Source organism: Perognathus longimembris, chromosome 1, assembly GCF_023159225.1.
Source record: "Perognathus longimembris pacificus isolate PPM17 chromosome 1, ASM2315922v1, whole genome shotgun sequence".
Taxonomy (NCBI): Eukaryota; Metazoa; Chordata; class Mammalia; order Rodentia; family Heteromyidae; genus Perognathus; species Perognathus longimembris.
In genome coordinates, this window is record NC_063161.1 from 48,527,358 (window position 1) to 48,808,332 (window position 280,975).

The 280,975-nt window shown below is 48.3% G+C and overlaps 8 protein-coding genes across 21 annotated transcripts; 6 read left to right on the forward strand and 2 right to left on the reverse strand.

Annotated features, from left to right (window-relative positions):
- Nucleotides 1–31,264: 31,264 nt before the first annotated feature.
- On the forward strand, nucleotides 31,265–56,814 carry Itga5 (integrin subunit alpha 5). Its single transcript, XM_048362883.1, has 30 exons — nucleotides 31,265–31,575; nucleotides 38,689–38,819; nucleotides 40,450–40,562; nucleotides 40,673–40,793; nucleotides 40,893–40,954; nucleotides 41,052–41,097; nucleotides 41,329–41,454; nucleotides 41,956–42,000; nucleotides 42,143–42,186; nucleotides 44,168–44,224; nucleotides 44,389–44,441; nucleotides 44,757–44,965; nucleotides 45,461–45,652; nucleotides 46,723–46,768; nucleotides 46,942–47,043; nucleotides 47,208–47,263; nucleotides 47,401–47,555; nucleotides 47,841–47,978; nucleotides 48,115–48,182; nucleotides 48,747–48,897; nucleotides 48,990–49,082; nucleotides 49,476–49,555; nucleotides 49,697–49,777; nucleotides 49,853–49,958; nucleotides 50,181–50,333; nucleotides 52,074–52,157; nucleotides 52,268–52,381; nucleotides 53,425–53,526; nucleotides 53,972–54,094; nucleotides 55,217–56,814. The coding sequence occupies exons 1-30, from the start codon at nucleotides 31,346–31,348 to the stop codon at nucleotides 55,298–55,300; spliced, it is 3,165 nt and encodes a 1,054-aa protein (XP_048218840.1). The 5' UTR covers nucleotides 31,265–31,345; the 3' UTR covers nucleotides 55,301–56,814.
- Nucleotides 56,815–60,458: 3,644 nt separating this feature from the next.
- Nucleotides 60,459–87,492, forward strand: Znf385a (zinc finger protein 385A). 5 transcript variants are annotated; one of them, XM_048362893.1, is made up of 8 exons: nucleotides 60,459–60,585; nucleotides 68,136–68,272; nucleotides 79,526–79,636; nucleotides 81,716–81,878; nucleotides 84,571–84,813; nucleotides 85,588–85,757; nucleotides 85,897–85,992; nucleotides 86,109–87,492. In XM_048362893.1, the coding sequence occupies exons 1-8, from the start codon at nucleotides 60,576–60,578 to the stop codon at nucleotides 86,337–86,339; spliced, it is 1,161 nt and encodes a 386-aa protein (XP_048218850.1). In that variant the 5' UTR covers nucleotides 60,459–60,575; the 3' UTR covers nucleotides 86,340–87,492. The 5 variants fall into 5 exon arrangements, with proteins under 5 accessions (XP_048218850.1, XP_048218869.1, XP_048218857.1 ...); XM_048362912.1 differs by lacking the exon at nucleotides 60,459–60,585 and adding an exon at nucleotides 62,222–62,327; XM_048362900.1 differs by lacking the exon at nucleotides 60,459–60,585 and adding an exon at nucleotides 67,008–67,095.
- Nucleotides 87,493–90,393: 2,901 nt separating this feature from the next.
- On the forward strand, nucleotides 90,394–93,055 carry Gpr84 (G protein-coupled receptor 84). Its single transcript, XM_048350353.1, has 2 exons — nucleotides 90,394–90,481; nucleotides 91,710–93,055. Exon 2 carries the CDS (start codon nucleotides 91,718–91,720, stop codon nucleotides 92,906–92,908), a length of 1,191 nt encoding a protein of 396 aa, XP_048206310.1. The 5' UTR covers nucleotides 90,394–90,481; nucleotides 91,710–91,717; the 3' UTR covers nucleotides 92,909–93,055.
- A 12,822-nt stretch (nucleotides 93,056–105,877) lies between these two features.
- Nucleotides 105,878–137,625, reverse strand: Copz1 (COPI coat complex subunit zeta 1). Its single transcript, XM_048362989.1, has 9 exons — nucleotides 137,552–137,625; nucleotides 121,042–121,110; nucleotides 118,568–118,649; nucleotides 117,827–117,918; nucleotides 111,652–111,707; nucleotides 109,749–109,826; nucleotides 109,551–109,602; nucleotides 107,888–107,926; nucleotides 105,878–107,096 (listed from the first exon to the last, which is right to left on the reverse strand). The coding sequence occupies exons 1-9, from the start codon at nucleotides 137,567–137,569 to the stop codon at nucleotides 107,049–107,051; spliced, it is 534 nt and encodes a 177-aa protein (XP_048218946.1). The 5' UTR covers nucleotides 137,570–137,625; the 3' UTR covers nucleotides 105,878–107,048.
- A 15,808-nt stretch (nucleotides 137,626–153,433) lies between these two features.
- Nfe2 (nuclear factor, erythroid 2) lies at nucleotides 153,434–161,081 on the forward strand. 3 transcript variants are annotated; one of them, XM_048362951.1, is made up of 4 exons: nucleotides 153,434–153,702; nucleotides 154,721–154,826; nucleotides 158,574–158,743; nucleotides 159,799–161,081. In XM_048362951.1, exons 3-4 carry the CDS (start codon nucleotides 158,630–158,632, stop codon nucleotides 160,801–160,803), a joined length of 1,119 nt encoding a protein of 372 aa, XP_048218908.1. In that variant the 5' UTR covers nucleotides 153,434–153,702; nucleotides 154,721–154,826; nucleotides 158,574–158,629; the 3' UTR covers nucleotides 160,804–161,081. The 3 variants fall into 3 exon arrangements, with proteins under 3 accessions (XP_048218908.1, XP_048218891.1, XP_048218900.1); XM_048362934.1 differs by lacking the exon at nucleotides 154,721–154,826; XM_048362943.1 differs by lacking the exons at nucleotides 153,434–153,702; nucleotides 154,721–154,826 and adding an exon at nucleotides 158,093–158,395.
- Nucleotides 161,082–165,299: 4,218 nt separating this feature from the next.
- On the reverse strand, nucleotides 165,300–171,406 carry Hnrnpa1 (heterogeneous nuclear ribonucleoprotein A1). Of its 3 annotated transcripts, none has more exons than XM_048362971.1 (10): nucleotides 171,255–171,406; nucleotides 170,578–170,694; nucleotides 170,198–170,344; nucleotides 169,875–170,085; nucleotides 169,710–169,802; nucleotides 169,530–169,622; nucleotides 169,282–169,356; nucleotides 168,222–168,377; nucleotides 167,664–167,729; nucleotides 165,300–165,334 (listed from the first exon to the last, which is right to left on the reverse strand). In XM_048362971.1, exons 1-9 carry the CDS (start codon nucleotides 171,267–171,269, stop codon nucleotides 167,674–167,676), a joined length of 963 nt encoding a protein of 320 aa, XP_048218928.1. In that variant the 5' UTR covers nucleotides 171,270–171,406; the 3' UTR covers nucleotides 165,300–165,334; nucleotides 167,664–167,673. The 3 variants fall into 3 exon arrangements, with proteins under 3 accessions (XP_048218928.1, XP_048218920.1, XP_048218935.1); XM_048362963.1 differs by having other exon boundaries at nucleotides 165,300–167,430; XM_048362978.1 differs by adding an exon at nucleotides 168,946–169,101 and having other exon boundaries at nucleotides 165,300–167,729.
- Nucleotides 171,407–171,946: 540 nt separating this feature from the next.
- On the forward strand, nucleotides 171,947–203,970 carry Cbx5 (chromobox 5). 4 transcript variants are annotated; one of them, XM_048362996.1, is made up of 6 exons: nucleotides 189,524–189,663; nucleotides 190,436–190,684; nucleotides 190,785–190,963; nucleotides 193,818–194,004; nucleotides 198,174–198,274; nucleotides 200,448–203,970. In XM_048362996.1, the coding sequence occupies exons 3-6, from the start codon at nucleotides 190,827–190,829 to the stop codon at nucleotides 200,596–200,598; spliced, it is 576 nt and encodes a 191-aa protein (XP_048218953.1). In that variant the 5' UTR covers nucleotides 189,524–189,663; nucleotides 190,436–190,684; nucleotides 190,785–190,826; the 3' UTR covers nucleotides 200,599–203,970. The 4 variants fall into 4 exon arrangements, with proteins under 4 accessions (XP_048218951.1, XP_048218953.1, XP_048218952.1 ...); XM_048362994.1 differs by lacking the exons at nucleotides 189,524–189,663; nucleotides 190,436–190,684 and adding an exon at nucleotides 171,947–172,070; XM_048362995.1 differs by lacking the exon at nucleotides 190,436–190,684.
- Nucleotides 203,971–248,838: 44,868 nt separating this feature from the next.
- On the forward strand, nucleotides 248,839–256,702 carry Smug1 (single-strand-selective monofunctional uracil-DNA glycosylase 1). 3 transcript variants are annotated; one of them, XM_048362999.1, is made up of 5 exons: nucleotides 249,326–249,364; nucleotides 250,190–250,245; nucleotides 250,712–250,908; nucleotides 254,443–254,744; nucleotides 255,743–256,702. In XM_048362999.1, the coding sequence occupies exons 4-5, from the start codon at nucleotides 254,454–254,456 to the stop codon at nucleotides 256,268–256,270; spliced, it is 819 nt and encodes a 272-aa protein (XP_048218956.1). In that variant the 5' UTR covers nucleotides 249,326–249,364; nucleotides 250,190–250,245; nucleotides 250,712–250,908; nucleotides 254,443–254,453; the 3' UTR covers nucleotides 256,271–256,702. The 3 variants fall into 3 exon arrangements, with proteins under 3 accessions (XP_048218957.1, XP_048218956.1, XP_048218955.1); XM_048362998.1 differs by lacking the exon at nucleotides 249,326–249,364 and adding an exon at nucleotides 249,779–249,814 and having other exon boundaries at nucleotides 250,036–250,245; XM_048363000.1 differs by lacking the exons at nucleotides 249,326–249,364; nucleotides 250,190–250,245 and adding an exon at nucleotides 248,839–248,908.
- The last annotated feature ends 24,273 nt before the right edge of the window (nucleotides 256,703–280,975 follow it).

Here is a 280,975-nt window from a genome sequence, read left to right on the forward strand (position 1 = left end):
AAAAGTAAGTGATTTTTATCCCAGATAGACCACAATGTCAGCTGGGAAATGAGAATATTCTCTATAAGAGAATAGGTCCATTTTGAAGGTATATATTAACACTGTCCAAAAAAGGACCATGTTTATTCACCAATAAAGAATTCATTTGAGAGCTGTCACTACTTATAAATTACCTTCAGATCTGAATACAGAGCCCAGGGATTTTAGGGAATAGCTAGCCTGCGAGTTCAACATGGACCAGAATGATTACTCATCAGTTCTGTCTTTGCTAATGGGCAAAGGACATGGGTAGACGACACCCTCCATTTCCCATGTTTGAGTTAGGTAGGACAGAAAGACAAGTAGAGACTATTCATTTTCTAAGATTCCCTTCTTCCTGCCCTAAAGCTAACAAGGATCCTACTTAACTTACCTACCTGGCTGTTTTCTGTCTATAGGCACAGGGTATGATATATTTCTTTTGGGTTTGAGGGGTTTGTTTTGGGTCATGGGGCTTGAACTCAAGGCTTGGGCACTGTCCCTTAGCTCTTCTTTGAGCCACAGCCCCACTTCCAGCTTTCTGGTGGTTAATTGGAGATAAAAGTCTCATAGGGGTGGGGGTGGGAATGTGGCTTAGCAGTAGAGTGCTTGCCTAGCATGCATAAAGCTCTAGGTTGGATTCCTCAGCACCACAGAAAAAGCCAAAAGTGGTGCTGTGGCTCAAATGGTAGAGTGCTAGCCTTGAGCAAAAGGAAGCCAGGGACAGTGCTCAGGCACTGAGTTCAAGCCCCAGGACTGGCAAAAAAAAATCTCATGGGAACTTTTCTACCCAGGCTGGATTCAAACTTCGATCCTCAGATCTCAGTAGCTCCTGAGTCGCTAGCATTACAGGCGTGAGCCACCAGCACCAGGCTTGTTTTGGTTTTCATTTGCAGTTCCAGACTCATAATTCCCTCTCAAAATTAGCCAAAAGAACTAGAATGTTTTTTCCCTAAGACAGGTCATAGAAACTCAAATCTTCATCTGCCTTTCTGTTGTGAAATAGAGCACAAAGAAATTCTCTGACCTACCTTTGTCAAATAGCAGGTTCTAAGACCCTTCATTCTAGAGAGACCCTCATGCCCAGGAAAGAGGAATGGTGCAGAGAGCCTAGAAGATGGCTGAAGCAGACAGGCCTTGCTGGATTTCCACCCAGCCCATTAGCATTAAATATTCAATGACATCTCCCCCAGAAAAACCTTATCAGGAGTAGGTTTCTGGTGGGTGCCCCTGTATAAGGCACAGAAATTACACACATTGCACCTGGCCCCATCCTGTGTATCTCTTCTGTATCCTTTGTGGTATCCTTTATGATAAACCAGTAACATAAATTGTTTCTGTGAGTTCTGTGAGCCATTCATGAATACTAAGCAAAAAGCCTCCATGTGTAGCAATCCAAAGCACAAACAACCCAGAGCTTATAGGAGCCTATCTGATGTGAGGGCAGTGTTGGAAACTGAGCCCTCAACCTGTAGGAGCTAACACTAGTTCCAGACAGATGGTGTCAGAATTAAATCAGATCAGATGATAGCCAGCCAGTGTCCTCTGCAGAATGAATTGTTTACATGGTAAGTGAAAAAACAGACCATTCTGTCACCAAAATGGTCTGTGTTCTATGAATATAGTAGAAGAAACTGAGTTTGAAACTAAAAGGAATTTTTTTTGGGGGGGGGGTCTTCCCCAAAAGAAAGAGGAGTAGAGTTAAGCAATCTGAGCATCTGGAAGTTTGGGGGGGTTGGTTTGGTTTGGCTTTGGTTTTAGTTTGTGCCAGTCCCAGAGCATGGGCACTGTCCCTGAGCTTTTTAGTGGTTAAATGGATAAGAGTATCACTTTCCTGCCTGGGCTGGCTTTGAACCACAGTCCTCAGTTCTCAGCCTCCTGAGCAGTTAGAATTAAAGGCATGAGCCACCAGCAATCTGGCATTTATTTGTTTATTACAATGGGGAAATAACTGGGAATAGGGTAAATTGCTCCCAATTTCCTTGAAAATTCAGGTATTCTTCTCTCAAGAAAGAAAATTGTCTCCTCAAGAAATTCTGGAAGGAAAAAAAAAAAAAAAGAAATTCTGGAAGGAAGAATTTAGCCCTAGGATGAAGGTGGTGAGTCCGGGAAGTTTTCCTCTCCAAGCTAGTTCCAGAGAAAACCGCAGTAGAGCTGTGGTTCCCTTGGCGGCCAGCAGAGGGAGTGACACTCTACAGCTGCCTGACTCTGAGGTAGAAATGCTTGTTGGGCAGTGGGTGGCTTGCATTCAGTCTTCGGAAGCCTATGGGAGAAGCAAGCAGGATGCTTTTGCTGCTTCCCAGTCCACTCATCCTAACCCACACACGTCTCTTTTCTCTTCCTTCCCTTTCTTAGAAACTTTGGCTTGAGATCAACGTATGTGTCACTGAAGCTGACACAGGATCTGTTCAGCTTCCGGTTTATCAGACTAAGCAGAGGTGAGGCAAATCTGGGAAGAGAAGGATTACAGACACTTGAAGGACTTTTCCTGAAGCTCAGGTCCTGGACTATCCAGCACCAATTCTAGGTCGGCAGTGCTTTCTTTCTGAAGAGTCTGGAAAATGCCAGTATCTGAGAACTGTGGAGGAACCACCCTCCTGAGACTCCCACACACATACAAATCTAAAAGTGACACAAACCAGGAACAGCATGGGCAAGATGCAGGATAGGTATCCAGACAGCCATCTGGCACCCACAGCTAAAAGGCATCAAATTAATATACTGGTAGGCACTGTGCCTGCTGGTGGGCACGAGGCCATGATGATCAGTTGGGTACCATCAGCCTGCCAAGGCGGAGGGCATCCCATGGCATGGTGCCCATCAGCTCCATGCCATAGACTAAATGGAGCCCTCCTGCCTGTGGAGACATGGACTTCATTTCATTGAAAGCAATAGAGGTGAGAAAAGCTAGGAAAGGGTGATGTTCCAACGAACAGAAGCAAGGCCTCCCTCTTATCTTTGGAGGTATGTGGGACCCAGAATTAAAAGTGGGAGTCAGCCAAGTGTTGGTGGCTCACATCTGTAATCCTAGCTACTCAAAAGGCTGAGATTTGAGAATCATGGTTGGAAGCCAGTTCAGTCAGGAAAGTCCATGAGATTCTTTATCTCCAATTAACAGGCAAAAAGCTGGAAGCGAGGGACAACCAGTTTCTGGGTCCCTCTGTTCACCCTCATGAGTGGCCTTTACTTTTTCTTTGCTCTATAAACTCTTAACTGTTGGGGCTGGGGATATGGCCTAGTGGCAAGAGTGCTTGTCTCGTATACATGAGGCCCTGGGTTCAATTCCCCAGCACCACATATATAGAAAACGGCCAGAAGTGGCGCTATGGCTCAAGTGGCAGAGTGCTAGCCTTGAGCAAAAAGAAGCCAGGGACAGTGCTCAGGCCCTGAGTCCGAGCCCCAGGACTGGCCAAAAAAAAAGAAAGAAAAAGAAAAGAAACTCTTAACTGTTTAAAAATTAAAGCCAGGGGCTGGTAGCTGATGCCTGTAATCCTGCCTTCTGAGGATCATGGTTTGGAGGCAGCCTAAACAGGAAAGTCCATGAGACTTTTATTGCCAGTAAACTACTCAGAAAAGGCCAGAAGTTATGCTGTGGCTCAAGTAAATTATGCTCAGGGACAGCACCAGCACCCAGGCCCACAGTTCAAGCCCCAGAATCAGAAAAAAAAAAAAAAAAGCAGAACTGTAGCACAAATGGTAGAAAAGTAACCTTGAGTAGAAAAGCTCAGAAATAGTGCCCAGGCTCTGAGTTCATACACACATGCATGCACACACCAGAAACTCAGATCTCTTACTCTGTATACTGGGAAGACCAGGAGCTTTGTAACTAAAAGAATCTGCTTCTTCAAATAGATAGTGATGGTCATCTGGATAATATCCACTATGTTAATTTATAATAGTTTGAGTATAATGCAAGTCTGTCTGATCTGGTCCACCGTGCTCCAGAGCCTCCCTCCCACACGGAAGTCTCTTCCTGCCCTTTATAGTCAAAACAGGCCGACTGTTCATTCCAGTTCCCAAGTATTGTTCAACTGGTCCCTGAGAAAGAACCTGTGCCTGAGTTTATCCTATGAGAAGAAAGTTCCTTTTACCTCTTCTCTAGGTGGTGTGTCCTCTCTTTCCCCAGGTGAGGAGCCTGGAAACTTCCCTTCTACCAGAGCTTCCCTATATACTCAGGCTTAACTTAGGAATATATCCCATTGAACTGTTGAGAACAGAGTTTGGGGGAGATTCAGCATGACAAGTAGCAGGACTCACCTGAGTTCTGCTGTCCTCACCACCCTGGGGTAAGAAAAATGATCAGACAAGGCAGACTGAGTAATACCTTTATCATCAATTGCATTACGGTGAATTTCAACATAAATGTCACCTCACTCCCCCTCTTTCAGATGAGCCCTATGTGTCTAATCTCATAGGTGAGAGACAGAAGGGGAGTAAATGCGATAACATAAAGGAAAATAAGTGTAGGAAGTGAATCTTACTTTCAAGGAATTTACCATCTGTCTTATAGTGTTACACCTAAATTTAGTTACTTAAAACAACAGATACTCGTTCTGTTCATATCTTATGGTTCAAGAATTCACAAGAAGAGTGAGTACCAGTGATCTATACCTGTAATCCTATATACTCAGGAGGCTGAGGTGTAGAGGGTCATGGTTCATCCCCATGCAGAAAAGTCTACCAAGACTCTGATTAGTTAGCAAGATGCTAGACTGGAGGCATGGCTCAAATGGTGGAATAACAGAGGTGACCAAGAAAACCAAACAATTGCTGGGTGCTGGTGGCTCATGCCTGTAATCCTAGCTACTCAGGAGGCTGAGATCTTAGGATCACGGTTCAAAGCCAGCCTGGGCAGGAACAGCCGTGAGACTCCTATCTCCAATTGACTACCAGAAAACTGGAAGTGGTGCTCTGGCTTAAGTGTAATGTGCTAACCTTGACCTAAAGAGCTCAGGGACAGCGCCCAGGCCCACAGTTCAATCCCTACAACTGACACAAAAAAAAGAGAGAGAAAGAGAGAGAAAGGAAGAAAGGAAGGAAGAAAGAAAGAAGGAAGGAAGGAAGGAAGGAAGGAAGGAAGGAAGGAAGGAAGGAAGGAAGGAAGGAAGGGAGGGAGGGAGGGAGGGAGGGAGGGAGGGAGGGAGGGAGGGAGGGAGGGAGGGAGGCAGACAAGATTCTCAGGTTCTGAGTTCCAGTCCCAGTATTGATACATGAAAAGAACATTCAAGAGCTGCTTAGCTAGACAGTTTTGGCTTGTCACCTCTCACAAGGCTGCTGTCAAGATGTCAACCAGGGCTGCGAGTAACCCAAAAGCTCCATAAGGGTTGCCCCCTGTGCTGCAATGGCTCACCCATAAGACTGACAGTTTGTTCTGGCTTCCAGTGGGAGGTGATTTTCCCTTCCACACTGGCTCTTTGTAAGGCTGCTTGAATGGGTTTGATTTGGTTGTGTTTGGTTTTTGCAGTACTGGGTTTGAACTCAGGACCTCCCCCTGGCTAGGCAGACAGCTCTTATCACTTGAGCCATTCCCACAGTCCTTGAGTATTTTCAGGACGTGCTGGCAAGCTTCCCTCAGAGCAAGTGATCCAAGAGAGAGACCAAGTTAGAAACTGTTCTGTCTCTTATGACAGCCTGGGTAGTTAAACAGGGCATAAATAGCAAGAGATACAGGTCACTAGGGTCATCTTGGAGGCTGACTACATATTCATCTGGAGTTTCAACATTCTCGTAAATAATGTCAATATGTGGTGGTATATACTTGTAATTAACACTGGGAAGATAAGGGGAGCAACATCCAAGCTCAAGGCTAGTCTGGCCTGTATGCAGAAAGCCTGTCTCAAAAATCAAAAAAGAAAAGCAAATTGTGCCCAATAGAAAAGCCAGTGTTTAAAAACCTACAAAAAGTAGATGGGCGCTGGTGGCTCATGTATGTAATCCTAACTACTCATAGTTCAAAGCCAGCCCAGGCAGGAAAGTCCATGACAGAAAACTGGAAGTGGTGCTGCTGCTCAAAGTGGTAGAGCACTAGCCTTGAGCTGAAGAGCTCAGGGACAGTGCCCAGGCACTGGTGGCTCATGCCTATAATCCTAGCTACTACTCAGGAGGCTGAGATTGTGGTCCAAAGCCACACTGGGCAGGAAAGTCCATGAGACTCTTATCTCCAATTAACCACTAGAAAACCAGACGTGGCATTGTGGCTCAAAGTGGTAGAGTATTAACCTTGAGCATAGAGTTTGGGAACAGTGCCCAGGCCCAGAATTCAAGCCCAATAAATATATAAATAAATTAGAGTTAAGCAAACTCTCCTTTCATTGAAACTTGTTTTTTCTTTTTAACTCCATGAATATATTCTTCAGAGTAGGATAAGGGGTTGCATGAATCACATGTGATCTTATTTTATTTTATTTTTTTGGTCAGTCATGGGGCTTGAACTCAGGGCCTGGGTGGGGTCCCTGAGCTCTTTTGCTAACGTGTTCTACCACTTTGAGCCCAGAGCCTCTTCTGGTTTCCTGGTGGTTATTTAGAGGTAAGAGTCTCATGGACTTCACTGCCTGGGCTGGCTTTTTTTTTTTTTTTTTTTTTGGCCAGTCCTAGGCCGTGAACTCAGAGCCTGAGCACTGTCCCTGGCTTCTTTTTTGCTCAAGGCTAGCACTCTGCCACTTGAGCCACAGCGCCACTTCTGGCCATTTTCTGTATATGTAGTGCTGAGGAATCAAACCCAGGGCCTCATGTATAGGAGGCAAGCACTCTTGCCACTAGGCCATATTCCCAGCCCCACCTGGGCTGGCTTTGAACCCCCATGCTCAGATCTCAGCCTCCTGAGTAGGTAGGATTACAGACATGAGCCACCAGTGCCAGGTGCCAAATGTGATCTTAATCCTTAAGTGAAAAATGTAAGTCATGCTGCTGTAACAGAAAAAAAAAAAAAATCAAACACAAGAACCAGGCAATAGTAGCTCATATCTATAATCCTAGCTACTCAGAAGATAAAGACATAAGGCTTGTAGTATAAATCCAGCCTGGGCAATAAAGTCTGGTGAGACCCTTACCTCTAATTAACTACAAAAAAAAACTGGAAGTGGAGCTGTGGCTCAAGTGGTAGAGCTCTAGCCTTGAGCAAAAAAACTCAGGGACAGCACCTAGGCCCTGAGTTCAAGCCCCAGGGCCTGCATAGAAAATAGAATCACGGGCTGGGGATATGTCCTAATGGCAAGAGTGCTTGCCTCATATACATGAGACCCTGGGTTCGATTCCTCAGTACCACATATACAGAAAATGGCCAGAAGTGGCGCTGTGGCTCAAGTGGCAGAGTGCTAGCCTTGAGCAAAAAAGAAGCCAGGGACAGTGCTCAGGCCCTGAGTTCACGGCCTAGGACTGGCCAAAAACAAAAAACAAAAAACAAAAGATAATAGAATCACACAAAACTTCATTAGAGAAACAGGCACTTCAAATGCGGTAGGAGTGTGGGTCCGAGATGGCTGCTTTGTCTGTCTCTATGTCCCAGTCAGTAGCAGGAAGAAAAAGGAAGTAGAGAGCAATTTGTTTTCCTTTTTGAAGGCCGTGACCCAAAAGTCAGACACATTTATTCATTCATATCCCACTTATCGAAACTACTTATTTGGCTTCCACCTACCACAAAGGGGGCGGGACAGTGCAGGAGGAAGCTAGCAGCCAGCCATTCACCCGCCCACAACCCCATGGTGTGGGTGACAGGGTGGAAGGGTACTTTTCCTAGGAGAGGGAAGAGGGAGAGAAGATGGGTGCTGTGATTCCATGGTCTCAGACACACTTAACAGAACAGAGCTCTGTGGGAATGGCTTGGGTGACTGAACTCCAGGTCCATTTCAAGAACTGGATGTGACCAAGAACTGGTGGTTCACACCTTGAGCAAAAGAGCCACATGAGAGCTCGAGGCCCTGAATTCAAGCCCTAGTTCTGGAAAAGGAAAAAAAAAAAGCAAAACTGTGCATTGGCCTGACATAGTAGTGCACACCTGTAATCTCAGAACTCAGAAAGCTGAAACAGAAAGAATATGAGTTTGAGTCCAGCCTGGGTCACATAGTGAGACACTGTCTCAAAAAAAAAAAAAATAGAGCCCCCTTCTCAACCAATAAGCTGGGAATGATGGTGTGCCCCTCCTATCCTAGCTACACGGGAGTTGTAAAAAGGATGCCACAGTCCTGGCACAGCTGGTTCTAGGCAAAAAACACAAGAAACTATTCAAACAACAAAGCAAAAAGGTCTGGAAGCTGGGTGCCAAGGATTCACACTTATAATCCTACTCAGACGGCTGGGATCTGAGAATAGCAGTTCAAAGCCAGCCAGGGCAGGAAAGCCCATGAAACCTTTGTCTCCAATGAACCACCAAAAAGCTCTTTGAAGGTGTGGTGAAAGTAGTAGAACACTAAGCCTTGAGCACAAAAGTTCAAGTACAATACCCAGGACCTGAGTTCAAACCCCAGGACCAATTTTTAAAAATAAATAAAAGGGTGGGGGAGTGTGTGAAGAGGTAACACAGTGGTAGAGTTAGAAAGGTGCCACCGACATGCATCTGTTGTGAGAGGTAGGCAGCATTCAAACCCCAGTTTTCTTTCCATGATCACACACCTGTTTCCTGTGCACAACAGGAGCACAATAACAAAAACCAAATGTCAACATTAAAATTATATGGAATATTTTTCCATAAAATATTTAGAGCTGCCTCTATCATATGGACATTCCAATGCACTCATTTTCTAAACTGCACAGGAACTTCCTCAATGCCCTGGATAATTAAGTGCTAGACTGTATCATCCCGACTCTGAGTGCAGGACTTAAGGCAAGTCAGAACTTGGGGAGGGTTAGAACAAGCCGGGCAGCTGGGCAGGGGTCGGGAGCCTCAAGGCCAAGACAAAGCCATACCCTCCAGATCCCAAAGAAAGGAAGAAAGGAACAGGGCTGAAGCTAAACTGAGCACATTAGCGAGGCAGCACGAAGACCCAAAGCGACTGGAGTAGAGGATGTGAAGGACAGAAGGGGTACAGGGGGAGACATCAACAATAATCTATACAGTTAACCAGAAACATACCTATTCCAGCATTCCCACAATCTCCTCTCTCCACTCCAATCATTTTCTTACCTTGCATAGCAACAGGCACATATTATTGTCCTAATGCAGATCTAGAAACTGTATCAACTGACAGACACACAACACTTACTCCATACTTAAGATTCCATTCCAATGGGATGCCAAAACACAATTCAGCAAAACAGAATGGAGCCAGGCACCAGTGGCTCACATCTTAACTACTTAGTTATCTTAGCTTCTCAAGACACTGTGAGGGCTGGGAATGTAGCTTAGTGGTAGAGTGCTTGCCTAGCATGCATGAAGCCCTGGGTTCAATTCATCAGTGTCAGATAAACACAATTCATCAGTGTCAGATGCTGTGGCTCAAATGCTAGAGTGCTAGCCTTGAGGAAAAGAAGTTCATGGACAGTGCTCAGGCCCTAAGTTCAAGTCCCAGGACAGACAAGAAAAAAGGAAGAAAGAAAAGAAGCTGAGATCTGGACTGAATGAGGTCTGGAGAATCAAAAGCTGAAGCCGGGCTGGGAATATGGCCTAGTGGCAAGAGAGCTCGCCTCGCTCGTATACATGAAGCCCTGGGTTCGATTCTCCAGCACCACATATCTAGAAAACGGCCAGAAGTGGCGCTGTGGCTCAAGTGGCAGAGTGCTAGCCTTGAGCAAAAAGGAAGCCAGGGACAGTGCTCAGGCCCTGAGTCCAAGCCCCAGGACTGGCCAAAAAAAAAAAAAAAAAGCTGAAGCCAACCTGGACAGACAAGTGCACAAAATTTCATCTCCAGGGTAGAAGGCATGGGTCAGGTGGTAGAATACCAACCAAAAAGTCTGAGCAACAGTGTTAGATATCAAGTCTGAGTCCTGATCTTAGGCAAAAAGAAAAGAAAAAAAATCCCCTCTCCAATTAACTAGTAAAGAAAGACACACACACACACATACACACACACACACACACATACACACACACACACACACATACACACACACACACACACACACAAATGGGATAGACTGAACAGAAGATTAAATGTATCATGTTTGCCCTAAAAGGTCAAAGTACTTGCACCGCTACCATGGAGGCCGCCCTGGCAAAGCTGTAAAATCCATGGGGGCAGGGAGGGGCTGGATGGAGAAGTCCCAGGAAAAGGGGCAGTGGAGATGAGCTTGCTCTAGAGAAATCCATCCCCTACCTCCACATGAACAATGAATGGAAAGCTAATCAAAGGAAGAGATAGGAGGTGCTGTTAAGGTCAGACAGGATCCAGCAGCCTGGATCCAAGCCAGAGGAAAAAGCCATTGTCTGAGTTGCTTTCTGGACTTCCTGCCCTCACATGCACTACCACCCCCATCCCAGGCTGCCTTGCTCCACCGTGATGTGGTGGACAATAGAGCACTGAGCTTCTCCTAAAGTGAGAGGATTATCAGTCAAACCCATCTACAGCGGGGAGGCCTTTAGACCCCCCCAAAGAGGCTGCTTCCTGGTCTTAGCAAAGATCTAGCCCTTGGGGCTGGGGATATGGCCTAGTGGCAAGAGTGCTTGCCTTGTACACCTAAAGCCCTGGGTTCGATTCCCCAGCACCACATATACAGAAAACGGCCAGAAGTGGCGCTGTGGCTCAAGTGGCAGAGTGCTAGCCTTGAGCAAGAAGAAGCCAGGGCAGTGCTCAGGCCCTGAGTCCAAGGCCCTGGACTGGCCAAAAAAAAAAAAAAAAAAAAAAAAAAAGATCTAGCCCTTGTCATTTCTACATCTACTCACCCAAGATCTACAGTTTGGGGGCACAAGTAAGCAAGAGCTGGATGGGGAGAAGGGGCTATGTCTATGAGGAGTCTGTGCCCCTAGCCTGTGCCAGGGCTTTCATGCCTGGGGAAGGAGAAAATTGAAGCACTGGAGGAGGACTGCCCAGCCCTGCCCCCGCCCCTGGTGAAGCCAGCCACCCACTCCCAGCTCACCCTGCTTCCCTGTCACCCACCTCCAGCTCCTCAGCCCTCCCTGGCCCACATGATCACGCCTCTGGCAGGATGGCTGGGCTTCTGGCTGGGAACCCAGCTCAGAGTGGAAATGGGCAGTTGGGAGGTGTGATTTATGTCTCTGACTTCACCCAGGCTGGAGCCCAAAAACACTGACCTTCCTCCAAGTGCCCTTTTGGCACGTATCTCCCTCTCCCTCAAAAACCTTGGGCTCTTTGAGCTTGTGAGAGGTCATCACAATCCAGTCACCTCGTCCTCACTTTTAGCCCATCAGCACCAACTCCTGCCTCTACCTCTTGCTCACTGCAGACATGAAGAATGTAGTCACTTTACAATCACTGGCAAGGGGCAGAGCTTCCTATCAGCACCAAACAATAAGGAAGTCTCTCTCCATGTCTGATTTCCTTTCCTTCTACAATTGGACCAAGAGTTTGGGTGAAAACAAAGGGGAGCTAGTTAGCTTAGAATTTGGCTTCTGGTCTCTCAAGATCTCTTTGCAAAAACAAATTTCTGGTGACTCTACCAGGGTGTGTATTGGTGTTTGAGCTCAGGGGCTTCACACATGCTAAGCAGGTGCTCTACTACTTGAACCATGCCTTCATCTCTTGGCAAATTTAAATTAATTCCCAGCCCTAAGATACTATTTGGCTCTGAAGATTTCTCAGAAGGCAGGTTGTAGTGGTAAAGGCCTATAATCCCAGGATTTGGGAGGCTGAAACAGGAGGATTGAGAGTTCAAAGCTAGCCTAGGCTATATAGTGAGACCTTGTCTTTAAAAACAAAAGAACTTGGGCCTGGGGATATAGCCTAGTGGCAAGAGTGCCTGCCTCGGATACACGAGGCCCTAGGTTCGATTCCCCAGCACCACATATACAGAAAACGGCCAGAAGTGGCGCTGTGGCTCAAGTGGCAGAGTGCTAGCCTTGAGCGGGAAGAAGCCAGGGACAGTGTTCAGGCCCTGAGTCCAAGGCCCAGGACTGGCCAAAAAAAAAAAAAAGAATTTCTCAGAAATATTCTCAAAAGTACCAGAGCCAAGCATTAGTGACTCATACCTATAATCCTAGCTGCTCAGGAGGCTGAGATCTGAGGATCATGGTTCAAAGCCAGCCCAGGCAGGAAAGTCTATGAGACTCTTATCTCCATTTAACCACCAGAAAAAAACAGAAGTGGTGCTGTGGCTCAAGTGGTAGAGCACTAGCCTTGAGCTGAAGAGCTCAGGGACAGTGCCCAGGCCCAGAGTTCAAGCCCCATGACTGACAAAAACAAAAACAAAAAAAGATACCAGAGTTGCCCTTTTTTCACTCCTAATCAATAACATGTGACACAGATGTATCTTTTTTTTTGTTTTTTGCCAGTCTATATATTTCTATATATGTGGTTTTGAGGAATCGAACCCAGGGTTTCATGTATATGAGGCAAGCACTCTACCACTAGGCCATATTCCCAGCCCTAGATATATCTTTAGCTCCCATTTCTCAAGGGCTGAAAAACATACCCCAACCTAGAAACCATGGGACAGGAAAAAAATACACACACACACACACATTTGACAGTGCTGGGTTGAACTCAAGGCTTTGTACTTGCTACACAAGTGCTTTATCACTTCATCCACACCTTCAAACCCAGAGAAGATCTTACTAGGATACAGGAGGCCCCACCCCAAGACCTTCCAGGGGCTTCCACCTTGACCAGTTAGAAAGTTCTACTGGAAATTTGCCTTGTCCTGCTTTAAAATATTCTTCATCAGCTGATGCTGGAAGCTCATGCCAGTAATACTAGCAACTCAAGAGGCTGAGATTCAAGGATGGTGGTTCAAAACCAGGAAGGAAAATATGTGAGACTTCTCTCCCCAACTAACCACTAAAATCTGCAAGTAGAAGTATGGCACAAGAGACAACATACTAGCCAGCTTTGGGGGCAGAGAGGAGCTCAAGAACAGCACCCAAGCCTTGAGTTCATACCCCAGGACTGGCATTAAAAAAAATATATTCACCAGGATGAATGCCTGTAATCCTAACTGTTTAAGAGGCTAGGAAAATGGGAAGGAAATAGGAAATAGGGGGCTGGGAATATGGCCTAATGGCAAGAGTGCTAGCCTCACATACATGAAGCCCTACATTTGATTCCCCGGCACCGCATATATAGAAAATGGCCAGAAGTGGCGCTGTGACTCAAGAGGTAGAGTGCTAGCCTTGAGCAAAAAGAAGCCAGGGACAGTGCTCAGGGCCTGAGTCCAAGCCCCAGGACTGGCAAAAAAGAAATAGGAAATAGGTTCAAAGCCAGCCCAGCAGAAAAGTTTGTGAGACCCTCTCTCAACATATAGCTGGTTATAGTGGCCCCACCTGACATCCTAGCTTCATGGAAGGCTGAGATCAGGAGTTCTACCTGCCTAGCCTGTGCAGGAAAGTCCACAAGAAGCCAGGTGCTGGTGGCTCACACCTTTAATCCTAGCTACTCGGGAGGCTGAGATCTAAGGATCACAGTTTGAAGCCAGCTTGGGCATGAGACCCTTGTGTCCAGTAAACAACTCAGAAAAAGCCACAAGTGGCGCTGTGGCTCCAGTGACTGAACACTAGCCTTGAGCAAAAGAAGCTTAGGGGCAGCACCCAAGCCCTGAGTTCAAGCCCCAGGACTAGCACAAAGAAAAAAAAAAGAAAGAGAGAGAGAGAGAGGGAGGGAGGGAGGGAGGGAGGGAGGGAGGGAGGGAGAGAGGGAGGAAGGAAGGAAGGAAGGAAGGAAGGAAGGAAGGAAGGAAGGAAGGAAGGAAGGAAGGAAGGAAGGAAGGAAGGAAGGAAGGAAGTCCGTCCACAAGACTCCACTTCAACAGAAGCTACAGCAGGAAGCCTAAAGTAAGTGAAATTGAAAGATATACAAGCTGCCTCCTAAAATGAATTTGAGGTTAAATGAGGTTACACATGTAAATGCTTAGTTTCCTAACTGGTATTTGATAACTAAAATTTGCTTATTTTTCCCCCTAAAAAATCCCCCAAATTGTAGAGGGACCTGAAAATTTGCCCTTCCTGGATGTCTAAGAGTTCATGGTCTCATTGCAGCATCCTTAAAATGACACACTGAGATTCCTAGACTTTCATTTCTGGAGATAGACGGTTGATGAATGAATGAATGATCTGTCCTCCATTCACTTTCCTGAAGTCTGGCCTTGCCTGGCCAGGCTTCCCTCCTACCACCCCCTACAGAGCCTTTTCCCCAGAGCCCTGAGCTCATCCTGGTTACCAATTATTTGTTTACTCCTGGCCCCCACACAAGGACTGCAGCCCCAAGCCTGGTTTTCCCCTGAGTTTCTATATAAGAATATGAACATGTTGGAGGGAGTAAGATGGAACCTCCAGGGTCATTTAATCCTTAGATTCCTTCTTAAACAGCAATACAGACTTGACAGCCAAAGAAGAACAGCCTTGCCTAAGTGGGAACTTCCAATTCCAAGACAACTACCTGGATCTATTCCAGCTCAGTCTCCGGTCTCAGTCTCCTTTCAGGGCTAGGAGAATTTCCATCCCCTTCTTCCTTTTTCCCTCTCAGGGATCACTGTTTTTAACTGCCTGGAACAGAAGCAAAGGCTGGAGAGGGGCTGCAGGAAGACCCTCCACACACAACTTAAGTCTCTTCTGCTGCTCCCAGCTTTCCCCTCTTCTGCTCCCTCTTCCATTCCTCCCTCCTCACCCCTACCCATAGTCACACTTACTTGGCTTCTGTGCTAATCTATGTATCGTTTGCATGTTAGTCAACAATACATTTTTTTTTGGTTTGGTTGGTTGATTGGTTTTTGTTAGTTTTGTTTGTTGTTTCTTGTTGTGTTTTAAGCCAGCATCTTGCTAAACAGTGCAAGCTGGCATCAAATGTACAGTCTTCCTATCTCTGCTCTATACTCTATACTCTATCCAGAGTACTAGGATTATAGGTACATGCCACCACATACTGCTCTGTAGTGTGTGTGTGAGAGAGAGAGAGAGCGAGAGAGAGAGAGAGAGAAAGAGAGAGAAAGAGAGAGAGAGAGAGAGAGAGAGAGATCTGGGCTTGAATTTAAGGCCTTGAGCTCTTGCTTAGCTTTATTTGCTTGCTCAAGGCTGGTGCTCTACCACTAGAGCCACACCTCTTCTGCTGTTTTACTACTGTTTGGAGTTAAGTTTCTTGGATTTCTTTGCTGGGGTTGGCTTAGTACCTGGATCCTCAGATCTCAGCCTCCTGAGTAACTAGGATTACAGTGGCATGAGCCACTGACACCTGGTTTTATTTATCACCTGGCTTTATTTACCCCTTTAAAATCAATTTAGAAAGAAGAGGGAGGGAAGGAGGGAGGGAGGGAGAGGGAAGGAAGGAAGGAAGGAAGGAAGGAAGGAAGGAAGGAAGGAAGGAAGGAAGGAAGGAAGGAAGGAAGGCAAGCAGGCAGGCTGGTTTAGTCCCATGGCTCTCTGGGGGAGTTTTTAATCTGAATCTACCCAAATATCCAAGTCATAGCCAGGTGGGGCACACTTGACTGGTAAATTCTGTGGGCGCCACCACCCTAAAAGCCCACATAGACTCTCTATAGGCCTCTGCCAGTATAGCACGAACACTTCTGTGTCTGCTAAAACATAGCCAGATGATTTGAGTCTGAACCCCAGATTTTCACTCACTTAGGCAAGTCAACTAACCTCCTCCTTCATTTCATGGGATCAGTCAGTAGTACTGCCCTCATAAACGGGCAGTAGGATGACATTGAAGATACACTTAGTACCATAAAGTACAAGCTCCAGAAAGCTTGCATCCCATCCCCACCCCTTACAATCCTGGCCCAGGTAGGCCCATCCTCAATTGGCTCAGGACCTCATTACCCTTTTCCTAAGATGCACATTTGGCCCCCATAACAGTCTCATCCTTACTCAGCCCCTTTCTCTCCCCCTGGGCCCCAAACCTGGGCATGAGGGAGGCAAGAAGGAAGAGAGGGGAAAATGTGGCCATTTTAGGGCAGAAGAGTTGTTGGAGGAGGGGGGAGGCAGCAGAAAAATAGACCCAGAGTTGGGAGGCTCCTTATTGGGAAAGGCCCCTGTCTGATTCTGAGAGACACAGGCCAGACTCGGGCACTGGGCCAAGCCCCTAGTCCCAGACCTGAAGCCAGCACCGGTGAAGGCAAGGTACACAATTGTTTTGGACCCTTCTCCAGACAAGGCCCTGCTGCTCTAACCCCAATTCTGCTAATCAAATCCCAAAGTCCATTCAAGTAGCTAGAAGCAGGAGTTCAAGCTCTCTGGGTAGAGAGGTCTGTGTGGAGGGAAGGAAAGACTCCTGCTTCTGGGCCCTAAGATCAAACCACAGTTCCAAAAGAGGCCTTCTTTAGGACACTGCCCAGTACCCTCACTACCTCCTCACCATGGCCAATGGCTGGCTGGAAGCTGCTCTTGCAGGAATCCAGCCAGTTCTGGGGAAACTGCTGGGTGAAGGGAGGTGGGGGGGGGGGGGCGGTGGCTCAAGGGTGAGTAACGGTTCCCACGGGGATTGGGGTGTCCATGACTAATCAATGAGAAAGTAAGAGAGGAAACTTACATTCCTGGACTTGTAGGGTAGTCTATGGAGGTGGGAGGTGGGGCAGGGACAGACTGAGGCAAGGACAGCCAAGTAGGGGCACAAAGAAGGGAGACTTAGAGTTGGGAGCTGGTGGCTCATGCCTGTAATCCTGGATACTTAGGAAGCTGAGATCTAAGGATCACAGTTCAAAGGCAGCTCAGGGAGAAAATTCTATAACACTCTCCAATTCACCAGCAAAAAATAAATAAAGCCAGAAGTGGGGGTGTGGCTCAGGTGGCAGGGCACTAACTAGCCTTGAGCGAAAAAGCCAAGAAAGAATGCAAGGCCCTGAGTTCAAGCCTCAGTATTCACAATAAATAGAGAGGTGGGGATCAGTTATCTCCCTAGGTCCTCTCTCCCTGTCTCACCTGGGTCCCTGCTTCCCACCCCATCCACCAGCAAAAGAGCCCTTCCCCCAATCCATGCAAGCCAGGGCTACTGACTTTGAATGAGTTGAAGGAAGGGCACCCTGGCATCTCACTGGCATTCCTTAGCCCCTATCCCACCTATCTGGGAGGGTCCCTTTGCCCAAAAGAGCCAGCTTGGAAAAACTTCACTGGGCAAAGCTAAAAGCCACACTAGGGGCATAACAGCGGAAATGAGCCAGGAGCCAAGGTGCCTAGCCAAGGAAGGAAACCAGTCTGGGCCACAAAGGAGTCAGGAAAGAGAGGGAACAAACAGCCAAGAGCTTCCTGCTTACCCGCCTCCCTGCCTCCCCGGCCTCTTCCAAGTGGTCAGGACCCTAAGAGAGGGAAGTAAGGATGCTGGGAGCCACTCCAGCCGCTTTCTAGCGTTTCCTTCCAGCTCAGCTGGCTTCAGAGCAGGGGCTGGAGCCCCTTTCCCAGCAGCTCCTGCTCCCACTGCCCGACAGTCCCCTTGCCTCTGCCAGCTCTGGAGGCCCCATCTCCTCCACCAAAGTGACCCATTCCTCTGCTTCAGAGGCCACTCCATCTAGCCCTCCACAGATCTAGGGCTGAAAGAAGGCTATGATTTAGGTAAGAAGTAAGGTGGAGGAGAGAAAGAGCTGCTAGTCCTCATTCCAAACAAACCTGCTTCTCTCACTTCCTACTGCCTTAGGAGGAAGAACAGAGGGGGCTTAAATCCACACACACACACACATGCACACACACACACAGAGTTACATACACTCACACGCATCCCAACTTTGTTCTGTTGACTGCCTAAGATACACATACCCCAGCTAAGTATACATACCAACACAAGTATACCCAAGAGTTCAGATCTCACACACACTCATATAAACACCCCAACTTTGGCTTGTTGACTACCCAGGACATAGATACCCCAACCAATCATACATACCAACACAAGCATTTTTAAGAATTCAGATCTCAGCTTGGAGCCAGAGGCTCATGACTATAATCTTAGCTACTCAGGAGGCTGAAATCTGAGGATGATCATGGTTCAAAGCCAGCCTAAGCAGGAAAGTCCATGAGACTTGTATCTCCAATTAACTACTAGCAACCTAGAAGTGGTACTGTGGCTCAAAGTGTGACAGCTTTCAGCAAAAAAGCTCAGGGACAGTGCCTACATCCCAAGTTCAAGACTCAGGACCAGCACACATACAAAACAAAACAAAAAAAAATCAGATCTATTTATCTCACACACACACAGAGTCTCACACATGTATACACATAATTTCTCTCTTTCCCTCCCTCTCTCTATCTCTCTCTTTCTCTTTCTCACACACACACACACACACACACACACACACACACCATCTTGGCCTGTTGACCACTCAGGACACAGGTACCCTAGCCAAGCATACACACCAACACAAACTTGTTCAAGAGTTCACATCACACACACACACACACACACACACACATATCCACACAAAAGAGTTTGCCTCACATACACATTCACGTCACAGGATCTTTTGCTAGCCTGGCCAGCACAAATAGTGACCATTCACGTGGAGAGATGAAGAACTTGGCCAACTTGGACCTCACTCTCTCCTAGCGCTGGTTCTTCTCCAGGCCTGTTTCTCTTTTCCTCCCTTCCTCCTACCCAATGCAGCAAAAGTGGAGAGGAGACACCTAGGTGCTCCAGGCCTATGACTGCGGGTGGTGAAACTCCATCAGCTGTCTGGGTTTCTGGAAGCCACCCCCACCCCCACCCCACCCCTGAGGTGATCACATGGAAAATGTCCAGCTGTGGTTGCTTGGAGAGATGAGCTCAGTCTGAGTGAGGCTGGGGGCCTGGACTCAGCGTCAGACTTTCCACCTCAGACCTGATCCCTCCTCCCACCCCCAAATACCACCCCTGGGATTCAGGAGCAGGAAAGGGGCCAAAGGGACTTCTGACATAAACATCTCAGCTTTGCTCTGGATGGAGGGGGAGGGGCACTGAGCACAGTGAACCACAGCAGGATGCTTTAGCAGCTGCCTCACCTTGTTCCTTACTGCAGGGAACAAACCCAGAGACCAAGAAGATGCCCCCCATCTCCACCCTCTCCCTCCACCAACCCCCACCCCACCCTTGTCACATAGCATGAGAGAGGGAGGGGAATGGCTTCAGAAATCTGCCTAAAAGGTAAGGGGTAGGAAGGGCAGAGGACCCATGAACTAATGAAGTCAACTCAAGGGTCTAAAAATTACTCTGTACAACACTTTAATATTTTTTAAACAATGAATATTTTAGAAAAAAATACAAAGGCTATAGAAAGCTAGCTCCTAAAGGGAAAGTAGAAGGGTTTGGGGGTCAGCTGTGGTCTGCCCAATCTAAGCTGCCTTCCATTGGCCTGTGAAGGAAATAATTAGCCGTTCCCTTCCATCCAGGCTTCTAAAGCCTGTGTAGCTCCCACACACCACACTCTATATCTGTCTCATCTCCCCTCACACCCTGCCCACCTTTTCTTCCCTTCCCCTTTCCTTTCTCCATCTCTCCCACCATCTTTAGGATGATCTTTCTTTGTTTTGTTTTGTTTTTGTTGCCAGGCCTGGGGCATGGACTCAGGGCCTGAGCACTGTCCCTGGCTTCTTTTTGCGCAATTCTACCTCTTGAGCCACAGTGCCACTTCCGGCTTTTTTCTATATATATGTGGTAATGAGGAATCGAACCCAGGGCCTCATGTATACAAGGTGAGCACTTTACCACTAGGCCATATTCCCAGCCCCTAGGACGATCTTTCTTTCGTACCTTCTCTTTCACCCACTAATGGCCGTTCCTGGCTCTTCCTCCTAGTCACTCTGCCTTTTCTTTTTTTTCTTTTTTCCATTTTTAGTTGTTATTGTAAAGGTGATGTACAGAAGGGTTACAGTTACATGGGTCAAGTAAAGAGTACATTTCTTTATGGACAGTGTCACCCCTTCCCTTGCTTTCTCCCAGTTTTTCCCTCCTGTTCCCACCCACAAGTTGTATAGTTCATTTTCAACATAGTGTCCAGTGAGTACCACTGCTGCATTTGTTCATCCTTTGTTCCTCCATTACTGTGCCTCTCCACCTTACCCTCCCAAAGACAGATAACCGCTGGGAATATGGCCTAGTGGCAAGAGCGCTTGCCTCGTATCCATGAAGCCAAAAAAGAAAAAGAAAAAAGAAAGACCAAAGACAGATAACCAAACAAGACAGGGAGAAAACAAAAATAGTAAGGAAAAAAAAAAAAAAACCAACTCTGTTCACTCTGACTTTTCTTTCTTTCTTTCTTTTCTTTTTCTTTTTTTTTTTTTTGGCATCCTGGGGCTTGGACTCAGGGCCTGAGCACTGTCCCTGGCTTCTTTGTGCTCAAGGCTAGCACTCTGCCACTTGAGCCACAGCACCACTTCTGGCCTTTTCTATATATGTGTTGCTGAGGAATCGAACCCAGGGCTTCATGTACACAAGGCAAGCACTTTTTGCCACTAGGCCATATTCCCAGCCCCCACTCTGCCTTTTCTCTGACCCTTTTCCTCTTTCTTACATCTCCAACCTAGCCCAGTCCCCTCATTTCAGTCTTTATTCCCCCTGTATAGCCTTCCCTATACATAGTAAACAGTCAGTGAAATATCAACAGCTTCTTGTCTGTCTGTCTTTTACACAGTTTGAGGCATTTTAGAACAGGCTTATATTGTTCCTGGTTCAGAGGGTGGAGTCATGGAAGGTTTGAGCTGAGAAATAACATATCAGACTCTTGGTTCAAGAGAGTTCAGTGAGTAGGATTATTGGCTTGGAGAAAGAGATCCTCTTCTTCCTCCTCCTCCTCCTCCTCCTCTTCTTTTTCTAGATATCCCAAGCTAGCCTTGACCTCAAGATCCTCCTCTATTGACCTCCAAGGGTCCACCATGAGAACTTCTTTCATCTCCTCTTTGTCTCTCTAAGTGTTTCTTTCTCTCTGGCTTCTTCCCCATCTTCACAGGTTTCCCCACCTGAAGATAACTTCCTGTCTCCCTTCCTTCCATGAACTGCTCCCTCCTTCCTATGGTTTTCCTTCCCTGTACCCCCTAGTCTGCCCTTCCTTGTCTCAATAACTGCACTCCCCTCCTGCCTTCCTAAAACATCTGTAAGCAATTCCCTTGGAAGAAGGAGGGTTAAGATCTCCCAGCCAGCTGTGGGGGTGTGACGAGCCACAGCAGCCTGGGTAGATGGCCATGTCCTGAAGGGAAGTCCAAAAGTAGAAGCATACAGCCTTCTTCCAGTTTTCCCTTCCTTAGCCACTAGCTCTTCACTCAATTCCCCAGCTTCTCCTCTTCCCAGATTAATCAATCAACCTCTTCCCACATGCTTCCTCTATCTTAGAGATCCTAGCCCTGATCTCCAACCCCAGAGTTCTGGCAAGTTGAACTTTCTGGTCAAATGTTGAGCAGAAATTGGCCAACGAGGCCTCTTAGTACTCAACCTCTGGGGCTGGGGATATGGCCTAGTGGCAAGCGCGCTTGCCTCGTATACTTGAAGCCCTGGGTTCGATTCCCCAGCACCGCATATACAGAAAATGGCCAGAAGTGGCACTGTGACTCAAGTGGCAGAGTGGTAGCCTTGAGCAAAAAGAAGCCAGGGACAGTGCTCAGGCCCTGAGTCCAAGGCCCAGGACTGGCAAAAAAAAAAAAAAATACTCAACCTCTAAGCTTCTAAACCGATGTTGGAAAGGATCAACCAGTAAAGATCCAGAGATCCAAGATGGCACCTAGTGGGCAAGCTTTATGGACAGCAGAATAAAAACAATACAGAAAAACAACATACACACACACACACACACACACACACACACACACACACACACAAATATTTAAGCCATAGGGTCATGGCACTCCTCCTTTGAGGAGCTTTGAAACTGAATCAAGAGTTAAGGCTTGTAGGAATCTTTAACTCCCATTGCCTGTACTGGGAGCAGGAACTGTTTCACTTTTTCCCTATTTCTACTCACTTTATCCTGTTACACTAAAATAAATTCTTGCCAAAAGAAAGAAAATTAAGGCCTAAGGTGGGAGATTGGATGCGCTAAGGGCTTAGCGCATGTATGCTTTGCTGCAGGTAAAGTAGGAAGCCCATTAGATTTTACTACATCAGGCCCAGAAGTAAACCACTATGGATTATAAATTCATAAACTATATACAAAAGCTACCTTCTTATTTTTTATTGTTATAATATACAAAGGGGTTAGAGTTTCAGAAGTCAAGTAATGAGGACATTTCTTTTTGGACAATGCCACCCATACTACCTTCTTATTATCATCTCACATTTGTAAGTCACAACCTTGGAGTCCAGAGGTTAAGAATCACCTAGGGTTGAGGATATATACCTCTGGTAGAGAACTTGCCTAGCATGCACAAAGCCTTAAGTTCAACCCCAATACTACACAACCATCTTCTTCCAGGTACATGGTATATATTGCTAGCTTTAACTACAGTAGAATCACTTGCCTAGTATGCAAGAGGCCCTGGGCTCACTCCCTGACATCAGAAAAAAAGAAACAAAGGAAATAAAATCAGTATGTCAAAGAGAAAACTGGACTTCCGTGTTCACAGTAGCACAATTCATAAGAGCTAGCCAAAAAATAGAATCTACCTAAATGTTTATCAATGGATGAAAGGATACAATGTGCTATATATTCCCAATGCAATACAATGCAGTCATAAAAACAAGAAGCAGGAAGAACAACAACAACAAGACAAAGAAGAAGGGGAGGAGGAGGAAGAAGAAGAAAATGATGATGATGATGATGATGATGATGATGATGATGATAAAGAAGAAGGAAATACCAACATTCATAACACAAATGAGCCTGGATGACATTATCCTAAGTGAAATAACAAATAACACATTATCTCACTTATATGTGAAATCTAAAAGAAGTTATTCTGATCAAAGTAAAGAATTAGCCGGGTGGCTCACATCTGTAATACTAGCTTCTCAGGAGGCGAGGTCTGAGGATCCTGGTTCAAATCCTCCCAGGCAAGAAAGTCCATGAGACTCTTTATCACCAGAAAACCAGAAGTGGAGCCATGGCTCAAAGTGGTAGAATGGTAGCCTTGAACAGAAAAGTTCAGGGACAGTTCATGGGTTCTGAGTTCAAGCCCCATGACTGACAAAAAAGAAAAGAGTAAAGAATCATCCTGGCACACTACTCAGGAGGCTGAGACCTGAGGATCTTAGTTCAGGGTCAGCCTAAGCAGTCAGTTTTATCTTTAACCACTAAGGAGCCAGAAGTGGAGGTATGGCTCAAGTAGTACAGCAACAGTGAAAGTGAGAGCACATGGCCCTGAGTTCAAGCCCCAATACCAGTGCAAAGGAGGAAGAGGAGGATGGAAGAGGAGGAAAAGGAGGAGGAAGAAAAGGAGAAGAGGAAGAAGAGGAGGAGAAGGGTGGGTTGAATCGCATTGTGTGGCTGAGGCTGAACTTGGTAGAAGAGAGTAGAGGATGAGAGATATAGGTCAAAGTATGGCTAATTATAGTTAGTAAATGAAATATCAAGAGATCTATCTTACAGCAAGGTGACTGTAGTTTTGAAGAATGTAGCAAAAGTAGCAGTTGTGTGCTTTTATCACAAAAATGGTAACTATGCAATCTAATGCATTTGTTACATTTAACCATTCCCCAGTGTATGTTTATTTTAAAATATCTTATCTTACATGATGAAAACATACAATGCTATTAGTGATTTTTTTTTTCACTTTCAAGTTTTCCTTTAGAAAGATAATCTTTGGTGGCTCATGCCTTGTACTTCTAGTTACTCAGGAGGCTGAGATCTGAGAATCATGATTTGAAGCCAGCCCTGGCAAGAAAGTCTATGAGACTCTTATCACCAATTAACCAGAAAAACAAATGAACATATTGTTCAAGTGGCAAAGTGCCAGCCTTGAGCAAAAAAAATTAAGAGACAGCACCCAGGCCCTAGTATCAGCACAAAAAAATTAATATAAAAATTTAAAAAGAAATAATCTAAGATTTGATTCTTCCTGTAGATATAGCTCTGGAATAAAGGGGAGCCCTCTGTTCCCAGGAGTATCTGTTTCACTGGACTCATGAAGGTCAGCCTGTTGTTTACTTTACCCTTATGAAATACTGCTGGGACCAGCATGGTCATGCCTGTAATCCTAGCTATTCAGGAGGCTGAGAACTGAGAATACTAGTTTGAAGCCAGCCCAGGCAAGAACGTGTGTGAGACTTTTATCTCCAATTAACCACCGGGAAACAGGAAGTATAGCTCTGATTCAAAGTGGTAGATGACTAACCTTGAATAGAAAAGCTCAGGGACAGTGGAGGCCTTGGGTTCAAGCCCCACAATAGACGGGGGAGGAGGAGGAGGAGGAGGAGGAGGAGGAGGAGGAGGAGGAGAGGAGGAGGAGGAGGAGGAGGAGGAGGAGGAGGAGGAGGAGGAGGAGGAGGAGGAGGAGGAGGAGGAGGAGGAAAAAAGAAATGCTGCTGGGGATACCTGACACTCTTGCAGGGGTCGCTGCCAACCCATTTGCCTTCTAGCTCAGCACTGCAACAGGTTAATCCTCTCTAAAGAAAAGGGCAGAGAGATGGACCTTTCCTTAGCCCTGTAGGTGATCCTTGGAGAACAAATGTGCTCATTATGAGGTGATGATGGACCAGGAGGAATTTGCTGCCACTGGAGGAGAGTGTGTGTGTGTTTGTTTGGGGATGGAGAGGTGAGGACAGCCAGAGGTCCATGGATCTCATGAGAACTTGCTCACAAAAAGCCCAGAGGGGGGTCATACTGAGTGGGGCTCTCCAATTCCAGACCATTGTGTTAATGACAGAGAGCATTCTACAACACACACATGCACATGCACACGCACACGCACATACATGCACATTGATGATTCCTGTCTGACCAGAGATGCTGTCTTCTCTGTGAAGTCAGAAAGAGCTGAAGCAAGTGAAACAGCCTGACTGGGTTTGGGGTGCAATCCTTGGTCCTCTTGATCTTCTCCCTGGCCTCCTCCAATGTCCTAACTTCCTGTCTGGAGTGGTAATTCTTCCCAAGAGAGAGCAAGAAACGGCAGGCAGACGTGGGGAAGTAGGAAGGAACGCCTGGCTCCTCCACAGACCTTCATATCCCTTGTCGGATGTGCATAAGGAATCCTAGTGCTCCAGGTCCCTCCCTGATGGGCTCCAGATGTGCTTACATCTGGGAAGGCCATCCCAGGAAGCTGACACTCCCATCCACAGCTCCCACCCCATGGGTCTCCTCCAGTTTCTATGCCCTTCAGCTGAGAAGCTGCAGGCACCTTTTTTCCTCTCTAGAGATAAGGAGGGAAAGCCAAGCTAGGAACAAGGAAGAAAAGCTATGGGGGTGGGGTAAGCAAGCAAATAAAATGAGGCCAATGATTAGGATACCCCTGAGGATCTTATTTTTCCTTTAATTTCCTATCTGGAATTGTTACGTTTTGCAGTAGAATTCTACTACCTCCAAAAATGCTAGACAAAAGCCAGGCACCAGTGGCTCACACCTGTAATCATAGCTACTCAAGAGACTGAAATCGAAGGATTGCAGTTCAAAGCCAGCCCAGGCAGGAAAGTCTTGGAGACTTTTATCTCCAACTAACCACCAAAAAGCTGGAAGTGACGCTGTGGCTCAAATGACAGAATGACAGCTTTGAGCAGAAAAGTTAAAGACAGTGCCCAGGCCATGAATTCAAGCCCCAGTACTCTCTTCCTCCCTCCCTCTCTTTATCTATATATCTCTCTTTCTGTCTCTCTGTCTCTCTCTCACACACACACACATACAGAGAGAGAAAGAGAGAGAATAGAGAAAACTGAAAAAAGGAAGAGAAGACACCAGCAAGAGTGGAGAATTTCCTTCCCATTGGTCTACTTCCTCTGTGTCCCCTCAGCCCTGCCTTCCTCTATCAGTATCCTTGCTCTTGTCTCTGGTCCTCTCCAGAAAACTGGAAAAACTTCCAGTTTTGTGCCTGCAGAGACATCTGATCAGAGCCTCAATCTTTAGGTTTAGAGTCCTAGATCTCCAAGAGAACATCAACATCTTATCTCCTAGGACTGCTGTCTTCACTGTAGCAAACATCCACCTCTAATGCCCTGAGCAAAGTGGCAGCAGGAAGGGGAGGGGAATCTGGGTTTATTTTAAGTATGAGACATGAGGAGGGCAGACAGGGGTAGGAATGGTAGATGGTGACTCACAAATAATGGAGATGTCCATTCCCATAAGCAGAGACCTGAGTCAGGGCAGTGACAGAGCGCCGGTTCAGAGGGCCTTCTCCTGTACTTTCCAACTTTCCTGTCAGACAATCACACACACACACACACACACACACACACACACACACACACACACACCCCAGTGCCTCAACCTCAACAGGCTCCCCTATACCTGGGCTCCTACTTCTGTAGCTCCTCCATCTCCTGAAGCTCCCTAGTCTTCATAAATGAGCCCCGTCCCTTCTGTTCCTCTAGGATATCCAACTCCTGCTCATGACTCTATCCCAGGGTTAAAAAAATTAAGCCCACAGGGCTGGGGATATAGCCTAGTGGCAAGAGTGCCTGCCTCGGATACACGAGGCCCTAGGTTCGATTCCCCAGCACCACATATACAGAAAACGGCCAGAAGCGGCGCTGTGGCTCAGGTGGTGGGGTGCTAGCCTTGAGCGGGAAGAAGCCAGGGACAGTGCTCAGGCCCTGAGTCCAAGGCCCAGGACTGGCCAAAAAAAAAAAAAAAAATTAAGCCCACAGCCAAATCTGGAAGTCACAAACCAACACACTCCCCTGCCCCCCCTTTTTTATTGCAGGGGTTCTTTTTGTTTTGTTTTTTTGCCAGTTTTACGCCTTGGACTCAGGCCTGAGCACTGTCCCTGGCTTCTTTTTGCTCAAGGCTAGCACTTTGCCACTTGAGCCACAGCGCCACTTCCGGCTTCTTCTGTTTATATGGTGCTGAAGAATCAAACCCAGGGCTTCATGTATGCTAGGCAAGCATTCTACTGCTAGCCACTCTACCAACTCTAGCCACATTCCCAGCCCCTCCCCTGCCCTTATCTCACTCTACTCTTCCCAATCTTTTTTTTTTTTTTTTTTTTTTTTTTTTTGCCAGTCCTGGGGCTTGAACTCTGGGCCTGAGCACTGTCCCTGGCTTCTTTTTGCTCAAGGCTAGCATTCTACCACTTGAGTCACAGGCTTTTTCTGTGTATATGGAGCTGCAGAACTGAACCTAGGGCTTCATGCATGCTAGGAAAGCACTGTACCACTAAACCACATTCCCAGCCCCTTCCTGGTCTTTTTTGCTCTGTTGGACACAGTGAACATTAAATTTGTACAAGCCCCCAAATAAACTTGAAGGGTTGCTCTGGCCAGAAGAGTAGCCTGGGTAATCTTTCTCTGGGATCTTTCCAGGCTTCAGAAGTTGAATGGATCAATACCTGTCTCAGCATACCTATGATCCATTTGTGTTTGAGTCAACAATCTAGTTGTTTTTGTTTGTTTAAAAGAGTGTTGCTATGTAGCCCAACCAGCTCCTGTTGGGCTCAACCTTGTGATCCTCCTCCTCAGGCTCCTAAGTGCTGAGATTAGAGGCATGCACCACCACACCAGACTTAGTTGGCAGGTTTATTTCATGGAGACCTCAGCCTAAGCACCTCTACACACCTAGACTTTTTACAGGCCCAATAAGGCCTAAGCACATTTCCTGAAATCAGAGACTCCAGGCTCAGTACTCTCCGGAGTTCCAAGGCATTTAAGAATCTGAAAGAAGCCACTGAGTCTCACCCCAGAGAAATGGCAGACATGCACAGAATCCTTCCACCCATTTTCAGAGGATTAGTGAATTGTATATACAGTGTTCCCCTCTCCCCATCCCTAAAGACAACAGATCTAGATGAAGATCCCTACTTGCTGGGTGTAGAAATCCAACCCAGTTTAGAGGGCTAAAAATGGGAAGAGCCACTTCTTTAGAATCCACTGGGACTGGAAGCTTGGCTTCCTCCTCTGCTGTGTCTTTCTGTTGACATTTCTCTAAACCTCAGTTTCCTGGTAATAAAATGAGGATCGCCATACTGCTGTATGGAGTGCTGGGAAGATTAAATGAGAGATGCAGGTTAAAGGTCAGGCCTAAGAGGAATAAAAAAACAAAGGCCAGGCCCAGAGCTTGCCCTATAGCATTCGCTAAATAAGCCTTTTTTTTTAATTTATTTATTTTTGTCAATCCTGGGGCTTGAACTCAGGGCCTGGGTGCTGTCCCTGAAATTCTTTTGCTCCAGGCTAGCACTCTGCAACCTGAGCCACAGAGCTGCTTTCAGCATTTTCTGAGTAGTTTATTAGAGGTATGAGTCTCTCTTCTTCCCAGATTGGCTTTGAACTATGACCCTCAGATCTCAACCTCCTGAGTAGCCAGGGTTACAGGTATGAACTACTGGTACCCAGCTGACTCTGGATTTTACAAACTGTACACAAACTCTTCAAAAATTCCTCTTCTGCTTGTAAACCTAGTCTCTTGGGGCAGGCAAGGTGGTGACAGCAGGGGTCTGGTGAGTGTCTTGGCCTTGTCCTTCGCCCCCTGTACCTCTGCCATGTAGTGCACTGTCACTAACAATAATCATCCTAGCAAATCATTCCCACTGAGCCATGAATAGTCAGAGAGGGCCAAAGAGGTCAGATCCGAGAGAGAAACCAGGGATACTTGGAGGAAAGTAGGCTGGGCCACTTATAAGCTGAGAAATACACAAGACAGAGATTAAAAAAAAACAACTGGGAAGAAGCTAAGAAGTTTTAGGGCTAAGAAAAAAGAGAGCATTGGGTTTGGAGTCAAAAATCCTTAGCAGACTAACAGGGCACTGGTGTGGCTCATACCTGTAAGCCTAGCTACTCAGGAGGCTAATATCTGAGGCTCATAGTTCAAAGCCAGCCCAGGCAGGAAAGTCCATTAGATTCTTATCTCCAAAAAACTTCTCAGACCCCCTGAAGTGGTGTGGTGGCTCAACTGGTAGAGCACTCACCTTGAGCAAAAGAATGTCAGGGACAGCACTCAGGCCCTGAGTTCAAGCCTCAGCACTGCATGTGTGCGTGCACGCACGCGCGCGCGCACACACACACACACACACATCCTTAGCCCAAACTGGACTGGCTAGCCATATTCTGGCTCCTTTTCTCTTCTGAAGAGAATTAGATGGATAGTCTGCAGGAACCCTCTCTCCTAGCTGGCCTTTCTAGGGAGGGCTACACAAAACCAGCTCCAATGAGGAAGGAACCCCAAGTTCAGGCTCAAACCCAGCACTGGAAGGGAAGGCCAGGAAAAGGCAGGCATGGCAAGAGGAAAGACAGGAGGTGTTGAGGCCACTGGGAGAGGACTTATAAGGGCAGAAAGAGCCAAGAGGGGAGGGATATTGTGGAGAAAAACTAGCCAGAGAATGACTAAGGGGCTCCCGGGTAAACAGGAGCTGGGAATGGACAGGAGGGGGGGTGGCTGTTTGAGTTGGCCAAGGGCTGGGGGGAGGGTGTAAGGAGTGGGGAGGAGGCCTGAGGCAGGACATTATGTCCCCTGTCCCCCACCAAGGCTCCTGGGAGGTGCTGAGTCACACACCTCTCTCCTTGCACCCCAACCCAACCCCATCCCAAGCTCCCAAATCCTGAGGAAAACAAAAATCTAAAGAGAGCCTGGCTTAAAGAAAGGAGAGAGCTTGATTCACACACGTGGGCTTTGCTGGACTCCACAGCAGTCAGCCTCCATCTTCCACCCAAAGGGAGTTCCCAGCCCCGAGGCTGGTTTCCAGAGGAGGTTGCCTTTGGGCACTGTTGTGCTTCAGAGGCTGACCCAAAGATTCCTCAGGTTTCTCGCCTGAGAAAGGGTCAGGACCTGCAGATGTGAGCTTGGGACACAGCCAGCCTTGTCCCTCAAGTCTGCTCAGCTGGCCTCTCCCTAGGGCTTGCAGCTGGCTCTGGAGGGGGCTTTTGAACTTCTTGCTGGGTGCCAGGGCAGGAAGTAGAGCAACCGTGACGGGAAGACAGTGGCAGGGAGAATAACATTGACCCCCCCCCCATACACACACACACCACCCCTGGGTAGACTAGAGTACAAGACAGGAAGAGAAGGGCAGGGTTGAATTTGAAAGGGGTTTTAATCTGGAAAGGGAGGAGTCCTGGAGGAAAAAGGCAGGAAAGGAACTGGAAAGGCAAAGGGGTTAGGAGAGAATTTAGGTCCCCTCCCCCAGACAAAGATAAAGACTAGAATCCTAAAAGGTGATCTCATCACCCTGAGCCCAGAGCTTAGAGGAGGGGGCAGGCAGGGGGTCACTGCCATCATTTACAGTCCCTCCTTCTACTTTCACCCCTGTGTGGGGAAAATGGGGTCATGGGCTCCCAGATTTAACAGAAGCTGAAAGTTAGGGCCCTGAGGAGGGCCCCCCCCACCCCACCCCATCACCACTACCAGCACCACTACCAGCATCACCCATTCCTCACAATTTGCCAGGCTGGCAGGTCCACTTGATCAAGGTACTGAGGAGCCAATCACTGCCCAGGCTCTTGGCCCGCTGTGAGAGCCCAGAAAAGGGGCTTAGACCCAAGTCTCCGCGTCCTACAACCAAGAAGCTAGAGAATCGGGCCAGAAGTCTCCTTATGAGTGCCACCCTCACGCCAAACTTCTGGGTTTCCCATTCTTGCAGCTTAAAGTGGGTTGGAGGACGGAGGAACCCAAAGTCCTCCTCTTATCAGGCTGAGAGAGTGAGCACTCTGTACCTCGACAGCACCGTGGAGTCTCGAACAAATCCAGCTGGCCCCAATCCAGGCACCGAGTGGCCCCGGAAGGCGAATGGGGGGGGGGGGGGGGAATCCCAACGGGCCAGAGGCCAGAGGAGTCTCCTCCCGGGAGGAATCGAGGAGACCCCCCACACAATACACAGCCTACCCCTCCCCTGCCCGCCGCCCTCCAGAGGTGATTCCTTTCCTCATTAGGAAATTCTCCGCTCCCTTTTTTCCGACTCCTTTTCCGAGCGTTTACGTTTTACATCTGGAAAGGAGGAGGAGGAGGAGGAAGGAGGGGAGGAGGGTTGGAAGAGCCCCAGCCCGCCCCAGTCTGACCCAGGCCAGACAAGCGGCCTCCAGCTGGGGCTGGGGCTGGAGAGGTGGGAGGGGAGGAGAAGGGGGCTGGAGGGGTGCCGGACCTTTTGGAGGTTGGGGGCGCCCGCGATCGGCGTTCCGGGGACCCAGGAATGCCCCCCCGCCAGCCCTCTCGGAGGGCGGGGGGAGGGCTCAGCCGGGAGTTTGGCAAACTCCTCCCCGCGTTGAGTCATTCGCCTCTGGGAGGTTTAGGAAGCGGCTCCGGGTCGGTGGCCCCAGGACAGGGAAGAGCGAGCGCTATGGGGAGCAGGACGCCTCGGTTCCCTCTCCACGCCGGGCAGCTGCGCTGGGGGCGCCGGCGCCGATCCCCGCTACCCCCGCTGCTGCCTCTGCTGCTGCTGCTGCTGCTGCCTCCCCCATCCAGGGTCGGGGGCTTCAACTTGGAGGCCGAGGCCCCTGCAGTGCTCTCCGGGCCCCCGGGCTCCTTCTTCGGCTTCTCGGTGGAGTTTTACCGGCCGGGCACAGACGGGTGAGTGGCGAGGGGTGGCGGCGGGATGCGTGTGTGTGCGTGTGTGTGTGTGTGTTTGTGTGTGTGTAGGGAGACCGCCTGGAGAAGACTTAAGGAAGGGGGGCGCGCGGCTGGGGTCTGGAGGGGACCAGGGCGGAGTTTGGAAGGACTGGAGCTACAGTTTGGAGAGGGGGTGCCCATTCGAGAGTTGGGGCGGGGGTGGCCCGGCGTGGAGGGGGCCTGTAGTCTGAGCCGATCGGTGGTAGACATGTGGGGAGAGGACACGAAGCTAAAAGCTGCAGAAGTCAGGGCACGAGTCCCCGGGCCAAGCGAGAGGAGAGGGCACGAATGCAGAGCTGAGGGTCTCCAGCTGAGACCTGGGAAGGTCCAAGGGGGGGGCGGTTTGGGAGGCGCAGTGGAGATGTGGAGACTGGGAAGGGCTTTAGTGAGGGAGGGTTCCACCGGGGAACCTCAGGATCCTGGAGGCCCATTGTGCGGAGAGGAAACAGACCGGGGCTGGATGAACTGTGTGTAGTTCAGAGAGAAGACAGACTGAGAGGGTAGGAAGGTTAAATGGGGGCCAGTCTCATCCCTCCCCTCCCCCCGCAAGCCCAGACCTGGGGGGGGGGGGAGACCTGGGAAGGAGCGAGGGGCCGGCCCCCTCCTCTTTCTCCCTGGTCTCCTGCTCCGCCTTCCACTTCCAATACGTTCGGACGGTGGGGCGGGGGGGGGGGGCGCAAAAAATTTAGGGACAGCCCCGGGACTGTGGCACGGGGGACGCTGGGGCTAGGGTGGGGGGCGGACTCAGCCGAGGGCGGGTACATGGATGTGTCGGGAGGGGTGTGTGTGTGCGCGCGCGGGCGAGGAGGGGGGTGGTGGGCGGTTTCCCTCTTCCTCTAACTCTTGGGAGGAAGAGAAAAGCTGATTTCCTGTAGCTTGTCGGCTGCCGCTGAGCTGAGCCCCAGATCGTCACTTCTGGGGCTGGAGTCGGAAACAAGAGGGGAGATACAACTTCCCTGAACCCAAGAATGTCAGAATCAAGGTCCCCCAGGACCCTGAAAGACCAAAGGAAGATTCTGAGTGAACTAAACTCTGAATGTCTGGAAAGTGGGGTGACCACCAACTTGGGGGAGATGGGAATTAGAATCGAGGCTACATTGGAACAAGGGTGTTGGTCTAAAGGTGGGGGTGGTTAGGCAGAGAAGGTAACTTGGCCCCTGCCCTGGGGTGGGAGTGAAGGGTGGATGGCAGATTCCTGACCCTTCACAATGGCTGTAGTAGTCTTTCTCCTTCACCTCTGTGCTTCCCTTCCCATCCCACCCCACCACCAGCCCCCCCCCCCACTCCCACCATCCCTGGGGTTCATGGTACCTCTGTCAGATAGGAAGGAGACTTTACACGTGATACACTTACCTGATCACTGATTTAGGGGGAGGGGAGAAGTTAATTTAAGTAATTTAGTTGGAGAGGGGAGGGGGCAGATCTCTCCTTTGTCTGGGGGACTTAGAGAAAATAAAAAAGAAAGATGGTTAGGCCCCAGCTGTTGGGTCTGTGCTTCTCAAGGTCCCCACCCAACCCCCACCCCGCCCCCCTGGCCTCTTGCCCAAACCCTATTGCATCACCTTGGCCTGGAGCCCCTGCCAGGCCTGGCCTCCCCCTGGCCCCCTCAAACTTCTTACCACAACCCTAATGGGCTAGAGAAAAGGGGGGTGGGGGTCTCTTCCTCTTCCCAGGAGTTGTCTGTCTTTTAACCTTCCCTCTCACTCCCCACACACACACTCCGCCCCACACAACACTGTCATTTCCCATTTAAAATACCCCAAAACATCTGGACTTTCACACACTCCAGGTTCCCAAGGCATCTGGCCCCTGGCTTGATCCCCTAATGCCCGCTTCTAATACAGGACCCAGAGTTCTTACCCCTTTTTCCTCCCCTTTACTCATCTCCCTTCCCTCCCAAGAGAACCCAGGTGTCCTGCTCAAATTCCTCCCTCTGCTTTTCTCTGTGCAAAAGGCTGGAGGAGTGTCACTCCCGACATTCTTCCCCCCCACCCCCAGGACCTCCCTCCCAGCCCAGCTGTGCCTTTCCTTCTTCCCCTGGTGTGCGATAATACAACCTGAGAGGGAGGGCCTCAGTGTACCTGTCTCTCCTTTACCTCTCCTGGAGAACACAAGGCAAGCGCCACAGAGGTTCCATGGCAGGAAGCCAGGTGTAATGCAAGGTATGAGTCCTCACCACTTACTAGCTAAGGAACTGTGACCTGAGCTAGGTGCTGGTAGCTACTTGCTATGTAGCTTTTCTCAGCAAAACCATTAGCTGACTCCTGCTCTAAGAGTCCAGAGCCAAATAAAAAAATGGCTCTACCCATAGCAGGGAATGCTAGTGGCTCACTCCTATAATACTAGCTACTCATGAGGCTGAGATGTAAGGGTCTCAATTCAGAGCCAGCTTAGGCAGGAAAGTCTAGGAGACTCTTATCTCCAGTTAACCACCAGAAAACCAGAAGCAGCACTGCTCAAAGTGATAGAGTGTTAGGTTTCAGTGAAAAAGCTCAGGGACAGCACCCTGAGTGGCAAAAAGAAGAAGAAGAAGAAGAAGAAGAAGAAGAACTGGGACCTGGAGACCGTTATGGCCTCCCCATGAATACCTAACTTAACTAAATACTGAGAGCTGATACTAATTATGTATATAAGATACCTATCCCAAGGCTCATTTGAACAAAAGAGACATGAGTATGGAGTTGGCTGTGTACTGGTTCTAGTTTTCTCCTCCTCAGCCATTTCCCATAATGGGGCTTATGATCATGGTCCCTCACATTCCTTTAGCACTTCCCTGCGGATTTCTCCATAGTTACAAAACCCCTGGTGTTGAATGGAGCAAGCGTGAAAATTTAGAATAGAAGTTAATTTGGGCACCATTTGAGTGCAACCCATCATTTTATAGGAAGAGAATCTAAGGCCTGAAGAAGGGAAGTGACTTGGCCCAGAACACTTGAAAGCTTGGGCCAGGCTCCTCTCAGGAGCTCCCTAAGCACTCAACAGCTGGAGGGAGGCAGCTCTTCCTTCCAAGCTAACCAGTTGTTTGTGTTCTTGGAGTTCCAGAAGCAGGTACTAACTACTGTGAGGTCTGCCGGACTGGGCCCTGGTCCACTTGCTGCTATCCATCCCGACCTTGTGGTGCCAAAGGAGTCAAACAGTAACTGAGTATTGACCAGGGGACGTGGTTAATCAAAAGCCTGCCTGAGGGGAGAGGGGAGGATAAATTGGCCATGAGTAGACCAGCAGGCTGGTCTAGAATCCAGGAATCCTAGCTTCTGGCTTTTATCTGGGAAAAGATTCTGGGTGACACTGGACATGTTTTTTGTTTTTTTTGTTTTTGGCCAGTCCTGGGGCTTGGACTCAGGGCCTGAGCACTGTCCCTGGCTTCTTCTTGCTCAAGGCTAGCACTCTGCCACTTGAGCCACAGCGCCACTTCTGGCCATTTTCTGTATATGTGGTGCTGGGGAATCGAACCCAGGGCCTCATGTATACGAGGCAAGCACTCTTGCCACTAGGCCATATCCCCAGCCCCATGGACATGTTTTTAAATAACGTCTCACAGAGTTAGTTTTTCCACCTGTCAAATAAGGACATAGGATTAGTTTAGGGACGTCTGGAGGGATGTGGGACTAAGCTGGCATGTGGTCCTGACTGCCTGTGCCCTCTCTAAGGCATCTACATCAGTGGTAAGCCCAGTTTCTCTCCCCCTCCCCCATGGCCCCTTCCTCTTTTGTACTGGTCCCAGGGTTTGAACTCAAGGGTGCTGGGTGCTGTCCCTAAGCTTTTTCACTCACAGCTAGTGCTCTGCTGCTTGAGCCACAGCTCCATTTTTGGCTTTTTGGTGGCTAATTGAAGATAGAGCCTCCCAGAGTTTCCTGCTTGGGCTGGCTTCAAATTATGATCCTCTGATCTCAGCCTCCTGAAGAGCTAGGATTACAGAGGTAACTAACCCACGTACTCTGCGGTATCTCTTAGCTATAATAGTAGTCTGTGTTGGCAGGGACTAATTTTAGAATTGTAGGGTTCTGAGACATCAAAATAATAAGTTATGGTAATTATTTCTTCCTTGGGTTCTATTTCAGAGGAGTTTATCTGCCAAACCACATTTATACGGAGTAATTAATTACCTTCTCATTTTTTTATGAACCAAAACTATCCACAGTTGCCAATCAGAGCTTCTGACCAGCATGAGATAACCAGGCTCCCCACAGGAGTTGATATCATTCCAACCCAAAGCTAACGAACTGGAAGGTTTAATTAGCCAGGGCTGCCTTATCAGGTACATACTTCAGGCTTTCTAAAATACTGAAAACAGCCCAAGGATTCCTTCATGGTTACCTTCTTGAACCACTAGGAGGACTCATGCTGTAAAATTTAGGTGGCAGGAACTAGGAGAATGAGAGTAAGAGCACGGACACCTCACTTGGCATGAGGGTGGTGAGCCCTATGTGTTGGATTGACTGGGGCTGCAGGCATGGATGGGCCACTAAATACATAGGATTCCCATGCATAGTGTGTATGGGGTGGGGGGTGCCTGGATCTGTGCCCCGTGCCTGCATGGGGTTATCCTAAATCTTTTCCTGGAAGCAAGAAGAGATATGCCCCCTAGGTCTCTGTCCCCATCATGTTTGTGGGCTTCACAAGCTTTGTGAGGCCTGTCTGTCACCTCCCAATTAAGCAGCGCACTTCCTCTCCAAGCCATCTCTAGGGTTCCAGGCTCAGCTTCTCTGAAAGAGCTGAGGATATTGAGAAATGACAAGTATGAACAGGGTACTGGGTCTCATCTCTGCTCCAGGGAACTTTCAGAAAGAAAATGAAACTGTGTCCCATCCGGTGGAGTTAGGTAGCCCTTTCTGCTTTTTTTGGAGCCTGAAGGCAGCTCCTGCAATACTCCCCTCCCTCCTCTCCCAGCCCTGGGGCCACGGGGCCACACTCTCCACTATCCATGCCCAAAGGATTCTGGCTTTCCCTAGGAGAAGGTCCCTTCAGTTTGTAGTGACGTGCTCTTATCTCCTACTGGCTCCCACCCCGAACAGACTGAGTGAAAGGGGTGGGGCCCAGCGGGTGGGGGACAAATGGAGAAGTGAAAGGTTGGTAACCCTCAGGAAGCCACAGGCTGTAAACATTTCCTGTCCCCAGGGTAACAGAAGCTGGTCCCTCCCCTCTCCACCCACCCCCTCCCTGAACTCCTGGAACTCTCTCAGCATCCTTGCTAGGATTCCTTGGGACCTTGCCTTCTTACCTCGCTGCCTTCTCTTTTCTTACCTTTTGGCCCACACACCTCAGAGTCCATGGGTCTGTCCTCTCTGTTGTTCCCATCCCCCTCCCCATTCCTCTGGGTTCCAGGCCTCCCCATTCATTTTACATGGTCCTCTTTTTGTGTGCGTGTATGGGTCCTGGGGCTTGGGTGCTATCTCTGAGCTCTCTTACTCAAGGCTAGCCCTCTGAGCCACAGCTCCAACTTCTGGCTTTTTAGTGGTTAATTAGGAGATAAAGAGTCTCACAGGCAAGGACTTTCCTGCCCGGGCTGGCTTTGAACCACGATCCTCAGATCTCAGTCTCCTGGGTTGCTAGAATTACAGACATGAGTCTGCCAGCGCCAAGCCTTATACCTGGTTCTCTTGGAAGATACTCCAAACTGCTGTGCCATCTACCATCATCTCCCTCTTGGTCCTTTATTCTTTTCCTAGGGAGCAAGAGAAAAGACAGAGGAATTTACCCCTGGGCCAGGAAAGGGGTGATGGGGTGGGTCCTGGGAGGGTTGCAAGCTGAAAAGGTACCAAAACTAATAGAGGTGAAAAAGCCTGAGGTCTGAGACTGAGAGAGAACCCAGGAACCTGAGCCAAGAGAGTAAGTAGTCCTGAGAGTAGAGAGGGACAGATTCAGAAGCAGTGCCAGAGGCAGACACAGGGAACAAAGGCCAAGGCTGGCAGGGACACTAGTCCAATGGCCGGGGCAAATTGCCCAGGCTGCCAGATGGAGTCCTCACAGGAGACTCTGGAGGAAAAGGCCAAAAAAAAAAAAAAAAAAGCTTGAAGGCTGTGTAGAGGCCTTGGAAGCAAGGAACTCAAGGATGGCAGTGGATAAGTTGAAGGCAGGAAGGCTGTCCAGGACCTTAGCTGTGACTACCCCAGGGCATAGGATCCCATCAGAAGCAAACTTCTCCTCTGGGGCGGGAGAACTAATCCATTTGTTTAGTATGAGGACCCAGAAGAGCAAGATTTGAATTCAGTCTTCTAGAGCTGATATTGAAGGGGTTCAAAGCCTTGAGACAGGAACAAGAAGGTGAGGTTCACTTTGGAGCCCCAAGATAGGGCAGGCCTAGGCAAACAGTCTGTGTTCACTGTATTCCAGCTCCTTTCTGCACTACAGATGATTTCCAAGACTCACATTTTCCTCATACACGCCCCAAGGCTGAGCAGCAGGCCACTGGATGCCTGGGTCCCAGCCCAGGGAAGAGGGTTTTGGCTTGGGAAGTGAGGGTACAGGGTAGGTGCAAGGACCCGGAGGCTACAGAGGGGTGGTTTATCTAAAATGTCCAATTCAGAGGCCACACATTGCATTTGAGTGTGTGTCTGTGAGTTTGTGTGTGCAAGAGAGAGAGAGAGAATGAGAATGTATGTGTGTTCTTTTATTTCTGGTGCTGGGGAATCCATCCAGGGCCTTGCACACACTGACACTCTACCACTGAGTGACACTCCAAGCTGGACCATGTTCTAATCTAAACAGATATCTATGGAAATGGAGATACTGAGGCTGGCCCCCTCCAGCACTCTAGGAATTGGTTCTGCTTGCCTCTCTCTGTTCACAGGAGTTGTTGGAGAGAAGAGTGTGGCAGGAGGAGGAAAGGGTTTGGGTTAGTGACAGCAGCACATGCCTGACTCCAGCCTGTGCCTCCGGCATCTGCGGCATCTTTTGAGATATAAATACAATCCATGGGGCACCTACCCCCTCCCTTCATACACACACACACACACACACACACACACACACACACACACACAGCCAATCCTGGCCCAGAGTCCTGGGTCCTGACCAAAAGCTAGAAAGTCCCCCTCCCCCTGGTCCAATTAACCTCTCTTCTCTCCTCCACAGGGTAAGCGTGCTGGTGGGGGCCCCCAAGTCTAACACCAGCCAGCCAGGAGTGCTTCAGGGGGGTGCTGTCTACGCCTGTCCCTGGAGCACCAGGCCTGCGCAGTGCACCCCCATAGAATTTGACAGCAAAGGTAGGCTGGTGGGGTTTAGGTAGGGCCCTGAGGGTGGGTGTGACAGTAGTGTGGACAGTAGTAGAGCCCCAAGTGTGACTGGGCCAGCCCTCTAACACACATAGCACACACATACATGCACATGTGCACATGTACACACACATGTGCACAGACACTCATGCACAACTGCCACGTTCTCTCCCAGCAGCCGTTCTCAGAGCAGTAGGTTCTTCATGGCACTCACTCTCAGTTCCAGCCCAGCCCAGCCCAAAGAGGGCGGGCGTGATTCAGAAACATGTGGCTCTCATTTCCACTGAATCACCCACAACGCAGAGGCCCGGGCTGTAACATAGACAAAAAAAGAAAAGCAGGGAGAGTCTCAGAGAAGAATCAGTTCCTTTAACAAGGCACTGACTAAGTGACTGCACCCCAGGCCCTGTGCCATGGGTGTCCTTTGCTTCAGGACCGAAAGATGATTTGCTTACTACCCTCGGGGGCGGGGGGGTGGTGCAGGCAGAGAGTGACAGCTCATACTCTGAGCACTTGCTGTGCACCAGGGCTCTGTCGTGAGCTCCTCACAGACATCAGCGCCTTTAATCCTTCCAACAGCTGGAGGAGATATTATTATTCCCCTCTTACAAGTGAGGAAGCAAAGATTTAGTCACTTGTCAAATATCTCTCACTGCTAGTAAATGATGAGCCAGGAGACGGACTAAGGCAGTTTGTCCTCAGAGATAAGACTAGGATGAGGGAACAGGAAGAGGGAGGCATCAAAAGATAGAGGCTGTGGGGATAAGAATCATCCACACAGCCCATACATAGTTCATGCCTGTAATCCTAGCTGATCAGGAAGCTGAGATCTGAGGATTGCGGTTCAAAGCTAGTCTTGGTGGGAAAGTCCATGTGATTCTTATCTCCAATCAACCACCCCAAAACCAGAAGTGGCACTGTGGCTAAAGTGGTAAAGCCTTGAGCAAAAGAAGCTCAGGGACAGCACCACAACAGACAAAAAGAAAAAGAGTGGAAAAAAAAAAAAGACAAAGTAGAAGGAGACCAGTTAGAATTGTTTTGATAAGTTGAGAGAGGGGTAAAGGAGAGTGAATTTGATTGGGATACATTGTATCCCTTGTGTAACTGATGCTTACTAATGAAAAAATAATAATCCTGAAATTTAAAAAAAAAAAAAAAGAAGGAAAGACAAGGAAAGGAGAAACGGGGGAGGGTTGAGGCATGCTCAAGTGGTAGATAGAGCACCTGCTTAGCAAGCACAAAGCGCAATACTGCCAGCAGTGACGGGAAGGAGGGAGAGGGAGAAAGCAAAGGAAGAAGAAAGGAAGGGACTCTTGGAGTCACAGGCCCAGGTGGACAGAAATTGCTCTCTTGGGAAGCAGCCTCTGTTCCCCCCACACTCCTGTCTACTGCAAGCATTTTTGTCCCCTTGGATGCAGCAGCAGAGGAAGCCAAGGAAAGACGTGTGTGTGTGTGTGTGTGTGTGTGTGTGTGTGTGTGTGTGTGTGTGTGTTTCATCCAGCAACCAAAGCAGACTGAGGATCCCCTCCTTGATCACAAGTGTTCAGGACCTAGAAGTGCTAGGCACCCCCAGGCTGCCTAGCATGACACCTTCACCACCACCCTGTCTCACCTCCCCAAGGCTCCCGGATCCTGGACTCCTCACTGTCCAGCACAGAGGAAGAGGAGCCTTTGGAGTACAAGTCCTTGCAGTGGTTCGGAGCCACGGTTCGAGCCCATGGCTCCTCCATCCTGGTGAGAGCCCTGGGAGGACTTGATTTGGGGACTTGAGTGGGGGCAGGCCTGCAGGGGAACAGGGCTCTTGTGGGAGGAAGCCTGAAGCCCCCTCCTCCTGGGCCTTCCAGGCATGTGCTCCACTGTACAGCTGGCGCACAGAGAAGGAGCCACTGAGAGACCCCGTGGGTACCTGCTACCTCTCCACAGACAACTTCACCCGAATCCTTGAGTACTCGCCTTGCCGCTCAGGTAGGACCCACGATGGGAGGGAAGGAGGGTCCCATGCTCTCAGGGCTGGCTCTCCTTTCCCCACCCCTCCCTTCTCGCTCACTGTCCTCTCCCGCACAGATTTCAGCTGGGTGGCAGGGCAGGGATACTGCCAAGGAGGCTTCAGTGCCGAGTTCACCAAGGTGAGAGGGTGAGAGGGAAAGGGGGCAAGGGGCCTAGACACATGTGGGGTCCAGGATAAAATGTGGATTGGACTCACCTTCTTCCCCCACCCTGTAGACCGGCCGTGTGGTCCTAGGTGGACCAGGCAGCTACTTCTGGCAAGGTAAGTCCTTCCTCCATCCTTCTGGGAGACCCTGTACCACCCTCCCACCCCCATGCCCAACCTCAAATCACCAGTCCTTTCTGCTTCTGCCATCTTCGCCCCCTGCCACTTCTTCTCTGCCTTCCTCCACACTCATTGCCCCCACATGTTTCCCTTCCCTGAAAAGTGCTCCTCTCCAGCCAGCCCCCAGAGCCCCTCCCTCCACCCATCCCCCCTGCACCTCCTCCCCAGGCCAGATCCTGTCCGCCACTCAGGAGCAGATTGCTGACTCCTATTACCCAGAGTACCTCATCAACCTGGTCCAGGGGCAGCTGCAGACCCGCCAGGCCAGCTCCGTGTATGATGATAGCTACCTGGGTGAGTGGTATATGGGAGAATTCAAGGGTCCCTGCTCACATCCTTGCTTATTTCTCCCACTGGGACACCCCTAGCCCTACTGTCATACTGGGGGTGGGGGTGGGAGTTGTTTTGTTTTGTTTTTTTGGGTTGGATTGAGTTGAGTTGAATTGTACCAGTGCTAGGGCTTGAACTCAGGACCTGGGTGTTAGCCATCCTTTAGCTTTTTCACTCAAGGCTGACACTCTACCCCTCGAGCCATAGCTCCACTTCTGAGTTTTTGTGGTTAATGGAAGATGAGAATTTCTCCAACATTCCTGGCTGGGCTGACTGTGAGCCTTGATCCTCAGATCTCAACTTTCTGAGTAGCTAGGATTACAGGCGTGCTCACTGGCACCTGGCCTCATTGCCATACTTGTCCTGTGCAGAATGCCTATGAAGGGATGGATGGGGGTGGGGGAGAGCAAGGCAAGAGGGCCTCCCGGGCAGGAATGCCACTATCTGTTCACTGTGTCTCCCCAGGATATGCCGTGGCTGTGGGTGAATTCAGTGGCGATGACACAGAAGGTGAGTGTGCCCACAGCTGGACTGAGGGAGGTGTGGGTAGAATCCAGGACCTGGGGACCACAGACAGCACTCAGACACTTCACCCTTCCGCTGCCTTGCTCCCCTCAGCCTGACCTCATGACTGTCTCTCTTCCCCCTGCAGACTTCGTTGCCGGCGTACCCAAAGGGAACCTTACCTATGGCTACGTAAGCTCCAGCCCAACCTCCCCGCCTGCCTCCCCCCTCTCCTGGGCTACACACAAAGAGCCGTTGGTGGCAGCTGATGGTGGCCTCAAAATTTAGATGAGATATGGGCTCTGGAGTCAGACCCAGGTTCAAGTGCTGGTGCTTACACTGGATAAGTGACTGTTATTTCTTCTGCCCTGCTTCCTGCTTACCCTCTCTAAGCCCTGTTTCTCTCTGTATAATGGGATAATAATAGTTCTGACCTCACCAGAGGGACTGGAAAGGGTGAAATAAGATAGTGCATGTGAAAGTACATGGTGAATTGTTCGGCTGAGTACAACGGGCAGCTGTTATTATTAGGCCATGACAAGGGTCTGTACAGATAAGAGTGCTGTACACAGCCCTTCAGTTAGCAACGTTTATTAAGGCAAGGAAAGAGATGAGATGAAAACATTTCCTCTTCATCTCAGGAAGTTGGGTAGCCAAGTATGTGAGAAAAGACACTGCACCCCAGGCATCATCTGTCTGTCCCTGAGTCTGTGGGGAAGAGATGTTGTCATTCACATTTGCACCTGAGGAAATAGCCCTAAGAAGCCAACTCATTTGTTTATGATAAGCCAGTAAACTGAGCGCCAGTGGCTCTCACCTGTCATCCTAACTGCTCAGAAGGCTGAGACCTGTGGATCACAGTTCAAAGCCAGCCCGGGCAGAAAGTCAGTGAGGCTCTTAAACACCAAAAAGCTGGAAGTAGAGCTGTGACTCACATGGTAGAGCACTAGCTGTGAGCAAAATAGCTTATGGACAGTGCCCAGGCCTTGAGTTCAAACCCCAGGACTAGCACAAACAAAAAAACAAAAAGATTACCCACTAAGATTTAAAGCCAGAGCTAGTTTACTTTGAAGGGAGCATTCTGTGTGCACTACAGTAAGTTTTGAAAAGTGACCAAAGGGATGGCAGAAATTTTTTTGGGGGGGGAATTAAGTGGGGGTCAGGGCAGGATCTTCTGTGGGTGGAGATTAAGTGAGAGGTGGGGCAGAAGTGGGAAGATCTCTCAGGCTGATTGGGTTTGAGAAGGACAAAAACACTGATGGGCAGAATCTGGGCAGTGACTCCAGGGAACCATGTCCAGGCCAGAGGTAACTATCCCAGATCCACTCGAAGGCAATCAGTCGCCTTATTTGTGGGCCTGGGATGGGGATAGCGGTGTGGGTGGGGTACAAGCCAGACAGGGGAACACAAGGCCACTCTGGAGAGGACTTGCAGCAGAGTTGGTTACAATAGCAACTGTGGGATGGACTGCAGGGTCCAAGAGCCTTATAGGTCTGCAGGGGCAGGTAGCTAAAGGGGAGTGTGAAGAAGACAGGAGTGTTTGTGGCTCAGAGGGGACTAAAGGATGAAGGGTGACTTAGGTTTTGTGTTTAAGACCGCTGTGTGTGGCTGGGCATTGGTGGCTCACTTTGGTAATCCTAACTCCTCAGGAGGCTAAGATTTGAGGACTGAGGTTTTTGCAGCCATCCTTGAGATTCTTATCTCCAATTAACCATCCGGAAGTAGGGGTGTGACTCAAGTGGTAGAATGCCAGCCTTGAGCAGAAAAACCCAAGTAAGAGTTCTTGTACTGGTAAACACACACACACACACACACACACACACACACCCCTCCTGGTGTGCATTCGGTCATAATTATTGAGTGGCTATTACTTACTAAGCTCTATTTTTGTTCTAAAGGACAAAATCAAGCTTTTACCACAACTAATCGTATATTCTGGTGAAAGTAAAGGTGGGACAGATATTGTGAAATCTGTAGTAGATACATGATTTGGGGGGAAATGGGGAAGCAGGCAGTCAGTAGAGCAAGGAGAGATGGGAATGGGAGGACAAAACTCAGGAGGCAGTTGGGGATGAGTGGTCTTTGTCTCTGAGGAATACCTCCCTCCAAGTGTCCCATTTGTCCTTCACCCTTGCGACACCTAGGACCGATAAGCCTCTCTCCTCATCCCCAGGTCACCATCCTTAATGGCTCAGACATCCGATCACTCTACAACTTCTCAGGGGAACAGGTGAGGACCTTTCTCCCCCACACCCTAGCTTGGCTCTCTGCCAACTGAGTCCCAGCTGTGACACAATGATGGCACACTTCCAGCCTTCTCACAGCCCCTCTTGATCCTAATTATTGCCTCTTCCTTGTTCTGAGCCAATGCTGGTCCCTCTGCCCCTCCCCCAGATGGCCTCCTACTTCGGCTATGCTGTGGCTGCCACTGACATCAACGGGGATGGGTGAGTAGTGGGTAGTGGGAAAGGAGCCTCGGTGATGGCCTTTCCAGATCCAAGACAGAGGGAGCATGGGGCAAGACGCCAACAGTGTTTCTCCAGAGGCTTTTCCTCTGGATTCTCACTCGTGCTTGCATAGTCCCCTTGCTCAGGGACAAGGAGATTGCTGAGAGCTAAATCAGAGCCCTCAGGCCTTCGGACTCGGGTGGGAGGGACCGTGGGGAGACAGGATGCCTGGGATTTGGAGCTTTAGGTCTGGTGTGCAGAGCGACAAGACAGAGTATCAGAATGCCTGGGTCTGCCTTTTCCCCCCACTCCCAGGCTGGATGACCTACTGGTGGGGGCGCCCTTGCTCATGGAACGGACAGCTGACGGGCGGCATCAGGAGGTGGGCAGGGTCTATGTCTACCTGCAGCACTCAGCTGGCATCGAGCCTGTACCCACCCTTACCCTTACTGGTCACGATGAGTTTGGTCGATTTGGCAGCTCCTTGACCCCCCTGGGGGACCTGGACCAGGATGGCTATAATGGTAAGTACCATGAACTCAGGAGGCCAAGGATAATTTAGGGGAGAGGGGCAAGTTAGGAGGGATTTAGGAGTGAGTTCTGTCAGTTAAGATATCCAGGCTCCGGCTGAGAATGTGGTTTAGTGGTAGAGTGCTTGCCTAGCATGCATGAAGCCCCGTGTTCAATTTCCTCAGTACCACATAAACAGAAAAAGCCAGAAGTGGCACTGTGGCTCAAGTGTCAGAGTGCTAGCCTTGAGCAAAAAGAAGCCCAAGGACAGTGCCCATGCCCTGAGTTCAAGCCCCAGGACTGGCAAAACAAAAACAAAAAATACCCAGACTCCTCTGCCTTTCCAAGAAGGATGTGAACATTAAGCCCAACATCTGTATGTTGGAGATTTGCGTACAGGGGTTCCAAGTTCTGGGTTCTGGTGGTAGAGATTTGAATCCTCATGCCTTCCCCTCACCCCCCACCCCAATTCCTGGCCTGCTAACCAATGTGTGCTGTATGTCTTGCAGATGTAGCCATTGGAGCTCCCTTTGGTGGGGAGACCCAGCAAGGAGTAGTGTTCGTATTTTCTGGGGGACCAAAAGGGCTAGGCTCAAAGCCTTCCCAAGTTCTTCAGCCCCTGTGGGCAGCTGGCCACACCCCAGACTTCTTTGGCTTTGCCCTTCGAGGAGGCCGAGACTTGGATAGCAATGGATATCCTGGTGAGTTGGGCCCTAGGCCCCCTTCCTTTGGAATTCCCTGGTCTCACACTGTAAAGTATGTAAATAAGACTAGAAAACCAACTGTAACCAGCAATTTAAAATTACTATTATTTTCCTTTGTGGAAACCAGTTTTATAGTAATGGTTTTAAGTCTTTTTTTTTTTTTCAGTATTGGGACTTTAACTTAGAGCCTCTCTCCCACTCATTCTTTCTAGGCAGTACCTCTACCAGTTAAGCCACACCTTCAGTCATTACCATCTGCTTTTACATATATATATGTATATATATATATGAGAGAGAGAGTCAGTTCTGGGGCTTGGGTACTGCCCCTGAGCTTTTGTTTTCCCAAGACCAGCACTCTACCACTTGAGCCACAGCTCCACTTCCAGATTTTTGGCCATTAATTGAAGATTAAGGTCTCATAGACTTTTCCTGCCCAGGCTGCCTTTGAACCTTAATCCTCAGATATCAGCCTCCCAAGTAGCTAGGATTTACAAGCATGAGCCATCGGCACCCAGCTACTTTTATAGTTTCTTATTCAAAAATAAAATTGTGTTCATATACACCTGTACATGTGTCTGTTCTGGGTTAATTTTCATAGTATTTTATAAGAATTAAAAGTTTGAAGGAAGGCTGGGAATATGGCCTAGTGGCAAGAGTGCTTGCCTCCTACACATGAAGCTCTCGGTTCGATTCCCCAGCACCACATATATGGAAAACGGCCAGAAGGGGCGCTGTGGCTCAGGTGGCAGAGTGCTAGCCTTGAGCAGGAAGAAGCCAGGGACAGTGCTCAGGCCCTGAGTCCAAGGCCCAGGACTGGCCAAAAAAAAAAAAAAAAAAAAAAAAGTTTGAGCACATTAAAAAAAAAGAAGAAGAAATTCCCAGTCATAGCTCCCTCTCCCCTAACTTCCTAAGCTCTTGGGTGCAATTTTAGGATGTTGCCACCAGGTGGCGCAGTCCATTCACTTCAGCCTCCTTGAACAAGGAAACTAAAAGGTGGGTTGGGGAGGTTGGGAAGGGTGCATCCTGATTTGGACTTGCTGTAAGGGGTGGTTTCTTGACTTCTGCAGATCTGATTGTGGGGTCCTTTGGAGTGGACAAGGCCATAGTATACAGGTATGAACTCAAACGAGGCACTGAGACAGCCTGGGGGAAATGGGAGTTTCTCCTTACAGCTAAGATTGGGAAAATGAATGTAAAAGAAACTGGCATTCTGGGGCTGTGACATCAGACATCTGTGCCTAGCCTCTCAGAGTCCTAACTATTTGTCCCACATCCATGCTTGGCAGGGGTCGTCCCATCGTGTCTGCCAGTGCCTCCCTCACCATTTTCCCTGCCATGTTCAACCCAGAAGAGCGTAGCTGCAGTTTGGAGGGGAACCCTGTATCTTGGTGAGCTGGGCCAGGAGACTTGCAGAGATCTGGGCCTGGGAGCAGGCAGGGGACTGTGTCTGCTTTAGAGAGGGATGGATGGGGGCATCCTAGACTGGGGTCTATCTGAGAGGAAGGTAAAAGATAGGATGCTGGTCCAACTGCATTTGTTGGTCTTCCTCCAGCATCAATCTCAGCTTCTGCCTCAATGCTTCTGGAAAACACGTCCCCAACTCCATTGGTAAGGGAAACAACCTGGATCTCTCAGGCTCTGGGACAGGATGGAGGGATTAGGGATGTGGGTATCTTCCCTCCCCTTGAATAGAGTAGGAAAGTGAGGCCGATTATCTTACCTTCTGTGTATATCCCTTACTACAGGCTTCACAGTGGAACTCCAACTGGACTGGCAGAAGCAGAAGGGAGGGATACGTCGGGCACTGTTCATGGCCTCCAGACAGGCAACCTTGACCCAGACCTTGCTCATCCAGAATGGGGCTCGAGAGGACTGCAGAGAGATGAAGATCTACCTCAGGGTATGGCCCCGAGGGCAGGGATGGGCTGTCCAGGGCAGGTGACCCACACAGAACTAAGACCCATTCTGAAGGGAGAGAGCTGGAGAGGCTCCCTGGTTGTGTGAAGCTGAGGAAAGGGGGCTCTTCTGTTAGGAGAGCTGGGAGCCAGGCTTCCAGGGCTTCCGAAGCAATGAGGATGTTGAGAATTGGGCCCTGCACAAAGGGAGATGCAAAGCTGAGGAGCAGGGCCACTAAGTCCCTCCAGAGTCCCCTGACCTTATGAAGTCTCTCTCCCCTGACCCCTAGAATGAGTCAGAATTCCGAGACAAGCTCTCTCCGATTCATATTGCCCTCAACTTCTCCTTGGACCCCCAAGCTCCCCTGGACAGCCATGGCCTCCAGCCAGTTCTGCATTACCAGAGTAAGAATCGGATAGAAGACAAGGTAAGGATGGGGTGGGAAGAGGAGCCCTGGGAGGACTGAGGCCTGGGCACCTGGGAGCAGGGCTGTGAAAAGGAAGGAAGGCCCTGCAGCCCAGGCATGGTAGAAACTCCCCTCTCAAGGCCATCCTGCCCCCCAGGCTCAGATCTTGCTGGACTGCGGAGAGGACAACATTTGTGTGCCTGACCTACAGCTGCAAGTGTATGGGTAAGTGGTGCTGGCTGGAGCGGGGAGATTCAGGGTACACTCAGAAATGTAGTCAGGACATACTACCTATGTGGCCTTGGGAAGTCTCTGAAATTCTCTAACTTCTGGGTCTTTCTACTTTAGAAGTGAGGGGCTGGTCCTGAGGCTTGAACTCAAGAGCCTGAGTGCTATTCCTGAAGCGTGGTCAAGGCAGGCATTGAGTGAGCTTTTTTTCCTCTCAAGGCTAGTACTTTACCACTTGAGCCACAACACCACTTCTGATTTCCTGGTGGTTAATTGGAGATAAGAGTCTCACAGCCTTTCCTTCCTGGGCTGGCTTTGAACCATGATCCTCTGATCTCAGCCTCCAGAGTAGCTAGGGTTTCAGGTGTGAGCCACCAGTGCCCGGCAGCATTTCTTTCTCTGGCTTTGTGGTAGGATCAAATATAATAGTCTGCATAAAGCATCTTAGGCTAGTGCCAGCTGGAGTTAGAACACAGTGCTGTCTCTTGTATGCTAGTATTCCTCATTGTCCTTATTTGACCATTAATTCCCTGGTGTTCTTATCCTGTGTGTCCCCTCCAGGGAGCAGAAACATGTGTACCTGGGTGACAAGAACGCAGTGAACCTCACTTTCCATGCCCAGAACATGGGTGAGGGCGGCGCCTACGAGGCTGAGCTTCGGGTTACGGCCCCTCCGGAGGCCGAGTACTCAGGACTCATCAGACACCCAGGGGTGAGAGAGGGGGGACTCTCTCCAAAGTGGGGTTGAGGAAATATCTCCCAGGAGGGGACACCCAAGCCTGACCTGTGCCCACACACCTCCAGAACTTCTCCAGCCTCAGCTGTGACTACTTCGCAGTGAACCAGAGCCGTCTGCTGGTGTGCGACCTGGGCAACCCCATGAAGGCAGGGGCCAGCGTAAGTCTGGAGTGGGAGAGGAGGGGCCTGAACCTGGGCATTGGTGGCTTCTAGCTACTCCGGAGGCTGAGATCTGAAGATCACTGTTCTAAGCCAGCCCAGGCAGGAAAATCTGTGAGACTTTTATCTCCACTGCCAAAAATAAGCCAGGAATAGAGCAGTAGACCGCTAGCCTTGTGCAAAAGAAGCTTAGGGATAGCGCCTGGGCCCTGAGATCAAGTCCCAGATCCAGAACCCACACCAAAAAAAAGAAGAAGAAGGGCGGGGGGCTGGAGAGAGAGAGGGTCCTGGGACAGAATCCTGTGAGTTCAGAGCCCGGCTGCAACATAGAAGGAAGGGCTGGAATTGGAGCAAGGTATGTGCTCAATCTAACAGCCCCTTTCTGACCTACAGCTCTGGGGTGGCCTTCGGTTCACTGTACCTCATCTCCGGGACACAAAGAAAACCATTCAGTTTGACTTCCAGATCCTCAGGTAGAGAGTGGGTAGGGCTGGGCTGGGGGCAGAAGGGAGGGCAGGGAAGATGGGTGGGGCAGGTGGCCAAGATTGGTACCAGGTGTGGAATCCTCCTGGGCTGAGCTCCGGGTACCACCTCTGTCTCCCTCCATCCCACAGCAAGAATCTCAACAACTCACAAAGCAATATGGTCTCCTTCCTGCTCTCCGTGGAGGCTCAAGCCCAGGTCTCTCTTAACGGGTCAGTGCCCAGGTAGAATGGGGTCTTTCTGGGAGAGGTCCTTTCTTCCCTTCTCTCAACCACTCTCCTCCTCAGTGTCTCCAAGCCTGAGGCAGTGCTCTTCCCAGTCACTGACTGGCACCCTCGAGACCAGCCTCAGAAGGAAGAAGACGTGGGCCCCGCTGTCCACCATGTCTATGAGGTGAGGCTGACTGGGAGGCAGCCAGGAGAGTGGACATAGAGGGCAGGGGCCAGAATGAATGAAAGAGAAGGAGGAGCTAGTGGGGTCAGAGGGAGGATGGAGAAGAAGAGGAAGATGGGTGAGTAGCATGAAGAAAAGATCCAGGAGAGACAGCCAAATGAAGGACAGCCCAGCTGAGTGCCAGGATCTTGGTGCAACAGCACTGCACGTTCTTCTCCTCAGCTCATCAACCTGGGCCCCAGCTCCATCAGCCAGGGTGTGCTGGAGCTCAGCTGTCCCCAGGCTCTGGAAGACCAGCAGCTCCTCTACGTTACCAGGGTTACAGGACTCAGCAACTGTACCGACAGCCACCTCATCAACTCACAGGGCCTGGAGGTGAGGGCTTTGATATGCTCAGAGGACGGGACTGAGGGGCTGGGAGGGGTGGGAGAGAGGGGACCAGTCAGAAGGCAGAGATATTTCAGAGGCCTGGGAGGGAAAAGCAACTTTGTCCATTACATTTCTTTCTGCCTGAAGCAACCTTCTCTATTTCCTGGTGCTCATCCAGGGCCTTGATCTGAGCCACCTCCTCCAGGAAGCCTTTTCCAGACCTGTCCTTCGGGCCCCAATGCCTTTGTTATGGTGCTACTCAAAAGCAGCATTTAGTGCAGTAAATACCGGGATGCATTTAGACTCAGAAAAAACTCACACCAAATAATACTAAAAAGGTCCCCAGCTCTTGGAGTTTTTGTTCTAGTGGAGGCTGATAGACAACCAAAACTAAAAAGAGAAAATGTACAGGTATTGAAAAGTTATGGAAACACTAATGGGCTGTTGGGGAGACTGGAGACCTACAATTCTATCACCAGGAAAATCCTCGTGAAGAAATAGTTGTTAAACTGAAGCCCAGGGCTGGAGGCATGGCCCAAGTGATAAAGCGCCTGCCTACTGGGTACATAGTCCTGAGATCAAATTCTAGTACTGGCAGGGGGGAAAAATGTAGAGAGCTCAGTACTGCTGGCTCATACTTATAATCCTAGTTACCCAGGAGGGTGAGATCTGAGGATCATGGTTTGAAGCCAACCTGGGCAAAAAAAGTTTATGAGACTTATCTCCAATTAACTACCAAAACAGACAAGTGGATCTGGCTCAACTGAGTCTAGTCAGCATCTAGGTCCTTAGTTCAAGCCCCATAACTAGCAACAACAACAACAAAGCCAGGTGCCTGTGGTTCACACCTGTAATCCTAGTTACTCAGGAGGCTGAGATCTGAGAATTTGTTTTGTGTTGTGTGTTTTTTTGTTTGGTTTTGTTTTTGTTGCCAGTCCTGGGGACTGAACTCAGGGCCTAAGCACTGTCCCTGGCTTCCTTTTGCTCAAGGCTAGCACTCTACCACTTGAGCCACAGCACCACTTCTGACTTTTTCTGTATATGTGGTGTTGAGGAATCAAGCTCAGGGCTTCATGTATGCTAGGCCACATTCCCAGCCCCAGATCTGAGGATTTGTAGCCAGCCTTGAGTGCAGAAGCTCAGGGGACAACACCCAGACCCTAAGTTCAAGCCCCATCACCAAAAAAAGAAAGGGAAAAAAATCCTGAGACCTGAATGACAAGGATGGAGCTACGTATGAGCTACAGAAAAGCATTCATATGGAGGGACCAGCCAAGGCAAAGACAAAGGCTGGTGTCTTCATGTAAACCTGAGTTTCATCTGCTTTCAGATTTCAGTGCTGAGCTCCCTCAGTACCTTACACATGGGAAGTCGTCAGTTAGGTGGCTGATGCAAAGACAGATAAATAGCCCAATGCTTGTGGCTCATGCCTGTAATCCTAACTACCCGAGAGGCTGTGATCTGAGGATTGTGATTCAAAGCTAGCCATTTTCACAGGCAGGAAAGTCTGTCTCATCTACAGTTAACTAGCAAAAAACTGGAAATGGAGCTGTAGCACAAGTAGTAGAACACCAACCTGGAGCTAAAAGCTAAAGGACAGTGCCCAGACCCTGAGTTCAAGCCCCCAGTACCTGTGTACACGTGTATGCACACACACACACACACAGGTGTTAAACCGCTGTGGGCTACTTTCAATGCTGTAATGAGTTCGGAGAGGGTAAGTAAGGGTCTCTTGTCCTCTTCCAGCTGGACCCCGAGGGCCCCTCACACCACCTGCAGAAACGAGAAGCCCCAGGCCGCAGTCCTGCCTCCTCAGGGGCAAAGGTCCTGGTAAGTCATTCTGAGAATTAGGTCTGGACCTAAGCATTGAGTACCTTCTTGGACTCTCAAAACTACCCCAAAAGAGGGCAGAATTCCAAGTTTGAGCCTTTTCTTCCCAGAAATGCCCAGAAGCTCAGTGTTTAAGGATACGCTGTGAACTTGGGCCACTACACCGGCAAGAGAGCCGAACTCTGCAGCTGCATTTCCGAATCTGGGCCAAGACCATCCTGCAGGTGAGGGAGGCTTGCCTCAGCCCTGACCCTGGTCCTGACCCTGACCCCTGGCCCTGCACAAAACAACCCTACCTTTTCTCTACTGCCCTGAGTAGATCTCCTTGGCAGTTTGCCTCTGTCCCCTGATCTAGACCAGACTGTCTGTCCTTAGCACCACCTCGTGGCCATAGTAGGAGAAACCTCTTCCTCTCCCTGGCCCAGTCAGAGAATGGAGAGCCGGAAGAGAGACCAAGTAAGCAGATGCAGGAATAGTAAAAAGCCATTTAATCAAGCACACATTATAGGCCAAGCTTGGTTCTGGGTGTTGACCCATATTAATGATTCAAAAAGAAATTTTATTTTATTGAACATGTCATCTCATTATACATTATTTAGTTTCAATTACTCAGTTTTACATGCATTACATTATATAAGAAACGTTTCAGCCAGGCACTAGTGGCTCACGCCTGTAATCCTAGCTATTCAGGAGGCTAAGATCTGAGGATCATGGTTCAAAGCTAGCCTGGGGAAGGAAAGACCTTGAAACTACTGTGTCCAGTTAATCAAAATTCCCTCCCTGGGCTGGAAATGAGGCTTAGTGGTTGAGTGCTTGTCTAGCATGCATGAAGCCCTGGGTTCAATTCCTCAGTACCAAATAAACAGGAAAAAAAAAAAAAAGCTGGAAATGGTGCTGTAGCTCAAATAGTAAAGTGCTACCCTTAGCAAAAAGAGCTCAAGGACAGTGCCCAGGCCTCTGAGTTCAAGTCCCAGGACTGGCAAAAAAAAAAAAAGTCCTTCCCCCTTCCCCCTCCAGAAAAAATGCCAGAAATGGAGCTGTGGCTCAAGTGGTAGAGCACTAGCCTTGGGCAAGAAAGTTCAAGGATAGAGCCTAGGTCCGGAGTTCAAGACCCATGCCTGGTACAAAATAAAAAGAAAAGAAACATCAAAAGAGAGAATGAGTGAAAAATAAAGGACGATCACAGTCTGAGCCCCACGCCACGGGGGAGACCTTTATTCTCTAGATCCCAAGAGAGGCTGCCCTGACCCTTCTTTCCCACCCACAGCGGGAATACCAGCCACTTAGCCTGCAGTGTGAGGCTGTGTTCGAAGCCATGAAAATGCCCTACCGGATCCTGCCTCAGCAGCTGCCGCAAAAGAAACTTCAGGTGAGGCCAGAGGAGCAGATGTCTAGGCCATGGAAGCCAGGCTCAGAGCGCTGGAAGTAGGACTTGGGAATGACGGTATAAGGAATGACCATGTCATCTACTGTGTTGGGTAGAAATAAGGTAGAAGCAGCACCCTGATAGTGCCTTTGCTCCAGGAGCTCACAGCCTTGTGATGCATATAGTGCAACAGAGCCAGGCTCATTAATTATAGAAACACCTGATCCCTGTCTTAGGGAGTTAGGGAAGGCTTCCTGGAAGAAGTGATATGCAGGCTGAGACCTGAGGGCACTAACCAGGCTAACTACTCATGAAAGGAAATAACCAGAAAGCCCAAAAGTAAGAGACAATATTGTTGCACACTTGAGGTGCTGATGACTTTAAGTAGTGAGTGTAAGGGAGGGAAGTCTGTGGGTTCTCAGCGACTTCACTAGGCTTGGTCCCCCAGGTGGCCACGGCGGTACAGTGGAGCAAGGCAGAAGGCAGCAATGGCGTCCCACTGTGGATCATCATCCTAGCCATCCTTTTTGGACTTCTGCTTCTGGGTCTGCTCATCTACATCCTCTATAAGGTCAGCCACATCTTGCCCGACACTTGACCCCTCTCCCAGCAGGTTCTGCCTTTGACCTAGCATAATCCCAAGTATATACCGCTGGCTTAGTTTTCTGGGAGTATGTTCTCAACCTCCATTCTACCTACCTGCATCCAGGCCAGACCCTGCCCATGAACCCTTCCTTCATTCTACAGCACCTAGCTTAGAGAGAGTCCTCGTGTCCATATTGCAAAGCCATTGCAACCCACAGATGGCAAATACATGGCAATTTCTGCCGTTACTTCCTCCAAAACTCCATGGCAGCTGTCTCTAGTTGATCATCTCCTAAAAGTGCTATGGAATCTCTAAGAGGCAGCTAGGCAGGCAGACTTCATACTTGAGTCAAAGGTTTGACTCAGTGGGACTTCTTTGTCTTTCTTAGCTTACCTGGGGGAGTGTGTGTGTGTGTGTGTGTGTGTGTGTGTGTGTGTGTGTGTGTGTGTCCTGGTATTTAAACTGGACCTGGGCTCTGTCCCTGAGCTTTTTCATTTTTCACTCAAGGCTGGCCTTCTATCACTTGAGCTACACCTCCACTTCCAGATTTTTGGTGGTTAATTGGAAATAAGAGTCTCTCAGGCTTTCCTGCCTAATTATTTCTGGCTCTGTCTTCAGATCTCAGCCTCCTGAGTAGCTAGGATTATGGGAATGAGTCACCAGAGCCCCAGCTAACTGTGATCTTTCTTTCTTTTTTTTTTTTTTTTTTTTTTTGCTAGTGCTGGGGCTTGAACTCTTGGGGCCTGGGTACTGTCCCTGGCTTCTTTTTGCTCAAGGCTAGCTCTCTACACTTGAGACACAGCACTACTTCCAGCTTTTTCTGTTTATGTGATGCTGAAGAATTCAACCCAGAGCTTCGTGCATGCTAGGCAAGCACTCTAGCACTAAGCCACATTCCCAGCCCCTGGGATCATTTTTAAGATACTGATTTTTTTTTTAAAAAAGTCCCTAAATTGCACTTATCACCCTCCTGTGCCCACTGGGGAAGTATCATAGTCTGAATTCAGATTAGGAAGACTTAGAGGAATGAAAACCCTCATTTCCTCTTGGAATCAGAGCCAGGAGATGCACTGGTACTTAACTGCTCCCTTCTTCCCTTTTTATCAGCTTGGCTTCTTCAAGCGTTCCCTCCCATACGGCACAGCCATGGAAAAAGCTCAGCTCAAGCCTCCAGCCACCTCTGATGCCTGAGTCCTCCTGATCCCAGACTCCCAATCCTGAAGAGCCAGTCCTCTGCTCTCCATCTGCTAACAGAGAGGGGACTGGGCACTTCCTGAAGGTGCTGAGGGCCAGGGAGAACCTCCTCTCCCTAGCCTAGAGACATACTTGAAGGGCCAGTGCCGGGGGGCAGGAGAGAAGCTGGGGCTACTCCTCCCCACCTGCGCACTGTGAAGGACCCTCGTTTACACACACCCTCCCATGGATGGGGGAACTCAGATCCAGGGACAGAAGCCTCAGCCTTTCTGCAGCCTTTGCATTTCAGAGTTTCCTGAAAACAACTTGGAATCATAATTAGGGAATCCACTTGTGGTTCTTTGGGCCAGCCGTGACACCAGGACTTCCTGTCCAACTCCAGCCTGCAAACATGGGTCCTCACTCCTCACCAGAGATCCAAAGGAAGCCTCACCCCCACCCCCAACTAAGAACCTGGATCTTGAGGAGTGAGACCTGGCCTGGCAGCTCCCATAGCCCCATCCTGGAAGACTACAAGGAACACTAACTGTGGATGGACCACCTCAGGACAGATCCCAAATGAACAGCAAGGGTCAATGCTGGCCCAGACCCAGCTCTGGAGGAGTCAGAACTCAAATGGAGCTGGATCCGGTCTGGGGCCTGGAGTTGGTCTAAAGCCCAGCCTCAGATGTTGATAACCTAATCTGGGCAGATCCAGGACTGTATTTGGATCTGCTCCAGACCTGGGCCTAGAGGCCCTATTTATCCCTGACTTAGGAATGGTCAGGAATTGCCTAGGACCCTGAAGAGGCCATGATGGCAACAGATCTGGAACCTCAGCATGGCCAGAGTCAGGCCCCCTCAGTTTCTGAAGAAAGGGGAGCCCCAGGCCTGCAGGACTTAGATTCTGTCCACCAGCTGCACTGATGCTGCCCCTCCCCCACTCCTTGCCCAACCCTCCCGTCCCTCCCCTGGGCTCCAGACACCCTGGACTTATTTAAACTCTGTTGCAAGTGCAATAAACCTGACCCAGTGTCCCTACTGACTGGAGCAATCTGTGTCATCCCACCCCACTCTCCAAACTCATCCTGAAACCAGATGGCTTGGCAAGAAAAAGATACCTACCTCATGGCTTTTCTCTATGGGGAGCCAGGAGAATGACTCCCCAGGAACCTCAGTTAGGTGACTGAGAAACAATGGAAGGGGAGAGAGGAGCTCATCTCCTTTTTCCCTAACCAGCCAGATCTGGTCCCTGATACCCCCAGGGAAGAAAGGTTTAAAGATTATGGAAGCATACAAAGAAGATGGTGCAGAAGACTCACCGGGCCTTCTTTTAAACCAAAATAATAAAAGGAGAGAAAAAGCCATGAAACTAAATTGGAAGAAAGCTAGTTAGGTGTTTGTAATGTCATCATTGCTATTGTACGTTGGTACAAAGGAAGTATTGGATAATATATATACATATATATGTCCATTTAATATATCTCAATCCTGTGAATTAGGTACTTTTGACTCCATTGACACAAGGAGAAACTGAGGCCCGGGGGTTATATAATATACCTGCCCAAGGATACACTAAGTGGCAGAGAAAAGTCAAATTCAGCCTTATTGTCAGATAAGGATGAATTCTTAATCAACATGGGGTTCGGATCAACTGCAGTCCCCAGGTCTTGGGAAATAAGCCGTTCATTGTGCTAGAGGCTCCCCCACAATCCTCTTTTCTGCTCAAGGCTTGTCCTGATAGGCAGAAAGAGGGAGAAGGATGTGTCCATGTCGGGCTACACAGGAATTTCTCCACCAGAGGGCAGCATAGTCACAAATTATGGAAATTTGGGGAAGGGATGGTATGAAGCCCACCTGTCTCCCCCCACCACCAGGGCTATTGTTAGGACTCAAGCTAGCAGTGCCTACCCACATCATGTCAAAGTGTTCCTCCAGGTAGACCACCTGGTCCACACTCCAGTCTGTATTTAGGATTCTGTTCCTCTGGAATGTCTTTCAGAAAGCATAAAGGAAGAGGGACTAAGGCAGAGGAACAGTCTTACTGAGGCAGAATTTCCAAGGATGATAGTCATGGTCAGTGGCACTTGAAACCCTCAAAGAAGGAAGTCTCATGTTTGGGTTTTGTTTTGTCAGTTGTGGCCCTTGAACTCGGAGCCTGGGCACTATCCCTGAGCTTTTGTGCTCAGGGCTAGTGCTCTGCCACTTTCAGCCACAGCTTCACATCATTTTCTGGTAGTTAATTGGAGATAAGAGTTTCATAGACTTGGGGCTAGGGATATAGCCTAGTGGCAAGAGCGCTTGCCTTGTATACATGAAGCCCTGGGTTCGATTCCCCAGCACCACATATACAGAGAATGGCCAGAAGCGGCGCTGTGACTCAAGTGGCAGAGTGCTAGCCTTGAGCAAAAAGAAGCCAGGGACAGTGCTCAGGCCCTGAGTCCAAGGCCCAGGACTGGCAAAAAAAAAAAAAAAAAGTTTCATAGACTTTCCTGCCCATGTTAGCTTTGAACTGCGATCCTCAGGTCTCAGCTTCCAGAGTAGCAAGATTTACAGCTGTGAGACATCAGCACCCAGCATGTTTTTTGTTTTGTTTTGCCATTTTGAAGAGGGATGGAAGTGTAACAACCAAACTTCAGGGGCCAGATCAGAAATTTCCCCCACCATGGTAGGGAAGAAAATGAACCAGGAGGGCCTGGGGATATGGCCTAGTGGCAAGAGAGCTTGCCTCCCATACATGAAGCCCTAGGTTCGATTCCCCAGCACCACGTATATGGAAAACGGCCAGAAGGGGCGCTGTGGCTCAGGTGGCAGAGTGCTAGCCTTGAGCAGGAAGAAGCCAGGGACAGTGCTTAGTCCCTGAGTCCAAGGCCCAGGACTGGCAAAAAAAAAAAAAAAAAAAGAGCCAGGAGTGTTGGTCTGGTGTCGTGGATGTGTTGATCTGTGGGTTCCTGTGCTTTTGAGACAGTGACAGGATCTCTCCCATGGACATACAATACAAGGAGGGAATTCCTTGGGCTCAGAGATTTCACATGTGTAATCTAGTGCCAGCTTCTATCCCCCAGCTGTAATTCTGACCCTCTCCCAAATCTCCCAACCTTGCAGAACAAGTATGCCTTCCATCTTGAGACTTCCATCTTGATCCAGAGAAACCTGAGGTAGGGGTAAGGATGGGAGTGGGGAGGTAGGATGCCTGAGCTCTGTCCTTGTTGCTGGTGGGGATGGAAAAGAAGAGGAAAAGAAGGAAACAGAGCAGCTCGGGGGGAGGGGGAAGGGGCTCGGAAGAGGCAGCTGGCAGGCAGGAAGATGATCTGGGGGTCTCAAGTTTCTTGACATCAATTAGAACAGCCGGGCCTAGGCTCATTAGTAGCCCGGGGTGCAGGGCTCATCAATAATGAATTCACCCCACACACTGACCCCCCCCCCCAGCTGTCTGCAAGGTCACCCCGCCCTCCGACCAGCTGCCTCCCCACAGTACACTAAGCAACCCCTGTTCTGAGACCTCCCTAACTGAGAGTCCCTGAGGCCAGTGTGGGAGAGTGGACAAGGTCTCAGGGCAAAGAGGAGTTTACTTCAGGTCAGCCATGCTGGCCCTCGTCTGGTCTCAGGGTCCACAGGAAAGAGGAGGAGGAGGAGAGATGGGGCTAAAGAGAAGCAGGCTTCCTGACACTGGATGGGGTCCACTTAGATGGTGGCAGGTCAGATTCAGAACAAGACAACCTCCCCATCTGATGGACCCAGAGGCCCTACATCCTCCCTCAAGGCCACGTGTGAGCAGCAAGGTCAAAGCCCCTGAAGATCTCTGGGTCAGAACAAAATCAAGGCATTGGCAACACAGCATTCTCCTGCCCTTGAACTAGAGAAGTATCTTGGCAGGTGCAGGAATAGATCTTTTCTTCAAAACAGCTCAATAGAGGGTTGAAGATTGAGATTCCCCAGGCCCAGAAATAGGAACCCCAAACTTTCTGCAACTTAACTGGCCACGTCACCCCAACTTCCCTCCAGACCACACAAATGCCAGTCTTCTTTCCTCTTTCTAAACTGTTCCAAAATTCCAGTGGCGCCACCCTTCCCCGACTTCTTCCTCCCTGCCCCCACTTTCCCTAAGCCCCAAAGAGTTCCAATTCCTGGGTCACACCCCCTTTTCCCTCTGGCTGAGGTTGGCCTCAAGCTAGCTGCTTGGCATTCTGGGAAATCTGCTGTCACCCTCCCCTCCTGAGGCAGGTACTGACAGGCCCAACCTGCACCAGCTTCTTCCCCAGACACCTCGCAGACGTGCAGACTCCAGCCTCGGGTGCTGAGGCCCCAGTTGCCAATCTCCAGCCCAGGCACCCTGTTGGTCTTTGTTAGACCTTCGAACACATCCAGGTGTCCTGTGTGCCCTCTCCCTGCCCTTCTTCCCAGCTTTGCTTTCTATCCTTTGCTCCACCTCACCAGTACTGTTCAATTCAAGCTCATCTTGGTGGGGAAAGCTCAGAATTTAGTCCCGGAGCACGCACGCACACACACACACACACACACACACACACACACACACACACACACACAGCCCAGGGCTTCTCTGCCCCCTCCTGTCTCCTGGTTTGTCATCTACCAAATGCCCTAATGATCTGTTACAAGCGCCTTTATTTCCACCTCTTCAGAGCCATTGATTTCCAGTATCTTCACTCAGGGCTTCCCTAAGGGCCAGAGATCCACCTGGCCTCCCAATTCACCTCTGACACAGCCCCCCTTCCCAGGCGTCCTGCTCCAAAACCAGAAAAACAAACTAGGAGTCCAGACATTCTCTGCAGCACCTCCCCTACCCCGCCCCAGCATCCCCCTCCACTTACCCCTGTCACAGCCAGCCCCCCCCCCCCGTCTCAGAAAAGGACCCTCCCTACTTGTCCCACCCACCCCCACCCCCACCCCTGCTTCATCTCTCCCCAGAGTACCATGGGCACAGGCGACTTCCAGCCCTCAGACTCAGCCCCTCCCCGAGGTCCCCGGCATCTCGGTTTTCCAGCCTTCTCCATCACCCCGCACCGTTTTCTAGATGCCCTGTCCTCCCCTCCCTCCTCCCCAGCCCGAGCTGCAGGGACCCCGGGGATAGGAGCGACTAGGGCCACGGACCGCCCTCCTCCCCGCTCCCCCGGCTCCGGCCTTCACCTGCTGCGGGCCCCGCCCCCAGCCCGCCTCCGGCCCGCCCCCGGCCCGCCGCTCCTCCCCTGGCTCCACCCCCCGCACCCCCAGCCCGGCCAGAACGGCCCCCGGGACAGAGCGACGCGGAATCCCGGGCGCCTGGGTCCCCAGCATGATCCTCGGTGAGTGGCCTCTGCGATCTGGGCCCCAAGAGCCTGGGTCGTCCTCCTCCGTGGGTCACCTTCCTTCTCCCCCGACCCTCCTCACCTTCCCCCCCCTCCCAAAAAAACCCTTCTCAGCACCGCGGTGACTGCAGCCGCCGGCCAGCCACCGGCTCCCCTTCCCCCCTCATCCTTCTCCACGTCCAGGGTCCCCTTTTCCCCTCTCTCCGTCCCTCCCCCTTCTCCCCGGAATCCAGGGAGTGACGAAGCTGGGGGGGGGGGGCGGAGGCGGGGTGCGACCCCCGCCCCATAATGAGGATATTGCGTATTCATGAGGCTCATGAATATTATATGACAGGCCACGAGAAACTGGGGGAAGGGGCTGCCCCTGGCGGACATGGGGGATGGTTCTGACCCGGTACCCCCACCACCACCCCTCCTCCAGCGACACCCCCCCCCTCCCAGCTTTGACACTCCGACATCCTTCTGGGCCCAGGATAAGAGGGAAAGGAGGAAGTGGGGGGCGGGGGTAGGAGAGAGGTGGTGGGGGCAGCTTGGAGGTGAGGGTGCTGGGAGGTGGGAACCTGAGGGTTGATGATCAGGGGGCTGGGATGGCGGGGGGAGGGGGCGGCGGGGGGGGGTGAGAAGCGAGGAGGGAAACTGTCCATCCCCGGCTCCTGCGGCGGAGAGCCTGGCTCCGCAGCCATCCTGCCCCAACACGCCGGGACCTGCCCCTCTCTTTTTCTCCAGGCTCTAGCTGCCTGGGCCGTTCCTTCTTCCCCTCCACCCTGGCCTTGGGTCCAGGGCGGGGGCGGGGGCTCCAGGAAAGGGAGGGGCGAGGACGGGGGAGGGGAAGTCCCCCTGGGCTGTGACTGCCCGTCTGCCACAGCCACCCCATCCTCATGACCTACATCGGGAAGGGAGCCCCAGGGATGGGGGAGGAGAGGGCCTAGCTGGGCTCTGGACTCCACTCTGGGCCCCTGCCCTCCTCCCTGCTGCTACCAAAGTGCATCAGCCTGCTCTGACCTCTACCCTCTGCCCTAGCTGAGGTCAATTCCTAGGCTCTGTTTGGGGGGCAAACCCCCTACTACTAGGCCTTGCCTCCCACTCCTCACTGTGGGGACAGCTTGGCTCCCTGCTGCAGCCAGAGGGCTCAACAGACTCCTACCTTCTCCTGTCCTGAGGCCCTTTGCTGCTGCCTGCCTGTCCTTGCTCCTTTCCACTGATTGTCTACCTGGTTTGACCTCAGGAACATCTTTCTCCCCTACTGCCCTCCTTCCTCCACCTCCATCTCCTCCTGCGTGGCCTCTGTCCCTCACCACTTTATGTCTGGGTCCCCTCCACCTGGCACTGCATCATAGCTATTAAATGAATGAGAGAACCAAGGCATGAATGATTGGTTGGTTGCCTGCCTCCTTTCCAGGAGTGCCTCCAGCAGAAGACAGTCTTTGCCCTTCTGTGAATACCACCCTTGCCTTTGAGGGATTGATTCCCCACCGCACCCCTCCACACACACACACTGCCCCAACACAGACCCGACTTAGACCCCGAACACACAACACAGGCTCTTTTTCTTTCAGCCTATGTCATTCCTGCATACTTGTCCACAACAGGCCACGGTGAGCAGGACTTGCCCTGAAGAGGAGAATGTGAGAGACCAGCTGGAACCCCACCAAGACCCCAGCCACAGGAAGAATTCCTAGGTCCAAATTTTCTGAAATTGGGAACCAATGGGTTCCCACAGCATGTCCCTGGGAGCCATTGTGATGAATTCCCCCGTTGTGCCAAGCACACACACCTTAGCGTTTTCCCCTTCATTTGTTTATTTATATTATTTTTGTGCCTGTCCTGGGGCTTGAATTCAGGATTTGGGCTCTGTTCCTTAGCTTTTTGCACTGGAGGCTAGCTAGCACTCTACCACTTGAGCCATAGCTCTGCCTCCTACTTTCCACTGGCTAATTGGTGATCAAAATCTCACACTCTTCTTCCTAGGCTGATTTTGAACCTTGATTATAACATTTCAACCTCTTGAGTAGCTAGGGTTATAAGCACGAACTACCAGTGCCAGCAATTGTTCATTTATTTACTAAGCTCTGTGGCTGTCCCTGTCGAGCCTGTTCAAGGTTCTAGAGTGAGGGCCCCAGCTCATGCTCAACCTTTCTGCACCATTTTTTTTTTCCAACTGAGTCCCTTGATACAGTAAGAGGTGGGGGATGGGGAGCCCCATTTCAGGCCAGGTGGGCAAGACATCCGGGAGGCCTGCCTCCAGCTCCCCCTTCCTAGCCACATTCTCCCTCTAGGCCCCACCCCCACCCACATCTAACCTGGGGTTATTAGGGAAAGGTGCTTTCAGTAGGGCTTCATAATCATCCCTTGTCTCTTTCATCTTTGACTTCAAAGCTTTTCCTGCCCTGCCTCCTGCCCCAATGGGTGAATTTGAGGCAGTAGGGGACAGAAACCCTGGACAGACATGATCAGGAGGCTAAGATCCAAGTGATCAAGGCTTTCTTCACCTTTTGACATATCTCCAGAGGGAGAAAACACACTTAAAGGGGGGGAAAAATGATGATTCAAGATGAGCTCTGTTTCTCCCTTGGCCTCTGAGTTTTACTGCTATTTTAACCTGGGGCTCGATCACCCTGTGCCTCTCACCACCTTAGGCCCTACCCACTGGCAACTTTAACTCCTGTCTCTGATCTTAATCTCATCCTGGCTTCATCTTCAGACCAACACCAACTCACAGCCCTACCCAACACCTTGCCTGGCTCCTGTGCCTACCCAGACGCTGCCACTCCCCTGGCCAGCTCATAGCAGACACTCCTATTCTTTCCCATTTTTTTACATGGGGCTATCTTAGCTCCACCTAAGGAGCTGCTCTGGACATGACCAGGCCTTCCTGGGAAGGGAAGGGAAAGACTGGCCTTTGGTAGGAGGGAAGAGAGCCCCATGTGGCTCAGAGAAACCTGAGCAGAGTGCTTAGGGGGTGCAATAGGGGATGGGAATGAACAGAGGGACATCCAACCAAGGGCCTATGAGCTCACCCCTCTAAAATGCATTGGTACTGTCTTCAATAAAGCATGTGGCCATTCCGTGGAGCTGGGTGGGGCTCTATCTACTGGAGGTAATTACTCTAATTGGGCTTTCTCTGGAATAGCCTGCCCCAGCCAGGCCTCAACTCCTCCCTGCCCTGCCTAACATGGGTGCCATACACATACAAGCACACTTGCACACACACACTCCAATTTGCTCTCCTCTTCCCTCCAAACCTATCTTCAGGCCTCACCACACCAGACAATGAAAGCTCTAAATTTCTTACCTGCTTCTCCACCCTATTTCCCCAGCCTCCACCCCCCAGTCTACCTAGAAAAGTGTAGTGCTTAAAAGCCCCACTTATGAGACAGGTATCTCATGGCTCATGGCTCATATCTTAATCCTAGCCCCTCAGAAGGCTGAGATCTATAGTCCTATAGTTCAAGGCTATCCTAGAGAAAAAAGTCCATCTCCAATTAACTAGCAAAAAAAGCCAGGCTAGAAGCATGGCTCAAGTGATAGAGCACTAGCCCAGCAAGCAAGCTGAGCAAGCAAGAAAGCCATGAGTTCAAACTCTCATACAAAAAGAGAAAAGAAAAGAAAAAGAAAAACCTGTTTCTGGAATCAGCCATGTCCAAATCCTCCACTAGCTGTATGACCTTGATCAAATAACTCCTGCTCTATGAGCCAACTGTCATCATCTATCAGATAAGAATTCATTTATTCAACAAACATTTATTGAGCACTCATTGTGATCTGCCAGCACTTTACATGGATCCGTTCAATCCTCACATCAATTCTGCGAGGCAGAGTTGAGAGTTGAGGCAGATAAGAGATGAGACCAGGACAGCCAGTGAAACCAGCTGCTCACCCTGTTCACTCTATGCCACCATCCGCTGGGAAATTATAAAACACCTGGCAGAGTGGAGCACAGTGGCACATGCCTCTAATCCCAGCACTTGAGAAGCTAAGGCAACAGGATCATGAGTTCAAGGCCAGCTTGGGCTACAGAGTAAGACTCCCCCTACAAAAAAACAAATAATAAATAAATAAAAATGAAGTGCCTGAAGTAGCCTACACCCTTAAAAAGTGGTAACTACTATTATTCTCAGAAAAAGGAAGAAGAAAGCCTAGGGCTTAGTTATGTGAAGCAAAGATATCTTGAGTTTTAGTTGTTTGGTGTTTTGGTTTATTTGCAGTACCAAGGACTAAACCTCCCAAATGTTCAGCAAGCGTTCTACCACTGAGCTACACCTCCAGCCCTCAAGAGCCCCATTTTTTTGCCCAACCAACCCTTAAGCTTCCATCTGCCTCTTCCACTTCAGATTGCTGAGTGGAGCTAACAGGAATTTGGAAAGGAGACAAGGAACTACTGGATGCCCTCTCTGCTTCATCTCACCTCAGGCTTCTTGTCTCATTTCCCTTCTCCTGTACCCCAAGGCTCTTATCAGTGAAAGGTTGAGCTCCTGGGCCAGCTGTAGAGACCTAAATGGCTGCTTCCTGGTTCCCTTCACTCTTCATCCAGAGATAAAATGAGGACTCCGCCCCCAGCAGATGTGAGGACCTTGCTCAGCCTGTCCTTTCCATACACAAGATGGCAGCCTGTGCTCAGATCTCTGCTTTAGAGTTAAATCAGAGCCCTTTGGGAATGATGTAGCAAAGGAAGAATTTGCTACAGAGATCTTGATTGAAATCCCATCCCTAGCCCTAGCTCCTCAGGAGGCTGCAATCTGAGGATCCAGTTCAAAGCCTGCCTAAGCAGAATTTTTTTTTCTCATTTATTGTCAAAGTGATGTACAGAGAGGTTACGGTTTCATACATTAGGCTTTGGGTACATTTCTTGTACTGTTTCCAAGCAGAGTTTTTTTTTAACCAGTCCTGGGGCTTGAACTCAGGGCCTGAGCACTGTCCCTGGCTTCTTTTTGTTCAAGGCTAGCACTCTACCAACTTGAGCCACAGCGCCACTTCTGGCTTTTTCTATATATGTGCTGAAGAATCGAACCCAGGGCTTCAGTATACAAGGCAGGTACTCTACCAGTAGGCCATATTCCCAGCTCCCGAGCAGAAAAAATTGAGAAACTCTTAATTTCCAGTTGACTGCCAAAAAAGCCAGAAGTGAAGCTGTATCTCAAGTGGTAGAGTTTCAGCCTTGAGCAGAAGCAAGCTCAAGGACCACACCTAAGGCCCTGAGTTCAAGCCCATATACTGGAACACACACACACTAAGAATCTCAGCCCTGATACTTAGAGGCTATGTGATATCAGCTGAGTTTTTCTAACTTCTCTGAGTTCCAATTTCTTTTATATGCCAAATGACAGAAATCATGTCAGCTACTTTATAAAAACTCTGCCACCTCAGAGATTAAATGTGATAAGACTCTCAATTCATTACCTGACACTTCAGTATAGTGGTTTCTCTTTCTTTTTTTTTTTTTCTAATGCTTTTTTTTTCTTTTTCTGGGGAAAAAAAATATCCCATTTCCTCTAAGATGGGTTTCAGAATAGAAGCCAGGGAACTAATCGAGGAAAGCCAAGCTGCAGTCCCCAGGGCTCTGCACAGGGCAAGTGCCAGCCCAAAACCAGCTGCTGGGGGTGGGTGCAGGAAGCTGGGGACGCTGGCCACACTCAGGTTTCTCTCACCATTCCTGAGGCTCGTTAGGGCTGCCCTGGCCTAGTATGCCAGGCAGTAAGGAGGGGTGGGGCAGTGGGTAGACGCTGGAAGGGGACAGGCCAGGGAGGGGAGATGGTCGAACGGTCTGTTTCTCTCTCTCTCTCCCATCTCCTTCTCCCTCTTCCTGTACTCTGCCTTCTCTTTATGCCCTGGCCCAGCTCTGTGTTCAGCAAGGTTTCCCTGTTTTTATACCTCAGTTCACCTTTCCATCTCTCCATTGTCCTCTATTCTTTTCTCTCTTCATGCCTTTGTCCCTTCTCCCAACCACTTACTCCTGTGTCTGTCACTCTTTCCCATCCTCTTCTGCTTACTTCTGTCTGTCTTTCTGCTCTCCCTACCCCATCCCAACACAGAAGGTATCAGAGGACGAAATAAAACACAAGGCAGACTGACCCCCAGCAGCTCAAGGCCAAAGCCAAGCATCCTAACCCTTCTCAATTAGGCCTTAGAATCTGGAAGTCCAAGCTCCCAGCAGCCTGACCCCCCTCGGCCTCAAGCTTTCTGGCCATCTAGTCCTGGCATGGGATGGGAGAGACAGACCCCCTCCAGACCTTTCTGGACCAGCTCCCTGCCCCCAGCTGTGCCTGAGCCCTCCCCACCCCCTCCCTCTCGCCTCAGATTCCCCTAATCCCTGCTCCCCCGCCCTCCCCTCTGCCCCACTTTTCCAGGTCTCTGATTGGCTGATCCTACTGACTGGGCTGGGGGAGGGGGATGGCAAAGGAGGGGGCAGAGGGCAGAACTGAGGGAGGGAAGGGGACGCTGTCAGGCCCAGGCCCCTGGGGGGCCAGGGCCAGGCCACTGCCTGGGGGCAGCAGGCACCAGACACTGAAGGTATGCAAAGGGCAGTCTCTATGGAGGGAACAGGAAAGGATCCTGGGGACCCCCTGCTCTTAGAAGGTCAAGAGAGGACAGAACAAGGCCTGTAGCCTCCTGGGTTTGCCTTTGTTCCTGGGAGCCTCTGTTACTGGAGGAGCAGAGAGCAGACCGAACTCCACAGCTTGTGGCTAGGGGGTTGCAGAAGGAAGCTTGCCTTGTGAAGCCCAGAGGGTCCTAGTCACCTCTGGGCTGCCCCCCTTTAGAACCTGGTGGGGTCCCTCTCACCACTGTAGTGGGAGGAGACGTTTCAGGGGAGGCCTGGACTTTCATTTCCCCTTGAGGTCAGACCTAGGCATTCCTCTCCCAGAGGCCTGGGCAGCTTCCTCCTACAGAGCTGGAGCCCAGCATTCCGGTGAGACCAAAGGGGCCAGGGGAGGACCGTGGAGGGCTGGGACACAATGCCACCCCACCCATGGCCTGTCCCTAGAGATAGGGACAATTAAAGAAAGAATGATGGTGGGACCCAAATCCTAACTCTAAGGAGTCTAAAAGATCTAGGAAGCCCCCTTTCAAATCTAGGCCTTGATGTCTATCCTTGGGCAGCGGGGTGAATTGTCCACTTGGTTCTGTCCTTCCTGGGACAGACACCAAACCTTTGGATCCCTGGGGAAAAGCAAGAGAAGAGTAGAAGGGGGTGGCCGGGGCCTTAGGGCTCAGAGTGCCCCCCCTGCGCCAGCAGGCAGAGGCTTTTCCTGGGTCTATAAAGTAAGTGCCTAAACGTCTTGGGGGATGGGTGCTGGAGAAGGGGGAAGTGAAAAACACCCCAAGGGAAGACTGGGTTGGGCTGTGCCCTCCCCCAGGTCCCCAACAGACCTGGCCTAGCGGGGGAAATATGTGTCCCATATATATGTGTATAACATCTCCCCATCCCCCACAAGGGGGTTGCACTTCTGGGTGCCAGGGGCCCTAGCTAGGAAGTGGGGCTGCCAAGTAGGGGCAGTGTGTCCAAACTTCAATCTTCCTACTCTCCCAGAATGTTTCTTTCTCCCTTCTAGGCAGCCTGAGCCGGGCAGGGCCCCTCCCTCTGCTGCGGCAGCCCCCCATCATGCAGCCCCCACTGGACCTCAAACAGATCCTGCCCTTCCCACTGGAGCCAGCCCCGACCCTGGGCCTCTTCGGAAACTACAGCACCGTGAGTACCCCACCCTACTGGGTGGACCCCCTTCTCTGCCTCAGAGCCTCCAGTGCTTAACTCTCTCCTTATGACCCCATCCTCCCCACTTATAGTCAAAGGCAAAGATTGTTGGCTCTTTGTATACTATTAGCAATGGTAATAATAGTGAAAATTGGCTAGGATCTTGCTACGGGCCAGATACTGCATGGAGCATTTGGTGCAAATGGTCACACTCCGTCCTCCATCCAGAGAAATAATGAGATCTAAATTGGTGGTAGTGACTACTGGGAATCCAGAAAGAGGGATTAGCAGGAAGGCAAGCATGGCTGTTTTCTTTTCTTTTTTTCTTTTTGGGGGGCCTGGGTTTTTGTTGTTGTGTTTGTTTGTTTTATGCCTGTCCTGGGGCTTCAACTCAGGGCCTGGGCACTATCCCTTAGGTTTTTTTTGCTTAAGGCTAGCACTCTAGCACTTGAGCCACAGCTCTATTTCTGGCTTATTGTGGTGGTTCACTGGAGATAAGAGTCTCATAGGCTTTCCTGCCTGACTGCCTTCAAACTGTGATCCTCAATCTCAGCCTCCTGAGTCGCTCGGATTACAGGCGTGAGCCACCAAGAGCCTGGCTCCATTGCCTGCTCTCTTGAGCAAGGAGTGACTGACTTCGTAAGAAGATTTGGAGTAACAGGATGAAGGGAGCAAAGGCTGGAGGAGGCTGTCCCAGCAATAGGCCTGGGGGAAGATAGACTGAACCAAGGACAGTGGCCATGTGAGGGAAAGGACAGAAGGAGGAGTGAGGTGTTTCCAGGGAAATATCGATAGTTCATGGTGACTGCAGTCAGGAGTGGGAGAGAGAAGTGGCGAGTCAAGGATGACTCCAGGTTCAGGCCTCTGTGACTGGGAGGAAGTCGCCGCTGATGGAGGCAAGGGTTAGAGAAGGAAGTTGTTGGAACTGAGGGCACCAGGGTCACTTTAGGACCAGCTGAAAGATGTACAGTGGGACACTGAGCCAAAAAGGCCCAACATGTCCTTGGAACTGAGACCAAGGATAAGAGTGGAGGCTAAAGGTTTGGGGGAAGTCAGTTTTATTCAATTCACAGAATCCAGCATCGACCTATATTTGGCCACATGTACAGTGACGGCCCCAGGCCCCACAGCAGAGTTTCTACGTGCCACTCATTGCATCTTTCTCAAGAGCCCAGTGTGTGGACACTGTTATATTTGACAAATGGGATGACAGAAACTCAGATCAGAAGGGCACTTGATCCAGGCTGACAATTATGTGCCTAATGTATGATTAGAACGCTCTGCTGCTTGAGCCACAGCTCCACTCTGGCTTTTTGATGGTTAATTAGAGATAAGAGTCTCATGGACTTTCCTGCCTGCCTAGGCTGGCTTCAAACTGCCATCCTCAGATCTCAGCCTCATGAGTAGGAGACACCAGGCATGAGCCACCAGTGTCTGATTACAGCTCTTACAGCTCCCACAAAGCTCCTCCTAAAGGCCCCCAACCAAAAATGCACTTAAAAGTTCACCAAGGTCATGTCTTGACTTTGATGTGTGTGTGTGTGTGTGTGTGTGTGTGTGTGTGTGTGTGTGTGTGTGTGTGTTGGTCCTGGGGCTTAAAATCAGGGCCTAGGGGTTTCAATGAGCTTTGGTGCTCACAGCTAGAACATTACCCCTTGAGCCACAGCTCTACTTCTGGTTTTCTTGGTGTTTAGTTGGACTTATCTGCCTGGGCTGACTTCCAACCGTGATCTTGAGATCTCAGCTTCCTGCATAGCTAGGATCCTGAGTAGCTAGGATTACAGGCATGACCACCAGCACCTGGCTCATGTCTGGACCTTTATATATGCTAGTATCACCTTCAATTTACAAGTGAAAAAAATGGGGTGCTCACTGCCAGAAAAGCACTGCTTCAGACACATGGAGACAGGAGGGTGAAGATGAGACAGACTTGTCTTAAAGGACTTTTTTTTTTTTTCCAGTCCTGGGGCTTGAACTCAGGGCTTAGACACTGCCCCTGAGCCTCTCTGTGCTCACTTGAGCCACAGTGCCACTTCCAGCTTTTTTGAGTAGTGTATTGGAGATAGTCTCTCAGGGACTTCTCTGTCCAGGCTGGCTTTGAACTGCTATTCTCCTGAGTAGCTAGGAGTGTAGGCATGAGCCACCAGCACCCAGCTCTTAAAGGACTTTTTTTAGAGGATAAAGATAGATAGACAGAAAAGCATAAGGAAGGCTATAAACACTGTCACAGAAATATAAACAAACATTCAATTTCTCAACCACAAGGTTTTTTTGAGTACCTACTGAGTGCTAAGCACTGTAGTTGATGTTAGGGGCTTAAAACACAGTCTGGGCCATTAAGGAGTGCACAGTGTCCTAGGAATACTAGCCAGTTCACAATTGTAGTGTTGAAATGCTGTGTCAGAAGTCAGTAGATTGCATTGGAACCCAAGGAAGGCTTGCAGGGTGTGGGACAGCAGAGTTAAGGTGAGGGAAAGGAATTAACCTAGATGGAGAAGGTGGCAGATGATTTGAGTTTTGAAAAATTATTAGTAGCATTCCACTTTTTTGTGTGTGTGCCAGTACTGGTGCTTGAACTCAGGGCCTGTTCCTGAATTTTTTGCTCAAAGCTAGCATTCTACCACTTGAGCCACAGCAGGGTGTGGGACAGCTCCACTTCCAACTTTTTGGTAGTTAATTGAAGATAAGAATCTCACAGGCTTTCCAGCCTAGATTGGCTTTGAACATTGATTATCAGGTCTCAGCCTCCCGAGTAGCTAGGATTACAGGTGTGAGACACTGGCACCAGGCTGTAATATTTTATTTTGATGATACTGGAGTTTAAACTTAGGACCTCTCACTAGTTAGGCACTCTACAACAGAGCTACAGCTCCAGTCCAAATACTTGTTTGTTTGCTTGGCAGTATTTGGGTTTGAACTCAGGGTCTCTCTCACACTTGCCAATCAGGCACACTACCACTTGAGCCTCTCCATCAGCCTCTTTCTTCATTAGTTAATTTCATGGATAAGGTCTCACTTAATGCCCAAGCCAGCCTGGACTTCAATCCTCCTATTTGTACTTTTGCTACTGAGATGACACATACATACCACTGTGCCCAGCCATTGGTTGAGATGGAGTCTCACAAACTTTTATGCCTGGGCTTGGCTCAAAGTATGATCACCTAATCTGCTGTGCCCAGCTGTTCGTGGGATTTTGCTACACTGGGGTTTGAACTCATGGCCTTCACACCTGCTAGGTAGGTGTACTAGTGTACCAACACTTGAGCTATAATGCCAGCCTTTTTTGCTTGTATTATTTTTCAAATAGAGCGCTACTTTTGCCCAGGCCAGCCTAGACCACAGTCCTATACTGGGGGGCGGGGGGGAGGGAAATGACAGGTAAATACTACTGTACCCAGTACTTTATTGATTGAAATTGAGTCTCAAGAACTTTGTGCCTAGGCTAGCCTTAGACCATAGTCCTCCTAATCTCAACCTCCCCAGTAGTTAGGTTTGTAGACACAGTGTCTAGCTGATTTTAGTTTGTTTTGGGTTGGGGGGGTATTTATTTATTTGGAGGTAATGAGGCTTAAATACAGGGCCTCACTCTCTCATTCAGCTTTTTTACTCAAGGCTGGGTTTCTACCACTTGAGCTTCACTGCTACTTCCCACTCTTTTCTTCCTTTCCTTCCTTCCTATTCCTTTCTTCCTTCTTTCCTTTCTTCCCTCTCTCTCTCTTTCTTTCTTGGCTAGTTAATTAGAAATAGAGTCTCGGGCTGGGGATATAGCCTAGTGGCAAGAGTGCCTGCCTCGGATACACGAGGCCCTAGGTTCGATTCCCCAGCACCACATATACAGAAAACGGCCAGAAGTGGCGCTGTGGCTCAAGTGGCAGAGTGCTAGCCTTGAGCGGGAAGAAGCCAGGGACAGTGCTCAGGCCCTGAGTCCAAGGCCCAGGACTGGCCAAAAAAAAAAAAAGAGTCTCATAGGCTTTTCTGCCCAGTCTGTCTTTGAACCTCAGTCTTCAGATCTCAGCCTCCTGAGTAGCTAGTATCACTAGCATGAGCCACCAGCACCTAGCTTTATTTGTTTACTTTTTTTTTTTGGCCAGTCCTGGGGCTTGGACTCAGGGCCTGAGCACTGTCCCTGGCTTCTTTTTGCTCAAGGCAGCACTCTGCCACTTGAGCCACAGCGCCACTTCTGGCCGTTTTCTGTATATGTGGTGCTGGGGAATTGAACCTAGGGCCTCATGTATACGAGGCAAGCACTCTTGCCACTTGGCCATATCCCCAGCCCCTGTTTGTTTACTTTTTGATGATACCAGGACTTGAACTCAAGGGCTTTATACTTACTAGGCTTCCTATTCATGGCTGGCACTCTACCACTTAAATCATGCCTCCAGAATTTTTTTGGCTGGTTAATTGGAGGTGCAGTCTCTAGTATTTGTGTGTTTTGTTTTTTTTAGGGGGGTTCTTTTTTTCTTTTGGTGGTTCTAGTGTTTGCACTCAAGGCCTTGAGTTCTCAGCTCTTTTTGCTTTTAGTGATACTTTGAGTAGGATCTCTGATTTATGCCCAGACAGGCCCAGATTTCAATCCTCCTATTCCCTCCTCTTGCGTATTTGGAATGACAGATACACTCTACCACACTCAGCATTTTATTGGTTGAGATGTCAGGCTCACAAGATTTTTTTTCCAAGCTGGCCTCAAACTGATCTCACTCTCGTTAATAGTTAGAATTACAAGTTTAAAACATCACATCTAGTTCTCATTTTGGTTTGTTGTTGTTGTTGTATTAGTCAGGGTCTTGATATGCAGCCCAGATTGGCCTCAAACTCAGGATCCTCCCAACTCAGCCTCCAAAGTGCTGGGATTGCAGGTGTGTATCTGCAATTATTATGAGTTCCCTCCTCCCTCCCCCTGGTGCTGGTGTTTGTTTGGTGTTTTTTTTTTTTTTTTTTGGCCAGTCCTGGGGCTTGGACTCCGGGCCTGAGCACTGTCCCTGGCTTCTTTTTGCTCAAGGTTAGCACTCTGCCGCTTGAGCCACAACGCCACTTCTGGCCATTTTCTGTATATGTGGTGCTGGGGAATTGAACCCAGGGCCTCATGTATATGAGGCAAGCGCTCTTGCCACTAGGCCATATCCCCAGCCCCTGGTGCTGGTGTTTGAACTCTGCACCTGAGCTCTGTCCAGGGGCTTGTTTTGCTCAAGGCTAGTGCTCTACCACTTGAGCCACAGCTCCACTTCTAGCTTTTCTCTGAGTAGTTTGTTAGAAATAAGAGTCTCACAGATGTTCCTGCTTGGACTGGCTTTAAACTGTGATCCTCAGATCTCAGCCTCCTGAGTAGCTGGGATTACAGGCATGAGCCACGAGTTCTTGGCTTGTTTTTGGTGGTTTTGTTTGTTGGTTGGTTGGTTGACTTGTTGGGTTTTTGTTTTTGGTGCCATCTTGGGGCTTGAACTCAGTGCCTGGTCACTGTTCATGAGCGTTTTTGCCCAAGGCTGGCACTTTCCCACTTGAGGCTGTTTTTGGTGCTTAGTTGGAAATAAGAGTCCCATGGACTTTCCTGCCCAGGCTAGATTCAATCCATGATCCTGAGATCCCAGCCTCTTGAGTATCTAGGATTATAGGCATGAGCTACTGGCAACAGCCTTATTAGAAGGTTTTTGTTTTTGTTTTGTTTGTGTCTGTCATGGGGCTTGGACTGTGGGCCTGGGAGCTGTCCCTGAGCTCTTCAGCTCAAGACTAGCGCGTGAGCCACAGTGCCACTTCTGGTTTTCTGGTGGTTAATTGGAGATGAGAGTCTCATGGACTTTCCTGCTCAAGCTGGCTTTGAACCTCTATCCTCAAATCTCAGCCTCCTGAGTAACTAGGATTACAGGTGTGAGCCACTGACACTTATTAGGACGTTTTAAAAGCAGCCTTAGAAGATGTCTCAGGTTGGAGCATATCACGTATATAAGACCTAGAAGAAAAAAAAACAACATTTGAAGCTAGGTACCAGTGGCTCATACTGTAAATCTTAATTACTCTGGAAGCTGAGATCAGAGGACTGAGATTCAAAGCCAGCCTAAAATTCTTATCTGCAAATAGCCACAAAAAGCTGGAAGTGGAGTATGGCTCAAGTGGGAGAGCACCAGCCTTGAGCTTAAAAGCTAAGTAAGAGACAATGCTCAGGCCCTGAGATCAAGCCCCAGTATGGGCACGGGCGCGCGGGCACACACACACACACACACACGCACACGCACACGCACACCAACAAAAACAAAAAAATACAGGTTGTATGCATTTAGGCAAGTCATTTAACCATCCACAATCTTCAGTTTACCAGCTATAAAATGAGATAGGAGCCAGGCATGGTGGCATAGCACCTATAATCCTAGCATTTACAAATCTGAGACAAAACTTAGGAGTTTCAGGAAGCCTGGTCTACATGTAAAGACCCTGTCCCCACCCCAAAAAAAAACACTTCATTTGGGGGATAGTAATAGAACTAACTCACAAGGTTGTATGAATCCTATTACATAATCATAATGCCCAGTACAAAGTGCTCAATCAGTGTTAACTGTAATCATCGCTACATTTCTGCTATTATTTTTATTTAAGGAGGAACAGAAAGAACAAAGTAGATGGTCAAGACCTGAGGCTTAGGAAATAAGCAGAATTGGGCAGTGGGAACAGGAGAAGGTTCCAGCAGTGGAAACAGAGGAGCCACTGGAGGGGGTGGGGAGGAAAATAGGTTCCTGTAGAGTTAGAGAAGCCAAGGGAGAGAGTGTGGCGGGCTGCATCAATAGTGTCAAATTCTGCAGGGAATGAGGTCTGCAGAAAAGCTGCAGACAGGCCTTTGGAAGTCCTGTGCAGCAGTTAAGTACCTGGCTTTGGAGTCAAGCTGCCTGGGTTTAAATTCAAATTCCAGTTCAGCCACTTACTAGCTTATGACCTTGGGCACATTATTTAACCTCTCTAAACCTCGGTTCCTTCACCTATAACATGCAGATAATAATAGTACTTGGTTCATATAGTGGCTGTGATGGTTCAATTAGATAATCCGCACCGTGAGCTCCGCACAGGGCTGGCACATTCCAAGGGCTCAATCCACATGAAGTGATGGTTGGTGGTGGTGGTATTATTTCTATTCTGGGCAGAGTCTCTGCCTCTCTTATGTGGGGACAGTTTCTACCCCCTCCCCCCTTTTGGATTCTCTCTCTTTACTGTCTCCCCTCCTATCTCCTCCCTCTCACTCTACTGCTTCCTTCTGCCCTTGGAAGTCCCTCACTGTCCCTCAAAGCCAGCCTGACTCATTCATCTCTCTGAGTGCTCTGGGATGAGAGGGGATGAGACCTCGAGGTGAGAGGGGAAGCCCAGGACCTGTCCAGAGAGACTGTGATGGGGGAGTGGGGGGAATGGGGAAGAGGGTGGACTCTTCATCCCCCTCCCCAGCTTCCCCTAACTCCACCGCCAGGGGGCAGCAGGTGCCCGAAAGCCGAGCCTGGGAAAAGCGGATGCTCTGGCAGGTGGCGGATGAAGGGGTGGGGGGCAGGGAGGGTGTCGGAAGAGGTTAGAGATGATGTCCCCAAATCTGAGATCACTTCTGTGCAGCGATCCCCTCCCCCCGCCCCGTCGCCACCCCCACATCCCCGCCGTGGAGAGGAATCGCCGAGATTCCGGGGTACCCGGACTCAGTTTCTCAGAGTCCTTGGGAGGGAAAGGATTTTGCAAACAGCAGCAGACAGAACAGCACCGGGGCTGGGGAGGCTGGGGGTGCTGGTTAGGTGGGCGGGGGGGGGAGAACCTTCTTCTGGGGGGTCAGGGCGAGAGGAAGGACAAATGTTCCAGCTTGACGAGAAGTCACCCAGAGGAATTAGTGGGGACAATGAACCCAAAATGGAACCCCAGTTTGGGGAGCCTAGGTCATCAGGTCAATGCCTGCCCCACCCCCCCAAGCAGGGCAAAGTGACCCCCTTCTCTTCCTCCCCCCAACCTGCCAGGGCGGGGTCTTTCCCGAAAGCAGTGTCTGGACACAGACATCCATCCTTGGGTCTCCTCTGCGCCCCGGCCCCCCACGTCCTCGCCAGCTCCCTGTCTCCGCCCTCCCGGCCTCAGCCCCACCTCCGGGGCGGGGCTCCGAGCTCAGCCGGCACCGCCTCCCCTTCTCCGGGGCCGGCCCGGCCTCACAGCCCCGAGCCGCCTGGGCAACGAGCTCCGCGTCCCCGGCCTGGCCTGGCCCCCGGCCTGGCCTGGCCCCCGGCCCCTCCCCGGCCAGGCGCAGCTCCCCAACCCTGCACGCCCGGGTGTATGGAGCCGCGGCCCCCAGGGTCCTGCAGGGTAAGCCACCCGGTCCCTCCCCGCCTCCCCCTCCTCCCCAGCTCTGCCGCAGCGCCCCCCCACTCCGTCCCCGCCCGCCCTGCCCCTGCGGGGCCCATCCCCCCTCCACGGCGCGGCCCTCTAACCTCGACATCCCCTCGCCTCCCCCCCCCACTTCTGCCGCCTTTCTGATACCCCACCCTCTGCGTCCCAGGTCCTTGGGGGGGGAGGGGCTCCCAGATCTTCTCCATCTACCCTCACATCACCACACTGTCCAGATTCCTCCTCTCCAGGCCTGACCCCCCTCCACTCCTTCCCCACCAGCTCCTTTCCACCTGCTCCTTCCTGTGCCAATCCTGCCTGCTCTCAGGTCTTTTCCCAGCCCCACGATTTCACTCTTTTTCTTCCCTCATCCCCTGATATCGAGGGTGAGTAAGTGAGGTGGCCCCACCAGGGCAGCGGGTTCTAAGAGATGGAAAGCAGTGGAAGGAAATACAGTCATTCCCCCCCCACACACACACACATACACCTCTGTTTCCCACCTGCCTCCCCCTTGCCCTTCCTGATTCATTTTGTCCCAGCTTCAGGGAGTCATTCCCCTTCGTGTCCTGTTGGAGGGCAGGCCTAGGGGAGGGCAGTCAGGGGGGGACTTGGCCAGACAACGTCTAGGCAACCATCCCACAAAAGGGGCTCTGGAGTAAGATGGGCTCTGAGAGATGCTGGCCGCCACCCCTCCCCAGGGAGCCCTCATCTAGGTCACCAGGGCCTCCTGACCTTGGCCTGAAGCAGCACTCCAGTGGCTCACATTCCACCTGCGCCAGGATTGGGCCCAGGAACCCTCACCTTCAGCCCCATGTCTCCTCAATTCCTGGAGAAGGAGGGAGGGTCTCCCTGGTTCTATGGCTGCCCTCTCCCCCTCCCCAGGCCTCACCCCTAATTGGTGTTTCAGGACTTTAACCTGGAAAGAAGGCTGTGCAAATTAAAGTTCTTGCCCTGGACCATTCCCAGGGGGTAGAGGTTAGAATGGTCAGTCCATAACTCATCCGCAAGGTCCTGGGTCCTCTGCCTTTCTGGGGAGCCAGCTGGAGTGATGGGGTGAGCCTGGACAGAACCAGGAGGCCGTGCTCCCCTCTCCATCCTACTCTTCTCTCCCTACTGTTTTCATGCGACTTAGGTTTCCTGGCCCAGATTGGGTTTCTCTCTGGGCTGAATTCCCATTCCCCACCTAGCATATGAGGAAGCATGGAGGTTAGGAAACCCTAGGGCAGATTTGGTGGGGGGTCTCTGAATAGGAAAGACAAGCCCGGGGGTGGGGAGCTTGCGAGCAGCAATCTGTCTCCCCTCTCTGATTAAAGCCTGTCTCCAACCTGGTCTGTCTTTCTTTCTGCCAAACACATCAGATCCACACAGACAAACACACAGCTGAAGATTACACAACCTGACCATTCGTAGTGTCAGCAAAGCCCCCAACACAGAAATGTTGATACATAAATGATTGTACACACAGTACATGACACTCGTTCACACTCCACCCATGCACAGATTGATCACAGCCTGCCTGACACACACTGACACACCCATTCTTCTCCTGTTTGGCTTTTCCTTGGATGTGGGGGGACAGAGGGGGTTTCCTGTGAGAAGAGAGCCACTGAAAGGGCGAATTCCAGCCAGGCATAAGCCAAGAGGTGACACTTGTCATGCCAGTTACCTGAATGAACCTGGTTATGGCAAAGCAGGTGAGGCCAGCGCCCAGTTCACAAGGCTTGCTGACGCCTCTTTCCTGACATAAATCCCAAACCAGGTAGTAAGACTCCTGGGTGAGGGAAAGGCAGTCCAGACAGGTAGGCTTTCCCAGACTCTGCTCCATGTTCTGTCTCTTGCCATGTCTCCCAGGAACCCTGAAAACTGGTGCGGTACAAGGTGGGCTCAACTGAAGAGCTAAGGACCCCCAAGTCTCCAGCAACTATGTCTTCCTTAATTTCATCCACCTGGAAGATAAGGTTCCCGTCCTAATTCTTCTGAAGGTCCCTGCACCATCCAATCCTTCAAGGCCTCAGCTGCTTTCCAGTCGTGCCCCTCCTGGGCAGCCTATAGGGGCCCAAAGGGAGGACAACTGTTCAGGGAGGCAGTTTTCAGGCCTCTGGGCCCCTAGTTTCCTCCCTGATAGCAGAAGGCCTCAAAGAAAGGCTGTTCTCTCCTCTCCTCTTGTGAACTCTGGGCAGGAGCAGCCAAGACATCTGCTGACCCAGGGTGGAGGCAGAGATGGCTCCTAATCCCACCCAGCCTCCCAGCCCAACCCCCAAAGTCCCGTTGATCAGAGGTTCAGAAGATCTCTGAGCTGTCTCAAGCCACCCTAGCTGTCCACATTCCTCCTTCTCCTTCAGTATTCCCCAGAGCCACTACTACTCTCTCTCTTGAGTTATTTGACTCCCTCTAGAAGCTACTACCTTAAAGAGGTCCAGAGAAGCAGGCTAGGTCAAGTGGGGCTCAGAGCTGGGGCGCTGGGAACATCTGTCTCCTGGGAGCAGACACTGGTCTTGGCAGACAGGCCTACCCCAGAGTGATGCCAGTAGGGTTCAGAGGCTTTCATTGAAGGCCCTAGGAACTACAGTGCTTCAGTACTTCGGTCAGTGGGACTCAGACAGATAGGTCAAGGGGTCAGAGTTGGACCTTCATGGTATGGTGGACCAAGCCGGGAGTCCAGGTTTGGTTTCTGGCTCTGCTGCTAAGTCATCCTGTGAGCCTTGGGCAAACCACTGAGAATTCTACTTTCTGTGAGATGGGAGCGTGTTGGACCAGTGGTGCCAGCAGCTTCCGGGGCTGTGAAGGGGCTTGGGCTGGAGAGCATCTGTTGACTGAGGCTCTGGGACCTTGGTTTCACCTGGCTGATGAAGGGGCAGGGAGGGGCAGGGTGACAGACCTGAGCTTGCACTGGGGTTCCTGGCTCACCCCGGCTTACCTCCACAGATGGACCCTGTACAGAAGGCTGTGCTTTCCCACACTTTCGGGGGGCCCTTGCTCAAGACCAAGCGGCCAGTCATTTCCTGTAATGTCTGTCAAATCCGCTTCAATTCTCAGGTAAGAAGCCCAGCCACTCATGCTCGGGGTGGGGGAGGCAAGGGAGGGGCAAAAACTGAGAGCTGTGGGTGAGGGGTAGGAATTAAGAGGTGCGGGTTAGCTGGGGATATGGCCTAGTGGCAAGAGTGCTTGCCTCCTATACATGAGGCCCTGGGTTCAATTCCCCAGCACCACATATACAGAAAATGGCCAGAAGTGTCCCTGTGGCTCAAGTGGCAGAGTGCTAGCCTTGAGCAAAAAGAAGCCAGGGACAGTGCTCAGGTCCTGAGTTCAAGCCCAGTACTGGCCAAAAAAAAAAGGGGGGGGGGGAGTGGGGAACAAGGATACTACAGGAAGGACAAGGGCTAATGGAAAGCACTTAAGAGGGATGATACCTTGTTGTGGTATAGTTTTGACATGAAATAGATTAGTTCTCCAAGGCTGATCTCTCCCTCTTTTGGAGACTGAGGCACCCCTGGCTCAGGGGCACTAGGAGTGCAGATGTCTAGGTGGGTGGGAGGGTGGCCTCCGTCCTTCTGGTCCTTAGGTGCAGGGCTGAGTTAGGTCACTGGCTTCTCCACAGATCCTGTGTCCTCTCTGCGCTCTGCTGAAACCAGGCCCATCTGATTCCCTCCCACTTCCAGGCTTCATTTTTCTCTCTACTTCATTTCTACCCTCCTACCTCCAAATCACATAAAAAGACCAGACCTGGGCCCCTTCATGCTTTCCCCATGCCCCAAAGCCATCCAAACCCAGGTATCCCACCACCCAGATCTCCTCCCTCTCAAGCTCCATGGGGTCCTTTGTTTAGATCCAAGGAGACTTTATGGGGTGTAGACTCTGAGAGCTCTTGGAGAAAAACAGCAGATCTTCACTATGCTGATTAGGGGAAAAGCATGTTTTGTTTCTCCACCCAGCACACATGCACACACACACACACACACACACACTGCACACTGCACACTACTGCTCTACCCCTTCTAGGCTGCCCATCTTCCTTTCCTGTATATCCACACACCTTTCATTTCCACCCTGTTTAGGTGACCTTGTGCCTCCAGCATTGTCCATTCTTAGCAGGGGTGCAAATGGGAGTGGTGGGGGCTGGGAATATGGCCTAGTGGCAAGAGTGCTTGCCTCCTACACATGAAGCTCTCAGTTCGATTCCCCAGCACCACATATATGGAAAATGGCCAGAAAGGGCGCTGTGGCTCAGGTGGCAGAGTGCTAGCCTTGAGCGGGAAGAAGCCAGGGATGGTGCTCAGGCCCTGAGTCCAAGGCCCAGGACTGGCAAAAAAAAAAAAAAATGGGAGTGGTGGGCAGAGGCAGGCAGTAGGTAGGTGGAGCCAGAACCAAGCCAGCATGAGGCCTCTTGCTTAGCTTAGACCCCAGGCATCCTATCTATCAACCCTGTCTCCACTCATTGGTGGAAGGAGTAAGATTGGAGTGGTGGGGAGCCAATAGTGGATAGCCCTCCCCTTTCTAGGCCCTCCCTCTTCCTCCCCATCAAGTGGCTCTGTTTTGACAGCTGTCTCTGCTGCTGTCTCCTGTCTCCAGAGCTGGGCTTGAGGCCAGGGTCCTCCAGGGTGTCCACAAAGGCTTCAGGGAAAATTAGACCCTGGAGGGGTGGAGAGTAGTCAGGACAGAGCCCAGGCATCAGAGCTCCTTGGACTGACAGTGAAAGCAGCAAGGCAAGATCTTGAGAATTAAGGGACTCTGGCACATGGGCCTACAGGTCTAAGAGGAGACCAGTTGACTTTGTTGTTAAGGCCTCTGTCAGTTTAGCATTCTCTCATAGGGTTGCCCTCTACCTTGGGACTAGGGAAAGGTCCTGAGTCCAAAGTCAGCCCCTGGTTAGGATGGTGGGGTGCAGTCTGAGCCAGGTGGGGAGTCTATATTCCCAGAGACTGAAGCTGGAGGAGCTCATGGAAGCTCCGGGAGTAACCAGATTTGTCAGCAGGGGGGCTTTATATATCTCAGAAGTATAGCAAAGATTCTCTCTGTAGTCTGCTGAGACCACCCTGGGACCTAAAGCAGCTCTGTGGAGAGGCCATGGGGATAAAAGGCAATCTCAGATTCCCTTTTCTTCTTCCATCCCTCAAGAGCCAGGCTGAGGCGCACTACAAGGGTAATCGCCACGCCCGAAGAGTCAAGGGCATCGAGGCCGCCAAGACCCGAGGCAGGGAGCCTGGTGTCCGGGAACCTGGAGACCCAGTTCCACCAGGGAATGCCCCTCCAAGTGCAGATGGGGTAACCCCCCGTCCAGGTGTGTCTAATCTTACCCCCAAACACATACCTCCCTGCACACACACTCTTCGGTCTTTGGTGTTCTCTCCCCTGCTTCTTTCCTCCTCCCTCAATCCCCATCCTGCACCGCCATCCAAGGTGAGTGCCAGAGCCAGACACAGTGATGTGAAATTTCCATCCTGTCACCCCCACCCATCCCTGCCTCAGCTTCTCTCAACAGAGTCCCTACTGTGTCCTCCCCAACGCCCAGTGACTCAGAGGGGCGAGGGTGAGGCCACCTGGCAAGACTCCCCAAGAAAAAGGGAATCATCCAATTCAGAGATAGCCCCCTTCATCTTGGGGAGACAGAATCAGGATATCTGAGCCCAGTTAGGGCTCCCCAGGGAAGTCTGGGTTTAAAAAAAAAACAACAACAACACAAAATCAGGCAACTCCCTGGATGTCTTCAGTAGAACTTTGGGCCTCCCTGAGCCAGAGTTGATTTTTCTGGCAAATAAGAGAATGAGACCTTAAAATCTTTGCATTCTTTTTTCAGCTTTATAAAAAAAATATATACAAAAAACAGCTCTGAAATTCTTTTACCCTCATGGCTGGTGGCCATCCTTGAACCATACTTCCAAGAAACTAGGAAGAGGGAATATGGGGACAAGAAGATACAAGCCACCCCCATCCCAAGATTGCCACATCTGATGTCAGTCCTGGCCAACTCCAGAGAAATCTAACATCCATCCTCCTTGTCCCTATTTTGTCAGATCCTGGCCTGCCCTTCCTGCCTCACCACAAGAGCAAGGAAAAGCTGAGCACTTGTGGCTTAGAATCCTAGCCACTCAGGAGGCTGAGATCTGAGAATCAAGGTTCAAAACCAACTCAGGCAGGAAAGTCTATGAGACTCTTATCTCCAGTTAAACCAGCAAAAAGCCAGAGCTGGAGGCATGGTTCAAGTGATAGAATGCCAGCCTTGTGTAAAAACAGCCAAACAAGAGCACAGGGCCTTGAATTCAAGCCCAATTATCAACACCAAAAAGAGAGAGAGAGAGTACACAAGCCTGCCAACTTGGAATCTCAAGCTCCCAAGGACACCTCCCAAGCCCTCCCCCTCCCAGGGAGCCACTATCAGACCTGCAGATAGAGGCAGCAGGCCTGAGTTCTAATTATGCTTTGGCTGTTTCCCAGCCTGATTATCTTGGTTGTTGTTGGGTTTTTTGTTTTTGCCAGTCCTGGGGCTTGAACTCAAGGCCTTAGCACTGTCCCTGGCTTCTTTTTGCTCAAGGCTAGCGCTCTACCACTTGAGCCACAGCGCCACTTCTGGCTTTTTTTATATATGTGGTGCTGAGGAATGGAACCCAGGGCTTCAAGTATCCAAGGCAAGCACTCTACCATTAGGCCATATTCCCAGCCCCAACCTGATCATCTTAAATGAATTTTCCAACATCTATATAAAATTGGGGTGTAAACTGGACACCAGTAGCTGGTACCTGTAATCCTGCCTCCGCGGGAAGCTGAGATCTGAAGACTGCAGTTCAAAGCCAGCTTGGGCAGGAAAGTCCCATAAGACTCTTTATCTCCAATTAACCACTAGAAAGCCAGAAGTGGAGCTGTGACTCACAGTGGTAGAGAGCTAGCCTTAAGCAAAAGAAGCTCAGGGACAGCACCCAGGCCCTGAGGTCAAGCCCCAGAACCAGCACCAAAAAAAAAAAAAAAAAAAAAGTGGATATAGGATGGCAGTGGTGGTGTGGTAGCAGTGCTTAACATTTCTTGACCAGCACTGTTCTAGGTTCCTTATGTATATTATCTCATTTACTTCCTATTCTGTCTCTGAAGATGCAGAGTGAGATAACTGTACCCACCCTGCTTTCATAAAACCAAAGTCCTGTCCAGTCTGGGATAGAAACGTGCTGTCTGGATTGGTGGAGAAGGTCAGAACTGAATAAGAGAAAGAGAGAGAAGGATCCTAGGCTGGACAAACAAACAAATGGATACCAACAAGGGTCACAAATCCCCCCTTCTACCAGCTCTCCCCAGTCCTCTGCCCCCCCCACCCCCCCCCTACCCCATGACCCGGAAACTGGATCAGTTGCTGGAGCAAGAATGGGAGCGCTAGAGTTTCCCCTGTACAGAGGCCAGAACCCAGTTGCAGAGGCCTGGGGCCTGTGCATCTTTAATCGTGCCCATGAATTATAGAAGAGCCTGCATCCCTGTTTCTTCCCTCTCCGGTTCTGCCGTTTCTGTTTCCCTTTGCTGTTCTGCGTCTGTCTCTCCTAACCTTCCTTCATCCAGGTTCTACACCTTCTTGCTGCGCTTTCCTGGAGCTGGGAAGGACTCTGGGAAGGGGCTTGCCCTGATCAGAACCCTGGGTGGGCTGGCAGACCATCGGTGATATATAGGCAAGGGCGTGGGGAGAAGGGTGTTTGAATCCATGCTCTACTACTCAGTAGGCTGTCAGCTTCACCCTCAAAGTTGAATGATGGGGCCAGACCACCTTGACCATTCTCAGCTGATGGAGAATGAACCAGACACTGGAGTCTCACACTCAGCCTGTGGCAGCTGGACCACATCTGGCCCTGACCCAGGGCATGAGAGCATGAGTGTCGTCACAGGGTGGGGACTTCTGGGCCTTTGCCCTCCAGGAAGTGGGGGTGGGTCTCCACATGAAGGAGCTTCTCCAAAAGCCATTAGGGTGACCCCCCTCCCCATGTTTCTCCCCACAACAGTTTCCATGGAGAATGGATTGGGGCCAGCCCCCGGATCCCCAGAGAAACAGCCTGGCTCCCCATCTCCTCCCAGTGTTCCAGAGACTGGCCGGGGTATAATCAGAGGGGAAGGGGGGACTCCAGCCCCAGCTGCCCTGCCTGGAGGTAGCAAAGAGGAGGAGGAGAAAGCCAAGCGACTGCTCTACTGTGCACTGTGCAAGGTGGCTGTGAACTCCCTGTCCCAGCTTGAGGCGCATAACAAAGGTATGGACTCCTCCACGCCATCCACACTTCCTGTCCTCAGCCCACCCTGAAGCCGACATCCTAGCTACCCTGAGCCCTCTCAGACTTGCCAATCTGTCTTCCCACCCCTTAGTCACTCATTCATTCATTTATTATGGTGTCAGTATTAGGGCTTGAACTTGGGACCTGGGCACTGACCCGCTTTTTCACTCAAATTTGGTGCTCTGCTTCTTTGAACCACAGCTCTACGTTTGGCTCTTTGGCAGTTAATAGAATAAGAATGCCTCAGCTGGCTTGGAACCACAATCCTCAGATCTCAGCAAAGACTACAGACTGGCTAGTCCTTTACTCTCTTAGCTTTCCCCTTCTACCTTACTGGGGCTTGAACTCAGGGCCTTGCACTCTCACTTGGATTTTTTTTTTTTTTTGGCTCTAGGCTGGCATTGTACCACTTGAGCCACTCCTCCACTTCCAGCTTTTTGCTGGTTAACTGGAGATGAGCCTCTTGGATTTGTCTGCCTGGACTGGCTTTGAACTATGACCCTCAGATCTCAGCCTCCTGAGTAGCTAGGATTTCCAGGCGAGAGCCCCCCAGCCCCCAGCTTTTTCACCTTACAGCTTAACCTGTGGATGTTCTCTCCCCTGCCCCACCTTGTGTTTGAGGGGAACTCAAGGGACTTGGAGAAAATCCTATGCCTGCCCCCACCCTCTCTGGTATTGTAACTGAGAATGTGGGCATTTGAGGCTTGGTCAGCCTCTCCTTGTCCCTTACCTCCTGTTCTCTGTGGCCTTCAGGTACTAAGCACAAGACAATTCTAGAGGCCCGCAGTGGGCTGGGGCCCATTAAAGCATATCCTCGCCTGGGGCCTCCCACCCCTGGGGAGCCAGAAGCTCCTGCCCAGGACCGAACCTTCCACTGTGAGATCTGCAACGTCAAGGTCAACTCCGAGGTCCAACTGAAACAGGTGGGTCCAGAATCCTGGCAGCTTGGGCGGAGACCCCTTCTACAAGCTCTGACCCCTGTGCCAAAGCAGGGGTGAAGGCCAAGGCCTGGAGCGCCCTGCCTTGTGGTTGCCCTATTCCCATTTCCCATTCGCCCGGCAGCACATCTCCAGCCGGCGGCACCGAGATGGCGTGGCCGGGAAGCCCAACCCACTACTGAGCCGGCATAAGAAGCCGAGGGGCGCCGGGGAGCTGGCGGTGAGGCCGGGCTGTGGGCCGTGGGGGCGGGCGGGCGGGCCTTCCCTCGTGTGCAGGCGGGGCTTGCATGACCGTGACTCGCCGTCCCGCCTCTCTCCTCCTCTCTCCTCGTGCAGGGCACGCTGACTTTCTCCAAGGAGCTGCCCAAGTCCCTGGCCGGGGGTCTGCTGCCCAGCCCCCTGGCGGTGGCTGCAGTGATGGCCGCGGCGGCCGGCTCCCCGCTGTCTCTGCGCCCCGCTCCGGCCGCACCTCTTCTGCAGGGACCGCCCATCACTCACCCCCTGCTCCACCCAGCCCCGGGACCCATCCGAACGGCGCACGGACCCATCCTCTTCTCCCCATACTGACCTCAATCCTGAACCCCCTCCCGTCCGGTCCCCCCCCCCATACACACACCTCCAGCCGGGACCCCAGACCTCGGGGGGGGCCCCCAGCCCGCCCCTCTTCCCGGCACTCCCTGAACGAGCTCTCCTTTCCCCCCCCACCCCGAAGGTACGGGGGTTCCAGGAAAGGGGAGGGGCAGCGGGGGAGGGGGGCTTCAGAAAGGGGGGAACACCCCAGATCTCAGGGAACCCCGCCCCCTGCCCTTCCCTCTCCACTAGAAATGGAGGGGCCGTCTCACCCCCGAGCCCCCTTTGGAGACATCCCCCCTCCCAAAAGCCATGTCCATCTAGCCCTTCCTCCCCCCCAAACCTAGCACAAAACGGGGTTCACAAGCCATGGTCGGGGAGGGGTCCCCAGGATGGGGTGGCGAGGGAGGAAATGGATTTTCTTGGCAATAAGCGGACTCTGGGACTCCGGGCCCCCCCCCCTTCAACCCCAAACTGAAGCGCTTCCGTGAACCCCCCCCACCCTCCGCAGGGGGAGGGTGGCAGGCGGGGTCCCGGGTCCCTCAAGAGCACTTTGGTGTTACCGCCTGCGACCTCACTGTGCCCGCCCCGCGCCGTGCCCCAGCCCCCTCCCCCGGTCTAGCCGGGGCCAATTGCGAGGGGAGGGGGTCAGCACTTGGGGGCATCTCTGGCACTTGGGTGGGACCAAGGAGATGCCCCGTAAACCTTTCCCTCGCCTCCTTCCTCCCCAATCCGGGTTCCATTCTTCTCACCAGCACCCATCGCCCAAGGGGTATTGAGGGGGGCAAGGGGTGTCCAGTCCAAGCCCGTGCCCGCCTCGCCTTCCGCAAAACTGTGAGCAAAAAGCAATAGCCTCGCCCCCGCCCCGCCCCGCAGGAGCCTCTCCCCCACCCCCCCCACCCCGCCCCTCCCCGTGACACCCCCACTGCACAACTCGGGCGGGGGCGTGACACCCCCACCCCTCCTGTGATTTCCGTCTTGTCAGCCCTTCCAGCCGATCACCCACCCACCGGGAGGGAGACGGGCCCCACTGGCCTTCCCCTCCCCATCAACTCTTTCTGCTTGACAATGTAGCAACCTCGGACCCCCACCCGACCCCTTCCCTTCGCCCTCCTCTGACAATAAAGTCTGGATTCGTTCTGCCCTCCGCTCTCCCCAGACTCAGCCTCTGTCTTTGCCCGCTCTTTTAGGGATAGAAAAAAAAAATTATTCTGGAGAGATGTATCTGGATTGGCAGGGAGGATGGGGGGAACTGGAAAATGGGAGGAGGCTCCCTGTCCCACCCCCAGTCCCGCCTAGCTCTGGTAAACTTGGCTGGTCCAGAAGGTCTGGGGTTCCAGCCGCAGTTGTTGGGAATTCCACACAAGTCCACAAGGCGGCGCCATCGACACAGAAAAGGAGTCTCCCCTGGGCCAGGCTGCTGCTTTGATGTGTTTTTGCCGTTCTGGGGAGATGGATATAAACCCAGACAAAAGACAGCATCTGGGCTTTTGTGCCTCTTGTAGGAACCCAAGACAGACAGAAAGAGGCGAAGACCAACAGGGTCTGAGAATCTGAACTCTAGACTGCTTGGCCTGGGATAGTGACTTTGGGTCTGCCCCTGCCCTCTCTAGACTTGTTTTTCCATCTACAAAATGACCATGCTTGTTGCTTTGTTGTCGCTTTGTGCTGGTTCTGAGGCTTGAACTCAGGGCTGGAGCACTGTCCCTTAGCTTTTTTGCTCAAGGCTAGCACTTGACAATTGAGCCCACCACTCTACTTCCAGATTTTTTTTCTGGTTAGACACAAGCATCTTATGAACTTTTCTTTCCCACTGACTTTGAACTATGATCTTCAGATTGCAGCCTCCTGACTAGTAGGATTACAGCCCACCTGGGCAAGAAAGTCCAGAAGACTTTTTTTCTTCTTTAAGTCCTGGAGCTTGAACTCAGGGCCTAGGCCCTGTCCCTGAGCCTCTTTGTGCTCAAGGCTAGCTCTCTACCACTTGGGCCACAGCACCACTTCCAGCTTTTTCTCAGTAGTTTATTGGAGCTAAAAGTTGCAGACTTTCTGCCCCTGATCCTCAGATCTCAGCCTCCTGAGTAGCTAGGGTTACAGGCGTATGCCATTTGCAGATATGTGACACTATCTGGTCTTAGCTGGCTCTCCAATTGGTCTGAAATAGGAGCACTTAGCTGCCTGGTGAAAGAGTCTCCTTCTTAATCCCAGAAACTAGTTCAACTATATATTCACAAGCCCAGCCAGTAGCCCCATGACCCCTCCATCTAGTCCAAAAACCCAGTAGCTATGTGGCTCTTCTCACGTCCCCTCCCTGTCCGCTTTCCAGTCTATGGCAAGACAGGAACTGGAAAGGTGCAACATTGACATTAAAAGAGGAAGGACATGGGGATAAGGGCTCCTTGGTTTGTCAACTGAGAAGTTGGGGGTTAGGGGCTCACTGTGAGTTCAGAACTGGAACCCAACAAAGAGTTTTCTGTTTTGTGGCTTTAAAAAGAAGTGGCTGGGATCCAGAGCATGAGAGGCAAGAGTGGCCTCATGGAAGAGAAGGCAGGGAAAAGTAAACCTCTGTGCTATGTGGACAGAGGATGAAAGGGATTGGAATGGCTGGGAAATGAAGACACATCGCAGGCACCTCAAACTTGCTTGTTTTTAACTGAATTCAGATTAAACACAGTGGTATATGCCTGACCCCCAGCACTGAGAAAACTGAGGTATAGGTTCAAGACCGGCCTAATGACACAGTAAGATCCTATTTCTAGGGCTGGGAGGGGGGGTGGGGGGGCGGGGAAACAGGGAGCCAGTGGCTCATGCCTTTAATCCACACTACTCAGGAGGCTGAGATCTGATTGTGGTTTGAAGATAGCATGGGGAGGAAAGTCCATGAGAACTTGATTGCCAATTAACCAATAAAAAGCAGGAAGTAAGGCTGTGGTGGTTCAAATGATAGAATGCCAGCTGTGAGCTAAAAAAGAAGGGAAAGTGCTCAGGCCCTGAGCTCAAGCTCCAGTACTAATCACACACACAACAACAACAACAACTACTACTACTACTATACTACTACCACAAGCAAGATTTAGCCTAGAGGCTGAATTTTCCCAACCCCTGCTTTAAGGCACCATTGAGCATTTGTATGTTTACCTATCTGTGTCCCCAGCCACACTGCATAAAGCTTTGTGTCAAACCTTCCAGTGTTCTGTTGTCTAGCTCAGATGCTGGTCCTAACTGGCACCCAATACAGATTTATGGAGTGAATGGAAGAATGAATGAATGGATAGATGATCAGGAAGCCTATTCCTATAAGGGAAATGAAGCCAGAATCCTGGACGACTCGTTTCACACCTTTTTTTTTTTTTAATGCAACTCTGTTTCCCAGATGTGCCAGAGTGTCAACTCTAAATGAAACTATCTCCAAACCCTGAAGAGAAGAAAGGTAATGCTCCCTACAAAATAAACACAAAGCTTCTAGAGCCTGAAATCCGGTCTTATCTTCTGAGAAGTGGCTCAGCTGATCTACAAGCACATATTTCTACATGTCCAAACTATTTTCAGCAGTGATCTTGTAAGGTGCCTGGCTATGCAAGAGGAGAAGGAAATAGTCTGAGTTTCTGGAAGGAAAGAGGAAGAGTGAAACAACTCTGAAGTAAATTATAACAGAAAATACAAGCTGGGCACCAGTGTCTTCCACCTGTAATCCTAACTACTCAGAAGGCTGAGATCTGAGGATAGCAGTTCAATGACAGTGTGGGCAGGAAAGCCTGTGAGACTCATCTCCAATTAAGCACCAGAAAACTGGAAGTGGTGCTGTGGATCAAAGTGATAGTGCACTATCCTTGAGCTCAAGGACAGCACCCAGGCCTTGGGCTCAAACCCCATAACTGACAAAAATTAAAATTAAAAAAAAATTCAACACAGAAGCCCAGATTTCAGTAGCCAAAGCAAAATGAGTAGTTTCAGCTGGAGGTGAGGAAGTGTGGTTGAGATTAAGTAACTGGGGAGTTTCTTATTCTTTTACTCTAGCAGAAAAGGAGACATTCTGCTTCCTGCTTGACCCCCTGGAGGCCCACTAAGAAGGTCTGCTCTTTAGGCCAGTTGGGCTTCCTCCACTAGAGAGAAAACAGAAGACTTGAAGTACTTCTGGGGTGAGTGAAGGGGGCTTCTCTGGAAATGCATAGGTGGGTCCCACCCTGTTGTGATTGAGTGAGCCTAAGGATGTATATGTCTAGCAAGTTCCTAAGAGGCTACTGCTGGTCTGGGGGATTTGAAAGCCACTGGAGTGGTTGGGCTGTCTCTATGAAGAAGGCACTGCTTCCTGTCCTAAGACCTTTCCCAACTAGTTCTCCCTATGAAAGTGGGGTACCATTCCTAACCTGCTCTCGAGCCCCACTTAGCTGAACTTCAGCAGTGGGCTTGGGTGATTATAATCAGTAGCCCCACTTTTTTCTGTGCCCGTCTTGGGACTTTAACTCAGGATCTGGGCACTGACCCTGAGCTTCTGTACTCAAGGCTAGCACTCTACCACTTGAGCCACAGCTCCACTTCTGGCTTTTGTTGGTAATTTAGTGAAGCTAAGAGTCTCACATAAGCCAGGAGCTGGTGGCTCACATGTATAATCCTGGTTATTCATGAGGCTGAGATCTGAGGATTCCAGTTTGAAGCCAACCCAGGCAGGAAAGTCCGTGAGACTCTTATCACCCATTAACCACCAGAAAACGGGAAGTGATGCTGTGGCTCAACGTGGTAGAGGTGCTAGCCTTGAGCAAAAGAGCTTAGGGACAGTGCCCAGTCCCCAAATTCAAGCCCTACAACTGACAAAAAAAAAAAAAGTCTCACAGACTTACGTACTGGAGAGGGCTTGTTCCTTTTTGTTCATTGTGGGGCTTGAACTCATGGCCTGGGCCATGCCCCTGAGCTCTTTTGCTAAAGGCTAGTGCCCTACCATTTTAAGCCACAGTGCTACTTCCAGTTTTCTGGTGGTTAATTGGAGATAAGAGTCTCACGGAGGGGCTGGGGATATGGCCTAGTGGCAAGAGTGTTTACCTCGTATACATGAAGCCCTGGGTTCAATTCCCCAGCACCACATATAGAGAAAATGGCGCTGTGGCGCAAGTGGCAGAGTGCTAGCCTTGAGCAAAAAGAAGCCAGGGACAGTGCTCAGGCCCTGAGTCCAAGCCCCAGGACTGCCAAAAAAAAAAAAAAAAAAAAAGTCTCACGGACTTCCCTGCGTGGGTTGGCTTCAAGCCCCGATCCTCACATTGCAGCCTCCTGAGGAACCAGGATTATAGGCTTGAGCCACCGGTGCCTGGCTAGCAGCCCTAAGGTGGGAGGCCAGGTTCTTATTCCCTCTTCTTCTTCTCCCTGTGTCTTTAGCCTCCATCATGTGGAAAACCCCAGATGCCAACTTCTCCTGCTACCACGAGTCTGTGCTGGGCTATCGTTACGTGGCTGTTAGCTGGGGGGTGGTGGTGGCTGTGACGGGCACCGTGGGAAATGTGCTCACCCTGCTGGCCTTAGCCATCCAGCCCAAGCTCCGCACCAGCTTCAACCTGCTTATCGCCAACCTCACCCTGGCCGACCTGCTCTACTGCACCCTTCTCCAGCCCTTCTCAGTGGACACCTACCTCCACCTGCACTGGCGCACGGGTGCCACCTTCTGCAGGGTGTTCGGACTCCTCCTGTTCGTTTCCAACTCCGTCTCCATCCTCACCCTGTGCCTCATTGCCCTGGGACGCTACCTCCTCATTGCCCACCCTGTGCTCTTTCCTCAAGTGTTCAGTGCCAGGGGGACAGTGCTGGCACTGGTGGGCACCTGGGTGGTGGGAGTGGCCAGCTTTGCCCCCCTCTGGTCCATTTATATCTTGGTCCCCGCAGTCTGTACCTGCAGCTTTCACCGCTCCCAAGGCCGGCCTTATACCACCATCCTCCTGGCTGTCTACTTTGTGCTTGGGCTCGGCAGCGTAGGCATCTTTTATGGCCTCATCCATCGACAAGTGAGACGAGCGGCCCAGGCACTGGACCAGTACCGGCTGCAGCGCGCAAGCACCCGCTCCAACCACGTGGCTGGGACGGATGAGGCTATGCCTGGGCGTTTCCAGGAGCTGGACAGCGGGCTGCCATCGAGAGGGTCCAGTGAAGGAATTTCATCCGAACCCGTCAGTGCTGCTACCAGCCAGACCCTCGAAGGGGACTCATCGGAAGCAAGGGGCCAGGGAGAGAGCAAAGCCGCCAAGCAGATGGCAGAGAAAAGCCCTCCAGAGGCACCTGCCAAGGCCCCGCCAACCAAAGGAGCCCGAAGAGCTCACGACTCCCCGGCAGAGTTTGGGAGAGTGACTCGTATGTGTTTCGCGGTGTTCCTCTGCTTCGTCCTGAGCTACCTCCCCTTCTTGCTGCTCAACCTCCTGGATGCCATGATCCAGGCCCCTCGGGTGCTCCATATGCTTGCTGCCAACCTCACCTGGCTCAACAGTTGCATCAATCCAGTTCTCTATGCAGTCATGAACCGCCAGTTCCGCCAGGCTTACGGCTCCGTGTTAAAACGAGGGCCCCAGAGTTTTCGTAGGCTGCGTTAGAACTCCGAGCCCACGCGCCAGAACCAAGGGCCACCGGCTCTTTAAACACCAAACCAGGCAGCTGATAGATAAACAGAAAAAAGACCTTTGGACTGTCCACCAAGCTACCCCACTCCTCCACCAGTGTTTTCAGCCCTAGAATGAATGAAGAGCTCTACGTGTGCACGCACTCTTTAACTCAGGGCCTTGGACTTTCCTCTAGCTCTTTCACTCAAGGATGGTGCTTTACCATTTGAGCCACACCTCTACTTCCAGCTTTTTTGCTGGTTAAGTGGAGATAAGAGTCATCATTTTTTGCTTGGGCTGACTTTGAACTGAGATCCTCAGATCTCAAACTCCTGAGTAGCTAGGATTGGACATGAGCCACCAGCATCCAGTAAGTATTATTAATCATTAATAAATAAATTGCAGCTTGCTGTGCTAGGGCATGCTTGTAATCCTAGTGCTCAAGACAGGAGGATTTTTATTTCGAAATTAGTGTGGGCTATACAGTGAGATCATCCTGTTTCAAATAAAATAAAACCAGGCATCGGTGGCTCATGCCTGTAATCCTAGCTACTCAAGAGGCCGAGATCTGAGGATCACAGTTCGAAACCATCCCAGGCAGGATAGTCCACGAGGCTCTTATCTCCAACAAACTATTCAGAAAAAAACTGGAAGTGGTGCTATGGTTCAAGTGGCAGAGTGCTAGCCTTGTGCACAAAGGAGCTCAGGGACAGCACCAAGGCCAGAGTTCAATCTCAGGACAGGGAAATAAATAATAAAACATATGATTTTAATGATAAAACACATGGTCTCCTTGGAAGGAAAAGAAGATCAGGGTTGGAGCTAGAACTTTAGAAGGGAGCTATGTGAGAGCAGAGGTAGGCATCAGCTGAGCAAGGACATAGCCTTTACTTGAGGTTTCCATGTTATAAGACATGTGTAGTACCCCAGACCTGTAGATCAGGCTTATAATCCCAGGCACACAGGAAGCAGAGGTTGGGAGGCAACCTTAGGCAAAAGTTAGAGAAAGCCACCTGCCGTTTCAACCAATAAACTGAGCATGATAGTGGGTGTCTGTCATCCCAGCTATGTATGGAGCATAAGTCTGTGTACTGAGCATTGCAGTCTAGCCTAGTCTGGGAAAAAAAATTGAGAGATCCTACCTGAAAAATAACAGACACAACAAGGGGGTGTGATTCTAATAGTAGAGCACTTTCCTAGCAAGTACAAAGCCCTGGGTTCAAACCCCAGCACCACACACACACACACACACACACACACACACACACACACACACACAAATTGCTTTTAATAAAAAAGAGAGAAATAGGGCTGGGGATATAGCCTAGTGGCAAGGATGCCTGCCTTGGATACACGAGGCCCTAGGTTCGATTCCCCAGCACCACATATACAGAAAACGGCCAGAAGCGGCACTGTGGCTCAAGTGGCAGAGTGCTAGCCTTGAGCAGGAAGAAGCCAGGGACGGTGCTCGGGCCCTGAGTCCAAGGCCCAGGACTGGCCAAAAAAAAAAAAAAAAAAGAGAGAGAGAGAGAAATAAGAAAAATGGGAAAGGCTTTCAAAGGATTTGCCTTTATGTTTTACTTCCCAGAAATGGGCCCTATTCCCCCCTTACAAAAAGATTTTTTATTTTTTTTAACTAGTTCTGGGGTTTGAACTCAGAGCCTGAGTGCTGTCCCTGAGCTTCTTTTGCTCGAGGCTAGTGCTTTAACACTGGAGCCACAGCGCCACTCCTGGCTTTTGGTAGTTTAGTGGAAATAAGAATTTTTTTTTTTTTTTGGCCAGTCCTGGGCCTTGGACTCACAGCCTGAGCACTGTCCCTGGCTTCTTCCCGCTCAAGGCTAGCACTCTGCCACCTGAGCCACAGCGCCCCTTCTGGCCGTTTTCCATATATGTGGTGCTGGGGAATCCAACTGAGAGCTTCATGTGTAGGAGGCAAGCACTCTTGCCACTAGGCCATATTCCCAGCCCCTGGAAATAAGAATTTTATAGACTTTCCTGCCCAGGCTGGCTTTGAACTACAATCTTCAAATCTCAGCCTCCTGGGGCTGGGAATAAGGCCCAGTGGTAGAGTGCTTGCCTCGTAAACGTGAAGCCCTGGGTTCGATTCCTTAGCACCACATATATAGAAAAAGCCAGAAGTGGCACTGTGACTCAGGTGGTGGAGTGCTAGCCTAGGGCAAAAAGAAGCCAGGGACAGTGCTCCGGCTCTGAGTTCAAGTCCCAGAAAGTTCAAAAAAGAAAAAAGAAAAGAAAGAAAGAAATCTCAGCCTCCTGAATAGCTAGGATTATGGGTGTGAGCCACCGGTGCCTGGCTGGTAATTCATCTTGACAGTATTCCTGTGAACCCAGCCCTCTCCCCATTCCTGTGCCCTGCACAAAAGCTCTGCCTAGTTAAGGACATCTTGAACTGAATGTAGTTGAGGCCAAGGCAGACAGGGGTTCCAACTGCCCTGGCAGGGTCTGCTCTTTGGGGCTAAGTCCCTTGCTCCCCAGGCCTCTTGCTGCCCATCTCTCCCAGAAACTCTTGTTACCCTAGCTTCTGAAAGCAGAAGAGAGACACTTGTTGAGAAAGATCAGGGGCCAGGCTAGGGGGGAAACCACAGTTCTTTTCACTCCAGCATGAATAAATCTGGCATGCTCTCCCACAGCCTGAAATCACCCGTGGACACCAGGTGGCGCTGGTTCTCTGTGTTTCCTTTCTGACTTCCCAGATGGACAGGAAGGACCTGCAGGACCAAAGGTGACCAGCTGGGTAGAAACCCAGGGGTCTGCGCTTTCCCTCATCCCTAAAGCTTAAGAAGAAATGTGAGGCACAGATCTCCATTTTCATGAAGTCACTGTCTCTGGTGGGTGGGATGGGGGAGCAGGGGGAGCACTACCTTTTCACTGACAATGCAATGGAATGTGAGGACCATGAATACTCTAGCTGTCGGCTTGCCCTTCTTCCTACCCCCCAAACATCTGGACTGAGAACAGAGCAAAGTCTGGAGGAAATCAAATACAAATAGAAATAATCACAGAGAATAGACAGATCGATATCCTCATATGCAGCATGTTTCTGAGTCCCAGGCAACCTGCCTCCTAAACCAGCATATGCATGTCTAGGAGGCCTCCTGTGACAGAAACCATAAACTGAACTGGGCTCAGATGGCTCAATGCCCATAACCCTAGCTGCTCCAGAGACTGAGACTTGAGGATCTCAGTTTGAACTGGAGAGACTCCTATCTCCAATCAGTCAGGAAAAGTCTGGAAGTGGAGATGTGGCTCCAAGTGATAGAGCCTTGAGCAAAAAAGCTACACAAGAGCTCAAAATTCTGAGTTCAAGACCTGGTACCTGAAAATTCCCACCATATCCAGGAGTAGCTCTTTGAAGACCACTCAGGTTTCATGATGGGTACAAAGCCAAGGGGAAGAGAGCAGGGCTTACGCTTCCCACAAGCCTAGTGGAGTTCTAAAGTCTGCAACTAGATTATTTCATAGAACGCTCAAAAAATTCCCCGGAAAGGTCTACTACAATCTCTTTATAAGTGAGAAAATTGACACCCGTCCACCTCAGGGAGGGGGAGGGCTCCATGCAGATCCCACCCCACCCCCCTTTAGACCTTACAGGTAGTAAAATGGGCATGACCCTGGTTCTGAGGGCAAAGTCTAACCTGATGGCCTGCATGAAAGGCTCAGTAACCACCGTGGGGCAGGCTTGCTCAGCTCCTACTAGGATCAAGTGACGGGTTGATCCCTGAAGTCCTTCCTCCTCAGGCCTTCTAAGATTCTGAAAGCTGACAACTCCCTGAAGCTTGTAAAAGGGTTCACTTTTCACGTTCCTTGAAGGCTTCCTCAAAGTAGGAAGGTGCAGCGGGGAGGACTGAGGTTAGACCTCTCAGGAAGGACTTCTCAATTGGGAAGGGGGGGGGGTGTAGATTTGGGGAAGAAAAGGCCTCAGGACACACCACAGGGAAGCCCTGTGTTCTGAGGAGACCCTTTCTCACCTCTCCCCACCCCCCTACCACCTGGCCTTTATTTCACTTTTATTTCAATAAAGGTCTGAGTGAAAAGACAGTGAGATTTTTGTTTTTTGGGTTTTTTTTGGCGGGGGGGGGGGAGAGGGCTTCAGTGACTTTGCGGTGCGCACGTCCGTGGCGCCAGGCCGCTCGGATGCGCGTGCCCCGCGCGAGCCCGCGCCTGGCCGCGCGCTGCCTGACACCGTCTCCCCCGCCGGCCTTTGTCTCTCTCCATCTGTCCGTCTCTCCTGTAGGACGTCTCCGTCCCCCGCATCTCAGTTATCGCGGGTTTTTCTCTCTGCCCTCTCGCTCTCCCCCCTCCCCTCCCTCCCTTTCCACCCCCTTCACCCCCGCGGCGCCTCCTCTCCCCAGTCCCCCCGCCCTCGCGGGCTCTCGCTCGCCCACACACTCGCTCTCTTTCGCTGTCTCTCACAGGCAGATTTATGGTCAGCCCAGGGCCTTTCATTGGCCAAGCGCTGACAGGACTTGATTTAACGTCCCTTCTCATTGGCTGATCTTGACAAGCCGATTTACGAGTCACTCTCCCATTGGCCAGTCCGCCTCGGCCTTGATTTATGGCTTGGTGGCTGCGAGGAGGAGGGGGGCGCCGCTGGGAGCCAGGCTGCCCCTCCCTCCGCCCCTTCCCTCCCCACCTCGCGTTCCACATCGTCCCGGCCGCGTTCCCACTACCTGTACCTCGGCCCCCTCCTCTCTCCTCCGCCGGCCGCGGGGAGTAGGCCTCAGGCCTGGGAGTGGGGGGGGGGGGGAAGGGGGTGGAAGAACTGCGGCCCAGGGGGGGGATGTGACACAGTGGGCAGATGGGGAGGAGAGGAGAGGAGACCCTAGAGGGAGAGAAGGGGAACTGGGGAGTGAAGGGGATAGTGAAGGGACAGGTTCGAGAGAGGAAGGAAGTCTGGGGAAAGAGGTCTGAAGAGGAAGGAAGGACAGACTGACAGAAAGGACCAGTCACCGGGGGCTTCTGAGCCCTCAGAGGGGAGTTTTCTTTCCAAATAATGGGACGAAAAGTTCCTTTCCCAACAATGGCTGTGGAAGGGACTGACTGAGAGGAGGGAAGGAAGGAGGGAGGGAGAAGCAGGGAAGGACAGCTGGAAGGAGGGAGGGAGAAAGATGGAGGGCTACTAAGAAAGACCATCGCCCAGGTCCACTTAGGTATTTCCACTTCCTTTTGCTCTGTTTTGGTGTTCAGTGGGGAGGCAATGAGAAAAAGACGAATCCCCAGAGGAAACATGGAAAGGTACAAGACACGGCTCCTGCTCTCCCCTCCAGACTGGCTGTCAGCCTGGGCACAAGTGGGGCATCTCCCCCAGGGAACCTGGTCTCCCCACTTCACAGGCCTCCTCCTCCTCTCACCCCTCACCTCCCCAGTTAGATTTATGAGTTCAGGTCTAAGCCTTCAGGAATTAGTAATATTTATGCTTCCTTGAGAGTGAGGTTCAGAAGGTGATAAATAAGGGGCCACTAGGGGTGCAGCTGGGGGCTCCTATTTTTAACATGGCCACTTTCTCAAGACCCCCTGCCCACCTATTCCCTCTCATCCTGAGCCAGAGAAGGAGCACTTGGGGATGTGAGGAATGGGTTTCAGATATCAAGAAGGGACTTTGACGATCCTGGAGAGCCCCTCTGAGAAACGCAGAGGTTTGCAGCAGGAAGGAGTGGAGGCAGATAGGGAAGGAACTTTCCAAGCATTCCGACATTCTTTAGAAGCCCTTGGGTGCAGTTACAGCTTTTCTGCAGAAGATGGGGAGAAGCCTGCTTCCGCAGTGCCTGCCTCAGCTCAAAAGAAGAGCCAGGAAATTCAGAGGCAGCCTTCTCCAGCCTGTCACCTCCTTCACAGGGAAAAGAAGATTTGAAATCTCCCACTCCCCCATCTCCTGGGAAAGGAGGCTAGGAATGTGGGCCTAGGGGCATCTCCTAGGAGCTGCTGGCTCCAACCTGTCCACCCCCAGAGCTGGCAAAGAATTAAAAACAGTCGTTGGAGCCTTGAGGGGGGAGAGGGGGTAGAGGGGGCGGAGAAAGGGTATAATCATACCTAGCTACTCAGGAGGTTGAGATTTGAGGATTGCAGGAAAGTCCATTGACTCCTATCTCCAGTAAACTACCAAAGAGCTGGAAGTAGAGCTGTGATTCAAGCGGCAGAGCATCAACCTTGAAGAGAAAAAGCTAAGGGAAAATGGGGTGCTGGTGGCTCATGCCTGTGATCCTAGCTACTTAGGAGACTGAAATCTGAGGATCATGGTTGAAAGCCAGACAGGGCAGGAAAGTCTGTGACGCTCATCTCCAATTAACCCCCAGAAAACCGGAAGTGGCACTGTGGCTCAAAGTGGTAGAGCACTACTAGCCTTGAGCGATAAAGAAGCTCAGGGACAATGCCCAGGTCCTGAGTTCAAGCCCCACAACCGACAAAAAAATAAATAAATAAAGCTAAGGGATCATGACCAGCCTCTGAGTTCAAGCACTAGTACTGGCACAAAATAAATAAATAAATAGGTAAAACACACTCTCCCCAAAAAAACATTTGGTACTTCTTGACACTTCTTTGCTCTGAGCCTCCAGGATAGGAAGGGGGGAAGAAATATCTGCCTATAAAATCCATGACTTCTTGGGTTTGAACTCTGGGTCTAGGCGCAGTCCCTGAGCTCTTTAGCTCAAGGCTAGCGCTGTACCACTAGAGGCACAACACTACTTCCTAAATTACTTTCCTAACATAAAAAATAAGATAAAAAATTTTAAAACTGCTTTAAAAAAGTCCATGACTTCATCAGGCCTTTGCTCTCAAAGCCTCTAGTCTGTGACCCCTTAGCCCAGGCAGTGAGCTTGCTTACTCTACACTGTACACTGCTTACTCTACAAAGATGGGGGGTAGACAGAGCCAGCATAGTGGCACACATTGTAATCTCAGTGCTTGGAAAGCTGAGGGGGGTTGTGGTGCTAAAACTAGCCTGGACTACATAGTGAGATCTGCCACAAACAACAAAAAGAGAAAAGGGAAGAAAAGGCAGAGGGGGGGGGGGGGGAGAAGAATAAACAAAGTCTAAGGAGAACAGAGAGCTAGCTAGGGAGAGTCACTTTGCTCCCACCATGCCCTTCATCTGCTCTGGTCTTAGCAAAGATGGCTACAGTGTTCATGTGAACACACACACACACACACACACACACACACACCAGCCTGCTGCCTGGACTGGGAGGAGGGAGGGAGAAAAGGTCTAGACTGGCCCTTTAAGAGCCACTTAGGGTCAGAAAGCCTGGGCTACAGAGAGGGGAAGGAGCTGATGTCAGAAGACGGATGGGCAGCAAGATGGGGATTGATGCTAATGGGGAAGTTAAAACTAAGTACCCAGACACTCAGAGGGCAGAACTGCAGATCTGTCTTCCTTATGCACACACACCCCCCCTTCCCCAAAGCAAGGTTGTAAATCTGCCTCCTCAACTGGGGGAAGGGGGAGTAAGGAAAAAAGAGAGACTCCCTTCTCCCTTTTCCTGTTTCTTCCTTACCCAGCTCCCTCCCCCTCCAGCGGCAATTCTTTTGTTTTCCCCTAATCTTCCAGCAGATCCTTTCCCAGTAAAGCTTCCTACTTTGTGATTCCAGCTTGCACAGAAATTTTTTGCTGCTGCTGTTGTTCTTGTTTTTGTTGTTGTTGTTGTTGTTGTTGTTGTTGTATGTGTGTGTGTTGCTTGTATGTGCTAGTCTTGGAGTTTATAGTCAGGGCCTAGGCTTGAACTCCAGGCCTGGGTTCTATTCCTGAGGTTTTTGCTCAAGGATAGTACTCTCCTACTTGAGACATAGCTCCACTTCCAGCTTTTGTTTTGTCTTGTTTTTGTTGTTAATTTGAGATGAGTCTCCTGGGCTTTCCTGCTTGGGCTGGCTTTGAACTATGATCCTTAGAGCTGAACATCCTGAGTAGTTAGGATTCCAGGTATGAGCCAGGGGTGCCTGACTTTGCATAGGAGTTTGAGAGGAGACCACACCACAAGTTTTCTCTCACCAGACCTTGAGCAGGAATGGATTGGTGGGATTGTGAGTAGGAGAATGTTGGGAGCTAGGAGCTGGGAGGATTGAGACCTTCAGAGGTAGATTTCTTAAGATTATCTTGAGGGGTCACAGAACCCCTAGCCAGGTCAGCTAGGGAGCTGAGGATCCATCCACTGAAGATATACACTCTGGCTTCCCAGAAACTCCTAGATTGGGATTGTATCATTCCCTTCTCTTGCAGGTGTGTGTGTGTGTGCGCGCGCACGAGTATGTGCATACCCACACCCCTGTCTACTGCCTAGAGATTTTAGGTCAATGTGTAAGTCAGGGTCTAGCTGCTCCCTTTCAGGAGGGAGCTGAGGATCTCTGAGATAAAGGCTTTCTCAAAGGGGCTAGAGATGGTAACCATTAGCCAAGCGATCTCCCTCTCCCTCTCCCTCTCCCTCTCTCTCTCTGTGTCTCTCTGTCTCTGTCTCTGTCTCTCTCCTCTCTCTACTTCTCTCCTCTCTCCCCTCTCTCTCTCCTCTCTCCTTTCTCTGGTGCTAGTTCTGAGGCTTGAACTCAGAGCCTGGACACTGTCCCTGGTTGTTGTTGTTTGTCAAGGTTTTATGTTAATAGTAGTAATAAAATTGATAGCACCTAGTGCTCTTCCACTTGAGGCACACCTTCACTTCTGACTTTTTAGTGGTTAATTGGAGATGAGTCTCTGCAACATTTCCATCAGGGATTGGCTGTGATCCTCACAGCTCAATCTTCTGAGTTACTAAGATTCAGGTGTGGGCCACTGGCACCTTGCAAGAATTTCTTTTTCTTCATTTTCAGATAAGACTGTACTCCTCCCCTCCTCCCCTCTCCTCTAGCACTAAGACTTGAACTCAGGAACTCCTTGTGCTCTTACATGGCCTTTTCTGCTCAAAGCTGGCACTCTGCCATGTGAGCCACAGCTCCACTTCTGGCTTTTTGCTGGTTAATTGGAGATAAGAGCCTCATGGACTTTCCTCCCCAGGCTGGCTTTGAACTTTGATCCTCGATTCTCAGCCTCCTCAGTAGCTAGGATTACACATGTGAGACACCAGTGCCCAGTTTAAGACTCTTCTTTCTTGCCCTATGGACAATCAGAGTCTACCTTATGAATCCATCTCTACATTAGAGAACAGACTTCTGTATCACATCTGCTGCTGTGGAATTCTTCCTCAATTCCTTCCTAGTCCTGGAAACAATTGGGGCCTGGTTGCCTATGGCTTCTAACTCCTGGGTATTCATAAGTCAGTTATGTTCCCTTCTCTCAAGTTTTCCTTCTGAGGCCAAAAATGTCTCTGGGTTGTCTTCTTATCTGTCCCAGGCTTTCTATATAAGGGAGAGAGCAGGAATGGCATAGAAGTTGAGGGTTATGAGGAGCCAGCCCTCTACCCTCCAGCCCAATGCTCCCTCCCACCACAGGGAGGTCAGCCATTGCCCTGAGCCCTGGTCTCTTGGCTGTTTCTCAATACTGGTGATAAATCCTGTCTTTGTCTCTCTGCTGATCTGGGCCCCTGGCAGCTTGGGGGTCAGAGGCTGGGGGAGGGATCAGAGTGGAGGAGGGGGATGTACAAGGAGAGTGGGAAGAGAAGATGGACAGGACCAGCTGGTGGGCAGGCATGGGGGTGGGTGGTGAGGGGACAGGGGGCCTCTTGGTTATGCTATGGATCCTGGACATTCCAGCAGACTTGCATTCCAAGTGAGAAAGCCAGGATCTCTGTGATGTTGGAAGTACCTTCAGAATTGGTCTCTGGAGTACCAGGAATTCTGGGATCTGTTTGCAGGGGGGAGGGGAGGTTAGAATGGGGTGCCTCAAGGCAAGAGGCTGCAACCAGAAAATAGAGTAATTGTGTAGAAATTCCTTTCCCGGCATCAGATCCCTACCATGTGCCATGTAACACACACACACACACACACACACACACACACACACAATTTATGACCTGTCAGCATGAAGGAGCCCAGGAGAGCCAGTCAGCCCCTTGCCTGGCCCCTCCCTCCCCAGCAGTCTTCTCTGGATGTGACTTTCCTGTCTGCATCTCTCCATTTCTTTCTCGGCTTGCAGCCTTCTGGCCGCCTTTGTTTCTCTCACCTTCCTGGTGTGTTATTCTCCTTTCTGCTAACTCTTTGAGCCTCTTAGTCATTTTTTTTTCTGTCTTGTTCCTCTTTCCACCTCCTGATGTTCCCCTCTTCCCCCTTTCCTACTTTCAGACCTTACACTTAAGACTGTCCATTGGTCCTGCCTCTGCTACTCTAATCCAGCCATTTTCCTTCCCTCTTCTCCCACTGGAGTCCCACCATGAACCCTGTCCTGGCCCCAGGAAGACAGGGAGTCAGGTTGCAAGGAGAGATGGGAAGAGAAAAGAAACATTGTGTGGGTGCTATTTTTGACAGGAGGTCTAAGCCTCACAGTGGTCTTTGCTTTGATGGGGAGAAAAAGAAGGCCAAGAAGGAACCACAGAGAAAAGTACAACTAAGGGAAGGAGGATAAAAAGGAGGAGAGAGATAGAAAAGACACAGAAAAGCAAACATTAAAAAGCACAAAGCCAGATCAGGTGCTGGTGGATCACACCTGTAATCCTAACTACTCAGGAGGCTGAGATTGAGGATCACAGTTCAAAGCCAGTCTGAGCTAGAGAAGTCCATGAGACTCTTTATCTCCAATTAACTGCCCAAGAACCAGAAATGGAGCTGTGGTTCAAATTGGTAGAGCACTCACTACCCTTGAGTAAAAAACAGCTCAGGGATAGTGCCCAGGCCCTGAATTCAAGCCTCAGGATTGGTGCGCACACACACACACACACACACACACACACACACACACACACACACACACACGAGAGAGCAAGGGCTAGGGTTCCCTGGAAGTGTGTGTGGAAGGAGCAGAGCAGAGGGACATCGACATGAGACAACAGGCACAGAGACAAGGTCTGGAGACCCCGCCAGGGAAACAGAACAGTCATGTTCACCATGCTGCCACAATCGGGCACTCTTCAGTATACCCAGAAACTTCTCAGAGGGCTCTCTCCCCACTGCAGGCAGACCTGGAGTGCTGGTTGTCACCCCATTAGCCTCCTCCTCTGCCACTGCCTCCCTCTCCTCCTCCCCGGGTGAGAATGACATCAGCTCTGGCTGCCACTGTCCCCAGCCTGGCTGCTGTTGAACTCTCCCAAGGGTACTGCCGGCCCAGGCCAAGCCAATCACCACATTCCTCCTTCAGCCTGGGAAGAAGCAGAGGCTTGCCTAGCTCAGCACCCTGTAGTGGGAGTGGGGGAAGGCTTTGCTAGGAAGGTGGCTGCAGAACATGGTGGGAAAGACCGGTATGGGCACCACAGGGAGGGAGAGAGAGGAGCCTGAGGGAGACACTTGAGGAGGAGAGGCTGAGGCAGTAAATCACGGGGGGGGGGGGGGGGGGGGGGAGGGGGCTCCCTCTGCCTCAGCTCAGTGGGATGGGGAAAAGAGAAACTTTTTTTTTTTTTTTTGGATAGGGGACGTGTGTAGAGAGCAGCCACATCTGGCAGGCAGGTGTCTGGCACTGTTCAGGCTATAGTCACTTTCCCAGCCAAAGAGGAAGGGGGAAGGGGGAACCCCCTGGGGTCCCCTGGGGAAGAGAGAAATGCTCACAAACAGAAAGGCAGAGGCTCATAAGCAGACAGCAAGAGACCAGGGAGGGAGAGTGGACTGGGTAGGCCTAGGACACCCATGTCCCAGTCCTAGTGGGAAACACGATGGAGAAAGAAACTGAAGCTCAGTTGAGAACTGGAATTCCACTCTCCACACCATCGCTGATCACAAGCCCCCAACTCCCCTGGGCACCAGTAACTGTCCTCCCTTCCAGCGCCAATGACAGGTGATGAGAAGCTGGGTGAGATGCTAAGGCTGGGGTTTTTCTGCAGTTCAGGCAAAAAATAAGGGATCCTAGGCCTTTTCCCTGTACTCCAGCTTTCAACACAAGGCGTTAGGCAAGGCAAGGGTGACACTCACGAACATCTTTTCTATCTGCTGTAAGGGATCTGGGGCTAGACATCCCCACAATTCCGGGGCCTAAATTGCTAGGTTTCCACAGAGGATCAGACAAGACTCAGCCACCTCTAGACTTGACATCCTGTGGCTGTAGCGGGCTCACCATTTCTGTACCTTTCTTCCCCTCATCCTTTTGGATGCGCTAATTCCATCTCACATGCGTAATCCTTGAATTAGAGATGCATTTCATGAGCATTAGAGGTGACTGAAGAGACCCTTCAAATCGCCTTAGAGAGGAGGACTCCCCACCCCTTAAAATCCAGCAGAGGAAGGGGGAAAGAAAACCAAAGCATTCTCCTGTCGCCGCAGCAACCATAAAAACTCCTAGCTAAATCCATCTTGTGAGCTCACCGGCCCATTAAGATGCAGGGCCAGGCTCTGCGCCAGCCAGCTACATTCATTTGTGCGAATAAAGGTGGAGGAGGGGGAAGGGAGCCAGCTCTGGAGGGACGGGGAAATGGCGAGAAGAGGTTATTTACACCACCGTCCTGACCTTCTGGAGCAGAGCTGGCTCCGATAAATAACCCGCTCAGCGCCGTTTCAGAGCAGGAGTGGGAGGTTCAGGAAGGGAGCAGGGGCTGGAGGAGAGCCCCCACGCAGGTGCGCGTCTCTGGGTTACTAATGGCTGAGGCGGGAGCAGGCAGCTGGCTTTGGGGGTAGTGGTGGGGAGAACTCAGCTCCCCGAGACTCCCACTGAGAAAATACCATCCCCACCCCACCCCTGGCGCCAATTTCCAGGCGAGGGGACGGAGGAGAGATGCCAAGGAGGCAAACAGATCCGTAAATTAGGGATGGGGGTGGGGGATGCTGGCGAAAGAGTCTCTGAGGTAGGAGGGGGGAAGACATATTATAAGATGGGGAGGGGGGGCTGGAGGAATAGGAATAGCTGCCAAAAAGAGGAAGGGGAACAGGAAAAAAATCACACAAAGGCAGTTTGGAAAAAAAAAAAGTCCGTTTTATTCTTCTTCACATGGAGCAGTATAGGAAGGGGATAGGTCTCCTGCACCAGAGGCCCCTTTGCTATGCCCAGCTGTCTGCTCCCCTTCAGAGTTGGAGAACTGGCAGTTACTGGGTGGGGCAGAAGTCTAAGGAAGGCTTTTCTAGGACCTTTTGATAGGGGAGGAGTTTGGGGTCAAGGGATATGGTTATACCTCCACCTTCCTGGGGAAATGGGGGTCTTCTAGCAAAGGCACTGCCTCAGCCACCTGGGGAGAAGAGCTCAGATACTTGGATTTTATGTGGGGCTGAGGGAAAGAGCACAGGGTTAAGGGGCAGATGGTGGACCCAAGGCAGAGGACGAAGTGCTGCATAGGAGAGGTGAGAGATGGAGAACTACAAGGCCCAGGTCATCCAGTCCTTCCCTTCCCTGGGTCTGAGCAGACACTCTTCCCCAGGCTAGAATGTATTTGAGTTCCAGGGCTGGCATTGCTCCAGGGCACTGAGGGGACAAGCGAGGTGGCAGTAGTAAAGGCCGAGGCAAGGTACCAAGTCATGGACACACCTAGAATGAGCTCTCCTAGGCCATTGCAGTTTGTAAGCCCTGTCCAATAATGTCTTAGTTTCCACCACTTTGTCCTCTCCCTAGAAGCTGTTCCCAAACTCTGTTCCACAGCAGAGGACAGGGCAGCAAGAAGAAATGAGAGAAGACACGGAGGCCAGTAAGAGGGCTGAGCCTGAGACTGGATGTCCCCCTGCCTGCCCCCGCCACTCCGAAAGAATCCTCCTGCTCTGGTTGGACATATGGGCTAAAAGGAGGAAACACTCAGCACATTCTTTCTCTGCTTTGATCTGCAGTGCAGCCATAGCAAAGGGCAGAGAAGCTGAGGGGAGAATGTGGGGGTAGAAGAGCATGGAGCAAAATCCCCTTTGAGCAGGAAAAGGGTGCTTCCCTTGCCCTACATCCAAACGGGCTGGGAATTTCACTTCCAGAGGAAAGAAGGAATGGGAAGGTGTTGGGAAGGGCAACCCTAGACAGGATGAAGGTTTAAGGATCCCTTGTGACCCCCTAGATGACCCTGAGAACAGCAGTTGGGGGACTGGATGAGAAGTCACAGCAGACATGCAGATTTCTGGTGGGGGTGAGAAACCAGGCATGGGGGCGTCTTCACCGAAGGAGGGACCACTTGATCTGTTCTTTTGCAGACTGCAGCACCTGCAGAGACAGGGGTGTCACTGAGGGAGGCTTTTGAGGAGCAGGGTGGGAACTGGGGGGTGAGGGTGGGGAGGGCTCTCCTTCCCTTCACTTGCCTTCCCTCTCCTTCACAGGGAATAGAAAATCCCCAAGGTAGAATAGGAAGAAGCTCTCTAAAAGCCCTAGAGGATTGTCAGTTTGGAAAATTCCCCCCAAACTCAAATCCACTGGGGGGATGAAGAGAGAAGAGGTATACCTGAGAGGAAAGAAAAACAAAACTGGGGGTTACTGGCTATATGTTCCAGAGAGGGGGTTATACATCCAGACATTCTTCTTGGTGAGGCTTCTAAGCCATTTAAAACCAGAACCCCTCCTTGGCTCCCCACATCAGGTAGACAGACAGTCTATCTGCAGTCAAGGCGGCAGGATGGATCTGCAAAACCTGCATATGCTAGAATATGCACTTCCAGCTTAGCCCTCATTTGAATAATAAGAGAAAGGGAGAGAGAGCTCACAAGCACACAGACCATCTGCTTAAGGCAAGCCTCTGCTGGGGAATAAATCACTGAAGGAGACATCAGGCAGGGAGGGCTTGAAGGGTACAGAGGAAAGCTGACAGCCATGGCTCACAGGAAGCTGAGAGAGGAGTGGGAGTGGGGGCACCAGGCTATGAGTTCCACTTCCCTGAAATAAGAGGGAGCCAAGGAGGACAAGTCCATCTGTGGCCTCTTTCAGACTTGGTGGATTGGGGTGAACTAGTCTAGCCTTTGTGACCCTGCCCCTCTGGAGAGGAAGAAGGGAGAAAGTCATACCTGAGACACGGTCTGCTCTGTAAGAGGGACGTCTTCACCCTGTGGAACAGATTGTGAACACTTAGACTGCAGTCTAGAAGTAGGGAAGAAAGGGATGGCCCTTTAAATGGAAGCAAACTTCTCAGTCCCTGAAAGGGACTGAACCACAATTTTACTCAGCCAGAGGGACTGAGAACACACAAAAGGGTCATTTCATTCATCCTCCATTTTAAGGCAGGAAGACTTCTTAAAAGATTTATTCCATTCCCAGTAATCAGCAGGTTATCTGATCCTCAACTCCCTCAATTTGGGGGTGGGGGACATGATTCCCTAGTCAGAAAAGACCTTCCCTGAATATCAATATCACTGGGGAAAGGATGAGGGGGAGCCAGGGGTAGTTTAATGGATCCCGCAAGGCCTGATGGGTAACGACAGAATGTTAATTTGAAGAAATAAACTGCTGCAACAGCAGCCTGAGAAGGGGATGGGGGGAGCTCGTGGGGGGACCCTCTCTCTTGCCACATAGAGACATATGTTAGAGGAGAAGATTAAACTATGCAAATGCAGCCCACGGCAGTTAAGGGAGAAGATTTCCCATTACCAGGCACTGTAAGCCTTTACTCTGTGGAGGTCAGAGCCAGGACATTCTGTGAATGGAGAGATCTGCTTTGCTTAGACAACTCTGCACCCCACAATTTGCAGGGGGCCCCTCTTTCTGCATTCACCATGATTTTCCAGCAGACTCAGAGCCTTCTGGAGTTAATTCCAAGGCTCCTTTCTGGTTATCACTAGCACGGAATACTGAGGTATTGGCAAGTAAGTATTTCCTGAAGGATTACATAAGATCTTAAAAGATACGAAAGCCAGGCACTGGTGGCTCACACCTGTAATTCTAGCTACTTAGTTGTCTCTGATCTAAGGATTGTGGTTTGAAGCCAGCCCCAACAGAGAAGTGTGGCAAAAGGATGGAAGTGGAGGTGTGGATCAAGTAGGAGGGTACCAGCCTTTAGTAAAAAAGCCAAGTGAGGAGGTGAGACAATGAGTTCAAGCCCTACTAGCATAAAAAGAAAAAGGAAAATCATCCTCAAAGAGGGAAAAATAAAACCACCTCAGGTTTCTTAAGAGTTTAATAGCTATGAATATTAAAGCTGTATTTCATTGTGCATTTAATACATACACACTCACTGTCCAGCTTGTGCAGTTATGTTAGGACTTTTTGTGGTTACTGTTGTTGGTCATGGGGCTTGAACTCAGGGCCTGGGCATTGTCCCTATGCTTTCTCTTCTCAAGGCTAGTGCTCTACCACTTTGTGTCACAGCTCTACTTTTGGTTTTCAGTGGTTAATTGGAGGTAAGATTCTCAGGGACTTTCTTACCCAGGCCACCTTCGAACTATGATCCTCAGATCTCAGCCACATGAGTAGCTAGGATTATAGGCATGAGCCACTAGTGCCCGGCTTATGTTAGGACTTTGCATACTGGGTTAGGGGGAGAAGTAACTTCCTCTGCTTTCCTTCTTTGTGACACTGAGATGGAAAGAGTTGAGAAGGCTGTGTGTATTTGAGAGGAGAGGGGAAGGTAGTCCATACCCTATGAGTCCTTATGCTTAGACCTATCAGCAGGTCTAGCTCTGGAGGACGCTTGAGGATTAGAGGGAGGATATGGGGAGGCACATTCCCACTTACCCTTAGAGCTACTCGGTGTACCACTTGCTGAGGGTCGTTCTCTAGGATTACCCTACACAAACAAAGAAGAGATTACTGTTCACTCTACCTTGGAGATCAATTTGCTGTGGGGACAGACTATGACCATTCATGCCACTTTGTTTAGGTCAAGGGCCGAAGCTCTACCTCCCCACTCCAGGTCCAGGGTAGAGAACTCACCCTCCATCTACAATTTCATCCACAGCCAAGAAGAGCCCCTCCATGTTCTCCAGCAGAGCTCTCTTTTCTACGTTTTTCCTGAGCCCCAAAAAGAGGAGAAAAATCAGCCTGTGTATGAAAAGAACCCTAGGACACTGTCTGGATAGGGATTCACATTAGGCGATCAATGTCTCTACCACGACTAATGTGAAAGACTCTTTAACTAATGTGCTCTACACCTATTCCCATTCTTGATTGCTGAGTAATGATTAGGAATGTCAGGGAGGTCAGTGGGAAAGTGTTTGCCCAAATTTGATCCCCAACACCAAAAAAAAAAAAGAATGTGAGTTAAGAGATTCAAAACAATCAATTTCCGACTATTCACAGATTTGACTATCCAGAGCTACTGTTTCTTCCTACCTGCCATGAGGCTGCTCATGACATTGCTCACATACACAGACATCAGTGGGTAGAATATAGAGAGCAAACAGAGCTAAAACTCAATCTGAAGGTTGTAGGATGCAGGAAAGGGTTACATGTAAACCCTGCCTACTCTCAGGCTCTGACCATCCTCCTAAGTCTCTGCTACCCTTTCTCCTCCTGCTCCTCTCTTACTAGTTTTGCTCACGCCCGGAAAAGAAGCCCAACAGGGGCCTAAAAACAGCCAGGGTCCCCACCTTCCAGCCACAGGTGGTTGGTGCATGAGGCCTGTCACATTCATTAGTTTCACTATTTCACTAGATTACTTGAAATTAAGTCTACTCATTCACCTGGCTAAGAAATAAATCATCACCCTTCCTGAAGAAACCTGAGCCTTTGCCCTGCTGGTTTTGTGGTGCTGAGAGCGCCTGCTGTTCTGCTTCTCTGCTCTGGATGGTTGTCTGAGCTAGGTTCACTTGGGAGCTGTGGGGGATGAAGTTCAAAGCCCTGGGGGTTTTCAGGAAAAATATCTTATATCTCTTTTCTTGCACCATGTACATGGGAATAGAGGGCTAGAGGGGGAGTGAAAAAAGTGGAGAAAAGCAAAGGGCACACTCTTCCTTTTCCATGGAGGGGAAACCTAACAGCCAAAAGAGGAACATGGGAGGTGTTGCCTCCAATGCCAGGTTTCACATTTAATCTGGGACACTTTCTTGTGCTTGTCCTTTCCCTACTTCTAATGCAAAGAATGAAGCCAGAAAGCACTTAGAAGGTGCTTAAAACTCTAACAAGCTGCTCAACAGGAGACACAGAAGGCTACTGCTCCTTACAGGGCATCTCTTTCCTGAGGAGACTTTTTCAATGTGAGGGACATCTTCTCCTTCTAGTCCTCTCTCTCAGTGTGAACTCTGAAATAGTAAGTCCAATTTTTTTCTTTGCTGGTCATGTGGCTTGAACTCAGGGTATGGGCCCTGTTTCTGAGCTCAAGGCTAGTGCTCTACCACTTGAGCCATAGCTCCACTTCCTCCTTTTTGTGTGTGTGTGTATGTGTGTGTGTGTGTGTGTGTGTTTAGTTGGAGATAAAAGTCTCATGGACGCCAGGTGCTGGTGGCTCATGCCTGTAATTCTAGCTACTCAAGAAACCGAGATCTGAGGACTGGAAGCTAACCTGGGTAGGAAAGTTCATGAGACGCTTATCTCCAATAAACCAAACAAAAAAGTCTAAAGTAGAGCTATGACTCAGTGGTAGAGCACTCGCTTTGAGCAAAAGAAGCTCAGAGACAGTACCCAGGCCCAGAGTTCAAGCCTCAGGACTGGCATGGGAAAAAAAAAGTCTCATGGACTTTCCTGCCTGGACTGGTTTCAAACTGTGATTTTTAGATTTCAGCCTCCTGAGTAGCTAGGATTATAGGTGTGAGCTACTGATACCTGGCCTCAACTTCCTAACTAAGTCAATGCCTTGGAGCCTCTGCAAATCCCCTATAAATTGAAAATGGCTGCTCACCTCAGCATCTGGCTCAGGGAGTCAAACAGGCAGTTCAGAACAGCCATAAGCATCAGCTGGTGGGAGACAAAAAAGACAAAAATAGATGGGTCAAGTCCTTGAGAACCACTACACAAAAACAAACTCCTACAACTCAGTAAGCATCAAAACACACAGGCTTATGTGGCTACTGTATATGTTCTTGATACATTGTATATTGTATATATGTCTACCTGACCTAGAGAAGGGATAGAAAAACAGGGCGTAAGATATCACAAGAAATGTACACACTGCCCTACTATGTAACTGTACCCTTTTTGCACAACACCTTGTCAAAAAATTTGTGTTCAATTAATAAATAAATTAAAACACACACACACACACAGGCTTTTATTTATTTATTTATTTATTTATTTTTGCCAGTCCTGGGCCTTGGACTCAGGGCCTGGCTTCTTTTTGCTCAAGGCTAGCACTCTGCCATTTGAGCCACAGCGCCACTTCTGGCCATTTTCTGTATATGTGGTGCTGGGGAATCAAACCCAGGGCTTCAAGTATACAAGGCAAGCGCTCTTTCCACTAGGCCATATCCCCAGCCCCCCACACAGGCTTTTATAAAGGACCAAAATACAAAGTGGACAAGGGCATTTCAGGAAGAGGACCTGTGGTTCCTCATGGAGGTAAATTCTGGCCAGACATGTGGTGTTTATCTGTAACCTCAGCTACTTGGGAGGTACAGGTAGGAAGATTTTGACTTTGAGGCCAACCAACCCAGGCAAAAACTTAGTAAGACCCTATTTCAGAAACAAACTATGACACAAAATAGCTGAGATTGTGGTTCTAGTGTTCTAGCCCTTGCCTACAGAAAAGAACTGGGTTCTACATGTGAAGAACTGGGTTTAGTCTCTACTAACACACACATACACACACACACACACACACACAATCGAATAAGCCCTCAATTTCAGGTCTCTTTAGCAAAGAGCACGTTGTTGTCATAATCTTTTAAATGCCTTTACCAACTATTTTATGTGTTATGAAATATCAGGTAGAAAGAGAAATCACTAACCAACCAATCATTGTAAGATCAGAAGAACACAGCAAAACTACTGGAAAGAGTATAGGCCTTTGTTTAGTTTTTCTTTTGTGTGGTACTAAGGATTGAACCGAGGGCCTTAAGCATGTTAACTACAGGCTCCACCATTGAAGTACACTGGGCATGGACTTTTGGGTCAAACAGATCTGGACTCCAATCTCGGCTGAGCCATTTTCTCTGTGTGTGACTAAGGGTTATTAGGCTGAACTCCATGAAACTGCCACTTTTGTAGTTTGACAAAGGTCAAGCACAAGCAATTTCATATGGTTCTTCCTGTTTGGTTTCCTCATTGGTAGCACAAAGGCACTACTTCTACAGTTCACAGGAGTGCTGCAAAGTCCACACAATAATGTTCATTACTAAGTACTCAAAGCAATAATGAGTGCTTAGCAGGAGGTGGGACTTGCAAACTTTTACTTTGGCAGAATATTATTGAAGAGCTCATTTTCACCAATTCACCCTCACTCAGAGAAGCTGCTTTCACTAAGGCAAAAAATTCTGCATGTAGGAAGTAGGTTTGAACTATACCTGTAGTCTAGTTCACACTGTTGACTTGATCAGGTAAAGCTTCAACATGACTCAAAGGACCCATTAATTGCCCTGAATTCATCAGCAAGGCCACTATCTCCCCACAACCTTGACCACACCTCAGAAATTCACCTTATAAAATACTGCAGCTGAAAAAGCATTTGAAAAGATCCAATACCCCTTTATGATAAACGTTCTGGAGAGGCTAGGAATCCATGGAACATTTCTCAATAAAATAAAGGCTGTATATGACAAACCTACTTTATACTTAATAGTGAAAAGTTAAAACCATTTCCTTTAAAATCAAAAACGAGATAAGGATGTTCGCTCTCTCTACTACTCTTCAATAGAGTACTGGAATTCTTAGCCAGACACAAACATAAAGGGGATCCAAACAGGGAAAGAAGTTAAATTAAATTCTCCCTCTTTGCAGATGACACGACCTTGTATTTAAAGAACCCATAGATTCCTCTTGCATGTTACTTGAGCTGATCCAAAACTTTGGCAAAGCAGCAGGATATAAAATTAACCAACAAAAATCAATAGTTTTTCTGTATGCCAACAATTAGAAGAGCAGGCTGAAATCAGGAAAACAGCTCCTTTTAAAATAGCCTAAAAAGAAAGAAAGAAAGAAAGAAAGAAACCTAGGAATTAACTTAACCAAAGATGGGAAGGACCTCCATGATGAAAACTTTAAAAACCTGAAAAAAAGGAAATTAAATCAAATTAAAGGAAGTGGAAAAACCTCCTATGCTCCTGGATTGGGAGAATTAACATCATGAAAATGGCAATACTGCCCAAAGCAATCTACAAATTCAATGTGATATCCATCAAAATCCCAACAACATTCTTTAATGATATAGAAGTCCAAAATTCATATGGAATAATAGAAGACCATAAATAGCAAAATCAATCTTTAGCAGGAAGAACAGTGCTGGAGGAATATCAATACCAAACTTCAAACTCTACTACAAAGCTGCAGTTATAAAAACTGCTTGGTATTGGCACAACAGCAGGCTTGAGGATGAATGGAATAGAATTGAAGATCCAGAAGTGAACCCACAGACCTATGGCTATCTAATCACTGATAAAGGAGCCAGAAACATAGGATGGAAGAAAGACAGCCCCTTCAACAAATGGTGCTGGTAGACTTGGCTATACACGTGTAGAGAACTGAAGTTAGATTCTTTTTTTTTTTTTTTAAATGGCATGCTTTTATTACAGGGTAGAATTTTAAAACTACAAATTTAAAACAAAATTATGTATATAATACTTTCCAAAATTTATAAAGAAACTCACTTTTTCAATCATACTATTTGAAAGTATCCACAACAGTTAATATTTTGGAATAAGAGAACAAACAAATAAGAAAATTGGAGGGAAATCTGCTAATATCAACAGGAAAATTTTTGCTTTTTGTACTTTAATACATTTTCCAAGGTTAAAATAATGAAAATATTTCTTTGATAGAAAGAATATGATTTTAGGTTTATTTTAAAAGGCCAACATATCCACACAGGGCCCATAAGGAGCAACCTTTGATGCCATTTACTCTAGACAGACATTTTCTGCCTTTTCCACTCCCACAAGGTACCCTATGAAGTTAGATTCTTATACATCACCCTGCACCAGAATCAATTCCAAATGGATCAAAGACCTCAGTGTAAGATCAGATATCCTGAAATATTACAGGAAATTATAGGGGAAACACTAGGGCCCCTTGGCACAGTTTGAAACTTCCTATATAAAGATCCAGAAACACAACAAATCAAAGACAGGCTAGATAAATGGGATTATATTAAACTGAAGAGTTTCTGAATGGCAAAGGACATGGCTAGCAAGATAAACAGAAAGCCTACAGACTGGTAGAAAATCTTCACTAGTTATACTTCAGACAAGGGCCTAGTATCTAAAATATACTTAAGAGCTCAAAAATTAAACCCCCAAAAAACAAATCCTCAAAGAAACAACAACTTCATCAATAAGTGGGCTAAAAATTTATAGAGACTTGTTAAAGAAGAAATAATGGCCAATAGATACTCTGGCCACAGAAGAAATGCAAATGAGATTCCACCTCACCCCAGTTAGAATAGCCATTATCAAGAAACTAATAATAATAGATGCTGGCAGGGATATGGCCAAAAGTGAAGGCTACAACACTTTTGGTGGAAATGTAAACTTGTTCAACCACTCTAGAAAGCAGTGTGGAGGTTCTTCAAAAGACTAAATACAGTTTCCCTATGACCTAGCAATCCCATTCCTGGATATTTATCCAACTGACCACAAACAAGGCCACACTAAAGCCACCAGCACAACCATGTTCACTGTGGCACTGTTTACCATAGCCAAGATATGGAATCAACCCAGATGCCCCTTGGTCAACAAATGAATCAAGAAAATGGAACGGAAAATGGTAGACAATGGAATTCTAATGCTCCCATCAGAAAGAATGACATTACTCCATTTGTAAGGAAATGCAAAGACTTGGAAAAAATTATGTTAAGCAAAGTAAGCCAGACTCAAAGAAACAGGCTGAAGGGTTTCCCTCATTTTTTTTTTTTTTTTTTTTGGCCAGTCCTGGGACTTGGGCTCAGGCCTAAAAGCATTGTCCCTGGTTTCTTTTTGCTCAAGGCTAGCACTTTGCCTCTTGAGCCACAGCACCACTTCTGGCTTTTTCTGTTTATGTGGTGCTGAGGAAATGAAGCCAGGGCTTCGTGCATGCTATGCAAGCACTCTACCGCTAAGCCACATTCCCAGCCCTTTCCCTCATTTTAATAACTAGAATGTCTATAAGTCTACAAGTTAATCCAATGGATAGTAAAAGACAAGTAATTACACTTGGACATAATTAATTAAACAGCACTCTAAGCACTGAGCAGTGAGGACAAAGAAGACTATTCTTTTTTTTTTTTGCCAGTCCTGGGCCTTGGACTCAGGGCCTGAGCACTGTCCCTGGCTTCTTTTTGCTCAAGGCTAGCACTCTGCCACTTGAGCCACAGCGCCACTTCTGGCTGTTTTCTATATATGTGGTACTGGGGAATTGAACCCAGGGCTTCATGTATGCAAGGTAAGTACTCTTGCCACTAGACCATATTCCCAGCCCAAGAAGAATATTCTTAGGAGAGGATCACAATGGCTCAATAGCTATGTGCATATCACCATATAAAATGATGCTTATTGAAATGAACTCCAAGAAATGGAAACTAAAGGTTTTTTTAATTGTAGTGTTTAAAATTCTTTCTTTTTTTTCTTTGGTTTATTCCCTGTTGTTATTATTTTTTATTTCTGTACTCTTTGTCTTGTAGGTAGGTTTATCTGATTTGGAGAAGGGAAGGGAGATCGAAAAAATGGTGGGACAAAGGGTAAACCAATTCAACAGTGATACTTCCTAGATACTATGTTGGAAATGAACTTTACAACTTGGGGGAGGTGGAGAGAGAGAAAATGAGAGAGAGAAACACTGTTCAAAAAGAAATGTATTCCTTACCTTACTTATGTAAATGAAACCCCTCTGTACGTCATCTTTACAATACAATTTAAGTTACAAAAAAACTACTGAGGATCAATGGAATACAATTCAAGACCCAGAAATGAACCCACAGACCTATGGCCATCTAATCTTCGATAAGTAAGCCAGAAACACAGATGAAAGAAAGACAGTCTCTTCAACAAATGGTGCTGGCAGAATTGGCTATACATGTGTAGAGAACTGAAATTAGATCCTTATACATCGCCCTGCACCAGAATCAATTCCAAATGGATCAAAGACCTCACTGTGAGATCAAATACCCTGAAATATTACAGAAAGGGATAGGGGGGGAAATATTGCAGCCAGGCCCTGATGGCTTACATCTGTAAACCTAGCTACTCAGGAGGCTGAGATCTGAGGATTGCAGTTTGAAGCCAGCCCAGGTAGAAAAGTCTGTGAGATTCTTATCTCTAACAAACTACTCAAAAAAAGCCAGAAGTGGCTCAAGTGATAGAGTGCTAGCATTGAGCACAAAGAGGCTCGGGGACAGTACCCAGGCCCTGAGTTCAAGCCCAAGACTTCCCTCCCCTCCAAAAAAAAAAAAAAAAAATACTGTGCAGGTACCAGTGGCTTACACCTGTAATCCTAGCTACTCAGGAGGCTGAGATACAAGAATCACAGTTAAAAACCAGCCTAGGTTTTGAAACTCGCATCTCCAATTAGCCACCAAAAAGCTGGAAGTGGAGCTGCTGCTCAATTGGTAAAGCACCAACCTTGAAGGAAAAAACTAAGGGACAGTGACCAGGCCCTGTGTTCAAGCCTCAGTCAGCACCAACACCAAAAAAAGACCAATAGGCATGGAAAGGTGTTAAAAAAATGTATGTGTCTCCTTTATAGAGAGAAGAAACAGACTTGAGAAAAATCTCTTTTCTAGGCTAATTCATTTGCCAGGTCACATTTGTGAGGCAGTGGAGATCTCCCACCACCTTATTGAACCCTCTCCAAAACCAGTGGATGTGGCTCTCCAAAACCCAGAACAAGTCACAATGTCCTGCCTATGGTTTAGGAAGTGGGATCAGAGAGCAAAGAGGGGTGGGGAGTCTCACCTCGTTTTCATAGGAACTGCCAATCACATAGAAATAGAGATCGATGCTGCTTTTGTAGACCACTGTCAGGCCTTCCAAGAGGGCGATTTCACCTGGAGAGAAGGTGGAAATGGTGAGTAGCCCAAGAAGAGAGAGAAGAGGAAGTAAAGATGCAGGAGTTACCATGACCTCTTGGTGTTCAGCTCTTTGGAATCAAGGTGAGGCAGGCTATGATAACCTACAAAGACTGATGTGGACCCATCCATTTTGGGTCTTAGCAGAAAAGGAAAATGCAAACTTGGTGTGGGGGGGTGGTGGTGGTGGTGTCCTAAATGTATCTTTTTCTCTACCTTTCCTCCCCTACTCCTACCCAGTACACATTTTGCTCCTTGTATTGAGACAGGATACTAGTCGATCCTTCGGAGGTGAAAATGCAGAGCGGTCACCTTTACAGACTTCCATTTACCTGCCCTAATGGATGCGGTACAATAAGCAGAGCTGCAGTTAAATTTGTCAAGTGAGGCTCATAAATCCAGGGCCTAGACAGGTAGCTAACAGCCAACCTTCCAGCACGGTATTCCCGCGTGAGGTACACTCACCTCCCCATTACATTTCTGAAGAGTTTATTATATGAGGGGAGGAAGAAAAAAAGAAAAAGGAGGCAGCGTCATTTTGTCTTTTTCTGCAGTGGTGCAGTCACCCCCTTTCTTTCATGGTTTCCCCCAGCATTGGGCGGGTGGGAGTGAAAGGAAAATGACCTACTATCAGTCCGATGGGTCTTGTTGAAGATGTTCTTCTCAAAGGCCTTTTGCTCCTTGACACTAGGGTAGGTGTCGTCATAGTACTGGTCAGAGAGAAAGGAGACAGGGTCGTGTCATTAGAGCTGGGAGTCCAGAATGATTAGTTGCTTTGTTGTGCCCTGATCGTGGATTTCTCTTTCAAGGCATGGGACAAGGGAGAAATACTGACCTGGAGAAGGAAGGACTATAGAGGCTGGAATGAGCAGTGACTCAGAGAATATTAAAAAAAAAAAAAAAATTAAAGGATCGGGGTTATAAGCAACTCTACCTTTTTATTGCTCTCTCCTTCCCTTCCTCCCTCCTTCCCTCCCTCCCTCCCTCCCTCCCTCCCTCTCTCCCTCCCTCCTTCCTTCCTTCCTTCCTTCCTTACTCTCTCTCTCTCTCATAGCCAGTCCTGGGCCTTAGACTCAGGGCCTGAGCACTGTCCCTGGCTTCTTTTTGCTCAAGGCTAGCACTCGACCATCTGAGCCACAGTGCTCCTTCCAGCTTTTTCTATATATGTGGTGCTGAGGAATGGAACCCAGGGCTTCATGTATGCAAGGCAAGCACTCTACTGCTAAGCCACATTCTCAGCCCTCTCTTTCTTTCTCTCTCTCCCTCTTCCTCTCTCTCTCTCTCTCTCTCTTTTCTGCTGATACCAGGGGTTGGATGCTTTCCCATGTGAGGGCAGTGCCAGGGAAAACAAGAAACACTTGCAGTTCAGAACACTTCCTCAGACCCTCCCTCACTGCCAGAAGTCCGGTTCCTCACTCACTGAGTCTCTTTAAAAGCAAGGCAAATTCTGCACTGGAGTCTCCACAACCCGAGCCTTCTTTTTTTGCAAACTGAAAGGAGCAGGGGGCAGTCTCGCACACTGCTAAGCTCACTTCCTAAGTGCTCCCTTGCAAGGGAGTGGAGATGCGGGCTGCTAGATCGTTCTGCTCTTTAGGGGCTAATCCGTCGCAGTCAGCTGAAGACCTATGACAGGTCTGGCATTTAGTAACTGGATAACTGTTTCAAAAGGTGTCCTGCATAGTTACATCCAATTACAGGGAGGAACAGCTGGTGAATTCTAAACTAATCTCTACCTGCTGATTGATTTATGCTATACTTGCCCGGAGTTAATACACCAGGGACAGAAAAAATGTCGGGGGGGGGGGGGGGACTCTAGAGGGAGGAGAGAGGTGTCCTTTCTACTCCCCTCCCTTTTAATAGCGTAGAAACGCCACAATAGGAAGTCAGGAGGTAAGAAGCTTGGTGAGGTCTGTAAACCTCAAACTGGGCCTGCGTGAGAATTCTCTAGAGAAACTCAGAGTGTCAAGGTCAGAGAGAAGGGGACAGGAGTGATGGACCCGGCAGGCTTCTAGCATCTATGTACTGCTTTGTTCAGGAACCAAGGCTCTCAAGCTTTGCCCTGCGTTGAAGAAAGTAACAAAGAAGGTCAAAGTCTGAGGCTAGTAAGTAGGGAAACAGCACAACTAAGGGACAGAAGAAAGTTTAGGTTTTACTGCAGTAGTTGAGACAAGATACAAGAATTCTCAAAATTATACTGTCAAATACTATAAGTTAAGCCAGGCACTGGTGGCTCATGCCTGTAATTAATTCTAGCTACTCAGGAGGCTGAGATCTGAGGATCATGGCTCAAATCCAGCCCAGACAATCACAGAAAATTAATCACAGAAAAGCTGGAAGTGGTGCTGTGGCTAGCCTTGAGCAAAAGGAGCTCAGAGACAATGCCTAGGCCCAGAGTTTAAGCCCTAAAACTGGCAGAAACAAACAAACAAATCTGGAAATGGAGCTGTGGCTTAAGTGGTAGACCACTAGCCTTGAGCACAAAAGCTAATTTAGGACAGGGGCTGGGAATGTGGCTTAGAGGTACAGTGCTTGCCTGGCATGCACAAAGCCCTGGGTTCGATTCTTCAGCACCACATAAACAGAAAAAGCCAGAAGTGGTGCTGTGACTCAAGTGGCAGAGTGCTAGCCTTGAGCAAAAAGAAGCCAGGGACAGTGCTCAGGCCCTGAGTCCAAGCCCCAGGACTGGCAACAAAAACAAAACAAGCAAACAAACTAACAAAAAAGCTAAAGGACAGTGCTCGCGTCCTGAGTTCAAGGCCAGGGACCAGCACAAAAACAAACAAACAAAAAAGCCCATACAATATAGATTAATAAAGTCAATATCAAGATTCAAATCTACGGGCTGGGGATATAGCCTAGTGGCAAGAGTGCCTGCCTCGGATACACGAGGCCCTAGGTTCGATTCCCCAGCACCACATATACAGAAAACGGCCAGAAGCGGCGCTGTGGCTCAAGTGGCAGAGTGCTAGCCTTGAGCGGGAAGAAGCCAGGGACAGTGCTCAGGCCCTGAGTCCAAGGCCCAGGACTGGCCAAAAAAAAAAAAGATTCAAATCTACGAATGTCTTTGTCTTGCTTCCAAAATAATTTGAAATGGAATCTCACCTTAGCAAAAAGTCGATCTCCATCGTTGTCCAGAATCAGGATGGCTTTGACAGTGTACAGGGAGGGTTCCTGGAGAGATATGAACATATTTCAGTCTTGAAGTGTCCCCTCACCACTGGCAAGCTAAATGCCTTCCCCTAGCCCCACTGGGGCTGCAAGGGATTACAGAGGTGCCTCTGTATGCCCCATATCCCCACATGGCTGATTTTTAACATTTCTTACTGAGGACGACCAAGTAGTGGGTGAACTAGACTGATGGAAGAAGAATTCACTAAAGGACTATGAAGCATCATCAGAGAAACAGCATCTCTCAAAGAACTTAAGCAAGGTAATTTGTGCTGTTATTCCCAAATACGACGGTACAGTTATTTTCCAAGCTGCCCTCCCGCCCCAGGTGGGTATGGACCAGAACCACAGTAATTAATAGACACTGCATGAGGCCATCTGAAAACAGCACTGAATGCCTTAGTATATTTGGAAGTTTCTGCAGTTCCAATGCAGTAGCAATGCAGAGGCATAAAGCCTTTCCTAAGCCACCCGCACACTAACTAGGAATGTTTATAGACACACCCACGACTGGACATGGACACATGGAGACAGACAGACACACAGACACAGACACAGACACAGACACACACACACACACACACACACACACTTTTCATTTTTTAATGTAGTCCAAAGAGATATCATTCAAAAACTCTCCTATGAAAGCCAATTTCTCTACTATATCCCAGCCATTACCATTTAACTTGATAAAACAAAAATCAATCTGAACTTTGAGGGTAGTAAGCAGTGAAAAAACAATCCAAAAACAACTGAGAAACATCCTGGGGCCTGGAGGCAGCAAGCAAAAAGGGAGTTGTCTTTTATTACCAAGAATCAAACTGAGGGGCTGGGGGTATAGCTCAGTGGTAAAGTGCGTGCTCAGCATGAATAAGACCCTGGGTTTCATCCCTAGCACACACACACATACATGCAGAACTGAACTGAAGATATTAACTCTCATAAAGAAAGCACAGCCTCCACCTTAATGGTTGTACTTAATTCCCTTCTTCAACTGCAAAGATATGACTACAAAAGCTACAGTGGCCTGGTGCTCTCTCTCCTCTACCCTGCAACAAGGGAATCAGCTAAGTAGGATGAGGGGAAAAGGAGGGCAGACAGTGGTGTATGTAAAGAAGGTCTGGTCGCTGCACATGACTTCCTAATCAACAGTGCTTTCTACTGCTACCTCCTGGGCTATGAGACAAGGCAGTTGCTTTGTTCCCTCTTTTCTGGCCTTGCTTAGAAAGTCCACAGTTCTCAAAGGGGCCACACATTCACCAAAACGTGTGAAACAAAGACCCAAGAGGGAGGAGTAAAGAATCATGGCTGAGGATCCAGAAACTGCAGCCCCTGTAAACATAAACTGGATCGTCAGGCTTCAGGATGTACATGGTTCCAGGCAAGAGGGAAATGTAAATTAAAAATGGGAGCAAGCCTAGTGCTGGTGGCTCACGCCTGTAATTCCAGCTACTCAGGAGGCTGAGATCTGAGGATCATGGTTCAAAGCCAGCCAGGGCAGGAAACTCTGTCAGACTCTTACCTCCATTTACCACCAGAAAACTGGAAGTGCTTCCACGACCAAAAAAAAAAAAAAAGAATGAGAGCAAGCCAGGTGCCACTGGCTCACACCTGTAACCCTAGCTACTCAGGAGGCTAAGATTTGGATGGAAGGAAGGAAGGAAGGAAGGAAGGAAGGAAGGAAGGAAGGAAGGAAGGAAGGAAGGAAGGGAAAACAGGAAGCTGATTGGAAAGATGGTAGTTCAAGGTCAGCCCTGGCACAAAAGTCCCCAAGAGCCCTCTCAAACAAGAGCTGGGTATGGTGTTGTACACCTATTATTCTAGTTATGATGGCAAGTCTGGAATAGGTGGATGATGGCCCAGGCATGCACTAAGGTAGGAAGGAGACTTTATCTCAAAAACAACCAGTGCAAGCTGGGTGCAGGTGGCTCATACCTGTAATCCTAGTTACTTAGGGGGCTGAGGATTGTGGCTGTTCAAAGCCAGTCTGGGCAGAAAAGTTCCTATAAGACTTTTATCTCCAATAACCAACCACTCAAGCTGGAAGTGGTACTGTGGCTCAAGTGTTAAGAGTGCTAGTCTTGAGCACAAAGAGGCTCAGGGCCAGCAGCCAGGCACTGAATTCAAGCCCCACAACTGACAAAAAAAAAAAAAAGTCTCACAGACTTAAGCTGGAAGCCAGTGGCTCACACCTATAAGGCTAGCTACTCAGGAGACTGAGATCTGAGGATCACAGTTCAAAGTCAGTCCCAGCCCAGGCAGAAAAGTCCCTGTGAGACTTTTATCTCCAATTAACTACTCAGAAAAATGCAGTGGCACTGTGGCTCAAGTGGTAGAGCACAAAAGAAGCTCCAGGACAGTGCTCAGGCCCTAATTTCAAACCCTAGGACCTGCAAAAAAAAAATAATTAATTAATTTTTTAAAAGTCTCACAGACTTTCAGGGTAGGCTGGCTTTGAACCATTACCCTCAGATCACAGCCTTCTGAGTAGCTAGATTACAGGTATGAGCCCCCAATTCCTGGCTTAAGAAATCATTTTACCAGCAACTTTTCCTCTGGAAATCCATGGCTTTGTCTATCACATTCACAGCAATCTTAGAGAACTACCCACAAGCTGAAACTGGACCTTACTCTGGGATAGGTGACTGCTTCTTGCAGTATTAAGAGTCTGGCATCCTGGAAGGCAGCCACTCCCACATACCCCCAAACAAGAAAAGCCCCAATGGCCGCCAGCCAAATGAAAGAGCCAGACAATGTTCTTGTGGCCAACCATGGGGTGAGTGCATAAGCAGCCATGCTGGTAGAGAAAGAAACATATCTCTGGGTTCTGCTCCTGACTCTTTTGCACTGGCTTCCTAGAATACATGATCAAAGAAACCCCCCAAACAAAAACACTGTGTCTTCTTGTGCAAGATAAGAGACAGGCAAAGGCAGGGAAAGAAAGAGACCAGATTTGAAGCTTTAGAAAAAGGAAGGCTTTGTAGAAAAGGCTGGCTATTCTAAACTTAGAAAAGAAGAAGCATAGTTGAAAAAGCTGAGAATTTAGGCAAGAGTATAAAAGCAGCTTGATTGCTCCACTCTGCCTCGGCAAGAGCCAGCAGCTTCTCCTGTACGTCTCCTGCCACCTCCTGACTGCAGCTGGCTCCACTGCAGCTGGGGCCTTTACCTCCCAGGAGTGGGGAGGGCCAGCCGTTCCCCTCATGCCACTTACCAGTCAGCTTAAAGGCCCCAGAAGCCCTTACTGGTAATGTAATTTCAAGTTTTTGCAAAGGGCAACTTTATAAATAACTCCCAGCTACTGAGAAATGAGTTACCTGGACAATGGACCATGCTCTGACCTTGTAACATATTAAATGCTGACTTTAAAAAAATAAAAGACCCTACAAGCGTAGGGCCACATTCAAAGGATTTTAAAGATCTATTCTTCCCTCCCACTCCCAGAATGGGTAGCTGCTAGAAAGCTTTCGAGACAAAGTTCTGTAATGCACTGACTTTCACAGAGCCACAGCCTAAGTGTATAACAGAACTTCACCTCAAATGCTAATGGTGCTTGGAAATGATATATAGAGAGAGGCAGATTGGTTTGTGGGAGGGGGAGTGGTATGGATAGATTTCATGTCATTTTATTATGGAGAAAACTTGAATGCTCTGCTCAGGATAGCTGAAACACCAACAAACAAGCAGCTAGGCTGCAGTAAACGGGTATTTGATCTCAATCAGGTGCTTCTGAAGCCTGTTGAAACATCATCTCCCCAAATCCCCTCCCCTTGCACACAGAGGGCCTGTAGGGGAGAGTCATGCCTAGTGCTGCCCCCTGTGGGCCACCTAGGTGGCCTGCAGCTTCCTCAGGATGGTAGTCAGTAAAAATATGAAAAAAGCAGTTCTGGCTTTTGGGTCCGAGTAATTTGGGCCAGGGGTATAGTTCAGTGGTAGACTGGTCGCCCAGCATATGTAAGACTCTGGATCCATTCCCAACACTAATAAAAAGGGAAATCATCTGTTTTTCAAGTGGCAATAGAAAGAACTTTGAAAAACACCACAGAATTAAGTCTGTATACATATATAGTATGATGATACTCGGGGGTAAGATCTTGATAGGCCGGGGGCTGGGGATATGCCCTAGTGGCAAGAGTGCTTGCCTAGCATTCATGAAATGGGTTCGATTCCTCAGCACCACATAAACAGAAAAGGCCAAAATTGGCGCTGTGGCTCAAGTGGCAGAGTGCTAGCCTTGAGCAAAAAGAAGCCAGGAACAGTGCTCAGGCTCTGAGTCCAAGACCCAGGACTGGCAAAAAAACAAAAACAAAAACAAGATCTTGATAGGCCACCAAAAGATTGGAGAAATCATGTTTAGATCAGGTAGATAAGGTATTTTAGAACTATGGCTAGTTATGTGTTTTAGTTAGAAGAACAAAAAACAAGAAAACTTTACAGTGTTAAGATTTTATCTGCAAATGAAGAGCAAAAGTAAGACTCTGGTTAAGATTTCTAGAAATTTTTACATTCCTTACTTAAAAAGAAATCCTTCGGGGCTGGGGATATGCCTAGTGGCAAGAGTGCTTGCCTCGTATACATGAGGCCCTGGGTTCAATTCCCCAGCACCACATATACAGAAAATGGCCAGGAGTGGCGCTGTGGCTCAAGTGGCAGAGTGCTAGCCTTGAGCAAAAAAGAAGCCAGGGACAGTGCTCAGGCCCTGAGTCCAAGCCCCAGGACTGGCAAAAAAAAAAAAAAAAAAAAGAAATCCTAAAGCTGAGGGCTCAACGTCTGTGATCCTAACTACTCAGAAGGCTGCGATCTGAGAATCTTTGTTCAAAATTAGTCTGGGGAGGAAAGTCTGTGAGACTTTTATTTCCAACAACCCCAACTCCCTAAAAAAAAAAAGCAGAGATGTGGCTCAAGTGGTAGAATGCCAGCTAAAGGACAGCACTCAGGCCCTAAATTCAAGACCCAAATTTTGACTGGCGTACACACAAAAAGAAAGAAATACTTAGGGTCACATCAAAAAGGGGTACCCTGGCTTGGTGATAGGTTTTAGCTGAATAAAAGCTGTAATAAGGGGACTGGGAATATGGCCTAGTGGTAAAGTGCTCTCCTCGTATATACATGGAGCCCTGGGTTCAATTCCTAAGCACCACATTTATAGAAAAAGCCAGAAGTGGCACTGTGGCTCAAGTGGTAGAGTGCTAGCCTTGAGCAAAAAGAAGCCAGGGACAATGCTCAGGCCCTGCGTTCAAGCTCCAGCACTGGCAAAAAAACAAAACAAAACAAAAAAAGCTATAATAAGATTTTCTTCTCCCAATACTATTTATAAGACCAAGACAGTAAAAACTAGGACAGCCTTGTGTAATGTGATACATGCCTATAATTCCAGCACTGGGAAGGCTGAGCTGAGGGTTATCCAGCCTGGCTACGGAGTAAGTTCCAGGCCAACCTGAGCTACAAAGTGAAACCCTGTTCAGAAAGAATCCTAGAAGGAGAAATTACTAGATAACTCCCACAGCTCCACATGGCTAAGCAAGTATTTGGCTTCCTGACTCTGTGCCATTTTTAAAATTAAAAGCTCCTCTGGGGCTGGGTACCAGTGGCTCATGCCTGTAATTCTAGCTACTCAAAAGGCTGAGAGCTGAGTATCATAGTTCAAAGCCAGCCTGGGCAGGAAAGTCTGTGAGACTCTTATCTCCAATTAATACCCCCCTCCTCCACCAAAAACAAAAAACAAAAACCCTTAAATGGAGCTGTGGCTCAAATGATACAGTAACAAGCCTTGAGCAAAAAAAGGTCAGGGACAGCACCCAGGCTCTGAGTTCAAGCCCCAGGACAGGTACACACACACACAAACTCCTCTAACATTGATGGCCTCAATTTGCTAGCCAGAAGCCTATAGGCTTATATGAATTACCTACCTTTTAGCTAATTCTTTTCATTCAAGGAAGAATGAAAAGAATTACCTAAAGCTTTGACAAAGATAAAGCAGATTCCAGGAGCACAGCTCAGGAACTCAGTGTGGGGATGTATTTCAGCACTAGACCATGTGCTTAACATGCACAATGTGCTGGGTTATATTGCCAGCACCACAGAATATTACCTTAGCTAACATGAGATCACATCTAGTCATGGTTAACTGAACACATGCTGCATGAGACCAAACCTGGTCATAAAGACTGACTAGACACATAGAACTGATGGCAGAAGAAGACACAAAAAGACACAAAGAAAACACAAAATAAGGAAAGCAGTATTGACATCATGGGAAAAAAATGTCTCTGGACTCCCAAGACCCTGGTATCATATTCTGGATCAGCCATTAAGTCACATTGTCACTTTCTATGACACATGGCTTCCTTATGGGAGAAATGGGAAGCTTGACCTAGACTGTTTATGGTCATAGCAGATCTCTCTGCTGAAAAGACAAAATCTATGGATCTTGTTTCTAGCCAACACTCATTCACAAACTGTTATGACTTTCAGTTCAGAGACTCAGATTTAGAATTGAGAGAGTTTCTCTCTGAAGATAATAAGATAAAGTGGAGGATAGGGAAAAATGAGGAAATGATTAATACTTTTATAAATTACCCTCTCTTCCCTGCTTCACACCCAGTTAATGACTTCAATAAGTGTTTGTGGCCTCCGTAAATTAATAGATAAAACTGAGAAAACTAACAGCCAGCAGGGGGAGTAAAGGTCAACACCACACCCCTCCAGCTTGCAATGCTGAATTTGGTGATGGAAACAGGAAAACAGGAAGAGTAAGAATAACCAAGGCACAAGCTATACAGTCTCAGGTCCTTGCTTAAAACTCAGGAAGTCTGTCTGAGGGAGAATTTTTTGTCCAGGAGTCACACAGTTCCTAACTCTTCAACTTTCACTGAAGTGAAAGATTTCCAGAGATGAGACAATACAGCACTGCAGGGAAAAGAAAGCAAATCCTCTCCATCTCAGCCTCCTGAGTAGCTAGGATTATAGACAAATGCTACAAATCTATAAGTTTAAAACTTCTTCTTTTTCTTAACTTGGTGTGGGGCTTGATCTCTGGGCCGGGGCACTGTCCCTGAGCTCTTCATCTCAAGGCTCTACCACTTAAGCCATAGCACCACTTCCGTTTCTGTTTATGTGGTACTGAGGAATCAAGCCAAGGGCTTCATGAATGCTAGGGAGCACTAAGCCACATTCCCAGCCCTATAAGCTTAAAACTTCTTAATGTGAATTTCATCTTTTTTTTGGGGGGGGGGGTACAGGATCTCACTATGTTTGTTGTCTAGTTGGTCTCAAAATCTTTAAGTTCAAGTAATCCTCCTACCTCAACTCCTCCCAGAACAGGGCCAGGGACACATGCCTGTCTTCACAAGCACTGGGGAATCTGAGAACAGGAGGATCACAGTGCCAGGCCAGCCAGGGCAGGAAAGTCCGTGAGACTCCATCACTATACAAGGGAAGGCCGACGTGGTCACTAGTCTGTGATCCCAAAGACAACAATAAGTCCAATGTGACTGAAGCTCAGAATGTACCTGGGTAGGAAGTAAATCTCAAAAATAATCAGTGAAGCTGGGCGCTGGTGGCTCATACCTATAATCCTTCCTAGCTACTCAGGAAGCTGAGATTTGAAGATCACCATTCAAAGCCAGCCTGCGCAGGAAAGTCCCTGACACTCTTACCTCCAACTAACCATCAGATGATCAGAAGTGAAGCTGTGGTTCAAACTGGTAGACTGCTACCCTTGAGCAAAAGAGCTCAGGGACATGGTCCAGGCCCTGAGTTCAAGCCTCATGACTGACAAAAAAAAAAAAATCAAGACTGGGCTGGGGATATGGCCTAGTGGCAAGAGTGCTTGCCTCGTATACATGAGGCCCTGGGTTCAATCCCCCAGCACCACATATACAGAAAACGGCCAGAAGTGGTGCTGTGGCTCAAGTGGCAGAGTGCTATCCTTGAGCAAAAAGAAGCCAGGGACAGTGCTTAGGCCCTGAGTCCAAGGCCCAGGACTGGCCAAAAAAACAAAAAAAAAAAATTAAAAAAGAACAGGACTGGAAGCATAGCACAAGTAATAGAGTGCCAGCCTACTAAACTTGAGGTCCTGAGTTCAAACTTCAGTGTCATTAGAAAAAAAAAAAAAGCACCACAAACAGCTTATATCAATTTCTGATGCATCCTTGGTCATTACTTCTATCATGATTTATCTCTTTGCTCCCTTCCCATCTGCTACTGAAGACAGCCTCTGCGCTCCTCTTCCAGTCTATTTACACCTTCAAGTCAGCTTAAAGCAGAATTGATCTCCTTTCTATGTTCAGTTTCCCTCTAGAACATACAGAGCAGGGGCTGGGAATGTGGCTTGGTGGTAGAGTGCTTACCTAGCATGAATGAAGCCCTGAGCTCAATCCTCAATACCACATACACAGAAAAAAGCTGGAAGTGGCACTGTGGCTCACGTGGTAGAGTCTTGAGCAAAAGAAGATTAGTAGGTATGGTGCCCAGGCCCTCAGTTCAAGCCCCAAGACTGGCAAAAAGAAAAAGTAGAGAGCATATAATTCTATCTACTGAGGAAGGCGAGATCTGAGGATTGCAGTTCAAAGCCAGTCTGGGCAGAAAAAAAATCTGTGGTTCTTATCTCCAAGTAACCACTAAAAAGCCAGAAGTGGAGGTGTGGCTCAAGGGGTAGGGTACCAGCCTTGAGCAGAAAAAGCTAAGCAAGAGTACAAAGCCCTGAGTTCAAGCCCCATTATTAGCACAAAAGAAAGAGAGAAAGGTAGGGAAAAGGGAGTTGGAAAAAGTTGTTCAACAGGGCTGGGGATATGGCCTAGTGGCAAGAGTGCCTGCCTCATATACATGAGGCCCTGGGTTCGATTCCCCAGCACCACATATACAGAAAATGGCCAGAAGTGGCGCTGTGGCTCAAGTGGCAGAGTGCTAACCTTGAGCAAAAAGAAGCCAGGGACAGTGCTCAGGCCCTGAGTCCAAGCCCCAGGACTGGCAAAAAAAAAAAAAAAAAAAAAAAAAAAAGTTGTTCAACAGAGCTATCAAGACCAGTTGGCTGTAGATAGGTCTATGTACTTTTTGTGTGAGGTGGAGAAGAGCAAATAAGGAGACAGGATTCTGTTTGTGGCATAACAGGTTATACAACAGGAAGTATTAGGTTATATAACAGAAGGATTTCCTGAAGGCATGGAGGTACCCAACCTTCAGCAGAGGTGACACAGGCTGGGGGATCTAAGGATAGAACTCTGATGTGGGAGAAAACCTTTCTGCCCAGGAATAGGAGAGGCCAACTGTGAGAAGGATCTTGAGTATGGGCATCTCATAAACATGCAGATTCAGCCTCAACTTCCCCTGCCTTATAGGTATTCTACCTTCCCTGCCCTAAGTAAAGTTGGAGGGGCAGGAACTGGTTGTTTAAAAATTCCTATTCCAGGGGTTGGGAATATGGCCTAGTGGCAAGAGTGCTTGTCTTGCATACATGAAGCCCTGGCCAGAAGTGGCACTGTGGCTCAAGTGGCAGAGTGCTAGCCTTGAGCAAAAAAAAGAAGCCAGGACAGTGCTCAGGCCCTGAGTCCAAGGCCCAGGACTGGCATTAAAAAAAAAAAAAAAAAAAAAAAAAAAGGAAGGGTGTGGGGATATAGCCTCTAGTGGCAAGAGAGCTTGCCTCGTATACATGAGGCCCTGGGTTCAATTCCCCAGCACCACATATATAGAAAACGGCCAGAAGTGGTGCTGTGGCTCAAGTGGCAGAGTGCTAGCCTTGAGCAAAAGGAAGCCAGGGACAGTGCTCAGGCCCTGAGTCCAAGGCCCAGGACTGGTCGGGGCGGGGGGGGGGGGGTGTGTGTGTGGAAATTTCCTGTTCCAGGGGCTGGGAATGTGGCTTAGTGGTAGAGTGCTTGCCTAGCATGCATGAGGCCCTGTGTTCAATTCCTCAGCACCACATAAACAGAAAAGGCCAAAAGTGGTGCTGTGGCTCAAGTGGTAGAGTGGTAGCCTTGAGCAAAAAAGAAGCTCAGGGACAGTGCTCAGGTTGAGTCCCAAGCCCCGGGATTGGCAAACAAAAAGGAAAATAAAAAAATTCCTGCTCCATATTTTATTGGCCTCCTCCAATTCCCCTTCCCACTAGTTTTCCTGTCCATATCCTGATTCCTAAACAAGTCATATAATTGGAGTAAAGTAAAAACAGTAGCCAGTGGCTCACACCTGTAATCCTAACTTCTCAGGAGGCTGAGATCCTAGGATAGAAGTTTAAAGCCAGCCCAAGTAGGAACCTCAATTAATCATTAAAAGGCCAGAAGTGGAGTTGTGTGGTAGAGTGTTAGCCTTGAGGAAGAAACCTAGGCCTGTGTTCAAGCCCCAGGACCTGCATACACACAAGGAAGGAAGGGAGGGAGGGAGGGAGGGATGGAGGAAGGGAGGAAGGAAGGAAAGGGGGGGGGGAGAAAAAGAAGAAACAGTAGCAAGTACCTAGATGAGAAAGATCTTAAACCTGTCACTCGGCTCCCTCCAATATCTGGATAATTGCATTCATCTTCTGCCTCCCAGGGAGGACCTGGTTTCTCCAGAGTCTGCTTTTCTTCACATGGAGGCCTCCTCCTCCTCCTTTTTTGACCATGTGACAGCTCCCCTAGACCTTTGATATAATTTATACCTTGCCAGGGACCAACTCTTTCCCACCACTGTGAAGGAGAGGGAAAAAATATATATAAATACGTCGGAAATCTATAACGAGGTCTTCTTGGAGGGCAAGACATGGGGAGAGTTAGAAGCAGCGTCAATTGCTCTTTGGGGGTTTTAGTTCAAGCCAAGGTCTGCTTCCAGCAATCAACCATTAAAACAAGCCGGCCAGAGTAACAGCACAGTTTATTCTGATCATTTAATTTGAAGTGTCAATAAATTAAACTTCAATCAATTAAACTAGGTGTGCAATAACCCAGATGGACACCCCGACACCAACATAATCACAATAAAAATTTTTATGGCTGCCAGGGACCTCACCGGGGGCAGTGCTGGCACTGTTCGCGCCCTGGCTGAGAAATATATCTCCACCGTGCAGGAACGAGGAGATTGGTTCTTCTAACGAAATGGAGGGCCAGGCACCAGCAAGGACGCAGCTGGGAGAGGGGCACAGGGGACTGCCAGGAACGAGATGGGAGTGCTTTGGGGGCTTAATGTAATTGATACTTTTGCCCAAAGCAGAGGGAGGGGGCATTTAGGCCAAGTACCTCTACTGTTAGTGCCAAAGGAATTTAACAAAAGCCCCATTAAGATGATTCAGGGAGCAAAGGCCACGGAGCAATAGCAACCTTTAAGAGTCATTGATGTATTCTGCATAACTTCCTCCTCCATATATCTGCACATCCTCATGCACTTTGGATGGCCTGATTTTTGAATGAGGCATGGAAATTGGGATTTTGACATTGTTTTAGGACAGCGTATTATGAAGGGTAGAGAAGGAGAGGTTTAGAAGTTTAGTCTGTAAAGCTCTAGAAAAGGGTTCTGAAGATGAATCTAAACAGGACAGGAAAAACTAAACTCTTAACTACAAAGATTTTAAGAATCTGAACTGCCAGAGTAATTCAACTATGAAGAGGAAAAATAGTTAAAGGAAGGCAAGAGTAAACCATTATCTTTAAGATTCTACAGATTAATGGAGAATGGTGAGCTGAAGAGAGGAATTCCTCTCCATCTACCCCTAAATAGTTAAACACAGCCAGCAGAAATAGCAGGACAAGCTGAGTCCAAAGACACAGACAAGTATATTATCATTAAGCATGGGGAGCTGAAGGAGATAAAAGGGTCTCTCCTCAGAGAACACAAGGAGACCTCAAAAAGATTAGACAAATCTGCTTGAAAGCTAGGGCTGGATTACTTAATTCAAGAGAGAGATGTGACCCACTGTAAAATACTTTAATGAAGGGAACAACCTATTTTTATTTAGGAATTCCCATTATCAGAACAAATTTTGATCCATGTTTCTTTTTGGCCTCTTCTATCATACCCTTCCCCTTCTCAGCATATATAGCTGTTGCTCTTCTAGAGGTAAGGATGGAAGAATATGGTTTGATCAGGTTTCCTTACAGGTACAGCCAACCCAGCAAATAAAAACATGAAAGGATGGGCTGGGAATATGGCTTAGTGGTAGAGTGCTTGCCTTGCATTCATGAAGCCCTGGGTTCGATTCCTCAGCACCACATAAACAGAAAAGGCCAGAAGTAGCACTGTGGCTCAAGTGGTAGAGTGCTAGCCTTGAGCAAAAAGAGGCCAGGGACAGTGCTCAGGCCCTGAGTCTGAGGCCCAGGACTGGGGGGTAAAAAAAAAAAGAAAGAAAGAAACTTGAAAGGAGGAGGCCTAGGGGAACTTTAGGAGTCTGCTCTAAGGAGCAGCTTGCTAAATTACCATCTGGGTACAGGAAACTCTTTAGCTTAGAAGAGATGTAAAGTGACATATAAGGATTCTTTGTACTTATCATAATGAAGACAGAGACCTAAGAAACAGGAAACGCTACTACGTAGACAGATGAGGGGATGAGAGACAAAGGCATTGTGAGGAAAGGTGATTCTGAATCATATGGAACTGAATCTTGTGGTCTAGGCTGAAATACTAAGACAGAGATTTAGACAATATTCCTTGATTCTCAACTAAGGTTCCTGTCTAAACCACTGAATATTGAAGAATATTTCAATAACCACTTTATCACTTCTCTCAAGGATAGTTTGAAACTAATGCCATGATGGATACACAGAAACTGACTGGCAACATCAGAGTGCCTTAGGGCAGTAGGACCTAATTCTGTCACAGACTTCCAGCTGCCAAAGGCTGAAACAGTGAGAAAGGTACATATATTCTTAATTAGGGGCCCAAAATGCATTGAAATCATAAAGAGAAAAAAATGTTGGCAAGAGCTGACACAAAGGAAGATACTAGTTTAGTTTAACAACCTAAGAACACTGGAGATTTCATTATAAGTACTGATCACTCTTAGTACTTAGCCCCCAAAAGCTTTTAAGTTTGTTGTTGTTTTGGCCAGTCCTGAGGCTTGAACTCAGGGCTTGAGCACTGTCCCCAAGCTGCTTTTTGCTGAAGACTAGCACTCTACCACTCCTGGCCTTTTCTGTGTATGTGGTACTGAGGTACTGTACTCAGGGTTTTATGCATGCTAAGCAAGCACTCTACCATTAAGCCACTTTCCCAGCCCCCCAACAAAAGCTTTATAAACTCATAAGTACTGAAAAGGAATAAAGCCCAAGATGAGAGAACCTACAGTAATTTAGTGAGGTGTATGTGTGTGTAAGGGGTGGGGGAGGTAGAGAATCTATGAGGACAGCCTGAGCTATATAACAAGTTCAAGGCCAGCCTGAACAGCAAGACTCTGTGGAATGAGAAAGGGAAAGAAGTAGGGAAAGTGGGAAGGATAGAGGGAGAGGGAGAAAGAGAAAGAGACAGAGACAGACAGTCTGCAAAAATAAAGAATTCAAAATCATATCCTAGTTTTTTGTTGTTGTTTATGTCAGTCAGAAGTCTGAACTCAAGGCCTTGGCGCTGTCCCTGAGTTCTTTTGCTCAAGGGTAGCACTCTGAGCCACAGCTCCACTTGCAGTTTTCTGGTGGTTAATTAGAGATTTTTTCCTGCTCAGACTGTCTTTGAACCATGATCCACAGATCTCAGCCTCCTGAGTAGTTAGGATTACAGGTGTGAGCCACCAGTGCCTGTCTGAATCCTAGTTTTGATACTGTACTCTTTTCAATAAGACTTTTCTTCCTATACCTTTGTGATATATACATGCATATATATACATATATATACACAAACACACACGTGTGTGTGTGTGTGTGTGTATGTGTGAAAGCTGGAGGCATGGCTCAAGTGATAGTCTCTGCCTAGCAAGTGTAGGGCTTTGAGTTCAAACCCGAGTAGAGCCAAAACACAATGCAACACAACAAAACAACTTTTGTGTATATGTGCCTATAAGTGGGCCTTAAACTCAGCGCCTAGGTGCTGTCTCTTGGCCTTTTCTACTCAAGTCTGATGTTCTACTGATGTTCCACTTGAGCCACAATACCATTTCCAACTTTTTGGTGTTAAAGATGAGTCTCATGGATTTTCCTGCCTGGGTGGGCTTTGAACCTCAATCTTCAGATCTCAGACTCCTGAGTATCTAGAATTACAGACCTGAGCCATTGGTGCCTAGCTCTAATATTGATTTATTTATTTTGGTGCCAGTATCAGGGCTTGAACTCAGGGCCTGGGCATAGTCCTTCAGCTTTTTTGCTCAAGCCTAGCATGCCACCACTGAGCCACAGTTCTACTTCTGGCTTTCTAATGGTTAATTGGATATAAAAGTCTCATAGACTTTCCTGTCCAGCTGGCTTTGAATCTTGATCCTCAGATCTCAGCTTCCTGCATATCCAAGATTACAGGCATGAGCCACCAGCACTATGTCTAATAAAGATTTTTTATACAAGAGTAAGGGGGTACTTGGCCTAGATAGTAAGGATCTGTTAGTGCAGTGCTAAGGTAGAAATTAAAGTGGAAGAATAGTGAAGAAGCAAGCAGACTACACCGAGGAAGCAGGACGAGAGAACTAAGGGAAAAGCCCATGACAGAAAGATACATAACTCCACCAGCTCACCTCTCCACAGACTCATCATTCCTTAATTTTTGTAGTGCTGGAGATCAACCCAGGGGCTGTGGCATGCTAGACAAGTGCTCTATTACTGAGCAACAGACTCAGGCCAAGAGACCCATTGATAAAAGGGTTACTTGCTGGCCATGGCACAGGCCTATACTCGCAGCATTCAGGAAGATCAAGAGCAGGGGGCCAGTCTGAGCTATTTAGTGAGACCTTGACTCAAATAAACAGGAGAGGGGTGGTATACTCAAGTATTATCTTCCTTGCTCTTTCAAGCAGGGTCTCCTTAAAATACAAATAAGAAGGCTGGACGTGGTATGCCTATAATCCTAGCTACTCTGGGAAAGTAGATAGAAGGATCTCAGTCTAGGCTGGCTCAAAGGAAAAATCACAACACCCTATCTCAAAAACAACTAAAGCAAAAAACTTGGTTCAAGTGTAACCAGTATTAGCTTGCAAGCTTCAGGCACACTTACAAGTTCAAACCCAACATCTGAAAATGAAAGAATGAATAAATGAACGGAACAATCTAGAAACTAATTCCCTATGACCTACTGTAACTTGTTTCCTGGTTAAGAAAACAACAGAAAATACTTAAAACTACTCCAATTTTAAGCTTCTTAGTATCTAGATTTATTTATTTATTGCCGGTCCTGAGGCTTGAACTCAGGGCCTGAGCACTGTCCCTGGCTTCTTTTTGCTCAAAGCTAGCACTCTACCTCTTGAGCCACAGAGCCACTTCTGGTTTTTTCTATATGTGTGGTGCTGAGGAATTGAACCCAAGGCTTCATGTATATGAGGCAAGCACTCTACCATTAGGCCATTTTCCCAGCCCCCTTTAGTATCTAGATTTGATGAACCCATATAATATAGTAAAAAGACATTCTCCCTGATATTTTGAAAGAAGGAAAATAAAACCTACTATTTTAGTTTACTGATAAAGGTCTGGACATGGAAATATGCCTAGAGTTCCACTCAAGGAAGCAAGCTGACAGTGGCCTGCGGTGTGTGCGCACACACACCCACACCCACACACCTCCAAGCATTAAACAATGCACTTTTTAGAGAAAAAAGTTCTAGTCAAATTCTAAAGAAGGAGTAATATGTGTTTCACTTTAATAAACAAAAAGGATCATACAGACTAGTTAATACATTCCTTTAGCTGCCAGGAGGGAGAAATAAGCACTCTAGAATTCCTAAAGTCTAAATGAGGAGGAGGAAAATTTCTGGACAGAATAGGAAGGCTGGGAAAAAAATATGCCACAAGCCATGATAATTCGATCAGGTATTCCAGAACTTTGGTGGAATGCTAATCCTTTATCGTGACAGAACTCTATGACAGGGATGAACAGGAAATTAAAATAGTTTTTGAAGGAAAGTAGCTAGGGATTCTCAATGGAGACACAAACCCCTGAAAGCACCAGGGGAGCTTGTAATAATGAGAAAACGCCTATAATTCTATTTTCACAACTTGGGGCCAGTACGGACGTTTGGGGACGTTCAAGTCAAATCATCATGTACAGTGCAATGCTAAGAATCAGGGGGAATCTGAAGGACAGCCCCTCCATCCAGTACACTTATAACTGCATGGGTACTAAGGAGGCCGGGCGCTCCCCAACTTTCTCCCACGAACTATGCCGTCTCCCCGCGCAGGGCTCCTACTCGAAGCCGAGGTTTTAGATCCTGCACTAGGCCACACCATTCATTCCACAGGCCGTTGGAACTTTGGTCCTCTCAGATTACCCGAAACTCCCCTTCCTCCCTTTTCCCGGTTGTCTGAACCCTAACTCCTGACCCCACGGAGCACCGCAACAGCTCCGCCGCCCCTCCGACTCCTACCAAAATCAGCGCCTCCATCTTGCCCCGCAGCTGGTGCCGACGTGGAGTCGCAAAAGCAACGCCGCTATTGATTGGCTCTGCGTTCTCCTTAGGTCCCGCCCAGAGTAAGGATCATTGGACAAAAACAAGTTTCATTAACCAATCAGCGTATTCGCTTACTTACCGGAAGCAAGCGATCCAGCCAGAAAGAAGAGGTATTTGATTGTCATCTTGAACACTCAATAAAAAGGGCAGAATCTCACCCTTGAAAGGGGCGGGAGGGTCCGGGGGACGGAGTGGTTTCCATGGGGAGCGGAGGAAGCGATTGTTAATTTTCAGTTGGTTGGGCCGAAGACACGTGATGTCGCGTCGGCTCCCGCGGCTTTAATCCGCACTCCCTGTAGGGGGCGCTGTGTCCCCTTCGCTCTTCACAGCGGCCTTTCCTCTCGGAATCCTACCCCAGTGCCCCAGCCCTGCGCCCCCATGAAGGAAAACCATGAAGCTTGGCAGTCCACAGCTTGGTAAACTGAGGGAGCAAGTCGGCCCCACCACGAGCTGCAGTCAGGCCATGTCCAACAGTGTTACTGAACTAGAAAATCCTCCAGGATCAGTAAAGAACCGCCTCAGAAACAACCTCCCCAAGGTGGAGACCCAGGCTTTGCTGGGCCCGGGGATGGGTCACGCTGCAGTACGTTTCCAAGAATCAGATTTTCTTGGACTCAATGTGAAATAGGATGTCAGAGCTTTGGAGAGAGGCCCGAAGAGGAGGAACCATAGTTAGGAGATCAGAATGGGTATATTCCGAGGGTCTGCGGGGAGAAGGGTCTGCGGTTTTCCAGTAGGGACAAGCCATTGCAAAATCCAAAAAGAAAAAGAGAAGTTTACTGAATGCTGGGATTTCACAACAGGAAAGGGTTTTGATGAAGTTTGGGTTTTTCCACGTATACCCTTAGTTCCCTGGTCTCTGGAACCTGGTAGATCAGGGACACCCTAATGCCTTCAGATTCCAATGTCCCCCTCCCCCATCTTATAATGTCTTTAGGCTGGGCTTTGGTGGCTCATGCATGTAATGTTAGCTACTCAGGAAGCTGAGATCTGAAGATCACAGTTCAAAGCCAGCCCAAGTAAGGAAAGGATACAAGAGTCTATTTTCAATCAACCCCCAGAAGGCCGGAAGAGGTGCTGTGGCTCAACGTGGTAGAGCAGTAGACTGGAGCAAAAGAGCTCAAGGATAGCGCCCAGGCCCTGAGTTCAAGCCCCATGACTGACCAAAAAAAAACCAAAAAACTAAGCAAGAGCATGAGATCTGAATTCAAGCCCCGATACTGGCACACAGAATAAAGACAAAGAGTCAGGGAAAGTATAAAACAATATGAAACAAACTATAATAATATGTAAGAATATATGCTAAGAAGGTAATGATTTTTCTGGTGAAGTCCCAAGTGACAACCTCAGATCCAAAAGAGATGAAGAATGGGCCGTTTTTCTTAGTGGAGAGTTATCAAAACATTTAACCCTGAGCCTGGCATCAGTCAGTGAGATTGCCCTTGACTTGGAAGCTTAAATGATAATACTAACATTTGTTTCCATTTATTATGTGTCATGCACAAATGCAAAACCACTGAATATTAAGTATATTTGGGGAGGTTTGTTTGCTTGGTGTAGTTTTTTAGCGAATAGGATCTTAGTACATAGCTCAGGCTGGCCTTAAACTTCTATAAACCTACCTACTTAGGAAGCAAGGAACTCAGGGCTTGAGCACTGTCCCTGGCTTCTTTTTGCTCAAGGCTAGCACTTTACCACTTGAGCCACAGAGCCACTTCCAGCTTTTTCTGTTTACATGGTGCTAAGGAATTTGAACCTAGGGCTTCATGCATGCTAGGCAAGCACTCTACTGCCAAGCCACATTCCCAGCCCACATTTGCTATTTTCTGAGTTTTTTGTTTTTGTATTTTTTTTACAACCATCCTAATGGATATGAAGTGACATCTCATTGTGGTTTTGATTTGCATTTCCCAGATGACTAATGATTTTAGTGTCTTTTCATGTGCTTGTTGTCTATCTGTGTACTTTCTTGGGAAAGAAATGTCTATTCAGTCCTTGATCCATTTTTAGGTTATGTTGTCATTTTGTTATTCAGTTGTAGAAGGATACATATTTTTTTTAATTGAATGATGGACTCATCATATATATATAAACTGGAAATATTTTCTCCTATAGGAGAAAATGGAAGCAATTTGACACAAGGCTTTCTCTAGATATATGGTTATAATCTTGAACTTTTTATTCGTTTCATCTTTTTAATTTTAGTTATTATCTTTAAATAGTTGTACAAAGGGGTTTCAATTCAACAGGTTTGTATTGAACTTTCAATTTGCTTGTTTCACTCTCTCAATTGGGTAGGACTATTTATTCTTTCCTCCCTAGTACTGAGGTTTGAACTCAGGGCCTCATACTTGCTAGAGGGCGCTCTACCACTTGAGTCATACTTCTTTTTTTTTTTTTTTTTTTTTGCCAGTCCTGGGCCTTGGACTCAGGGCCTGAGCACTGTCCTTGGCTTCTTCTTGCTCAAGGCTAGCGCTCTGCCACTTGAGCCACAGCGCCACTTCTGGCTGTTTTCTATATATGTGGTGGTGGGGAATCGAACCCATGTATACAAGACAAGTACTCTTGCCACTAGGCCATATTCCCAGCCCGAGTCACACTTCTATCCCTGCTTTTTGCTGGTTATTTTGGAGAGGTAGTCTAGTGGACTTTTTTCCTAGCCTGGCCTCAGACTACCAGTCTCTGATGTCAGCTTCCTGAGTAGCTAGGATTGTAGGCATGAGCTACTAGTGCTCAGCAACATAGAAGCAATTTTAAGATGATTAATTTGACAACTGTTTATGCGCAAGAGAGTGAAAGAGATATATGACAAAAAGATCAGCTTGGAAACTGTTGCAGTTCTTCCAGCTTACAGTGAACATAAAACCCACAGCACAGTTAGCTGGATACAGGTTCACACCTTGTAATCCTAGCTACTCAGGAGGCTAAAATCAGAGGATTGAGGTTTGAAGCCAGCCAAGCAAGAAAGTCTGTGAAATTCTTATCTCCAATAAACCATCAACAATTTAGAAGTGGAGCTGTGGCTCAAGTGACAGAGGGCCAGCCTTGAGCAAAAAGAGCCAAGTGAGTGAAAAAAAACAAAACAAAACAAAACACCAAGGAAGATCAAGAAGAGGTCCTGAGTTCAAACCTCAGTACTTGCACAAAAACAAACAAAAAGAAAGAAACACCCTGGCACTGGTGGTTCATGTCTGTAATCCTAGCTACTCAGGAGGCTAAGATCTGAGGATCACAGTTCAAAGTCAGCCCAGGCAGGAAAGTCTGTGAGACGTGTCTCCAATTTACCACCAGAAAAACTGGAAGTAGTGCTGTGGCTCAAGGTGGTAGAGCACTAGCTTTGAGCAGAAAAACTCAGGGACAGCACCCAGGCCTGGAGTTCAAGCCCCATGACCAAAAACAACAACAACAACAAAGTCCAGTTAGTAGATGCCTCCAGAAGATCGTGCACCACAGGTAAATTGTGACTAGTCAAAGTGAGATATCTTAGATCAGCCATTTGTAGAAGTGGCAAATCACCTAATGTAGTTTCAGGAAAATGTAATTCTATCAAGCTATCTAAAGCTCTAGCAACCTAATCAGTTAAAGTAAAATGGCTAGAGCACTAACACAATCAAATCCTAACCCAATCAATTATAGTAACATGGCTGAAGGGGAGATAAGCAGAATCAATTATATTAACTGAGGGCTGAAACCCAATTATTCCAGTTGTACCTGTTTCACAGAAGAGAAAGTAGTAATCTGCAAAGTATCCACTCTCTGCTTTGCCCCCAGATTGTCATTATTTCTCCAGTTATGTTTAGGGAAGAAGGCTCTCTGTTTTACCAACCTACTGAATATCTTTTTTTCTTCCTTTTTCTTTCTTTTTGTCAGTCATAGAACTTGAACTCAGGAACTGGACACTGTCCCTTAGCTCTTTTGCTCAAATCTACTGGTCTTCCACTTTGAGCTACAGCTCCATTTTTGGTTTTCTGGTGGTTAATTGGAGATGTGTCTCATGGCCTTTTCAGCTTTGGACTGGATAGCTTTGGACTGTGATCCTCAGATCTCAGCCTCTTGAGTAGCTAGGATTACAAGCATGAGCCACTGACACTGGGCTATGAATATCTTTTTCTTTTTCTTTTCTTTTTTCTTTTGCCTGTCCTAGGGCTTGGACTCAGGGCCTGAGCACTGTCCTTGGCTTCTTTTTGCTCAAGGATAGCACCCTACCACTTGAGCCACAGCACCACTTCCAGCTTTTTCTGTGCATGTGGTGCTGAGGAATCGAACCCAGGGCTTCATGCATGCTAGGCAAGCGCTCTACCACTAAACCACATTCCAAGCCCTGGGCTATGAATATCTTATATCTTTATAAAAGTGATTAGTGCAGTTCTGTTAGGCATGAAATTATGTAAATTCAAGTTGAGTGCCAGTCATCCTATAGTTACTCAGAAAGCTGAGGTCTGAGGATTGAAGATCAAAACCAGCCTGGGCAGATAAATCTAAAAAACTCTTATCTCCAACTGACCAGGAAGAAGCTGGAAGTGAAGGTGTGACTCAAGTGGTAAAGCGCCAACTTTGAGCAAAACAAACAAAAAGCGAGCAAGAAGGGCCAGGAGTTTGGCATAGTGGTAGAGTGCTTGCCTAGCATGCATGAAGCCCTGAGTTTAAATCCTCGGTACCACATACACAGGAAAAAGCCAGTAGTGGCACTGTGGCTCAAGTGGTAGAGTGCTAACCTTGAGCAAAAAGAGCTCAAGGACAGTGCCCAGGCCCTGAGTTCAAGCCCCAAGGACTGGCAACAAACAAACAAACAACAACAACAAAACAAACAAGCAAGAGTGAAAGACCAGGCTGGGGATATGGCCTAGTGGCAAGAGTGCTTGACTCATATACATGAAGCCCTGGGTTCGATTCCCCAGCACCGCATATACAGAAAACGGCCAGAAGTGGCGCTGTGGCTCAAGTGGCAGAGTGCTAGCCTTGAGCAAAGAAAAGCCAGGACAGTGCTCAGGCCTTGAGTCCAAGGCCCAGGACTGGCAAAAAAAAAAAAAAAAAAAAAAGTGAAAGACCCCGAGATCAAGCCCCAGTATTGGCACAGTAGATAAGTCTCATTGACTTGCCTGCCCGGGCTTGAACTGTGGTCCTCAGCTTTCAGCCTCCTGAGTAGCTAGGATTACAGGTGTGAGCCACCTGCGTCCAGTTTAGTCAACTGTTTTAATCATCCAATAGAAATATCTAGGTCACTGTATTTTATGTAGAAATATGTAAATCAACCATATGCTTTATATGTTATACTCTTTTCCCTAGAATCTTTAAATGTATTTGCTAATAATGGCAAATAAATAATGGTACCAAGTTATGAGATATGTACCTATTAAAACTTTAGAATTGACCAGGCAACTGTAGCTCACAGCTATAATCATATCTATTCAGGAGGCTGAGGTCTGAGGATTGCAGTTTAAAGCCAGATTAGGCAGAAAAGTCCATGAGATTCTATCTCCAATAAACTGCTTTAAAAAGCCAGAAGTAGGCTGTAGCTCAAGTCATAGAGCACTAACCTTGAGCCAAAAGAGGCTCATGAACAGTGCCCAGGCCCTGAGTTCAAACCCTAGAACCTGCAAAAAAAAAAAAAAACAAAAAAACCTTTTTTCTAAAACAGGTATGTATGAAAACGCTACACAGATGCAAAGTCTCTGTCTCCCAGTCCTAAAGCCAATGCTGTAGAGAAAGACAGCCTTTATTTACTATGAGGCGAAGAAAGTAAAATGTCGTAACAGAAGTTACTACATTAACAGTCCCAGCCTGCCGGGCACCAGTGGCTCTCATCTATAAACTCAGCTGTTTGGGAGACTGAAATCTGAAGATTACAGTTTGAAGCCAGCCTGGGCAGGAAAGTGTATGAAACTCTTATCTCCAATTAACCACCAAAAATCAAAAGTAGAGCTGTGGAGTACTAGCCTTGAACAAAGGGACAGCACTGAGCCTTGAGTTCAAGCCCCAGAACTGGCAAAACAAAAAAAAGAAACCCTTAATGATAGTTTTCCCCTGTAGGGTTCTGTAGACTTCCCAATGTACTACCCAAGACAGTTAAGTACTTTTATTAAGGCAGCTGGAAGCCTACCCTGTATTTGAAGGGCAACTTTGCCCAATATGGAACCTGTCTTCCTACTGCTAGTAACACACTATGGGGAGCAACATATTATTATAGTGCTTCCTTTGGCTAAAAGGGAAACACAGCACTTAAAAGGAAGAAAATGGCCATAGAGTGAAGAATCCAGTAGAACTAAGAGAAGCCTTCAAGCTCTTCCCAAATGAGCTGGACTCAGGTGGAAGAACGCCCTGCAGTATTGTATATGCCAGCGAGAAGGCCTCACTTCCAAAACCCTCTGTAATGGTTTCCTGAGCTACTTTTTCTCTCCTCATATGATAGAGACAGAATTTCACCTTGATTTTCACCACACATTCTCCTTGTAAAGATATTTGTTTCCAAGTTTGGAATCTCAATACAAAGCAAGATGCTTCATGAGGTTCTGCCTCATGTCTGGCACTTTGCCCATAATTTTTCATCTCAACTCTTCTGGGAAGTCAGTGGGTAAGCTAGAACTTGAATCCCTCTGACAGGAAACTGCAGACATAATTCTCAAGAGCCAGGTGTTCTGTCCTCAGAATAACCAGTGGTTAATCTCTTAATATCACTGGAAAAGTGGAAAGCCACAGAATTTGATAGAGCAGGATGAGAGCCTAGAGGAAGGGTGTTTTCAGTGATGGTTAACAGAATGGAATTCCATGAGGTGTGTGTGTGTGTGTGTGTGTGTGTGTGTGTGTGTGTGTGTGTGTGTGTGTGTGTGTATGTCAGTCCTAGGTCTTCAACTTGGGACCTGGCGACTATCCCTGAGCTTTTTTTTCCCCCTCAAGGCTGGTACTCTACTTGAATCATAGCTCTTTTTCTGGTGTGTTAGTGGCTCATTAGAGATAAGAGTCTTACAGACATTCCTGCCTGGGCTGGCTTTGAACTGTGATCCTCAGATCTCAGCCTCCTGAGTTAGTAGGATTACAGGTGTGAATCACTGGCTCCTGGCTCTATGAGATTCTTTGTTACAGGAAGCATTCGAGGGAGGGAAGGAGGGAGGGAGGAAGGAGAGAGGGAGGGAGGGAGGGAGGAAGAGAAAGGAAGGAAGGAAGGAAGGAAGGAGGGAGGGAAGGAGGGAGGGAGGGAGGGAGGGAGAAGGAGAAAGGAAGGAAGGAGGGAGGGAGGGAGGGAGGAAGGAAGGAAGGAAGGAAGGAAGGAAGGAAGGAAGGAAGGAAGGAAGGAAGGAAGGAAGGAAGGAAAGGAGTTTTGCAGAAGCTTCCAGCTTGGGTTTACAATTGACAGTCTGGCAGAAGATTCTTAATTAAGGATAGAGTCTCCCCCTGGCCCCAGTCCTGGGGCTTAAATTCAGAGTATAGACACTGCCCCTGAACTTTTCAGCCCAAGGCTAGTACTCTACCACTTGAGCCTTCATCTTCACTTCCAGCTTTTTGGTGGTTAATTGGAGATAAGAGTCTCATGGACTTTCCTCTTGGTCTTCCAACTGCAATCTTCAAATCTCAGCCTCCTGAGTGGCTAGGATTACAGTTGTGAGTCACCAGTGCCTGGCAAATATAGTTTCTTTAAAGAGTAGAAATCCCTCCTTAAAGCCCTCTGAGTTCCCCCTTGCTTAGGTCATCCAAACCTGCTTCAGATACTAGAGGAGAGAGGACTATCTGAGAACTGGGCTGCCAGGAAGTAGTCCCTGAGCCCTGGTCACCATGACCCACCCTGCTGTCCCAGGAGGCTAGAAACTTCCTCTCCACCCAAATCTCCTTTTATAAGACTAGGGGGCTCATTCCCTGTTAATTGGTCAAACCTTTATCCTTCACAACAGTACATTTACATATATTGTTTCTTCTTCCTGTAGTGCTGAGCCCTATTTTTTCTGCCTAGAAAATTCAGCTTCTTGCAATGAGTCAGTGGCTCATGCCTATAATCCTAATTACTCAGGAGGCTGAGATCCTCAGATCTCAGTGCCCAGCTTCAGTTTTCTGTATTCTCAAATAAGTTAACTTACAGTTCAGGTGCATCTAGAAATCTAACCATTTCTTCTAGATTTTCCTGTTTATTTGAATAGAGTTTTTCCAAATTTTTTTTATGATCCTCTGAATTTCATTGGTATTTGTTTTTATGTCCTTTTCTGTCTCTATTTTTATGAGCGTCTCAAAAAACTTATTGGCCATATCCAGTTGTTTGTTTATATTTGGGAAGGCTCCATTAAACTGTGATGGCAAGACTCATACCTTCATTATCTTGGTATCTTCTGAATTTAGCACACACATTCTGGAAATATTTGTTGGATGAATGACTTTATATTACACTAAGAACCAGACACCTTGAGGGCTGGGCATGGTGGCTCCTGTAATCCCACATACTCAGGAAATCTCAGTTCTGGGGGTATGAAGGGGAACCCTGAGAAAGCCATCTGAGAAACAAACTAAAAGCCAAAGGGCTAGAGGTGTGGCTCATGTGCTGGCCCAGCAAGAATGAGTCTCTGAGATCAAATCCTACCCAGTTCTGTGCGTGCACATGCACACACACACACACACACACACACACACACGAAATTATTTAAATAAGGTTAAAGGAGCTAAGCACCAATGAGTCATTGGTAATCCTAGTTACCCAGGAGGCTGAGGTCTGAGGATTGTGATTCAAAGCCAGCTTGGGCAGAAAAGTCTGTGAGACTCTCATCTCCAATTAAATACCAAAAAAGCCAAAAAATGGAGCTGTGGTTCAAGTGGTAGAGTGCTAACCTTGAGCAAGAAAGGTCAGAGACAGCACCCAGGCCCAGTACTAACACACGCACACACACACACACACACACACACACACACAGAGCAACACTGTATGAGCATTGCCTCACCTGATTTCACACATTCTATGATGGAAGTTGTGTTCTCCTCATTTACCAAGGGGAAACTGAGACTGGAGTCTGTACTATTAAATGTTGAGCTGAGAGCCAAATTGAAACTCTACTCAGATTGGCAGAAGGGTCAAGGAGGACATTGTAGGACAAAGAGTAGCAGGAACAAAGATGGTGGTTGTGACAAGCATGATGCCCCGTGAAGAATGGATGTAAGTAAATAGCCTGGCATCCGGCTGGTTTCCATCTTTAAGGGGTGGGACTTCCTAGGCAGCCCCACCTCCTGCAGAGGATTGCAACAGTGGGATGGGGTGGGGTAGGAGTGCTGAGGTTCCTGGAAGGTGACCGAAGACCAGAAGACTGGCACTGTGCCCATTGTGTGACTAGCACTAGCCCCACCCAAAAGTCCTGGGGTGGAATGGACAGCCATGGCCCGAGGACTTGTTCCTGAATGTGTTAGCCACCAAACTGTGAGCATCCTAGTCCTGATTCCCTTCTGGAATCACGCTGCCTTCTGGCTTCAGTCTCATCCCAAGCGTCTTTCCACCAGAGTCTAGCCTCCTGATAAGATATTCTTTTTTTTTTTTTTTTGGCCAGTCCTGGGCTTGGACTCAGGGCCTGAGCACTGTCCCTGGCTTCTTCTTGCTCAAGGCTAGCACTCTGCCACTTGAGCCATAGCGCCCCTTCTGGCCATTTTCTGTATATGTGGTGCTGGGGAATCAAACCCAGGGCCTCATGTATACGAGGCAGGCACTCTTGCTACTAGGCCATATCCCCAGCCCCCTGATAAGATACTCTTAATTCCTCAAACCCCAGAGGATTCTGACCCCCAAATATCTAAACATTCAGCTTACAATAGAAACAGATTCACTCTATTTCTGTTTTATTTTATTCTATTTTGATGGCCTCATTTCTTGTGAGGCAAGCGCTCACCTTCCCAATACCTCCAGTAAGGGGTATTATAATTACCTTCATCTTTCAGGTGAGGAAATAAATCATGGCCACACAACCAAAGCCAGACCCTTTAAAAATGTACTAATTTTCTTTTTTTGGCCAGTCCTAGGGCGTGAACTCAGGGCCTGAGCACTGTCCCTGGCTTCTTTTTTTGCTCAAGGCTAGTACTCTGCCACTTGAGCCACAGCGCCACTTCTGGCCATTTTCTGTATATGTGGTACTGAGGAATCGAACCCAGGGCCTCATGTATACGAGGCAAGCACTCTTGCCACTAGGCCATATTCCCAGCCCAAAAATGTATTAATTTTACTTATTTGATTTGTACTGTTGGGAATCAAACCCAGGGCTTTCAACATGCTAGGCAAGCGTTCTACCACTAAGCCACATCCTGAAGGTCTTTAAGACTCAAGATCCCTTCCTTGCCAGGTATGGTGATATATGCCTGTAATCCAGCTATGTGAGTGATAAAGGTAGGGTGATCGCAGTCTGAGGCTGACCCCAAGGCAAGAAGCATGAAAAAAAATCTGAAAAATATCTATAGCCAAAAAGGGCTGGGGGTTTGGTTGGCTCAAGTGACAGAGCATCTACAGGTACTATGTCCTAAGTTCAAAACCCAGAACCATCAAAGATTCAAGATTCCGGAAGAGACTAATAAACCTTGGAGGATATTCCCTCTGGGATAGTCTAAATTCTAGGCTCTACTAGCAGGGCACAACTCTTAGATGCCAGGATCTAGGAATCACAGCCCCATGCAACTCCTTTGAAAGCCCCAAGCTCATCTGTCTTTTTTTTTTTTTTTTGGCCAGTCCTGGGCCTTGGACTCAGTCAGGGCATGAGCAATGTCCCTCCCTGGCTTCTTTTTGCTCAAGGCTAGCACTCTGCCACTTGAGCCACAGCACCACTTCTGGCCATTTTCTGTATATGCGGTGCTGGGGAATTGAACCCAGAGCTTCTTGTATAAGAGGCAAGCACTCTTGCCACTAGCCCATATCCCCAGCCTGATTTATTTTTTTTTAAAGCTCATCTGTCTTGAGACTATAGTTCGGTTTTGTTTGGTTTGGTTTGGTTTGGTTTGGTCTGGTCCATTATGGGGCTTGAATTCTGGGTCTGGGTGCTGTGCCTGAGCTCTTCAACTCAAGGCTAGTGCTCTACCACTTGAGCCACAGTGCCACTTCCTCATCTGTCTTGAGAGGGGAGCCATCTCCCCTCTCAAGTCAATTCTCCAAGATTTATTTATTTATTTGTGCTGGTCTTGAGGCTTAAACTCAGGGCATGGGTGCTGTCCCTGAGCTTTTGTGCCCAAGGCTAATTAGTGCTCTACCACTTGAGCCACAGCTTCACTTCTGGCTTTTTGCTGGTTACTTGGAGGTAAGCGTCTCATGAGCTTTCCTACCTGGGTTGGCTTTGAACAGTGATCCTCAGATCTCAGCCTCCTCACTAATTAGGCTTACAGGCATGAGCTAAGAATTCTTATCTAAGGAAAAGAACCTTCTCCAAAGCTTAAAAAAAATAAAAATCCTATCCTTACCCAAACTAGAACACAAGGGAAAAATGAGTGAATGGCTGTGGGGATGTGGCTTTACCATCTGGGCCTCTGTTGAGACCACTTTAGCAAGAAGAGCCTGCCTTACTATTCATTCTTGTCCCAGAGGTTCTCCATCACCTCCCTCATCCGGTAACCGCCTGGCTCTGCTGCTTAGGATAAAGCCCAGCCCTCCCCTTGCCCCCTGTGGCTGCCTCCCTTTTCCGTCTGTTGAGAGAGGAAGCCAGAGGGTGATGGGTGCACAGCCCTGCAGTGCGCTGATAAAGGGCCAGTGCTATCCCCGCCTTCTGGGGCCACTGCGGTCAGACCAGTAGGCAAGCAGGCCAGGCAGCCAGTTCCCTTCAGGACCCATGGCCCTCCCCTGGTTCCACCTCTACCCACTCTGCCCGCCTGGTCTCTTCTCGGGAAACTGGTTGCATAACCAGTGGGGTGTTTGGCAACATTGCTGTGGCTTGACCTGATGCCGATGGTGGTGTGCACACATGTAGTGGGGGTGGGTTGACCAGGGTGACGAGTTAACCTTTTAGGGGGTGAGAATGACAAGATAGTAAGGCTATGTAGCCGCATTTCTTTCTGTGTTGGGAAGAATTTCTCTCTATGAGGGGAAGAATTTGGGGAGTGGGAGTGGATAGGAAATTCTTCGGCATCTCTGCCTGGCCAAGCCACAGTCACCATCTAACCCATCCCAGCTGGTACATTTATAACCTGCCCCTTAGGGTGTAAATCGAGCAAAAGAAAAAGAAGGTAGAAGGATCCACTGAGAGATTTTAGGAATCTGAAAGAAGGAGGCAAAGAGACCTCCCCTCCCCCCTCCCACCCCGGCCTCCCCCTCCCCCCCCCCCCCCCCCCCCGGGCCTTGAGCGGTGTTCTGGAGTCCGGACAGCTAGAGAACCACAAGAAAGGCCTCTTATAAAGAAGAGCACTGGTAAGGGAGGGTGAGAGAGACATCTCCACTTAGCCAGTAGCCTAAGTGTCCTCTGCCTGCTCACTTAGCTCAGCCTACATAACCATGCCTATCTCCACAAATGAGTACTAAAGGATGGTAACCTATTTTATTTTATTTTTTGTTCCGGGATTTGAACTGAGGGCTTCACATTTGCCCAGCTTGCTTACTTGGCTGGTGCTCTATCACTTGAGGCACATCACCCAGCACTGCTTGCTTTTTTGCGGGTGCAGGGGTATTTTGGAGATGGAAGTGTCTAGTGGACTTTTCTGCCCAGATTGGCATCCAACTGCCATCCTCTGGATCTCAGCCGCCTGACTAGTTAGGATTACAAGCCTGAGTCACTGAATTTGGCAAAAGACATCAACACTTCTAGGAGTCCCTGTTGCATATAGGATAGCATACTCTCCCTAGCTTGACTTTCAAGATGCTTTAGAATCCAGTCCCCAGTTTTCCAGGTATCTCTACCCACCACCAATAAAATCCAGGACATAGGCAATAACTATATCCCAGCTCCCAGCCCTTATGATTTATCTTCTACTTATCATCCTCTACCCTGTCCTAGGAAACCCAAAGTACCACTTGCATTGAATGCTCTGTGCTTTCATCCCTTCGTTCAGAATGCTTTTCTCCTCTTCCCTTTCTCCACAGCCCAGCAAAACTGTCAACTCACCTATGAAACTTTCCAGAATTTTGCCACATGGAATGTAGTTCCTTTTCTATCCCATTGCATGTTGTGCTTTCTTTTATTTAGCCCAACCTGTTCTAGAATTTATGATCCTCCTGCCTCAGCCTCCAGAGTGCTGGGATTACAGGCACATACCACTATGCCGGGCTTTCCAAATCACTTTATGTAGACCTTTAATAAGAATCTCCAACTATTTTGAGAATGAAGATATGGGCTGTCTTATTTATCTTTGTGTTTCTGGAGTTTAAAACACAGACACTTAATAAATATTTGCTGATTGACTGACAGTAGTTTCTTTTTGTTGTTGTTGTTGTTTGTTTGTTGCCAGTCCTGGGGCTTGAACTCAGGGCCTGAGCACTGTCCCTGGCTTCTTTTTGCTCAAGGCTAGCACTCTACCACTTGAGCCACAGTGCCACTTCTGGCTTTTTCTATATATGTGGTGCTGAGGAATTGAACCCAGGCTTCATGTATACAAGGCGAGCACTTTACCACTAGGCCACATTTCCAGACCTGATAGATAGATAGTAGTTTGTTTTTTCTTAAATGCTGGGGATTGAACCCATAGTTTTGTGTATCCTAGGCAAGTGCTCTACCACAGAACTATATCCCCAGTCTGAATGGTAAGGTATTGTCTATGTGTATATCTGTAGTGCCACATACTATATCCTGAGCTTTGTATTTCTCTTCTTTGTACTTTCTATACCCTGATATCATTATTTAATCAACCACAGGCATAACTATCACCACTGTTTATCCCCTTACAGAGGCCCAAATATACATGCAAATGGAAAAGCTGAATCTGGTTAGCCATGTGTGTGACCCACATATATGCTCAAGGTCATCCTGGGCCCACATGTACCAAGCAGTGAAGTCATTGGATTGCCTCCTGTCCTACATAAATCATACTTATAGAGTCATCATCTCCTAGGATAGGGATGGAATTCAAAGCATTCAACTATGAGTCTGGCATGGGCATCGATTAATCCCAGCACACTAGCATGCACAGGAAGCTCCTTGTGCTATCCTCAGTGCCTTAGTTTTGTTTGATGGTGTTGCTGGGCTGTGGAGGGTCTTGAGGGAGAACTAGGGTGGCCAAAGACACTATATAGCACATTTAACCGGGACATCTCACTATTGGAAGGTTCGTCAACTGGGGCAGATTTTTTTTGGGGGGGTGTGTTGTGGGGCTTGAACTAAGGCTAGTACTTTTGAGCCACAGCTGCACTTTTGGTTTTTGAGAGGTTAATTGGAGATAAGAGTCTTAAGAAGACTTTTCTGCCCGGTGTGGCTTCGAAATGCCATCCTCAGCTCCCAGCCTCCTGAGTAGCTAGGATTATAGGCATGAGCCACTAGCGTCCAGCTTTCCCCCCCCCCCATTATTTTAACAGTGAATATAATCCTATCAGATGGATTTGCTGAATGTCATTACTACCTTGGGGTGGCATGTTTCTACTTCCCCTGGTTGGAGCTAGGTGCTGCTGGCTCACACTTGCAATCCTAGCTACTCGGGAGGTTGAGATCTGAAGATCAAAATGTGAAGCCAGACTGAACAGCAAAGTCTGTGAACCATGCTTTCTAATTAACCAGCAAAAAGCCAAAACTGTACCTGTGTTCAAGCAATAGAGTGCCAGCCTTGAGCAAAAAAAGCTAAGTGACAATACCTAGACCCTGAGTTAAAGTATCATTACTGGCAAAAGAAAAGAAGAGAAGAAAAGAAAAGAAGAGCCAATTGCTCATACCTGTGATCCTAGCTATTCAGGAGGCTGATATCTGAGGATCACAGTTCAAAGCCAGCCTGGGCAGGAAAATCCATGAGCCTCGGTCTCCCAAAGTGTGGTGGCCTTAGGACCTGCAAAAGAAAAGTCTCATTGGGAGAGAAAATAGACTAAAAGCTAGACATGAAGTAGCTGAAGGCTACTAAAAACTTGGAGAAAGGTGGGTCTTTTCTCCTAGTCTCTTAGAACTCTATGGCCTAAGGCTGAGTCCTGTGGTGTGGAGACAAACAGATGAATGGGAGACCTGTGGAAGTATGCACTGGCCTGATGGCAAGCTGCTGTGAGTATCTTCGGGGGATGAACCTGATATTCTACACAAGTGTACTGGCCTGTCCACAGTATGATGGCTGCTTATGTTGCCAGGGGGAAAGGAGGACAGAGGGTACTCAGGGTCCTCTTTAAGGGAAGTCAATAACCTTTCTATTGGGCAGCCCCTCACCCACCCCCCACACGACCAAGAAAGAAGCCTTTGTTCTACGACATCTGAGGCTGGGGCTGAGGGGGGAGGGGAGAAGGCTACAGGTAAAAGGACACATCAAAGCAGGCAGTGGCCCCTCCTCCTCAAAACAGCTCCCTTACCCAAGGTTCCCGGAGCCCAGGCTTTCCCTTGCTCTAAATGTCTATCTACCTTAAACAGCTGGGACACCGGATCTTCATTTTCAACTGTCTTCCACCTTGCTATGACTCAGTTTCCCCGGAGATGGGGAAGGTGGGGAGGGGGTGAGGAAGAAAGTTCTCACTGTATAAAGTTTTATAAAGGTCACTTTTGAGTGAGTGGTCTAGGTGTGTGTCTTTGGGTTGGGGAGTCGAATTCATCACACGCCACCGGGTGGAGAAAATACAGACCTGGGAGTTCTGGGTGCCCCCGTTGGCCCGGAGCAAAGGCGAGGGCGGGGTATGGGCAGAAACCACACCGGGCTCAAGTTTCCTCTCTTGGCCAGAAGGGGCAGGAGGAGAGGAGGGCCACGGGGGAAAGGGGAGGGTTGGAATAAGCACAGGACTGAGAAGCCAGGCCGAAGGCAGAGAGAAAAAGCAGGGTGCCTGCCTTGGGACTCCCCGGCTCAACTTAGCCCTGGGGATTGTCTGGAAGGTGGGGGGGGGGACCTCCCTTACTACACTCAGAGCTCAGCCATGGCCTGGGGGCGGGGCTCGGCCCGCGCGGGTTCGTAGAGGTAGTGGGGCTCCTGGCCCGGGAGTCCTCAGCTGTGACACCTCTCTCTCCCTTCATCCCGCTTGGAATCTGCTACAGGTACTTGAGAAGAGGGGTGAGGGCGGGCTGCTCCCAGACTGGGGAGGGCGGAGTGGGGTGAGGAGAAATAACCATCTTGCAGTATGTCTGTTTGTCAGACTTTCCCAGGTTTAAGGCTTTGACATCTCTGAGAAAAATCCTCTGGGAGAAGCTCTAGATGGCCTTTTGGGGGCAGGGGTGGGGTGGGGGTGGGGTAGGGGTATTTTTCTGGCATTCCTGGGGTGCAAGGTTGTGGGATAGAGGACCCCATTGATCTGAGGCATCCCCAAGGATTTGGAAATGTCCAGGAGAAACCCATCAACCAGCCCATTGCCCCTGGGCAAACCAATAGACTCTCAAGTATGTGGTACCATTCTCTCCTTCTTCTTTCTGGTTCCCTTTGTCCGGTATGCCTGGGGAGATTTTGGGGAGAAGCTGAGGAACTGGAGACCCTGTATATGTGAACAAATGTAAAGTGCTTGTTATAGCAAGACTGAGGATTGGTGCTCAGCTGGGTTCTTGCCTCCTCCTGTGGCTTCTCCTCTGAACCCTAGGTAGGACTGAACCCTGGAAGGGAGAGGAAAGCACCTGTTAGTTCCTTCAACTGAAATTCTTGAAGGCGGGATCAGATCATCTGTGGCTGGATGGCTCTAAGTCATTGGTACCAAAGAACTGGAATTTGGCATCTAGGAAAATGGTGACAGGATAGCAGAAGTGTGCCCCCCTCCCCTTCCCTTATCCCCACACACTGACTCATGTGTGTTCCCAGAGACCTGAGTCTGTTCTGCTCCAATCTTTCCTCTTCCATGTTCAATCTGTCTGTTCCTCTATGTCACCTCTGGGTGCCTCTCTTTCTTTGGGAGTTTTCCCTAATCTTCCTAAGTTGCTTACCTGCTAAGCTCATACCTTAAGTTTATTGACCCTCCACCCCCACTCCTTTCCCATCCTTCTACTCTGTATTGACCCTTGGATATTTTAATGTCTCTGAACAGAAACCTTGGGACAATCTCCCTCCTCACTGCCCCCTCCCTTTATCAAGGAAATGAAGAGGCCTGGGACAGCAGTAGAAGGCACGTGTTTTTCTCTGCCCAGCATCCCTCTCCAAATGATCTTCGATCTCTAAGCATAAAACTCCATACCCTTCTGTGAGTACTTAGGGGTTGTGGTAAGATCTTTGGTAGGGGGTATACTCCTGGGAGTATAGTTCAGTGATGACACACTTATCCAGTCTAAGCAAGGCCTTGAGTGGGATCCCCAACACTGGGAGGAAAAAGAAGAAAAAAAGACTTTCCCAGTATTTCCAATGTTTGCGCTCTGTGTGGTTAAACCCCAATCATCTCTGAGCATCTCGGGTACTCTCTCTCTCTCTCTCTTCCTCTCTCTTCCTCTCTCTCTCTCTCTCTCTCTCTCTCGTGTGTGTGTTTGTGTGTGTTTGTGTGTGTGTGTGTGTGTGTGTGTGTGTGTGTGTGTCTTGAACTCAGGCCTGGGTGCTGTTTTTGGTGGTTAGATGGAGAGAAGAGTCTCATGGATTTGCCTGCATAGGCTGGCTTTGAACCACCATGATCCTCAGACTGCAGCCTCCTGAGCAGCTAGAATTACAGGCATGAGCCGCAGGCGCTCAGCTAGAAGGCACTTTCTCACTCCCCTTGTGTCCTGGTACAAACTTACTGTTGTACCACAAAGCTGGTTGGCATTGGTCCAAAGGTTCTCCTCAACTCCTTCTACCCAGCTTCCTGCCTCTCCATGCTCCCTTTCTCTTCCTATCTCAGAAAAAGGGGGAGACTGAGCTCCAGATACTCATGGAAAAGGAGTTATATTTGGGACAGATCTCAGTCTTCAATTTCATTTGGATCAAGAGTTTGAAGCTAGAAGAAGCCTACAGTCTATTTACCCATCTCCATTCTGGCTTTGTGTTCTTTCTTGAAAATTCATACAGTTCAACTCCTTACTGTCTCTTTTCCTTAGCTTTTAAGAAGAATTCTTTGTTCTTTTTAGTGCTACTGGGGTTTGAACCCAGGACCTTTCACTTACTAGACAGGCACTCTTCCACTTGAGCCATACCTCTAGCCCTTGTTATTGTTGCTTTTTTCCCCATCTTTTTTAAATGTCACATTTAATGTTTTCACCACTGTACTTCAAATCTACATTGTACAAAGTGATCAGAAAGTGTGCCATGGTAATTGACCAACCTCTGTTTTTATTGTTTCTTGAGGTAAGATTGCCCTGTTGCATTAGAGTCCCCAGGGCATGTTAAAATGCTGCTTCCCAGGCTCCTGCATTATCAGTTCTATTCACTAGGTCTAGGTGGCTTTTAGGAATCTATTTTTACATGTACTCCAGGTAAACAGTGTACAATCAAGTTTGCAATTCCCTGAGCTGGATGGAATCTAGTTCTATTTGCTATTTTGTTTGCTATTCCTGTCTCCATTTAATGGAGGAGACTGAATATGAAGCAGCTCACCTAAGGACTTGCTCTTCTCTCTGTGTGTATGTGTGTGTGCCAGTATTAGAGCTTGAACTCAGGGCCTGGGTGCTGACTCTTAGCTTTTTAGGCCAACACTGGCACTCTCCCACTTGAGCCACAGCTCCACTTCCAACATTTTGGTGATTAATTGAAGATAAAAGTCTCAGGGACTTTCCTTCCCAGGCTTGCTTTGAACCTTGATCCCCACATTTCAGCCTCCTGAGTAGCTAGGATTACAGGCATAAGCAACCAGGGTCTAGCTAAGGTCATGTACATTGAAGGCTGGAAAACCTGGTCTCCTGCCTCCTAGGGCAGGATCTTTGTACTGCACCTGAGAGAGCCAGGAAGGTCAGAGAGACAAAGTGGGGGTGGAGCGGGTATGAGGCAAGAGTTATGGTCCTGCTTCTAAACCCCTTCTCCATTCACTTTGCTTTTGGGCAATTTCCGACAGAACCTGGGTGGGGAGGGTGGGGTTCCGGTGTTGAAATGGCATCCTGGACAGACATAAACACCCAACCCACTCTGCCCACTGGCCACAAGCCTATTTCTATATCAACTCCCAGATCTGAAGATGGCATTTATAGCAAGGAGGCAGAGGTAGGGGCTCAGAGACACCTTTATTTAAAAGGATACTTTGTAGTGCCCATTGATATTGCAATAAGTTAAAGAATGGATTTCACATTGAATGGCTGTGATAGGCCATCTTTGTGGTGGGTAGTCTAAGATGGTGTTATGTGAGGCCACTCGGCCAATCCTTTATCCTAGAAGTTTTCTTCCCTCTGGCTACTTTCCTTCACTAATGTGTTGGTGGTAATGGTGTGTATATGTATATGTGTAATGTCTGGCCCTGGGAGATCAGGAGGGCTTTGCCTCTACTCAGCATCTTGTGCTGAAGACAAGGAGAACAGATGCAGGGAAAGATAGGTGTCAAGGAATAGGAGTAGGATGAGGAGAGGACCTGACAGAAAAGGGAAGATAAAGGAAGAGGTGAGAGTTTGCTGAGAATGCTAAACTTGTGTCTAAAACGAATAAGACCTCCAAGTTCAACTTGTCTAGCTCCTTGGTTTTACAAATGAGGAAACAGGTGCAGAGCAGTGAGATGACTTTGCCCAACATTGCATGCACAAACACACTCACTGCTGCTTTATGGCAGAGCTGCAGCTCGAGACCTGATCAAAAGAATGTAGATGAGCTGGGTGCTGGTGGCTCATGACTATAATCCTAGCTAATCAGGAGGCTGAGATCTGAGGATCACAGTTTGAAGCCAGCCTGGGCAGGAAAGTCCCTGAGATTCTTATCTCCAATGAACTACTCAGAAAAACCAAACAAAACTGGAAGTGGCCCTGTGGCTCAACTGGTAGAGTGCTAGCCTTGAGAAAAAGACTCAGGGACAGTGCCTAGGTCCTGAGTTCAAGCCTCAAGACAGGCAAAGAAAAAAAAAAAAGTAGATGAATGGGGAAGAGGTATTCAAAGACCTAAAGAGGTAGTGTCCAGAAGAAGAAGAAAAGGATTGAGACTCAGACACAGTAGACAGAAGTGTAGTGTGGTGAGCCAGCAGCAAGGGTGGGAAGACACCTAGTGTCTTCGTTAAGTAGAGTCATATTCTAGACCTTGTCCTGCCATTTAGCAGCTCAGGTCTCAGGGTTTGAATGGACTTCCAAGAATCTTTGTGAAAACAAATGCTTTTAAAACACTAGTGTAGTTGCTAACAAGCATTTAGTAAGTCTCCTGTGGTTGTTATATTGCCTTGAAAGAGGAAAGAAAGACCCCTGGTTGTTTTGGGGTTGAGATACAGCCAAGATGATCCTACAAGGACACGAAATGAGGTCCAGTGTCCCCAGAGCCCATTGCTCTTCTGCCTCTACTGCCAGTAGCTGATAAACTTCTTATCTGGCCCAGGCAGGGAAGGCCAGGGGTGAGGATAGGAGGCTAGGGCAGGGCTGCTATCGTCACCAGGCCCAGTCCATATCTCAGAGGAGGGGAGGGCATGTCTGCTTAGTACTTCCCACAACATACTCCTTGGGGATCCCTAAGCACTCACTTTCATCTTGGGAAGAAAAGACTGAAACCCTAATGCTGAGGGAATAAGAGGAAAGCAAAAGTGACTCCTGATGGTTCCTCCCTCAAAATGGAAAATTAGACCAAGACAGAAAAAAAAGCCTCAGAAGATCCAACGCTGTCTCTGGCCAGAAATACAGTTTGGAGGAATTTCAGAAGAAGCTGGGTCCTGAGAAAGCATCTTGTCTGGAGGTAAAGACCTATGATGCTTCGAAAGGAATGGAATATGCTCATAGTACAGACCACACGATGGAAGGTTTTTGCATCTTACGGCCCAGCAGAAGTGAGGGGCTGTCCTTCCCACATGTGGCAGGACAGACTCGCAGACACTAGCAGGAACAGCTCTAATACTTTCCCTCTTTTGACACAGGTGGTTGGAGCCCTTCGGGATTTGGGGGAAGCTGGATACAACTGTGGCCCAATAGGATGCCCCCTTGCCCTCCCCAGCAGAGCAGAAACAAGTTGACACAGCTGCTCAGTGCAGAGCTGGGTGAGATGGAACTGACTTGGCAAGAGATCATGTCCATCTCCGAGCTACAGGTAAGCCCTCGGGAAGGGAAGGATAGAGAAGCCGGGGAGGCTGGCTTGGGGCTGAGGCACAGGGGTAAAGGGAGCCAGGGCTCAGGGATGAAAGTGTTGCAGACACTGAAAAATGAAATGCTGGAGTGTGTGGGAGAGGTGGATGGAAATAATGAGGAATATTAGGGGGGAAAGGTGCGCGGAGGTGCAGAGGATAGAAGTGGTGAGGGAGAAGGATGGCAGAGGGAGGGAGGATGTAGGCTTCTCTCAGCAGCTTCTCTGTTGCACCTCTCTCCCTTGCCTCCTGCTCTGCCCTCATCTTCTCTTCTGACCGCCCCCTCCTCGAATCCTGCCCATCCTCCTTTCATTTCCATCCCTTGTCCTTAGCAACTGGGTCCCTTTCTCCCAGGTAGCAAAGCAGTAGTTCAGGGGCCTATGAAAGGGGAGTCAGACTATGCTGGGGTCCTCTCCTCCTGCATGTTGGACAAAAGGGTGTCTGTTGGCCTAAACAATGATGTCTTTGTCTCCAGCTAGGCTGGAGCAAGGTGGTTCCCCTATGTGGGTTGGGGGCAGTATTTCCAACATGTTCTTCCTCCTTGCTGCACCTGGGCAGGGATGAAGAGACCAAAGAGATGGCAGAGCTTGTGTCGGTTCTCCAAGGTGCTTCTTCATCCTGGGCTCTGTGCCCATCCCCTTTACCTCCTCTGTTGGAGCCCGGGCACCTGCAGGATCTGCCCTAGGCCTTCCTTTCACATAGCAACTCCCTCTGCTGGACGCCCAAGGGATGGCCCCAGGCTGAACTTGACCCTTTGACCCAAGATAACCACAGCAGGAAAGAGTTCTGAGGGGTTGTCTTGGATAACAATGCCTTGTCTTCCAGAAGGAAGTAAGGGAACAGGAACCATTTTAGCTCTGTAAGAGGAGGTTCCATGACTTTTCTGCAAGAAGCTTCCAGTGATTTTGACAACTTTTAGGTCCCATCTCATTGGTTTTTTCAGAAGGTCTTAGCTTGCTGCTAACACAAGTGATGGTTTCTCTTCCTCAGTATGTCTTCAAACCTCCTTCTTGTTTTGCAGGGTCTCATTGCTCCAAGTGAGCCTTCATTTGAACCTCCAGTTCCAACCCCATACCCTGGACCTCCACCAACCCCAACCTACTGTCCCTGCTCAGTCCATCCGGATCCAGGCTTTAACCTTCCTCCACCACCATACGAGCTCCCAGTATCCACATCCCAAGTTTCAGACCCTTCATTCCCCTATGGCAACATGGCCATACCAGTGTCTAAGCCACTGACCCTCTCAGGCTTGCTCAATGAGCCCCTTGCTGATCCCTTAGCCCTCCTGGACGTTGGGCTGCCAGTGGGGCCACCCAAGCCCCAAGAAGATCCAGAATCAGACTCAGGATTATCTCTCAACTACAGTGATGCGGAATCTCTCGAGCTGGAGGGGACAGAGGCTGCTCGGAGACCCAGCGAGTATGTAGAGATGTATCCAGTGGAGTACCCTTACTCGCTCATGCCCAACTCCGTGGCCCACCCTAATTATACCTTGCCACCTGCTGAGACCTTGGCTTTAGAAGCCTCCTCTGGCCCTGCCCGGGCTAAGCCTGCCACACGGGGGGAAGCAGGGAGTCGGGATGAACGTCGGGCCCTGGCCATGAAGATCCCTTTCCCTACGGACAAGATTGTCAACTTGCCGGTAGACGACTTTAATGAGCTATTGGCACGGTACCCACTGACGGAGAGCCAGCTGGCTCTAGTTAGGGATATCCGACGTCGGGGCAAGAACAAGGTGGCTGCCCAGAACTGCCGAAAGAGAAAGCTGGAGACTATTGTGCAGTTGGAGCGGGAGCTGGAACGACTGGGCAACGAGAGAGAGAGGCTTCTCAGGGCACGGGGAGAGGCAGACCGTACTCTGGAGGTCATGCGCCAACAGCTGGCAGAGCTGTATCGAGATATCTTCCAGCATCTTCGGGATGAATCAGGCAATAGCTATTCTCCAGAAGAGTATGCTTTGCAACAGGCTGCGGATGGGGCGATCTTTCTTGTGCCCCGGGGAACCAAGATGGAGGCCACAGACTGAGCAGGCCGGCTGTATGTGTGTGGGGGATGTGGGGGGTGGGGAGGGGGTGTGAGGATGGGGATTTCCCTCATTCCCTTCTGATAAAGGTACTCCTCATACCCCAACATCCAGAAGGTGCTGAGTTCTCCAGATCACAAGAGTACAAGGGGAACCCCAACTTTTTGAAGCTCTGCGGTGTGTTCAATGAAACTTGCCTGAGGCCAGGGGAGAAACAACTTCCTAGGCCTCCAACCTCCACCTTTTGTCTAAGCTTTGGTCTATAACGAACTCTACATAAATAATCTTCTTCCATTGTGTCCTTTTTTTTTTTTTTTTTGTGCTGGTTGGTAATGGGGCTTTAACTCAGGGCCTGGGTTTTTACTCAAGGCTAGTGCTCTACCAATCAAGTCACAGCTCCATTTCTGGCTTTTCATTAGTTCATTGGACCTAAGAGTCTCACAGACTTTGCTGCATTGCTAGGATAACAAGCATGAGTCATCAGTGTCCTGTTTATTGTATCTTCCTTTTTGAGATGATTAGAATGCTATTTTGGCTTTAGCAGAATGGAGATTACTCACCTTCATCTCCATCTCCATTTCTAGGGTCAGAGGTTTGTAGTGGTCTGAGAAATCCCACATTTCCTGGTGGCCACACACTCATAATACCTAAGAGCTGCAGAAGCTGGCTAGACCCTATCCTGAAGTTTAGATCTCTTTTCAATCCTTGGGGAATAAAAAGCCTAGGATGTCATCATCATCATAACTAGGGCTGGGAATGTGGCTTAGTGCTAGAGTGCTTGCCTAGCATGCATGCATGAAACCCTGGGTTTGATTCCTCAGTACATTAAAAAAAAAGTTAAAAAAATTATTCTTGAGTGGAACGAAAGTTACCATTAGACACTTCCAAGCCCTGATAAAAACCTTCTCCATAGTGGAGTAAAATATTTATTCTTGTACAACTTTGTACAGATGGAACACAGGGCCTTAAAAATGCTAGGCAAGCCAGCTGTTATATTAGACAAACTCAACCCAATTCAGGTATTCATGGTCCTGCACTTTTATCTTCTTTACCTTTCTCTCCGAAAGAGGGTAAGTTGGCTGTTTCAGATTCATTCCCCTAACCCCCTCCAGCAATACTGGGGCTGTCACTTGCAGGGTCTTGCTTTATGTCTGGGTGAACTTGGACTGCTATCCTATTTGTCTCTCTCACTGTACCCAGTCGTTGGTTGAGATGGATTCTCGCACACTTTTATGCCTAGGCTGGCCTCCATCTCAGCCATCTCCCCATCTCTGCCTCCCAAGTATTCTCGGATTACAGACGTGAGCTACCACAATCCCCCAACTTTCAGGCTCTTTAGCTTATTATACCAATGTCTAGAAAGCCTCCCTGACACACACTTCCTTGCTTAGAGTTGGGTAGTTTCCAGTATTTTCAGTCATTCATGTAAGCTTGCCTCTTGGGAGTATTTATCTCTACATTTAGCTCCATTCCAACAGGGAAACCTCACTTCCATGTTGATAGCCATTGCAATGTATTGAGATCTAAGAAACAGACAACTAATGTGGGACACAGAAATGCAGAATTCATTCTGAAAAATGTAGTTTTTAAGCCTCAGTTTAAGGAATACACTTGAAGGCTTTTGTGTGCTCCAGTCCTTAGGCACTGACCTGGAGATATTTTGTTCAAGGTTACTAGCATCTACCACTTGAGCCACAGTTTGACATCCAGCTTTTTGGCTGTTAACTGGAGCACAGACACAACTTCCTGCCAAGGGTGGCTTTGAACTGTGATCTTTAATTCTCAGCCTCTTGAGTAGCTAGGATTACAGGTATGAGCCACTGGCACCCAACTTAAAGCTACCTATTCTTAACAAAGATTAATTGCACTTGTTCGTTTTCTCAAAAAAAGAAAATATTCCCACATTTCCGACTGTAGAGTGTGTGTGTGTGTCTAGACATTAGAAACAGGTCTCATACATCTATTCTACCCAAACTCACAGGATAAACCCATGGGCTAGGGGCATGGCTCAAGTGGTAGAAATGCTGCCAAGTTGAACACTAGGGTGTATTAAAATTCCAGTACTGTGGAAAGAATAGCAATTGCAGGAGGGCTGGAGACTAGCTTGGAGTACATAGGGGAAGACATCTTAGAAAAAAGATTCAGTCGTTTACTCAACCAATAGTATGCTGTAGGTATTGAAAATATGAACAGGAGAGACAATTCTTTACTTCCAGGATCACATGAAGTCCATGCTGTAGTTGCTGGGTGTGTGCTAACCAAAAAGAAAATTAGGAATGCAGTTATTTGGGGGGGAGGTTGACCCAGTGGTTCTAGAAGTTAGACAAGATTATCTTTGAGTCTATGTCCACATGCAGATATTACAGAATTTATTTTTAACAGAGAATGTAAGCCATGAAGCAAAGTACATGCAAGAGAAATGTCTCACTCACTGGGCAGCTTAGACTGGCCTTGAATTCAACATATTCCTGCTTCTGTTGGGGTTACAGGTATGCACCACACCTTGCTTTAAAACTGAACTTTTGCAGGGCAGTATTAATCCCAGGGTTTTATACATTGAGACAAGTGACCTCCCACTGAATGACATACCAATAACCTTTAAATGTTCCAACAGGAATCCTTTATAAACCAACTAGGGCATCAATGTCCTATTTCTCCTCCCAAATTCTAAAAAACAGAACATCCCTAATATAACTGTTTTAGATGTCCTTTGAGTCTCATATGGGGTCCTTCAAAATGAGTGCTAGAAAGCAGAGTGCCTGTGACCTGTAATCCTGGCTAATCAGGAGGCCAAGACCAGAGGCTTAGTTTGAAGCCATTAATAGAGAAAATCTGAGAATGCTGTCCAATTGGTAAAAAGCCAAAAGTGGCATGTATGTCTCAAGGTAAGAGTGCCAGCCTGGATCCAAAGGGAAAATGCATAAGGATATCCTATGCACATATGTAAATGTCACAACATAATGTTCTTTGTAGCCAGGTGCTGGTGGCTCAAGCCTGTAATCCTAGCTATTCAGGAGGCTGACACCTGAGGATCACAATTCAAAGCCAGCCACCAGAAAAATGTGGCTCAAGTGGTAGAGTACTGGTAGCCTTGAATGGAAGAGCTCAGGGACAGTGCCCAGGCCCATTCAAGCCCCATGACCAAAACAACTTTTAAAAAAGTCCCCTGTACAACTTACATTTCAGAAAATAGCAGGAACATGCTAATATGCAAATAATGCCTTGCCTAAATTTAAATTTTAGGCCACGGTTCACAACACCTGTAATCCTTGCTACTGGGCAAGCAGGTACTGGATTTTGATTCAAAACTAGCCTAGCCTGAGCAGTCAAATCTGTTATTTTTCTCATGAGAACCACTTGAAGAGCCTGAAGTGCTTCTCACATTCTCCCTCCACGGTCAGTCCTGAGCTGATTGTCAGCCATTACAAAATATTCTAGGTTGTTCTTTTCAAGCAGTTCAAGGATGTCAGAAATGAAATATGGCTGGCTGGCTAGAGACAATTCACGGGCCTAGTCTCTAGCTATAGTCATGTTTTCCCCAGCGGCTAACTTAGCACTTACTTGGCTGTCTTTGATAAGAGCATTCAAGGCTCATATCTTTAATCCTAGCTATTCAGGAGGCTGATGGAAGATAAGAAATTCAAAGCCAGGCTGGGTAGAAGTTCCTGTGAGACTCTTCATCTCCAACTTACCACTCAAAAAACCAGAACCGAACTGTGGCTCAAATGGTACAGAAGCCTACCCTTGAACAGAGGCTCAGTTAGCACCCAGGCCCTGAGTTCAAGCCCCACAACCTATAAGAATGAAAAAGGTAAGGGATACGACCCAAGTCCTGAGGTTCAAGTACCAGGACTGTCACAAAAAACACTGCCCCCCCCCCCCCGCAGGGTAGCACTGGTATGATCAGGGGTATTTGACTCTGTAATACTTCAAGTTGGCACCAGGCAATTAGTATTGTATCATCAACAACCATTCCCCACTCCCAAGTCTGAAATGGTGAAAATGCACCAAGCTACTTAAATACTAATCTGGCAGACAAAGAAACAAAACCCAAAATTAAGTTAAAATAGTTTATTAAAAAGTGCATTCACATAATTGAATGATTCACTGGAGCTGCTATTAAGAACAGCTTAATTCAACTGCATGGCAGTGAGATAAAGCACAGTGGCTGAGAATAAAGGTCCTCACAAGGATGTTCCTAGGGCAAGAAAAAGGGAAAAACAACCCATTAATATTCGCAAGAGTTGAGGGGCCAATGGTTCCCAATTGTATTATTACTGATACCACTCTATTCCTTTTACGAGGCAAGCACTCTTGCCACTAGGCCATATTCCCAGCCCACTCTATTCCTTTTAATTGCCAACTACAGAAAACTGAACCAGATTATTCCATTATTGCAGTTTAGATGCAAGTCTTTCACACTTGGGGAATAAAAAGGTACTGGATTAAAGACAACTTACCTTTTAGCCATGAACTTGGGATAGTTTTTTTTTAAATTAAAAACAGAGCTGTTAAGCCTGTAGCAGATTCTTCCCTAGAAAAGTAGTAAACAACTTTTAGAACTAGCTCTTTTTTTGAGACCAAGCCCCAAGTTCAAACTATTCCCCCCACCTCCCACTAATGATCCACCCACCCTCCCACCATTTTGGGGATGATACTAATAAGTTATGTATATTACTTGAGCCATTGTTTTAAGGAAATGGGAAGAAACATTTTATAGTAGAAATAAATGCGTCCACTTCCTTGAATCTGAAGCCAATAGGGTGTTAATCTCAAGATATAAAAAAAACAAGTTCAGCTTAACTGGACTAGTTTTTGGCTCAATTTAAATGAGATTCCAGAAAACTGGATTTAACGTAACTATATGGATGTAAGTAAAATCTGTTCTTACCTACCAGCATAGCAATAAAACCTTTCCTTCTGGTTCTGACTGCTAGTCCTAAGAGTCAGGTGTGCCTTATTACTCTTGTCTGCCTCCTTCCTTGCGATGGTCACTGAAATTTCACTCCCTCCTAGCTTTCATGGAGGGTGTCGTGGCCTGCCCCTGGCTTATCTGTACTCCACATACCACAAGTGTCTACTCTCAGCTGCAGAGTGTCTGAGCTCGAAGCCATTCGCGCTATGCTTGCTAGCAGTTCCTAGTAGCTGAACATCTCCTGGATCTTTAAAGGCATTGTCACGAATCCTGAGGTATCTGCAAACTCCCTCAATAGTTAAGGTTCCACCTGCTATTGCAAACTCAGCCAGTATCATGTAACTATCATCCATGCCTTCCCACCCCCACCACCTCCCATCCACCTTTCCCACCCTCCACCCAAACTTCCAAATACATCCATGGAATGGAATACAGTCCTAATGATAAACAAGTATCTATACTACTAGGTACAAAGGCACTGAAATTAAAGTGGCACCAAAGGCTCAAAAGGATCTTATGTACAGACAATTATTAGGTATCAAGTGTTTAGAATTCATTTTCTATACAATTAACACTTCGGAATGTTGTGTGACCTTGTGCCATATTTAAAAGAAAACTGCAGTTGATATAATTATGCAGAAAACATCACATTTCTAATTTAAACCTCCAGACCTCATTTATACAATTCTGAAACCCATTGAGAAAAAAACAAAATACAAACAAACCCAGTCTTAAAAAAACACAAAAAACTGCAGTTTTCCTTTAATGTGCCCTATTTCTTGTATTAAAATTGTTAAGGGTATTTTATCTGCAACACTTCTAATCTGTGGAATTATTGGGCGGCATTAGCCAGCAGCTGGCTTCTGTTCTCTGGCAGAGTTTTGAACTTGCATCGTGATATAGAAACATTCAACATTTATCAGGGGTAGTGTGTAGGGAAAGTCCAAATCTCTGCCAGTCCCAAATCCATACAGTTGTCATTCCATTCAGAGAATTAAATCTTTTATTGATTACACATGATAATGGATGATACACAAGCTTCATTCCCATCTATCATTTTGTCTGGTACCATTATTCAATTTAGATATTGCATAGGAAGTGCCAACCATTGTTTGCATAACCAAATAAAATCCCATGACTTTGCTTGAGGACCCTGTTAATGGTGAATTTCATCAAGGCCACAGTAACTGTCATTTTAACTACGCCAAAGTTTCTTTCTGAAAGCAATGGCTTCTGAACCCAAGCAGTTCCAAAGGAAATTCAAATGAAATATGGCACCACCCTGAAGTAATTCTAACTCCACACTGTTGGGGCAAATTTACCAAGATGGCTTCAGAGTAGACTAACTTTACACAGCACATTTAAAAAAAAGACACATTTATTCAGCGTCATGATCAGACTATTACATTTAGCAATCAACAGCATGGGTGCAAAAAAAGAAAAAAAAAAAAAGGAAAAAAGTCTACATTAAAACCCTTTTGTTGGAATGCTTTACACTTTCCACAGAACAGAAACTAAAATAACCTGTTATACAATTAGTCACAAATACAGTCCTCGAGTTTTTTTGCCCATACACATGAGTATTGTCTAAAACATGTCTTCTTTGTAGCAGCTAGGCCCTGCCACCACTGTGCTTGGCTGAGTTCACAAATCTGTTGTAACCTGTAGCTTCCCTGTCACTTCTCTGGCTCTCCTCTCCTGCTAAGCTTTGTTTCCTGTTGAACAATATGGAATAAAGTTGTTAATCTAAACATATTAAGACTCAAGGCTACAAATCCAATACCAAGTTGTTTCCCACAAATTTTGCTGATCTGAATATTAACTTAATATCCAAAAATTACTGCAATTATAAGGTTAACTATGTTACACTGCTCAGCTACACCAGGGTTACTGGGTTTATCAGCAGTTATAAAAACTATGCCACCATAAAAGAAAGGTGCTTACTTACCTGGCAACAATTAAAACCTTCTGCCACTGCCATAGCTACTGCTGCTGCTGGAACCGCCATAGCCACCTGAAATGAAATTTCAGCTTTTAAAACAGTTGGAAAAATACCCATGTAATGGCAAAGTTTGTCTGTATTTGGTATTATTCATGAGTGCAGGTTAATGAATCTGAATGTTCAAAATGCCCACTTTAGGGCTGGGGATATAGCCTAGTGGCAAGAGTGCCTGCCTCAGATACACGAGGCCCTAGGTTCGATTCCCCAGCACCACATATACAGAAAACGGCCAGAAGCTGCGCTGTGGCTCAAGTGGCAGAGTGCTAGCCTTGAGCGGGAAGAAGCCAGGGACAGTGCTCAGGCCCTGAGTCCAAGGCCCAGGACTGGCCAAAAAAAAAAAAAAAAAAAAAAAAAAAACCACTTTAATTGACAAAGGCCTAGTTTGATTACAAATTTTTAAGCTGTCAGCTTTATATTGCCTACTTGTTCATAATCCCGAGTAACTGATGAAATCCTCACCAATAATAGATGTACAGATACCTTTATCCAATCACAAAAATATACCTTGGTTTCGTGGTTTGGCGAAGTATTGGCCTCCACCACCATAGGGGCCAGAGCTTCTGCCTCCAAAGTTTCCTCCCTTCATGGGTCCAAAATTTGAAGACTGATTGTTGTAATTGCCAAAATCATTGTAGCTTCCACCACCTCCAAAATTGCTACCTAGAAATAGAAGGCCCTTGTCTGTTACTTGAAGATCACAGTGCTCAATTCTGTTTTGTGTCAAAAAGGAATGAAAGTTGTATTTATTATCTATGTGCCTTCCTCCCAAACTGGTAGCTCTGAATGTTTCCATTTCATTCTCTGGGTAAGGCATTCAGTTGAACAATCCACTGTTGAAAGAAAAATAACCCAAAGGCACTCCATACAAATTTTCCTAGTGACACAAGAATGGTCCAGGCCTTCATGTAGCCAAGACCAAAAACACAGGTTTCTTGGATATATCAACTGATTGCCTTAGATACCAAAGGACTTCACATACTATAAAACCTATCATAGTGCTATTCTAACTCAAATTGCAACCACTATCCACTTACCTAACTACTTATTTGGGAGTGAGGCGGCCCCAGCTTAAAGCCAGGAGGAGGTAGCACAGCAAGCCTGTTTTTAATTTAATGTACCATGCAGTGTACCACACAATGCTTTAAAAGCTTTAAAATCCAATACAGGCAGAAACTCTAAAATGCTAATCTAGCTATCACACCAAATACTTGGACCACTGGATACCTACCACTACCACCGCCAAAGCCGCCTCCGCCTCCTCCGTTGTTATAGCTGTCATAGCTGCCACTCCCGCCATAGCCACTGCCCTGGTTTCCATAACCCTGTCCACCACTTCCATAGCCTCTGCTTCCAGAGTAACCAGGGCCGCCTCCTCCATAACCACCTATAAGAATACAATTCTTCTCAATAAGACAAAAGTATTTAACAGCAAAAATCTTTGTAAGTGTGACGGCTAGAGGCCTAATAGCATGCGTATTATGACTTGTTCATGCACTAAAGAGTTTTATTGTCTAACCTATTCTAAAGGTGCTAAAAAATCCTACTTACTCTTCAGAAAACTTACCATCATTACCAAATCCATTGTAGCCATCCCCACTGCCGCCATATCCACCACCACCACGGCTGCCACCAAAGCCACCTGAAGGAAAACAAAATTTTAAACTAGGTTTGGACTGCAACCATGAAGAAAACTTGTTTCCTGAGAAGCTACTTTAAGATAAAAATGTAACTTGGAATAAGCCAAGTTATTTCAAGTTGCAAAAAAACACCAGTCAAGTATGCACTTATCTATAGCCAGACTTGGTAACATACCTCGACCACTGAAGTTTCCTCCACGACCAAAATTGTCATTGCCACCAAAACCACCTCCACGACCGCCGCCAAAGTTTCCAGAACCACTTCGACCTTAAGAAACAAGTTAAAAGGTTAATCCACAGCTCACAATGACTCAGGTTTTCCTCTAAGTTGCCTAGCTGTAAGCAATAAGCATACCTCTTTGGCTGGAAGAAGCACTAGCCATCTCTTGTTTTGATAAAGCTTTCCTTACTTCACAGTTGTGGCCATTCACAGTATGGTATTTCTGAACTGAAGAAATGTCAGATTTAGAATACTATATAGATTTTGGAACCTTATAGTATACAACAACCTGGTACTTACTGACAATCTTGTCTACGGAGTCATGGTCATCAAAGGTTACAAAAGCAAAGCCTCTCTTCTTTCCACTGCCTCGGTCAGTCATGATTTCAATCACTTCAATTTTCCCATATTGTTCAAAGTAATCTCGTAGGTGGTGCTCTTCAGTGTCTTCTTTAATGCCACCAACAAAAATTTTTTTCACAGTTAAGTGGGCACCTGGTCTCTGAGAATCCTAGATATAAAGAATATCTCAAGTTGTTTAAAGGCCAAAAAAGCCCAATGATTTTTAAAATAAATGTTAACACTTCTAGACATATATGTGCAATCAAAAACAGAACAATTACTTCTCTCGAGACGGCTCTTTTTGGTTCCACGACTCTTCCATCCACTTTGTGTGGCCTTGCATTCATAGCCGCATCTACTTCCTCCACGGTTGCGTAAGTTACAAACCCAAAGCCCCTGGAGCGTTTGGTGTTTGGATCTCTCATTACCTGAGAAAACATATCCAGCTAATTAGCCTGACCCCAGAAGCAAGAACATCATTCCTGCAGTAAGGCCTGCAGAGCAAACATTACTAGACTCGACTACACCACTCTTCAATTTCCTCGGCTACAGATTTAACACGTAGTTTTAAAAAAGCTGGATAATTAAAGAATTTCCAAGTAAGACCTGTTGTCAGACACACGGAAGGCAAAAACAAAACAACCATTCCTACAAGTCTTACCACGCAGTCCGTGAGGGTTCCCCATTGCTCAAAATGGCTCCTCAGACTCTCATCGGTCGTTTCAAAGCTCAGCCCTCCGATGAAGAGCTTCCGCAGCTGTTCAGGCTCCTTAGGAGACTTAAGTGGAAAGGAAGGGGGAAAGGTTCAGTGTGGCCTTTGGCGTGGATTCTCACGTGAGAGGTACAATAACGAACCCTTACGACCAGAGCACTCATTGTTCGAGATTATCGCCCCACGCCACGTGCCGGCCCATCCCCGGGGGTGTTGCGGAGCTCCGGGCGCATGCGCTGTAACTCCACACACGCACGCGCAACAAAAGGCCAGGCCGGAGCGGGAAGGGCTGCTTTGCCCATGAAACACTTAGCGTTTTAGGAAATTCAACTCACTAAATACAGCAGAAAAACAAAAAAATTCTAGACCGTAAGCCCTTAGCAATTTTGCTACGAGCAACAAGCCATGCTTGTGATAATGAATGGTTGGCAGCCAGCAGCCTCATGGCGGCGATGAGGACAAAATGGCGACCTGAACTTTGGGAGTAGGCCCTGGCGGAGATCCGAAAAAACTGCTGTGGCACTAGTGTCAACAACAGCAACAGAAAGAAAAAAGGCTACGCCCTGCCAAACTCCAGAGATGAGTGTGTGGGGGGGAGATCAAATTGCAGAAAGCGTCTCACTTACCTCGGACTTAGACATGACGGCAGGAGGAGGGTGGGAAGAGACACTTGAGCGATGCTTCCTCGGTCGCGTCCACGAAGAGAAAGGAGTAAGCGAAAGAACGTATCCGCCAGCGTACCGTCAGCCTCGCCTATTTATCCCGCCTCCTCGCATTTGGCATTGGTAGACTCCACCCATGCATCGCTCTGATTGGATATTTGAAATCGCTTCCTACTGCTATTGGTTTACGGTAAAACCGGGCTGTGAAACGTCATCCGTCAGGGCGTTCTACGCAGTCCCCGCCCCCTAGAGCCCATTGGTTCCCGAGCAATGTTATTCTTAAGTAGCCCGATTGACTGCCCTGCCAATCATTATTTTTGAGTGTTTCCCCCCCATGATATTTAAATGCATTTTTCGCCTTCCACGCGCAAACATTATATTCAATTCGCTTGGCAGAGCATGACTGTTTTACGGAAGAGATGCAGCCCAGGGGCTTCTGGCGACGATCGCCAATTGGGCGCATGTGTAGTAAAATGGCGAGTTTACGCAAGCGTATTAAGAAGTTCCGCCTGCTTGGAACACGTGAAATGGCGGGCGGGAGAGGGCGGTGAAACTATGGCGCTTGCGTAGTGGCGGGAGTTGGGTCCCATTTTGCGCAGGCGTAATGGGCGGAGAAAAAAAAGGTCCGCTCCTAGGATTGGTTGCGCAGGCGCAGGGAAGGATCCGTTTTGGCGGGCGGTTGGCGTTGCGCAGAAGGCGGCGGTAGCGGAGGCTTGTGGTGCGGCCTCACCACAGAGGAACAGGGCTGGCGTTAGTGTGAGTGATTACTCTCGATCCCGGGTAAGTGGCAGAGAGTCTTGTCTACCCATTTGAGGTCTCGGACCGGATCCAACGGGACCCGTTATTGTGTGAAATGAATGGACCGCGGGGTTGGGGGGGGGGATAGTGAAGGAGCAGCGATGGATCCGGCCAGCCAATAGGAGAATAGGGGGTGGGATGTTTTAGTCCTGCAGGTTCTTTGGAGCTGTGCTGCCGGAGAATTTGACTGGCAAGTGTAGAGGCCAATTGGTTCTACCTTGAGCTTCCGGCTGATAGGTCCTTGGGCCATCGGAATGGAGGAGGCGGGTTTTCGGCGCCTGAGCGGCGGCTCGACAACCCAATGAGCACCTAGCGCGCGGTAGGTTGGCCATCTGCTGGAGGCTGTGGTTTAACTCTAGTGGAGAGCGCGGGAGTCGGGCTGGTAAATGGATCGACCTTACCTGGAGGTAGAGGGAGGTCTTTTTGTGCGGCCTGCGGGAGGCTATTTTATGCATGCTGACTTCTCTTTAGGCTTCCAAGGCACACACCTCCTTGTTATCCTGGTCTGGGCAAGCATAAATTTTCCTCCTCCGTGCCTCGGGTTTTGGCATTTTCCGCTCTCCCCCCCCCCCTTTTCAGGTTTTGAGGAACGGGGTGTGGGGGGAGAAGACTTTAGATTTTGAAATTACACTTTTTAAGAAAAGTACTAAATATGTTGGAACGATTAGGATAACGTGAATTGCACTGGAAGGCGTCCCAGACAAATCCTCATCTTAATGAGATGTAAATTTTGTTAGGTCCTGCAGTCAAGATTTTGGTTTTTGTGTTTTTGAAAGCTGCACACCATAGTGTATCATTAGGGACACCGTGGGGTTGAGGCAGGTTGGGTCTGTAATGTTTAAATCTCTGCAGAGATAATTTGTCATTAAAAGTTAATTAAAAAAATCACTTGCCTTTGTTTCCAGTCATATACCTCTCACCACCCTTTTTCACTATTTTTGTCCAATGCTTTAGTCTCTTTCCAGGAAATTTTTCTTCCATAAATATCTTTACAACACTAAAGCTTTTCCAAGCCCCTCTTTCTGTGGTCCTTTGAGGATGCCTAACCTTGGGTAAAAGCAGTCTTCATTTGGCTGATATCTAATTACAGTTTAAATACGGTTTCGTTCTCTTGGTAATGCACACTCTACTTCAGTATCTTTTGGAAAATTATAAATAAGTTTTCATCATTTGTCATACATACTCCTTTATTATTAACTGATTTACTTAGAGAGGGAATTTAAGTACAATCAACATATAAAATATGACTTGAGCCCCTCTGACTGTACAAATGACAAGTGATTTTAGGGAATCTTCTAATGAACAGGATTTCTACATTCTCTGGTACTTTCAAAAGGATAAACACTTTATAACTGTAAACCTATAACAAATGCTAATGCAATTGTTGAGCTCAGAACTAAAGTGATTGTTAGGATAATCCTGTCCCTCGTGGAGGTTTAGCCTGTCTTTCATAACTTAAAGCACTTAGAACGTAAAAGTTCATCCAAAGTTGGAAGGATTAGTAGTAAGTGAAAGTAATACCTTTCACTATTGAGGAAAGAGATAGGAAGTATACATTTAAAGTGATTGGATTTTTATATGTTTAAAAAAGTTGTGGAGATTTTTCATAGCCCTTAACAATACTTTAGAAAATGAAAATTTAGTATCTAGATTAAAAGCTTTCTGAGAATTTCTTTTTTCTGAGTACTTTTGCTGGGGGAGGGGTGTCAGTACTGAGGTTTGAACTCAGGGCCTTGAACATGCTAGGCAAGAGCTCTATCATTGAGCTATTCCTCCAGCAGCCCTCCTGCCCCCATTTTTAAGGACAAGGCCTCATATATGCCAGGCTTGCCATGAACTTGTGACCTTTCTGCCTCTGCTTCCCATTGTGCTGGTGTTTAAACCCATTATGGCCTTTATTTATTTATTTACTTTTTTGCTGGTCCTGGCTGGGGCTTGAACTCCAGGCCTTTGCACTCACTGTCCCCAAGCTTTTTTTCTTTCTCAAGGCTGGCTACTACTTAAGACACAGCACTACTTCCAGCTTTTTCTAAATAGTTTATTGAAGATAAGAGTTTCATGGGCTTTCCTGGCTGGGCTGGCTTCAAACTATGATCTTCAGATCTGTCTCCTGAGTAGCTAGGATTATAGATGTGAACCACCAGTCCCCAGCCTCAAGGATAGTACTTGTGCCACAGCTCCACTTCCAACTTTGTGCTAGTTAGATTAAGAATCTTCTGGGGGGTTTTCTGCCCTGGCTGGCTTTGAACCATGATCCTTAGATCTCAGCCTCCTGAGTAGCTAGGATTACAGGTATGAACCACTGGCCCCAGGCATGGGCACCAGTTCTAATGTTGTTACTCCCTTTCTTTCCCCTCTGTTAGTTTTTTTTTTTGGCCAGTTCTGGGGCTTGAACTCAGGGCCTCAGTACTGTCCCTGGCTTTTTTTTTTGCTCAGCACTCTACCACTTTAGCCAATTGGCGTTGTCTGTATGTGTGGTGCTGAGGAATCGAACCCAGGCTTCGTGTATGCGAGGCAAGCACTCTACCACTATTCCCAGCCCCCTTTGTTTTTTTTTTTTTTCTTTTTTAATGTAACCACACAGTGTGATTCCCCTGTTATCAGAATCACCATTAAATAATACCACTTAATAAAGCATTTCTAGCCTTTAATTTGGCCTTTCACTTAACCTGTTTCTATTTGTATTCACCTTGTATGAAATTGAGCCTAAAGCTGTGCAATGAATATTGACTTTAAACAGCAATAAATCATAGTGTAAGATATCACTTGCTTCAATGTGGCTGTTTACAGATTGTTATTCATAAACTTAGACTAGCAGTCATCTTTCTGTCTTGACATAAACTTGGATATTTCCTTCCTTGCTTATAGAAGATGATTTTTAACTCCTCATTGTACTACTAGGAAGAAGTCTGGGTCCTTCTGAGAAGAGTTGGTTTGTACACCGTCCAAGGTACAGATTTGTTGGATTTCTGTAAGCCACTTGAAGCCACATATTCATTTCTGATGACAACTTTACACTTGTGCTGGCAGAACACCCACGTTGACAACTTCTGCCTATGTTTAGTCTGTCCAGGAGATCAAGCAGCTAGTATGTTTGCAGTAAAACCTACACTGTTCTTGTTAGCAGCTATGTAAATATCAAGCCTTTCTGACTTTGTATTTCTCAGGTCTGCCAGTTTATTTTGAAGCAAATTGTATCCTGTGGTTGCCTTGACTTACCCTTTAGAGAGATTAGAGATCTTAATCATTCTTAAGGTTACTTGAAGCATTTTAGGGGAGGAGGGAGCAGTGTGGGGTTTGAACTCAGGGTGTTGAGCTTGCTAGGCAGGCACTCTACCACTTGGGTTGTGCCTCTAGCCCTTTTTTGCCCTGATTGTTTTTGTGATAGGATCTTTTTGCCCTGGACCTTGATCAGCTCCTGCTTACATCTCTTCTTTTTTTTTTTTTGGCCAGTCCTGGGCCTTGGACTCAGGGCCTGAGCACTGTCCCTGGCTTCCTTTTTGCTCAAGGCTAGCACTCTGCCACTTGAGCCACAGCGCCACTTCTGGCCATTTTCTGTATATGTGGTGCTGGGGAATCGAACCCAGGGCCTCATGTATACGAGGCAAGCTCTCTCACCACTAGGCCATATCCCCAGCCCTTATATCTCTTCTTGCCTTAGCTAGAATGACAGGCATGTACCACCATGGCCAGCTTTTTCTGATGAGATATGGTCTCTTGAACTTTTTGCCCAGTCTGGCCTCCTCAGTCTTCCTAATCTTCTCCAAAGTAGCTAGAATTACAGGAATGAGCCACTGTGCCCAGCTGGTGGTTTTTGAGACAGTGTCTATGTCCTATTGCAGCTACTATGTTCAGCTTGAAGCATAATTCTTTTTGGGTCAGTAAATAGTTTTGCATATATCTAACCGGTGTGTATTTTGTTTTGGTGCTAGGGAATAAACCCAGAACCTTGGCCTTGTTAATTACACTTTCTTAACACTGAGCTATATACAAGCAGCCCCTAAGTAAAGATCTTTACATTTTTTTTCAGGGTGAGGGTGTGATTTAAGTGGTAGAATGCTGGCCCGGCATGCATGAGGCCTTGTGTTCAGTCCCCAGTATTCCAGTACTGCCTACCTCCCCCCATTATTTCTCAGTGTATTAGTTTCCTGTCACCCTATAATAACCCACTGAATCTTTTGAATTCAAGGTGTTGAGAATCTTGAGAAAGCTCCAAGAGAAAGTGTTCTTTCTTGCTTTCAGCTTCTGGTCAGCATTCCTTGGTTAATGGGCTCATCTACTCCATTTTCTTATTGTCTTATCCTTTGTAAGTGTCATGTAACTCCATCTACCTCCACTGAAGATATATGAGATTCCAGTTGAGGCTCAGGATAAATTTCTTCTCTTTTAATCAGGTGGTGATCTTTCGGCCAGTATAGAGTTTAAACTTAGGGCTTTGTCCTTGCTGAACAGGCAAGCCATCACCTGAACCACATTCCTCCAGCTGATCATATCTTTTACTATATAAATTAGTATTTGCACATTTGCAGGAGTAGGATATGAATCTCTTGGGGGGGTGTGGAATTGGTCCCTGACTACTATCCAAATAAATTTTACCTACTTGAAAAAAGAAAACTTGATTTTAAAAAGCAAATGAGGGGCTGGGGATATGGCCTAGTGGCAAGAGTGCTTGCCTCATATACATGAGGCCCTGGGTTCGATTCCCCAGCATCACGTATACAGAAAATGGCCAGAAGTGGCGCTGTGGCTCAAGTGGCAGAGTGCTAGCCTTGAGCAAGAAGAAGCCAGGGACAGTGCTCAGGCCCTGAGTCCAAGCCCCAGGACTGGCAAAAAAAAAAAAAAAAAGCAAATGAATACTGGACATGAGGCTCTAGTGGTACAGGTCCTGAGCTCAAACCATTTTACCACCAAAAAGAAATAATAATGATGGTGAAAAAGGCTCAGAACCTGGATTCTTATTGTATTTTTGCTGTTCACTAGTGCTGTAATGTTTAGTGAGCTGTTTGCCCTCTTTGGGAAGTCATCTTATATGGAAAAAGTTGGGTAAGTGATAGCTAGAAACTTCTGAGACAAAAGGTTTATTGTCTTAGGGAATGAATCCACAGCCTTATGCTAAGACTAAAACTGATATGAATGACTCCTGGAGTTCTTTTTTTTTAAGCTCATTTTTTATACCAACAATTACAAAGGCAAGACAAGAATCTATTCTAACATTTGGTCCGGTGAAGTATTACGGTTGTTACATTGCTTAAGATTTGAGAACTAACTTACTAGCTGATTATCAGCCCTTTGGTTTATTAACACAAAAACACCCATAACTTACTTGTTATCTATATGCTATGCTAAGCCTTGGGGGTGGGGGGGGGGGCGGGGAGACAGGGCTCTGGCACTAGGACTTGAACTCCAGGCCAGTCCTCAGCTTTTTTACTTTGAGCTGGCTGTTTGCTAGTTAGTTGGAAATCAGAGTTTTATGGATTTGTCTGCCTGGCCTGACTTCAAACTTTGATTCTCAACTCTCAGCCTCTTGCTAGCCTCCTGCCTAGCAAACACTGTCTCTTTGCTCAAGCCCCAGGTGAGAACTGCTGGCACCTGGCTTGTGTTTATCCTTTTTTAAAATTGTTTTATTGTTATTATAAAAGGTGATATGGTTTTTCTGCAGAGGGTATAATGTACTGCTTTGGTCATTTTTTTTACCCTCTTCCTAGTGAGGCAGCGTCAATTTTCCTTTCCAGTAATAGTAGTTAAACACAATTAAGCACTGACAGATTTTTCTATCTGAAACTAGGTCATGAACAGTAAAAATTTTCTCATGCATTTTCAGTCTTCATAATGATTGAATGCCTGTTCTAATATGCTTCCTTGCTAGGAAGGATACTAGAAGCCATGAGATCCAGTCGGTATACTTGGAAGGCCTATTTCAAGATCACATTTTACGACACACTTATTATTTATTTCTTCCATGGAGCAGAGGAACCAAATTGAATTCAAGTATTTCTCTGATTGCAATCTATGTTTCTTAGAATAAAGCAAGTTCATATCTGAGCCAGCGGGTATAATAATGTTGGAATAAAATGCCCTGTGCTAAAGAGGTCAGCTAACAAGCTGGAACATCTTAAGTCTGTTTTCTGAAGCAGGTCCTTGAACTCTCTGTGCCTTGTTTCTCATCCTTAAATCAGTAAGACTCGCTTACCTCCCAGGGGCTTGTAGAGGGTAATATACTGGTAATTGTTCAGTATTTTACAATGGTAAATTATATCTAAAGGTCTGATAGAATGGTAAAACTAATTTATATGAGTAGTTGGAGACAAGCATAGATAAACTTGTAGATAACTCAGAAAATTAAAGTTATTTTTTAACTTCCTCTTTTGTTGAGCATTTTACCTTCTGTTTCCAATATATTTTCAAAGTGTTCTCTTGTTCTTTTTCCATAACAGACCTATGAGATAGGTAAGACAAATAACAGCAGGTTAAGTAATAAAAATCAATTTGTCAAAAGGACGTAATAATCCTAAGTGTTTAGACAGGTAAAAATAGAGGTTTCAAGAATTGGGAATACATACCTCAGTGGTAATAGTGCTTGCCTAGCATGTGTGAGGTCCTAGGTTCTAACTCCAACATTAAAATAATAAAGCTTCACAGTACATGTGGGAAAACAGGAAATAACAGACAACTGTAATTATATCTGAAAACTTTAGGACCTCTCTGATTGATAAAACAAAGGCATAGAAAAATCCTTCAGGAAATAGAAGTCTTGAACAACACTGACAACTAGTCTGATACTTGATATTTGCAGAATTGTTTACATAGCAACGGTACAATGTTTTCAAGTGCACCATGTGGAATATTTACGCAAACTATCTTCTGGGTTATAGAAGTCTTCAACTCAAAAGGATTCAGTTTTATAAAGTGTGTTTTTTGACTACAGTGGAATTTACTTAGAAATCTATAACAGACATCTCAAATATTTGAAAATACTGGCTATGCCTAGTTAGTGCATACCTGCAGTCCCAGCACTTGGGAGACTGACGCAGGAGGTTGTGAGTTCAAGGCTAGCCTGGACTATATAGTGAGACCCCAGCTCAAAAACACTTGTAGAGAAAAATAATAAAATTGCAAGTTCTTGGAGAAGATTAATAAAATGGATAAATCAGGAAAATATTAGCTATTACAAATGAGTATATTTGTAATAATTCCAAATATACTCATTTGTAATAAGAGAAGGGGAACACTGGTCCCATAGATAGTTAAATTAAAAAGTGATAATGAGCCAGATGCTGGTGGCTCACTCCTCTAAACCTAGCTACCTAGGAGGCTGAAACTTGGAAGATTGCAGTTTGAAGCCAGCCCAGGCAGAAAACTCAATGAGACTCCCTCTCTAGTTTGCCAGACTGGAGGTGTGGCTCCAGTAGTAAAGCCCTAGCCATGCACAAGCATGATGCCCCTAAGTTCAATCGCCATGGCTAGCAAAGAAATGAAAGAAAGAAAAAAGTAATAAAGAAGCTCGGTATTGATGGTGGTAATTCTAGCATTTGGGAGGCTGAGGAGGATCATGAGTTTGAGGCCAGCCTGGGTTATAAAGTAAAACCCTGTCTCAAACAAAACACTAGGTAATAAACATGAAAAACCATGCTATTGTATTTCATGTCCTGGAAGATACTGTGTCCAGGGCAGATGAATCTGAGGGACTCTTATCTCCAAATAACCAGCAAAAAATAAAAGTGGGGGTATAACTCAAGTGGTAGAGTGCTAGCTGGAAGGGAAAGAGAAAGCCCAACTAGTAGCTTGAAGTCCAAGCCCTAGTGTTGGCATTAAAAAAAAGAAAGAAAAAGAAATGAAGAACTTCACTAACTAGGCCTATATACCTTTAAAGGAAGTGACATTTGTGGTTAAAACCTATCCTTCAACCTGGGCACAGTGGCTCATGCCTCTAACTCTACCTACACCAGAGGCTGAGATTGGGAAGATAGACATCATTATTCCAGGCCAGCCCAGACAAAAATTTTATGAGGCTTTCTCAACCCATAGCTGAGAGTGGTGTCATGAGCTTGTAAGGAAACAGTAATCATGGAAAAGCTGGTGGTTTAGGCCTGTAATCCTAAACTACTCAGAAGACAGATCTGAGGATCAGGTTTGAAGCCAGCCCAGGCAGGAAAGTCCAAGACTGATTTCTAGTTAATCACCAAAAAGCTATCCTTGGGCAAAAAAGCTCAGAGATATAGCCCTGGCCCTTAGTTCAAGCCCTATAACCTGCTCTTCCATACACACAAAAGGTGGATTTGGGCCTATGTACTTGCCACGGGTAAAAAAGCCAGACCATATCTCAAAATAACCATTGCAAAAAAGAACAAGGTGTGGCTTAGAGCCCGATTTCCTGCCTAGCAAACATTGTCTCTTTGCTCAAGCCCCAGTATGCCCCTCCACCTCCAAAAAAAAAAAAAAAAATCATATGAAGAAAACTACTGTTGTGAGCTGGGAATGTGGTAGAGTGCTTGCCTAGCATGCATGAAGCCCTGGGTTCAATTCCTCAGTACCACATGAATAGAAAAGCCAGAAGTGGCTCTGTGGCTCAAGTGGTAGAGTGCTAGCCTTGAGCAAAAGAAGCTCAGGAACAGTGCCTAGGCCCTGGAGTTCAAGCCCCAGGACTGGCAGAAAAGAAAAGAAAACCCTACTCTTTGTTTCTTTTACAAACAGACCTATGAAAAGCAGGAATAACACCCTAGAGGATTAGTAAGCTAACCATCATTTAGTGAGCTTGTGATGGGACCCATATCCGCTTCTAGTCCTCATCTTTCTACTTTTAGTAAGTGATCTTTTATTTTGTTACTACCTTTGGATAGGAACTTAAAAAACTTGAAGGGTTTTGGGTGTTTTTTTTTCCCCCCTGTAGACTGGAGTAGATTTAGTGCCCTTGTAATGTTTGACACTTATTAGGCCTTCAATAAATATCCCATAGCCAACTAAACAGTTTTAGCACAAGGAACAGAATGACTGTATTAATCATCCCTTTGGCATAGGATTTGAATTTGGAATGTAGTTGGAAACTGCACAAAAAGAAAAGTCTTCCTTGGCTTAAGTAACATGTCAAAACACTAGAAGAGCTGGGTGGTCTGAAATTGGCCATCCCTTTAGCCGTTTATCTGATGGTGGCCTTTCCTTGCATTTAACTATCAATATATCTGAAGTGTAGAGTACACTTTTATGATATTGTGGCATAGTAACTCACACTTAAATGTCAATAGAGACACTCGGAAAGACCTGCAAGGTTCAATAACTTCTGGTGTGGGTTTGTTTCTCCTGTCATCACCCATTATGTATTTTTTTACAGCTTTTAAATTGCCATGGACAAAATTGGTCAGGATCATAATAGATGGCTCAAGAGCTGCCAAGGATACCCTTGTAAGGGATGGGAAAAATTCAATAGTGGCTTGATTTTATTTATCTAAATTGTAGGCTATGACTCTAATATAATTCATGTTGCAAATACACCGAGGTGATGGCAAAGCACAAAATTGTGCCATCTGTGGAGAGAATGCTCTCTTAAACTCCCTGAAGTTTTATGGTCTGAGATACTTCTTATTCCAATTATATATAAATCAGGTTGTAGTATATTGATTTAGATAAATCTCAGCAGTTAAATTGGAAATATTTTTAAGATTTTAGTTTATGGTTATGCAAGTTCCTTTTTATGTCTCTTGAATGTCTCTGCTTCACTAAGACAATTGAAAGAACCCAAATTGTCTGACTTAGTACAGGTTCTTCTCTAAAAAATAGATAATCTTTAACTCTTGAGCCACAGATGCCCCAAATCAGCCAGATAATGCCAGGCTAGGACTTTCCATTTTAACTCTTATGCTTTTTTTTTTGGCCAGCCCTGGGGCTTGAACTCAGGGCCTGAGCACTGTCCCTGGCTTCTTTTTGCTCAAGGCTAGCACTCTGCCAACTTGAGCCACAGTGCCACTTCTTGCCTTTTCTATATATATGGTCTGAGGAATAGAACCTAGGGCTTCATGTATGCAAGCCAAGCACTCTTGCCGCTAAGCCATATTCCCAGCCCCCTCTTACACATTTTGTGAGTATGATTTGCTAGAGAGATACTTACATATGTTAAGATTCATGGTACTCTAGTCAAACAATGCTACTATGCATTTTCCTGGAGATTTGTTTATGATGACATTGCTAAGTCCTTTGTGAAAGGTGATAAGGTCTACATCATGCTTCTCACATTTAATTAAGAAAGGAGTGGATGTGAAATTAGCACCCACCTAAGGGTGGGGTGCCCTGAGATTAGTTCAGTGCATTCCAGAGGCGGAGTTGCTGGAAAGCTCCTTCGGGAAGAAGTTTTCCTGTTCTGGTGCCAAGTTCCATTTCCTCATAAGTCTTGGAACAGTTGGATATCTAACCTCTTGCCCGGTGGGTGGATTTAGGTGTGCCCTAACTAAATTTCAAGAAGACTGACACTTGAGAGAACAAGCTTAGTAGATTTTTTAAAGGGGGAAACTATCTCTGAGATAATTATTTTGAGATAGCAAGAATTTATGTACTATTGCTAAATATACCAGTTTGCCCTACTGATACTTTAAACAGTTCTGAGAACTGAGTTCTGTAGTGCACCCATTTTTGTGTGAGTGTGTGCATGTGCATATATGTACACTTGTTCTGGGGCTTGAACTCAGGGCCTGGATGCTGTCCCTGAGCTTTTGTGCTCAAGCTAGTGCTCTACCATTTGATCTACACCTCCACTTCTGGCTTTTGGGTGGTTAATTGGAGACTAGAGTCTTACAGACTTTCCTGCCTGGACTGGCTTCACACCTGGGTCCTCAGATCTCAGCTTCTTGAGTAGCTAGGGTTACAAATCTGTGCCACCAGCACCTTTCATTTTTTTGATTAAAATTTTTATTGGTGGGGGGGGGACTAGTAATGTGGCCTAGTAGTAGAGTGCTTGCCTAGCATGCATGAAGCCCTGAGTTCAATTCCTCAGCACCACATATACAGAAGTTGGAAGTGGCACTGTGGCTCAAGTGCTCAGGACCTGAGTTCAAGCCCCAGAACTGGCAAATTTAAAAAAAAAAATTGGTACACAGTAATTGTACACAGGTGGTTTTTCTTTCTTTTCTTTTTTTTTTTTTTTTTCTAGTTGTGGGGCTTGACCTCAGGACCTAAGCACTGTTGCTGAGGTTTTTCATTCAAAGCTAACTCTTTACCACTTAAAACCACAGCACCACTGGTTTTCTGTTACTTATTTAGAGTTGAGTCTCATGGACTTTCTTACCTGGGCTGACTTGAACTGTGATCCTCAAATGTCAACCTCCTGAGTAGTAGCTAAGATTATAGGCTCAAGCCACTGGTGCCTGGCTTTCTTTTTTCTGTGCTGAGAACTGAACCCAGGCCTGAACAGTTGCTCTTTTACTCCTAGCCTTTTAGGCTGATTCTTTCTCCTTCCTTCCTTCCTGGGACTTGAACTCAGAGCCAGGGCACTGTCCCTGAGCTCCTTTTTGCTCAAGGCTGGAACTCTACCACTAGAGCCACAGTGTCACTTCCAGCTTTTTTCTCTTTAGGTGGTATTGAGGAATTGAACCCAGGGCTTCATGCCTGCTGGGCAAGCACTCTACCACTAAGCCACATTCCCAGCCCTGATTTCTTTCCCCCTAGTCCTAAAGCTTGAACTGAGGACCTGGATGCTGCTGTCCCTGACCTTCCTTTGCCAAGGCTAGTGCTTCTATCACGTGAGCCACAACTCCACTTTTGGCTTTTGGGAGGTAGTTTATTGGATATAAGAATCTCACAGGGGCTGGGAATATGGCCTAGTGGCAAGAGTGCTTGCCTCGTATACATGAGGCCCTGGGTTCGATTCCTCAGCACCACATATACAGAAAATGGCCAGAAGTGGCGCTGTGGCTCAAGTGGCAGAGTGCTAGCCTTGAGCAAAAAAGAAGCCAGGGACAGTGCTCAGGCCCCGAGTTCACGGCCTAGGACTGGCCAAAAAAAAAAAAAAGAATCTCACAGACTTTTCTGCTTGGCCTGGCTTTAAACCCTGATCCTCAGAGCTCAGCCTCCTGAGTAGCTACGATTATAGGTGTGAGCTGCCAGCACCCAGCAGCTCAGCCTGATTTTTAAAGGACCAGGAACTGTAGCTGTTTTCGCCAAAGGAATAGCACTTCCTCTCTGGACACTCCTCTATTAATAAAGTTCATGTTGTCTATATGTGGCTTGTTAACGATATGGGTGTTAACGACCACAGTTAATCTTCCTCCTCAACTCTTTCCTAATCCACTCTCTTAAATAGACATTTAAAAAGCTTTTAACTCCTCTTGAATTGGGTGCTCTTAGACTTTGGTGGCGGTGGAGTGATAGTTATCAGCCCATTTAACAAAACCTGAGACAGCCAGGACAGCTGTAATGTGCATCTCTGTGCTGTGTTTTTGTTAAAATGCCACATGGCTAATACTTTGGAAATCATAAATCCAGTGCAAGAAAACATCCTTATAGAGGAGTACTTTAGTTTTATGCTGTTATGTGTTGTAACATACCTAAGACCACTGGTACTTCAGTATCCATAGAGAGCAAAGAACATCCAGCAGATTAAAGTGGTTCTGTAAATTTGGTTTGTTTTCATCTTTTATTTTCAGAATAGGACCATACAGAGGACAGCTAGAAGAGCTGTGACTGACAATTTGATTTTTCCCTGAATTACATGTCTTTCCCCAAGGGCCGTAATCCAGATGTGGGAAATTCTGAAGCCTGGGCCAACCAAAGCTACTCATAAGAAGCAAATTTAATTAACCCATGTGGTAGGGGATTGATGCATACATATACCCCCTTTCTTGCTTGCTCTTCAGCCATGAAAAGGCAAGAATGAGCTGGAGGATTTTTTTCCCCACTAATAGACTCAGAATTTTTAGTAAAACTCAAAAAAGTGAAAGAAGGACTCATTGGTTATGTATCTTGACATTTGGTTTGATTACTGCTTCCAAAGAATTGAGAAATAGTTCAGTGAAGCCGTTTATCTACTGGTTTTCATTCTTTTTAACAATAAAAGAAAGCTTAGAAGTCTGGAATTCCCTGATAGGTGCTTTTGCTCATTAAGTGGTGAAAATTAAATGTGCTACACAGATGTAAGGAGAGCCAGGAGGACAGCTGGTATTTATAAGCAGTGGGGGAGGGGAGTAGAGCAGTCTGAACTGGACAGAGCTGTCTGAACTGGACAGAGCAGCCTCATGGAGACCTGTGTGGGCAGTGTTGTGGTTTTCCAATTGATTGTTTAATGCCAAAGGCTGGCCATTACATCCACTGTTGAAATCACCCAGCTTTCTTGTAATGTCCTCTCCATAACTGCTGGAGTTTTTAACCATTTTGTTATCCTCATAGAAATATTTTCCTTTCTGTTCCACCACTTTTTTTTTGTGTATGGAGAAAGGGGGTGTAATCTGTTAATAAGAAAGAGCTGGAATGTGAGTTCTGGCTATGTCTGACCACAGAGTTCTTCCATGTTTTCCCAAGACTGATTTCTGTCTGGATCACTGGTTTCGGTGTTTTCTCCCAGCAATTAGAGACCGGTAAGGTGAATTTGTGGCGTGTTCTCCATATGAAGGTCAAGGGCCACTGCTTTCTGCTCCTTGTACACTCTCCGTGGTGATTAATCCTTTTTTACCAGGCGTTCTCTCTGTATTCAGAGAGGACTGGAGAGCTCTTTTGCTTGAAAGACTCTAGAAACTTGAGAAGCTGCTCACCCCTTCTTGTGAAGTTTCCATGCGGATAAGGTTGTGCTGAGGCTCTTCTTTTCCTGGGTCATGCTATCAGGATCCTGCCTTAATCACTCCATCATCCTGCCAGCCGTGTCTCATTTCTCATACCAGAATGCTCCCTCCTCCCAGGCTCCGAGTGAACCACCAGTCTTGATGCTTTATCTGGTCCAGGCTGTAGCCCTTAAATTGTCCATCTGGCTTTGTGTTTCATTTGACCCTAATACACTGGGTCGCTGTGTCTAAAAGAGAATTATGTCCCCTCCCGTGTCTGGGTGCATTTCTCATTTCTTACTGCTGCTCCTGAGCAAATCTGTAACTTCAAGGTTAAGATAAGACACATTCCATCAGAACTGTGTCGTCATCCTTGCCAGCTTCTGATCTGTGACTATCTGGAAGATTTACAAGACAATCGCATGCCATTCTTTAAAGAATATTATGGTTGGAGTCTGACTCCTGGCATTAGGCCCAATTTGATTTGTCAGCTGTTAGAAAATCCATTTCCCAAAGAGGAAGGGACCTTAGCCATGTGCCATGTAGGGAGGAAGAGGAGGAGGAGGAAGTTAATGCAGGCCTTTATGTCCTGATGTTTTAAGGGGAAGGTGGACATTAGAATCTTTTGCCCTGTTTCTTAGTGAATTTCCTTCTAGCACCTGAAAAAGGCATGGTTCCTCCTCCTCTTGCTATCGGCTAGCATGTTGAGCCACAGACGTTCCTGTGTGTGATGAGGTTTTCTAGCTTAGGAATGTGAAGGTCATGTGTTTTTTTTCTGCTGTTAAATTCTGCCGTAACATTTTTATAAAGGTCTGTTTTGGGGAGACAAAATAAATTCATTTTTCCCTAGAATGTAGGCCGTGGAGGTTTGTCATGTTTTAATGATGCTGGTGTTAGATCTAAATTTTATTTTCTCAAGACCATACATGGCAAGTTAATCCCAGAATCTGGATCCTGTTTTAATTTCTTTGATATTGTTCTCATAACCTTTAATCAGGAAAGATGCCATTTTTTTTTCCTCATTTTGTTTCTAGAGGCTATGGGGCTTGAACCTAGGGCCTTGTGATTGCTAAGCAGGTGCTCTACCTCTGAGCCAGGTCCTCAGCCCATTTTATTTTTTGGCCTATCTTGGGGCTTGAACTCAGGGCCAGGGCATTGTCCCTGAGCTGCTTTTGCTCAAGGCTAGCACTCTACCACTTGAGCCACAGTGCCACTTCCTACTTTGTCTATTTATGTGGTACTGAGGAATTGAACCCAGGGTTTCATGCATCCAAGGCAGGTACTCTACCACTAAGCCACATTCCCAACCCCAATTTCATTTTTTTAAGGCAAGGTGGCACCCAAGCTGGCCTTTGGATTTGTTAATCTTCTCCTTCCACCTTCTGAGTGCTAGGATTACAACCACATGCCACCACACCTTTGGAAAAAAAGAGGTGTTTTTTGTTGTTTTATTTGGTGCCAGTACTGGGGCTTGAACTCAGTTCCTTATCTTTTTCTGCTCATGGCTGGCACTCTACTACTTGAGCCAAGGGTTCAGCTTTTTGGTAGTTAATTGCCTAGCCTGGCTTCAAACTGTGATCCTTAGACCTCAGGCTCCTGTCATGCTCAGGCATGAGCCACAGTTCCTAGGCCTGGTTACTAAGAGTTTGAACTCAGCCTTGTGCTTACTTAAGCTACTTCTCCAGGTCTTTTGGCCTTTATTTATTTATTTTTTTTTTTTAGGCCAGTCCTGGGCCTTGGACTCAGGGCCTGAGTACTGTCCCTGGCTTCTTTTTGCTCAAGGCTAGGACTCTGCCACTTGAGCTACAGTGCCACTTCTGGCCATTTTTCTATATATGTGGTGCTTAGGAATCTAACCCAGGGCTTCATGTATATGAGGCAAGCACTCTTGCCACTAGGCCATATTCCCAGCCCTTGGCCTTTAAAAAAAAAAAAAAAAAAGATATGATAAGGGAGCCTTCCCTGTAGTGTCCCACCCCTACATTGGACCTTGATCCTACTACTTATACCTCTCAAAGAGCTATGATTACAGGTGTACCCTACTTGACAGGGCTTATTTGATGAGATGAGGTCTCAGTAACTTTTTGTATGGGCAGATTTCACTATCTTCCTGATCTTTACCTCCAAAATAGCTGAAATAAGTGAGCTACTGTGTCTGGCAAAAAAGGGGGAAAAAAAAGAAAATTTTCCTTAAGTTTCCTGATGAATTTGTTCAGGAGAAAATTCCTTATAATTAAAAAATTTCTGCTGAGAGCGAGCTCAAGTAGCAAGCCAAGGGCCCTGTATTCAATCCCCAGTAATGCAAGGGAGGAAAAATCTATTTTACTCTCATGCCAAGGCTATTATTGTTCCTTCTGTTTGATAGCCAAAATTATCGTAATTTTGTGGGGTTCTTTTGATGGTCCTTTTTCCATACTCCGTTGTAGCAACAGCTGTCACTGGTTCCAGAGTTCTCCAGGACTGAGCTGGAGGTGTGTGGCTCAGTGGTTAAGTGTGCTTGATGAGGCCCTGGCTTTAGAAAACAAAACAATGTTACATATAAAACCAAGTAGGGTTTCAAAGTTCTAAAATTTTTGTTAGGCCTAGCCAAAGGAAAATTTATGTAACTTAGTTATTCTGTCCCATCTTCACTCTGTATTTTTTCCTGCCAAGTATTTGGGATTGTTAATACAGGAAACTATATGGATAATGTATCAAATGGGTAACAATTACGGAGAGATCTATTCCAGCACATTTACAGGAGCGGCTATTGATAGGAAGTGATGGTTGCAGCGAGCCCGTTTGACCCTTTACTTTGTAACTAGAGCACTTACAGGTTAGTCCCCCCTCCCCTAATTTCAAACTTGGTTTGCCAATGTTTCAAGCTTTTGGATTGTAGTCCTGCACTGACTAATACTCTCACACAAGGAAGTGTAAGTGGTACTTGCTTCCCCTCTCCCTTCTGTTATTTTACCCTCAAGCAATCTAATTAACTGCACCGTGGCTGATGTCGGGAAGGCCTTGTGGGCAGTGCTTCTGGTGGGCTGGATTAGGGGTGGGATGGTTTGTCCTGACCTAGCCTTTCCCTTCCCCCCTTCCAGTGAGCTGCAGTCTTGTTCGGTGATCCTAAAATGTTACAGATTAAGCTTTTAGAAACACACGTTCTGGAGTTCAAAGCAAAGAGGCAGTTCCTTGAACTCTGAGGGCCAGAGCCTGGAGGCCCAGGGACCTACCTTCCAACTTCTCCACCTAATAGTCTTCAGCTGACCTGGAAAGTTAAACCTTTCAACTTCCCTTCGGCCTCTCCCCGTCGTCTAGTAGGCTGCCGGTTGCCACGGCAACGGACAGGGACAGCTGCGCAGTGGCGCCCGGGCCGACGGGTGGGGGCGGGGACGGGAGGGGAGGGAGAGAAAGACCCAGGGCGAGCTGGTAGGTAAGGGAGGGCGCCCCCGTGTATCTCCTACTCTGGGGGGCTTCTGCATGAAGGTACACAGGAAAATACTTCCTCTTCTCCACTCCCGCCTCCCCCAAACTGAAGAACACAGGTGTAAATCCTGCTGTCCGGGTCGGGCCCGCTGCTGCCCCGCGCCGCCCGCCGCGGCCTCTGACCCCGGCCGGAAACCCCGAGGGGAGCGGGAGGGGGAGGGGCCGCCTCCCGGGAACCGGCACTTCCGGGGCTGGGGAGGGCCTGGCTGGTTCTATTGTAAATAAGCCTGAAGCTAGGGACTCCCTGCCCACCCCTTCTCAGGTGTTTTATGGAAACCTGAAGTGTAACTATAGGGCAGTAGTGCAGCTGTGAAGACAGTATCCACCAATACAGTCTTGTGATGATTTCTTGAAATTTACTCAGCAGAAGTGACTTGGTAAATGCAGCATTTGATGCTTCCTTGAACATAATCCTAAGATTATTACTCTTCCAGTTTCTGGAAGGAGAGTGCTGACGATTACACAGCAAAATAAAAGGGGAGTTCAGCCAAGAAAACAATTTATGCAAGTCTGTAATCCAGACTACAGGCACCATTTAGCAGGGTTCAGGAAGAACTCTTTTAAAAATGACTGTGTTCAACAGTGTGGGAATTTTACAAACTAGATTCTCTGTTGAGCACCCCCTAATGTGCATATTTCTGAGCTTAACTCAGTTTCCATTTGTCTTGCCTTGCTTGGGCTCTCCTTGGGCCTGTGAATGCTTCCTCTGTGTTTTGAGGAGGCTTCGTGTTGATGCTGAGTCTGGAGCCAGACTTCTCTTTCCTCCTCCTCTTCCTTTGGCCCAGAGTCAAGTCAGTTAAGAGAGGTACCTTTGCTGTTTGGGTTACTTGACCACTGGGAGTTACGGAATAATCCAGTAACTACTTTTGCATTTTAGGACTGAAGGTTTCTTTCTCCTCTTTGCTACCCTCCCATCCCCAAATGAGCTTGCTGAAAAGGAGGCTTAGTGTGTTTGAGATGTCAGCTTCACCATCATGAGCTGATGGATGCTCAGAAGGACAGGCTCAGTTTGTCTGCAGGAAATGTACCTGAACATGGGGCAAGAGGCCTATGCAGGACTTGTTTAAGGGCTGCTAAGAGACTGGACAAGATGCTCAGAGTACAGAAAAAGTTCATTTTAATGGCTTTTCTTGTTTTCATTTTATAAAGGCCCTTATTCACCTTGGAGGAGAAAGTTTTCACTCAGTACTTGTTTGTTTAACTGAAGACTTGCCACATTTCTGTTTTGAGTTCCTGCTTGTAAACAGTTACAAAGGTGCCCAACAACTTCTCTTGGAATGTGAAATTAGAGGACTTGGAGAATTCTTCATTTGAAGAGAAAGTTCAATTGGGGAAGTGAGGGTTGGGCATCTTCAAGTTTTTAAGACTGTCTAGAGTATTTGTAGAGCCAAGAGAAAAGTATGTGGCAACTTTGTGTCCTTCTCCCTCTAGCCCCTAAAGAAATGATCATCTTTAATTCTCACAGAGATTTTGACCAGTTTTTCCTTCCTCTTTGTAGGAACCCAGTGGCCTTACTCCTTCAGGTGGAATATTGTGCGACATGGGAAAGAAAAGCAAGAGGACAGCTGATAGTTCTTCTTCAGAGGATGAGGAGGAGTACGTCGTGGAAAAGGTGTTAGACAGGCGTGTGGTTAAAGGGCAGGTGGAGTATCTGCTGAAGTGGAAAGGCTTTTCTGAGTAAGTTCTTTTCTGCAGCCGGTAAGGTCTCTCCAGAGGTATGCCTTGCTTTACTGGCCCATGAGCCACCACCATTTTTGTCTTTTTCACCAACCTGGGTCTAGATTTTTGCTTCCCCACTTAAGGACAGCAGCTAGATGACATTGGCTCATTTCCTTAATCTTTGTCTCCTTAGTCAAATAAAGGGTGTAGAGATACAGCTGTCAGTGTACTTGTTAGTATGCTCAAGGCTCTGCATATGATGCCCAGTACTGCCAAGAAAAATAAAAACTGAGGCTTAGTGGTAGAGTATGCTAGTCTAACATTCATGAAGCCCTGGTATACAGAAAAAGTTGGAAGTGTCTCAAATGGTAGAATGCTAGCCTTGAGCAAAAAGAAGCTCAGGGACAATACCCAGGCCCTGAGTTCAAGCCCCAGGACTGGCAAAAATAAATAAATAAATAAATACATAAATGAAACTTGGTAGTGCGTATATGGATTTGTTGGGTAGATACATAGAACCTGCACAGAAGCTCAGTATAAGTATAAACCATTATTGCTAGTATTCTTTTGGACATAGCTAAGGTATAATGTTTACATTCTATATCCCATAATTCTCCAGTACTGGGTGTTAGAATTGTTCCAAGAAGAAGCAGATTTTTTTTTTTTAAGTCTGTTGTAGGTCTTGAACACTGTCCCTGAGCCGCTTTGTGCTCAAAGCTAGTGCTCTATCATATGAACCATGGCACCACTTCTGGTTTTTTTATTGGAGATAAGAGTCTCATGGGGACTTCTCTGCCCCAGCTGGCTTTGAATGCATCCTCAGACCTCAGCCTCCTCTAAGTGCTAGGATTACAGGTGTGAGCCACCAGCCCCTGACAAGCACACACCTTAATGAGAGGTTTAAATGTGAGGTGCGGAGAGGGAGGGTGCATGTGGCTTAAGTAGTAGAGCACCCTCCTAGGTAGCACAGCGTCCTGAGTTCAAACCCCAATACCTTTGCCAGCCAATCAATCAATCTGAGGTCAGTGTTTTATTAGTAAAAATGTCAGACATGTCAAGGGGTGGCAACATGCATCTGTAATCCCAGCACTGGTGAGACTGAGGTGTGAAGAATACTGAGTTTGAGGTCTGCCTTGTGCATAGTAAGTACTTGTGGTTCACATCTATAGTCCTAGCTACCAAGTTGACTATACTCCTCTTCAAATGCAAAAAGCTGGGCTGGAAGTGTGGCTCAAATGGTAGCTTGCCAGCCTATTGAGTTCTAGGGACTCAGTCCAAACCCTAATATTGCCTTAAAGGGACAAAAATAGACTCCATGTTTTACCAGTTAAAGTCTTAAGACTATAACAGATTATTTCATTACATGAATGAGGGCTTCCTATTTGCAAGGCTGGGCTTGAGGTAAGAAAACGTATACATTTCAGTTTGCTTAGCTTTAGCACTGGTGATAACTGGTGATAACTGATACAGTGATCAGAAAATAGTTTTCATATTTCTGAAAAGTAGCTATGAGAACCACTGAATTTGAGAGACAGCACTTTGAGATAGGAATTAAGGACCTAAAGGTATTTTGTAGGCCCATTGAATCAATCTTTGAACTACTTTACCATAGATAAATTCAAGTTTGGGGTAGGTAGAGTAAGCATTTGTCTTACTTGGTCATAAATACCTAAAATTTCATAAAAGACTGGAACAAATTTTGCTCTCCCTACCCCCAGCATTGTCTGTGACAAGAGTCCTACCTAAGCACCAGTGAATAAGAGTAGATGCTTAAAACTAAAGGAGTACCAACCCTTTATAGACACTATATGTTTTTGCCTGTTCAACACACAACTGTGATAAAGTTTAATTTATAAACTATGTACAGAAGAGGTGAGCATTAATAACATTGTAAAGTAGAATAATTATAGCAACGTAGTGTAATAAAAGCTATGTGAATGTAGTCTCTCAAAATCTTAGGTGTAACTCCAGTCATAGGACACCAATCTAGAGCAGAAAAGGCAAGCAAGAATGTGAGACCCTGAGTTCAAACCCCAGTCCCGCACACACACACACACACACACCTCTCTCTCTCTCTCTCTCTCTCTCTCTCTCTCTCTCTCAGTACATTGTACTCACCCTGTGTGATGATGCATAGTGATCACTAGAGCCGAGTGCCTGGGCGGTGAGTGGATGACACAAGGTGGAGGCATGGTGCAGTGACATAGTGTACACTATTCTGCATGATAGTGTAAATACAAGCATTGCAGTATGGCAACCATCTGATAATGGGCAGTGGCAGGGGGTGCCCTGTACAGTGCTGACTCGCATTCTACAGTGTGGGGGGCTCAAGATTGTGCCACGTTAATAATAAGCAATTTAGGGCTGGGAATATGGCCTAGTGGCAAGAGTGCCTGCCTCATATACATGAGGCCCTGGGTTCGATTCCCCAGCACCACATATACAGAAAATGGCCAGAAATGGCGCTGTGGCTCAAGTGGCAGAGTGCTAGCCTTGAGCAAAAAGAAGCCAGGGACAGTGCTCAGGCCCTGAGTTCAAGCCCCAGGACTGGCCAAAAACAAATAATAATAATAATAAGCAATTTAAAACATACTGCTTTCTTTTTTTTTTTTTCCATGTGAATGAATGTCTTTATTACCACAATGGTACACTACGAGATAAAGGAGCTCCGATATTAATTCCCATACTGCTTTATTTCTGAAAAAAAATTTTTTTTGCCAGTCTGGGGGCTTGAACTCAGGGCCTGGACACTCACTGTCCCTGAGCTTCTCTTGCTCAAGGCTAGTTAAAATGAGAGAGAGAGACTGAGAAATGAAGTGGTGGAATTTTATTCCTAATTTCTTTGCTGTTCCTCTCCATTCTTCTTGCCCAGGGAGCACAATACTTGGGAACCTGAGAAAAACTTGGATTGTCCTGAACTAATTTCTGAGTTTATGAAAAAGTATAAGAAGATGAAGGAGGGTGAAAATAATAAACCCAGGGAGAAGTCAGAAAGTAACAAGAGGAAATCCAATTTCTCAAACAGTGCTGATGATATCAAATCCAAAAAAAAGAGAGAGGTAAGTACGTTTTTTTTCCTTTTTCCTTACTAACTATTCTTTTGTCATCACAGTCTAAAAAGGTGTCTTATTTTTATTATTTATTCTCAGGAAGAACCTACAAGGTAAATTGTTGAACAAAAGAGCTGCCAGGGAGGTATGTTGATTAACTTCAGCGCCCCCTCCTGGCTGAGAAATGTAACTTATAGAACTGAATTTTTACTGAAGTGGCAAAAAACACAATGTAAAACATTAAACTACTTGACCATCTCCATGAACAGAAGGTGTAGTTATTTTAGCGGGAATAGTGAAGCTGTAAAGTGTATTTTGTATGTTCACATACATGAAATTCTTTTTTTTTTTTTTTAATTGGCCAGTCCTGGGGCTTGAACTTAGGCCCTGAGCACTGTCCCTGGCTTCTTTTTGCTCGTCTAGTTGAGCCACAGTGCCCCTTCTGGCTTTTTCTATATTTGTGGTGCTGAGGAATCTAACACAGGGCTTCATGTATATGAGGCAAGCAGTCTACCACGAGGTTATATTCCCAGCCCCATGAAATTCTCTAAGGGAAAAAAAAAATCTTTCAAAAAATTTTTAATGATGGAAACCGGCTCTGAAATGCTTCACTTTTTTTCTTTTCCAGTGACAGCACTTACTTTTAAACCTTTATGTTTTTCCTTAAAGTGAAATTCATATATTTGATCATTTCCAAGCATATAACTCAATGGCATTTACATTCTATTTTTTTTCTTTAATTTTACTTTTTGTGTGTGTATGTACTGGTCCTGGGCTTGAACGCAGGGCCTGGGTGCTTTCCTTGAGCTTTTTTGCTCAAGGTTTGCACTCTACCACTTGAGTCACACCTTCACTTTTGGCTTTTTTGGTGGTTAATGGGAGATAAGAGTCTGTGCTGGGCTGGCTTCAAACCATGATCCTCAGATCATAGCCTCCTGAGTAGCTAGGATTACAGGCGTGAGCCACCAACTCCTGGCATCTCTTATTTTTTGTGACAGAATCTTGCTGTGTAGTCCAGGCTGACCTAGAACTCTTGACCCTCTTGCCTTATCCTCTTAAGTGTTAGGATTTGCAGGTGTGTACTAGCTATATAATCTCTTTTTCTCCTTCTTTCTCCCTCTCCCCTCCTACTCCCCCTTTTACCACTACTAGGGCTTGTACTCAAGGCCTCACATTCTTACTTGGCTTTTCCATCCAGAGCTCTCACTACCACTTGGGTCATGCCTTCAGTCTGGCTTCTTGCTGCTTAATTAGAGCCTTTTCTGTTGGACTGCTTCAACCCACGACCCTCAGAACTTAGCCTCCTTCGTGGTTAGGATTACAGGTGTGAGCCATTCCCACTCCTGTCTGCCTTATACTTTCTCTTGACCTATGTATTTCAGTAAGAGTTTCTGTGTTGTTGTTTTTTGTTGTTGTTGTCCTGTTTGGAAAGTTTATAAAAATTTGGTCTATTAATTCACTTTAGTCCTTTTGTTCTTTAGTCCTGATGTAACTAGCATTCTCTTTTCTATCTGTATGTTTCATGTGCCTGCATGTGCACACACTTGGCAACAATCCACTTTGCAGCTTTTGCTCTTTCCATTTGTGTCAAGGTTATGAAGCCTTTGTGGTAAAGACTATATCATGCACTTGAATTTAATAAAAGAAAGGGTTCACTTCAAAATCTTTGAGCTTCACTTGCCACAGGTACCCCAGTTCATCCTCATTCTTCCTGAAGGCCTGTTTTCCTAGAACATTAGCTCTTAACTCTATTGGAATCCCCTGAGTCAGGGGTGTTTTTACAAAGCTCCAGTGCTGGAACTGGCACTTAGTTCAGTGGTAGAGCACTTGCCAACATGCATAGACCCTGGGATCCATTTCCCCACTGTAAGGAAAAACAAACGAAACAGAAAACTTCTTGCCTGACACATAGCTGGTAATTTTGTGGTTTTAGCTGGATGTGGTACACATTTGTTATCCCAGCACTTGGGATATGGGTGATCTCGAATTTAAGACCAAGCCTGGGGCTGTGTAAGGTAGGGCCAGTTACTAGAAAGAATTGAAATGAGAGAGATTGCAGATTGCAAGTAAAAGTGGATTCTTTTTTTTAATTTTAATTTTTGCCAGTCCTGGTGGTTGGGCTCTGTCTCTGAGCCTCTGTGCTCAAGGCTAGTGCTCTGTACTTGAGCCACAGCAGCACTTCTGGCTTTTTCTGAGTACTTCATTGGAGATAAGAGTCTCATGGACTTTCCTGCCTAGGCTGGCTTCGAACCATGATCCTCAGATCTCAGCCTCCTGAGTAGCTAGGATTACAGGCATGAGCCACTGATGCCCAACTTTAATTTGTGTATGTTTCCTTATTTGTTTCCCCTAGTCAGGTTTTTTTGTTTTGTTTTTTGAAACCTTATTTTAAAAACTACTCTTCTGGTGAGGTCTGTATATCATTATAATATACTGCATTGATAAAGGATTTGTGAATGCTTTCTCTAAGGAGGTAGGCCTTGATTTTTTTTTTTTAGTGTTCCTTTGTATGCAGACTTTTGTCATTTGATTCATTTTTCTAGCTCAGTTTAGAGAGAAAAAACAACATTGTATAAGACTTCTGAGTAGGCATTTGTGACGAATGGTGTGTATTTCCTCAACCTAGGGTTTCTGTCCTTCTAAAAGGAGCGATGTATCTTAGAAATTGGGTTTCAGACCACTGGACAGAGCAGTTTTGTTCCTAGGCCAGGTTCTGGAGCTGCTGACCTTGAAAACAGCCCCCGCATGCCCTTTACATCATGGTGTTCTTTTGGGGCCCCTGATAGCATTCTCAGCAGTACTGGCGGCTGTCAGGTAGGCAGCTGGGAAGATAGGTGATTGTGTATTTTAAAGGTACAGGGGGGATTGCGTTTCTTTCTGTAGACCACTGCAAAGGAAATTTGTTAGTCGGCATTATGCCTGATTTAAGATTACTGCCTGTGTGATGATTTTAGCATTTTCCTCGCCTCGGCTCCTTTTCAGCAGCTTGAACATTTTTCTTCTACCCGCGGCCCCCCCCCCCTTCCCTTCCTATGTGGCAAACTGTTTCAGCCGCCAGCAATGATTTATCACTCAGTCCGTGCGCCAGCATTCCAGCTGTGAGCAGCTGTGTGCACATCTGGGAACCTCTTCCCCTTAAGCACCCCAAAAGAAGCTATGTTTTTAAAATTCAGTATCTTCCCTTATTCCATGCATGGAATTTCCTTCCTATTATATGTCCTGGTGTCTTTGGGGGCCACCTGGACCCTGCATGCTTTCATATTTCTCAGAGGAAGGTTGGGCGCACGCATATCAGATGAAAGAGATCTTATGAAAATCAGACACTAGAGATTTCATCTGTTAGGGTAGTCGATCTAAGGATTTCCTTTGTGTTGCTACTAAATAAGCTTTCATTTCATGCCCCTTTGTTGTGACCGGTACCATTATACCTGGACAACAGTTTGCTTTATGTCCAGATCTCATAGTTGCAAAGTCCAAATTTCACCACTTATGACCTGTTAGCTAATTAGTTTGAAATCAGTCAATCCAGTTTTCCTTTCTACTGGTCGTAGCTTGTCCATATTAAGCAGACAGGGCGCTTTTCCAGCCAGGTTCCCAAGTATTCATGTTTTAGATGTTTGAAGTTTGCCATTTTGTAGTATTGGCCTTGAATCATTCTTATCTCTGATCATTCATAATATAGACTGTGTGAAAAGAAGTACTATGATTATTCGACCCATTTAAGGTACATTAAAAGTCTACAAAAACAGAGACGAGAGGATGATATATTTGAAGCTTAGACAATGAAAAATAAATATAGATTTGTTTATCATCTCAGAAGCTACAAAATAGGTAGTCAGTGTAGTCAGTTTAGAATTGAGATTCTGAGTGAGTAGAATTAGAGGAATTCCTAACTGATGACTCCTGAGTGTTTCACGGGATATTAAAGACATTTAAGGGTCATGATCCTGTAGAGAAAATAGCAAGAAGGACACCTAAATCTTTTGCCAAAATCATCCCTTGGCATCACTGTCCTTGGCTGACCTAGCATTGTACTTCTTAAGTTCTGAGACTTCTCTTGAATTAGTGACACACAAATGGTATCAAGTGATTCTAATGTGGGCGGTGCCATGTTGAGCTGAGAAACAGGATTTTTATCTTTCTCCAAGCTGTAACCTCTCTTCATCTTCTATTTATAGCAGAGCAATGATATCGCTCGGGGCTTTGAGAGAGGACTGGAACCAGAAAAGATCATTGGGGCAACAGATTCCTGTGGCGACTTAATGTTCCTAATGAAATGGTGAGAGAAATGGGCCGCACTTTACAATTGTGTTTATTTGCCAGTGACTTGAATTTGTGAGGAAGATGGGGTGGCAAGCCTGAGAATTCCCAAACTAAGAATTTTTTTTTTTTTTTGGCCAGTCCTGGGCCTTGGACTCAGGGGCTGAGCACTGTCCCTGGCTTCTTCCCGCTCAAGGCTAGCACTCTGCCACTTGAGCCACAGCGCCACTTCTGGCCGTTTTGTGTATATGTGGTGCTGGGGAATCGAACCTAGGGCCTCGTGTATCCGAGGCAGGCACTCTTGCCACTAGGCTATATCCCCAGCCCCCAAACTAAGAATTTTGAATGTCAAAGATTCCTAGCCATTACCAACTTTAGTACTAAATGGGAATTACAGTTCAGAATGGATTTATGACATTCTCAAGCCCTGCTATTTAGCCACATTCTATTATAGTAGCCCACATGTCAGAAAATGGTAAGTCTGGGGTAGAAACCGTAAACATGACCTAAGTGTCTGTTTACACAGCACTGCATCATTTACTGTAAGATCGGGAGCCTGAGATTGTGGGATGGGAGCTGGGCAAGGTCTGGGTCACCATGGGCCAAGACTACTAAGTGATGTCTACAGGAGAGAACTAATTCCAATAAGAAGCATTAGGGCTGATACTGGTCAAAGCCTGAGTTATTTCATCCGGTAGAAAGCCTGGCTCTTAGAGGAAAGTAGAGTGCTTCCCCTTCAGCTGGGTTTCTTAAAGACAGGGCGATTTATGCTGTGGCCCTCATTACCTGTTTGTTTCTAAGTGGGTTGGTACTACAGTGCCACTAAGGAAGCTAATTACTCTGAAAATTGTGTAATGAAAGGCTAGGTTTTTGTTTGATTTTGTGGTGCTGGGGGGATGGAACCCAGAGCCTCATCTGCTAGGCAATCAGGCTTAACATTTCATCTGACCAGAATACTGCTGGCAGGTTACCTAGAAGCCTTTATTTGAAGAATTATCATGCTTTCTGAGAAGGAGACATATCGATTGTTTCTTTTGCCTCAACCCAGTCACATTTTACATATTTACATTCTACTGAGTAGCTTTTTCACCGTAATCTAGAATTTAAGTGTGCTGATGCTACATGTTTTCCCTTTCCTCTCCTTACCCATAATACTTACCTTTACAAATGAAACTCAGTTTTCTTAGAAAAGGAGGTAATTGAAGCTCAGGAGGATTTTTATTTTTATTTTTTCAATCATGGTTAAGGAAGCTGGTTACAAGATTATTTTACTGTTGTTATACTTGAAAGTAAAGCTGTGTTACATGGATAATTGAAATTTGCAGCTACATTTATATTTTCTTACTGTTCACATTCACAGTTCTGACCAAAAACTAATGAGTATTTAAGAGGCCAGAAGGTGAGGAAGAACAGGACTTTCTCATGTAGGCAACTTGGAACTTAGTCAACTTGTACATGATCGACATAGCTGCATGTGGGTTTGATTGCATTTGTGCCACATGCTCATATACAAATAAAATTATGGCAGTAGAATAAACATAACTTGTTACTCATCATTTTTGGCTGAACCTAAACTCTAGTTAAAGATTACGTACCTGTCTGAAGCAGTAAATGATAGCCAGTCATAATTCACTTCTCCTTGAAAATATTGGACTGTTAAATGAGTCTTTTTTTTTGCCAGTCCTGGGCCTTGGACTCAGGGCCCAAGCACTGTCCCTGGCTTCTTTTTGCTCAAGGCTAGCACTCTGCCACTTGAGCCACAGCGCCACTTCTGGCCGTTTTCTATATATGTGGTGCTGGGGAATCGAACCCAGGGCTTCATGTATACAAGGCAAGCACTCTTGCCACTAGGCCATATTCCCAGTTCCCTCTACCTGGGCTTTTTAACTTCTGAATTGTGATCCTGAACTCTTAGCCCCTTGTGTAGCTAGGATTACAGGCCTGAGCCTCCAGTGCGCAACTTGCATTTTTCTTTATTTTGTGTTTATTGATGCTGAGGATTGAAGGCAGGGCCTTGCATTCTCTCAGCTCTGTCACTGAGCTGCACCTCCATCTCTCTTAGGGTCCTTTTCACTTGAAATCAAGACATGAGGAAGAAATCAAGTCGGTGAAATTCCAGTAGTTGCATGATGGACAGATTCAATCACTCTTGCTTCCTTTTCCTTCTAAGTCTCTTTTTCTTTTTTTTCCAGGAAAGACACAGATGAGGCAGACCTGGTTCTCGCAAAAGAAGCTAATGTGAAATGTCCACAAATTGTGATAGCATTTTATGAAGAGAGACTGACATGGCACGCATATCCTGAGGATGCGGAAAACAAAGAGAAAGAATCAGCAAAGAGCTAAAGGAAGGGGTGGCTTCTGTCGTTTCTCTTTGTACATAACACATTCACCTCCTTGCCTCCTCTCTCTCTCCTGCCCACCCCCTTCTATCCTAAACACATCCATAAAAGAAAACAAAATGTGCTTATCACTGTGGTCCACGGGAGAATGTTGAGATTGGTTCTCTTGTAACATAACTGATGGTCTGATTCATGATCGTGTATCTGGTTGAAGACCAGGCATTCACAAACTGTGTGGCGTCCCCACGATGTTTTCCTTTGCCCTGATCTTTTCCTTCTGCTCCCCTGTGACCTCAAGATGAATTTTAACTTTTTAATCACCTTAGAGTCTTGCTCTTTTTCAGAGTTGATTGCTTTTTGGATTATGACAATGATGAGGAATGTGGATTTCTGGCTTTGGTTCTTAGATCATGTCAATGATGAGCTGACCTTTGTTTTGATAGGTTGGGATGGAAAGGATGTTAAACATCTTTTAAAAAGCCAATTATCAACTGCCTACCTGTTGGGGCTTTCCCAACCTCATTTAGCTCTCCCCAGGGGAATCCAGGGTCTCTGGTGTGGTCTTCAGGCCTGCCCTGTGTCTTCACCCTCACCTATCCTTCCAGAACAACTTCCCTACTTTTGAGGGCTTGAGACTTGTAACCTCTACATTGACATTTGTCAAGGCACTCCTTTTATCCCCAGGACTTTAGGCCTTGGTTTTAGCCATCCCTGATTCTGCTTCTGTAAAGCATTGTCAATTTGTCATGAAATAACCAGATTGTTAACTGAGGAGACCCTATGCAATACTGCCAGAGGATGGTGGGGTATGGGCAGGATAGGGTTGTCTTTATTATCAGCCAATATGTATTCTTTCCTTCCATCCTTCATGTGTAGACCATGTGTTTATGTCGGTGTGAGTGATTGCCTGGTGCTTGCTTGTGCCAAGGTGCTAAGCACCCTCCAACTCTGCCAACTTTTGTGGCCTCCCAAAGCATTCCTGTTACCAAAGAGGCTTCAGATCTGACTCTTGCTCCTCAGTGGACCCAAGTTTCCCTTCCATGCCATTATTTTCAGTGGGGAAGTCTTGGAGGGGAGCCACTGGCCACAGTATTTTAAATATTCATAGCAGTTTCAGTCCTCGGTTCATCTTTCTTGACTCCTGGGTTTGCCACCAAGAGTCCTCCGAGGATTACTACTATTCTTTCCTTTTTGCCTCTTTCAATCCTTAAAAAATGAATTTCCATAGGAGACAACCATCTTGGTAAGTGACAGGTCCTGTTCTTCGCACTTTGGCATAACTTTCTTCACTATTCAACAAAACATTTCCCTATTGTCTTCCTCTTGCTTTGCTATTGTATTGAGAGGTCATTTTCTGATCATATCCTTCTAGCTTTGTTCCCCAAGAAAGGCCCTACTTCTCTGTCCTTTTCTTCTTGTGGTTGAGAGGCAGGGCTAGAGAGCTAGGGCAAAGTAAGGAGAGCAGGGTTTTTGAGCATCACTGTCCCAGCCCCAAAGGTGAGGAAAGGAAGAAGTGCTTGAAATAGCCTTAATTCTAGAGTTCATCAGCCATTGAAGTTCCTTTGGATTTTTAAAACACATAGCTATCTGCCAGGAGCATCCAACCATTTTAAGATTATTCAAAGTAAGGAGGAGAAAGGGAGGATTGCTCCAGTCCACAGATGAGCCAAATAATATGCAAATCATAGACCCATTCATAGCATTTGTTAACATTGCTTCTCTGTTCACTGCTGATTGATTATGTATGCTTATATAAATTATGTCAGGAATGACACTGTACAGTCAAGAAGACAGCTGTTGCCGTAGTGACACGCAGCGTGACACTGAAGTGACACTGAAGCCCTGGGTGTAAGTCAGCCAGGAAAGTCCTTCTGAATGGTAATGTGGTTGGATGAGCTCAGCCCAGGCCTCCCATGCGGGGAGTAGTTCTCTCCATATTCTATTTCTCTCTGAAGGGACTGGGAGGCTACATCAAGTGTTGGATAACTGACTTGTTTGTACTTGATCTAACAAGCATCAGAAAGTACAGTCAGAAAACAGCTTTGTCATGCAAGTAACCAAGGGTATTTTTAGAGTAGGTAAGCATAGGACAAAAGTAGAGCCAGGAAGGGTTGATCAAAACTATAATCCTAGCTACTTGGGGAGACAGAGATTGGGAGGATGAAAGTTGGAAGTCAGCTTGGGCAAAAAATTCACAGGTCCCCATCTTAGGCAGTAATAAGTGGGGCACAGTGGCAAATGCCTGCTATCCCAGCTATACAGGATCATAGTACAGGCAGAAAGTGAGGCCTTACCTGAAAAATAATGAAAGCCAAAAAGGTCAGAGGTATGGCGTAGTGTTACAGCACCCATCTAGCAAGTGTAAGGCCCCAGTACAGCACACGCACGTACACACACATAAAAGGAAAATAGGACAAAAGTAGAGCAGAGCTCCTGAGAAGGTGACTTTTTTTTGGCATGTGGCAAAAAAAAAAAAAAAATTATAGCCAGTGAATAGCCATTGTATAAGAAAGCATCGGTGTTCAATTCTGAGATTGGCCTGAGGCATCTGGGCTATATGGCCATGGCCATAGTTTATATTTAAGATCTTCATCAGAATCTCAGTTTCTTTTACTAGAATTACCCCAGTATTGTGTACTGTTTATTACCCCTTTAATACTCCTCACCTTTTTCTGTAATCAGTTTACCGAATCATGATTTTCATTTCTGTTGTATCTTTTGAGACAGTGTCTCACTGTGTCTGATCAGGTTGGCCTTGAACTTGTCATCCTGCCTCTGCCTCCCAAATGCAGTCTGCTGGTTTTTTACTGTGGTCTATCATATATGTGGACTTACATACTCCTTATGTATTTCTTCATAGCTGTTCTCTCTTTTGCTACACAGCTGGCTCTATAGGAAAGTAGGGAGGCACCAGTGCTTATTTCAGTGCTCAGCATGAAGGAGAGCAGATAACTGCCTGTGCAGCTAGCATTTGTTGGTGCATGGGTGACTGCAGCCACGAGCAGAAAATGTGGATTCTCTTCTGGCCAAACACTCTTAAAAACACCTCTGTCTCAGGTGCTCCAAGTGTATTTCCCTCTGCTTACTCCTCTTTGATGACATCTTTCTAATATGAAATTTCATTTCATTCCCCCATTCGCCGTTAGCCCTGTCTACAGAGCAGTGCAGTGCTTCTCCCTAGTGGAGTCTGCCAAGGACAGCTTAGCGGGCGTTCTGGTCCTGGGCTCTCATGTTACCAGCAGCTGCTGGCAAGGTCATCCTGGGTGGCAGCGTCTAGTTTAGGCCTAGAGAACATTTGTACCAAGGGCTGGGATGTAGTTCAGTGGCAAAGCACTTGGCCTAGCAAGTGCAATGTCTTGGGTTTGATCCCAGTTCCCCTCCAAAAAAAAAAAAAAAACATGGAAAAAAGAGTATCTTTCAAGAATTTATACTTGATAAGAGAACATTTGTACCTGTGGCACTCAGCGCTAGGAAGCTCTTCTCTGCATACTACTTGTTGAAGCAACTGTCCTGTTCTATTCTTGTTGCTTGGGCTGCTACTATTCCTGTGAACTCTTTGTTACAGGGAATTGGGGCAGGTTTTAGGCTGTGTGTGTGCGTGTGCCCACACCCACACCAAACTTGGGACTTGAACTCAGGGCCTGGGTACTGTTGCTGAGCTTTTGTGCTCAAGGCTAGAGTTCTCCTTGAGCCACAGCTTCACTTCTGGATTCTGGTGATTTACTGAGGATAAGAGTCTCACAGACTTTCCTACTGAGGCTGGCTTCAAATCATGATCTTCAGATCTCAGCCTCCTGAGTAGCTAGGATTGCAGGCGTAAGCCACTAGGGCCCCGCAGCTTTAGGAATTTTTTATCTTGAAATTTTTGTTGGCTAGGTGGTTAGGTGGTTTAGTCCAGCCCACCTAAGGGACAGTGAGAAATTTGTGTTTGCCATTCGGGTTCAGGGTTGAGGGCCTAAAATACTGCTTTGTGATGGCATGAGAACCACATGAAATTTGAAGTAAGGAATCTTGTTTGTTTTTGAGGTACAGGACCTCCAGCCCTGAAGTGAGGAAACTTGCTCAAATCAGGTCAAAGGAAAAGCTCTCTTTGGATTCGTCACTTCATCCCTTTGCTTCAGATTTTTGCTTAAAATAACAACAACAAAAGATCCTTAAGATCTTTACTCTTGAAGTCAGACCCCTGAGCATGCTTGGCAAGGCCCGGAGGGGAAGTCTGGAGCCAGGCTGTGGTTGCTTGTTGGCCTCGACCACTAGTAATGATTATGCTTTCAATATTAGAGATGTTGGCAGCTTTATATGCAAAAGCATCTTCTCTGATTGGGTACCTTTCTCAGCCAGTTTCTTCTTGTGTGTCCAAATTCCAGCTACATTAGCATATATCAACATTGGTTTTAGTGAACAAATCTTTTTGGCTTGTAATACAAAGCTGAGAAAACTGAAAGCTTTTATTTATTTATTTATTTTGGTGCCTGTGCTAGGGGCTTGAACTCAGGGCCTGGGCACTAACCTTTTTTGCTCAAGGCTAGTTCTCTACCATTTGAGCCACTTCCCCACTTCTAGCATTTTGGTAGTTAAATTGGAGATCAGAGTCTCATAGACTCTCTACCAGGCTAGCTTCAAACCACAATCTCCAGATCTTAGCCTCCTGAATAGCTAGACATGAGCTACCAGTGCCATGCCTCAAGTAACTTTCATGCTGATATGGGATGAGCTGATTGTTAGAAAATTGAGGTAATAAATGCTACAAGTGGTTATATATTCTGATTTAGGAGAAGAGACAAGCAGCTCAGGGTCCAGTTGGTGACTTGAGGAGACTGAGCCTAGAAGTAGCTCAGAGGTAGAGAGCAAAAGCCCTGGCTTCACAGAGAATAAATGAAAAAGCATGTAGGTCTTGGACAAATTGAGCTAACTGGCCGTGGGGTGAGTGCAAGGATTTGGTTTGTTCCAGAGAGTTAGAAATACTGAGCGGCTATTGAGAGAAAACTGGAGAGTGAGAACCCTTGCTTCTAGCCCTTGGTCTGGACTCTGCCTACATATTTAGTGCAAAGCACTAAATGTGGCTTCTGTAATAGCATACTAGTTTTGCTCACATCTTTTTCAATTTCCCATCCCTTTTGGAGGGACATGAAGCTGGCTATAAGCCTAATGTAGTTAGGCTTAGTGAATTTTGTTTAAAAGGTAGTATGTTTAGTCAAACATTGCAGAAGGGTGAGTTGTAAGTAGGGGCTTGAGTTGTGTAGAAACCTTTTCCATGAACGCACCTATCCTGCAGTCTTGGACTTCAGATTGGCCTGGGGAAGTCGAGGGTGAAGCTTTGTCCAGTTAAGAAATAGTGTGGCAGGGCGCCTATAATCCTGGCTACCAAAGAGGCTGACATAGAATCACAGTTCCAGTAGCCCAGGCAGGGAAGCCCATGAGACTCTCATTGCCCATTAGCCACTAGAAAACCTGAAGTGGAGCTGTGCCTCAAAGTGATAGAGTACTAGCCTGAGCAAAAGAGCTCAAGACAGCACCCAGTCCCTGAGTTCAAGTCACAACTATCAATAACAAAAAAGAAACCATCTGACCTTAATGTTCACCATTCTAGCTGGGAGTGGTAGTGTGCCGCCTGTAAACCCAGCTCTTGGGAGGCAGAGACAAGAGAATTATAAGTTTGAAGCTAGTTTAGGCTACATAACAAGACCTTGTTTGTTTTTTAATAAAGCAACAAACCTTGTCACAGATATGTTTCGCTGTGTCTTGGTAGTTGAGAATTGGCTAATTTGGGGAATCAGGAATTTAACTGTTCTGGAAAGTTAAAACTGTGATGTTCTTTAGGTAGCCTCCTACAAACAATTCTAGTTTCTTTTTGCTTGTGCTGAGTTTCTTGAACTTTAATCTACCTCATCTTGTCTTTTTAGAGTTATCTTCTGCCTGCCACTGCCATTTGAACACCATCTTTGATTTCTGGTTTTCTAAAGCAGACTTTTTTGTGTTCATTGTTTTATCTGCTGCCTTTTCTCCTGGTCCTCATTTTTACCTAGCATCTCACTGATCTCAGTCAGAAAAAAAAAATCATTTTTCAAGTCTTGTTTATGGTAAGAAATGATCATGGGTGCTATTTGTCCCTGAGGTCAGTAAGAGAAGGAGTTAAAGTGGAGTGGGGGAGGGGCAGACCCAGCCCTGGAGGCTGACAAGGAAAGAGCCATTAATTAAGACAATTTCAAAGTCAACTGATTGTGATCATTAATGTCACAATAGATCAAAACCTAATTATCACAGCCTAGGTGAGAGCCATCGCTATTAATCGGAAAATCTAATAGGAAACTATTATCAAGAAATTAGGCCAAATTGAATGCAATGAACTTTTTATCGTCATTCTCTTACTATTTTTTTCTTGCAGTGTCCCCTAGCATTGTCATGTATGACCCTAACAGTTGTCCAGGCCCAAGTGGCCAGCTTGTCACACTTTTAGATCCTTTCTCCCTTCATTTCTTTTTCCCTTCCTTTCTACCCAACCTTCCCCACTTTTTTTTTTTTTTTTTTTTTTTTGAGACAGGGTCTTGTTCTGTAGCCTTGGTTAGCCTGGAACTTTTCAGTCCTCCTGCCTCCGTTTCTCATGTGCTGGGATTACAGCATATACCACTATTCCTGGCTTTAAGAAGCATCTTTTTTTTTGGGGGGGGGGGGCGGGGATTTCAAACAGTCTGAATCTGACGTGTCATTGTGGAAAGTGGAGTCTTGAACTTTGTCATCACCTGGGTTTTGTGCGCTGTGATCAGCCATCAGTTGGGAAAAATGCTCTGTTCTATTTAGGTCTTGGAATGGTTCCTGGAATGTGTGTGCTTGGTGAACATTGTCCTGTCTATTGATAAGTCACTCTTTGAGCTTCTGTCACATGTAGTCCTGCTGTTACGCTGCTGCCATAAGGGGAGAGAAGGAAGGAGGGGCATTCTGCCTGGAAATTATATTGAGAACATCTGAAAAAAATAGTTTATTTGTTTTTGTTTTTTTTGTGTGTGTCAGTACTGGGCTTGAACTCAGGGCCTGCTTGCACTCTTGCTTGTCGTTTTCACTCAAGATTAGCACTCTACCACTTGAGCCACACCTCCACTTCTGGCTTTTTCGCTGGTTAATTGGAGATAAAAAGCCTCTTGGTTTTATCTGTCCCAGCTGGCTTTAAACCTTGTTCTCAGATCTCAGCCTCTGGAGTAGCTAGGATGGGGAGCCTCTGGCCGGAGGGGGGAATATTGCAGGACTCATTTGTAGTTCACATTAATGGATGTCACTACTTCATCTTGAGTTTGGATACTACAATTCTTGGAGGGTGAATTGAGGCTGAATGGCTGGAAAGCTGCAGCCCACTGGGGGTCAGGAGGGAGGTGAGGCTGCAGGAATGCTTGGTGGTGCTAGGTGTCCCGTGTGACACCCCTTGCAGCCCTGCAAGCCCTCCACAGGGGCAGCCCATCCTACTGTTTCTTCTTCCCATATTTTAGGAATCCCAGCAAAACTAAGCTTTGAGAATCCAATGTGATTTAGTCCTTCACCTCTTCAGTGAATGTGTTTTGTTTTTGTATTTTTCAAGAGAATTTGTGTCTTAGAATGTTTAAGATGTAATTTTATCTTTTAAGACACCCACTGACTCGTGGTTTTCAGAAGCAGATGTTTTCTCCAAGGTCCTCACGTTCTACTGAGTAGATAATAAACCCTCAATTAGTACTGTGGGCTGGTGGAGTTTGCAGCGCGCGGTATACCTACCAGTCTCCTCTTGCTCCCATGTGTACTCTGAGACATTGTGAATTGTGTGGATGCCGATCTTGTGTGCCAACCTCCCCGACTGGTTCATGCTGGCTGACCTTGGGCAAGTCGTTCCGTTCAATGCCTCAGTTCCCCATCTGTCAAATGGGGGTAATAATACTGACCTACCTCACAGGGGTGTTGTGAGGCATTGTGAATCAAAGATGACAGAACACTTCAGGCTCCTCTGAGGAGGATGCCTTGAGCCGAAGTTTAAGCCTGGCCATAGGCTTCAACCCTCATGGAGGTGGCTCCAAGTTTGGAACCGCTTAGTGACTTTGGCTCGTCCTCTGCCCACACCCCTCATCAAAGCTGCTAGTTCAGGTGTTGACAGTGTTTTCATGAATGTTGGAGTCTTACCAGTCCACACTTACAGGCCGCTGTGGGGAAAGGCACGAGCATTTCCTGTGTCTTGCATTCACAAACGGAGCTGTGTTTAACCCCAGGCGCATTGGATTTGGAAATCTGAGGCAGGGTTGCTTCTGCTTGTCTCTCTGTAGGTCAGGAATTAAAGTCCTAGGGGCTGTGGAGCCAGCTCAGACTGCCTCTGGAGCAAAGCCGCTCTTGGGGGTTTTGATTTCTATCATTTCTGTCCCTGTTTCTCCTCCCTCAGCCCAGGCCAGGCTGGCCAGGTCACGGTCCCTCTTCCTGCTCCTCACAGAAACCAGATGATTCCGTAAATACTACCACCTCCACGCCCCCAGAAGAGAGCTACATTGGATTTCTTTTCTCTCTAAGAATTTGGACATTGATCCTTAAGGCTTCATCCCAGTCACTGTGTTTGGTAGCTGTTGTCTTTCTTAGTGTCCACAGTCTGAGACTGACCTCGGACCCTCTTTCTAATTTGCCCAGGTATGGGCTCAGTTTAGGGCTCAGCCAGCTCCTCTTTTTCCCCCTCAAGTGAAGGAGGATTCTCTCCCCTTTCCTCTCCTTGATTCCCCAATTGGTAAACCCATGAAAAAGCACAAGGTTCAGGCTCCTTCTGGTCACATTCCAGTTCTCTGTGCTTTGTGGACTCTGCTCCTGCTGTCAGCCAGAACTGGCGTACCAGACGGTTCTGTGGGGTCCTGGAGGCTGGGGAGCACAGCTTCCCTCCTGCCAAGGGGCCAGGAGGTGACTCGGTAGCCTGTGGCTGCCCGCCTTCCAGCCCTTCCCACAGGATGGAATAAGAGACTCAAGGGGCTGGGCTTCTCCCAGCATCACACCATCCCATACTCAGTCCTACTTTGTAGTTAGATATCTGAATGGAAATGAGAAATTTAACTTTTTATGGACTTTTTCGTTTGGGGGGGGAGTTTTGGTTGTGTTTCTTGGTTTTCTTTCAGCAAGATCTATCTGCTTTTGATTTTGTCTTTAAAGGCTAAGTGATCTCTCTATATATGTTCACCTTTTAAATGTAAATGTTTAAAAGTAGGCATTTCTGTGTTTTCACAACTGACATCTGATTCAGACCTCATTTCTCCCCCTCTTCCTCACCCTCCCCTTCCCTCTTTTCATACTCTTGTATTGGTTCTAATAAACGGTTGCTTTTCAAATACGCATCTTGAGTGGTGGTTTGAAGATCTGGATCTGACACACCTTTTTAATTTGGTTCTTGGAATGTTATCCCACAGCCCTGCACCCCCTTCTCTGAAGGAGCAGAAGAGCAGCTTTGTTAGTCGGAGTTTCTTCAAACAGCCACAAGGTGGCGCACGTCCAAGGGAATGAAATGTGTCCTGTTCCCTGTGCTCTTACTCGTGCCAGTTGAGATTGCTAAACATGAGCCTTCAAGGTCCCTGGGCCCTCTGCGAGTCAGCTCAGGGTCACTAGGACTTAGGAGACAGCATATCAAGCAAATAGTCTAAACCACATTAAAAAATCCGGTGTGTCTGCAAATGTAACCTTATGTTTCATCTTCCTGATTTGCCTTGCAGATATCAGAGAAACCTGCCTTCTCTGGGGATCAAATCCTTGTGGGTCAGGCATGTGCTACGGACCAGCTGGAAGTTGAGTTAGGGAAGGGGGAATAGATTGAAGAATCCAGAACTCACCGGGTAACATGAGTCCCGTGTAACCCTGAAACTAGTGTAGATGGACAGAAACTAAAGGGTGAGGGGCGAGGATCCCAGACAGAAAGATCCCAGGCTCCATGTGTGGTCCTGCAGAGCTGTGTGACTCCTGGAGCTGAGCCTGCATTTCTCCCCTTCTGTTTCCCTTTCTTCCGCTGAGTTATAGGATCTCCCTCCTCTAATCTCGTAAAGTCTTATGAAGACATCTGTAGGTTGGCTGGCTTAATGGTCCATGACCCCATAAACATGGGACAGGAGAGCCATTTGGTCCACTTCAGAGCTGGGCCCTTCTGGACATTATTTATTTCCTATCTCTGAGGCCTGGGACTGCCTGTCCCTTTCCCTTTCCATCTTTTCTAGTTCTGTCCCCATTGCATCAGTTTGCCAGGTCCCTGCCTTGGGCCACAGGAAAGCACCTCCAGGTTTGCTCCCCTGAGCAATTGTGTGTTGGTTTTTGTCTCCCTCCTGTGAGGGAGGCTGCCTGCGTGATGCTCTCCACCCACATAATTCTTCCCACCTTCCCACCAGGACCCTTGGGAGAAAAGTCCAGAACTGGGCAATTCTGCCTCTCCTTTTGTCTCCACAAGCTAATGAAATGAGTGCTGTGCTGGTAGCCTGGGGGAAATGGAGGAGCTTGGTGTGGGAGTTTGCACTCGATCTGCTGGATGGCTGCACACAGCTCCAGCCCGCCCTGTTAGAGCCTGCAGCCCCCAGGCAGCCTCCGCCCTTTAGAAGGCAGTGTGAGCCCTATGATTATGGGTTATTTGAACATATTATGTACAGGGGAGCCCATTATAGCCTACGGACACACGCAGGGTGGTGCTACCCAAGCCTGAGGGTGACCTGTGCTTGAGTCTTGGGTAGGGAGACACAAGGTGAAAGTTGGTGCCATCTGGTGTGTGTGTACACACGTGCACACCTGTCACAGGCACGGTGCACGGTGGCTCTGATTGTCAGGGGTGGGGGCTCGGGAACAAGGAGCCATCCAGAAAACCCTGCTTGCTCACCTGCTTTAAGTCTGACCAGCTGAAGACAGGTGAAGAGAAGGGGCTGGCCCTCACCCCTGCAGCTCCTGCCTTTCCCTTCCCCATTGCCCTCCAGCTTCCCCTTCCCCTCCCCTCTGCAGCTGGAACATCTTGCTTTCCAGGTGCTGCCTCCCTCCTCTCAGCTTCTGGCTTTATTTGTGTTGTGGTTTTGTTGTTATTTTTTTATGGTAGCTCTCTGTTGTCTACTGTATGGTGGGTTTTTTTGTTGTTGTTCTTTGTTCTTTTCTTCCTCATGTCTCTCTACCCCCTGTCCCCTTCGTCCCCTTTAAATTCCATAAACAACCTTCAATTTGGATGTTTAATTTCAACCCATCAAATTATTATTCTCCCTTGCATCAATGTGGGACTCTTTTATGAGCTCTTCCCTACCCCACACCACTTCTGGAAACAGGTGCATGGCTTGCAGACTCGGGGGGCACGGGGGAGATGAAGTTGCCTGGGCCACGAGCCTCTCGACTCCTCTGCCTTCTCATTTGGTTATGAGCCAAGGAGGGAGGGAGAGATGTGAGGACTTGAATGGGCTGATCAATCTCAGTTTGGGGATTGTTACCAGGGTAAGTTTGGGGTTGTTTGGTGCCCCTTCCTTTTCTTTCTCCCTTCTGTGGCCTTCTGGAGAGGCCGCCCGCGGGGAGCTGAGGAATCAGCCACAGCTGCTGTAGCTCAGGAAATCGAGTCCACATCTGCAGGCGGCAGGTGAACGGGAGCTCTTCTTTGCCTGGAGTGGGTAATTCCTTCACACCATTTCCAAAACCGCACAGCACCACAGCAGGCAAGGGAGCTCTGCCAGGTCAGAGGGGCGTGGGTCTGACTGCTCCTGTGTCCTCTGTCTCAGGGCCCCTCGCTCAAGTTCCTGCCTTGTCTCCCAGGAGCCTGGGACATGAAGAAGGGGCCCTGAGAGCTTGCCTCTGTGCCCCCAGGGGAAGGCAGCCTGGGGGTGCTGCTGCCCTGGGGAGACGGTGGCCACTTCTATCCTGCTTCTAGACCTGGACTGGGATGTTTGCCCTCCCTTCCTTTCTCTTCCTTCTCTTGCTCCTGTCCTTTCTCAGGTGCTGAGTTTGCGGCTTCTTTTTTTTTTTCCTTAAGTTTCTCTTTTTTTTTTTTGTAATTTATTTATTACTTAAATTTTTTTTGACAAGGTGTTGTGCAAAAAGGGTACAGTTACATAGTAGGGCAGTGTGTACATTTCTTGTGATATCTTACACCCTGTTTTTCTTTCCCTTCCCTAGGTCAGGTAAACATATATACAATACACAATGTACCAAGAACATATACAGTAGCCACGTGGCCTCCGCCCAAGAAAATTCGCCTAGGGCTTTAAATGTAATGTCGACATTAGACAATATGTCGACAGTAGTCTTATGTGAACGTACATACATAGCTTTTGAGCTATTGTATTCTACTGAGAGGTCAATTTTTGACCTTTATATGTTGAGTAGTTGTTTGGTTTTAGTTACATAATGTTGGGTCGCTGACCCAATCCTGTGGGAAATACCATTTGAAAAGCAGTTTTTGGTTTCACAGACCTGGTCTCTACTGTCTCTCTGTCACCCCATCTTAACAGTCATATATCAGGGAGATCATGCCCCTTTGTTTTCTGTGTTCTAGGCTTGTCTCGCTCAACATTATTTGTTCAAGTTCTGACCATTTCCCTGTGAATAACAATATTTCACCATTCCTAATCTTTGCAGCTTCTTTCTTTGTGCTTTGTGGGGAGTGGGGGTGGTTGTGGAGCTTGAATTCAAGGCCTGGGCTCTGTCCCTGAGCTCTTTTGCTCGAGTCTAGGGTTCTGCTACTTGGAGCCACAGCTCCTTTTCTGTTTTTGGTTGTTGTTTGTTTGTTTTGTGGTTAATTGGAGATAAGAGTCTCACAGCATTTCCTGCTTGGGCTGGCTTCAAACCGCAATCCGCAGATTTCACCCTCCTGAGTAGCTGGATTACAGGCATGAGCCACCAGTGTCCAGCTCTCTGTGCTTTTACGTAAATGTCAGAGAGAAGAAGATTAAAAGGAAAAGTATGAACAGAAAAGTTCATGAGACTATCTCCAATGAACCACCAAAAAGCTGAAAGTGGAGCTTTGGCTCAAATTAGTAGAGCACCAGCCTTGAACAGACAGTGCTAAGAGACAGCACCCAGGTTGGGAGTTCAAGCTCCTATGTCAGTGTGTATGCACCCCCCACAAAACACACACACACACACACACACACACAGTAAAAAAAAAAAAAAAAAAGAAAAGAAAAAGAAACAGTTTCCCCAATTTTTGGCACTGTGGGAGAGAGGTGAGGTACCATCTTTCTTCTCCTGGAGATTTGAGGATCTATCCATTCTTAGTCCTTATTTAGCAATGAATACATAAAACTGATGCTCTTAACTTGGAAAAAATAGTTGCAGGGCTAGAGGTCTAATGCACCAGCAGAACACTAGCCTAACATGTTTGAAGCCCTGTGCTTGATCTCCAGCACAGAAAAGCAAAACAAAACCTAATCAGTTTTGAGAATTTCATAAGCCCTTTGGGGATGATTGAAGCCACCTGGGGTATTACCATAAAACTGAAAATTACAGGCCTTTACTGTCTAGCTAAACCTTATTTCTGACTTTTTCACTATATAGACTAGTCAGGCCTCAAATTCATAATCCTCAAGTCTCAGCTGGAATCACAGGTACCTGCTGCTCTTCCTCTTCCTCCCTCCTCTCCTCTTGCTTTTTCCCCTAGCTTTTGCTTTTTCGGGTCAAGGCTAAAACTCTACCACTTGAGCCACACCTCCATGTCCAGCTTTTTTCTTGGTTAATTGGTGATGAGAATCTCATAGACTTTCCTATCTGGGCTGGCTTCAAACCCAGATCATCAATTCTCAGCCTCCTGAGTAGCTAGGATTGCAGGTGTGAGCCACTGGTACCTGGCTAGCCTGGCTTCTGCCTAGCTGCTCCCTTTTAATATGGGAAGGACACCCCCCCCCCCCAGCCCTGCTACCCTCAACTTAGGCTTCTCCTATATTTTCATCAGCTCAGTTTCTAGGTGCAGAATCTGAGTGAGCTGGGCCTAGATCATTTCCTCATCCTCCTTCCTAATAGCCTGCCCACAGAAGGAGCTAGAATTCAGAAGCTGGATCTTTCTTCCTCCCTTTTCACTTCCTCTTGGGCTTCTTTCACTCCTTCTTTCTCTTTCTTTCCTTCCTTCCTTCTTTCTCTCTTTCTCTCTCTCTTTCTTTGCCAATCCTGGGGCTTGAACTCAGGACTTGGGCGCTGTTCTGAGCCTCTCTCTGTGCTCAAGGCTAGCACTATACTGTTATGCCAAGTCGCGAAACAACCCAAGAAGACCAACCGAGACTCAGACATTCCGAAATGCAAAAGCAAGGCTTTATTCAGGCAGGCTGCAACTTGGGCCTCGTCCTACCCACTGACACAGCGGAGGTTAGGAGGAAGCCCCGAGCTGTGATTGCACAGGGCTTATAAAGGCAAAAAACAAAGTTACAGCCATCAGGTGTTCAAGCAAGACAAAAGCAAAGTTACAGCAATCAGGTGTTCAAGCAAGCAAGATTAGGACACAGGTACAAATCTGATTGGCTCAGGGCTAGAGGCATTCTAGGGGTGGTTAGAGTTAAGCATTCCCAGCTGGGCCCTAATAAGCTTGTCCTGGGTTTGCACACAGGGCCTGCTTATCTCAGGTTCACGTGGTAAAGTGGGGTTTGCGTGGTAAAGTGGGGCCTGACTTCAAAGTCTGGCCCTTCTATACTACTTAAGCCACACCCCACTTCCAGCTTTTTTGTTGTTTTGCTTTTTGCCAGTCATGGGGCTTGAACTCAAGGCCTGAGCACGGTCCCTGGCTTCTTTTTGCTCAAGGCTAGTACTCTACCACTTGAGCCCACTGCGCCACTTCCGGCTTTTTCTATATATGTGGTGCTGAGGAATCGAACCCAGGGCTTCATGTATACCAGGCGAGCACTTTACCACTAGGCTACTTCCGGCTTTTTTATGAGTAGTTTATTGAAGATAAAAGTCTCATGGACTTTTCTGCCTGTGCTGGCTTCGAACTGTGATCCTCAGATCTTAGCCACCTGAGTAGCTCGGATTACAGGCATGAGCCACTGGCACCTGGCTTTCTTTCACCTTTCACTCAAAGCAGAGAAGATGATGTATGGTTTAGATTAAAGATCTGGTGTTGGGAACCAAGTGGCAAGCTTGGAGAGGAAGGGAGAGGGTGAGAGGGAGAGGGGGAATAAAAAAGGAGGATTGGTTGTCCTTGAAAAAAAAATAGGCTGGGATGAATTGAGAAAAGGGCAGAGATGAGAAACTTGGGGAAACAGATGAAGTGTAGGGAGTGTGTGTGTCAGAACACAGGTGCCAGGGTGTGGAAGGCTGGGCAGGGGCCTCCGGGCCTGCAGACCGAAACCACACTGTACACCCTCTGCCTCAAGGCAGTGACTTCTCCCTGACAGATGCAGCCAGCTGCAACTGCACTTCTGAAGAGCTCTGGGCAATGTATTAACTTAGCTTCCCCACTCATGTGTTCTGAGTTACAATAGCCTTTGCACCCAGAATGACTTCAATTTCCATTCTTGCGCGGAGGGAGGGGGGTATTGGAGGGTCTGGAATGCCAATACTTTCTTCCCTCATCCTCTAGACCTGCTTGAGGTGGCTCCAGGACAGAAATGGGGAGATAAGGGTGGAGCAGTTGACAGTATAAGAGCCTATAGGTAGGAAGATCCCTAGTCTTCATTACAGATGCCAGGGCTGGTGGCTCACTCCAGTAATCCTAGCGAGGATTGTGATTCGAAGCCAGCCTGAGTAGAAAAGTCCACGAGGCTCTTTCTTTCTTTCTTTCTTTCCTTTACCTTCCTTTCTTTTCCCCTCCCTCCCTCCCTCCCTCCCTCCCTCCCTCCCTTCCTTCCTTTCTTTCCTTTTGCCAGTCCTGGGGCTTGTCAGGGCCTGGGCACTGTCCCTGAGCTTCTTTTGCTTAAGGATAGTACTCTACCACTAAGCCACATTCCCAGCCTCCATGAGATTCTTAAATTAACCACCAAAACGCTAGAAGTGGGGGTGTGACTCAAGTGGTAAAGCACCAGCCTTGAGTGGAAAAAGCTAGAAAAGAAGGTGAAGCCCTGAGTTCAAGCTCGACTACCAGCATATGAGAGAGAGAGAATGAGAGCAAGGGAGGGAGGGAGGGAGGGAGGGAAGGAGGAGGGAAGGAAGGAAGGAAGGAAAGAAGGAAGGAAGGAAGGAAGGAAGGAAGGAAGGAAGGAAGGAAGGAAGGAAGAAGAAGGGCAGGCAGGCAAGCAATTCAAGTCTGGCTTTGTCTTTCTACAAGCTGTGTGATGTCAAGCATCACTTAACTTAATCCTCTTTGGGTATCAGTTTCCTGAGGGAACTCACTTCAAATGTGGACTAACACTTCATTCATTTTGTGAAATATTTTACTCTTTCTATTATAATCACAACAAAAAATTGATAAAAGGATAAACCATAATCCTATCATGTTGATACAGTACCCATTTTTACATTTGTATGCTTGATGAGATTTGGTCCATCGGAGACAAATCTCTATGTTTAAATAGTGTATGTGATGTTCTGTGCTTTTTTCTTACTTAACATTTAAAATTAGTTCTATGGCACAATGTATTCTTTTTTTTTAAAAAGCCCTGTTATGACAAATTGTAATTATATTTATGGGGTACAAAGTGATACATGTATACAGTGTGGAGTAACTAAATCAAACTAATTACCATATTCTTCACCTTCAGATTCTTCTGGCCTGATGGGAAATTCTGTGTTCTCCAATCATCTCCCCTCTCCCATCCTTCAGCTTCCATAGCCGTGTTCTGTGCTAGTGTTCCTGAGTTCAGTTGTTATAGATTCTTCCTGGACTGGAGAGCAAACAGTGTTTGTCTGTGGAAGGGGGCTTTGAACCCAGAGCCTCAGATTTCAGCTTCCAGTGTCGCTAGGATTATAGGTGTGTGCCTGTAATTCTCTCTCTCTGGCTTGAACACAGGGTTTGGGGCTCTGGCTTAGCTTTGTCCACTCAATGCTGCCAATCTACCCCTTAAGCCACACCTTTACTTCCATCTTTTTTCCCCCCCACCCCCAGTGCTGGGGCTTGAACTCAGGGCCTGAGCACTGTCCCTGGCTTCTTTTTGCTCAAGGCTAGCACTCTACCACTTGAGCAATAGCACCATTTCTGGCCTTTTCTATGTATGTGGTGCTGAGGAATCGAACCCAGGGCTTCATGTATGCAAAGCAAGCATTCAACCACTAGGCCATATTCCCAGCCCCTGCTTCCAGCTTTTTGGCTGACTAATTCAAGATAAAAATTTCAGGCTGGTTTCAAACCAAGATTCTCAGAACTCAGCCTCCTGGGTAGTTAAGACTACAGATGGGAGCCACAAACACCTGGCTTCTTCTTTTTCTTTCCCTTTTTTCTACCTTTTTTTTTTCTTGGTAGAATTCAGGGCCTTATGCTTGTTAGGTGGGTGCTCTTGAATTTCACGCCCAGACCTTGTTGCTTAATTTTGATCTCATGTTAATGTCTGAGGCCAGCCTGGACCACTGTCCTCTCATTTAAGCTTCTGCTAACTGGGATGACAGGCTCATATCATCACACATAACTATTGGTTGAGATGGGGGTCTCTAACTCTTTGCAAGGGCTGTCTTGATTGTTGTATATGGTTAAGAGTTCAATTTCATTCTTCTGCATGTTTTCCCAGTACTCTTTATGAAGAGCCTGGTCTTTTTCTGTTACCTTTATTTTCTTTCCTTCCTTCCTTCCTTCCTTCCTTCCTTCCTTCCTTCCTTCCTTCCTCTCTTCCTTCCTTCTTTCCTTCCTTTTTGTATCAGTACTAGAACATGAACTTAGGGCCTCAGATTTTCTCTTGGCTTTTTTTCTCAAGACTGGCACTCTGTCTTATTGGAGATAAGACTCTCATGGATGTTTCTTCCTTGGGCTAGCTGTAAATCATGATGCTCAGATGTCAGCCTCCTGAGTAACTAGGATTATAGGCATGAGTCATCCTGACATCCTATTATGTTTTCTATTTTTGACAACTTTCTCAAACAACAACAACAACCAATCAAATGAACCATAAGTGCATGGGTTAATTTCTGAACTCTCTACTCTGTTCATAGTTAACGTGTCTATTTTTATGCCATGTCTCTTTGATTACTGTGGCTTTATGGTATACTCTGATCAGGTTATGTGATACCTCCATCTTTGTTCTACTGTTATTTTTATTTATTTTTTGGTGAGTTGAAGTCTGGTAAGGGAGGAGGGGAGGCGTCTCTGGGAGGAGGCCAGAGGAATCACCTAGGTGCCTTCTAGGTACACTTGCAATAAAAGGAAGGTAGAGAGCACCGGGAATCTTCACCAGGCCCTCCTGTCCATGGGATCAGGGCAGAGAGCTGGGGATCCCAACCTGGGAGGTGGCCTAATGAGTCCTTCACACATGAGCACCAATTCCAGTCTCCTGTAAGGTAACTGGCAGCCATCTCACCCAGAAAAGATGCTGGCTGGGACTTCGTAGTTGCGAGTGGGAGCCCCATATGGTCTCTCGTTGGTGGGTATCCGAGGCTCTGGCTTGGGCAGCTGTAGGAGGAGGCCTGGGTGGAGCTGGAGGGAACAGCATTTAGCCAGACAGGCTAAATACATGTAGTGATATCTCACAACTCAGAGGAAACCGAGTGGACGCTGCGTCCAGTCCAAGCTGAACCCAGCATCGCCCCACCCCCATCTGTTGCCCCCCCAGGACTCCTCTGTTCCCAGAGGCTTTGGTTGTACCTCCCAGTCTCTGAATGCCCACATGGGGCGACTGTAGTCAGGAGAGGAGGCAGGCCGGGCAGTGAGGAAGCCTGATGTTTGCCCAACATGAGCCAAGGTGCACAAAACCACAAGATTAGACTGGAGGCTGTGTGTGTGTGTGTGTGTGTGTGTGTGTGTGTGTGCGCACGCGCGCGCGCGAGGCATGCGCTTTTGAAGGGGTGTACATCTTTCCTGAAGGGAGGACAGGGGGACAGGAAAAGGACATGCAGAAGGGCACTGGTCCTGGGAAGAAGGTGTGGGAGAGCCCTGGCCTCTAGCCCAGTAAGGCAGCCTGAGGTGATTTTGGGGTTTGTGCTGCCCCCTGGTAGCCACTGTGGAAAGTGCACCCAAGACCATAGCAGGTGAAGCCTGGTGTGTACCTTGTTGTCCCCACCTGTTTGCTGGACTGTACCCTGGTGGAATGCCTTGAGCCTCCTGACCCAGATTAGGAGAAGAATGGCTCTGCTCCCCACGGGCAATTGGGCACAAAGAGCGTCCATGTCATCTGCCTGAAGTCTCAAGGAATCCAGCACTTGTGAAGTAATTCATCACAGTGTGTGTGTGTGTGTGTGTGTGTGTGTGTGTGAGAGAGAGAGAGAGAGAGAGAGAGAGAGAGAGAGAGAGAGAGAGAGAGAGAGAGAGAGAGAGAGAGAGAGATAGGGCTCAAACTCAGGGCCTGGGCTCTGTCCCTGAGCTTTTTCTACTCAAGACTAGCACTTTAACATTTTGAGCCACAACACCACTTCTGGTTATTTGGTGGCGTATTGGAGATCAGAGTCTCAGGGACTTTCTTGGTTCAGGCTGGCTTGGAGCTGTGATCCTCAGATCTCAGCCTCCTGAGTAGCTAAGATTATAAGCATGAGCCACCAGCACTGGGCTTCTGCTTATTTTTTGAGATAGTGTCTTGTATTGATGCCCAAGCACATGGACATTTATCATTGTGCCCACCTTTTTGTTGTTGTTGTTGTTGTTATGAGATCTTGTGATTTTTTTTTCCTGACTAGTCTGTTTTGTTTTTTTGTTTTTGTTGCCAGTTCTGGGGCTTGGACTCAGGGCCTGAGCACTGTCCTTGGCTTCTTTTTGCTCAAGGCTAGCACCCTACCACTTGAGCCACAGCGCCACTTCTGGCTTTTTTCTATATATGTGGTGCTGAGGAATCGAACCCAGGGCTTCATGTATATGAGGCGAGCACTTTACCACTAGGCCATATTCCCAGCCTTCCTGACTAGTCTGGAACCACCAAATTCTGGATCTCTTCTTCCTGAGTAGCTGGGATTCCAGGCATAAGCTTAGCCACAGGCACCAGAGGAATCGAAGCTTCTTGAGTCTCAGTCAGAGCTCTTACTGCTTTAGTCTTGCATTCCGGCATCCCTCACAGCCTTGTGGTCCTTGGGGATATAGGTGAGGACCCCAAAGGTACTGGGGGGGGGGGGGACGAGGGTCTCTCCTATGTACTCAGAGATGTCCAGGAAGAAGGGACTGGTAGGGAACTGGGTGTCTGTGTTTGTCATGCTCTGGGTGCTTGGAAGAACCAGATCTTTGCTCATTTATTTATTGGCCCAAGGTCTCCAAGTCTGTGCCCCAGATGCAGTGGCCAAAAGTGGAACAAGGCAAAGAACAGGGTTCACAATCTGGTGAGTGCAACTGACCCAAATCAATGTGTGTGCTGTTCTGTGAAGTGCAGGCTTAGGGGTGTGTGTGTGTGTGTGTGTATGCTCTTACAGGGGCTTGAACCCAGGGCCTCATGCTCTCCTTCAGCCTTTTTGCTCAAGCTGACCCTTTCCCCCTTGTGAAAGCATAGGTCCCAGCCATCCCAGAGGACCATGCAGAGATAATCATAGACAGGAGAAGAAGGTTCATAAGGAGGTTTATTAGTGGGACCATAGTTCCCACAGGAGAGGGAGCTACAGGGCATCTGCACCTTATCCAGGTGGCAGCTTCTCTCTCTGGCGGTAAAGAGGAAGTAGTTACATAGTGACTAGGAGTGGCTCATTAGGTATGGGTGGATCTGGGGGCTAGTGGGAGGAGCTGAGGACCTGAGGCTAGAGAAATGCTAACACCTTGAATTCTAGCTTTACTTTGATTTCTTGGGACTGAAGGCCCTTGTGTTCGCCAGTCTGGTCAGAATGCAGGAGAAAGGGCTAGAAAAGGGGAGGCTGGCAGAGTGTGAGAGGTATCAGTGGCCAGGGCAAGCAATCTAAGTGTTACTCTGCAAGACTAGGGTGAATTGTAGGTAGGTTGCTCTTGATCAGACTGTGTGTGGGGGGGGAGGGGGGAAGGGGTTAGCCTGGGAGCTGACCTTTAGCTTTTTTGCTCAAGGCTAGTGCTCTACCACTTGAGCCACAGCTCCACTTCCAGCATTTTGGTGGTTAATTAGACAGGAGAATACCAAGGACTTTCCTGCCTGGGCTGCTTTTCTGAATGGTCATCCTCAGATCTCAGCCTTCCCAGTAGCTAGGATTACAGGCATGAGCCAACAACACCTTGGCTAGGGGAATTGTTTAGCAAGATAATCCGGGAGGTACTACAGTGCCAATCCTGCAGGAAAATCCAACCAGAACCCCTTCCCCCTCCTCCCTCGGTCCAGGCAGAGCAAGGTGAGCACATCTAGGAAACACTGACAGGGCGGGTGTGGGGGGGGGGCACGGGAGGGCATCTTCTGGAGGTGGTCCCCGGGAACGTCCGGGCTTCAGGCCTGGGCCTGCAGCGGCTGTGCGAGGCAAGACAGATGGCCAGGGGAGGTGGCATGATCTAGAGGGGGCTGTGAGGAGGGTGGGGGCAGGACGGGCCTCGAGGCTGCTCGGGGAGCACCCGGGGCGCGAACTGCTGAAGCGGAGGTGCAGACCGAGCCGAGAGCCCGCCCGCCCGCCACGAATTGATGGCCCGGAGCCGGAGGCAGCTGCGCGCAGCTGGGTACGCAAATGTATGCAAATCGCACAGCCCGCGCGCGGTCGCCGGCTGCCATAAAGCGCGGGGGAGGGGCGCAGCCTCGTCACTGCTCCTCTGCCTCCCACGGGACTCGAGGTGCATCTTCCCTCGCCCCGACGCCCCGCATCGGGACCGCAACCATCCCCACGTCCTTAGTCCCCGCCCTGCGGAAGGTGCAGGCCCGGGCTTGGGCCGCGCCTCCGGTCCCCTGCCCGCTAGGCTTCCTTTCTTCGTGGGACGCGACCCCCCAACGCTCTCCCCAAGGCACCAGGGGGTCTGCAGGCTTCTCCTTCCACCCCTCTGTTACTGCAATCTGTCGTCTTCCCGCCTTCCATCCGGAGTCTGCGGAAGTCCCTCCAGAAGTCTAACCGCAGACCCAAGTGCTGCTGTGTGGTTCCGCGGGACGCTCTTCCGAGTACCCGCTGTTGGGGGTCCTGAGTGCGTGAAGTGGGCAGAAGGGTCCCTGGGCACCGCTAGCGATGCCAGGGCCCCCGGGCATAAGGCGGGAGCTAGGCGTGGGCGTCGGGGCTCGCATCCCCTTTTCTCTGCCTGCGCTCCCCGCGTTGGCCACGAGGGGTCCGCCTTGCGCCGAGAATGGGCGACCGCGCGCTCTCCGGGCCGGAGCGCTGGAGCGGGGGCGCGGGCCCTGGGGTCCCATCGCCCCCACCCCGCCCCGCCCCAGTAGCTTCACTACACACAGGAAAGGCGTGACAAGGTCATGACGGGCGTGGGGAACGGGAGCGGGGTGGGGGAGGGGGGAAGTCACCGAACACCAATTCCCTATGGGGAAACTGAGGCTATCTACGGGCTCAGCTGAGAGGGTGGAAGTGGAAATTGGGGGCTTGGATATTGATAAACTGGGAAGATCGTGAACTGGTTGGGGACAGCCGATCCGAAATCCAAGTAGCCTTGGATTAACCGACACAGAGAAGATACAAAGATTGGGGACCGCCCCCCCCCTCCCAACCAGGCGATGTCACGGTGGAAATGGGATGTGATCGTGGAGCGGAAGAAAGTTAAGGCACCCAGCTTCCTGGGTGAGGACAGAACTTGCTAGGTTTCTATGCAGCCGAAGCAGCAGCAGGAATGGCGGGCAGATCTGCAGTCAGACCTGGACGCGGGGCGGGGGGGGGGGGGGGGTGGAGAGGTGGCGAACGGGTGGTGGGGACGCTGGTTTCCCCGAGGGCTGAGAAGCCGTAACCTGAAACCCCTTCTTCATGCAAGCCCCGTCCTGGAAGGAAGGCAGCTCAGGTAGAGCCGGCAGCCCTTCCCCCACGGAAGCGGGGAGGGGGCCCCCCGGGGGGCGGCTGACCAGGTGCTCCTCACTCTGACCGCCCACCAGGACGACAGCGCGGGGGTGGCCGGGGGCCGCGTCCCGCCCTCGCCTCCCCCCGCCCCCCCCCCCCCCGCCGCCCCCGGGCGGAGCCCACCGCCTGGGAGGCCCGCACGGGGGCTGCCCTGGTCTTGGCCCTTACCTGTGCGGTGGGCTCGGGGCGCACGGCCCCATTCACCAGGCGGCTCCATAGGCAGGGATCACATTTTCTTTTTGTGCCAGCCCTGGGGCTTGAACTCAGGGCCTGGGTGCTGTCCCTGAGCTCCCCCCACCCCCCAGGCTGTTGCTCTGTTACTTGAGCCACAACTCTACTTCTGGCTTTTTGGTGATTAATTGGAGAGAAGAATCTCACGGATTTATCTTCTTGGGCTGGCTTCGAACCCAGATCCTCAGATCTCAGCCTCCTGAGTAGCTAGGATTACAGGCCTGAGCCACCGGCGCCGGGGTGGGGGGCACATTTTAATTAGCACCGAGGTGGACCAGCTGCAGGTGGAGGCCTCTGCAGGACTGATCTGGAGCCTCAGTTTCCCCACCCATGCGGGGGGGGGGAGGGGGCGGGAAGAGAAGGGAGGGAGCTCAGACCCAGCTTGGTGCAAACGTCCACGGTGGGGCATCACCCAGATCCCGCAACTGCAAGTTGATGTCCTGGGCCCCTGGGGGCGATGCATGAAAGCAAGCGAAGACCGAGGACCCCCCAAGAACTGCTCCCAGGTCGGGATCCCAGCTCCCTCGGGAATTCTGGGTGCAAACCAGCGGGTTGGGGTCCCCCGCTTTGGGAGACCGGACTCAGGGCTGCTCGGCTGATGTCCGGCAGAGGGCGCCGGTTCCCCCAGCCCCCCTTCCGGCCCGCCCCGCGCTCAGCGGTTCCCCAGGTGCGGCTCGTCTCCCGCGCGCCCTCTGCTGGCCTCGGCGCTGCCCGCCGCGCGGACCCTCCCCCGAAGGTTTCCGCAGGTTCTCCGAGCCTTGGCCCCGCCCCGCTGCTGAAGCTGGAAGGACCATGGATGGCCCAGCCTGTCACCAGACCTGGCTCTGAGTCCCCCAATTCCAGTCTCAGTGTGGGGAAGGGGCAGACGACTGCGAGTATGGGGACCCTACCTGGCCTAGCACCCTCACTGGACTAGGAGGGCCCTCGCCATGCCATGCACCTGCTCAGGCTTAAACTCTAATCTGATGGCTCCTGGGCCTGAGCATCGCTTGGTCCCCACCTGTCAATATTAGGTTGTTTGGGCCTGGAATGCCCAGAGGGACCCCAGACCGTTCATTTCCTCCCCGCCTCATTTAATAGAACTTTGCGCCTGTTAGTCCTTGTGTGGCCTTGAACTCAGGGTCTAGGCTCTGTCCCTGAGCTTTTTTTGCTCAAGGCTGGCCCTCTAACACTTGAACCACAGATCCACTTCTGTTTGTTTTTCCTCACAGGCTGGCTTCAAACTGATCTTCAGATCCTCAGCCCCTGAGTAGCTAGGACTGCACATGTGAACCACTGATGTTTGTTTGTCTGTCTTTGGCTTTCTTCTGACAGTGTCTCACTATGTAGTTCAGGCTGGTCTCATACTCCATTCCCCTGCCCCAGTCTCCCAAGTGCTGTGATTATAGATTATAGGCATGGGTCACCACACGGGAATTAGAACCACGTCAGACACAAGTCAGTGAAGGTCATCCTTCTAATGCTCCCTTCCCCAGCCCTCCACTGCCTGCAGGAAAGGATCTCACACTGCTCAGCCCACTTTCAGGCGTTTGTGATTTGGCAAAGTTGGAGTCTGGGTCTTACCAGGCCACCTCCTGGCCCTACTCACAGTTCCCTATTACATTGGGCTCTCAGTGGTTCTGCATGTGGCCATTTATTTATTGCTGAGGTTTGAACTCAGGACTTCGCACTTGCTAGGCTCGGGCTGTATCACTTGAGTCTGGCTTTTTGTTGGTTATTTTGTAGATAGAGTCTCTCTAGTTTTTCTGCCCTGACTGGCTTCAAGCCTCAGTTTCCCATATCTCAGTCTCCTGAGTGGCTAAGATTACATGTGCATCCCAGACTGGCAACCTCTGACTCAACTCCACCAAGGGACCTAGAATGTGACAGAGTTATTGCTGCCTGTTTAAAACCCAACAGGACAAGCCAGCCATCTTTTCCTTCCATAGTGGGGCTGGCTGCTGTCCCCCTTTCCAGGAGACCAGCTGTCCCCTGTTTCTGCTTGCTACTTGAAGCCTTTCCTCCTGGGAGGGTCTTCTAAGATTAGGTTCTGGGGACCCACATCTTAAATCCAGTGCAGAGCCCAGAAACACATGATAGGAAGAAGTGTCTTCCCCCTGGAGAGTCCTGAAGTCTCCCCACTGGATCTTGAGCCTCACCTTAAACTAGTCCACCTCACCCCCCACCCCCAACCCCCCAGAATTCATCCAGACCTTGTCTGTCTAGCCTGGGGCTTGGGGGAAAAATCATAAATTTGGGAGACAAGAGGCGAGATAAAGATCATTTGTTGAAAATGGTGTCATCAATCATTTGCTAGAGAGAACACATCCAAGAATTCCCCAAACCTGGGTGCTTACATGTATGTGGGGGGGGGGGCTAAGCTCCCCCACCTGAAAATACACACAGCCTCTTGGTCAATTCCCTTTCTGGGTGAGCACAGAGGTGGCCCTGGCATTGGCTTAGGTCCTTGGGTTGGAGTTCTCACCCCCCAGGCCCTCTCTTCACCTGGGAGGGTCCCTGGATGGAGAAGCCCCTCCCCCACCTGCCCTCCCTCCCTTCTTCTCCCCTTAATGAGAGTATTTCTGAAAGGGCCTGGAGGGGAGATTCCCAAACTCCTGGTTGCAGTTTCAGGCTGAAGATGAGCAGATAAATAATGGCTTGCCAAATTAATTAATTATTTTATTAGCCTGAGTAATTATTAATCAGGCCATTAATCACCCAGCTGTGCCCTATGAATAGTAATTACGTGGGGGGGGGCAGCGAGGAGCAGGTCATGGCTCTAAGGTCTGGCAGTATATATCTGTTCTCCAGGAAGATTTGGAAGGCTTCTGGGTCCCCATGTCTCCCCTTACCCTCATACCCAGCCGTGGAACATGGTGGGGTGCACCTGGATCCCTTCACAAGTCAGACACTACATTCACTCTTCCCTCCTGACTTGTCGCTTCAGATAGAGGTGAGAGAAAAGTTAGGAGAACAAGCAATTGGGAGTTTGTGTGTACGTGTGAGTCATGCACACATGCACATATGCACATATATGTACATGTGTGTTTCTGAGCAGTTGTGTGTGTGTATGTGTGTGCATGCACACCAGAACAGGAATAATGTAGGGCTGGCTGGGGAGAGAGAGGCGGTGCAAGTCCTGTGTGTACCAGGCTTCTGCTCACTGCAGTGTGCACCATTGATCCATGAAAGCGAGGCTGCGTGGACTCCCAGTGGTGTCTTGGAACTGATATGCTGGTAAGGTGTAGATGCCAGCAGAGAATAGAGATGAAAGAGAGGACGAAACAAGGTAGAAGAGCAAGAAGACAGGAAGGAGGGAAGCACTGGGAATACTGCCTTTCCCAGATTCAGAGTTTATCTCAATGGGGACCCCCACTGACCCTCTCTGTGCCTCCAAACCTCCAAGGACCCCCCCTTTCCTGCAGTTTGGAGTGGGCTTCAGCAGCAGCAGCTGCTGCTGCTTCCTCTTCCTCTTCCTTTTCCTCCACCTCTTCTTCTCCTCCTCCTCTTTTATGCTGGTACTAGGACTTGAACCCAGGGTCTGGGCTCTGTCTTTTCACTTTTTTAAATCAAGGCTGATGCTCTACCACTTGAGCCACAACTCCACTTCCAGCTTTTTTGCTGGTTAATTGGAGATAAGAATGTTACAGATTTTTCTGTCCAGGCTGGCTTCAAACCAGGATCCTCAGATCTCAGCTTCTGAGTAGTGAGGATTACAGGTGTGCACCACCAGTGCCTGGCTCCATGTGCCTTTGACCCAGAAAGTCACTGTACAGACACCCGGGGCCCCGGCGCCCTTTGGAGGGCCGCAAGCTGTGGCTCTGGTGGAGGTGCCCTTCCTCCAGCCTCTTCCCCCTGTGCCAGGTGCTCCTGGAGCCCCTTCCTTCCTGTGCACCCACGGAATGGGGTCAGGGGTCCTGTTTTTAACCACCCCAGCCCCAGTGCCCAGGGCTCGTTTCCCTTTCTGTTTAAGGCAAGCCCCCTGTTTATTTACAGTAGGTCCTGCTTTGTTTATGACCTGCTAGAGATCTGCTCCATTTTGGGGATGTCTAGTCCCTCTCCCATGCTGTTTGTTTACTGTCTTCCCCTGCAGACCCTGGCCCTTCCCTAAGACTCGCTCAGGGGATGCAGGGAGCAAGGCCTGGACCCTGAAGCTCTGTGAGGTGGGAGGGCTGAAGAGAGACTCAGGGCAAAGGTGGGGGGGAGGGTCTCCAACTCCTGGGCCTAGGAGGTGAGAGCACGGGGCTCTCACTGGATGGAGATGGAGCCCAGGCAGTTTCTTGGGCCCAACCCCAGCTCGGGCTGTTGGGGAGCATGGATCCTCTGACCTGCTGGCCCACCGCTTGCAGAGGGCCTGGGGAGGCCAGGCCCCTCTGTTCAGTGTATCTTCCCAGCAGAGTCCCGGGGGCAGGGCAGGGGGTCAGAGGTAGGGGCAGCTTCTGGCACAACTGAGTTTGCCATGAGATAAACATGGGCCTGGGACTAGCCTCTTGTTTGGAATTCTTGGCAGCTAGGGAGGGTGCTGTCTGTGTGTGGGGGCAGTAGGGCAGGTGATGGGAAAGGGAGGGGCAGAGCAGACCTCACCCAGAATCTGGAGGGGCAGGGCGGGTGGGGGAGGGTGGGGAGGAACCACAGTCCACAGCTCAGGACATTGCTCAAGGGCCTGTAGACCAGGGGCTTTCAAGAACTATGTAGCAGCCAGCGCTGGTGCCTCATGCCTATCATCCTAGCTACTCAGGAGGCTGAAATGGGAGGATGCCAGTTCAAAGTCAGTTCAGCCATGGTAGTTCATGAGACTTACTGTCAATGAATCACCAAATAACCAGAAGTAGAGCTGTGGCTCAAGTGGTAGAGTACCATCCATGAACAAAAAAGCTAAGGGACAGCACCCAAGCTCCAGTACCTGCAGAAAGCAGGAAGGGAGGGAGGAGGCCAGGAGGGAGGGAGAAAGGAAAGTTCTCACACCTGAAGTCTCTGGAGATTGGCTGTCCCTCTTCTGGAATCATCCAGTGCCTCCTTTGAGCACCTGCCTGCCCAGGATGGGTGAGGGGCCTGGAAGAAGAGCTGTGATTCACAGAACTCAGCACCTCAGGGTGACACAGCCATTAACTCCTATTCCCCTCCATAGGGGCTTGGGGGTGCAGGAAGGCTGGAGAGTGGGTGCTGGCTGGGGCTGGCATCTTCAGCCAGGTTCTCAGTGTTGCCCAGGGCTCCGTAGAGTCCCGACTTTGTCCTGATCCTTTACCCTCCATGTGTATGGCATGTCACCCTGCTGACTCCTTTCTCCTACACATCCAAGTGCTCACAGACATTCCTGCCTCTCCACGTCCTCCATCCCCCATGGTCTTTGTCAGGCTGGAGCATCTCTAGGAAAGCCATGTATTCTGTTTCCTCAGAAAACAGAACAGCACCCCACATACCCCCATTCCTTTCCCCAGGTCCCCCCTTCATCTCTTCTACTTGCCCTATTTGCCCAAGCTTTTCCTCAGACTCCTACTCCAAAATGTCACTAGACCCCTTTATAGCCCATGTCTCTTCTCAGATACCTGAGATACAACCAGCACCCCCTCCCTTCCCCCTCCCCCCTCCCTCCCCCGGCCCCCTTTCCCTTCCAGCCTGAGTTCCACAGCGGTGGCCCCATGCCCAGGTGCATGTAGTTCTCCTCCACTGCCAGCAAGGGGCGACACACACAAGCCCGGCAGCAGGGAGGAGAGGTTGAGGGGCCAGGGTGCGCTTTCCAGTTACAGAGTGGGGTGAGGGGGGGCTTGCCACGTGGGCACCGCCTGGGGGAAGGGCAGAATTTGGGAAACATTTCTAGGACCACTAAATAGGGTCGCTAAATTCCTAGCATTCTCTTAAAAGTCTTTTTTTTTAATTTGATAAGTTTAAAAGAATTGTTATAAAGGTGATGTACAGAAGGGTTACGGTTACATAAGACAGGTGATGAGTATATTTCTTTTTTTTTTTGGCCAGTCCTGGGCCTTGAACTCAGGCCCTGAGCACTGTCCCTGGCTTCTTTTTGCTCAAGGCTAGCACTCTGCCACTTGAGCCACAGTGCCACTTCTGGCTTTTTCTATATATGTGGTGCTGAGGAATTGAACCCAGGGCTTTATGTATAAGAGGCAAGCACTCTACCACTAGGCCATATGCCCAGTCCAATGAGTACATTTTTTTGGACCCTGTCATCCCTTCCCTCATGCTCGCTCTCTCCCAGTTTTACTCTCCAGTCCCCACCAACAGGTTGTATTGTTCATTTTCCACATCGTGTCTGGTACGTTTGTTCACCCTGTGTTTCACCATTTCAGTGGTTCTTGGCATTCTTTACAAAGTTTGTAATAGCTAAAATGATATGGGCTATGATTTGGGCCAGTTAGTGCCTAATAGGTCTAAATCTCAAAAGGAACCATGAGGTCCATTTTCCTGGAAGCTAAACTGAGGCCATGATAGATTCAGTCCCGGGAGGTCCTGCTCCCAAGGTCACACAGCAGGAACTAGAAGAGGTGGAGAGACTCAGAGATGTTGCTGGGTGGCCCTTGTTGGGGGGGGATGGATGTCTGCTTCCCCTCCCCTCACCAGGCACACAGGGTACCCAGCCCCCTCCTTCCGGAGCCCAGCAGGGTTCAAAGGAGGGGCTGGGCAGGGGACCCCTGCCCCCACAAGCCCTCCTTGGCTGGCCAGATGCCTTTGGGGCCAGGAGACAGGGCTGGAGAATGGGCCTGTCATAAACAGTGTCGGGACTGCACCCGAGGCTGTAAAACAAACCCACAGAGGCTGGAATGTGGAGGGATCCAGGAAGGATTTTCCGGGAGGGTCTGGCCTGATAGTATCTTTGGGGCCCTTGGGGTCAAAGGGGAGCCAACCTTCCTTCCCTCCCTCTTCCAGGCCATCCTGCCTACTCCCTCCTTTCTCCATTTCTCTCCTTCCTTTTTCTCTCCTCTCTTTCTCCTTCCCAGGTTTTGGAGCTGAGTAAATAGTGTCAGCCCCTTCCTTTCAGCCTCTTCCCCAAGGGGGAGGGAAGCACAGTGACTTTGGGTTTTCACTGTCTTGTCCCCCCTCCCTCCTTATAAATGTGATTCATATCTGGTGCCAGTGGCACACACCTTTAACCCTAGGTACTCAGGCGGCTGAGATCTGAGGATCACAGTTCAAATCCAGCTGGGGGAGGAACATTGTGAATCTCTTATTTCCAACTAAAAAACCAAAAATCCAGGAGTGGAGTTGTGGCTCAGATAGTGCCATCCTTGAGTGGAAAAAATCTTAGGGACAATGCCCAGGCCCTGAGTTCAAGCCCCAGTACCAGCACATGTGTGCGCATGCGCGCGCACACACACGTGCGTTTTACAGTAACTTAGTACTGTCTCAGAGGATAGATGGAGGCATTTTCTAGAAAGGGCTTAAGACAGTGTGTGGCTCACACTAAGTTCTGTCTGGTAAGTTAATACATCTCAGGGTGTTCTGGGCTTCTTTCCTGCAGATGGATCCTGTCTAGTTGATAGGCTTTCTTCTTCCTTCCTTACAACCTTGGTGGGGTCTGGGACACCCACATTTGGCCTCCACCAGGCCAGTTTCCCGAACCTAGTTCTGCAAGACCAGGCAGCCATGCTTACTTTGGCCAGCAGGGGGCAGCAGATGCCTGGCCTGTGGTGCACAGGAAAAGGGCGTGCCCACTCACCTGGCCTTGGAGAGAAAAGGGGCCAAGCAGGGGACAGAGGCAAGCCCAGGACTGTGTGTCTGCCGCAAGCAAGCCAAGTTAGTGCCTAAGGGCCTGGCTCCTGTCCTCTGTATGTGTGGGCGCCAGCCCCCTACGCCATCTTTACTCATGCTGTGGTATGTGAACAGATAGGTCATCCGTTTTAGAATGTCCTCAACTGCCTGTGGGAAATAATCCTCTTATACTCACAGGAGGAAGCCGAGGCCCAGAATGGGCAAGCTGCTTCTCCAGGCTTGCACAGCAAGTTGGGGTGCAGATTTCAGAGGCTGTTCCAGAGCCTGTGTGTGTGTGAGTGAATGTGAACCGGGAGTGCTTGTCATTCAGTGGGAAACTTAAGTCTCATACAAGGTGCGTGCTTGGTTCCCACCCCTGGGCTGTACTCTTGGAGGTGCTTACCTGCCCTCTGCTGGCACCCCTGCCACTTGTCATGGCCTTGTCATGGCCCAGTGGAGAAGAGTCATGAAGGATCTGCACCTTCTCTCCTACCGAGAAGCTTGGGGGGCACTTGTGATGGTACTAGTAGAAAATACTATTATTGCTATAGTTGTGGCCAGCATTTGTACAGAGATTATTGCCATATGCATCAGATTGTGTGTGTGTGTGTGTGTGTGCGCGTGCGCACGCACATGCATGTGTGCATTCCAATACTGGGGCTTGAACTCAGGGTTCAAGCTTTTCCTTAGTTTCTTTGCTCAAAACTGGTGTTCTACCACTTGGGCAACACTTTCACTTCTGCCTTTTTTTTTGGCTGGTTAATTGGAGCTAAGAGTTTCACTGCACAAAGTTCAACAAAGTAAGCACCAGATAGCAGGTACTTGAAAGAGGGGGGCAGGAGAAAAGGGGAGATGAATGAAGAGGAGAAGGGGGTACTGCCAACAATTCAATGTATGGCAGTGACACTGCAATTCAAAGTGGTAGAGGGCTAGCCATGGGCAAAAGAGCTCAGGAATAGCACCCAGGCCCTGAGTTCAAGCTCCACAACAGACAAAAAAAAAAAAAAAGAATTCAATGTATAGCCTACAAAATGTAGAAAAGTAAGGGAAAGAGTGGGTAGGGAGGTGGGTGAGAATGTTGAAAGGGGTGACATTGCTCAAGATGCACTGTATTCATAAACTGCTTTGTTAAATGGCAACTCCTTTGTGCAACTTTTCAAAGCTTAATAATAATAATACTAATCGTAACAACAATAAAACAACAACAACAAATTCTAGAAGTCTCACTGCAGAACCAGTCTGCCTGGGATGGCTTCCAACCTCAATCCTCAGATCTCAGCTTCCTGAATAGCTAGGATTTCAAGTGTGAGCCATCAGCGCATCAAATCATTTGGTCACTGTATCCTTGACAACCCAACCAGGGAGCGTCTGACAATTCTAATCCCACAGTGTGCATTTTCCACATGCAGAAAGGTCAAGAGTCCTAATGGAGCCCACACGGGCAGCAGGTGACCAGGCACTGCCCTAGCCAAGCAGGAAGCACCAAGCAGACTGGGGCCCTCACAGTGGGGTGGCCATAGTCCTTTCGCCCACCACCCACTGTGCCAAGCCCTTCAGGAGCCTCAGTTCAGAAGTGGAGAAGCCAGGAGAGCCAGGGCCAGGGCACAGTGAGGCAGGGGCAGCTGGACACACACACACACACACACACACACACACACACACACACACACCTTGCTGGGCTTCTCTCCTCTTCTTCTCCTGGCTCAGGATTCTAAGCCCATCTCTCTTCTTCCCTGATAGCCTCCTGGCTACCTCTTCCCAACCTGCCTGGACTCACAGTCCCAGGTGTGACTTTGCATGGCCACTGACCAGTTTGCTTCTCTCCCCTGTCTCCAGCTCGTTCTGGTCTGTCCTCCCCCATTTCTGCGCTCCTGACTCCCTGCAGAAGGAGGGACAGACACTCCCCCCTTCAGGCTGATAGAGGGGCCTAAAACAGGAAGGTGGGACCAGTCAGGCTAGGGGTGTCCCGCTGGGCTCAGATAGAATGGGGCTCCCAGAATGGCACCTCTGCACCCAGAGGCAGTGTTCATGTTGTTCTCCCCTGGCCTTTGTCTGGGTGTCGCCAGAGCACCCATTACCCATGACCTCTCCACTGGACTGACGCCACCTGGCATGGGCGGGGGGCGGTCTACTGGCCCTCAGACTGATCTGCTCATGTGTGAGGGTCCACTGGCTGACACACTCACCTGGAGGAAGAGTGGACCAGCTGCTCACTAAGGTAAGCACCCCGCAGAGCTGGCCTGCAGGACCCGCTCCTGGCTCTCTCCTTGCCCCAGGTGGAGCCCCGGAAACCAAGGAGGAGCTAGGAACCAAAGTCTCCTGGATCCCTGCTGCTGGAGGAATCAGATTCAAGGGACACTGCTGGGTTGTCTCTCTCCAGGTTTAGAACCCTCTTTCACTCCCTAGTTCTCGCTCACTTCCCATGCCAGACCCTCACTTGGGCCTTTGTGCCAATCCCATGAGCTCAGGATGAACGCTGGCAGAGGAGACACAACCCACACTGGGGCCTGCGGATGCTGGATTGTTGGGCGGGGCTTGTGGCCTTGCCCTTGTCCCTGGAGCCTGCATCCCAGGGTTGCCCGTCAGCCTCCCCCCATTTCTGCAGCACTGGTTCATAGAGGAGACCTGAGTGTGGGGTCTGTGGAGGGTGTGGACACACCTGGGTGGCTCAGTGTGGTTTTGTCACAGAGTTCCTCAAGCCTGCCCCCCACATAGCCTGTGTTCCCACCCTGCCCCTGGGGCCAGCTGGCGAATGTGATATTTGTGCCCACAGAAGTGCAAGGGGCCCTCCCCTGACATGGTGGGGGACTGCACAGAGCCCAGAGGCTCCCCTGACTTCTCATGCTCTTCTGGGGATCACCAGCCAGCCCCCTTTGTGCAACCACCTTGCTGACCACACCTCCTGCAAGAAGGCATTGGTGGGAGGGTTGGGGTGTTTATTGGGGCCTCTCTGTTCTTCCACGAGCTCCCAGGCCTTCCCAGGGGATCTCAAGTGATGGCTTAGAGTGGGTAGAACCCACAGTGCCTCGAAGGACCGCCCAGAATCCCTCCCATGGCTGGTTCTTGACCCCTGTCCCTCATAATGAGGAATCTTAAAAACTATTATGTGTCCAATACAGAAAACAATCGCATTGGATCCTTAAACTATCTATAAACCAGGTGCCTGTGGCTCACACCTGTAATCCTAACTACTCAGGAGGCTGAGATCTGGGGACTGTAGTTCAAAGTCAGTTGGGCAGGAAAGTCCATGAGACTCTTATCTCCAATAAATCAGCAAAAAAAATTGGAGGTGGAGTTGTGGGTCAAATGGTAGAGCACCAGTTTTGGGTCAAAAAAGCTCAGCAGTGCCCAGGTCCCGAGTTCAAGCACCAGGATGGACACACACACGTACACACACACACCACCACCACCACCACCACCACCACTACCACCAGCAACAACAAAAAACCTATTCATAGTGTCCAGTACAGAACATGATTGTATTTGGTCCTTAAAACTATCTGTAGATCCAGCTTCCACAAAGTAATGGTGACTTGGGAAGAGTGTTTTTTTTTTCTTCTTTCTTTTTTGGTTACCTGTGGAGCTTGAACCCAGGGTCTAGGCACCATCCCTGAGCACTTTTGCTCAAGGCTAGTGCTCTACCACTTTGAGCCACAGCTCCACTTCCAGTTTTCTGGTGGTTATTTGGAGATAAGAATCTCAGGGCTGGGTACCCGTGACTCACGGTTCGAATCCAACCTGGGGAAGAAAAGTCCTGGTGGGATCGATCCCTGACTCAGGGAAACAAAGGCCTCCCAGCTGGAGAGCAACAGGTTAAGATCCGAATGGGGAGACTGCAGGCTCACCCCTGTAATTCTAGCTACTTGGAAGGCTGAGATCTGAGGGCTGAGGTTCGAAACTAACCCGCGGGGCAGACAAACTGACAGTCTCTTGCCTTGGGTCCTTCCTTTCCCCTACTGCTCCCTCTCAGCCCTGTGGTTCTCAGCCTGGGCTCCCCCAGTGCTGGGCCCTGCTGCCCTCAGATCAGGTGGGGCTGGGCCCCCCTCTCTGTGGGCTCCAGTTGCTCTGGGGAGGCAGGACCGCCTGTCCTTCCCCAGGTGGCCACAAGGGGGCTCTGGAACCAGGATTTTTTTTTCTCCCGGGAGCTGGAGCTGCCAGGATTCCCAGCCATGCCAGCAAGCTGAGCTTTTCTGGAAGCCCGGTCATCCTCCTGCCATTGAGGTGGGGGAGGAGGGGTCTCTGCCAGCCGGAGAGACTCCCAGACAGAGCACAGACTTTGCCCTTCATAATCCCATCCCGGAATTCCTCTCCTCTCTGTCAGGAAGTCCTTCCAGTGGCCTGCCCTCTGTGCTTACTGTTACTGGACCGGAGAGACACAGGGCTGTTTCTTCTCTTACACCCCATTATCCCTACCATAGGCTTGAAAGGAAGCACTTGCTCTCTCACTCTTCCCCTGACCACTTTCTGCTCTCCTCTCTCTGCTAAGCCCTGCATAGACAGCAGCAGGAAAGATGTCAGACCTCAGGAAGGACTTTTGCAGCATGAGCTACTGGGTTTGGGCACCCCCCCCCCCCAATGCATGAGGGGGTAACATTTACTTGAAACCAAGGTGACTGCACAGAGTAGCTTCTTACCCTCTTCAATGTGCCGAGCCCCACTCAGATTCCTGGAGAAGGGGTTCTGCGCCCAGTTCCCAGAGGGGAAAACTGAGGAAGGAGCCCGGGGGGGGGGGGTCTGTGAAAGGCTCCCTCCTCCCCACCCGTTCTTCTCTGATTCCTTTGTTCCCCATTCCACTCTGATTCCCATGTCCTCTGTTCCCTCACCTCCTCGCCATCCATCCTCTCCTCCTTTCCTCTTCCATCCTTCCCTTGTCCATCCCTCACCATCCATCCACTCATTCACTAGGTGTCTAGAGGAAGGGGAAGGGAAGCAGTACATTCTGCTCCAAGCCAGCTTGGTGGCCCCCCGCCTGTAATCCCAGCATGGTGGAGGCAGAGGCAGGGGGATGGCGAGCTTCAGATCAGCCTGGGCGATGAGCTTCTGTCCAAACCCAGCCAAATGAAACAACAACGCCGGCCTGCCCCTCGGCGTGTGTGTGTAGACCGCTGAGCAGCGCACGACTGTTCCCCAAAGAAGCACCAAGGAGGATCATGAGAAAGATGAAATGGTAATGAGGAGATGGCAGGGACCACTCACAGTTCTGCAGAGCTGCCTGGAGTCAAGGCTCCTGAGTGACAGAGAAGCGGAACAAGACAGCCTCAGGACCAGCCTACTGGAGGGCCAGGACGGAACAGGGAAGGGGGGGTCAGGATGGAACCCTCACCACATCCCCCCCCCCCCAGATTGCTGGATGTTCCATCCTGGGAGCCATACAGGCTCACCTGGGGCCTTGGCTGAGTGTGTGTGTGTGTGCCTGCCCCACTAGTAGAACTTGAACTCAGGAGCTTGAGCTCTCACTTGGCTTTTCCATCACAGCTAGCACTCTACCACTTGAACCACAGCTCCACTTCCCCACTTCCAGTTACTTAGTTTCTTGCCTTTCTCTCTCTCTCTCTCTTTCTTTCTTTCTTTTCTTTTTCTTTCCTTCCTTCCTTCCTCCTTCCTTTTCTCCCTCCCTCCCTCCCTCCTTCCCTCCCTCCCTTCGTTCCTTTCTTCCTTCCTCCCTTCCTTCGTTCCTTTGTTCCTTTTTCTCTCCAGTCCTGGAGTTTGAGGTCTGGGCCTGGGCATTCTCTCTGAGTTTTTGTGCTCTACCACTTGAGCCACAGCTCCACTTCTGTTTTTTTGTGGTTAATTGGAGATGAGAGTCTCACAGAGGGCTGGGAATGTGGCTTAGTGGTAGAATGTTTGCCTGGCCTGCAGGAAGCCCTGGGTTCGATTCCTCAGCAACACATAAACAGAAAAAGCTGGACATGGCACTGTGGCTCAAGTGGTAGAACACTAGCTGTCAGCAAAAGAAGCTCAGGGACAGTGCCCAGGCCCTGAGTTCAAGCCCCAGGACTGGGAAAAAAAAAAAGGGTCTCATGGACTTTCCTGCCTGGTCTGGCTTCAAATCATAATCCTTAAATCTCAGCCTCCTTAGTAGCTAGGATTATAGACATGAGCCACTGGTGCCTGGCAACTTCTAGCTTTCTGCTAGTTATTTGGATTAAGAATCTCATCTCATGGACTTTTTCTGCCTGGTCTGGTTTTGAACCTCAATCCTCAGATCTCAGCCTCCTGAGCTTTGAGATGTGAGCCACCAGTGCCTGGCTCTCAGCCAATCCATCTTTAAAATGGGCTTCTTAAAACAGATGTGGTGGGGAGGGGCGGTGTCATTTCCCAAGGTGCATTTCATCACCAGGAGGTGCTGTGCACCCCTCTGGCCCCTGGAGGCCCAGACTGGGCCTCATGGAAGGGGAGGGCTTACAAGATGGCTGAGACTGACCCATGTTGAGAAGGTGGGGAAGACTAAGGGAGCCCTTGGGGTGGGTCTGAGGCTGGACAGTGAAAGAGCCTTTGCAGGAGGGGGGCTGGCTGGCTCCTGGGCTGCGAGAAGGGGCTGCTGGACTGGGCAGGGGTGTGACTTACACGAGGTCAGGAGCTGCGTGTGGGCACCCTTGTGCGAACCTCCTCCTCACCACGCCCCTGAACCCAAAGCATGAAATGGAAGGGTGAGAATGGGACATGCAAATGACATGCAAATGACATGCAAATGAACTGTGCCCCACACCCACTGCTGGAGGTCTGTTCTGCCTGGAACAGGCCCTATGAGGTGAAAGGGGGGCTCTGTCCCCTCTGCCTTCCCCACCTGGGCTCCTCCTGCCTCCTGGGCTCAGCCTGGACAGGCTGGGGGGGGGCAGGTCTGCCCTTAGGCCTTCTCCAGCCCAGGGACCTGTCTCCTGCGCAGTCCTGTTGGACCAGGAGGGTCCCGAAGCTCCCAGAGACAGGGCAAGTCCCCAACCACCTGCGTCCGAGGGGAGGCTGGGATGAAGGGCACAGACCCGCACGGGACTGAAGGGCTAGGACCACGCAAGGACAGGCCCAGGGAAAGCTGAGATTTTTCAGGAAAATGGAAAGATGCAGATGCAGGCAGCAAAAGAAGAAGAAGAAGAAAAAAAAAAACACCCAAGAGACTCAGCCCCGGAGGGAGGCATTCCACAAGCTCTGAGAGACAGGGGCAGCTGAGAGCCCTTCACATGTGTCCGTCCACTCAAGGCAGGGCTCGGCCTACACGGCCTCCGCCTGTCTGCCTGTCCCTGGCTTCCCTTTGTCTGTCTGCTCTTTGTTTGTTTGTTCTTTGTTTGGTGGTCGTCCTTATATCTCCCTTTCTTTCTCCTCTGCCGTCTATGGGTCAGTCACGACTCTCAGCCTCCTGACCTCACCTCGGAGAGAAAAACTGCTCTGGGAGCCCCGAGTCCCTGCCTGCCTCCCCGATGCAGACTCGTTCTTCCTTTTCCTCCTCCTCAATTTGGGTCTCTCTCAATTCCCTTTCTAGGGGTGGCCCCAGCCTCTGTCTTCTCTCCTGTTGGCAAAACCCTGGAGTGTGGGCAGGTGACTTGGTTTGTCTTTGCTCAGCCATTGTGACAAAGGATTGAGTACATTTGAAGGGTATTAACTGCTCTTCAGTCTTTGAAGAACAAAGCAATAAGAAGACGGCTACAGCATGAGGCATGGTGGTTAGACATTCAGAGGGACTTCCTCCCCAACCCCAGAGGAAGAGGTGGGAAAGATTACAACAGATTCACTAGAAGAGGCAGGAGGAGGGGACAGCATGACCTTCCTGAGTCTGCACTAAGGAAAGCTCAGGGACCCGCACAAGGTCAGGGTACAATCCTTGTGCTCACACCTGTACAGCCTTCCAGGTAGCTGGGGGAGAGAGCTGAGGGAGAAGGGGTGTGGAGGAAGGGCTCTCTCGACACCTCCACCCCGTCCCCCCACCATCTTCCCAAGCTCAGGACCACCCCACCCCCTGCTTCCCCACCCCACCCTTCAATCCATGAGAGATGGCTGCCGGGGACGACGGAGTGATGTATGTAATGCAGATAAAATGTCAGCAATTCTAAATGGGTCCGGAGATGCAGCCGTGGGGGGGGGGGGGGGGGGAAGGGAGGGGGAGGCAGAGTGGGAGGGAGGGAGAGGGTGGAGTCAGGGGGGAGAAGAGGAAGGAAAAATGAGATGTGGGTCCCCACCAGGGAGGGCCGGCAGGCCCTGCGCCCCCTCCCCGGCCCCGGCCCCAGGAGGGGTGAGCCCAGGAGGCAGGATCCCAAATGAGATTTTGAAGAGGGGGCTGGGGGGCCGGGGTGCGGGAGGCGCGGGCCGGGCTCCTGATGTATAGCGGTTTCATAACTTCCTCAGTATTAAAGGCAGGTTCATGGGGAGGGCAGCGCCATTAATCACCGGGCTGAATGGGGCTGGGATTTGCCGAGAGGCGCGCGGCCTGTCTGCTGCGCCTGCTCAACTCCGGGCAGCAGGGGAGGGGGCGGGCCAGGATGCTCCCCATCCTCCCTCCCCACAACGAAGGGGGAGACCCCAGGATGCTGCCAAGGGGGTCCTTGGTAGAGGCGAGGGCAGGGCCCTGAGACCCTGAGAGGAAGAAAGAGGAGGGGAGGGTGTGGCAGGAGTTAGGGAGAAGGGGGGCTGGGGGAGGGCACGGTGGGGGTGGCATATAAGGAGGCCTGGGGGGGGTAGCCTTGGGGGAGGAGGGGCACTGGGGAGGGAGGGTAGGCGCATTTGAACATGAAATTGATCACACGGAAATCGAATGCAAATGACATGCAAGCGAGCCCAGGATTTTCTCTGGCTCCGCAGCGCAGGCTCTTTCTGCTTCTTGGTCTTGGAGAGCTGGGGCCCGATTTGCATCCAGTTCTGGGCCTGCTGTCTCATTATGCAGGCTTTTTTTTTTTTTTTTTCTGGGGAAGAGCTTCAAGGTAAAGGGGTCCAGAAGCCAAGGTGGGTCTGGCTGTCTGGGGGCGGGAAGCCACGCCCCCAGGGGGCAGGGTACCAATCAAAGGTCTGCCAGACCTGACTGACAGGGATCAGATGGGGCGGGGAGGGGGGCTGTGAGCCTGAATTACCAGGTCACAGAGGAAGAAGCTTAGCATGGGAGAGAGACAGACCCTGAGCGTGAGAGGAGAAAGTGTTCGGTGCGGGGCACTGGCCACAGCCCCACCCACAGCTTTTTTGGTTGTTCATTGGAGATAAGCATCTCATGGACTTCCTCCTGCCTGCCGCAGGGACTGGCTTTGAACCATGATCCTCAGATCTCAGCCTCCTGAGTAGCCAGAATGACAGGCATGAACTGCCAACCAGCACCCGCCCTTCCATATCTTTTTATTTATTCCATATCTATCTATCTATCTATCTATCTATCTATCTATCTATCTATCTATCTATCTATCTATCTCTATGATCTATCTATTTGCCATGCAAGGGATAGAACCCAGGGCCTCAAAAGTGCTCTACCACTGAGTTCCATCCACCCCCCAGTCTTCCACAGGTACTTACTGATCACCTAATAGCCAAGCGTTGACCCCTCACCCATAAGGCATTTCAGCAAGAAGTGAGACACTTAGCAGTTGGTGACAAGAGACACAGGGAAGGACAAAGGGAAGACCACAATTTCTTCCAAGGAAGGCACCATTTCATTGGTGCCTCCAGGAGAGGCTAGGATATATTCAGTGGCAGAGAGGAAATCTGGAAGAATGTTTCAGAACAGGGATAACAGGAGCTGTTGTGCACAGGCAGGAGAGGCTGTTTTGGAGCATGAGAGAGGTAGAGCCAAGCTGAGATGGGTCAGCAGCAAGGGGACAGGAGGGCTAAGACTGGGGCTTAGATGTGGCCTAGAGGTCAGAGGGAAGCAGGCAAGAGCTAAATCATCCATTCAATCAGGTAGGCATTCGTGTGCAGCCTCCAATGCAGGGCTGTCGGCGCTGGGAAGAAGCCATGGAGGATGTGGTCTTCACCCTTGAGAAGATCAGTTTGGAGCTGAAGCCCTCATCAGTGACATGCTATTCAAGGGGCTGAGATCTGAGGATGGCAGGTCAAAGCCAGCCAAGGTAGGAAAGTCCATGAGACTCTTATTTCCAATTAACTACCACCAAAAAGCTGAAGTGGAGCTGTGGCTCAAGTGGTAGAGTGCTAGCCTTGAGTGGAAAAGCTCAGGGACAGCCCAGGCCCTGAGTTCAAGCCTCAGGACTGGCACAAGAGGAGGAAGAAGAGGAGGAAGACGTCGTCCCTTAGGTGTCTCTTGGTGTGGACAGATGGCTATGAAGAGTTACTGCATCCTTGGTCCCCATCCTTGTTCTGGGAGCTGTGGAGTGCAGACATGATGGAGAGAGTCACCCTCCTGGGTGGGAGGTGAAGCAGAGCAGGGCAGGGTGGGTGGGAAGGAGACACAGGTCTAAGAGGCTGTCTGTCTGTCTGATGTCTGTGTGGGCCCCTCAGGATAATTGGTCTGGACAACTCTAACACTACACAGACAGATTGTCTAGCCTCCTGGCCTCGACGTCTCCCACCACTGCATCAAGCCAAATTACTCAGCCCCCCTCTTCGCGAGGCCCCCTCCCCAAGCCCCAGGCTCCAGTGAAATCCGATTAGTGAGGAGAGAGCTGTGCTGAGCTGACAGCTCCTCCGATAATTGCTTCCCAAGTAAGCCATGCAAATCAGCATATCCCACCTGGGCCTGCTCTCCTTTGGACCCTGCATCCAGCCCCAGGTGGTAGAGGACACCTGGGCGGGACATACAGGGAAGCTGCTACCTGCTTCTAGGCCCAAGGTGTCATCAGTCTAGGGGCTATGAGGCCCTGGCGCTGGGGTGGGAGTAGTGGGCCCCAGGCTCCCTCCTATGTCTGGCGTCTCCCCCTTTGGAGAAGGCGCCTACAGATCCATCTCCCTGGAAGGCAGACAAAGAGGAGAGAGACAGAGATGAGGCAGAACATGTTTAGAAAAAAATTCCATGAAAGCAAGGTGCCAGTGGCTCACGCCTATAATCCTAGCTACTCAGGAGGCTGAGATCTGAGGATCATGATGTGATTCGAAGCCAGTCTGGGCAGGAAAGTCTGTGAGCCTCTTATCTACAATAAACTACTCAGAAAAAGGCAGAAGTGGAGCTGTGGCTCAAGTGGTAGAACACTAGACTTGAGCACAAAGAGGCTCAGGGATAACACCCAAGCCCTGAGTTCAAGCCCCAGGACTGACAAAAGAAAAAAGCCAGAAGTGGAGCTGTGATTCAAGTGGTAGAGCTCCAATCCTGAGCAAAAAAGAACAGGGACAGTGCCCAGGCCCTGAGTTCAAGTACTGGCACATACTTGTGCCCGAGCACAAACACACACACACACACACACACACACACACACACACACACACACAAAACCCCTGAGGAACTTGAAGCTTTGCATTCCCAGATCTTTAGTTCGGACAGGGGGATGGAATGGGACAAGTGGGATCTTCAAGTAGCTCCGCCCACTGTGCCTTCCCCTCCTATTTGCCTAGGGTAGGACTTGGAGGGTTAAAACCCACCAAGCTGGGATGAGGTTGTGGCACATTTTGCCTCTTGAAGATTTGAGGAATCTAATACAACTTTAAAATGTGTATGTATGTGTGTGCATGCACACGTGCATGCATGAGTATGAGACTTGAACTCAAGGCCTCATACTCTTACTTGGCTTCTTCACTCAAGGGTGGTGCTCTACTATTTGAGCCACATCTCCACTTCTGGCTTTTTGCTCGTTAATTGAAGTTAAGAGTCTCATGGATTTTTCTGCCTGGGCTATCTTGAACCACCATCCTCAGATCTCAGCCTCCTGAAGAAGTTAAGATTACAGATGTGAGCCACTAGTGCCCAATTTCCTTTTTTTTTTTTTTTGGTCAGTCTTGGGGCTTGGACTCAGGGCCTGAGCACTGTCCCTGGCTTCTTTTTTGCTCAAGGTTAGCACTCTGCCACCTGAGCCACAGTGCCTCTTCTGGCCATTTTCTAGATATATGGTGCTGGAGAATCGAACCCAGGGTTTCATGTATATGAGGCAAGCTCTCTTGCCACTAGGCTATATTTCCAGCCCCCCCCTTTTTTTTGGACAGGGTTTTATTATGTAGCTCAGGTTGACCTTGAACTCATGATCCTCCTATGTCAGCCTCTTCAATGCTGTGATTATAGACATGTGCCATTGTGCCCAGCAATCAGGGCACTTTGATGGGCTCCTGAATGCATTTTCACTAATATCTTTCATTCACACAGACACACACACACATTTATTTTCCCACATACACATTTTTTTGTCAGTCATAGGACTTGAACTTAGGGCCTGGGGCTGTCCATGAGCTTTTTTGCTCAAGGCTAGTGCTTTACCACTTAGAGCCATAGCTCTACTTCCATTTTTTGAAGTGGCTAATTGGAAATGAGAGCTTCACAGCCTTTCCTGCCTTTCAGACTTTTCTGAGTAGTTTATTAGAGATAAGAGTCTTACAGACTTTCCTTCCCAGGCTGGCTTTGAACTGTGCTCCTCAGATCTCAGCATCCAGACTAGCTAGGATTACAGGCATAAGCCACCAGCACCCAGCTTTACACATACATTTTTACATGTGAACGCATGTACATTTTTTTTTGGATGCTGAGTGTCAAACCCAGGGCTTGATGCATGCTAATCTCATGCTCTATCACTGCTTCTTTCTCTGACTATCACCCCCCCATTCCATCTCCTGCTGACAGTTGAGACCCCAATGATACTTTACTTGCAGTCCTGGCCTTCTGCCCCCAAACCTAGCCCCATGCAGGCCTCCACATGTATTGGCCAGTTTTGTCCTCTATGTTTGTGTGTGTGGCATGGCCCAAATCTTGCGTTGGGTCCTCAGGCTAGCATCAGCCTGAGTCCCTGTCTGTGGTCCTAACGATATTAGCCTTAATGGTGCACAAATTCTGTGCAAGGCATTATGCTAATTAAGTGGTTTCATGATCACAATAGGAGACACAGATGACAAAGACCATACTATTTTACAGTAGAGATTTTTTACAGTTGAGTAATTTTACAGTAGTGATAATTGTGACTCTTGAGGTAAGGAAACGTGTTGGGATTCAAATGCAGGCAGCCTCCTTCCACTTGCTTCCTTCTCCAATGCTCCTCTTTCTTTCTTTCCTTCTCTCTTTCTTTCCTTCTTTCCTTAGTACTGGAACTGGGGCTTGAACTCAAGGCCTGGGCACTGTCTTGAAGCTTTTTTGCTCAAGGCTCACACTTGAACCACACTGCCAGCTTTTTGGTAGTTAAGATTTTTTTTTAAGTTGGACTGACTTTTCTGATCTAGCTGGTTTCGAACCTCAATCCTTAGATCTCAGCGTCCTGAGTAGCTAGTACAGGTATGAGCCACAGGCATTTGGGTTTCCAGTGCTATTCTAATGCTTGCTGGGCTGACATAGAGGCTAGGTGGTAGAGATTGGCTACATTGAAGGTGAAAGACCAAAAACCGCTTATGGGAGTCCCCCAGGGAGCTGACCACGGTGAGGTACCCGGGGAGTAGAAAACCTGGCCCTCACTTTCTCTAATACCCAATCTTTGTGTTCTGTGGCGGGAGGTTCTGCAGCTCTCTGAGGCCCTCTTTGCCTTAGAAGCATGGAGGCAGGGGAGGGGCTGAGGGGCTGGCCAGGCCTGAGCTGGAGTCTGAGCAGGAGTCAGAGCTCGAGGAATCGGAGCTAGGACCTCCAGAGGCCGATAGATGGCGCTCAAGGCCCAACACAGCTCCAACAGCCCAAGGAAACCTGAGGAAAAGCCAGTAAGTAGGTTAACCCCTTCCCCACTGGGCGCAGGCAGAGGAGCCGGCTGCTGGGCAGCAGAAGGCCCCTTCCCCGCCCGGAGGACTCTCCACTGTGTAGCCTCTTTCCTAAGCCACAGCCAGGCTCTGCTCCAGCCTCACAGGACCATCCAAAAACTATCACTAGTCAGTCCCTTGATAATCGCCAGTCGGCTAAGAAGTGGTAAGTCTTGGAAGTCTGGTTAGAAGGGCCCCATCCAAGACCATCTATTCTTTCTTTTCTGGTTGTTGTTGTTTTTGTCAGTCATGGGGCTTGAACTCAGGGTCTGGGTGCTGTCCCTGAGCTTTTGTGCTCAAGGCTGGTTCTCTAACACTTCCAATTTTCTGGAGGTTAATTGGAGATAAGGGCCTTTCTTGCTTGGACTGTCTTTGAACTGCCATCCTCAGATCTCAGCCTCCTGAGTAGCAAGGATTACAGGCATGAGATACTGGCAGATGGCTTCCCATGTATTACTTCCTAGTGTGCCTATCCCTTGAAAATCTTTGGGTCCTGGTTTTAAGCACCTTCACTTCTGGAGAGTGCCCTACTCCCATTTTCCCTGAGAGGGGCTCTCCAGGTGAGGAGCTGCAGGGGCTAGAGGCAGAGAGGGCCCCAGCCAAGCTTTCTTTTTATGTCTGGATTCTCTGTCTCTAAGTTTCCTGGGGGTAAACAGACTTACAGGAAAGACTTGTTCAAATTTTCCAGAAAGTTGAAATTAGAGGGATGGGGATAGAGATCTCATGGGACCTCTGCCTGACAATCATTTTACTCATATTATCCTGCTGTGGGTAGACTTAGAGTGTGAAGGGGCTTCTGAAGGATAAACTGAAAGTCCTGGACATGCAGGTAGTACAGGAATGGGTCTATTCATTATCTATTTATGAATTTATTGGTACCAGTACTGGGGCTTGAACTCAGGGCCTGGGCACTGTCCCCTTGCTTTGTTTGCTCAAGGCTAGTACTCAACCACATGAGCCACAACTCCACTTCTGCTTTTTGCTGGGTAACTGGAAGTGACAGTCTCATGGATTTTATTGCCCAGGCTGGCTTCTTTATTTGCCTGAGCTTGGTTTCAGATATTCAGATACAGAGAAAGCTATATGAGATTAGAGCTAGAGATAATTTTATATAGGCAGAGAGAAGCAAAGATACGGAAATGGGGTGGGTGGGTAGGAGATCTGGTACAAATTAAAATGCAGGAAATAAGGAGCTTCATGAGGTGGATGATTAATTCCGTTTCTGAATTCTTGCAAGGGTGGGGGTGGTTTCTCACCTTGGTGTCAGGGGTCACTGCTCAGCTTCCCTGAAGCTCCTGCTGCACCCACTAATTTTTGGTCTGTTGATAGGAGAGCAGAGGCTTGGGAAAGGGACAGCATCATTCTTTCCTCCCTAATCTTGGGTTCATTGGCTTCCTTCCCTATGACCCACAGGAAGCCCTGGTTTCTGTGACAACCCTGACAGTGCTTAGGCACGTGTGCAGAGGAGAGGGGAGTAGAAGAAAACTAGCCTTAGGAGGTTTCCAGCCTAATAGAAGTCATAAGCCAGTTGCTGGTGGCTCACACCTGTAATCCTAGGACTCAGGAGGCTGAGATCTGAAAATCATTGTTCAGAAATAGGCAGGTAGGAGAGAGGTTGGGTTGGCAGAGAAGAATGTAACATTGAGATGCATTGTACTTATAAGCTGATTTGTCCAATGATAACCCTTTTGTACAACTACTTAAAGATAGTAAATATAATAAAAATACACAGGACAGTAAAGCCCATCAGATTTTTATGTACAATTAACCACCAAAAAGCTACAAGTGGGGCTATGTCTCAAGTGGTAGAGTTCCAGCCTTCAGTAAACAAGCTAAGGGACAGAGCCCAGGCCCTTAGTCCAAGCCCCAGTACTGGCAATAAGTAAATAAATGGCTTACAGTCAGGACACAGACATCCAGATAGAAGACAACGAAAGTCGGAATTGAACCACTTTGGAAAATGGTACTGGGACAGGGAAAACAGGGAACTGGACAATTAGGTGTAGGTTAGCATTTTTCAGGGGAGGCTCCTGGACAGCAAACTCCAGAGTGAAGATTTGGAAAGATGAGAGGTGTGATAGTTTTACATGTCCACTTGTGTGGGCTCAGGGATCAGGTTCATTCTGGATTTGTCTGTGAGAGTAATTCAGAAAGAGACTCTCATTTGAATTGGTAGATTGAGTTAATGTCACCCTCATCCACGTGAGTGGGCATCATTAAATCCCTTTAGTGTTCTGGAGACATGGTCTAGTTAGGTAGCCCAACCTGGCCTTGAACTGATGATCCTCCTGCCTCAGACTTCCAAGGGCTGGGACTACAGGTGTGTGACACCATGCCTTCAAGTTATCCCTCTCTATTAGCTGAGATATTCATCGTTCTTGCATGCAAAGCTGCTACAAGATCCATCCTAGTGGCCTCTCAGGCTTTGGATCGACATCAGCAAACTTTCCTGAAATCCCCCTTCAGACTCAAGATGGAACCACACCGTGATGCTCTTGGTTCTCCAGTGTGTGTAGGCAGTAGATCCGAGGACTGGGGGATAGCTCTAGGCTTTCCATACTCTGGGGAGTCAATTCCCATAATGAACCCCCCCCCCCATATAGATAAATAGATAGCCTTTGGGTTGTTTCTCTGGAAAATCCTAAAGTAGGAGTCCATAAGGCAGATAGCAATCCAGAAGAGGGAGACCAGTCAAAATGGCAAAGCTGTGGAAGGCTTGGACAGTACCTGAAGGATATTTGTTGTCCAAGGGAGGTCAGAATGGCACCTAGAGGGCTGCAGAGGTCCCATACCTGTGGCAGCTGTAAAGCTAGAGAAGTCTTTAGACATTGTCCACATCCCTCAGGTGGGTCAGGAATTGGATTCGGTTGAATAGTTGTGCATAAACTTTAGGTCCTAGTAAGTGTGGCAGGCTAGGATTGTGACTTTGTGGTAGAGTGCTTGCCTTGCATGCATGAAGCCTTGGGTTCGATTCCTCAGTACCACATACACAGAAAAAGACAGAAGTGGCACTGTGGCTCAAGTGGTAGAGCGCTAGCCCTGAGCAAAAAGAAGCCAGGGACAGTGCTCAGGCCCTGAGTTCAAGCCCCAGGACTGGCAAAAAAAAAAAAAAAAGTGTAACATTTTACTTCTTCTCAATGTGTGTGTGTGGGGCTGGGGATATAGCCTAGTGGCAAGAGTGCCTGCCTCGGATACACGAGGCCCTAGGTTCGATTCCCCACCCCAGCACCACATATACAGAAAACGGCCAGAAGCGGCGCTGTGGCTCAAGTGGCAGAGTGCTAGCCTTGAGCGGGAAGAAGCCAGGGACAGTGCTCAGGCCCTGAGTCCAAGGCCCAGGACTGGCCAAAAAACAAAACAAAACAAAAAAAAAAAAAACAAAAATCAATGTGTGTGTGTGTGTGTGTGTGTCTCGCGCTCCAGTTCTGGGGTATGAATTGAGATTTTCCAGTCCGGGCTGGCTTCGAACCCGATCCTCAGACCTCAACCTCCTGAGTACCTAGGGTTACAGGCGGGAGCCTCCGGAGCCCGACTAGGACTCTCCAGCCAGGACACCAAGGGCAGACTACAATTCGCAGCGTCAAGCAGAGCTAATTTAGCGCGCCTTTCCGGGGATTGGAGCGTTTCCGGCGGAAGCCGCCGCCAGCTAATCCCCTTCCCTAAGTAATGGAGACTACGACTCCCAGCGTCCTTTGCGCAGGAACCGGAACCGGAACCCGCGTGTATTGCTGGACCAGGTGAGGGCGTTGGAGGCTGGAAACTGGGGCGCCGGGGTCAGCTGGGGACTAACGAGGTGCGGGGGCCCATCGTGAGAGGGTCGGACTTGCGGGCTCTGGGCTCTCTCGGAGCAGGTCCTGATTTCCAAGAACCGATGCTCCGAGGTCCTCAGGGTCGAAGCAGGTGCAGGCGGAGATTTAGTGTAGCTCCCAGGCCCTCAGAACCGGGGGTGCCGGTCCTGGGGCTTGAACTCAAGTCCTGGGAGCTGTCCTTGAGCTTTTCTGCTGAAGGCTAGCGCTCGACCACTCTTGCCACAGTTCCACTTCCGGATTTTGTTTTCGTAGTTAATTGGAGAGTCCCACCGACTTTCCTACCCAGACTGGCCTCCAACCCTGGCTCCTCAGATCTCAGCCTCCTGAATAGCTAGGATCCCAGGCGTGAGCCACGGCAGCAGGCTCGGGCGGGCCTTTTTCAGTGTATGTATCTCTGTTGTTTACTGTGCCTGTGGATTCCTCCTTCAAAGGATAGGAGTATGGATTTGGATATGGATAGGAGTACTGTTTTGGATTTCTCATAAACTTCCTTGAACTGTCAGATTTGATGGTTGCAATCTGAAGTCTAATCTTAGCCACATTAATCCCTGGGTCACACTACACTCAGTTGTTATTGTAACCAGTGTAATTTCACAGTATTTTGTAAAGCTTTTTCTCCCCCCCCCCCTTTAGTATTGGGGTTTGAGCTCAGGGCCTTTACAAACTCTATAACTTGAGCCACTCTTCTAGCTCTGCTTTATGTTGTTATTTGCCTATAGGATCTTTCTAGCAAACTTTTCTGCTGTGGCTGGCCTCCAACTGGGATCCTCCAAATGTCAGCCTCCTGAGCAGCTAGTGTTATAGATGTGAACCACTGGCACCCAGTAAGACTCTGTGTTTTTTTGTTTTTGTTTTTTTTTTTTTTTGGCCAGTCCTGGGCCTTGGACTCAGGGCCTGAGCACTGTCCCTGGCTTCTTCCCGCTCAAGGCTAGCACTCCGCCACTTGAGCCACAGCGCCGCTTCTGGCCGTTTTCTGTATATGTGGTGCTGGGGAATCGAACCTAGGGCCTCGTGTATCCGAGGCAGGCACTCTTGCCACTAGGCTATATCCCCAGCCGTTTTGTTTTTTTTTTTTAAGCCTCTGGCTTCTGGTGCCTTTATGTAAAACTTTGAAGTTACTTCCTTTGGGTCCTGTAGAATTTTGTTGAAGATTTTAAAGCTCAAATAATGCTGTATTACAACTAGATTATTTTATCTGTCCTCTTACAGGACAGATTTTAAAAAAGCCTGGGCCACATTTTGAAATTCATCAGGAGAGTGCCACAGTAAGTCTCATAAATATTGAAAAACTATACACTAGTTAACAGCTACTGATAGGTTTGTGGAATATGTAACTTTTGTGCAGAGGAGAGCTCAGTACCATGTTCAAGAGACCCTTAGAGATGAAAGTAGGAGTAGAATTCAAATCCATTGATGCTCAGCTGTTCTTGCTGTGTGATCAGACTTGAAACTCTAGAACAGGAACACAGTCTCACCACTTTTGTATACCCTCATCCTTACTGTGTTCATCACCAGACAGAACCAATATAGACCTGTGAGGAACTCTATAAAGGTGGAGCAGCCAATCCTCTAATGTTGCTACTACATGAGAAAGTACAAAGCAAGGTTCCAATGACCATCTACACTTGCCACACTTTCCTTTCTCACTTTCTTATGGGTACCAGTGGCCCTGGACTGCTTAAAGACTTCTTACATTAATCTGGGGAAGACAAGATTTTTTTCTTCTTCTAGGGTTAGAGCATAGGTTAATGGATCAAGCTATTGTATCAGTCTTCACACAGCAATCTCAGCTGGAGGAAGAGGTCACTTTTGACTTGGATTGGAGCTTGAAAAGGAGGAAGAACAATGGTCTCTGCCCTGTGGAAGGTCCAGATGTGATGGAAATGCATCCAGAGCCTGACAAGCCCTAGAAAACAAACAAATCCCAAGTAAGCCACTGAACCTTGATTGAGTGAACTCGGGATATAGAAGTTGGGTATAGTGGTTTATGCCTGTATTCCTAGCTATTTGAGATGTGGAAGCAAGGGGATTACAAGTGTGAGGCCAGTCTGTGCAGTTTAGTAAGACTCAGTATCAAGATAAAATTAAAAGACTGTGGTGCTGGGCACTGGTTTCTCATGCCTATAATCCTAGCTTCTTGTGAGGCTGAGATCTGAGGGTCATGGTTCAAAACCAACCCAGGTAGGAAAGTCTGTGAAACTCTTACTTCCAATTTAAAATGCCAAGAAGAGCCAGGAGTTTGGCCTAGTGATAGAGTGCTTGCCTAGCATGCACGAAGCCCTGGGATCCATTCCTGGGTATCACATATACAGAAAAGGCTGGAAGTGGTGCTGTGGCTCAAGTGGTAGAGTGCTAACCTTGAGCAAAAAGAGCTCAAGGACAGTGCCCAGGCCCTGAGTTCAAGCCCCGGGCTGGCATATAAATAAATAAGAATTTTTAAGCCTTAGTTATTAGGAGGTTATAAAGTAGAAAATGTTTTATATTCAGCTTTATAGTAGCGTATATAGACTTTACATGGCTATAAAACTCATTTTTCCATTGCCATTCTTGAGTTCATTCATATGTGGCCAGATGAGAAGCATGAAATGATACTGGAAAGATTTTCATAAATGATACATTATTAGCAAGTTTCAAAGAACGGAATAGGAGCCGTTAGGATCTGAACAGTTTTAAGACTTGAGAAAAGAGTTCAGTTTAAACAATGAAAGAAAAATGCCAAGAAACTGGAAGTGGAGCTGTGGCAGGTGGTAGAATGCTAACCTTGAGCAAAATTGCTCAGGGACAGCACCCAGGCACTGAGTTCAAGCCCCAGGACTGTAGCTCAGTGGTAGAGCATTTGCCTAGCATATGTGAGGCCATTTTAATCTCTAGCACTACCAGAAGTTAACATAAAAAAGAAACAACAGTAGAGAGTTGTCCATCACAAATGTTTCCTTGTGGGGCTGCAACTGTAGCTCAATGGTAGCATATTGCCTAGTATGCTGCAAGACCCCAGTTTGATTCCCAGCATTCAGAAAAGAAATGTCTCAGTAGAAGGTAGTTTTACACAATTGATTAAGGATGGATAGAGCTGAGCACCTAAAGAGCAAATACCTATAAGATATGGAGAGAAATGGAATGGGGCCTGGCCACTGATCTGCCCAGATCTGGTTGTGAATTCATAAAGAAACCACTAGCCATGGTGACATAGAATGGCTCTCAGCCTTCAACCATCTGAATCACCTTGTTTAAAATACAGCACTTAGCTCCACAATAGATCTTGTGTGTGTGCTAGTGACATTTTATCATTTTGCCGGACACCTGAGTAAAGCAACTTAAGAGAGGAAAGATTTATTCTGGGTCGTTGTTTCAGAACTTTTAGATCATGGGCCATAGGCCCCATGGTTGTAGGCTTGTGTTGAGGCAGACCATCATGATGAAGAGTATGTGGTGGGGCAAAGCTGCTCCCTTCATGGCAGCCAGGAAGCACAGAGATTGGGGAGGTGGAGCATGGGGGAGAGAGATGGGATAGAGACAAGATATACTCTTCAAAAACAGGCCCTGGGGATCTACTTTGTCCAACCAGACCACAGCTCCAAATAGCTCAGCAGGTTATCCATTTATGAGGTTAGGATTAGCATCCTCAGGATCCAGTCATCGCTCAGTGGTGCCACCAGCTGGGGACTAGAACCAATCAACATGAGAGCCTTTGCAATAATTTTCTACCCAGATCATGATATGTGGGCCAGGTGGGGGATGCTGCTGGGGCTGGTTTGAGCTGCATCTTTGTGTGTGTGTGTGTGTGTGTGTTTTCTGAGATTTGAACTAAAGGCTTGAGTTTTGTCCCTTAGCTTTTTTTTGCTCAAAGCTGGCACTCTACCATTTAAGCCACAAATCCGCTTCTGGCTTTTTGTTGGCTAATTGTTTAATTGGAGATAGGAATCTTACAGACCTTCCAGCTTGAGCTGCTCTGGGCCTCCTGAGTAGTTAGGATCACAGCTGAGCTCCTGGCACCTAACTGAGCTGCATCTTGAAGCACGTGTGGGATTTGGATTTGTGGAGGGTTGGGATGTGTGAGTCGCTGTCCTGGATGAAGATGGGATGATGTTCTGGTTAACTCCAGGAGTGTATGTGATTAGTTTTGTGGGAATCAGAACTGCATGCACTAAGTGTTGGGAGTTGAGATAGAAAAGACATTTTGAAAGTGTGTGTGGAATGGTCATTTGGAGCACTGGGCTTGTGTGGAAGTGCTGAGAATTGATGGCTTTTACAGTTTGTAGGGCTTGCTGGCAGGCTCGGGCTGCCTCCTGTTCCCTTTTCCTCTTCCCTTCCTCCCCTCATCTAAACATAGCATCTCATCCTATCCTTCCATGAACATGGAGTGGCTATTACTATTCTTAGTATTTGCATGGGGAAAGCTAGGGCTCTGGTCATGGTCATATAGCTGGCAAGTGTCTGATAATCATCCTACTTATCACTGAGGAGTCTAGAATGTGGGAAAGAAGCTGGTCTGGGGTTAGGGGGTTGTAGAATCAATGGGGTGTCTGATCAAACCATCAAAGGCAAGATGGCATGAGTGGTTAAGAGCTAAGAGACTGTGGGTTCAAATCCCAGCTTCATTACTCGCTAACTGCGTGACCCTGGCCAAGTTGCTTGATCTTGCTAAGCCTCAGTCTCCTCACTTGTAACATGGGGACAATAATAGCCACCTCATGGGGTGGTTACTGAGATCAATGAGGTGTGCCTGGCGTAGAGCGATTGCTCACCACCTGGAGGCTGTCGTAATTAGCCTTCTCAGGTCTCCAGGCAGTGGCTGTGCACCTGCAGCTCGTTCGTCAGCACAGCGGTTTCCAGGACACAGCTCATCCTGGCCGGACTTGTCATATTAAGGACCACATTATGCAGAAAGGATGCCACCAGCAAATGTATTGTGTGCCAGCACAGCCCAGGAGCTAGTGACTCAGACCTACACCTGATAGAAAGGAAGTCTGGGATGTTATTGTAAGTTTGGTGGTTACTGCTTCTTCTCAGGTGATAGATGAAGAGAAAGGATTGGGAAGTGGTGAGGGAAGGGCCCTTTGTCACCAACAAAGTGATGTGAGAGCCAGGTGCTTGTGGATCACTCCCCAAAATCAGTTGCTCAAGAAACTGGGAGTGAGGATCCTGGCAGTTCTGGCAAGGAATGTATGTGAGATGCTTATCTCCAATTAGTCACCAGAAAGCCGGAAGTGGAAGTATGGCTCAAGTGGTAGAGCACCAGTCTTGAGTGAAAAGCTAAGGGGCGGTTCTCCTGTCCAGATTTCAAGCCCCCTACCCTCAAAAAAAAAGTGAGGTGAACTTGACTACTTGGTTCTGGTGGGTGCTTGGCTTGGTTTCCTAGGATTTCTTCTGAGCCCAAGAGATGGTCATGGGGTCTTAGTCAGCCTGGTTCCTCCCACTCTGAGCTGCTTGCTGATGGGACCTCTGTCCACTTCTTTTTCCAGGTGACAGCAGCATGGATGTGTCCCAGGCCTTCCCACTGGAGCCCCTTCACGAGCCTGCAGGTGTCCCGTTGGAGACCGCACCTTGCCCTGGAAGCTTGGCTGAGAGCTTCCTGCAGGAGGAGCTTCGGCTCAATGCACAGCTGAAGCAGCTGCAGTTTTCTGAGCCTGTGGGCATCATCTACAATCCAGTGGATTATGCGTGGGAGCCCCATCGAAACTATGTGACTCGCTACTGCCAGAACCCCAAGGAAATACTCTTCCTGGGCATGAACCCGGGCCCTTTCGGCATGGCCCAGACTGGGGTAAATGTCCTGTCCTTCCCCTGGTGTGGGTGGGTTGGGAGGCTTCAAGGTGGATGCTGGCTGGGCTGGCTGTGGACATGTGTGGGCCCTCCCACCCCATCCCGATACACATGCTGGCTCCTGTGGTCTCAGACACTCTCCCAGCCTCAATACCCATAGTTAACCAAGCACACTAATGGTACTTCATTTCCCCCGTGAGCTGTCCACTAATTGCCTCTGAGAGCCCTTCCTTCCGCCATCCCCCATCCTTACCTTCCCTCACCGGATCTTCCCCCGGCCCCAGAGCACGGCTGGGGTCAGGAGAGGGACTCGGCTTTGGGATCCTCAAGGAAGATGGGGCGGCAGAGGTGGGGGTGTCTACTGGGTGGGCATTTTGTCAGCCTGGGGCTCTGAGTCAGCAAGAAGAGCTTCATTAACAGCCCCCAGCTTCAGGGCCTGTCTGATTGGTTTTCATAGCTCAGAATGAGTGACTGACCCACAGTAGGGGTGCCTGGCAGATGGGGGCGGGGTGGTGGTGGAGGGATAGGACCTCAGGGCTGGAGGCTCAATCGCTTTTATTGACCTCAACTGGGTGATGAAAGGTGATCAATGATGATCGATGGAAATGACAGCCTGAGGCTTGGGGCTGGAAGGACACCCAGAAAACAGTGGACAGCCCTGTCCTTGCCTCCCTTAACCCTGGCAACCTTTGCATCTCAAGTTTTCTATCTGTCCCCAGTACTAACCATCCTGCCCTATTTAGGGCCGAATTTCTCAGTGTACTCCATGAACTTAGTCCTGAAGCTTAGTGGGGGTAGAAGTGGAACACAGAGATTCCTCTGGGCCACACTCCATAGTGAAGACATGAGGAATGGGCAGACCAAACCACAGGGCCCAGAGTCCTTGCAGGATGGGGGTCCAGTCTGAGTTGTCATGGAGGTGGAGAGGGGTCAGTTGGTCTGGAGCCTGGGCCTCGGTCTCCAGTTTAAAGCCCCTTTTGTTTCTCTCTTCCCCTGCAGGTACCCTTTGGGGAAGTAAATGTGGTCCGGGATTGGTTGGGCATTGGGGGGACTGTGTTGACCCCTCCTCAAGAACACCCAAAGCGACCAGTGCTGGGACTGGAGTGTCCCCAGTCAGAGGTGAGCGGTGCCCGATTCTGGGGATTTTTCCAGAACCTCTGTGTACAGCCTGAAGTCTTCTTCCACCACTGCTTTGTCCACAATCTGTGTCCACTGCTCTTCCTGGCTCCCAGCGGCCGGAACCTCACTCCAGCTGAGCTGCCGGCCAAGCAACGGGAGCAGCTCCTCAGCCTCTGTGACGCAGCCCTCTGCCGGCAGGTGCAGCTGCTGAGGGTGCGGCTGGTGGTAGGAGTGGGGCGGCTGGCAGAACAGCGGGCACGGCGGGCTCTGGCAGGCCTGATGCCGGAGGTCCGGGTGGAAGGGCTCTTGCACCCCTCTCCCAGAAGTCCCCAGGCCAACAAGGGCTGGGAGGCAGCAGCCAAGGAAAGACTCAGTGATCTGGGGCTGCTGCCCCTGCTCACTAAGTGAGCACCCCTGGGGTGTGCCATGGGCCACGCTCAAGGCCAATAAGCCAGTTTTGCATGGGTAGAGGAGCACACACCTGTACCAGAGCAACAAGGGCTCTTTGTGGCCAGGAGACTTGTTCTTTGGTCTCTCTCACTGTCCTCTGACATGCCAAGGCAATGTCTAATGGCCTGGTAGGTAGTGGACATCACTCCTGCTGGCCTTGCTCTGAGCATTGCCCTGCATCTTCCAGTGGCTGATCTCTGGTGCAACAGTACAGGTGGGCCTTGTGCACACTGCCCTACCTCCTTGCTCCCTTTGAAGCCTCTACACAACTCAGAGTCCTAGACAGGGACTTCCAAGGCCATACTTGCTGTTTCAGAGGAAAAACCTTTTCATGGTTTTTATTTTGTTTGTTTTGTATGTGTGTGTGTATGCACAAGTTCTTGGGCTTGAACTCAGGACCTGGGTGCTGTCCCTGAGCTCATCTCAAGGCTAGCATTCTACCACTTGAGCCATAGCTTCAATTCCAGCTTTTTGGTGGTTAATTGGAGATGAGTCTCATGGACTTTCCTGCCCAGGCTGGCTTCAAACTGCGTCCCTCAGATCTCAGCCTCCTGAGTAGCTAGGATTACATCAGTGAGCCTGGCTATTTTTTTTTTTTAGATCTGAGACAGGGACACTCTCATTGGCTACTGCTCTACCAACTGAGCCACACATCCAGTCCTTTCTGCTTTGTTTTTTATTGACACTTTTTGTATATGTACTTGCTTTGAATCCACAGCCTCCTATACACTAGCTCTACCACTGAGCTGCATCCCCAGCTCATGATGAATACTAATTGTAAATATTAATGAGGCTCATGTGGTATTAACATACACTCCTAAAGGTATATGTGCATTGATCAGATCCAGCCTTCTCCAATGCCACTCTTCCCAAGAAGAAAGATCCTGCCAGAATCCCTTTCATCAGCTATGCCTTTTCCAGGACAAAGCCCAGAATGTGATGTACACAGTGAGCTTCCTATGGGAGACAAGCTAAATCACAGGGATGGCAGAGTAGGAAATTCAGAAGACCTTGGTTTTTATTCTAGCTTTGAGACTTGATTACTTTTCTGTTTTATTTTTTTGTGTCAGTACTGGAGCTTGAACTCAGGGCCTGGGTGATGCTGTCCTTTAGCTTTTTTATTCAGGCCTGGTGCCCTACCACTTGAGCCACAGTGCTACTTCTGGCTTTTTGCTGATGATTGGAGACAAGAGCCTCATGGACTTTTCTGCTCAGGCTGACTTCACACAGTGATCCTCAGATTACAAGTGTGAACCACATAAACAAAGAAGTGCTTGAGCCAGACACCAGTGGCTCACGCCTGTATCCTAGCTACTCAGGAGGCTGAGATCTGAGAATCACAGTTCAAAGCCACCCCGGGAAGGAAAGTCTGTGAGATTCCTCTCCAATTCATCACAGAAAAATCTGGAAGTGGCACTGTGGCTCAAGTGGTAGAGCACTAACCTTGAGCAAAAAGAACCCAGCGACAGCACTCAGGCTCAGAGTTCAAGCCCTAGGACTGGGGAAAAAATGCCTGGCTTCTTTTTCTTTTTAAGAGACTTGTGAAATCTTTGATGAATAAGGTGACCAACTTGTAGGCCTCAGGGTCCTCTATGAAAAGAGAATGCCTCCTGCCTGGGGCTGATATGCAGAATAGCTAAGATAACACTTGCCAGTGCCTTGCAGAGGCTGGGCACGTGGGTGCTCACTACATACTGTGCTTGCTTTCTTGTGTCCGGGTTGTGGAGTTACCACACTACAAGCAAAGCCCCTCTCTCTGAAGACTTGCTGAGGGCAAGCCTGGGCTTCTACCTGTGGCCTCAGCAAGGGGCAAATTCTTGCCAGAGATGGACAATGACTTTATGAACAACTCAACCTGTGATTTTTTTTTTCCTTCAATATAAGCATTAAAAGCTCCCAAATCTCTGTGTGGGTACTGTTTCCCTTCTTTCTAAAGCTCTGTGGTCTTTGGTGGAGGCCTGTTTAGTAGTTTACCTGGTACTTAGCACCACAGGATTCCACAGGGAATAGTTGATGGGGTGACTGGGAGTCTAGTTTGACCTTAATTTTCCTGAATGACTGGTTGGGTTCCCTGGACTAGGAAAAACGAACCAAGTTGGAAGCGGTACTGGGTTTGAACTTAGGGTAGATGCTTTACCACTTGAGCCGTGCCCCCAAATCTTTTTATTTTATAGCTTTACTTTTCAGGTAGGGTCTCTTGGTTTTGCCTGAGACTGGCCTCAGTCCCTGATCCATGAATTCCCATTTAACTAGGGACTCTGCTATGCTCCACCATGCCTGGGTTATTGGTTAAGATGGCTGTCTTAGTAACTTTCTGCCAGCGATGGCCTTGAGTCAGGATCTTCTTGATCTCTGCTTCCCAAGCAGCTGGTATTACAGGTGTGAACTCCCATGCCCAGTCCAGAGCAAGTCTTGAGACTATCATAATGAGAAACACGGTCTCCGATAGCCTGAGATCAGTCACCTACAGCTGCCTCAAAATGAAAACGATTTTAGTTTACTACTTTTTTTTTTTTTTTTGCCAGTCCTGGGCATGCTTTTGGTTTAATTCCTCCTCTCATTGTATAATAAAGAGCTTGACTTGCCTTTGTTCTTGGTTCCTGAGTGGTAGGTTAAATCCCTGGGGTTTCCCAAGTTATATGTATTCTTGTTATTTGTGGTGGTTTCCTCAAAACCATACCGGGATTAAATGTTGAGATTTGACCTTAGACCACACTTGAGTTTATATAGAGAGATTTTTTTTTTTTTTTTTTTTTTTTTTTGGCCAGTCCTGGGCCTTGGACTCAGGGCCTGAGCACTGTCCCTGGCTTCTTTTTGCTCAAGGCTAGCACTCTGCCACTTGAGCCACAGCGCTACTTCTGGCCATTTTCTATATATGTGGTGCTGGGGAATTGAACTCAGGGCTTCATGTATAAGAGGCAAGCACTCTTGCCACTAGGCCATATCCCCAGCCTATATAGAGAGATTTAATCACAGACTGAACCAGAATTTATGCTAAGATGTGACACTGGTTGGAGGCTGATTATGCCAGGAAAACCAACCATATGCTTTCAGATGAGTGTTCTAACCCGATCTCCTGGAAAGGGAGAGTGCCTAGAGATGGAGTTCAGTCAAATGGCCCTTGATTTCAATGGGTTGTGCCTACTTATGCCTATGTAATGAAACCTAGAAAAAAATCCTGGACACAGGTTTTGGTCAGCCTCCTGACTGATGAAAACATGGATATGTTGGGTAGGTTGTATGTCCTGAGGATGTGGGGAAAGGACATAGGTCTGGTGGCTCATGTCTATAATCCTAGCTACATGAGAGGCTGACATCTGGGGATCACAGTTCAAGGCCAGCCTAGGCCGAAAACTTCTCTAGATTCTATCTCCAAAATAATCAGTAAAAGTCAGGCACAAGTGGATGAGACCTAGGTAATCCTAGCTACTCAGCAAGCAGAGGATTGAGGTTCAAAGCCACCTTAGACAAAAAAAAAAATCCACAAGGCTCTCCAAAACAACCAGCCCAAATCAGCTGGAGGCATGGTTCAAGCAGTAGAGGACCAGTTGAGAAAGAATGTGAGACCCCTCCCTCCTGAGTTCAAACCCTGGTACCAGCAAAAGAAAAAAGAAAAGAAAGGCCAGCCAGAGGGTAACTCAAGTAATAAAACACCAGTCAAGCAAAGAAACCAAGCAAATGTGAGACTGCTCTGAGTTTGCTCCAGTTCTGTTAAAAAACAAAAAACAAAACAAAAAAGCAACACAGATCTGTGTGTTTAGAATATTTCCAGACTTTGCTTTCTTTTGCTCGTTCTCAGCTTGAACTCAGACCTTTCCTGCTTGAGGAAAGACTTGGGCCACAACTCCATTTCCAGCTTTTTGATGATTACTTGGAGATGAATCTTGGACTTTCCTCCCTAGGCTGGCTTCCAACCTAAATCTTCAGATCTCAGCCTCCTGAGTAGCTAGGATTGCAGGCTTGAGCCACTGGTACTCAGCTTGATTTATATATATATTTTTTCTTCTAATCCTGGGGCTTTAACTCAGGGCCTGGGCACTGTCTCTGAGCTCAAGGCTAGCACTCTATCACATGAGCCATAGCACCACTTCTGCCTTTTTCTGTTTATGTGGTACTGAGGAATTGAACCTAGGGCTTCATGCATGCTAGGCAATCACTCTACCACTAAGTCACATTCCCAGCCTCTGATTTTTATTCTTGTCTTTTTTTTTTTTAATGTTAGGGATAAAGCCTAGGTCCTTGTGCATGCTAAGCACATGCTGTTCCACTGAGCTACATCCTGAGTTCCTGATATGTATTCTTTGTTATAAAATGGTAGTGCTTTGTTTTCCTGACTTCTGTGTGTCTCTAGAAAATTACTGAACCTGAGGGGTTGCAGGACCTCTTGAATTTATAGCTGGTTGGTCAGAAGTATAGTTGGCATGGGGAGCCCCAAATTTGCAGGTGCCTTTTAAGTTGAGAATGATGTTATTGGGGACTAGGCCTTGGTCTTATAGAGAATGCACCAATACCAGGTTGTTATGTGGAATAGCTACAGAGGTAGAGCCTCTTATTCCTTATATATTTGGCTGCAGAAGTACAAACAGTGGGCCTTGGGGGGAAAGCCTAGAGTGGGTGAGAATCAGATGGTGGGCGTCGAGTTGTGCAAGACTTAGAGGGACTTGGGTTTTAGAGACCAGGATGACTTGAAGGCCTAGGTAGGGCAGAGTCATAGCCCAATTTGACCTCCAGTGGGACTGTTGCCCTCCGTTCCCGGAAGTGTGACTTGTTGAGGAGAGGCTAATTAGGATCCTGGGCCTGCCTTTCCCCCAGGACACTATTACACTGCCAGGGCTGTCATGACAGCAATACTACAGGCTGGGTGACTTACCAGAAGGAATGGGCTAGCTATCTCCTGAGTTCTCACTTCATGGCTGGCATACACAAGCTGCTTTCTCCCTGTGTGTCTCCAGGTGCCTTTTCTCCTTGGGTAGCTCCCTGGCATTCCTCTCCATTCTTAGAAGGATGCCCATTGTTGGAATGGGGCCCCACCTCGATGACCTCATTTCATCTTAATTGGCTCTTTAAAAGCCCATTCTCCAAATAGTCATAATTGGCACTTAAACGTGCAAATTTTGTGGGATATAACTCAGTCCGTAACAAGCTTTCAAAGTCAAGTCTCACAGCTTTTTTTCCTTCTTTTCTTCCCACTTCACTGGCATTAAGAAGATAAGGGACTCAAGTGTGCCTTTTTTCCTAGTCTGCAGAGTTGGGAGCTGATCTAGCAACTTCGCTGACAGACCACACTGAGTCTCAACAGACTGGCTCTTACCAGTTCACTCACCAGTTCTTTCTGGGGTGGTTTCTTCTGGGCAAACCAGAGTGGCCGTGGAGGAAGGAGGCCCCCTGTTTCCTCTCGAGCTGAAGGGAGGGGAGCTTCCCTCACTTGCTAGTGTTGTGAGAATGAGGCAAATTGGGAATTTTTATTTATTTTTGTTTGTCCTGGGGCTTGAACTCAGAGCCTGGGCATCGTCCCCTGAGGTTTTTTTTGCTCAAAGCTAGCACTTTACCACTTGAGCCACTACTCCTGGCCTTTTTGGTGCTTAACTGAAGATAAGAGTCTCATGGACTTTGCTGCCTGTGGTGGCTTTGAACCTTGATTCTCAGATCTCAGACTCTTGAGTATCTAGGATTACAGGCATGAGCCACTAGTGCCAGGCTGGAAACAGAATTTTGTAGTTCAATATAGTAGCCACTGGCCATGAGTGGCCATGTAAGTCAGTTAAAATGAAGTAAAATTCAGTCCCTCACGAGCACTAGCTATATTTCAAGTGCTCGGTAGCCACATAGGGCTAGAGGCTCATGGTGGAACGCAGTCATCAAATGCTGTTGCTATTGCTGAAGCTCTGTCAGTCAGCCTGGTTCAGAGGTTAGTGGCTTGCAACCCTGTGTGGAATCAGAGTTCACCTGGGAGGTTTAGGTCAATGCACCAGTCTGCTTGCTTCTAGAGACTTTGATGAGAGGTCTGATGTTGTTCCTGGTTTGTCTTCACTGACACTTTCTGCTACCATTGTGCAACCAAGGTTAATCTTTCCCTACTCAGAGGGCCCTGAGGCCAGGAAAGGGCTATTATTTTCCTTTTCTTACGGTGTACATAATACTTCACCTGGCACAAAGCAGGTGCTCATCAGGAGCATGCCAATAAGACACAAATCTGCTTTGGGAGAGCCTCATCCATGTGCTTGTCTAGGAGCATATGTTTCTCCAAAGCCCACAGCTTTTTCTCTGTGATAATGATTCAGGCTCTTGTTCAGAGTGATGGAGATTTAAAAGTCCCACCTGCATGCACATACACACACATGCAGACACAAACACAGACACACACACATACACAGTAGATGACAGCAAGACAGTGCTCGGGATGATGAAGCTTCTGACATTCTGAGAGGTAGAGACTGATGGCTCAGCAGGAGCGGGGAATGTTTGGCCTAAGGGTATATGAGGCCCATTGGTACATGAAGAGATTGGTACATTCTGGGTAGCCTTCTGCTGTCTGCCGATACTGATAGTGTCATACTAGCCCTTAGCAGAAAAAAAAGGTTCCCTATCTAGGAAGGAAGATAGGATCTTGAATTTGACCATTGGGTGGTCTCTGGTATGGGTACTAGGGCCTGAGCTCAGGCCCTCTTCTTGCTGATGCTCTACGACTTGAGCCATATCTCCACTTCTGGACTTTCCTTCCTGGGCTGGCTTTCAACTGTGATCCTCAAATGTCAGTCTCCTGAGTAGCTAGGATTATACAGGTGTGAGCCACCAGTGCCTGGCTTGTTCTCCTCCCCCCACCCCCCCTTAATGCCAGCCTGGCCCACACTCAAATTTACTGAATGATCATGTATTTGGGGTAAGTTTCTCACTCACAAAAACAAAGCAAACAGAACTGCCATCAAAATTTCCTGCTCATCTCTTTTCCTATTCTTCTGCCTCCATGTCCTGCTTCAAGATCTTAGGCCTGACGTCAGTCTCTGGTCCCTGCTTGCACAGGGAATGGCTGAGAGCCCAGAACAGTCCTTGGTGGTGGCCTGTGCCAAACTGGGCTACCATTTCCATTTTCATTAATTGAAGAAGCTTGACCCTAATCATTTTAGGCCAGCAGTTTCCTGTCTGCTAGAAGGTGTGTGTGGAGGACATGGTTTGCCAGGTCATTCTGTCCTTCCATCTACCTTAATGATGCTAACTCCTCATCGAGGGTGAAAAAAAAAGCAAAAGCAGAGCATCCTGTTGCCATTGATATGTGGTAGAAACCCATACTCACTTCTCTGGAGCTTGGACTCCCTGTCTTCTTAGGAAGACCTTTCTGGTGTCTACCCTCAAACCTACTGGTTATCTAAGTTTTGTTTCTTTATTCAGTGTTTTGGAACTTGCTTGCAGTGATACTTTTCTGCTGGCCTGGGAGGAAGAAGATTGAGATGTAACTGAATAAAAAGGTGTTGCTCTCAGGCCCTGCCGGAAGCTGCAGAGTTCGGTGTAGGGCTTGGATGTGTGCTTTGCTCCTGACCTAGCTTTGAGGAAGGCATGACCTTAGCAAGGTCACCAAGTCAGCAGCCCCAGAGTCAGCCTGGGCTTGTGGGACTTGACAAGGACACTTGGTAAGAGCCACCACCCCCCCCCGCCCCCCCCCAGGGCCTCCTCGGGCCTGCGTGTGTGAGGGGTGGTTTGTGTGCTTCTGCCATCCACGGGATCTTTTCTGTCTGAATTTTATAATGTTCCAGATGGACGTTGTGTAATTGAGTGTAATCGTTTTTGTGTGGCTGCTGCTGGCTCTTTGTGTGCGGGTGGTACTTTGTGCGGCTTCTGAGTTTGGGGCATCTTGGGGGGATTGTGGTGTTTTTCCGGGTGTCCTAGGCCCTGCTAGGGAGGGAGGAAGAGAGGAAGGAGCCCAGGCTGGAATGGGGGAGCCGTGGGTGTGTGTGTGGGCGGTGTTGGGAGTGGGGGGGGGGTGCTGCAATCTGTGACTTGGAAAACAGACGTGCGTGGGGAGCGTGTGCGGGGCGGGGGCGGGGGCCGCTCTGGCCCCCAGCTCCTCCGCAATCCAATTAAATAACATTTAAATGCATAACCAGCCCGCGCGGCGATGAGGCTGGAGATTGCGGCGGGCGCGGCGGCGGGCCGCGCGGGCGGCGTTTTGTGGAGCTCAGCGATTCTGGCGGCAATTTTCCTCCCCACTCGGCGCGGTTTTTACGAGCCCGCCCGCTCCCGGTGCCCGCCCGCTCCGCTGCGCCCGCCCGGCTCCCCGCGCGCCCCGCGCGCCCCGCCCCGCCGCAGCCTTCTGCTCCTCAGTGCGGTGCGAACGCCTCTCCGCCTCTGGGTCTCCCCATCCCAGTCCCTCCCTCCCACCCTCCCTCCCTCTGTGGGGGTGCGGTGGGGGAGGCCTGCCCCATGCCTCTCTTGGCTTCCTTCTTGTGGGTCTCTCTGTCCTTCTGTCTGTCCATCTGTCTGTCTGTCTCCCTCCCTGGGTGTCCAACTCTCTAGCGGTGCGCATCTCTGGCTCCTGCCATCTGTCAGTCTTTGCTGCTCTCCTGCTGCTGGGGCCTCACTCACTCAGACCTTGACTTTTGCTTTTCTCTTTCTCTTCTGGACCATGCCTGCTATCCTAGCTACCCTCTGGATCACCACGTCATCGCGGCTCGCTCCTTCCTTCCCTTCCTTCCTCCCTTCCTTCCTCCTCCCCCTCCTCCCCCTCTTCCTCCTCCTTTTTTGGTACTGCCAGGTTTCTGTCTCTGGCCTTCAGTATCCTCCACCCCTAAACTCTGCCCCTCATAAATGCCCTCTCATCCACCGCTCTTGCTGCTGCCCGGCCTTCCCCTCCCCTCATCCCAGTCAGCCACCCAGGCCTGCAGAATGGGCACCACAGAGAAGGCTGAGGAAGAAGAGGATACCGACAGAGACTAAGGGGGTGGGTGGGGCAGTGCTAGCGAACGTATCACCATCTCCGATGGACTCTGGACAGAGGGGGAGGGCAGTGCTAGCGAATGTATCACCATCTCCGATGGACTCTGGACAGAGGGAGGGGTGGTGGGGAGAAAAAAGTCACTGAGTGGATGATTGAAAGAGACCCTGTCTTTCCTGCGGGGTCCAGCCTCTGGGGAGTGAGGTGGTTCCTCTGTGGCCATCTGGAGGATACTAGGATGTAATCCCACAAGTCGATGCTCTTCTGGGGTTAGGATGGATAGTGACACTTTCCAAACAACCACAACAGGCCAAGTCCCCACAAGGAGATGTACCCGAAGCCAGTGCCTGGGGAAGAAAGAAGGCAAACACAGCCCTGTTTTTCTGTCTTTTCCTTTTTTGTGCTGGTATTGAGGCTCACATTCTTGCTTGGCTCTTTTGCTCAAGGCTGGCACTATACCACTTGACCTGTACCTCCACTTCAAGCTTTTTGCTAGTGAATTAAAGATGAGTCTTATGGAATGTTTGGGCTGGCTTCAATCCTTGATCCTCAGACTTCAGCCTCCTGAGTAGCTAGGAGTCCTGAGTTGTGAGCCACTGGCATCTGGTTCCATTTCGCATCTTGTGAGAGACTTGACTCCATTGTCTCCTTATCCTTTCTCCCCCTTTCTCATTCCTGATCAGACCCCCCAACATATGGAGCCTGCTCTTCACCAGATGCTGCATGCCCTTGCAGATTTAGGGGGAAGCTTTCCCAGCAGTGAGATCAGCTAGGGCAAAGGCCCTCGTGTGGGGAGTGTTGCAGAATAGCAGTGAGACTGATGTGGCTGGAGCAGACAGAATAGGGAAGCGTAAGTGATCACAGAGGGATTAAAAAGTCACAGTAAAGCTTTCGCTTCTACTCTGAGTACAGCAAGGAGTCACGGGAGGGTTAGAATAGAGAGTGATGTAATCTGCCTTGTGTTTTCACAGAAGATGCTTACTGCCGTATTGAGAGTACAGTGAGGAAACAAGAGCAAAGAAGGGAAACTAGTTAGGGGTCTGTTGCTGTACCAGGTAAAAGGTGATAGGGGTTCGGGCCCCTGGCTGCAGCAGAAATGGGAGATGTGGTCATTATACACTTTGGATGTATATTCCTTACAGGGGCAAGCATCTTGCTGAGGTTCTAAGTCTTTTAATTAATCAGTTAACGTTTAGACAGGATTTTGCTATGTAGTCCAGGCTGGCCTTGAATTGGAAATTCTTCTATTTCAGCCTTCTCAGTGCTGTACCCCTATTCTTGGCTCAATAGTTCAGGGAGAAATGTGACACAGGGTAATCAAGAATAAGACTAAAGCTGGGTCCCTGGTAGCTATTGCCATGATGAGATGAGATCTGAGGTTCAAAGCCAGCCTATGGAGACAAAACCAAGAGATTTTTTTTTAATCTTCATTTAACCAGTAGAAAGCCTGAAGTGTAGTTGCAGCTCAAATAGTAGAATGTCTTTCTACTTATTCTATGAGGTGTTTAAAACAACAACAACAAAGCCAGGGATTGAATGAACCCAGGATCTTGTACACTACCAGTTGAATTATATCAGCCCTTTTTGTCTATTTTTTTTTGTTTGTTGTTTTTTTGTTGCCAGTCCGGGCCTTGGACCCAGGGCTTGAGCACTGTCCCTGGCTTCTCTTTGCTCAAGGCTAGCATTCTGCCGCTTGAGCCACAGCGCCACTTCTGGCCGTTTTCTTTCTTTCTTTTCTTTTTTCAAATTTTTATTGTCAAACTGATGTACAGAGAGGTTACAGTTTCATATGTTAGGCACTGGATACGTTTCTTTTACTGTTTGTTACCTCCTCCCTCATTCCCCCTCCCCTCCCCTTTCTGGCCATTTTCTATATATGTGGTGCTGGGGAATCGAACCCAGGGCTTCATGTATACGAGGCGAGCACTCTTGCCACTAGGCCATAGTCCCAGCCCTCTATTGTTTTTTTGAGATAGGGTCTTGCCAGTATTTTTGCAAGTGTTGGCTTAGAATTCATGATCATTCTATCTCTGCCTCCTGAGTAGTTAGTTGGTTTACAAGTGTGAACCACTAGCTTGCCTGTCTTTTTTTCTTTATAATTTTTATTGTCAAGGTGAAGTACAGAGGGGTTACAGTTACCTATGTTAGGTAGTGAGTGCAATTATTGTCCAACTTGTTACCCCCCCCCCCCCTCATTTTTCTCTCACCTCCCCTCTTCCTTTTGACTGGGACATGGATGGGATCTCTTATCAGCCTGAGGGCCTTGAGAGTTTCTCCAAACAAACTTGTTCTTAGTCCTTCTCTCTTACTCTGGGTTGGTGGGCTGGGTTGGTCTACCAGATGGGAACATTGATCTTATCCTTTCTAGCCTGGACCACTTGGTCCAAAGCACTCATCATTTAATCTCCAAGTTGATGCATTATTCTTTTTTTCTGCCAGTACTGGAGCTTGAACTCAAGGCTTGAGCACTGTCCCTGGCTTCTTTTTGCTCAAGGCTAGCATTCTACCACTTGAGCCATAGCGCCAGTCCGGCTTTTTTATGTGATGCTGAGGATTCGAACCCAGGGCTTCATGCATGCTAGGCAAGCATTCTACCATTCTACCACTAGGCTACATACCCAGCCCATCCAAAATGCTTTATGCACCTAGTAGGTGATTATTCAATAGTTATCAAATGGATAAAAGAATAAAGCTAGACATTGGTAGCTCACACCTGTAATCCTAGCTACCTCATCTGAAGGCTGAGACTTGAGGATTGCTCTTAAAAGCAGCCTGATCAGGAAAGTCTGTCAGATTCTTATCTCCATCCAATTAACTACCAGAAAACTGGAATTGGCACTGTGGCTCAAAGTGGTAGAGTGCTAGCCTTGAGCACAAGAGCTCAGTGATAGTGCCCAGGCCCTGAGGTCAAGCCCCATAACCACCAAAGTTAATCAACCAATCAATCTCTCAGGCATTCATCTTTCCTGTTGGGTTCCTGCTCAGTCTGTCTGGCTCTTCAGGTTACTGCTTTCAACATGAATGTGTTCACAAGTTACCTGGGGATCTAGTTCAACTGGGGACTGGGTCTGAGAGCTTGCATTTCTAACAGATGCCCAAAGTACTGGTTCTCATCACATCTTGAGGAACAAGGCTCTAAAAGTTGGGAGTCTCCTTGGAAAAAGTGATGGCAATTTAAATTTGAAAAAGAGGAATCAAAGGAAGAAAGGAGGTCCAAGGCCACCCCCCCAGGGGTCCATGAGGCTACCAAAGCCCTCCAAAGTCCCCAGCTTGATCTTAGGAAGCATAGGTAGAAGTACAGTGTCCCTCATGGCAGCCTCCCTCCCCAGGGCTCCAGCTCTGTCCCTAACTGGCCTCTTTACTCCTAGAAGTGAGTCACAAAGAGAAAGCCTGGCAGAAAACACATTTGGACTCTTTATTCAATTCCACATGCATTCCCTGGATGAGCTTTCAGTACCAGGCACCCAGGTAAACAGGAGCCAGGAGGTCTGTCCAATGGGAGGGAGGGGTTTAACTATGGCCCTGGAGGAGAAGGAGAAAGCACCAAATGTGTGGGGTCCTGGCAAGTGGGGAAGGGCTTGCCAGGCAAAGTGGACAAGAGACAGGGAAGTTCAGGGCATGTTCCTTTAACCTAAGCAAACCTGAGAGAAGAACTTGGAAGAGCTCATCATGGTTCCACGTTAAGGTCTTTAAATGTCAGTTGGAGGAAGCAGCCTTTACTAGTTAATTACAGATAAGAATTTGGTGGATTTTCCTACCCTGGCTGGCTTTGAACCTGGATCCTTGTATCTCAGCCTCTAGAATAACGATTATAGGAGTAAGCTGCAGACACCCAGCAAAGGGGCCTTTGTAGGAGGAAGCCTGGCTTGGAAGTCTGAGGTTTTTCCTGACAAGGCTCCATTGTCTTCCTTCCAGTGTGCCCCCTCTCTCCTGTGCCTGGGATCACGCTTGCTGGTCCTCATTTCTCCTGCAGGCCTGAGTTGTGCTAATAGGGAGGGCAGATTTTGTGTCTGTGGGTAGGCATGGGATATTCTTTGTGTTGGATTTATTTTAGTTGCTGCTGATTCCCATGCTGATGTGCTAATGAGCAGAAGCCGCCAGGAGCAGCATCAACAACACAGCCAGGAGGAGGTACATGTGCTGAATGGCATGCCAGGGGGAAGTCCCAAAGAGGCCATTCAGGAGTGGGAAGAGGGCTGAAAGTCTTGGGGACAGGAGACTGATCCTGGGGCTAGCACTGACACCTTAGATTCGGTTCCCAGGCCCCGAGACCGGCCTGGGGCCATGGAACATTGTAGAAGCCCTTTCTCTTCCAGGTCTTTCGACCTCTGCCTTTTACAGTTTTTATTTTCAAGCTCTTTTTTTTTTGGCCAGTCCTGGGCCTTGCTCTCAGGGCCTGAGCACCGTCCCTGGCTTCTTCCTGCTCAAGGCTAGCACTCTGCCACCTGAGCCACAGCGCCCCTTCTGGCCATTTTCCATATATGTGGTGCTGGGGAATGGAACCAAGAGCTTCATGTGTAGGAGGCAAGCACTCTTGCCACTAGGCCATATTCCCAGCCCTTTTCAAGCTCTTTTAACCCAGTGGCCTTCCAGTTCTGCAGCCAACCAGCTCTGACAGCTCAGGCAAGATCTTTTTTTTTTTTTTTTTTGGCCAGTCTTGGGCCTTGGACTCAGGGTCGGAGCACCGTCCCTGGCTTCTTTCCGCTCAAGGCTAGCACTCTGCCACTTGAGCCACAGCGCCACTTCTGGCCGTTTTCTGTATATGTGGTGCTGGGGAATCGAACCTAGGGCCTCGTGTATCCGAGGCAGGCACTCTTGCCACTAGGCTATATCCCCAGCCCTCAGGCAAGATCTTGAACTTGAAGGTGAAAAGACTATGTCCTTGTTGTTGACCAGGCTTTCTCCCCCCTCCCCCCACACTTTCCCTCTCTGGAAAGAACCCAGGGCCTAGCACCAGATAAGGTCAGAGCTCTATCACTTGAGCCCTACTTTTTTTTTGAGATAGAGACTTGCAGGCTCTGCCTGGGGCTGTCCTCTAGTTCCAGCAAATTATTTCTTTCTTCCTCTTTTCTAGTGCTGCTACTGTGGCTTGAATTTAGGGCCCCATGTTCTTGCTGCCCTTTTCACAGCTAGCATTCTATCACTTGAATCATGCTCCACTCCAGTTTTTTTTTTCCTGGTTAATTGGATATAGAGTCTCACGGACTACTTCTGCCCTGGCTGACTTTGAATCTTGATTCTCAGATCTCAGCCTCGTGAGTAGCCAAGATTACAGATGTGAGCCACCAGCACTTGGCTTTTCATGGGTGTTTTAATGGGGTGTTTTCTCTGTATCTTATGTATAGTAAGTCACCTGTGATCTTTAAAGGAGGAAGGTGAAAAAGATGGCAGTTCTGAAGATATTGTTACTGCTCATTGCAGTGGCTGCATGCTTCTGGGCTTCCACCTTCCTGTTGACCCTGGAGTGTGGGGGAGCTGCTGCTCACATGCAGTAGGAACTGGAAAGCTAACAAAAAGCCAACTTGAAATTTTGTCAGGGGCATGATAAGAAGGGGAATTAAGGGAGCACATGAGAAGACTCAACAGTAGGTAGAGGCTCAAGGAAAGATAAGGAGAGACTAAAGAAGAAGCAGAGAGGAAAGAGCATGAGATCTAACATATGTGCCACCCTAGGCCTCTGCTTGTCATCTGCTCAATGGGAATAATGGCTCTGTTGTCAGGAATCTGAGACTTAGTCCACATTCAGTGCTTGGCAGGGAGTAGGCATCCTATAATGATTTTTAAAAATTTTATATTATTATAAAGGTGATATACAGAGGAGTCAGGTAAAGAGTATCCTTCCTTCCTTCCTTCCTTCCTTCCTTCCTTCCTTCCTTCCTTCCTTCCTTCCTTCCTCCCTCCCTCCCTCCCTCCCTCCCTCCCCCCCCTCCCTCCCTTCCTTCCTTCCTTCCTTCTTTCTTTCCTTCCTTCCTCAGATCCTCAGATCTCAGCCTCCTGGGCAGCTAAGATTATAGGTGTAAGCCACTGGCGCCCTGCAAGAGTATATCTCTTTTTGGACAATGTCACTGCTTCCCTCACTTTCTCCCAGTTTCCCCTCCCGTACCATCCACAGGTCATATAGTAGTAGCATCCTGTAATGTTTGATGATAACTAATAAGTGGGGGGCGAGCCTTCATGCTTTGCAAGAGTTGCTCTGAGTCTGGGGCTTAGAGAACCCCCTGTAGGCTGCAAGATGCTAATATTTTAGCTTCTGTAATTATTCTTCTCTTGGAGCCCTTTCAGCCACTGTTCTATCTTCATACTAAGGAAAGAAATGGGAGCTGCTGGTGGGGGAGTGAGGCCAAGAACCTGGGGGTTCTGTTCTGCTTTGGGGACAATTTTCTTCCTCCTCTGCCACCCTCTGTGAAATGGAGTCCAGGCCCCCTCGCTGTCCCTGCAGCCTCCTGTGCCCTTGGGCAGTTGCGATGTGGGAGGTAGAAGCTGGCAGGAGGGAGGCAGAGGGAAGCGAAGCTGAAAGAAACACCGGGAAGGGGGCCATGGAGGCATTCTACTTTGCTCACCGCCTTTCCTCCTTTGTCTTCCCCTTTGCACCCCACTTTCCTTTCCTTCTTTTCCTCTCCTAGTCACTTCCCTCATTTCTCCTGCCCTCGGTGCTATTACCCCCTCCCCTCCTACTTCCCCCATCCCTGCTCCTCAGTTCTTTTCTCCTCTTGTTCCCCCCTAGATTTGCATCTCCCCTTCTTTGCCATCCCTGAGGGCTCCTCCTTATTTCTCTCCTGTCCCTTTCCCTTCCCTCAGTTCCATCTCCTTTTCTCTCTTTCTGGCTACAAGTCTCCCTTCTCTTCTCTTTCTGCCTGCTTCTATCTTCCTTTTAGTTTTTTTAAATCCCCCTCCCCTCCCTGGCTCTCTTTCTCCTTGTGCATTCCCTCTGCCTTCACCCCTGACACCTCCCCTTCTCTAGCCTCTTGCTTTTCTTTGGTAATGGCGGGCCCCCTCCTCACCATGCCCACCGGCCGCATTGCCTGGACTCAGAGGGCTTAGTACTAACAAAAAGACTAAAATGTAATAGTCATCAGCTATAGAAGAGGTGCCACCCACTCTTATCTGTGTGCAATCTCCTACAATTCTCTCAATAACTATAAGGTGAGTGTTATTAGGACCACTTTACAGATGAGGAAATGAAGGCTTAGAGAAATTAATTTTCTGAAGGCTTTAGGGTGAATCCAGCTTGAGACTCATAATGCAGGCATAAGGGGCTCTTATTCTAGCCCTTGGAAAAGCTGGTCTCACTCTCCCTTAAAAGAAAAACATTATCTAGAGCCTGGTGCAGGAGGCTGAGATCTGAAGATTGCAGTTTCAAAGTCAGCCTTGGCAGGAAAGTCCATGAAACTCTTATTTCCAATTAACCAGTAAAAATCTTGAGGCAGAGGTGTGGCTTAGATGATAGAGCACCAACCCTGAGTGAAAAGGGCTAAGGAAGAATGCTCACGCCCTGAGTTCAAGCCCCAGTGCCAGCACAAAACAAACACCAAAAACATCAGCTGGACAACCCCTCATCCCACCCCAATTCTCCCAAAGATCATTTGGTCCCTTTTCATTTCTCTGTCTTAACCTCAACAAAATGTTAAGGCATATAGCTCTAGACATTTTATGCACATAATTTTATTTAACCATCACAATAACTGGAGTGGCAACTGCTCTTCTCACCATCTTATAGACGATAAAACGAAGGCACAGGGAAGTCAAGTAACTGGCCTGGGGTCACAGAATAAGTGGCAGAGCCAGGATCAGAACCTGGGCATTTTGGCTCTTCCATCACACATGCTGCTTCCTGCAGATCTAGTTGGGAAAGCAATTCGTTTCCATTTTTCCTAGCCCGGGTGCTATGAGCTATCCTTTATGGCCCGCTGCCAGCTGTTGGCCACTGCCTGCTTCTGTGGGTACTGCCTGCTGTGGTCATCTCTGCCACCAGCATTAAGACCTGGGTCAGACCACCAGCCCTAATCACTGCCTGAGGGAATTTATTGGCGGCTTCCCCTAGGGAGTGGGGACAAGTGTTTTCCTCTCTAGCCCTGCCTTGTAGCCTCGCAGCCCGACAGCTCCCTCGTTCCGGCCCATCGCAGCAGCTGATTTAACTTGGTGGCTAGGGGATTTAGCTGCTGTCCTGCCTTTCCACTATAAATTCCTGGGCAAATAACGGGGCCTTGCATCAAAGCTGCCGACAAGGGAGTGAGCAGGAGCAGATGGCAGCCCTGGCCATGGGGTGCGGAGGGCAGAGCTATTGAGGAAGGCCCAGAGGCTTCTTGTCTAATCCTGGTTAGTGCCCTACCATATCAGCACCAGCAGGTTTTGGTTGACATGGGATCTGATATCTTACCTCTCCCTCTACCCCCAACCCTATTGAAGTCTGTCATAGCCAGAGAAGGGAGCTCATCACCATCGCCGGGCTTCATTCCAGTTGGGGAGGTAGAAACACAAGCAAACCCTGCTTGGTTTTCTGCACATGTTTAGAAGGAGCGGAGCTCTACTGTGGCCACAGAAGCTCACAGTGAAGCAGCAAGTGCTAAGAACCTCAGAGGGGGAAGGCATGAGGGACCTAAGATGCAGGGAACTAGAGAGGGACTGAGGATGGTGGATGAACCTCAATGTGTAGCGGTATTTCCTAAATGTGAAAGAGGAAGGGATGGGGTTAGGTCCTGAGTAGGACCTCCACATTTAGGAACACAACTTGGCTGCTGCAAGGCCTGCATCATAGATCTTGGAGATGAATCAGAACTGGGCAGAGTCATGTTCTATCACAGCCCCTTGCTTTCCTGGAATCTCCTCCTCCTCCTCCTCCTCCTCCTCCTCCTCCTCCTCCTCCTCCTCCTCCTCCTCCTCCTCCTCCTCCTCCTCCTCCTCCTCCCTCCTCCTCCCTCCTCCTCCTCTCCCTCCCCCTCCCCCTTCTCCTCCCCCTCCTCCTCTCCTCTTCTTCTCTGTTGATTTTGCCTGGGGCTTGAACTCAGGTCTCTGTGCTCTTGCTTGGTCTTTTCTACTCAAGGCTAGAGCTCTACCAGTCAAGCCACACCTCCACTCTCACCTTCATGGAGTTTTCTGCCCCCTGCTGGCTTGGGATGATCCTCAAATCTCAGCCTCCTCCGCTGTCCTAAGGCTTTCCTCTCTGCACACCTCTTCTAACTCCTCGACCTGCTTCTCCCTGTTGCCCCCTGTTGGTTCTCTCTGCTCCATTAGCCTCGACCTTTCCTGTGGTATTCTCCCTCCATACCTAGCAAACACTTTGTTTTTCAGTGGTGGTGGGGTCAGGCAGGATCTCCAGACTCTCTCTGGTTCTGCTCCTCAGAACCTCACTTAGCTTAGAGCCTGTCCCTGGTGTCTGTGCCATGTTGTTCGTGTACTCCTCATCCATCTTCCCTGCCCCCTCTCCCTGCCCCGCCTCAGTGGCCTCCGCCTGGGAGATTACAGACACTGAATCAGCAGCCAGCCCCGGCGATCTGCTGACAGGGGACTTTCTGCTTCTGAGGACTCCTCCAGGGGATCAGGGCCTCCCCAGGGGCCTGGAGATTCTGGGTGGAAGAAGAGAAGAGGTGGGAAGAACAGGTGGATGGAGAGAGAGGAATGAAGGGCAGAGGGCAGAGGCATGGGAGGGAAATTGGAGAGATAACAGGAAGGACTAGAGGAGGAAAATAGAGGACAGAATTAGGTGAACAATGAGGGAAACAGGATGGGAAGATCGGAAAGGGGGGAAGACAGTAAAAATCAGATGGTGATAGTTTTGTTCATCAATCTGCATGCTTAGATAGCCATTCTGTCTTCTCCTCAGCCCTGTGGCTCATGCAGGCCCCTTAGAGGACCCAAGTTCATTAGGATTGGGCTGCAGGGGTGCAGGCTGAGGCCTGCCGGCCCTGGTCTGGGGCTCTGCCTCGTACCTCCCTCTCTCCTTCTCACGTGGTGGTTTGTACTTCATCTTGTTTGCGGGGCGGCTGGGCCTGCTCTCGGGGTTTAATGATCTGTGCCATTATTTATAGCTTTGCGCGCCGAGAAACACACTGAATTTATCGCTTGCTTCTATAAATAACCCTGGCAAACGGGTGCCCAGGGAAGGGTGGGGGGAGAGGGAGAAGCAAAGAAAGGAGGTATGTGTAGGGGAGGGTGTAGGGAAGGGGAAATCTCTGTCCCAAAATGGGGTGATGTGTGTGTACAAGGACAGTGGTAGCTGGTGGGAAGGGGTCGCTGTGTGTGTATTTAAGGAGTTAATACAAGCAGAACAGCATGGACGCCTGTGAGGAGGAGGGCGATTGTTTGCCTGTTTCTGAGGGCATGCGTGAGTTGACTGTGTTACTGTTTGTGTTTGCTCTCTTGTGCCACGTTGGTGGCAGGGAGGTTGACAAAGCACAAAGCAGCCAGCCCCAAGATATGGCTGATCTGTCTGTGGATCTGTCTGGCGTGGGTGAGATGCTAGGGTGAGGCAGGATCTCAGGACTCTGGTTCTGCTTCTCAGAACCTCCCTCAGCTTAGAGCCTGTCACTTGGCTTAGAGCTGGAGGCTTGGTGAGAGCCAGATTCCCTTCTCTTTGGGTGGAGTGTCAGGAAAAAAGACCATCAGGGGGCCCTTTCTGGAGTTCAGCCACAGAGGTAGTGACAAGAGGAAGAAAGGAGGCCTGAGGAGGCAGGTCATGTGCCCTGAGGTCGCAGGGACCCTAGTTTGGGGGTTGGTGGGTGGAGAGGTGGGGTTATGCCTTGGCCTTAGCACTCTTCAAGGCAAAGCCCTGATCATGGTGGGAGTGGGGGTTACTGCCCAGGCCTGCCTGCCTAGGAAAATCAAGTGCCCAGGGCTGTTGTCTACTGGTTGTGTTTTTTGTGCTTACCTACAGTGGCCTTTTGTCTTGGTCACTGGTTCATCAGGACTGCTCAGAATAGGTCTAGAGGAATAGGAGCCCTGGCCCTGCCCAGCCAGAGGACTGTGGTCCTTTTTCCCCCATCCCCTAGCCCTCAATCTCCTGTGTGAGCCTCTATGTGGAACCATCCGGCTGTAGCAGCCATTAGCTCTGGAAGCGCTCTGCATCTCTAATGAGGACATTTGCATATATAACGAAGACCCTTCACAGGTGTTGGTGAAGCCACCCCTCCTCTTTTTTCTGTCTTCTCTCCTGCCACCTGCCACCTTGACCTGTGGCTCTGGGACTTGGTGTGTGTGTGAGTGTGTGTGTGTGTGTGTGTGTGTGTGTGTGTGTGTGTGTGTGTGTGTGTAGGGGGGTTCCTCTCTGTTGCGAGATGAATTGAGGGGTTCTAGGTGCAGGTGAGTTGCTGATCTCCTCTCCCTGGGTCAGAAAGAGTGAAGGTGAAGACCCATGGTGTCAAGGACAGGCCCTGCAAATGTCTGAATGTACATAAGCACAGAAAGAAAGCACAAGGTCAGTGAGCCCATCTCTGCCCAAATGCACTGCGGCACACAGTAATGCACCCTGGTCAGAGTGAGTGAGTATGCAAAACACGTCCCAGGCTGCACCCACGCCATGCACTGTGCACACGGCTGCCAGCACATAGCCTGGCACGGGCACAGGCAATTAGAAAAGAATGCACCTGCACTCCTACTTCCTCCATCCAAACAGGGCCCCACCTTCCCTCCTTTCCTTTCTCCTTACAGAATCACCAGCCCCTATTCAGGCCAGAAAATGACTCCTCCTTCCTCATTCAGACCTATTAAGCACGCAAGAGGCCATTTTCCTTCTTAAAAAAAAAAAAATCAACATAAGAGGGGGTCCTTGCACCCAGATCAATGACACAGAAGGGCAAGAGAAAATGCCAGAAGCCAGGGTGGTGGGTATAGAATTTCAGGTTAGGGCCTTGGGGCAGGTGGAAGGATGTCTGAGGTGGGGTGAGCAGAGCCAGGGGCACTGAAATCCTCACAAGGTCATTCTCAGGTTATCCCCAACAGCCCTTGACTCTCCTGCTGCAGACCAACCAATCCTCAGCCCTGAGGCCTCCCCTCACCCTCCAGTTGGTCCTGCCTAACCACGTGACCCTCCCTCCTCACTCTGGCAGCTGCCCCCATGATGGATGCAGCTGCTCCAGCAGTACCTGTTGGGGGACAGGGACCACATGGCTCCTAATTACCTCCTTCTAGAGCCAGGGCTGGGGGCTGGGCAATCTAAGGCTTCCTCTCCCTTTGAGGCCAGGGCTGACATCCTGAGTTAGAGCCAGGCCTGGAGGCAAGCATCCCTTGAACTGCTCTGGGTACCCAGGGTGTAGGGGCACCAGTATGGAGTGGGATGGGAGTGTCTTTCTGGAAGGCTGATAGAAGGTGTGAAAGCAGCATATCACAGCTACAATACCAGTAACCTGGGACACTGGGATATGACTTTAAGTAAATGCCTTTCTCCAAGTCCTTCCAACAGGGGACGAGATTCAGGTTAAATGGCATGGAGAGCCAGGCGCCGGGTGGCTCATGCCTGTAATCCTAGCTCTGCTCTGGAGGGCTGAGATCTGAAGATTGTGGTTCAAAGCCAGCAGGGGAAGGAAAGTCTGTGAGACTCTTATTTCCAATTAACTACCAGAAAAAGCTGGAAGTGGAGCTATGACTCAAGTCATAGAACAACTAGCCTTGAGCAAAAAACTCAGGGACAGTGCTCAGGTCCTGAGTTCAAGCCCCAGGAAAAAAATAAAGTAAAAGGGTTGTGGCTTTGAACCACAACCCTTAGATCTTAGCCTCCTGAGTACTGGAATTGTGGGCTGGGCACTGGATTTTCTGCAGGTTTCAAGAAGGGGAAAGAGGGAAGTGTGAAGAGGAAGCAGTAGATTTTACAAGTCCCTTTTCTCCAGGTGGCACTGAACTTGATGATGTGGCTAGGTTAATTGCTAGCCACTGTCAATTGATAAAGCAGGTTACAGTGATGACAACCCCTCTGGGACTCATTATTCACAGTCCCTCATCTTCGTGGGTGCATCTTTTGGCTGAGGATAGAAGTGTGGGGAGTGGTCCCAGAGGAGAAGATGGGTCCACGATGGGTCCCCTGACTTCAGTCAGTGACTACTTCCAGGATCTCAGTGAGTAGGAAGACAAAGGGCGAATGCCCCCAGTGAGCCCATTTCTGAGGGGTTCTCGCTCCTCTACTTACGTCTGCCCTGGGTATTTTTCCCAGGCCGGGTTTCCATGGGCCCTGATTGGTTGGGCTGTTCTTCCCAGCAGTGTCTTGGTTTGTTTGTTTGTTTATATGCTGATCTGAAACTTGAACTCAGGGCCTAGGCACCATCCTTGAGCTTTTTTTTTTTTTTTTCCTCAATGCTAGCACTCTAGTACTTAGGCCACAGTTTTTTTTTCCGGCTTTTTGGTGGTTAACTGGAGATAAGAGTCTCATGGACTTCCCTGCCTGGGTTAGCTGGGACCTTCAGATCTCAGCCTCTTGAGAACTACAGGCATGAGCCCCCGGTGCCTGGCTTTCCAGCAGTGTCTTTGTTCCCTTGGTGTGTGTCACTTTCAACATTAGATTGGGAGCAAAGTCAGGGGCGGAGATGCCCACTCTTTTCCTGGTCATGTGCTTGTGTCTCTTCTAGGAAGGTCTGTTCATGTGTGTGTTGGGGGTGCAGGGCATGCAGAATGTCTGGGGGAGGTGGCTGTCCTCTAGCACATTCCGGATGGTTATGAGAAGGAGGCAGGGGCGGGGAGATGGGAATCCATCATCTCCTCGCCAGAGCAGACTGGGGCAGTTCTGTGAAACTAGGCTTTCCTGGGCTTAGCTCCGTGTTTGAGTGTGTACACACGCCTGAGCATGCACATGCATACATACTCATTCCTAGAGACAACATTCAATCAATGTGCTTGATGCCTCAGTTTTTCTCCACGACAGTCCATCCTTTAAGTTGCTCCCAGGATTAAAAAAAAAAAAAAAAAAAAAGATGCGAATCCTGAGACTTGAACTCAGGCTGGGTGGTGTCCCTGAACTTTTTCCACTCAAGGCTAGCACTTTGTCACCTGAATCACAGCTTCACGTCTGGCTTGTTGGAAGCTAATTGGAGATAAGAGTCCCATGGACTATTCCTGGCCAGGCTGGCTTTGAACTGAGATCCTTAGATCTCAGCCTCCCAAAGTAGCTAGGATTACAGGTGTGAGCCACTGGTGCCTGGCCTGGGTAAATTTCTAACTGACCACATTGCATGAGACTCTGTCTTCCATAACTCTCCCGTGATGACGGGGTGACAATCAGCCAGCTAACATTCAGGGCTTTCTCTGATGCATCTTCAAGCTGGCGTCCTAGCCTTTCCTCCCATAGCCCTCCAATGGGAATATTTGCCCCAGGAGGGCTGATCATTGTAAGGTCTGTCCCTGGAAGGCTCCAAGTAGATGCCCCCACCTCATTAAGTCTCCACCCAGTTACCTGGGTAACCTGCAGACCTGGAGGCAGTTACCTCCCCTTTCCCTGAGGTCACAACCTAATCCACCTGGCCACACCCCTTGCCCCTGCCCTAGATATAAGGCAGGGCTGGGTGGGAGTCTCTCTCTCTCTCTCTCTCTCTCCCTTCTCTCCGGCCATGGATCATCTTGGCCACGGGCCAGCAGTTCGGTAATAAACTTTCTTTACTGCCTGAATACCGCGTGGTGTTCTCCTTTACCGGCTACCTACTTTAAAAACCTAACAATAATATTTCCTCCTCTTGCCTGAAGGCTCACCTCCTTACCTCTTTCTGGTTGCCCCAGCTGAAAGCAGTTTCTTCCTTAGCATGTAGCCCTTGGTTTTGGGGGAGAGATGTTCAAGCCTTCTGCAGCCCTCAAACTCCTGGTCCTCCCGCTTCAGCCTCCCAGGTGCCAAGATCACAGATGTGCTCTACTCTACCCTCCCACCTGTTTCTTCTCTCCCTCTCCCTCTCCCTCTCTCTCTTGATCTCCTCTTTCTACTTCTCCCTTCCTCCTCTTCCTACTCCTTTCTCTTCTATTTAATGTTGTGCTGGGGACCACATTATGTTGGGCAAGCTCTCCGTCATTGAGCTATATCCCAACCCTCTATTTTTTTAAATTTCCCTGGTGCTTAATGTGTTCCTGATAGCTGTTTGTGCAACTGGCTGAGAAGGTTAAGTGGGTAGGTCTGTGGAAGAGCATCCTTCAGAACTGACTCAAGTCTCTGCTCTGGCTGTATGTGGCTGTGTGACTGACCCTGAGCAGGTAGCCTCCCCACTCTGGGTGTCAGTTCCCTAGTTGAGCCATAAGGATCTCTGGACTCTGATATTGTTTCTGAGATGGATGAGGCTGAAGATAAAATGCTCAGGTCTGGGGAGACTCACAGAGAGCCCTTTCTACTCAGAGGGTAGGGAGGCAGGGTGGGTGGGGACTGGGTCAACAGTATTAAGTCAAGTTTGGGAAGTTTGCAAGCCAGGGAATGCACGTCGGTGTCAGTGGAAGCAGATCTGCCTGCTCTCAGGCCACTGCCATTACCTCTTACATCTTCCGTTTATTTATGTAATGGATGGGATTAATGTTACAGGTTGCTTTTGTGCTTTAGTGAAGGTTAAGTAGGTAGAAGCTTCATTTACTCACCCGGTACTTACAAGAACTCAATTATCTGAGTTGTGTCTGGTTCCCCACTTCACATTTCTCTGTGTGTGTGTGTGCGTGCGCGCGCGCGCGTGCGTGCAGGATCTGGGGCTTGAACTCTTGGCCTGGGCACTGTCCCTGGGCTTTTTGTGCTCAAGGCTAGCGCTCTGCCACTTGAGCACAGCTCCACTCCTGGCTCTTTACTAGTTAATTAG

Excerpts from the sequence above, each read along its gene's own strand:
- Znf385a (XM_048362893.1), top strand. Across the intron at positions 79,637-81,715 it reads AAATCCGCTTCAATTCTCAG|AGCCAGGCTGAGGCGCACTA; the intron begins GTAAGAAGCCCA and ends CCATCCCTCAAG. Across the intron at positions 81,879-84,570 it reads TGGGGTAACCCCCCGTCCAG|TTTCCATGGAGAATGGATTG; the intron begins GTGTGTCTAATC and ends TCCCCACAACAG.
- Copz1 (XM_048362989.1), bottom strand. Across the intron at positions 117,919-118,567 it reads CAAGACCCATCGGACTGATA|GTGAAATCGCCCTCTTGGAA; the intron begins GTAGGTCATTTT and ends CCTTCTCTCCAG. Across the intron at positions 107,927-109,550 it reads TACACCGAGTAGCTCTAAGG|GGTGAAGACGTCCCTCTTAC; the intron begins GTAAGTGGGAAT and ends TCTGTTCCACAG.
- Smug1 (XM_048363000.1), top strand. The coding sequence starts at position 254,454 with ATGGATGTGTCCCAGGCCTTCCCACTGGAGCCCCTTCACGAGCCTGCA. Across the intron at positions 254,745-255,742 it reads TCGGCATGGCCCAGACTGGG|GTACCCTTTGGGGAAGTAAA; the intron begins GTAAATGTCCTG and ends CTTCCCCTGCAG.
- Hnrnpa1 (XM_048362978.1), bottom strand. Across the intron at positions 169,803-169,874 it reads CTCCGTAGACAAGATTGTCA|TTCAGAAATACCATACTGTG; the intron begins GTAAGTACCAGG and ends ACATTTCTTCAG. Across the intron at positions 167,730-168,221 it reads CGCCAAACCACGAAACCAAG|GTGGCTATGGCGGTTCCAGC; the intron begins GTATATTTTTGT and ends ATTTCATTTCAG.
- Gpr84 (XM_048350353.1), top strand. The coding sequence starts at position 91,718 with ATGTGGAAAACCCCAGATGCCAACTTCTCCTGCTACCACGAGTCTGTG.
- Nfe2 (XM_048362951.1), top strand. The coding sequence starts at position 158,630 with ATGCCCCCTTGCCCTCCCCAGCAGAGCAGAAACAAGTTGACACAGCTG. Across the intron at positions 158,744-159,798 it reads TGTCCATCTCCGAGCTACAG|GGTCTCATTGCTCCAAGTGA; the intron begins GTAAGCCCTCGG and ends CTTGTTTTGCAG.
- Itga5 (XM_048362883.1), top strand. The coding sequence starts at position 31,346 with ATGGGGAGCAGGACGCCTCGGTTCCCTCTCCACGCCGGGCAGCTGCGC. Across the intron at positions 41,455-41,955 it reads GTATGATGATAGCTACCTGG|GATATGCCGTGGCTGTGGGT; the intron begins GTGAGTGGTATA and ends GTGTCTCCCCAG. Across the intron at positions 54,095-55,216 it reads TCATCTACATCCTCTATAAG|CTTGGCTTCTTCAAGCGTTC; the intron begins GTCAGCCACATC and ends CCTTTTTATCAG.
- Cbx5 (XM_048362994.1), top strand. The coding sequence starts at position 190,827 with ATGGGAAAGAAAAGCAAGAGGACAGCTGATAGTTCTTCTTCAGAGGAT. Across the intron at positions 194,005-198,173 it reads AATCCAAAAAAAAGAGAGAG|CAGAGCAATGATATCGCTCG; the intron begins GTAAGTACGTTT and ends TTCTATTTATAG. Across the intron at positions 198,275-200,447 it reads TTAATGTTCCTAATGAAATG|GAAAGACACAGATGAGGCAG; the intron begins GTGAGAGAAATG and ends TTTTTTTTCCAG.